Below are 288,358 nucleotides of genomic sequence, written 5' to 3'. Positions count from 1 at the left end.
TTAAAGATAAAAAAATTGTGCACCATAAGGTAATTATCCAAACGGGATGGAAATCACTTGGTGTGACGCACATGTACAGGCAAATAAATGATTACAATTTCAGGAAAAATAGATGATTTACTTAAGAGAAATAGCAGACAGGCTTATCTTGCTGAAATGTAAGCACAGGATGGCTTGCCATGAAGTCAAAAGATCAGGGCCTACAATATCATTAACGTACTGCTATGCTGTAAGGGTGCTACAGATGACATCCAGGTGGGTGACAATCAGGTTGGTATCTCACCACTGTATGTGGCATCTCCAGACCTGCCTTTACTGGTCACCAGGGCTCAGTTTGAAGCAGGAATAATCACTGAAGACAATTTCACTCCAGTGAATGAGATTCTAGGCTAAAGCTGTGTCCAGAGATGCCCTAGACAGTGGTGGGATACCAACCAACTGTCATCTGCGATATGGCCTGACAGCCAACAGTGATGGTCTGGGGTGTCATTTCTTTTCGTAGCTTAACCCCTTTACTTATCATCCATCTCATGCTTACAGCACAGGGGTATATCAACAATATTCTATGCTCCATTAAATTGCCCTTCATACCAAGTGATCCTGGGCTTACATGTCATATAGATAATATCTGATTGCACACAGTGAGAGTTTCTACTACTTGTCTTTGTGCTTGTCAAACCCTATCTTGACCAGTAAAGTCACAGCAACTCTTCTCAATTGTCAACATTTGGAGCATTATGGACAGTGCCCTCCAACCAGCTTGGGACTTTGACGATCTAAACCCTGTAATGTTCAAATACAGTATTAACAGTGTGGTGCTTGACACACATTGATTAAATATCTTGGTGTATAATAGCAAAGCAATATGAAATGGAACAAGCATGTAAGGATTATAGTAGAGAACGCGAATGGCTGACTGTGGTTTATTGGAAGAATTTTAGGATAGTTCAGTTCATCTGTAAAGACGAGCACATATAAGACACTTGTGCAGCCCATTCTTGAGTACTGCTTCAATGTTTTGGACCCACACCACGTCAGATTGAAGGAAGACATCAAAGCAATTCAGGGTCATATTACTAGATTATTTACCAGTAGGTTCGAACAGCACACAAGTATTATGGAGATGCTTCAGGAACTCCATTGGGAATCTGTGAAGGGAAGGAGATATTCATTTTGAGGAACACTACTGAGAGAATTTAGATGACTGGCATTTTAAGTTGCCTGCAGAACAATTCTACTGCTGCCAATATACATTTTGCATAAGGACTATGAATAAGAGAAATAAGAGCTTTTATGGAGGCACATAGACAATCATTTTCCCTCACTCTGTTTGTGAGGGGAATAGGAAAGAAATTAACTAGTAGTTGTATAGGATACCCTCTGCCATATACAATATGGTGGCTTGTGGAGTATGTGTGTAGGAGTAGGTGCAGTTCTTCTTCACCCTGAGATTATGAGTCCTAGTCATGAAGATATCATCAGTAAAACTATACAAAGTCAGGAGCTGATCCTCTTGGAGTTGACAAATCTGTCTTCCATGCAGTCTTGAAGGGGTTGACATAGGGTAGGGATATCCTTGTTCCCATAGCCATTAACCTGATCTGTTTGGCACTTGGAGGTGAAGAAGAATGGCTAAGGACAAAACTGGATAGTGTGTCATTGGAGAAGGATTATGGGAGGCTTCCATGGAGATGCTGAAGAAGCAATGTTCAATGGTTTTGTACATATTCACCTTGAAGCTGGACTTTCAAAAATTAGGTTTCATAACTTACAATTGTGGTACCCTTACAAAGCTTTTGAAGCTTATTGCTATTAAGTACACACCCAGAATCAGTTTCTTGTACAAAATTGCGTACATGTTTTCACATAGAGTACCATGGTAGCATTTAGGTAGCTTCCAGTCCATTTATAATTCAGAGCACTTTACTAGACTATGCTGTCAGACTTTACAACTTGACATTAAAAACAGGAGTGCTTTGGTGGGCTTCTTAATAGAAACGCTGATCCCATTTACCAACTGTGCTATTCATTGAACTTACAAAATGTGAGGAAAAATCATGAATTATTAAGCATTCTAGAACCTTTCTTGTATATTGGAGATATTTTCTTACTATAAACAGAAAGTAAAAGATCTCCATAATTAAAGTTCCAGTTCCAAACTACTGTAGAAGGAGAACCACTGTTCAGAATGATGTCAAATTCTACATCTACACCTACACAGATACTCTGCAAGCCACCATATGGTGTACCACTACTTGTCGTTTCCCCTCCTGTCCCACTCACAAATAGTATGAGGGGAAAACAACTGTGTACATTTCTGTATGAGCACTCATTCCTCGTATCTTATCTTCAGGATCCTTACGCACAGTGTATGTTGGTGGCAGTAGAATTGTTTGGCAGTCAGCTCCAAATTTGACCAGCATATTATTGATGCAGGTGAAAACTTATGGAACAAATAAAAATGTCATGAAAATTTTACCAATAGGCGTCCCTGTAAGTGTCAGAATATGCACACCAATAATTGTGCAGCACAAGGCTGTTTTTCAATTCGCATCTGATATGCCCAATGTAATTGTCTCCATGAAGGATCACGCACTGCTGGTAACGCTCTTTTATTGTGACTGTGCACCAGTAGCCCTGCAGAAGTTCCGATCACTAAAGGTTATGAAAAAAAGTTAACACTTGATTTTAATATGTGTGACTTCTGGCTGGGGGGTTACCTGAAAGATGTTTTGTTCATTGTTCCAGTTATGAACATAGCTGAACTGAAGGCATGGAATGCACAACACATTTTGAACATGATCCCAGAGACACTCCGGTCTTTTGTGCAACATGCTGTTCCTTGATTTCAACTTATGGTAGAATAAAGTGGAGAGCACATTCCACATGTCATGTACCAGCCTCATGATGATTAGAAACTAATGTCTTTTTCCCTTTTTAGATGGTTTTTGGTCCCAGAACAATAAAAAACCAATTTTTCCTATGTGGTATATCCTTACATTGGTGGACTGGCCTATCTAACTAACAATGCCGCAACTGCTGACTGCTGAACTTGGGCAGTTATGCACATTGAACATTCTGGATGGTGTAATGTGCAATTCAAACCGTATTATAATTCATCTGTCACATATAGTCAACACCATTTACATTAACTGTAAATGGTAAAATTTGCATTGATTTTTTTTCCCATGATGTTTCCAATGTGTCAAAATGTGTTGTTCAAATTTGATGTCATTCTGAGCAGTGATTCTCTTTCTACAGCGTTTTGAAAATGGAACTTAAATTATGCACATCTATGTCTGAAAAGGCCTTGGATGACCCAATGGTACTGACAAACCGTCATGTCATCATCAACCAAGAGGCATCACTGGATGTGGATATGGAGAATCATTTGGTAAGCACCCCACTCTCCCAGTCATCAACTTTCATGAGCGGAGATGCTATTTCTCACAAGAACAGGCCACGATGTTGGGTCAAAGATTTACTTCAAACTTTTTACACCTATAGTAGGCCATTAAAACAAAGTAATGTGTAAGTAGTAAGGTGCACTACTCTGGCTATTTTGAAAAAATCGCGTATAGCTCCTCCATTGGCCTAACAAGGGCTCAGTGCACCCAGTTGCCAACAGCGCTTGGCAAACCTGAATGGTCACCCATCCAAGCACTAGCCAAGCCCAACAGCTTTTATGATCTGACACCCGGTGTTGATACTGTGGCAAGGCCGTTGGCCTGTAGTTTACTACATTATGATGAAAAATACCTAATATTAGTTCCCATTTATAATTGTACAAAGTACCACATTTAAGTATTGAAAGTGTGCCAGAAATATTTACACCATTAACTTTCCATTATAGCAAATGTTAGTTTATCAGTTACCATCTGAAGTTTTAAATAGCCACAGAAGATACTGTCATGCTGCCAACTTTCCAAACCTGCTACATTTCATGCTATTTACAATGAATGCACTTGGTTGAAATGGCTCTGAGCACTATGGGACTTTACATCTGATGTCATCAGTACCCTAGAACTTAGAACTACTGAAACTGAACTAACCTAAGGACATCACACACATCCATGCCCAAGGCAGGATTTGAACATGCGACCGTAGTGGTAGTGCGGTTCTAGACTGAAGTGCCCAGAACCACTCCGCCACAACAGCTGGCAGTGAATGCACTAAATGATTTCCAAACCCACCATCTACATCTATACCCCACATGTCCCATTGCATGTGGTGGATGGTACTTCGTGTTCCACTGTCACTTCCATGTCCCCTGTTCAAATTGAAAATTGTGTATGGGAAGAATTTCTCTATTTTTATCTCCATCGACTTACTGCCAGATATATGTAAGATGAAGGAATATATTGGTTGATTCTGCTAGACATGTTAATTCTTCTATCAATGCATGCTCTCAGAATTTTAATTGTAAACCACATAACACTTGCTATCTAGTGCATGCCCCTGGAGATGGGTGAGAATTTCTCTGTGCTTTTGTGCTTATTAAATGAACCTGTGATGAAATGCACAGCTCTTCTGTGGATCTATTGTACCTCCTGTATCAATCCTGTCTGGCACAAGTCCCAGACTAATGAGCAATATTCAAGTGAGCTGGGCCAGGGCTCAAACCTGAGACCTTCACATATCACAGGAAGGTGCTCTAACAACTGAGCTATCCAAAAACGACTCATGACCTCTCTCCATCATTTCTCCACAATACTCCTTCTTACAGGAGTCTTAATCCTGCTCATTATGCAGGAGAACTCTGATGAAGTTTCGAAGGTAGAAAATTTACTGTTGGAAGTAAAGCTGTGATAATGGGTGGAGAGTCTTGTTTGGAAAGCTTAGTTGCTTTGAGTGTTGGTCCAGTATACAGTTTTAATCTGCTAAGAAGTTTCATATCAGTGCACACTCTGCTGCAGAGTGACAAATTCATTATGAAATGGGGTCAGGGATTTTCTCTGCCTCGTGATGGCTGGGTGTTGTGTGATGTCCTTAGGTTAGTTATGTTTAAGTAGTTCTAAGTTCTAGGTGACTGATGGCCATAGATGTTAAGTCCCATAGTGCTCAGAGCCATTTGAACCATTATGAAATATTCAGAAATTTGACAAACAAAGGTTTTGTAAGCTATCTCTTTCATAGGTGGATTCTTTCAGTCAACCTCAATCTACCTTTCCTGCAATTAGTATGAAGTGGTTATTTCACTTTAAAATGTTCCATACAGGTGCCCCCAGCTTATGTGCCAAATATTTACTATCTTCTGGGTCTCACGGACAAACAAGGTGAATTACAAATTACATAACTCTTGTTTACAGAAACCATGTTATTCTTATAGAGGATATTTTTGCCATCAACATGTGCCACAACACACAAGTACAAAATATATACTACAATTCTATGGCACAATGCTGTCTGTGATATAGGCCTATTTTTGTTTTCATTTGTTTGATGATCCTTCTTTGAAGAGGGAGAGTCCTGCATTTTTTGTACACCCCCCCCCCCCCCCCCTATAAGAATGGTTTGCGCCTCCAGCACTGCTGCTAGAAGAGGAACAAGTTCTATAAATAGAAGCATATAGATATATCATCCAGACCTTCTGTCTTTCTTCCATTAAGTGGTTTTAGTTAACTGTCTATCCTAAAGTCACTTATTTTGAGATCTGTCATTTTGATGTTTTTGCAAGGGTTCAAAGGGGGAATGCAGTATGATCTTCCTCAGTGAAATAACATTGGGGAAAGGAATTTTTTACTTTGGTCTTCTTTCAGTCACCCACCATTGAGACACCATAATGATCCCTGAATGTCTGGAGAGATAGTTTTGACCTGTTTACTGCTTTAACATAAGACCAAAATTTCAGTTAGATGGCTGGAATTTTGAAAATGGTTTGATGATAACATCTCATTCAGTTCACTGATACTGTGGACTAATCCTTGTTTTATTCAATATAACATCAAAAATATACCGGTATCACTGATGGCTCCAAACAATCTACATGAAACTGTTGACCCACATGCTCAACATCATTTCTCAGTACACATGTGCTATATTTTGAAATCAAGAGAGATGGCACAGTCATTAAGTCAATGGACTTACATTCAAGAAGAGCATAGCTCAGTTCCGTGTATAACACTCCATATTTAAGTATGGCATCTTTCATTAAATCTGCTCAAGGCAAATGCCAAGATCATTAATTTTTTAAAGGACATGTTTGATTTCTTTCCTCACCCATTCCCGTTCCAAGCATTTTCTCTGTCTATGATGACCTCTACAGTACTGTAACAGTAAACACTAGTCTACCTTCCTTTTACAGCACAAAAATCAGACAGATGTTTATACAAAAATTTGTTATTGAAACTGCATGTGGAACAGTCCTCTCAGATATTGATATTTTGAGGTGTCGAGTATCTGTCAGACATCAGTGCCATTCTGCAAGTATACCTATGGTATTCATTTGTTGGTTCTCAGCATTCTGTTGCAGCTCATCCCACTACCAGCATCCGTAGGCATTCCCTCTGTTGGCCAGCACGCCTGTCTGCACACTGGCATTCTGTTTTCAATCTGGTGCAGTTCCAGGTGTTTCCACTGTCGTCAACTCCCACTATAAACATTCTTAGGCCAAGTGCTTGTATTTTGTATTTGGTCCAGTCCATCCATCGGTGCAATGGCATTCCATTTTACATCTGCTGTTCTAGCTCCCTTTGCAATCCACTCCCACTAGAAGCATTCTTAGATGTTCCATTTTCAGTCCGGTGCACCTGGTACTCTGCCTCAGGTTCATTCCACATGTTCCTACCTTCAGTTATTCTTTTTGTGGAGTTCTGCTGCTGCCCCCATTATGTTTTTAGCATCTCCCATGCAGGAGACCAGGCTCTACTGAGATGGCCCCCAGTGTGATGATTAATGATGGGATTTCCTTCAACTTTATCCATGTAGACTCTCATACAGTTTTTGTCTCAGTATCTGGAGTCTGTTTCATCATAGCTGGGATGATTGAGTTCCAATCAGTGCTTGACAATGGCTGATTTAGTTGCCTGCCTTAATCACCTGTGGCTCTGATGTCCACTGTCCTAGCATCCATGGTGAACTTAAAATTTGTGTCGCATGAGTTCAGATGATCCAGAAACTCATTTAACCTCTCCCTATCAAGAAGCCAGATCACACAGGTATCATCCACATACACTCATGGAAATTGAAATAAGAACACCGTGATTTCATTGTCCCAGGAAGGGGAAACTTTATTGACACATTCCTGGGGTCAGATACATCACATGATCACACTGACAGAACCACAGGCACATAGACACCGGCAACAGAGCATGCACAATGTTGGCACTAGTACAGTGTATATCCACCTTTCGCAGCAATGCAGGCTGCCATTCTCCCATGGAGACGATCGTAGAGATGCTGGATGTAGTCCTGTGGAACAGCTTGCTATGCCATTTCCACCTGGCACCTCAGTTGGACCAGCGTTCGTGCTGGACGTGCAGACCGCGTGAGACGACGCTTCATCCAGTCCCAAAAATGCTCAATGGGGCACAGATCCGGAGATCTTGCTGGCCAGGGTAGTTGACTTACACCTTCTAGAGCACGTTGGGTGGCACGGGATACATGCGGACGTGCATTGTCCTGTTGGAACAGCAAGTTCCCTTGCCGGTCTAGGAATGGTAGAACGATGGGTTCGATGACGGTTTGGATGTACCATGCACTATTCAGTGTCCCCTAGACGATCACCAGAGGTGTACGGCCAGTGTAGGAGATTGCTCCCCACACCATGATGCCGGGTGTTGGCCCTGTGTGCCTCGGTCGTATGCAGTCCTGATTGTGGCGCTCACCTGCACGGCGCCAAACACGCATACGACCATCATTGCCACCAAGGCAGAAGCGACTCTCATCGCTGAAGACGACACATCTCCATTCGTCCCTCCATTCACGCCTGTCGCGACACCACTGGAAGCGGGCTGCACGATGTTGGGGTGTGAGCGGAAGACGGCCTAACGGTGTGCGGGACTGTAGCCCAGCTTCATGGAGACAGTGGCGAATGGTCCTCGCCGATACCCCAGGAGCAACAGTGTCCCTAATTTGCTGGGAAGTGGCGGTGCTGTCCCCTACGGCACTGCGTATGATCCTACGGTCTTGGCGTGCATCCGTGCGTCGCTGCGGTCCGGTCCCAGGTTGATGGGCATGTGCACCTTCCGCCGACCACTGGCGACAACATCGATGTACTGTGGAGACCTCACGCCCCATGTGTTGAGCAATTCGGCGGTAAGTCCACCCGGCCTCCCGCATGCCCACTATACGCCCTTGCTCAAAGTCCGTCAACTGCACATACGGTTCATGTCCACACTGTCACGGCATGCTACCAGTGTTAAAGACTGCGATGGAGCTCCGTATGCCACGGCAAACTGGCTGACACTGACGGCGGCGGTGCACAAATGCTGCGCAGCTAGCGCCATTCGACGGCCAACACCGCGGTTCCTGGTGTGTCCGCTGTGCCGTGCGTGTGATCATTGCTTGTACAGCCCTCTCGCAGTGTCCGGAGCAAGTATGGTGGGTCTGACACATCGGTGTCAATGTGTTCTTTTTTCCATTTCCAGGAGTGTATATGAGATGTCTCTAATGCCTCCTCTTCAGATCTCTCCATGAACATATTGTTAGAACAATGCTGCAGAATGCCAGTCTCTGAAGTTTGACTGCAAGAGAAAGAAATTACAGCAGATGGAGTACCTCACATTGTGATTAACCTAAATGGTAAACAGTTTGAAGACACCACTTTGAAGATACTCAGCAAAGGTCTCAACTTCACAACGACTCCTATAAATGTACCACTTCAGGTTTCAATAGTGCAGGAGAGCAAGTACCCAACATACTTCCACCAAATGTAGCAGAACAAACTCAACAGGAGACCTGCAGGGCGCTCACCAAAACAAAACCTCCAAAATCGAACATCTCAAGTTGCACTCAAGAGGTTGCAGGAAGATGGCAGTATTGTGGTGTTGCCAGAAGATAAAAGGTAACTCCGCAGTTGTTTTGCAGCAGACTGACAAAGATGAGACAGTCTGTCGACTTCTGGAGGGCCCTGTATCCAAACTTCTGGAATGTGATCCAACATAAGCTGGTAAGCCTGACAAGGTCATCAAACAACTACAACTGAGAGTGCCAGTTGCACTACACTATAGAGGCTGTCGAAAGTACAAAAAGAGGGCGCGTCACAGCACCCAACTGTCAGCAACATTGACACACCAAAGTTCCTGAAAGTGTAATCACCACATCTGCAAGTCAGATTCTTGCAATGTCTAAGGCAACTACATATCACAGAACCTGACATAATGGTCAGTTTTGGTACTGTATCCCTGTTCACGTTTTGGTACTGTATTCCTGTTCACTAGTTGCCAATGAAAGATTCATTGGAACTGAGTGTAGAGGAATTTGATGATGCTCTGTTGGACCTGTTAAAGCATATACTGATGCCAATTTACTTTATGTATGAAACCCACACTACGAGCAGACAGTAGGTGCAGCCATCTGTCTTCAGTCATTGCCAGTATGTTCATAAAGAGATTTGAATAGGAGACATTACAGATGGCTAGATACAAACCAAATCCTTTTTTGGGTATATGGATAAGAGTGTTGTGATATGGGGCCTCACAGTAGGAAGAGGCAAAATGAGTTTCTGGATTATCTTAAGTCATGTCATCCAAATTTTAAGTTCACCATGGAAATGGAAAAGAGTGGCAAGATGCCATTTCTGGATGTACTTGTCAAAAGAAGAGATAATGGGTTGTTTGACCAAAGTGTGTGTCGCAAAGGTATCCACACACACTAATTTATACCTGCAAGCCAGCAGCTGTTACCACTCAGTGCAGAAGAGTGGAATTCTGAAGACATTGGTCCACAAGGCACACAACTTGCCAGACAGCATAAATAGAGCATCTGCAATCGGTGTTCTGGAGGAACTGGTACACAGGATTCAGAAGGGCCTTCAATCATACACTCTGTCATATGATCTAGAAGATGAGCCAAAGGTCGTGGTGTACCTGCCCAGTGTGGTGTCTGTTTCTGCCAAAATCAGCAGGATACTTAGAAGCATAACATTAGCTGTGTGTTCTGACCACCTACCAATTTGAGAGGGCTACTGAAAAATGTGAAAATATGACATGGGACTATGAAAACGAGGAATTTATAATATACCTTACCAGTATGGCTTGTTATACATTGGCCAAACAACTACAACAGTAGACACCAAATGAAAAGAACATCAGAGGCATTCCCAATTAAGGTAGGAAACTAAATCAGCCATTGCTGAGCACTGTGTACAACTCAATCTTTTAAAGCATGATGAAATGAGGTTTCTGGTACAGACCCTCCAGATCATGGAAAGAGAAGACTATACTCCTAAATATCTGACCTGTTATACTCAATGGGCAGTCTCAGGTAGCACTTGTTGAAGATGACAAGTCAAGTTGTCAAAATATTCTCCATGAATTTTGCTAATGTCCATCAGAATACCTGACACCTCAAGATATCAACAAATCACCAGGATCATCTGAAGAAATACATCTCAGATATTCATTGTCTCTATTAAGATTCTAGTTTTATTAGTTAATTTGTATAAATAAGAGGAAATATCAATTGCAGTCAAGTCTCATAGCAACCTACAACAAAATTTGAAAAAGTTTTACATTTTATAATGACCATATACGAGAAAATAGAAGGAAGGTTAGTGTCGGCTGTAATATTGATGGTTTATTGATAGCAAAATCGATTTTCAATCACACAGTGATTATCTTCAGTGCTGTGCTGTACAAATTAAACTCATAGGCAATGGTATCAAGTTATTATCAGTAACTAAAGCTAAGAAATGATCACAATTGAGGATCACACTCAGGATTTGCAAGAAACCTGAATGTGGGCTTAATTGCATTCATAACAGATTCTGGTAATGAGTGTTTATATGAATATGTCTCATTATGTAGTTGAAATTACACCAGACACAAATTGTGCACTGGTGTTCAGTCAGTGGATAGTTTGTTAAAGAAAATTGCCCACACAGCATGCCTCATTGCCTCTAAATGATGTATGTTTTTCATGATAGCTCTCCCATAAAATAACTGAAGAGAGTCATTATTTCAGAGTAAGCCTGCCTTTTCCTCCTAGTGGTTTTCCATCCTCAAGTACTTCACATTTCTTCTCTTTCAGCAAATGATAAAGCCTACCACCAAGCCTCTTTTGGATGTGGCCAACACATTCAAACTTTTCTGTTGTTGTATTGTATGGAATTTTATCTGTTACAGCTTTGAATGAAGAGGAGTCCATATCACCAAGGTATTTAGTATATCTACAATCATACTGGTCCTCTGATATGGACAACATCCTCACAACTGCAGCAGCCTCCATGCCCCCACTTGAGCCACTACAATTTTTAGAGTATGCTATTGCATGCTTTTCTTGCCATCGTTTCTCACTGTCTTCATTGTTGGATATTTTCCTTGTTGTACACTGGTGGCAGTATTTAGAAATAATTTCTAGGTCCAAAACATTACTTGACTCAATACCAATAACACACACAACTCCATGGAGAGATGTGTGACCCCTTTTCATCTATGTCCAATCTACAGACACACACAGATCAGTAACATTTGTAGTAGATTAACTGTCATCAGTATCTACCCCAGGATCTATTTCTTTTTTATTTATTTCCACCAATTCCTCCACTGCTTTCTTCATAGAAACTTTGGCAGTATCGCATGCATCATCAGACATTTCTTTGTTTATTTTTTTCAAACCTTGCACAAGTTGGAGACATTTTCAGCAAACCACACAATAAATTACCTCCTTCCCTGCCCGGTCCCATGTATCTAAGAGCACATGCTAACCTAAAATTGCTTTCATAAGTACCAGTGCCAGTTTCTTTGGAGGAGGAAAATGAAAATTCATAGCCACACGAATTACAAATTAATTTAAAATCACAAGCTATTCCCACTCTTCTTTTTTCAACAACAATCATGCATTCCATATTTTTACAGCTAACACATGAACATGAAAACTTTATATCCTGGCAGAGAGGCTCTAAATCAATAAGTCTGAATCTAGTGAAATTCATATCAACGTCATCCATGCACCTGTACAATTCTCCTTTCTCAAGCTCTGATGCTGAAGCTGAGAGCTTACATTCTTCATTTCGAGCGGTTTCCTCTTTTTTCTTGGTAAATTGATTTCCATGAAACCTCCATTTCCTAAATGCAGTTTTTCCACCACCCATCATGCATAAAATGTAAAGGTTTGAGAATTCAACCTCCCACCTACTAATATGTGTTAGTATTGTCAAAATGTAAATAAACCACATGCAATAAAGTTTTCAGGCAAAGATATAGAATTTACCCAGAGGAACATATGTGAGACAAAGATATCGAAAGAATATAGCCTTCACACTGACAAACATTCCGTTGAAGCATGCAGTTTCCCAAATGTCAGAAAAGGTGCTAGTGGCCACCCACAACATAGATTAACCAATGTAGATCAAGAAAATAATATTCTTGAAAAATAGATTTTTTGGACCAAAATCCATTACATCCCCCCTTAAACACTTAGATGACAATGAAAGAGCAAAAAATTACAATGACTGACAAGCAAGATTCATTGTTCTGTACATCAAAAATCAAAAGGTATCTTCAACCTGGTGTGTTGGTGGGATGACTGCATCACACTGATTTTGTGAGATTGGCTTACTGATTCTGAACTGTCTGGTCTTTGAACAGAAACTTTTTGATTATCCATTATATAGAGGGAACTGAACTCAGTCCCTTGACTGCAGGGAATGTATGTGTTTGGAGCATAAGACATACTGATGTTGCACTGGAAGTGATAGTCTTTACACATTTTAATACTGTGAAAGGTACTCGATTTGGCTTGCTGCAGATCCACAGGAATTACAACTGGTGGTGCTAATAAATGATCATGATATGACCTTAACCTGCCAGAATGTAAGACTACAGTATGATCTACTAACTAACTAAATCTCAGATTTTACAGGTGACGTAAGCTGCAAAATCTGGTATGAGGCCTTATAAGTTAGGAAAGGTTCTTAATTTTTTCCATTTTTGATTGCAGGAGTCCTCAGTAACATGCAGTCATTCTGTTGGCAGGGCAGTAATATGATGCCTCTATTGATTTAAGTCTCTTGGCTAGCCCCTTAGCTTTGCCTGAGTTTATACCTGCTGGTGGCTTTTCTTATTCAAAAGGGGAGCTTGTCTTTCATCCCTACATGACCTCATAAGGAGTGTGCTCAGTTCATTCATGAATGTGATTATTACAAGCAGACACAATGTGTGTGACATATTTATCCCAAGCATTGTGAATTTTGTTAATGTAATTAGAAAGAATCTTCATGTTTGTCTAGTGGACATGCTCAACCCTCTCATTTATTTTGGGATGAAATGGTGTTATTCAGAACTTTTTGAATATGTAAAAGTTTGCAGAATTATGCAAATTCAGAAGACATAAGATTTGCCCCTTGGTTTATGAGAATTGTATTACCGATTCTGAACGGTAGAACCAGGTGAGTGTTGCAGGTTTTTGCCTTTGTTTCCATTGTTGTCAGCAACTGGAACAAGAACTTGATAATGCAGAAAAATGATTGGTAATTGGGTAAATTTGTTTATGTTCTTGTGTTGTTTTTGGAAATAATCCTAGATTGTCCAATGCTACCATTTCAACAGGTCTGGAGGCCTCAGATAGGGTTTGCAGTGGAGTTATGGGTCTAGTCTGTTGTTCTCTCTGTGCACAATGAGTACAAGCATAATGTAATCTTCAACATCACATTTTTGGCAATGCCACTAACATTTTGTCATTCTTTGTGTATTGGGCACCCACTTTCATCTACACAAAGTTTAAATTCTGTCATGAAATTGTGTGATAATATGGTGCTGGAGTGCTTTTGGTATTACCAACTGATTTCCTTGTGGGGTTTGCTGACATTCTGTATCTCACTCCTGCGCTTTTTTTTTTTCAATTTGACAACAAGTACCTTATCTATTTGAACCACACAAACTTTTGCTCCTAGGGTACTGGCATTTTACCAGGCTTATGATGAACCTCATAAATATATTTGCTCAGCTTCAAAGCCTATTGTGTCAGCTGACTCCTTCAAATTTAAAAGGCGCAATAAGGCAATGTGATCAGTGACTACTGTGGAACATATGCCATAAAGGAAGTACTTGAAGTTGTTTACTCCAAATACCAGAGCTAGAAACCTTTCTCAGTTGTACTATAACTGAGTTCTTCTTTTTTGAACTGACAAGATGCATAACCAATTGGTTACTCTACACCATCTTGCTCCTGTTTTAAAATAAATTCCACACTGTATTCACTAGCATCACGGGACAAGATAAATGTTTTTTTTTAAAGTACGGATAAGATAATGGGGGCTTACTTCAGAACATCTTTAATTTGTTTCATCTCTATCTCATATTAGGTGGTCCAGCTGAATTGCACCCCCTGTGTCAGTAATTCTATCATAGGCATCATGGCAGTTGCATAATCTTGCACAAACCTATGATGATAATCAACCCAACCAAGAAACAACTGAACTCTTTCACATTGTTTGGTGCAGGGAACAATTGTCTAATGCCTCTTTAAATTGTGAGCGTGGTTTTATGCCAGCAGAACTTATTGTATGACTCAGGTATTGTACCTGACACTTTACAAAAGACTGCTTCTCGAATTTCAGACTAAAGTTGAAACCTGAAACCTGAGACACAGCTGGCCCTCTTTGTGCATTATGTACAGCAGGTGTGTCTCACTTGACCGCTGTTTCCTAAAAAACGTGCTGGTTTCTACAGATGAGCTTCTCAGAGTTTAGAAAGGTCATTATGTCTGAACACAAAATATGTTCCATGATTCCACAATAAAACAATGTCAGTGAAATTGGATGGTAGTTATGTGCATTTGATTTTCTACCCTTTTTATAGATTGCTATGACTTGGGCCTCCTTCCAGTCCCTTGGTGAAATACATCCCCATTTGTTTGGAATATTTTGGAATGAGAGACCTTGTGGTTCCATGTGGAACAATATTGGTCAGCATACAAGTGATAACAGCATCAATTATTGTGCTGAGTACAATGAAAGAAAAAAAGGAAAACTTCTGTGCTGATTCAAGGAATGTATGGAGTTACACCATCCCCTTGAAATCCATTTAAAAGAAAAATTAATTCATTTATTCAAACCAGGCAGCACCCTGTTATTTATGATAGGGTATTGACGAAATCATTGTGGCTGATGAAAGACAGTATTTACCCACCACAGACTTAATACAGCATGAAATTCTGACAGGGAATGCATGGTTGGCAGCCGAAAAATCTTACAACATTCCCTGTCATTTACAGTTGGTTGTGTAGGAAACATTAAGCAGGAATTAGCTGCTACATTATTCGACCTTCATCTAGCCCTTGAGCATCACCTATAGTTATCATACCAAAAATAGACATTAATGCCAAGAAAACTTACCATCACCAAGTTGACATGTAAGTAGTGAGTTGGGTAAACACTCTGATACATATCCACTGCCCCATAATGATTCAACACTTGACCAATTAGGAAACATCAAATATTTTCCCTGCAATGGATATGAAACCAGGCTATCGTCAAATACCTGCTGTACCTCAGACAGACTGAAGATAGCATTTTTCATGCTTTTTGGGTTGCACGAGTTTCTTATAATGCCTTTCGCTTTCAGCACACACTCCTTTTCAGTGGTTTGCAAATTTATAACTGATTGGGTTGAAACCCACCATGGGCTTAGTATCTTGATATCATTGTCTTTTCACAGTTAATAGATGAACATGATGAGTGGGTAAGAAGTGGTCTGTCACATTTACAAGGTTTCAACTTTAGTCTGAAATTCGAGAAGCAGTCTTTTGCAAAGTGTCAGGTACAATACCTGAGTCATACAATACATTCTGCTGGCATAAAACCACACTCACATTTTAAAGAGGCATTAGACAATTGCTCCCTGCACCAAACAATGTGACAGAGTTCAGTTGTTTCTTGGTTGGGCTGATTATCATCATAGGTTTGTGCAAGATTATGCAACTGCCATGATGCCTATAATAGAATTACTGACACAGGGGGTGCAATTTAGCTGGACCACATAATATGAGATGGTGATGAAACAAATTAAAGATGTTCTGAAGTAAGCCCCCATTATCTTATCTGTACTATAAAAAAACATTTATCTTGTCCTGTGATGCTAGTGAATACAGTGTGGAATTTATTTTAAAACAGGAGCAAGATGGTGTAGAGTAACCAATTGGTTATGCATCTTGTCAGTTCAAAAAAGAAGAACTCAGTTATAGTACAACTGAGAAAGGTTTCTGGCTCTGGTATTTGGAGTAAACAACTTCAAGTACTTCCTTTATGGCATATGTTCCACAGTAGTCACTGATCACATTGCCTTATTGCGCCTTTTAAATTTGAAGGAGTCAGCTGATACAATAGGCTTTAAAGCTGAGCAAATATATTTATGAGGTTCATCATAAGCCTGGTAAAATGCCAGTACCCTAGGAGCAAAAGTTTGTGTGGTTCAAACACATAAGGTACTTGTTGTCAAATTGAAAAAAAAAGTGCAGGAGTGAGATACAGAATGTCAGCAAACCCCACAAGGAAATCAGTTGGTAATACCAAAAGCACTCCAGCACCATATTATCACACAATTTCATGACAGAATTTAAACTTTGTGTAGATGAAAGTGGGTGCCCAATACATAAAGAATGACAAGATATTAGTGGCACTGCCAAAATGTGATGTTGAAGATTACATTATGCTTGTACTCATTGTGCACAGAGAGAACAACAGACTAGACCCATAACTCCACTGCAAACCCTATCTGAGGCCTCCAGACCTGTTGAAATGGTAGCATTGGACAATCTAGGATTATTTCCAAAAACAACACAAGAACATAAACAAATTTACCCAATTACCAATCATTTTTCTGCATTATCAAGTTCTTGTTCCAGTTGCTGACAACAATGGGAACAAAGGCAAAAACCTGCAACACTCACCTGGTTCTACCTTTCAGAATCCGTAATACAATTCTCATATACCAAGGGGCAAATTTTATGTCTTCTGAATTTGTGTAATTCTGCAAACTTTTACATATTCAAAAAGTTCTGAACAACACCATTTCATCCCAAAGTAAATGAGAGGGCTGAGCATGTCCACTAGACAAACATGAAGATTCTTTCTAATTACATTAACAAAATTCACAATGCTTGGGATAAATATGTCACACACATTGTGTCTGCTTGTAATAATCACATTCATGAATGAACTGAGCACACTCCTTATGAGGTCATGTAGGGATGAAAGACAAGCTCCCCTTTTGAATAAGAAAAGCCACCAGCAGGTATAAACTCAGGCAAAGCTAAGGGGCTAGCCAAGAGACTTAAATCAATAGAGGCATCATATTACTGCCCTGCCAACAGAATGACTGCATGTTACTGAGGACTCCTGCAATCAAAAATGGAAAAATTTAAGAAGCTTTCCTATCTTATAAGGCCTCATACCAGATTTTGCAGCTTACGTCACCTGTAAAATCTGAGATTTAGTTAGTTAGTAGATCATACTGTAGTCCTACATTCTGGCAGGTTAAGGTCATATCATGATCATTTATTACCACCACCAGTTGTAATTCCTGTGGATCTGCAGCAAGCCAAATTCAGTACCTTTCACAGTATTAAAATGTCTAAAGGTTATCACTTCCAGTGCCACATCAGTATGTCTTATGCTCCAAACACATACATTCCCTGCAGTCAAGGGACTGAGTTCAGTTCCCTCTATATAATGGATAATCAAAAAATTTCTGTTCAAAGACCATACAGTCCAGAATCAGTAAGGCAATCTCACAAAATCAATGTGATGCAGTCATCCGACCAACACACCAGGTTGAAGATAACTGTTTGGTAAAACATCATGTCCTGCTGCATGAAGAGCTCTGTAACTGCCTGCTGCACATCCTCATCTGCCTGCATCATTGACTCCCCAAGTCCTTTTTTAAGGTACCAAAGACATGATAATCACATGGGGAGAGATCAGGACTATAGGTCAGGTGCTCTAGTGCCAGACACTTGAGTGAGGTTGGCCTCCCAGATTGACCAGCATCTTGTGCCAGATCGTGAACTTGGCACACCATTCCACAACAGTGGTTTCTGACAGACATGCTGCCTTATACACCTTCTTCATTCTCCAGTGGATGTCTACCAGTGTTTGTCCTTTGGCAACCAAGAAAAGAATAACATCATGTTGCCCTGTTTGGAAACATTTGGTAATAATGTCGCCACAGTTCCTGTTGCTGATTTTATTGCACACATGTCAGAAACACATTAATATCACACTAATTCCTTGGCTACCTGTTGGTACTTATATACCTGCATCAGAGTCATGCTATGTTGCATAAGATTGCGTAGTTGCTGTAGCAACATTCTCAAATGGTAACTTTTTGATTGGCTCTTATGATTATTACTGAAATCTCCATTTTCTTTGCTCAGTGAAACTGACACAAACCTATCCATTCAACCTGCAGTAAACAGTGTATTTTGCTGCTGTATATCCTGACATCAATGTCCCTTTCCTAAAGTTAGCAATTTCTATAAAATAAGTCATCTCTTTGAGCATTATCCTTGGGCCTCTGTCGATATAACAAAATCTGCCCCACACCTGCTTCTCAGCTCAGCCATCACAAATATTGCCTTTGAATCGTGGAACTGAAGGTACTAATATCCCTACAACCACCAATAACACCTGAATTCCATTCCCTATATTATTGCTTGTCACATCACACCCAGAGAGTCAGATAGCTAGTCCTGTCTCCTCCTTACTCCCTTGCCCAACATGCAGAATGCACTGAGTCTCTATGAGGCCACCGTCCCTCCCTACAACTCCTCTCTACTCCTCTACCCCCTTGTTCTTATGACAAGGCAGCCATTGCAGCACCATGCCATACCATGAGCCTCACCTTGACCAGCGGAGAGAAAAAACTAACCCCTCCTAGAGCAAGACTGCAGTCTTGTTATTTTAAGCTTTTTAGTAGTTATTTCTGTACTGGTGTCATAGTGTTTCATTAAAACTATGAAGGATATTTGTCATTATTCTTCTATGGAGCACAACTGCCATTCTACCAGCTCCATATGAGCACTGATTCATACTACAGTAAACAGTAACAGGAAGTGCCAAGCAAGATCGTAAGAGATGGAAAAGAGCCACCATGGTACAACAGGCGAGTAAGAAAACTGCTGCGGAAGCAAAGGGAATTTCACAGCAAACATAAACATAGCCAAAGCCTTGCAGACAAACAAAAATTATGCAAAGCGGAATATAGTGTGAGGAGTGCTATGCGAGAGGCGTTCAATGAATTCAAAAGTAAAGTTCTGTGTACTGACTTGGCAGAAAATCCTAAGAAATTTTGGTCTTATGTCAAAGCAGTGGGTGGATCAAAACAAAATGTCCAGACACACTGTGACCAAAATGGTACTGAAACAGAGGATGACATACTAAACGCTGAAATACTAAATGTCTTTTTCCAAAGCTGTTTCACAGAGGAAGACTGCACTGTAGTTCCTTCTCTAGATTGTCGCACAGATGACAAAATGGTAGATATTAAAATAGACGACAGAGGGATAGAGAAACATTTACAATCACTCAAAAGAGGAAAGGCCGCTTGACCTGATGGGATACCAATTCGATTTTACACAGAGTACGCGAAGGAACTTGCCCCCGTTCTTGCAGCGGTGTACTATAGGTCTCTAGAAGAGCGTAGCATTCCAAAGGATTGGAAAAGGGCACAGGTCATCCCCGTTTTCAAGAAGGGACATCGAACAGATGTGCAGAACTATAGACCTATATCTCTAATGTCGATCAGTTGTAGAATTTTGGAACACGTATTATGTTAGAATATAATGACTTTTCTGGAGACTAAAAATCTACTCTGTAGGAATAAGCATGGGTTTTGAAAAAGACGATCATGTGAAACCCAGCTTGTGCTATTCGTGCACGAGACTCAGAGGGCCATAGACACGGGTTCCCAGGTTGATGCCGTGTTTGTTGACTTGTGCAAGGCATTCCATACAGTTCCCCACAGTCGTTTAATGAACACAGTAAGAGGATATGGACTATCAGACCAATTGTGTGATTGGATTGAAGAGTTCCTAGATTACAGAACACAGCATGTCATTCTCAATGGAGAGAAGTCTTCCGAAGTAAGAGTGATTTCAGGTGTCCCACAGGGGAGTGTCGTAGGATCGTTGCTATTCACAATATACATAAATGACCTTGTGGATGACATCGGAAGTTCACTGAGGCTTTTTGTGGATGATGCTGTGGTATATCAAGAGGTTGTAACAATGGAAAATTGTACTGAAATGCAGGAGGATCTGCAGTGAATTTATGCATGGTGCAGGGAATGGCAACTGAATCTCATTGTAGGCAAGTGTAATGTGCTACAAATACATAGAAAGAAAGATCCCTTATCATTTAGCTACAATAGAGCAGGTCAGCAACTGGAAGCAGTTAATTCCATAAATTACCTGGGAGTGCGCATTAGGAGTGATTTTAAATGAAATGATCATATAAAGTTGATCGTTGGTAAAGCAGATGCCAGTCTGAGATTCATTGGAAGAATCCTAAGGAAATGCAATCTGAAAGCAAAAGAAGTAGGATGCAGTACCCTTGTTTGCCCACTGCTTGAATACTGCTCAGCAAAGTGGGATCCGTACCAGATAGGGTTGATAGAAGAGATAGAGAAGATCCAACAGAGAGCACCGCGCTTCGTTACAGGATCATTTAGTAATCGCAAAAGCGTTACGGAGATGATAGGTAAACTCCAGTGGAAGACTCTGCAGGAGGGACGCTCAGTAGCTTGGTATGGGCTTTTGTTGAAGTTTCGAGGACATACCTTCACCAAGGAGACAAGCAATATATTGCTCCCTCTTATGTATATCTTGCAAAGAAACCATGAGGATAAAATCAGAGAAATTAGAGCCTACACAAAGGTATACTGACAATCCTTCTTTCCACGAACAATGGACTGGAATAGAAGGGAGAACCAATAGAGGTACTCAAGGTACCCTCCACCACACACTGTCAGGTGGCTTGCTGAGTATGGATGTAGATGTAGATGTAGAAGATCCCAGCTTCGAATCCTGGTCTGGCACACATTTTCACTCATTGCCACTGAGTCTGCAAAAAGACCCATTGCATTTTACATCAATAATTCCATCTCTTTCCTTTCCTTTATCCCACCTCCACCCTCAGTTTATATAAAATGTATCACAGCTGGAGATTCCTCGTGGCATATAAACACAATGCATTCATATAATATGAGTAAAACATTATTGAACTTAGTATTTGTGATTCATATTCTGTTAGTAGATAGCAAAGTTAACAGTCTGACAGTGCATTTAATTAACTGGTGACGTTATAGTCATGGAAAATGGTAAGATAAATAGTGCATCTACTCCATTTCATGAAACTTACACTAAAGGTGTACTTTGTTTAGACTATTTCAGGTTTTGTACTGTCATAATTTCAAGTTAAATGTTGTTTATGGTAAACACCAAAGTTTCAAGATTCTTATGTCATTTTCTCCTAGCCGTTAGAAAGCTGAACATGTTTAGAAGAGTTTTGGTGTATACACACAAGGCATATTACTCCAGTTAATATTTGCTTATAATGTAATAATTATCAAACATTGTTAGTATGCACAGTTTACAGGTACCTTTTTGTAATGACTATATTTGTAATTTTTAGTAAGAGGCAATGTGCTGAGAGTAAAATATGTGCTACCCTAAGTTGTTTGCTCTGGTAAAATGCAGACAGATAAGTTTTCCCTGCATCAAGTCTAAGTGACCAATGAAAAGTGGTGAAGGAGAATCACATGTTGATTGTGAGACATGGCTGGAGCAATGGCACTGTATTGGAATAAAATTATTTGTAGCTCACTTCACTTTTTTCGCTCAAAAACTAGGATGCCCTCTTTCCTGGAAAACATCTGAGGTACCACTCAACACTGGTACATCCAATACACCTGAAGTGAATGCTGAAATGTTTGTTCAACAAGGGTACATCTGATGTCTTCCCATTCCTTGTCTTGCTGAGCTAGTTATGCATTGATAATGGCCTCAGTGCCAACAGGACATTTAACTCTAACCCTTCATTCTTTGAATATGTTATATATTTTTAAATATTTTTGAATAACTTGGATTCTTTGTTGTGCTGCCTGTCAAGCAAAGGAAAACAAATTATTTGTTTGTGTGGATTTCAACGTAGATTTAATGAAAGTGTCAGATAGAAAGCTTGACCTTGAAGTATTATTTGGATCTTTCAATTTGACATCAGTTATTGATTTTCCTACTTGGGTGGTACAAGAAAGCAGCCAATGACGAATACACGCTTCCGATGTGCATTCACCGTGATGTCGCCAAACACGGGTGCGACCATCATGATGCTGTAAACAGAACCTGGATTCATCCGAAAAAATGACGTTTTGCCATTCGTGAACCCAGATTCGTTATTGAGTACACCATCGCAGGCGCTCCTGTCTGTGATGCAGCGTCAAGGGTAACCTCAGCCATGGTCTCCGAGCTGATAGTTCATGCTGCTGCAAACGTCGTCGAACCGTTCGTGCAGATGGTTATAGTCTTGCAAACGTCCCCATCTGTTGACTCAGGGATCGAGAAGTGGCTGCACGATCCGTTACAGCCATGCGGATAAGATGCCTGTCATCTCGACTGCTAGTGATACGAGGCCATTGGGATCCAGTACAGCGTTCCGTATTACCCTCCTGAACCCACCGATTCCATATTCTGCTAACAGTCATTGGATCTCGACCAACGCGAGCAGCAATGTCACGATACGATAAACCGCAATCGCGATAGGCTACAATCCGACCTTTATCAAAGTCGGAAACGTGATGGTAAGAATTTCTCCTCCTTACACGAGGCATCACAACAACGTTTCCCCAGGCAACGCCGGCCAACTGCTGTTTGTGTATGAGAAATCGGTTGGAAACTTTCCTCATGTCAGCACGTTGTACGTGTCGCCACCGGCGCCAATCTTATGTGAATGCTCCGAAAAGCTGATCATTTGCATATCACAGCATCTTCTTCCTGTCGGTTAAATTTCGCGTCTGTGGCACGTCATCTTCGTGGTGCACCAATTTTAATGGCCAGTAGTGTATTTCACATGAACTATCTACTTCAATTTCGCTACAAGGCAAACTATCTCTGACAGCAATAAATACTCCACCACCAACTGTATTTAAACTATCCTTTCTGAACACTGATAGATCGTTTGAAAAAATTTCGGCTGAACTTATTTCCGGCTTTAGCCAGCTCTCTGTACCTACAATTATTTGAGCTTCAGTGCTTTCTATTAGGGTTTGGAGCTCTGTTTTTTTCTCAGCACAGCTAAGACAATTTACAACTACAATGCCAATCGTGTTTACAACTACCTTACTGTGTTTTACGTGCCCACTTTCTGACGGTCGCCCCTTCTGTGGTTCTCTGAGATCCTCTAACCTGAAAAACCGCCTAGTCCCTTCCACACAGCCCCCGCTACCCATGTAGCCGCCTCCTGTGTGTAGTGGACTCCTGACCTATTAAGCGGAACCCGGAAACCCACCACCTGATGGCGCAAGTCAAGAAATCTGCAGCCTACACAGTCACAGAACCACCTGAGCCTCTGATTCAGACCCTCCACTCGGCTCTGCACCAAAAGACCACAGTCAGTTCTATCGACGATGCTGCAGAGGGTGAGCTCCGCCTTAAGCTCGGAAGCAAGACTGGCAGTCTTTACCATTTCTGCTAGCCGCCCGACACCAGAGAGAATCTGCTCCAATCCAAAGCTTCACACGTCATTGGTACCGACACGGGCCACCACCTGCAGTTGGCTGCACCCTGTACTCTTCATGGCGTCCGGAAGCACCCATTCCACATCCGGAATGACTCCCCTCGGAATGCACATAGAGTGCACACTGGCTGCCTTCCCCTCCTTGGCAGCCATGTTCCTAAGGGGCCCAATTACAAGCCTAATGTTGGAACTCTCAGCTACCAGCAAACCCACCCTCTGTGAATGCCCAGACCTTGTGGGCCGAGAAGCTTCCTCTGGTACGGGGTGGACGACTGCATCCGGCTCAGGTACATCGTCAGCCACAGATAACGCCCGAAACCTGTTCGTCAAACGAATCGGGGAGGCCCTACGATCGGCCACACAGTAAGTTTTTTGCTGCGTGCCAGACATTCGAATGATCTCCCACTCGACCACGGGTGAGGGGTCAACCTCAGTGCAGGCAGTACCCAGGAAGATCACAGCAGTGGACCGATTGGAGGACACGTGGGACGTGCTCGACGTCCCTCGCATCCCCGCATCCGATCCCCCACAGTGACGCCCCTTGGCAGTAGCCTCAAGCTGTGTGACGGAAGCCAACGCAGCCTGAGGCTGTGAGCCAAGGGTCGCCAGCTCAGCTCGCATCTGCACACAACAATCACAGTTCCTATCCATTACTGCACTCCTCCTGTTCGCAGTTCGTAAAAATATGTAACAAGCGAACGGTGTACTCGCCTTAGTAGTAGCAGGAACTAGTGGTGTGCTCTCGCTGACGGTCAAACTGACACTGAGTTGTCCTAACTAAACAAACAAAAGCCTGTACGATACGAGAGTCGATACAACGGTCGATAGCTATGGCGGTACTGTACACTACACTATTATTGAAATAAAAGTTTGTTCCTATCAAGCACTCGAACATGCAATAAATTACAAAAATAAACTAGTAACTACACAGATAACTGAAAATAAGTCCCTCCCATTTGAAGCTCGTAAAAATATGTAAAAAGCGAACTGTGTACTCATCTCAGTAGTAGCAGGAACTAGCAATGTGCTCTCACTGATGGTCTAACTTGCACACAGATCTTCAAAAGTTTGGATACTCATCCTAAAACAGGTGAAAAATTTATAACCATCATACCTCCCCATCGCACAGCCCCCCCCCTTCAGATTTAGTGGTAATATGGCCCACTGGATAGCTCATCAAAAAGTGAACTAAAATGAAGCGTGAAAACGGGAAGATGTACTGAACTGTGAGAAAGAAGCGAAATAGAAACATTGAACGGTCCAAGAACTAAAACTGCTCACTGGATAGCCCGTCAAAAAGTGAACACAAATGAAACATGAAAACGGAAACAAGGTGTACTGAACTGTGAAAAAAAGCAAAATAGAAATAGTGAACAACCCAAGAAATAGAATTGCAATAAAAAACAGCTTAAAAAAGCAACGGCATCATCTGTGAATGGTTATTGTTGTTGGACTGCCAACCGGGCGGCCTGTGTTCAAAACTCACAGATGAAGGGCAACAGGTGGAAACCATATTTCTAGATTTCCGAAAAGCGTTTAGCACCGTGCCCTACTGTAGACTGTTAACAAAGGTATGAGTATAGTAAATAGATTACCAGGTTCGTGAGTGGCTAGAAGACTACTTAAGCAATAGAACCGAGTACATTGTCCCAGATGGCGAGTGTTCATCAGAAATAAGGGTATCTTCAGGACCGCTCCAGGGAAATGTGATAGGACCAGTATTATTTTCTATATACGTAAATGATTTGACAGATAGTGTGAGCAGCAGCCTGCGGTTGTTTACTGATGGTTCTGTGGTGTAGAGGAAGGCGTCATTGTTGAGTGGCTGCAGAGGGATGAAGTTGACTTAAACAAATTTCTAGTTGGTGTGATGAAATGAAATGAAACGAGCATGTAAGGATTGTAGTAGAGAAGGTGAATATTCGACTTTGGTTTACTGGGAGAATTTTGTGAAAATTTTGTTCACCTGTAAATGAGACAGTATATAGGACAATAGTGTGACCCATTGTTGACTATTGTTTGACTGTTTGGGATTCCCACCAGGTCAGATTGAAGGAAGACATCAAAGCACTTCAGAGGTGGGATGGTAGATTTGTTATGGGGAGGTTTGAGTGATGTGGAAGTAATATGGGGATGCTTCAGGAACTCAAATGGAAATCCCTGCAGGGGAGGCAACATTCTTTTTGATGAGCACTATTGAGAAAATTTAGAAGACCAGCATTTGAAGTAGACTGCAGAACGATTCTGCGGTGCCAACGTACGTTTCACGTAATGACTATAAAGATAAGAGAAGTTAGGGCACGTACAAAGGTATATAGAGAGTCATTTTTCCCTCGCTCTGTTCATGAATGGAACAGCAAAGGAAATGACTAGTAGTGGTACAAAATATCTTCTGCCACACACCATACAGCGGTGTGTACATTATGAATGTAGATGTACAACTGTTAGGGATTCTATTTTTGTAAATTTTTGGCTGTGATCCTGCAGGGGGTGCTTTGAGGAACGTTGTTATAATGTCTCTTATATTTCTGATGTTAAATAGAATGTTAATGTTAAATGAAAAACAGTTTATTTGCTTTGGCTGTTGGTCCTTAGGAATTTCTATGATATCTGACTGTTGGTCATTAATAATTTCTGCAATGTCATTCACTTGGAGGGTCATTGTTTTCTTTATGTATGATGATTTATTAATTGTTACTAATGTTACCCCTGAACAGCTCGAATCTGCAGGTTTGACAAAAACTCCACAAAATTATAGACAAAAACATCATTAAACAATTCCGTACATACAAGATGAGAGAAAAATCCATCACACATAGGATAAAGAGTAACCTAAATATTAATACTGCAGTAATTGTAAAACAGCACTAATATTATAGAACTCAGGTATATGATAACAGAGCACCTTAAATGAAAGGAATTAACATATCTTTCACAAAATTATTAGATAGCAGCAACAGGAGACATCCACTACACCTTCCTAATGCGTACAAAATTGAGAGTTTGGACTAAAAGTCTCCTCCATTTAGATGGGTAGTAGTGCTCCACTAAACAATGGACTGATGTCAAATGCAAAAGAGCTGCCAAATGTGCCTAAATCTTGATGGCTTAATGTGGAGTAGTGTTATAAGAACATTGGGAAACAATTCACCAGAATTGTTAGTTTCCGACTTTGATAAAGGTCGGATTGTAGCCTATCGCGATTGCGGTTTATCGTATCGTGACATTGCTGCTCGCGTTGGTCGAGATCCAATGACTGTTAGCAGAATATAGAATCGGTGGGTTCAGGAGGGTAATACGGAACGCTGTACTGGATCCCAATGGCCTCGTATCACTAGCAGTCGAGATGACAGGCATCTTATCCGCATGGCTGTAACGGATCGTGCAGCCACTTCTCGATCCCTGAGTCAACAGATGGGGACGTTTGCAAGACTATAACCATCTGCACGAACGGTTCGACGACGTTTGCAGCAGCATGAACTATCAGCTCGGAGACCATGGCTGAGGTTACCCTTGACGCTGCATCACAGTCAGGAGCGCCTGCGATGGTGTACTCAATAACGAATCTGGGTTCACGAATGGCAAAACGTCATTTTTTCGGATGAATCCAGGTTCTGTTTACAGCATCATGATGGTCACACCCGTGTTTGGCGACATCACGGTGAATGCACATCGGAAGCGTGTATTCGTCATTGGCTGCTTTCTTGTACCACCCAAGTAGGAAAATCAATAACTGATGTCAAATTGAAAGATCCAAATAATACTTCAAGGTCAAGCTTTCTATCTGACACTTTCATTAAATCTACGTTGAAATCCACACAAACAAATAATTTGTTTTCCTTTGCTTGACAGGCAGCACAACAAAGAATCCAAGTTATTCAAAAATATTTAAAAGTTGCCCAATGGGGACCTATTCACGGCTAGAATAATAAAATGCCTTTATTTAGTTTTCGCTGACATGCACATGCTTCTATGTGTTGCTCTACGCAAACTATTTTAGTTTCTAAATTTTTCACGCTATGACTGATTTTAACATATATGGCAACTCCTCCTCTTTCCATGTGTCTCTACTTACATGTGCTGAAAGCTTATATCCACCTACATTTACCATTTCCGTACCTGTGACTATATGATGTTCAGACAGGCATAATACATCTACCCAACCCTCAGTTTCTAAATGTTCTATACAAACAAGAAGATCATCTACTTTGCTCTTTAATCCCCTGATATTCTGAAGCAATATATTAACATTTTTTTTACTGTGCTTTTATGTGAGTCTTGTGACACACTGACATCATTTTTCACTGTACTGTTATGTTTTTACATCTCTAGTACCTGCCTGTCTGAACTTTTCATTAAGCTTAATTTCAATCAAAGTAGGATGACTGGATCCTGATCGTAGCCTAAAAAAGTACTCCCATGAGTTTAAGTGCCCCCTCCTTAAAGATTTTGCTATCATCCCAGCCAGTTTACCCTTCCCTTTCCTATTAAGATGCACGCCATGTCTCGTGAAGTCCCACCTGCGAATACCATCAACAGGAACCAAACCTATGCTTGAAAAAGTAGCCAACCGAAGCAGCTGATCTAGCTCCATATTGACCCTTCTGACAGAGCTGTTCAATTGGGGCCAGTCACACTTCATGAAAGCATGAACCAAGCCACCATTTGTATGGTTCGTTGCAGATGCTATTACCGAAAAATCTGAAAATGGCAAAAGTGACACCACTGTACAAGAAAGGGGACAAACATGAAGCTGCAAACTATAGACCTGTATCAGTATTGTCAGGCTTTGGCAAAATTCTTGAAAAACTATTTCTTAGAAGGCTGACAGCCATTCTAAATAAAGAAAACATAATAAGTGATACACAACACGGATTCACAACTGGCATATCAACACCTTAAATGAAATTCTAACTGCTGTAGATAATAATCAACATATGTCTGGCATATTTCTTGCAGTTAGTAAAGCCTTTGATGTAATTGATCATAATACTCTGTTGCAGAAGCTAGGTAATTATGGAATATGAGGCTTCCAGTCTGTACCAGAAAAGTATAGTGTAACTGCGCAAATATTCTTAATCAATCTATCATTTTATTTGATTATATTACACTCCTGGAAACTGAAATAAGAACACCGTGAATTCATTGTCCCAGGAAGGGGAAACTTTATTGACACATTCCTGGGGTCAGATACATCACATGATCACACTGACAGAACCACAGGCATATAGACACAGGCACCAGAGCATACACAATGTCGGCACTAGTACAGTGTATATCCACCTTTCGCAGCAATGCAGGCTGCTATTCTCCCATGGAGACGATCGTAGAGATGCTGGATGTAGTCCTGTGGAACGGCTTGCTATGCCATTTCCACCTGGCGCCTCAGTTGGACCAGCGTTCGTGCTGGACGTGCACACCGCGTGAGACGACGCTTCATCCAGTCCCAAACATGCTCAATGGGGGACAGATCCGGAGATCTTGCTGGCCAGGGTAGTTGACTTACACCTTCTAGAGCACGTTGGGTGGCACGGGATACATGCGGACGTGCATTGTCCTGTTGGAACAGCAAGTTCCCTTGCCGGTCTAGGAATGGTAGGACGATGGGTTCGATGACGGTTTGGATGTACCGTGCACTATTCAGTGTCCCCTCGATGATCACCAGAGGTGTACGGCCAGTGTAGGAGATCGCTCCCCACACCATGATGCCGGGTGTTGGCCCTGTGTGCCTCGGTCGTATGCAGTCCTGATTGTGGCGCTCACCTGCACGGCGCCAAACACGCAAATGACCATTATTGGCACCAAGGCAGAAGCGACTCTCATCGCTGAAGACGACACGTCTCCATTCGTCCCTCCATTCACGCCTGTCGCGACACCACTGGAGGCGGGCTGCACGATGTTGGGGCGTGAGCCGAAGACGGCCTAACGGTGTGCAGGACCGTAGCCCAGCTTCATGGAGACGGTTGCGAATGGTCCTCGCCTATACCCCAGGAGCAACAGTGTCCCTAATTTGCTGGGAAGTGGCGGTGCGGTCCCCTACGGCACTGCGTAGGATCCTACGGTGTTGGCGTGCATTCGTGCGTCGCTGCGGTCCGGTCCCAGGTCGACGGGCACGTGCAACTTCCGCCGACCACTGACGACAACATCGATGTACTGTGGAGACCTCACGCCCCACGTGTTGAGCAATTCGGCGGTACGTCCACCCGGCCTCCCGCATGCCCACTATACGCCCTCGCTCAAAGTCCGTCAACTGCACATACGGTTCACGTCCACACTGTCGCGGCATGCTACCAGTGTTAAAGACTGCGATGGAGCTCCATATGCCACGGCAAACTGGCTGACACTGACGGCGGCGGTGCACAAATGCTGCGCAGCTAGCGCCATTCGACGGCCAACACCGCGGTTCCTGGTGTGTCCGCTGTGCCGTGCGTGTGATCATTGCTTGTACAGCCCTCTCGCAGTGTCCGGAGCAAGTATGGTGGGTCTGACACACCGGTGTCGATGTGTTCTTTTTTCCATTTCCAGGAGTGTATTTTTGTCATCAATGTTCAACATGTATTGAATAATTTTTAGTTATTTATCTTTTCAAAATAAAAATGTGTATGATGTTGTATATACTGTACCAACCTCACTTCTCCTACATCGTTTGTGCAAAATATGTGCCTAAACACGACTTGCAGGGTCAATAAATAAATATAAATACAAATACAGATGTGTGCCGATCTAGCTTCTGCTTGAAGGCACCAACGCAAATTCAGTTGGGTCACGTTTGCTTCCTTTCGCTTTTTGTTTCTAAAATGTTTCAACGTCCACCCTGATAAAAACAGATAACAACAAGTATCATTCCACACGAATGAATACAAAAGCATTGGAGACTACAACAACAAATATCAGAAGCCCCGTAGCCCCTATTCCATTGGTCGGTTTGGATTGCCGTCTTCGGCAGTCTGGTTAGAAGAGCTTCCCGGACGGGGAGATGCGCTGGCCTCTTCGGATGAAACACGAGGGGTTGGTGTGCCGGCCAGCCTTCATGTGGGTTTTAGGGGGTTTTCCACACACCACTAGGAAAATACCTGCCCAGTTCCAACGTTCTGCCTCAGATACACACTACGCAAACAATGAAAATTCTCTCGCACTTACTCACAAAATTTATTCTATTCGCAGACAGAATGGGTACGCTGTTTCTGTTCTGGGGGGAGGGGGGCGGGGAGGTTGAATAGGATCTGATCTCCTTAAACACTCCAACAACCAAACAACAATTTTGGTTCATATTTCTGATTTGACTCCTGTAACCCAATGCTACAGCTTTCGTGACAAGAAATATCTTTTGAGGTGTTAAAGCAATTTGTAGCTATGCATGCATTCCTGTTATCCTTCAAGGATATTCTTTCACCATGTAGAAAGCTCTCTGTTGTCTTTTCTATCCACTTGCTACTGCTTTCCAGCATGCATGCATTTCCATGCTAGAAACATACACACAGTTTTATACCATCTCAGTCTCAGCTATCCTCCTACAAGGTGCACGTGCGAAACAGCCGCAGAAATAATCGCGAACATCTATCGTCTTTTTTTTTTTTTATCGGAAGCTATCTTATAGAGTGTGTCGCAGGTTACTCCGTGTACCGCTACCATTTCCTCCCTTTTCCGTTTCGGTCGCTAATGGCGAGTAGGAAAAATGCCTGTTGATAGTTTACGCATGAGCTCAAATCTCGATAATTTTGGAGTTACGGTCTTTCACGAAATATATGTAGGAGGAAGCAATATGCTGGTTGACTCTTCCAGGAACGTAACAATAAATACATCGCCATGTACATTGTACAACGTCTGTCTTGTAGTGTCTACCAGAGGAGCAGAATGATTATATCCTTGACGCTTCCGGTCTTACTAAACCTGACCGTGACGAAAAGTGCACCTCATCTCCAGATCTTCCCACATATGCCCTTCATACCCTGATAGCTGCTTTCTGCGCGTAATGCACGCCTGGCCTATTAAGGAGGGTCCTGTTCTCCACCGAACAGCGGTGGTCGATAACTCAGCAACCAGTACCGTCACATCGTCTGAGCCTCTGGTTTAATCTTTGCACCTGGCGCCAAACGACGGGAGAAAATGCTACAACAGCTTTCACTCATTGTCAGAGGCTAGCAGTCTTCACCAATTCGGCATCCATTTGTAGGTGCTGCAAATGTCCTCACAAAATAGGCTAAGTCGGATTTTGGAAATAATATTTTAATCTCTTTTCTGAGCCACTGAGAATAAAGGTCATTTTCCCCTTCTACTGTTGTAAGTACGGACCTCACTGTTCTTCTTAAATTGCGATGGGTTCTTTACGACGAATTTCATTAGTGGTTCAAATGGTTCAAATGGCTCTGAGCACTATGGGACTGAACTTCTGAGGTCATCAGTCCCCATCAGTCCACCCCGGCCAGAAGAGAAAGATAATACACATATCAAATTCAAATTTTAATACAGGTAAAATATTAACACTAGATAATATTTTTAATGTATTTAGGAATACGGTTACCATGCACACACGCTACTTTGTGGAGGGGGAAGGGAAGTGATCTAAAATTTTTGCTGTTCCACGATCCGAATGGACCTAAAGCCGTCACTGGTCGCAACTCAAGGAACAAGGTGCTTACGGGTTGGTGGGTTATCACTGTGCCACATTTGCAAAAATTGGCTCTGTGCACTATGGGACTTAACATCTATGGTCATCAGTCCCCTCCACATTTACACTATGTGATCAAAAGTATCCGGACACTCCCAAAAGCATACGTTTTTCACATTAGGTGTTTTATGCTGCCACCTGCTGCCAGGTACTCCGTATTAGCTACCTCAGTAGTCATTAGACATCGTGAGAGAATAGAATGGGGCACTCCGTGGAACTCACTGACTTCGAATGTGGTCAGGTGATTGGGTGTTACTTGTGTCATACGTCTGTAGACGAGATTTCCACATTCCTAAACATCCCTGTGTCCACTGTTTCCTGTGTCATAGTGAAAGGACTCATACAGCATAAAAGCGTACAGGCCGACCTCGTCTGTTGACTCACAAGAGATCGCCGACAGTAGAAAAGGGTCGTAATGTGTAATTGGCAGACATCTATCCAGACCACGACACAGGAATTCCAAACTGCATAAGGGTTCACTGGAAGTACTATAACAGTTAGATAGGAAGTGAGAAAACTTGGATTTCACTGTCGAGCGGCTGCTCATAATCTACACATCATCCTGGCAAATGCCAAAAGATGCCTCACTTGGTGTAAGGAGTGTAAACACTGGAGAATTGAACAGTGGAAAAACGTTGTGCGGAGTGACGAATCTCGGTACACAGTGTGACGATCCGATGGCCGGGTATGGGTATGGCGAATGCCCGGTGTACGTCACCTGCCAGTGTGTGTATTGTCAGCGGTAAGATTCGGAGGCGGTGGTGTTATGGTGTGGTCGTGTTTTTCATGGAGGGCGCTTGCACCCCTTCTTGTTTTGCGTGGCACTATCACAGCACAGGCCTATATTGATGTTTAAGCACCTTGTTGCTTCACACTGTTGAAGAGCAATTATGGGGTGGCAATTGCATCTTTCAACACGATCGAGTACCTGTTCATAATGCATGGCCTGTGGCGGAGTGGGTACACGACAATAACATCCCTGTAATGGCCTCCACAGAGTCCTGACCTGCATCCTATAGCACACCTTTGAGATGTTTTGGAAAGCCGACTTCGTGCCAGGCACCAACCGACGTTGATACCTCTCCTCAGTGCAGCACTCCGTGAAGAATGGGCTGCCAATTCCCCAAGAAACCTTCCAGCATCTGCTTGAACATATGCCTGCGAGAGTAGAAGCTGTCATCAAGGCTAAGGGTGGGCCGATACCATATTGAAATCCAGCATTACCGACGGAGGGCGTCACGAACTTGAATGTCATTTCCAGCCAGGTGTCCGGATACTTTTGATCACATAGTGTAGTGTGAGAACCTAGGGTAAGCAACGGCACAATTCAAAACCTTTCCAACATAATTAATCTCTATACTCGACACTTTACTAGATTTCATCCGATCACTTAATTACACAGATAGTAGGAATGCACCTGTGGCTGACATTGACAATGCATTTGCTCTGTTGGAAAGAACTGTAACAGGATTGCTGCAGTTTCCACATAAACCAAGAGGTATGAAGCTCAATATGTTACCCTTTTTGGTAAGTAGTGTTTTCGCCAGCAGCTATATAACCACTCCGCTTGCAGACAGATGAAGAATCACGTTTTTCACTGAGAAAGAGGCGCGGCGTTGCACACCTTACAAGTGAACTGAAAGTTTTCTGCGTCGTTGAGACTGAAAAAACCTTCACAGCATTCATCATGTAATGATCGCCCCTATTTTCGGCATTTTACCCTTTAGCGATCATTTGCTTCGAAACCACAGTAAAGACATCTGCAGCTCACGTTTACAGACATATTTAAGAGGTTGAGTTGCCATAAATTTCTTGCATCAGATGGATTTACGCCTTGGGTGAGTTAGTTTCCCACAGCCACGTTATTCAAATAAATAATGACAAATAGTCCACAGTTCCAACTATCTTTTTGCCTTGAATGTTGCACCTCAACCAACTGAAAAGTCCCTGCAGGTCACGTTATCGAATATAGGCAAGTAATTCCACGGCCCAGAAAAGTTTTTAAACGTCGACAGGCAATCCCCACCTTGCCCATTTAGCTGTCGCAAGGAATCTAAATACATTGTTTCTTTTAGCTTCATGTTGACTGCAACCAGGCACCAGTGATTGCCATTTACATAGATTGGAATGAAAATCCTTTCGAAATCGTTGATATTCTTCTGATATATGGAATTATTTCTACATTTTTTTCCTTTCCACATGCTGCCGGCTGTCTGAGAGCCAATGTGGAAAGTTTTCTCATGACGCCGAACAACAATTCCTGCAAAATAATGTATAACAACATTTATCAGCCAGTTTATATCGAAGAGAGATTTATAATCCTCACTTCGCAACAATTGTTCTTTTTGTGGTTCAACCGTTTTGCCGAAAACAGCAACGACAAAATCCACGTCGCATATTTTTTCATAGTGGACCGATTAGTTGAGCAAGCCGTCCTTTAAACATACTATTACACAGTCAGGAACGTTATTACTTCCTGAGCAGTTAATTCCTTTGTAGCCATGCACAGAATACTAAACGACTGTGATATTAAAATTCTCTCTGAAATAAGAAATTTTTTTCTTCCTCTTTCTTCATGAGAATTCCTCTGTAGTTGAGCCGTCATTATTTTCAGATTGCTTTTGTCTGCTCTTCCCTTTTGACTCTCCTGAAACTTCTTCCACTGAATTGGAACCACTGAGTTTAAACTCTCTGAAAGCAGATCGTACCTGGGTCTTCATGATCTCTAAGAGCCGTCCGACTTCCTGTTTCCTGAAGTGAAGGAGTGATATCATTTTGATCTGTCCGAACCAGTTCTCCACTGCTGCATTGGTGCACATTTTCATGTCTTCTCCGTTGGGTAGGAGATCTATGCTAGTTCCAGACTACAACTGCGCAAATGGTATATATCTCCTTAAAATATGCGTAGCAGAATCTTCATCATGGAAAGGATTCTGGGCGATATCAATTTCCAGCAATATTTGTTCTCTAATTTCTTGTACATCTGTTTTGAAAAGCCAGTAAATCTATTCCGTTTCGTATAAAATTGAGGCTGGCATATGATCTTCAGATCGCTTACGGATGTATCCGTATATTACAACGAATGGTCATTCGTGTGAAACTGATTGAGCACATCCAACGATTCCTGCGCACGTGACATCATTGCGCTGTTTATCAAGATAGTGATGAAACGTTGAAAATAAAAGGCATGAATAAATAAAAATACATGGTTAGAGTCAAAGCATGACTCACAAACGTACGTATCTGCATCAAGATTTTCTTGAGAATATTCGCATATTTTATTCGATAATCGTGCAGTTGTTCAAGTTGATGATGTTGAATTTTGTTTCTTTCTTCTCTTGTTCAATATATAGAAAACAGTATGTCCCCTTAACCAATTGGCAGCATTTCTTTTAGCATTGGGGTACGATAAGCCCTCAGAATTGAGTAGATGACTCTGTGTGATGGCATCATGAGAGGTTCTGAGTGTGATTGCTAGCATATGTACCAGACGTGTTCTGTTTTGTCCCATGTAAATCTGTGCTCCTCTGTATCGGTTAGGTTGCTGGTAGCGCAGTTTGGTGTTTCTACCAGAATTAACTCAGAATTAGTTGGAATTTTCCTATTGACAGCACAGTACCATACGGCTCTCACATTAGTCGGTAATCGTGGATCCCAAATATTCTTCCATATCTTATCCCAGTTATACAGTCGAAATTTTTGCTGCATACTGTTTCTGGGTTTCCTGTCAATCATTGTCTTGCATACTTTTTTAACTTTGAACATGTCTTTGTGGGCAATTGTCCTGTTAATGTAGCTGTATTCAATGAGAAAATGTTTGAGGTGAGAGAGCTCATTTGGGATGTGGTGCAAGTCTACAGGTCGATCAAGACTGGGTGGGACTATTTCATTCAGAAGGTGACAAACTAGATTACTTGGCGATTCTTTCCACAGTCTATATGTCTTGCAGATATAGCGGGCTTATGCTTTACTGTAGATATCGATAAGATCGAGACCACCATCGAACATTCTTTTTCCGATTTCTCGTGGTAATGGCAGTATTTGAGAGACATAGTTCACTTTGGACGTGATATACGTATTTTCTGGCTGTACCTTCTGTATTTCGTCTAGATTCCGTAGACTATGTAGGTGGATGCACGCTCACATGTTCGTTAATATTGTTCTGTAGTTGATAGTAACTGTTCGTAGTATATTGCGCGTGTATATTGTGCCGAGGCTTTTCAATGTGTCAAGTCTTTTCATGTGTTCTTGAGCTCCGATTTCATCTCTACAGTCGATTGTCAAAATTTCGGACTTTGCCCTGTTTAGCTTAGCACCGGATGCAAGTTCATACTTCGTTATAATTTGAAGTTCAGTGTCTATTTCTTGTTTTCTTCTTAGCAGGAATCCTACATCATCAGCATATGATTTACACGTTACTTTTTCGCCGTTTATTTGTAATCCTTGCAGGACCTGCGTTAAATTCAACACGAGACGTTCGATTCCCATTGCAAATAATATCACGGACATTGGACAAACTTGTCTTACAGAGCTACTGACCTTTATTGATTTTAGATGTACCATTCGTTAGCAAGTTGATGATCGTGGCTGCAAATTGCTGAGGAAAATTTCTTGCCCGCATTATGCTGAATAGGTATGAATGGCTTACTCTGTCGAACGCTTATACGAAATCAAGTGGCACTATGGTGCATCTTATTCTGCTAATTTCAGCTATGGGTATTATATCTCTGTAGTCATTTAAGGTTCGATAAATCTGTCCATGTTTGCCAACACTTGTTTGGTGGGATCCTGTAACCGTGTTAATTAGAGAGTGCAGTATTTCCATGACGACTCGTGCGAAGATTTTGTAATGACTGTTCAATAAAGGGATAGGTCTAAGATGGCCAATGCCTTGCCTTCTGATTTTTTGTAGCCTAGGACCACGGTCCCCTCACAGAACTCTCTCGGGACGTATGCATTGGGATTCATGAGTCCATTGCATATGCACGTCATCTTCACTGCCGTTTTTTGTCTAAAAATTTGATACAGTTCAGTAGGTATGCCATCAGGTTGTGATATATATTCGGTGCCTACAGTGTCACATCTTTCAGTGTCACACAAATTTTTATTTTTAAAGGGGATCACTTAAGACTATTTCCATGGGTTTGCCCCATAAATTTCTCCCTCATATCACAAAATTGTCGTCTGATGTAGCACAAACTTAAAAAATAAATTCCTTTTAAAGCACATTTTCGTATATAATTTATATTCAAAACCTCACACCTGTGTCACAGAACAAATCCAAATCGAGAATACTTTACACAAGTTTAAGGGAAGAAATGCTTCCGATAATTATTACAGTATTTAAAGAACATCAAAATATGAACAGGCTGAAATGAACAAACAGTACGTGAGACTATGTTAATAAATTCAACTGTAAAAAGCTAAGGAGCATATTATTAGCAAAATGAGAAATACGCAAAAGTGAAATGCCAAAATGAGCACTTCTCAATTGGGAGTAAATCAAAACAATCACAATGACTGAAAGAGAGCACAATAACATGAGCCATAAACGAATAAGAGCTAACCAACTAAGCAATTAAGAGAATAAGCAAAAATGAGATGCCAACCAAATGAGCCTGGCCGAACTCCGTCGAATGCGCTCGTGGCGTCACCTCGTGGCCCTACGCAACACGCGCGCCTGCGATCGCAATGCACTCTTAGCGCTCGCGGCGGCGTCTAGCGGCCCGTACTCAAGTTATGCGATTGCTGTCGCAAGTCGACCCTTAATCTATGACGTTACAAGGTCCAGGTGATTTGCTCTTTGGACTTCTCAGTATGGCGTCTGCTACTTCGTCCTCTGTTATATCGGTGCTGGCTTCCTCCGGGCTGAGTCTACCTGTTATCCTTTAGATGATGTCCCTGTCATCTACATCTACATCTACATTTATACTCCGCAGGCCACCCAACGGTGTGTGGCGGAGGGCACTTACATGCCACTGTCATTACCTCCCTTTCCTGTTCCAGTCGCGTATGGTTCGCGGGAAGAACGACTACCGGAAAGCCTCCGTGCGCGCTCGAATCTCTTTAATTTTACATTCGTGATCTCCTCGGGAGGTATAAGTAGGGGGAAGCAATATATTCGATACCTCATCCAGAAACGTACCCTCTCGAAAACTGGACAGCAACCTACACCGCGATGCAGAGCGCCTCTCCTGCAGAGTCTGCCACCTGAGTTCGCTAAACGTCTCCGTAACGCTATCACGCTTACCGAATAATCTTGTGACAAAACGCGCCGCTCTTCTTTGGATCGTCTCTGTCTCCTCTGTCAACGCGACCTGGTACGGATCCCACACTGATGAGCAATATTCAAGTATAGATTGAACGAGTGTTTTGTAAGCCGCCTCCTTTGTTGATGGACTACATTTTCTAAGGACTCTCCCAATGAATCTCAACCTGGCACCCTCCTTACCAACAATTAATTTTATATGATCATTCCACTTCAAATCGTTCCGCACGCATACTCCCAGATATTTTACAGAAGTAACTGCTACCAGTGTTTGTTCCGCTACCATATCATCATACAATAAAGAATCCTTCTTTCTATGTATTCGCAATACATTACGTTTGTCTATGTTAAGGGTCAGTTGCCACTCCCTGCACCAAGTGCCTTCCTGCGTTTCGCTGCAATTTTCTAATGCTGCAACTTCTTTGTATACTACAGCATCATCTGCGAAAAGCCGCATGGAACTTCCGACACTATCTACTAGGTCATTTATATATATTGTGAAAAGCAGTGGTCCCATAACACTCCCCTGTGGCACGTCAGAGGTTACTTTAACGTCTGTAGACGTCTCTCCATTGAGAACAACATACTGTGTTCTGTTTGCTAAAAACTCTTCAATTCAGCCACACAGCTGGTCTGATATTCCGTAGGCTCTTACTTTGTTTATCAGGCGACAGTGCGGAACTGTATCGAACGCCTTCCGGAAGTCAAGGAAAATAGCATCTACCTGGGAGCCTGTATCTAATATTTTCTAGGTCTCATGAACAAATAAAACGAGTTGGGTCTCACACGATCGCTGTTTCCGGAATCCATGTTGATTCCTACAGAGTAGATTCTGGGTTTCCAAAAACGACATGATACTCGAGCAAAAAACATGTTCTAAAATTCTACAACAGATCGACGTCAGAGATATAGGTCTATAGTTTTGCGCATCTGCTCGACGACCCTTCTTGAAGACTGGGACTACCTGTGCTCTTTTCCAATCATTTGGAACTTTCTGTTCCTCTAGAGACTTGCGGTACACGGCTGTTAGACGGGGGGCAAGTTCCTTCGCGTACTCTGTGTAGAATGGAATTGGTATCCCGCCAGGCCCAGTGGACTTTCCTCTGTTGAGTGATTCCAGTTGCTTTTCTATTCCTTGGACACTTATTTCGATGTCAGCAATTTTTTCGTTTGTGCGAGGATTTAGAGAAGGAACTGCAGTGCGGTCTTCCTCTGTGAAATAGTTTTGGAAAAAGGTGTTTAGTATTTCAGCTTTACGCGTGGCATCCACTGTTTCAATGCTATCAGCATCCCGGAGTGTCTGGATATGCTGTTTCGAGCCACTTACTGATTTAACGTAGACCAGAACTTCCTAGGATTTTCTGTCAAGTCGGTGCATAGAATTTTACTTTCGAATTCACTGAACGCTTCACGCATAGCCCTCTTTATGCTACTTTGACATCGTTTAGCTTCTGTTTGTCTGAGGGGTTTTGGCTGCGTTTAAACTTGGAGTGAAGCTCTCTTTGCTTTCGCAGTAGTTTCCTAACTTTGTTGTTGAACCACGGTGGGTTTTTCTCGTCCCTCACAGTTTTACTTGGCACGTACCTATCTAAAACGCATTTTACGATTGCCTTGAACTTTTTCCATAAACACTCAACATTGTCAGTGCCAGAACAGAAATTTTCGTTTTGATCTGTCAGGTAGTCTGAAATCTGCCTTCTATTACTCTTGCTAAACATATAAACCTTCTTCCCTTTTTTAAAAAATATTCCTATTATCTTCCGTATTCAGAGATGCTGCAACGGCCTTATGATCACTGATTCCCTGTTCTGCACCTACAGAGTCGAAAAGTTCGGGTCTGTTTGTTATCAGTAGGTCCAAGATGTTATCTCCACGAGTCGGTTCTCTGTTTAATTGCTCGAGGTAATTTTCGGATAGTGCACTCAGTATAATGTCACTCAATGCTCTGTCCCTACCACCCGTCCTAAACATCTGAGTGTCCCAGTCTATATCTGGTAAACTGAAATCTCCACCTAAGACTATAACATGCCGAGAAAATTTATGTGAAATGTAGTCCAAATTTTCTCTCAGTTGTTCTGCCACTAATGCTGCTGAGTCGGGAGGTCGGTAAAAGGAGCCAACTATTAACCTAGCTCGATTGTTCAGTGTAACCTCCACCCATAATAATTCACAGGAACTATCCACTTCTACTTCACTACAGGATAAACTACTACTAACAGCGACAAACACGCCACCACCGGTTGCATGCAATGTATCCTTTCTAAACACCGTCTGTGCCTTTGTAAAAATTTCGGCAGAATTTATCTCTGGCTTCAGCCAGCTTTCTGTACCTATAACGATTTCAGCTTCGGTGCTTTCTATCAGCGCTTGAAGTTCCGGTACTTTACCAATGCAGCTTCGACAGTTTACAATTACAATACCGATTGCTGCTTGGTCCCTGCATGTCCTGACTTTGCCCCGCACCCTTTGAGGCTGTTGCCCGAGGCCATCTAACCTAAAAAAAAACCCAGTCCACGCCACACAACCCCTGCTACCCGGGTAGCCGCCTGCTGCGTGTAGTGGACTCCTGACCTATCCAGCGGAACCCGATACCCCACCACCCTATGGCGCAAGTCGAAGAATCTGCAGCCCACACGGTCGCAGAACCGTCTCAGCCTTTGATTCAGACCCTCCACTCGGCTCTGTACCAAAGGTCCGCAGACAGTCCTGTCGACGATGCTGCAGATGGTGAGCTCTGCTTTCATCCTGCTAGTGAGACTGGCAGTCTTCACCAAATCTGATAGCCGCCGAAAGCCAGAGAGGATTTCTTCCGATCCATAGCGACACACATCATGAGCGACCACCTACAGATGGGTGCACCCTGAACCCTTCATGGCATTTGGAAGGACCCTTTCCACATCTGGAATGATTCCCCCCGGTATGCACACGGGAGTGCACATTGGTTTTCTTCCCCTCCCTTGCAGCCATATCCCTAAGGGGGCCCATTACGCGCCTGACGTTGGAGCTGCCAACTACCAGTAAGCCCACCCTCTGCAACCGCACGGATCTTGCAGACTGAGGGGCAACCTGTGGAACAGGACAAGCAGCCATGTCCGGTCGAAGATCAGTATCAGCCGGAGACCAAGCCTGAAACCGGTTCGTCAGACAAACTGGAGAGGCCTTCCGTTAACCCCTCTGGAATGTCTTTCGCCTCCTGCCACACCTCGAGACGACCTCCCACTTTACCAAGGGTGAGGGGTCAGCCTCAGTGTGGGCAGTATCCTGTGCAGCCACAGCCGTAGTCCGACTGGGGGATGCGTGGGACGAGCTGGCCATCCCCGACAAACCCCTTCCGGACCCCCACAGTGATGCCCATTGGCAACAGCCTCAAGCTGTGTGACCGAAGTCGACACTGCCTCAAACTGGGAGCGAAGGGATGCCAACTCAGCCCGCATCCGAACACAGCAGTCGCAGTCCCTACCCATGCTAAATACTGTTGTGCAAAGAACGTCTGAATTAATCTACAGAGAGCACAAAAAATTCGACACAAAATTTAAACGGTTATTAAAATACAAGACTGCCTAGTAAATGCAGTAAAGCTGCTACTTGCGCACTGCTGACACACTGCTCGCCGGCAGAAGGCTAACTGTACTGTCCGTAACGTACAAAGACTGAAAGAAATAAACAAACGACAGGCGACTACGCGACTTTACACGTCACAGATATTAAAATGCAAATCTGCCCCTGCTAATTACGAAAGTACACAATGATTTGACGGATTTGACTAAACAGGTGCGCTAAGAACACTCAAACAAATTTTCAACTTGACTACAACACTTATATGAACGCTAAATAAGCCACTTGCTGCTGCTTGCGCACTGCTGACACACTGCTCGGCGGCAGAAGACTAACTGTTGGTTTGGTGGCTAACAGATCTGTGAAATGTTTGTGGATTTCGTCTTTTATCTCGCATTGTTTAGTCAGTGATTTTCATCTTGGTAATTATTTTCCTATTTCCCTTTTATTTTCTTGTATCACATGGTATGTGGAGGTCGCTTCATTGTGGACGGTGTTTTGCAGACGTGTCCTAATTCTGCAGCCTTCAAGTTGTTTTCTTTTTAAAGTTAATATTTTTGCTAGTGTTCTTTTAACCTGTGCATAATTTTCAATTATCGACGCATATTCTCGCAGTTAGGAAATAAAATCCTACAGTTTCCTTTTGCCAGGCATTCTTCTCGGGAGAGTAGTTTTTAATGGTTCTCGGTATTGCAGGTTTGACGCATTTTATCTACCAAATGAACGGTGAGTTATACTTCGGGAATCGTTTTTCACATTCATCCCATGTAGTGTGAAACGATGGGCAACAATAAGTTTCCACTGTCCCCTTGTTTTGTAGGTTCCCTGTTTCTCCAAGTTGATGGTACAAATGTACGCGGCACGATCGGAAAATACGGTTGGCCGTATTTCCGACTGTAGGACATGTGGCTTCAAATCAGCTGTTGTGTAGATCCGATCTAAACGGCTCGGAGAATGGCAAGTGACTGGTGTGAAACCTGGCATGTCCCCATGCTTATGTTCCTACGTGTCAACAAGTCCTAACTCATTGATAATGGTTTCAAGCTCCAGTGATTTATTAAAGTTTGGCGTTTGGTTTTTTGTATGACTAACACAGTTAAAATCCCGGCAAATATTATGTGATCATGACCAGTTCCGAAAAGTGGTACTATCTCTTCTTTAAAGAATACGGCTGAAGGTGCATAAACATATTTGATTCTGGTGTTATTGATTGTGTTAGCTATACCTCTATAGTTGGGCAATTTCTCAACATTACGGACTATGATACCTTCTTTAATTATTGCAACCGGGGTTAACGATAGCGTTGTAGCCCGTTATGTGCTCCAGTTCAATATCTGTCATTTCTTGCGATAATACGATATCGATGGCTGCTGCATATATAACGTCCTGGAGATTCCGCAAATTCAGTGTACTCCGTATCTTGTTGATATTTAATGTTGCAATCCTGTATGCTTGTAATGCTGTGATTATAGTTTGAATTTAAGTTAGTTATATGTCTGATTTCCTATTTTGTATCTCCCTGTCTATATGTATGCATTTTCTTTTCCAGTGTTCGCGTGTCCCTTTCATAGAAATCTGCTTCATCATCGGTTAGATTCTTCCTCGCTAATGTTAAGGTTCGGTGCATCAGTGGCTTCCGTAATGTCATGGTCGTGGTCCTCATCTTCCTTATCATGAGCCCAGTTTTGGGAATAAATGTCTTTCCGTTTTTCATTTATTCTCTGTGGTTCTTTTGTAGTTTGTTTTTCAGTTACTATTTTACTCTTTCCAGTCAGTTTTGCATGTGAGAGGGACACTAAGTTGCTATTTCCACTGTCTGACGGTTCTCCTGTTCGTGACTTCTTTGGCGTTCTTTGACTGCTGTCATGTGTTTCTGGTGGTATGTCTTTCATTCTTTGTCGCACCTGCTTGGCCTTGTCTCGTATGGCAGGTGCAGTTTCGTCCGCTCCCTGGTGATAATCCTGCGTTTTTATTGTCCTTTGTATGTTTGTCTATTTGTCTGCCATTTGTCTCTACACTTTCGATATCAGGCACAGAATGTTTTTCACTATGGCCATCTTCAGAGCGCCTGTTAGGGAGCTGTTCCGCGCAACTTCGGCGGCGTTGCAGTGTTCTTGTTGCGCTGGTTGTTCAGTTACGATGGCCTGTTGATTGGCTTCCGGTTCTTTCATTTCCATTCGGCTGTCAGCTATTTGGTTCTCGCAGGCAGGTCTCTTGATATCTGTGTTCGTGGCCGAGTTCGTGCGTACTGCCGCAACTCGCCTTGGCATGCATTGCGCGAACATGTCCGCAGAACCACAACTCTCGCACGTTCGTGGTTGCCCCTCATATACCATGATAGCTCTAAAGCCACAAACATTGACATAAGCTGGAATATGCTTTACTATATCGATTTTAATCTGTCGAAAACCATTGAGTAGCTGAAATTTATGAGCAGCGGACCACCGCTCGGCAACATTACTTGTTATTGTTCCATAAGGTATAAAAACTGAATTAATTTGCTCGGCGGTTATTTCAAATGGCAGTTCAAAAACGCGGATGGTTGCAATACCAAATCCAGCATGGGAAATTTTAACTTCACCTCCATTGCCGTCTGAATGCTTCAATTTGGAGGTACCTCCACATGATTCAACAATTTCATCGCATTTTGCAGCTTAAGAAACACAGTACTACTACAAATTGATGGGTGAATTCAAATGATATCATCATCTGTTAACTTAAACGTCTCCTCCATAAATCTCTCTATTTCAATCGAATTGGGTCTTGCAAAACTGTTGTCGAACATAAACTTCAACGTATCCTTTCTTACTAGTTCAGTCATTACCACTTTCAACAGATAGTCGATGACAAGTAAGTAGAGAAAAAGCTCTACGGCGTTAAACTCACTACAACAGCGCTTGACCAGGAGCAGCCGCGATGTAAACACAGCACATCCGCATAGCACGGCCGCCGAAGCCAGACTACCATCTGTGAGCTACCCAAGCACGACTCGTGACAGCTCTTCACAGCTTTAATTCCGCCTGTATCTCGTCTCCTGCCCTCCCGTCTAGCCACGCGGTCTAACGCGCTGCTTCCCGAACAGTAAGCCGTGCCAGTCCATGGCAAGAACCCGCCCGGCGGATTAGTGGTGAGGTCCGATGTGCCGGCCAGCCTGCGGATGGTTTTTAAGGCGGTTTTCCATCTACCTCGGTGAATGCGGGCTACTTCCCCCTATTCCGCCTCAGTTACACTATGTTGGCAATTGCTGCGCAAATACAGTCTCCACATACGCGTACACCATAATTACTCTACCACGCCAACATTGGGGCTACACTCGTCTGCTATGAGACGTTCTTGGGAGGGGGGGGGGGGGGGAGAGGGGGGGGTGCTGAGGGGGGAGGGGGCAATCCACTGGGGGCCGAACCGCACAATAACCCTGGGTTCAGTGTGGAGTGGCAGTGAGGTGGGTGTAGTGCTGTGGCCTGTTGTGGGGTTGTGAACCGCTGAGGGCTACGGCGGGACGAAGCCTCTCCATTGTTTCTAGGTCCCCGGTTCAATACACACGCAGTACAATACACACCTCGTTTCCTACCTTCCAAACTCCAAAGAAGCTCTCCTGCAGACCTAGCAGAACCAGCACTCCTAAAAGACAAGATATTGCGGAGACATAGCTTAGCCACAGCCGGGGGGATGGTTCAAATGGCTCTAAGCACTATGGGACTTAACATCTGAGGTCATCAGTCCCCTAGACTTAGAACTACTTAAACCTAACTAACCTAAGGACATCACACACATCCATGCCCGAGGTGGGTTTCGAAGCTGCGACTGTAGCAGCAGCGCGATTCCAGACTGAAGCTCCTAGTACCGCTCGGCCACAGCGGCCGGCTCTAGGGGATGTTTCCAGAATGTAATTTTCAGTCTGCAGTAGCGTGTGCACTGATATGAAACTTCCTGCCAGATTAAAGCTGTGTGCCATACCGAGACTTGAACTTCAGGTACTGGCGGAATTAAAGCTGTGAGGACGGGTCGTGAGTCATGCTTGAGTAGTTCAGATGGTAGAGCACTTGCTACCAAAAGGCAAAGGTCCAGAGTTCGAGTACTGGGGATTGGTGCGCTCTACTAGAATAGACCCCTCAACCTGAATGGGTGAACTGCCGAGGACATGGTAACGATAACAGTTCTATCCAAAATTCAAGAAATCGTTAAAAACAATCTGCACAATTTTGTGACTTAAAAGGTCTTCAGTATGAAAATAGGACACAAAATAAAAGAAGAAAAACTGTCTGTTTACATAGTCGAACTAGAACATTATCAAAGTCAAAATAGCCTACCTCTTTCCGGCGTAGCAGAAAACGAGGTGTAACACAAAGGCAAATTGCTCAAGCAGGCTGTCATTGAAAACTACGCTGACAGGAGCCATCGGGTGCGACGGAGAGTATTAAGTGTTACAAAACCTCCGTCAGTAATTACATCTACAGCTACATGACTGCTCTGCAGTTCACACTCAAAGTGCCTGATAGAGGGTTCTTCGACCCATCTTCAGATTATTTCTCTACCGTTCTATCCTCTAACAGCTCGTGAAAAAACCCTTCTGTAGGAGCGCTGTATTCTATTATTTTTATTGTGATGACCATTTCTCCCTATATAGGTTGGCAACAATAAACTATTTTTTCAGTCAGAGGAGACAGTTCGGATTGAAATTTCGTGAAAAGACCTCGCCACAGTGAAAAACGCCTTTGTTATAATGACTGCCATCTCAACTCTTGTATCATATCCGTGACAACCTGTCCCCGATTTCGCGACAATACAAAACGAGTTCTCCTTCTTTGAACTTCTTCGATGTCATCCGTCAGTCCTGTCTGGTAAGGATGCCACACAGCACGGCAGCCCTCTAGCAGATGAGGAAGTAGCGCAGTGATGGCAGTCTCTTTAGTAGACTGTTGGATCTTCTAAGGGTTCTGCCAATAAAAATGCAATCTCTGGTTTGCCTTACCCACAACATTATCTATGTGATCGTTCCAGTTCAACTTATTAATGATTGTAATTCCTGGGTATGAGTCGAATTGACAGCCTTTAAATTTCTGTGATTTATCGTGTAACCGAAACTGAACGAATTTCTTCTTGTACTCATGTGAACTACCTCACACTTTTCCTTACTCTGAGACCATTATCACTTTTCACACAATACAGATATCGTGTCTAAGTCATTTTGCTATTGGTTTCCATTTTATGATAGCATTATTTGCAAAAGAAGTCTAAGAAGGCTTCTCAGATTTTGCCCTAAATTCTTTATGTAGATACGAACAGTGGAGGGCATATAAAACATCCTTGGGGAACGCCGGATATCACTTCTGTTTTACTCGATGATTTTCTTTCGATTACTGCGAACTGTGACCTTTCTGACAGGAAATCACGAATCAAGTCTCACAACTGAGACAATACTCCAAAGGCATGCAATTTGATTAGAAGTCTCTCATGAGGGACAATGTCAAAAGCCTTCTGCAAATCTAGAAATATGGAATCAATTTAAGATCCCCTGTCAGTAGCACTCATTACTTCGTGCGAGTAAAGAGCTAGTTCTGTTTCAGAAGAACGACAATGAGTACTGCTGTGACCTGTGCACCTTTCCAGGCTTTTGGTACGGATCTTTCGTCGAGCGAGCGGTTGTATATAATAGTATGGGACTATTCTACCATAATACTCTGAAAGAAACCTTATTGGTATGCCATCTCGACTGTAAAACTTGCCTTTATTAAGTGCTTTAAGCTGCTTCTCCACACCGAAGATATCTACTGATATCTACTCGTGTTGACACCTGTTCTCGATTATAATTCTGGAATATTTACTCCATTTTCTTTGGTGAAAGAATTTCAGATTAAAAGCATCTGGCCTTGAAGTCCGCGCTACGTGTCGAGCTTCAGTAATGCATCGCCAATCTTGGAGAGTTTGTGTTCTTTCAAATTTCGCATGCTTTTTTCGTAACCCGTACTTCTGTGACAGTGTTCAGATCTGCTTCGTGCAACATGGGGGATCAGTACCTTCTTTTATTAATTTATCCAGTATAAATCTCTCAGCCACATCTGGTCTACCCTTATATAGCTGGGAAGGAGTAGAGACTGTTTCTTAGGAAGGCGTCAAGCGAATCTTTATACCCTTTTCTTTAATAAATATTGTTTCGTTTACTTGTGGTGGATTAAATGTTACGGTTGTCAGTCTTTCTGTACCGACCTTGCGGTGACTAATCCTGTATCCGTCATGACGCTCCCTATCTGTTCAGTGTTACTTGTTGCTAAGTTGTCAAGTATGCTGCTGCTAAGCGGTCAAGTATGTTTTCGCAACCATTTACACTTCGAGTGGGCTCCTGAAGTATTCGCTCAAAATAATTTTCGGATAAAGCATGTTGTACAATTTCTGGCGATGTTTTATATCTACCACCGGCTTATGAATATCTACTTTCGTCAGAATATCGAGGGTAGATTAAAATCACCACCATCTGTAGTAATAGACGGCAAATCATCGAGTAACACTGAAGTAATATCAGGTGTTCCCCAGGGAAGCGTCCTGGGACCTCTGCTGTTCCTGATCTATATAAATGACCTGGGTGACAATCTGAGCAGTTATCTTAGGTTGTTCGCAGATGATGCTGTAATTTACCGTCTATTAAGGTCATCCGAAGACCAGTATCAGTTGCAAAGAGATTTAGAAAAGATTGCTGTATAGTGTGGCAGGTGGCAGTTGACGCTAAATAACGAAAAGTGTGAGGTGATCCACATGAGTTCCAAAAGAAATCCGTTGGAATTCGATTACTCGATAAATAGTACAATTCTCAAGGCTGTCAATTCAACTAAGAACCTTGGTGTAAAAATTACGAACAACTTCAGTTGGAAAGACCATATAGACAATATTGTGGGGAAGGCGAGCCAAAGGTTGCGTTTCATTGGCAGGACACTTAGAAGATGCAACAAGTCCACTAAAGAGACAGCTTACACTACACTCGTTCGTCCTCTGTTAGAATATTGCTGCGCGGTGTGGGATCCTTACCTGGTTGGGTAGACGGAGGACAGCGAAAAGGTGCAAAAAAAGGGCATCTCGTTTCGCATTATCACGTAATAGGGGAGAGAGTGTGGCAGATATGATACGCGAATTGGGATGGAAGTCATTACAGCAAAGACGTATTTCGTCGCGGCGAGATCTTTTTACGAAACTTCAGTCACCAACTTTCTCTTCCGAATGCGAAAATATTTTGTTGAGCCCAACCTACATAGGTAGGAATGATCATCAAAATAAAGTAAGAGAAATCAGAGCTCGAACAGAAAGGTTTAGGAGTTCGTTTTTCCCGCGGGCTGTTCGGGAGTGGAATGGTAGAGAGATAGTATGATTGTGGTTCGATGAACCCTCTGCCAAGCACTTAAATGTGAATTGCAGAGTAGTCATGTAGATGTAGAGTAGTCACGTAACTGAATATGTGAGGTACATATTTGTGATGAGACTGAGTTTTCTTTGAACTCTTCAATAACTGAATCATCTGAGTCGGGAGTCGGTAGAAATCTATACAACGTTTGTCTAATATCGAATAAAGGCAGAGATCTGTAACCAGAAGAAGCAATTGGCAAAAACTGGTTGAACAAGAAGACAGAATCTTACATGCTAATGGCTGAAGACCATATCGTATACTGTCCTTCAGAATGAGTGGACCAAGCATGGCAAAATAATTACCACGGTTGCAATGGGAAAGAACTGAATAATATTAAATAAAGCAGGGGGAGCAAAAGTGTAAACTTAACAGTTTGTCTTCACTTAAAACTTCCGGGCTGATAGGCCGTGGTCGAAGTATAAAACTCTCTCCTGACATTTCGTCTCCGACTGCGGGAGACATCCTCGGAGGTAAAGCGGCCTATAAGCCCGGAAGTTTTAAGTGAAGATAATACCTGCCGTGAAACCTTACATTGTATGTTTAACAGTTTGTGTTTATTTTGCTACCACACTAGTGTAATATCGTTTAATCGCTGAACATTATTCTGCATCTGTAATAACTCTGCAATAATTTTTTGTATTTGTGCCTTCTTCTGTTCTTACCTTACCCTTATCTACTGCCATTCCTTAATATTGGTAGCTATCAACACATCCAACTATTTTTATTTTGCTGTTTTACAACTAATTGTAACATCTGTTCTTAATGTCAAATTCAAAAGTCAGAGACAGCGTGATTGTAGTAATTTCAAAATGAATCGTAGCTTCGTGTGGGAACATTGTAATTCTTAAGTTATTTTCTCTGCTTGCTACGTAAACACTGCAAATAATCCCTTTCTTCGTTTACACTCTGAACTGTACAATCTACTGATAACATTCTGTTGGTATCTCATTTCAGAAAGAGAGTGAAATGGTTCTTATACATTATTAATGGGTCCATAATTGCCTCCTATCATCCAATAATCCTTCTAGATTTCCAAACATCTGCAATCTCTTCTTCAGCGACAGTGGAACGCGCAAAATTCTGGTATTGCCTGAGTAATGTCTTTTCCCAGAAATGTGGAACATTGTCCTCTGCCACAGGTAGGTTCAAAGTTGCCTAATACCAATCAGCAAACTGCCCAGAAGTAAGCTGCTAAGATGGTACTGTAACACCAATACTTGTCGAACATTAGTAACAACTTACCTATTTTCTCTAAATAAGGAGTGTAATACCTATGTAGCAAGTGGCACATGAAGATGGCGGATATTTAATTACTTACTGACTTTCGAAAGTAACGACCGAAAGATACATGCGGCAATAGGCATCTTGTGACGGCTTATATTTGTTTAGTTACTGACCTCAGAGAGTAGCGACCGAAAGCACCCATCGCGTACTTCCTGCCATATTCAGTTGCCGGTATCTCGTAATCGCAGTGTTCATCTGTCTACATGGTTAGTTATTACACTAAAGAAGGAGTGTACTAAATATGTGCAAGTGGCATGATGTGACGGCAGATATTTATTTAGTTATTAGCAAAGTAACTACAGCGGTGCGGCCCAATTGACGTCATCCAAGTTGGCGGGCGTGGTGTCAGCTGGTGATTCGAGTACCGTTATCCAATATGGCGGTCGTGACGTCACCTGATGACACGAATACCGTTATCCAAGATGGCAGCTGTGGCGGCAAGTGTTGAGGCGAGTACCGTTATCCAAGATGGCGGGTTTGGCGGGATAGTATCTCGCCCCCCTGCCACGCCCCCTGCCACACCCGCTGCCCCACCCCCTGACATGCGCCCCTGCCACAGCCCCTGCCACGGTCCTCTGGCGGGAAGTTTGAATTTTGGTGGGAAATTGAATTATGTGGTTCTACAGGTCCCACGCCCCCCCCCCCCCCTTTCCGACTTTTTTGCATGATGGCGCTTCATTCTCTTGGAAAATGGGAGGAAATTTCGAATTTTGGAGGGAATTTGCTCTAAGAGCTTACTCCTAAAGCTGAAAGGAGTTAGTATGGTGTTGCCGTCACCAGAGGCTGCTCATGATATCATTCAATTCGAATATAATTTGTTTAAATTAGTATAAATTGGTTTAAATTTATTATCTAACCTACAGCATTATTGGCTTAGTTTAGTGTTACAAGCACAAGAGGCTGAGGTATCAGTTGTCGGTGTGGAAGGAGCATGAAGAAATGTTGGTGCCAGACAGGGGAAGTTTAATAGCTGTATTACATGCACTCATTCAGCCGAGGACTGCATCCACAGCTCACTGAATGAAGAATGGAAGCGAGCATTAATGCTTGAACAAATAAAGAGGACGAATATGGTCTGGCAAATAAATGCTTTGCATAACACAATGCATGGAAACATCTACCTCAGCTCCCACCACTCAAGAGACAACTGCCTCCGATCCACCAGACCAAAGAACTGGCCTAGTTCTCGAGTTCAGCGCTAGAGGGCGCCGTGATAGGTCAGTTGATCATGCAGTTCAGTCCATAGGAGCACAGCATCATGATGACGTCATGCATTTTCCCAGCTGCGTGTGTGCCCCAGCCTCCTCATCGCCACTGGTAGTCTGGAGGGGAAAATTGGTGGGAAAAGGAATCAGCTTGTTCTGGGCTGCCGGAGAGAGGAAGGAATGTACTTTATTTATTTTTTGCACAATTTATTTTGGGACAGATTTCACATAGTTTATTTATTATGCTGATACTAAAAACTCACCCTGACGTGCTTGTGGTCACAATATACAGTTTACAGACCAGGAAACTACGCATAAATAATGCAGTACACTTATGTACAGAGATGCAAATAAACTCGTAAATTACCGATATAATCCAGTACACAGCACAGAGCCATGCAAACTACTCGTAGATCTCCGAAATAATGCATGAAAACATACTCACAATACTTAAACACCCAAAAATGATGCAGTGCACAAACACTCAGTGCATGTACAAAACGCAACTTATGAGCGACTCGAGCCCTGATTCCACTGGATGGAAAGCCTAAGTGCACCCCATAACACATGGAAACTGTCCAGATGCGGGAGAAGAATGGTTACGTTAGTGTACTTTATTTATTTTGAACAGGAAACTGGCGCAAATATCCATCCTAATTACGTAATTAATCACAAGTATCGGTCCTAATTACACAACTATATGCATACCGCTGCACAAGAGTTGCTTAAAGTCGCAAAAACTAACGATACCATAAAACCGGTCTTATCCTGCTGGGGAAAAAAATTTCGCAATACCACTCGAAACTGACGCAAAAATATCGATCTTAATTACGTAATTAATTACAAATATTGGTCCTAATTACAGAACTATACTCATAGCGCTGCACAAGGGTAGCCTAAAATCGCAATATAGGGCAAAAACTGGCGATACCACATAACTGGTGTTATCCAGCTGGGAAAAAATCTCGCAATACCACTCGAAACTTACGCAAATATCTATCCTAATTACGTAATTAATCACAAAGATCGGAACTAATTACACAACTATATGCATAGCGCTACACAAGGACGACAATACTCCGCAAAAACTGACGATATCATTCAACTGGTGCTGTCCTGCTTGGTAAAAATCTGGTAATACCACCAGAAATCAGCGACAGAAACACTCAAACTCTACCCTGCACCTACAAGCTGGGCGGAAAAGGCTGGGGTGTAAGGTACAATCTTTATTCTTTTTGGTGGGAAATACTTTCAACTGACTAGATGCTGGTGTTGGACAGAGAGGAGTTTAAACAAAGTGTATTACCTGCAAGCATACAGCACCTAACGCTATTTGACATCAGAGTACATTACAGACGCTCACTAAAAATCACCCTAAAGCCCAGCTAAACGAAGCCAATACAGGCTACAACAGGTGGTGGAAAAAAATGTCACAGTTCTAATTACACTTCGAAATTGTTAAAAAAAACAGCACTTGTAACGGATACAGGAGAAAATCGTTGTCCTAAAAGACTGCAATTGAACTTGCGTTTTCCTCAATGCTCAATCACAAACTGCCGAAAATCCAACTACGGGATGGAAGGACAGAGGGAGCTACTACACTTTTGGAAATTGAAATAAGAACACCGTGAATTCATTGTCCCAGGAAGGGGAAACTTTATTGACACATTCCTGGGGTCAGATACATCACATGATCACACTGACAGAACCACAGGCACATAGACACAGGTAACAGAGCATGCACAATGTCGGCACTAGTACAGTGTATATCCACCTTTCGCAGCAATGCAGGCTGCTATTCTCCCATGGAGACGATCGTAGAGATGCTGGATGTAGTCCTGTGGAACGGCTTGCCATGCCATTTCCAACTGGCGCCTCAGTTGGACCAGCGTTCGTGCTGGACGTGCACACCGCGTGAGACGACGCTTCATCCAGTCCCAAACATGCTCAATGGGGGACAGATCCGGAGATCTTGCTGGCCAGGGTAGTTGACTTACACCTTCTAGAGCACGTTGGGTGGCACGGGATACATGCGGACGTGCATTGTCCTGTTGGAACAGCAAGTTCCCTTGCCGGTCTAGGAATGGTAGAAAGATGGGTTCGATGACTGTTTGGATGTACCGTGCACTATTCAGTGTCCCCTCGATGATCACCAGAGGTGTACGGCCAGTGTAGGAGATTGCTCCCCACACCATGATGCCGGGTGTTGGCCCTGTGTGCCTCGGTCGTATGCAGTCCTGATTGTGGCGCTCACCTGCACGGCGCCAAACACGCATACGACCATCATTGGCACCAAGGCAGAAGCGACTCTCATCGCTGAAGACGACACGTCTCCATTCGTCCCTCCACTCACGCCTGTCGCGACACCACTGGAGGCGGGCTGCACGATGTTGGAGCGTGAGCGGAAGACGGCCTAACGGTGTGCGGGACCGTAGCCCAGCTTCATGGAGACGGTTGCGAATGGTCCTCGCCGATACCCCAGGAGCAACAGTGTCCCTAATTTTCTGGGAAGTGGCGGTGCGGTCTCCTACTGCACTGCGTAGGATCCTACGGTGTTGGCGTGCATTCGTGCGTCGCTGCGGTCCGGTCCCAGGTCGACGGGCACGTGCACCTTCCGCCGACCACTGGTGACAACATCGATGTACTGTGGAGACCTCACGCCCCACGTGTTGAGCAATTCGGCGGTACGTCCACCTGGCCTCCCGCATGCCCACTATACGCCCTCGCTCAAAGTCCGTCAACTGCACATACGGTTCACGTCCACGCTGTCGCGGCATGCTACCAGTATTAAAGACTGCGATGGAGCTCCGTATGCCACGGCAAACTGGCTGACACTGACGGCGGCGGTGCACAAATGCTCCGCAGCTAGCGCCATTCGACGGCCAACACCGCGGTTCCTGGTGTGTCCGCTGTGCCGTGCGTGTGATCATTGCTTGTACAGCCCTCTCGCAGTGTCCGGAGCAAGTATGGTGGGTCTGACACACCGGTGTCAATGTGTTCTTTTTTCCATTTCCGGGAGTGTACAACAGCAGCCTTGCCACACACATCCTGGCTGCTGCCCGCCTTGATACGATCGCCCTTCGCCAACACAAAAGCAGGTATAGTTAACTAGGAAATAAAAGGGAGGCTTTTTGAAATGCACCTTCGTCGTCTAAAGTATACTGGCGCAGTTGCCCCTCATGGCTAGGAGGCGCCGCTGTCACGCACTAGACAGGTCCCCAATGCCTCTCGTTCTGGGATGGAAACACTTTTATTTAACATCATGTATGATGCTCCAGCAGGGTCCGATGCAGAACCGCCCTCTCGTAGGAAACTTGCCCCCCGTTCTGCACTTGATTATTTAACATCAACTCGACTCCTATAATAAAGCAACTATTAAAGAAAAACATTCTTCATGTTAATAAATCTCCTCTTTCCAAGAAAAGAGACAAAATCCATTTTTATTTAGTTTTATGAGCAAAATCGGTATAGTTTTTTTAGTTTGACTGCACTCGCATCTCATTATTTTGTCACGTCCACCGAAGTGTACTCCCACCGATCACAAATGATCAGCAGAGAGAAACATATCCCATCCGTGAAGACCTTTACATGAAAACTCGAAAAGAGAAAATAGAGGAAACTGATATTTCCACTCACGAATACCTACGTCGATGATGCAACAGATTCCAAATCAACCCTATAATTTACAATGTCAAATAAGGTGTTTCTCACATCTAGAGAACAAGCAAATGTGTCTCCCACCTGGTAGATGCACACACCACAACCGATGTTCTCACAACTAAATAAAGACGCGAAATGTGAAGAAGCAGTCAAAAAAACAATTAAATGGGAGGGAATAATGGCCCAGGGCAAACACACGTCCATACTGAATCTTCTCAAATTTCCACTTGACCACGAAAGCTGTCCAACACATACTAAGTACTAGTTAGCTATTCGGCCGTCTAGAGGACTACATGGATAAGTCAACTACATTCCTGTATTGCAACAGGCCCCTCCATTTGGATGGCTCCTGCCATTAACAGGGAACGTGAATCATTCCCGCCACAGGCCACTGCCGCACCAAGCATATATAGACAGAATCATCCTACTAATTCGTTCACACACACACACTACTTACAATTAAATGTTAGGATTGGGATTTCAGTTGGACAACATTCGACAATGAGCAAAGTATCACAAATACACCCTGCTGATTGTTGTGGCCTGGAAATTGAAATATCTGTACCATTATTATGACTTGACATACTCCTCCGTTTGCTATCACAGTATTTCACGTCAAATCCGTACCTTCCTTATGACTGTACATAGTGATTTCCTTTGCACATGTCGGAACACTAACACATACTTTATAAGCCTGATGCTCAAGCGAACCTATCACATATCCCCTACTACTAAGATGAATACTTCGTCGATAACTGATTGTTGGCGATACGAAATAATACTGACCGAAAATCAACCATGGGTGGGCGTGTCTCATAAGTTTTCTTGCGAGTGGTACCACTGTGTCTTAGAAAGAGAGGTGTAATCGTCGTACAAGCAATGACATGTTAGAAAACATAACCATACTACCATTACAAGCGGTTCTACAGGTACATACAAGTATCATGTTAAAAGCTACACCCACTTTATAAATCGAGTTATCCATTACCTCTGAATGAAGTTTTTTTTTTTTTCAGAGAGATACCGTGACACTGAATACAGGCGTTGATCGCCAGAGTGTATAGTATCAGAACAACAGTGCAGTTACAGGTTGCCTATGGTGCAACCTCACAATAAAATTTCTGAATTTTGAAAATGATTCGGCTAAGGAGAGTGGTATGAAACCAGTATTTGCAACTCCCTCACGCCACTGCCACTAGATATTTCCCCAGTATTTGTAGCGCATTCTGTCTCTATGCCATGTCAGAGGTTCAGTGACAGATCGACTGGGTTATAGGCGATGCCCCTCCACTAACTCTTTCTCCAACTCAAACAAGCGTTGTCAGTCAATCATTATGTGGTAACCAACAGCGTGCCAGTTGATGGATGGAGTGGAAAAGACACCGTTGATTTACTGATATAATAAGCATCACAGTTGATAGTGCGAACAATTTTAGCAATTTTACAGTAATTTGGACACCGACCAATGTTGCAACAGCATGTTTTCCACGTTTCAGTAGATAGCTAACCCACCCCTTCTTCACTATTTGGGTAATCATGGACCATGAGTATCACCTGGCTGTAATTCGATAGGTAGATGGCTGCCACCGATGTGGTTGCCGTTGGCTTTAACAGATAGCGCCTAAGGCGTTTCTGTACGCGAGCTGAACACAGGGTTTTAGTTTATGATGGATAATGTTGGTTATATTTAATTTGGTGGTATTCTTTTAGATATTTGAGAGGTTGAAAGGTTAATTCATGAAGGACTCCCCCCCCCCCCCCCTATTATTTATTTTATATTGACACAAGGTTTGAGTTGTGCTTAATGTGTCACTGCTGGCTATAGGCGTAGTATGGCAATGTAAAAAAACTTTGGAGTTTAAAAAATGTTAAATCCTTTAGTGTTAATGTATATGGAAATACTATTCCGTTTGATAGTCGTAATTACACCCTGTTAGAGACTGAGTATAGTATTATTAAATTACATGTGTACACATGGAGCACATGACCATGCAGTGCCCCCTACCAAGGGCGCTTCGCTGCTAGTTGACTTTTTTAGCGTCAGTATACGCTCTGTTTCAAGACTGCTTGTGTTGCAGTCATACGTTATTCGACACTTTCTTTGAGTTGTCATGGCTGTACGCCTGGTTGGTTAGGAAGGAATTGAAGTTTGTGGTATGTAACTCATACGACCAGATCTCATCGTCTGTAACGTTGAGACGTGTTGAGTGTACTGTTCACTTATGTTCTGTACTTTTTTGTAACAGATGTCTGATGATGGGCGTAATCCCGAAAAACGTAACATGTTCTAATAAAAGAGTCGATTGAACATCTCAAGACTTTATTGCGATTGTACAGCACTGACTGCCGATTATTAACGTAAAAATGACCGCAGGCCTCAGACGGGATTTTATGTCCTGTATATCACACTTTGAGAGTGTCATTGCGAATGGGCGTCATTGCGGTTCTAGGGCTTCAGTCTGGAACCGCGTTACCGCTATGGTCGCAGGTTCGAATCCTGCCTCGGACATGGACGTGTGTGATGTCCTTTGGTTAGTTAGGTTTAAGTAGTTCTAAGTTCTAGGGGACTTATGACCTCAGATATTAAGTCTCATAGTGCTCAGAGCCATTTGAACCATTGCGAATGTAGACAGATGACTGTGCATTCATTGTTAATTCTCGAACACATACAGCACTCTACATAATTGTAACACCTCGAACATAGTGCTTAATTTACGATCTATCTCTATGCAGATGGGAGTCACAGAGGATTCTCACAGTCTTAGGATAAAATAAGAGTCTGAAAGATCTCCCACAGTGTCATTGACGAATCCACCCTGTAGCACCATTTCTGATTTTATCTGCAACTGACCAGACGTAGACCGCTACATTCCGAGTCTAGTGAATGAACGGAGCTTGCCGAGTCCTCGTCCATCTAAGTGTACAAGATTTTTCGATATTTGCCCATGTCGAGGAGGTTAGCACTGCTTATTGATGTATAGGAACAGATTTGAAAGTGTTTTGATGTAATATCAGTCAGTTAAGATGAAAAAGAAATGGGCGATTTTTATGCGTGACGGAGTTCCAGACTGATGGAGTTCGTAGCAGTTTTAAATAAATCAACCACGCCATCAACTTTAAAGTATTGTTTTAGGGTCTAGTATCAGTACGTGGAAGGTATTGGTGAGAGAGAACATAAATACACGTACTCCTAAGGCTACAACGTTCCACACTTAAAACAGTCTATAATATCATATCACTTGAGTTTCCGACCTATCAGTGGTATGGAATGCAGCCCTGTCAATATACCGATAAAAGAAATGTATTTCAAGCACATGAGAATCATCCTTCTTCCCGGTTTCTCTACGATGAACTATGGTGTCGAACTGTAAAACGAAAAGAACTACTTCCTTATAACATTGGCTCTGTGTGATACGAGCACAATATAGCTTTCCAGATATGTACAGCGTCCACTGTTCATATCCAATGACGGTTCAGTAATTATACAATGCCTGCATCAGTCCCATATAAAATGAACGTTACTAATGGGGAATACCTCTTACAAGGAAACGGATAAACGCATAGTAGCAGTGTCCAATGTGCGAAATTACAAGTCATTCCACCACTAACTCTGTAAACAGCACATCTGTAAGGCAAATGTATACAAGGGGATTACAGTGCCTCACAAACACATAGCGCTAACGTAGAATAAATTTGTGCAGCGTACAACGCTATACAACACCCATGAACCAATGAAACAGGTACTATGTCAAATAAGTCTCAAACAGCGCAAGTCTGATAATATTTTCTTAGATTTGTTTGTGAAATTGGTCAGCACACAAGTGAATGAAAGAAACTCAGGTACCCACACTTCACTAGATAAAATTTTTACTAATTTTTCATCATATGTTTATGTAAATATGTATTGTCATCGGAATATATGTGATGTGCAACGCAATTTTATCCATATAACATTATTTTTAATGCAATATTGAATATTTAACTGAACTTTAAAATCTATGACTCTGAATTCTTAACCCTAAATGTTCTCTGTTGAAATCTGAGTCATAGGCATATGTTTAACTAATTATTGATAAACCTACCTTTTAATATTTTTCTTGCTTTTGATGACTAGAACATCCATGCCCAGACAGACAGTAGGAAGTATTAATGTATTATATCTATTGTTGAATACCAATCCTCCTCATTAATTAGATCAATTGTGACATATTTTCAGATGAAAAAACAAACTTGTATAAGCTCCATACCCAATGAATACCACACACACAAGTATCCATAAAACTATATGAAAAAAGGTTGCAGTTGGTGTGAGACATCACTCATGAAAAGAGAAGAAAGGAACTCATTTAGTGGCGAGTACCAAGATAATATTATATTAATGTTATGTATGCAAAATAGAGTTTATAACTTTTCATGTACTGTATCTTAAAAATTCATCTTTCATTACAAGATATTATCTCAAGAAGTAACGTAATTGTCATTTAAACTTAATCTTCTTATCTCTGACACATTAGAAAACAGTCGATGTTTCCTTTGATACCTCAAAATATGTTTTTCATATGTACCTGTTACAATTCATATAGTAGAGTTTTGTAAATTTTATATCTCTCTGCTATACAAAAGTAATTTTAACCAAAATGTGGTTACAGAGGATTTATAGGCTTTCTGTACAATCTTTGATGTCTCATGCAACATATTTCCATAATGACACTTTATGTGTTTCCAAGTTTTATAATGAAGTTTCTACAGACCTTTTTACACTTGATAGATTTCCAGAACATTCAGCTACAGTTGCAGGTTCGAATCCTGCTTCGGGAATATATGTGTGTGATGTCCTTAGGTTAGTTAGGTTTAAGTAGTTCTAAGTTCTAGTGGACTGATGACCTCAGATTTTAATTCCCATAGTACTCAGAGCTATTTGAACCAGAACATTCAACTTCAGTTAAAAGTTTTTAGACAAATAATTTTAATGTACGAGGGTCGGTCAAAAAGTAATGCCTCCCATTTTTTTTCTACTTAAAAAAATTAAGTTAAGTGAAAAATTTGAATTTGGCGCCATTCCTCAAACCTTCTTCTGCAATCCATTGCAGTAGTAACTTTCTGTGTCAACAGGTGGCAGCACAGCAGAAGTTTGTAAGATGGCCGACATCGATGTTCGTTTGAGACAGCGTTGTGTGATTGAATTCTTGAATGCAGAAGGTGAAACGCCCATACGCATTCATGAAAGACTGAAGAAGGTGTATGGTGTTGTGACAGTGGATGTCAGCACTGTTAGACGATGGGTTCGTCGTTGTAAGGAAGCTGAAGGGCAAACACCGTTGACTGACGAAAAGCGGAGCGGCAGGCCGGTGAGTGCAGTGACTCCACACAACATTCAGCAAGTTGATGACATCATTCGTGGTGACCGTCGGGTGACTGCAGATGAAGTGTGTCGCATTATTTCTCTTAGTAAAGGCAGTGTGATCACGATTATTAAACAATTGGGGTACTCAAAAGTTTGTGCACGGTGGGTTCCAAGAATGTTAACCGATCAGAATAAAGAGGCAAGGAAAACAATAGCCTCCCAACACTTGCAGCGCTTCCGTTTGGAGGGAGATGAGTTTCTGAGAAAAATTGTGACCGGGGACGAAACATGGGTGCATTTTTTTGAACCCGAATCAAAGAGGCAGTCAATGGAGTGGCGTCACACAAGCTCGCCGAGGAAGAAAAAATTCAAAACTGTGCGATCGGCAGGGAAAGTTATGGCAACAGTTTTCTGGGATACAGAGGGTGTGATTCTGGTTAATTTTTTGGAGCAGGGATGCACAATAAATTCTGTTCAATACGTCACAACCCTCAAAAAACTTAAAGCACGTCTTCAGCGAGTTCGCCCAACAAAATCAATGGCAGATGTTCTTCTTTTGCATGACAATGCAAGACCACACACCAGTCGTCACACCTCTGACGAGATTGTCAAAATTGGATGGGAAGTTTTGCCTCATCCCCCATACAGCCCTGACCTGACACCATCAGACTTCCATCTGTTCGGGCCACTAAAAGAAGCTCATCGTGGGATTCATTTTGAAGATGAGGAGGCCGTCAAAACATCCGTGCGTCAATGGCTTAGGAAGCAGAGCTGTGATTTTTACCGTGCTGGGATACATGCCCTTGTTCAAAGATTGACCAAAACTGTAGAGATGGGCGGAGATTACATTGAAAAATGACAAAATGATCCTCAATGTTGTGGTTTTCAACCTATGTAATTGCATTTAAATTTCCTGACAATTAAACATAGAAAAAAAAATAGGAGGCATTACTTTTTGACTGACCCTCGTATGACACAGTCTTGTAACATTCTGTGTCCAGTATTGTGTAAGGGCGATATTGTAATGAATCAGGATTTTACAGATCTTTTGTTCAGTTTACAAACTATACAATACCACCCTGGCCAGACGTGAATTGGTTTTCATAACTAAATTATATTTTTAATAACTGTGGATGTTCATAGTTTTTTCCAGTCATCAGGTGCAAATATAATTTTCTGTTTTCTATACCGATATATTCTTACACTTCGATTCCACAGTGTGAAAATTGCTTGGGAAATAATTAACAGCAAATGCTTTGAAAATAAATATGAATTATTCTTATAATTTTTACCATTTCGTTTTAACAGCAAACAAAACATATGTTTCTATATATATTTTTATTTATTTTACCGTCAACATGTTATCGTTATTGCAGTCGAACAAGATGTTTCCAATTTTTATATATGCCACTTTTGTAAACTTTGTTATCAGGTATTGTTACCATACTAAAAATTTTCAAATAATTACATACATTCAAGTGGCACTATATAGACTAAATCTGATATATATTTTAAAAAATGGATGTTATCTTAATATTATTTGGACTTATGGAATGCTCTGGAACAAAGTAATTGTTTAATAATGTGATTGTTTGGTGCCAGTTAAGTCATTTCGGTTTAGTCTTATGTATTTCAGGTCACATTTGTATATACTGTTTTCAACATGACTTGTGTTCACATCTAGAGAAACTGCTTGCAATACGTGATATGCTACATTTTGAATTTTATGTTTTGATATTTACTTGTGACACTTTGAAACTACATGTGAAATGTTATATGGAGGGATGAATACAAAAACTTTTGAGACAATAGAACTATTATCTACATGCCTTGTCATTTCACAGCCCAGACCTCCAACACCATACAACTATGCTGCTGGACGCTGATGCTTTCTTGAAAAGCTAGCAAGAGACACCTTTGTCCTTGAACGCTCAGAACTGCACACAATGATGCTTATACCTTCATTCAATCATAAAAATACAATCTGTGTCATTTGGATACAAAACTCAGCATTTGTCTGCTAGCGCCATCAGATAGTGGCATGTTGTAGCTGCACTAACACGAGCTCGAACTGTGTGAATGGTATAGCTGCAGTATGCATGTATCTCTACTAATGTTGGCATGTGGTTACGATGTAAACACTGTGATGTTATGAATAGAATTAATCATGTGCATGTGGTACAAATATGTGAGACAGATGGATATGAAAATGGTGTCGAGGATAGAGAGTTTGTGGATATATTATACAACATAATAATTCGGAAATATAATGGAGATGACACAGAAGTACATGACGGTATGCTTGATAGATGTACCGATTTTGAAGGACAAGAAGAACCTGAACCTGAAGGTGTTTGCTCAAGCAGTACATGATGTTCACCCCCACTGCAACAGGAACAGTCCCAGCAAAATGATTATGAACTATCTCCAGCCAGACAGTGCATTAGAAGATATTGATGACAGTGTACTAGAGAACATTTATGAAGACTACTTGCAATCGTGTCATCAATTCTTATATCAAACTAATGAGACGCTATAAGTACATTAAAAGCAAATCAAATCGCAGATAATTCTAAATTATATGTTTTGCAAAAGGAGAGCAGGAACTTCTCTCAAAGGTACCAGACTGTCGCAATTACAAGCTATAAAAGAGCATATAATATTGTAATTTGATAGAGCAAGGTCTTATCTACAGTGCACTATTAGCATCTGCAAATGTGGGCACTTGGAGCATTTAAACTGCTTCGCTTGGACAATTTCAGAGCTTCGATTTCCTTCATTGACAGTCTTAAGGCTTCATATAGTATTTCATTCTGGTATATTACTACATTTGTCATACCTAACGACATAAAATAAAATTATAGTATATGTCAGAAGGCGCAAAAGTTTGTAGAGGATGTGAACGGACACAACAGTTTTTAGAGGAAGTGAACATGTTTATGATGGAGCTGGGTGAGCAGAAAGGAATTGTTTGGAGCAGTGACCAGCGTCAGTTACAGTATGCAATGCCTTCACCTTCAACATTGTCCCACAGAGGAGAGAAAACTATAGCTAATGTGTTGCAGTCTGTACATAGCCCTACCCAGAGCTAAACAAACGATGTACCTTTATCAGTGACAGGCAGATTTGCAAACAAGTTGTATACCTGACTTCAAGAGGCACAAGGCACCTTTGACCCAATTATTCCAAAGAAACTTGAAACAACCTGCCCATTAACTATTAATGTGGAGACAAGCAAAAGTGGAAAAATTACTAAAGAACGCATGAAACTTCTTCTAATTTCGAACATCTAACAAGTGAAAAGAGTCTGTTGCTGTGTGATGTGCAATTTCTTGACAGGTCATACAGATCGTACCCATCTAGGCGCAAGTTTTCCAAACAAAGATGTTAGACTGAAGATATTGCCACCAAAACCAATAAGATATTTCCAGACTCTTAATGTATACTTCTTTGGGCAACATAAGCTCTATATCAAATGGGTTGCTGATTTTGTAAGACTAGAACGTGTCAAACCAATAACAAAGATACATTATCAAACTTCACTCTGTGATTTACAATCAGTTTTCTACAGCAACGCATATGCTTATGTTGCAACATGCTTGGCAGGAGGCAAGTTATGACATTGACATCCCTGTATCACCACTTGAATATGTAATTAGTGTAACTTGTAATATTGGACTGTTAGAATGCGAAAGTGATTTTTGATGTAAAACTGTGGCTTAAGTGAGATGTCCACATTGTTCTCTTCCACTATGTTTTAGTCACTTCATCAAAATCTCTGGTGTGTGCTATGAAAAGTAATGTAAGCACTGGTCAGGTGTGTAGGACATGTGTGTTTTAGGCTATTATAATAACTTTGTTCTGAAGGTTTTGGCACTGTTGAATGAAAATATAACGATACACTGACCTCACTGATTTGTTTATAGTTCCTTCCTATGGTAGTGGTATCTTTTTAATTTGTTTTTCTGTATGAAAATGTCACTTGTGGTAGAAAACAACGTTATGCATGAAAGTGACTCAGACCACTGTTTTTTTATGATCGAATTTTGTTTTAAGAATGGTTTTGTGCAGTTCCGAGCATAAGAGGTCAAAATTGTCCCTTGTAAGTGAACTTTTTACTATTGTTTGATGCTTTCTCTTTCAACTTACATATTTATTGCCTGTCAAACAGAATGTTTTCTCAAATTTTGATGTGCATTATAGACATAAAATTAATTAACAGTTAGAAGGGAAGTGCATTATAGCCTCCATATGTGATTTCTCACCACTCAGAACTATGTCCCTGTACTACACTGGTTGAATTACTAGGTAACTCTCTCTCTTTTTTTATATTAGATATGACATTCTCCATTAGCTGGCTGAATCATCAGTCCTGCAAAACTTCAATTTATCTATGATTTCACACAGTTAAATGCCTAAGATAAGTTAGAGAAAACACCATTTGGTGCTGTTTTATTATTGAATGCCTGTAAAACTTTGCAAGTGAACATCCAAATGACATTCCCAGTAGAGGAAATCTTTTGACATCAAAACTGTGATTTGCTGATGATATTACAGTTGCTCAAATGAGACACTATTGCAGAAATTTTGGAAAATGATGTCAGCAATGAAATAGGTTGGTTGTTTTCGACATATCTCCTACCATTTTTCATGAAGAGTGGTTTGACACTCTTCAGTCTCTCTGGAAAAGTGCATTGACTTGGTGAGGCATTACATATTTCTGATAAAAGAGGGCTTATTGTATGGGGACAAATCTTTATACTGTATTGAAAACACCATCAAAACCAGATGAGCTTTTATTTCTGAAAGAATATATAATTTTCTTCATTTCAGAAGGAGAAGTTGGTGATACAAGGGTTCCTCCAAAAGAAATGCACACTATTTTTTTTTAAATCCATCTTTTATTTTACATGTTTGAAAGTCTTACAGTGTGTACATACATCCTTTAGGAACAATATTTTCATTTCTCCACATAATTTCCATCCCTCTCAACTGCCATACGCCATCTTGGAACCAGCGCCTGTATGCCCACACAATAAAATTCTGGACCAACCTGTTGGAGCCACTGTTTGGCAGCGTGCACAAGAGAGTCATCATCTTCAAAGCTAGTTTCATGAAGAGAGTCTGTCTGTTTCAAAAGAGATAATAGTCACTTAGAGCGAGGTCAGGACTGTAATGCGGGTTTTTCAGTGTTGTCCATCCTAGTTTTGTGATCACTTTCATGGTTTTTGACTGACATGCTTTCGTGCATTGTCGTGCAACAGCACAACATCCTGCTTTTGCCGATGTGACCGAACACGACTCAGCCGAGCTTGAAGTTTCTTCAATGTCGTCAGATATGCATTAGAATTTATGGTGGTACCACTTGGCATGATGTCCACAAGCAAGAGACTTTCGGAATCGAAAAACACTATAGCCATAACTTTTCCAGCAGAAGGTGCGCTTTTGAATTTTGTTTTCTTGAGTGAATTTGCGTGATGCCATTCCATTGATTGCCACTTCGTCTCTAGGTAAAAATGATGGAGCCATGTTCCGTCGCCTGTCACTATTCTTCCAATTCATGTCCCCTATTCTCGTACTGTTTCAAAAGTTCGCTGCATACCGTTTTCTTGTTTCTTTGTAAGCCACTGTCAACATCCTAGGAGACCAACTGCCACAAACCTTTTTTAACGCCAACACTTTCAGTATTCAGTAAACACTTCCTTCCCCTATCCCAGCGTAGCGTGACAAACCGTTCAATGTGATGCGTCTGTCAGCAGACACCAATTCATTAACTCTCTGCACATTGTCTGGAGTGTGTGCAGTACGACGCCTGCCGCTCCGTGGACAATCCTCAATATTGTCGTGCCCGCTTTCATCATGTAACCTGCTTGGTCACCAACTAACTGTACTGCGATCGACAGCAACATCTCCATACACCTTTTTCAACCTCTTGTGGATGTTTCCCACTGTCTCGTTTTCACAGCACAGGAATTCTATGACAGCACGTTGCTTCTGACGGACGTCAAGTGTAGTAGCCATCTTGAAGACATGCTGTGCTGGCGCCACTCACGGGAACAGGTTGAACTAAGTTTGAAAACAAGTGGGAAGGATGTATCTACACAATGTAAAACTTTCACACACGCAGAATGAAAACTGTATTTTTACAAAAATAGTGTGCATTTCTTTTTGGAGTGACCTTTGTACATTCCTGTGATAGTATTTTATCAGAGTTGCTTTTTCAACATACAGCTGCGATGTTTCTCTTGAACTGTTTGTCCCTATATTTTCTACTATATTTAAGAAAGTCTTATTAAATTTATTTGCCACTTTGACACATCATTTATAGCCCATCATTCAGTTCAGTAGTGATGTTATCCTGTTCTGTGGCTGGCTGACCTGTTTCTTGTCTCATTACATTCCATATAGCCTCATGCTTGATGCTGAAGTTAATAATTTCTGAAATTATGTGCATGTTCCTCGATTTTTTTGTTTTGTTTTTGTAGTGTGCAACTACTGGCAGATCTCTACTTATTCTTGCCAACAGATACATTTCCCTTTAATGTTGGCATTTATTCCATTATAAATTTCATTCTACGTCATCTCCTGTGAACAATACTTAAGAAAATTTGTTCTAGAGTTACACTGAATGCCACTGAGGAGTATCCATGCTAAAAGTCTTATTGCGTTTGGTGAGTGCACTCTGTTCCCTTATCACTCCAAAAACACAGAGAAATCAAACTGGATATATCCCAAATGACACCATTTGCAATAGCATGATCTCTGTTTTCAACGGCATATTTACCTGAGTAAGTCAGTATTTTGTATATTCCATGACGGTTGCTAAATAAGCTTTCACAACATTTTGAGAACAGAAAGTAACTCTAAAATGGAACTTAAATACATACATGCTTTTAATAACAATCAAGGCAGAAAATATCCTTTCTAAAATATAAAGAGTAAGGCCGAGAACGTACCTCACACAGGTAGATCATTTGACATCAGATTAAAACATGGTAACATTGAGGAACAAAAAGTTCTACAAATCAGTAATAGCAACACACATGCATGAAACAAAACACCATGTTAATGACTCAAGTATCAGCATTCTACATCTACAACCCGCAGACAAAGGAAACTAGGTTCCCCTCTGCCCCCTCCCCCCCCCTGCACACACACAGGTATTAGGTGGTGCTATAAGTTCATAGCCTTTTTTCATAAATTTAGTAAACACAACAGATAGACATAACTGAGACTTTAGTAATCAATAATATATTCTCCTTTACTATTTGAAACAGTCTGCCAACGCTGGGGTAATTTTCCAATTCTGCAACTGTAGAAATCTTGTGTTTTTGGAGCAAAGAACCCTTCTTGAAGTGCATTTTCATCAGGAAAGGAAAATCCTTGAATGATTTTAGATAGAGTGTGGAAAAGATGAAAATCTGAGTATGTAAGGTCAGATGAATAAAATGGGTGTGGAAAGATTCCCAATCCAACTAGAATATGGTGTTTCCTGTCAGCAGAAACGAGGCGTGCATTATTGTGGAGTAGTATCACTTCACACAGTCTTCCTGATTGTTATTCTTGGATTGCCTCTATAAGACGTCTCAGTTGTTGGCAATGTATTTCAGCAGTGATGGTCACATATCGGGGAAGCAATTCATAATAGACCACTTTGTCACTGTTCCATCAGATGCATAACATGAGCTTTTGTGGATGCACATAGTTCTTTGTACTGGGAGCTGCTGCTTTATTTGGGCTCAACAATTCCTTTCTTTCATTTCTCATCACCAGTAACGATACAGGATAGGAACGGTCGGTGTTGTTCACGAGCCAGCCGATTACGAGCAAGCAGAGATGCATATATGCGCACCTGCTGATTTTGGCATTTTGACTTAGAGCATGCAGTATCCATACACCCAAGTTTTTACCTTCCCCACTGCAAGAAAACGTCACATGATGGGGTAATGATCACAGTTCATCACATCTGCCAATTCTCTAGTACAATGACATGAATAATTATAGATTAATGCGTTTAAATGATCTTCACCAAACCCCAAAGGTCTTCCTGAATGTGTAGAGTTCACTAAGTGGGTTCACTGTTGTGAACATGATCCTCCTTAAAACGAGAAAACCATTTTCTTTCTGTGCTCTGTCCAATAGTATAATCCCCATATATGGCCCAAATGTTTCTCGCTGCCAGCGCTGCTCTCACCCCTCTGCTGAACTCAAACACAAGAACATGTTGGAAATGTTCCTATACCTCCACTTGGTACTCCATTTTAATGTCCACAGCTCCACTCACTATCTCCAAATGACAAAATGACAATATATAAAATCAAATAGCAATGGTGAACTACAAATAAAAAATGGCACCCTATAAATGAACCCATAGTTACTGGAATACCAACATACAAAACACAAACACTACGAACTTATGCATCAACATAATGTATTACCTCCCTCCATTCCTCAGTATTATTTAGCTGACCTAGCTAGGTATTCACATGTTCTATGATTTTTTTCTTAATACACAATTGTCTGGCTGTCTCATAAACCCAGCAGACCAATTCCCACAACAAGAGTCTGTACTTTCTGTCAGCTGTATGTGAAATTCGTTGAAATTTGACATAATCTGTTTTCTACTCCATAATGTACTTTTGGACTTTCATGGCCATTTTTTTATACAATACATTAATATCAGACAGTCGTGAGACCTTCAAATAATGTTATGAATGTTGACGTGTGACTGTCAAATTTGCTGCTACGCATATACTGCCACAGGTGAGCAGTCATACCTTGGGCACTACACAGTCTAGAAGACTGTGAATTGCTTTGTTTTGTGCCTACTGCTACGTCTCAGTAGTTGGCATTACGAACAAACAAATCAGTCCTCTGTTTCTGATACTAGTTTTTGTTGAAAGTAGCGTGATTATCAGCTATTTTTGTAGTAAGCTTTCATTACTTTTTATACGTAAATAAAACGACTAAGCGTAAAAGTAACTCCAAGAAGCGCCAATTTGCGGGTAACAGATATGTGAGACCTGCATTTTCTTCTGAAGTACTTGAAAATACGTGTTCTAGCAGTGAAGTTCGCAGAAGGAGAGGAGTGTCAGATATGTTAATTACTTAGGTGATGGAGACAGCAAGGCTTTCATTATAGTACAAAACAGCAAGCCATAAGATGTTCCTATACAAAAACTTGAGTCTATAGGGCATGTCAAGAAAAGCATGGGAACATGTCTGCATAACCTAAAAACCAAGCTGCGTTACCCAAAACTGTCTGGTGGCAAGTCAATAAAATGTGCTGCAATACTAACTGACAAAGTAATTTATAAATTACAGGAATATTATGGGAAGGCCATTAGCTATAACTGTGACAATGTAGAGGAGATGAAAAGAGTCGTGTGGAGCACTATCTTTCATCGAATATCAACTGATGAAAAATCATGTCATGCTTTGTGTCCACCTCCACCAAACACTGGGTGTAAATATAGGCAAGCTGAATTTATGTCACCCTGCATGAATTTACACATAAACATTCTCTTCCTTTGGCAGTAATGGAGGCAATCAAACATATTTACAGAGATTTGGCAAGTCCTGAGCTACTAAAGAAGTGTTTACATGGGAAGACCAAGAATGTCAATGAGTCCTCCAATAATGTTGTGGTGCCATGTGCCTAAAAATGAATTTGTTGGCATTATGATTCTAAAGGTAGCAGTGTCTGATGCTATAATAAATAATAACTTTTAAAGGTAGGAACTATGATAGACTTAAGGTTCTGAAGAATTTAGGGCTAAGATTTGGATAGAACACAGCTAAAGGACTGCAGGAACTGGATGAGCTTCAGGTACATGAAGCAGAGTTAGCTGCTCAGAAAATGAAGAAGCAAGAAAGAAAGGGAGGAGGCAAGCACTGGGCTATTGTGATACTGAAGAAGACACAGACTATGGGCCACGGCAATTCTAGTGCATAAAAGATGCAGAAACGTAAGTCTGTATAAGAATTTGTAATAAAAAAGATTTTCAACCTCAATAGCTCTGCACTACATTTTTTGCAATAAATGACCCGTTTCCTAAAAAAGTACTGATGGTAGAGACATGCAATTTTCACAGCATGCCAAATCTGATATTCGACACATATGTTACAAGAATAATTAAAATATCCTGAGTTGTTTCGTTTTTATGTTCATTTTGTTCATTTATTCACAAATTTCTGTCAAAACATTGAGTTTTAAAAAAAAGATAACAAGCCCCATAATACAATTTTAGTAATAACTCTAGTTCAGTGTATCTAGAAAGGTGCATTTAGTAATTATGGGAAATTTTAAGTTGGTGTCTTAAAAAGTTCCCAAGATAATGGATCACAAAATTCGATAGTTTAACATTGGATATACAATGTCCACTTAAGAGCATATATATGGGTTTATATTATTTAAAGCTATCATCGTAGTGTAGGTTCAGATGATTCTTAGTTAAACCCTGACATTTGTGTAAGTATTAGTACAACCACTAACTAGTTAATAAGCCACCTATTTTAGTACCACAACTAAGTACATACTCATATAAGAACCCTAACAAACAGGATCCACTCATTTAAATATACAAAATGTGGAATAATCATTACCATTAGTTATTTCCATCATTAAGAGATGTGGTCTCTCCAGATCCTGAGCTCAAGTATTACTGCAACTCCATGGTCCATGAGGAATGATCTTGACTGATATTCTAGCAGTTGACTCCAATGATCTTCTACAGGTCTTTGTACTATCATTCTGGTGGTCTTCCTCTGTCTCTGTCTCTTATATTTCATTCCAGCACCACCTTTATACAATAGTCATCATTTTTTCTGGCAACATTGCAAGCTCATTGCCATTTCCTTCTGACTCTTCTTTCCTGAATGTTCTTGACATTAATAACTGATCTACTGTCTTCTACCGTTTTTTCCTTATAAATCCCAATGTAGCCCTTTCTTTTTTTCAGTTTCATCTTTTTTTTTTGACACAGTACCAGCAACGTTTTTAATATTTCGTGAATCATTGATTAACAAATCTGTCACAGGCGTAGTACATATGTACTGCAACTGTATCAAATTTATTAATAAACACTTCATGAACTACAACTTCCTATGCTTTGCTTTGCAGATCTAAGTGTTCATCTTTTCTATTCATGAAGTGTCCAGGTCTCCCAGCAGTAAGTTAAAATAGGGAAGACACAGTTAAAAAGAACTCAGCTTTACTACCATGTTTGATCTGAAGATAGTTGAATGTTTTCCAAATGCTTACTAGATTAGCTTGATACAACCAAAAATTTCTGATCTTGTGCCTCCCATCATATTTACATCCTTCTCAAGGTAAATGCACTCTCTGACAGTGTCCACTACTGCGTTCCTGCGTTATACATTTCCTACCATACTCCATTTATTAGACATCAGTTTTTTCTTGGAAAGGTTTACGTTCAGTCCCCCTGCCTGACATTCCAAGGTGACATCTGTTTGTAGTTCATCACAATCATTTACTAAAAGTACAATGTAATCTCCAAATCTCAGGTTGTTAAGTCTTTTTACATTGATTCCAACGCCTTTTCCTTCCAGTTCAGTATTGCCATTGCGATTTCCAAGACGACAGAAAATTGTTTGTGTGAGATACGATTACCTTTTCGCACTCCTCTGTGAATTGGAAACTCTTGAGTGGGTTCCTTAACGCTAAAAAAACCCTTAGAAGTTCCATATATACAATGCCAAATTTTTTATACACTGCCTCCACCCATTGCTCAGCCAAGGCTTGCACTATAGCAGGATGGCTAACTGAATCAAAGATATTTTCAAAATCTATGAAAGCTGTACATAAGCATTCTGAAACCAGATACTTTGTTTTGTCACTTACCAGAGAGCAAGAATATGGTCCATCGCACAGAAACTACTGAGTAATCCTGTCTGCTCAATGGGTTGAGCTGCATTAGCGATGAGACTGATATGATTTAATAATATTCTTGTAAAAACAGATTAGGCTTATGGGACAATAATTTTTTATATTATGAATGGTTCTATTTTTCTGGAACAGTATTATCACTCGTTTGAGGTTGGGATTCATCATGGTCAATAGATGAAGTAAAGTTTTTTTGAAAATTGCTTTGGAATTTCCTCACTAATAAACTTCTGAATCTCAACAGACAGGTCACTGTAACCATATGCAGTGCCATTTTTACAAGGTATCAATAACACATTTGACTTCCTAAGGAAATAGTCCAAAACTCTATGTGCAGCACAGGGGTCAGAAAATGTTGTAATTAGCTTTTGTTTTGAATTCAGGTGTCTGCAAAGATTCCTGGTGAAATTTAGAATTTCCTCTCCATCGGTACATCTACCACTATTTTCTCTATTACAATGACATATTTCTGGCCAATATGAGCAAAGGTCTCAATGTTTTTCATACAAATCTACTTCAGTCAGTAGCAGCCAGCAGAGACACAAGCAGCCACAGGGAAGTGGTCGGTTTTGTGCATTTTATGAGTGCCTAACCAGGAGAAAATTGTATAGTTTCATCTGTGTGCTTTGCTAGTTTAATTTCTTGAGTTTCTGAGAGTTAATTTAATATTTAATAGACCCAGTTGTTGTGTGTTCCTTCGTGTCTGCAGCCGAGTTCCATAGCACATGTTGATTGTCCTTGCTTGTCTGTGTAGCATAGTTTTCCATGGTCTTTAGTGCAGACAGGGACTGCGACAGCTGTGTGCGGATGTAAGCCTAGTTGGTAACACTTTGTTCTCAGCTCCAGGCTATGATGGCTTCAGTTACACAGCTTGAATCTTCAGTGGATGGGCATCACTGTCGTGGGTCAACTGTGTATATCCAGTGGATGTCAACATGTCTGAATCTGCTGATCTGCCCACTCTGGTGACCAGCCCAGTTACTGCTCCCCACTCCCCATGGTCTAGTGGGAGGTCGCCTCAGGGTGTGTCAGGCAGCGAAAGACTTCCCTGGGTGCTGCATGTAGGACCTCCCCAGTTAGTCTGACAAACAGCTTCCAAGTACTGTCTGTTGCTAAGACTGTCCCTCAGCCAGATACAGTTGCTTGTCTTGTTTAGGAAGGAACCTCTCAGCCTACAAAATCTGGGCAGTCGCAGAGGGTATGATTATTAATAGTTGAGAGCACCAACATTAGATGTGTTATGGGGCCCCTGAAGGACATGGGTGCCAAGGAAGGGAAGAAAGTCAATGTGCAATCCATGTGTATACAAAGTGGGTCATTCCAGACGTGGAAAGAGTTCAACCTGATGCCATGACATGAAGAGCACAGGATGCAGCCAAGCGCAGGTGGTGGTTCAAGTCAGTACCAATGATGTGTGTTGCTTTGGATCAGAAGAGAGTATCTCTGGTTTCTAGTGGCTAACAGAAGTGGTAAAGACAACTAGACTTGCTTATCAGATGAAAGCAGAGCTCACCATTTGCAGCATAGTCGGCAGGACCGATTGTGGACCTTCTGTACAGGGCTAAGTGGAGGATCTGAATCAGACGCTTAGACGATACTGCGACCGTGTAGGCTGCAGATTCCTTGAATTGCGCCATAGGGTGAGGGGGTTTCGGATTCCGCCGGATGGGTCAGGAGTCCATTACATGCAGAAGGTGGCTATATGGGTAGCAGGGGCTGTGTGGCGTGGACTGGGCGGTTTTTTAGTTTAGAGGGTCTCGTAGAACTACAAAAAGGGCTTCAGTCTCCAAGGATGCAATTCGAACATAGGAATAAAGCAGATACAGGAACCGTTGGTGTAACAGCTGTAAATTGTCGTAGTTGTTTTGGGAAAGTACCAGAGCTCCAAGAGCTAATAGAAAACTGATGCTCAAATCGTTGTAGTCACTGAAAGATTGGTAAAGCCAGACAGCTGAAGTTTTTGCGAAGAACCTAACTGTGTTCCGGGAGGACAGGCTAAACACAGTTGACAGTGTCTTGTTTGTTGTTGTTAAAAGTAGTTTATATTGTAGCGAAACTGAAGTAAATAGTTCCTGTGAGGTAGTGTGGGTAGAGGTCGTTCTTGGAAAACGGAATAAAATAATAATTGGATAGTTTTACTGACCTTCCAATTCACATGATACAATTGCTGAAAGGTTAAAAGAAAACTTGAGTTTAATTTCAGAAATGTACCTTACTCATACAGTTATGACTTTAATGTACCCTCGATATGTTGGCGAAAATACATGTTTCAATCTGGAGGTATGCATAAAACATCAACTGAAATTGTGCTAAACACATTCTCTGAAAATTATTTCGAGCAGTTAGCTCACGAGTCCACACGAGTAGTAAACGGTTGTGAAAACACACTTAACCTCTTAGCAACAAGTAATAGTGAGCTAATAACGAGCATCAAAATGGACACAGGGATTAGTGAACACAGGGTTGTCCCAGCGAGACTGAATATTGTAACCCCCAAATTTACCAAAAATATACGAAAAAGTACCTACAGTATTCAGAATAGCAGAAAAAAATTCACTGGATTCCTTCCTGAGAGACAATCTCCACTCCTTCCAAATTAACAATGTAAGTGTAGACGGGTGTGGCTTAAATTCGAAGGAATAGTATCGACAGTAACTGAAAGATTTATACCAAATAAATAAACAAACGACGGAGCTGATCCCCCTTGGTACACAAAACGGGTCTCAACACTGTTGCAGAAACAACTAAAAAAGCATGCCATGCGATCATTTACAAAAGCTCGTAATTTAGAGCGGGCATCAATGCGAGATGCTTAGAGTAGATTCTACAACGAAACTATATCTCGAAACCTGGCAGAAAACCTAAAGAGATTCTGGCCGTATGTAAAGTATGCTAGTGGAAAGACACAGACAATGGCTTCTCCGCATGGCAGCAATCGAAATACTATCGACGACACTGATGTGAAAGCACCGTTACCAGCACTGAACACGGCCTTTCGAAATTCCTTCACAAAAGAAGACGAAGTAAATATTCCAGAATTCGAATCAAGAACAGCTGCCAACCTGAGTAACTTAGAAGTAGATACCCTCGGTGTAGTGAAGCAACTTAAATTACTTAATAAAAGCAAGTTTTCTGCTCCAGACTGTATACCAATTAGGTTCCTTTCAGAGTATGCTGATGCAATAGCTCCATACTTAACAATAATAAACAACCGCTCGCTACAAGAAAGAACAATACCTATAGATTGCAAAGTTGCACAGGTCACACCAATAATCAAGAAAGGTAGTAGAATCCATTAAATTACTGGCCCATATCATGCAGAAGGATTTTGGAGCAAATATTGTGTCTGAACATTATGAATTACTTCGAAGAGAATGCTCTATTGACACACAGTTAACACGGATTTAGAAAACATCGTTCTTGTGAAACACAACTAGCCCTTTACACACACAAAGTGGTGAGTGGTATTAACAAACGATTTCACACTGATTCCGTATTTCTAGATTTCCAAAAGGCTTTCGACGCTGTACCACTCAAGCGGCTTGTAGTGAAATTGCGTGCTTACGGAATATCGTCTGAGTTATGTGGTGGGATTCGTAATTTCCTGTCAGAGAGATCACAGTTTGTAGTAACTGACAGAAAGTCATTGAGTAAAATAGAAGCGATTTCCGGCGTTCCCCAAGAAATTGTTATAAGCCCTCTGCTGTTCCTTATCTATATAAACGATGTATAAGACAGCCTGAGCAGCCGTCTTAGCTTCTTTTGCAGAATATGCTGTCGTTTATCGTGCAGTAAAGTCATCAGAAGATAAAAAAAATTGCAAAACGATTTAGGAAAAATATCTGAATGGTGCAAATATTGGCAGCTGACCCTAAATAATGAAAAGTGTGAGGTCATCTATTAAAAGCAATCTGTTAAACTTCTGTTATACAATTAATAAGTCTGATCTAAAGGCTGTAAATTCGGCCAAATACCTAGAATTACAAATACGAACAATTTAAATTGGAATGAACATGTAGAAAATGTTGTGGGAAAGGCAAACTAAAGACTGCGTGTTATTGGCAGAGCACTTAGAGAATGTAACACATCTGCTAAAGAGACAGCCTATACTACGGTTGTCTGTCCTCTTTTGCTGTACTGCTGTGCAGCCTGGGATCCTTACAAGACAGGATTTTCGGTGTATGCCAAGAAAGTTCAACGAAGAGCAGCAGCTTTTGTATTATCGCGAAATAGGAGAGAGAGTGTCACTGTTTGTGATGGACAGCATTAAAACAACGCGTTTTTCGTTGCGGCAGAATCTTCTCACCAAATTTCAGTCACCATCCTGATCCTCCGAATGCGAAAATATTTTGTTGACGCCGACATATATAGCGAGAAACGATCATCATAATAAAATAAAGGAAATCAGAGCTAGCACGGAAATATATAGGTGATCGTTATTCCTCCTACCTTTTCGATACTGGAATAATGGAAAATTATTGACAAGGTAGCTCAATGAACCCTCTGTCAGGCCCTTAATTGTGATTAGCAGAGTATCAATGTACATAGATGCAGTTATAGATATCTCCAGTTCTTCATGAAAAATTTTACACAGATTGCAATGATCTATCATGTGATCAGATTGTATTTTCACTCCCCTTCTCAGTTTAAGTAAATTTCTAGTTTTTTCACTAATTTTTCTAAGTTGATTTTTATTCTTTCTTTGGGCACCAACCTCATATGCATTTGAAACAATTGTTTTTCCAGATCTTATTCTGCTAAATCTTTAATTATTTTCCTAGAAAGCTTTCTGGGCGCTTTCTTTGTTTTCTTGAAGTTTTATATGATAAATAGTATTTCTATTCAGTGTTACAAGTTTATACCTTTTTTTCCTTGCATATATCTCAGTACTTTTATTCACAGCTGGTGCCCTCTGTCAGTGTTGAATTTGTTTAAAACAGAGACATCTTTAACAATGTGAAGACAATTCTACAATACAAAGCCCTTCTCATTTTTAACATTGAAAGTGGAGCTTCTCAATGTATGTTTCTGGCTAGGATGCTTTTTGAAACATGTGTTCATTATAGCCATTATTGGAAAATTTTCACATTTCATTAGTCACCGTCCTCTCTCATTCCTCTTGTCTTCCCATACTTATCACCAACCATTTCACCCTAACTGTGTGTTCCTATTTTAGTGTTAAAACTGCCAAAACTAATTTAAAGTGATAATCCCTTCCTTTCTCATACCTTTCAGTGATGCTGTTATAAAACGACCCAATCCATCGCTCTGTGTAGATCGAAGGGGGAGCGTAGAACTGCACAGTATGAATTTTGTATCTAGAAAAGATATTGGGAAACAATGGAGCTATTCTGTGGGATGGCCCTTCTAATGCAAATAATTTACAAGCAATGTTTCTATTTATTTACTAAGGACCCAACTCCATTTTGTTTTGTACCAGGGTCACGAAAGACATAGAACACATTTTCCAATCTAAAAAGGACACAATCTAATTTGCACCGCATTTCGCTTGGTCCAGTGAGACTCGATCTTTTCCAGTTCCTCCTTAATTTCTTCTACTCCATCGTTGCCTGGCAATGAATGGCAAACATAGGTACAGACCTGTAGTTGGTTAGTTACTTATATGTTCTGTAGATCATTTGAACAATTCTTTCATATAATGACATGAAATGAGACAGTTTACAGATATGTTTATGTCATTCATGTTAACAGTAATGAATATATTGTTTTTTATCTTACTCATGAAACTACACTTGAAAATCTGGATCTTCTTATTAATACCTCTTTCTGTTGCAGATGTAGACATCAAAGTTCCTCCTACCTAGAGATTCGACTGTGACACTCCACTGGGACGTTTAATGTTGATGTCATTCAGTATGAACTTTGAGTTTGAAGGTAATGAAGCTTAATCATGTCACCTGCTTCTTTGACAAAATATCGATAAAGTGTTTTGATGGTAAAGACACCCTTAGGCCACGAAACCTAATTAACACCCATGGAGTCGAAAAAAGTAAGAAGTGGCCAAGGGAGGGTGATATAAAATTGGGTAGAAGGAGGCTGGCAGAAGTAAGTAGCTGTACTACCACCCTCAGCTTGCGGCCCCAAAGTCGCGATATATGTACTCGCAAAATTTTTTAATATTAAGTTCATATTGTGTTTTGGAGTATGTGTTGCAGGGGAGGAGGGGAGGGATGGGGACAAACCAAAAAAGAGAGAGAGAGTGAGTGAGCACATGTTGACAGTGACACAGCTGTAGGTTGCTAAGAAACTTTTTAATAATATCGTAAGTCAAAATAGTGCTGTACTCACAATAAAAACTATTTGGAATATATTAGTAATTACAAATTATATATCAAATACGCCACTGTTGATAATTTGCTTTTACATGTGGTGTCTTTTTTTAACACTTATTATCTCCTAGTATGTGATCTTTGCATAGTTCAGTGTATAAGAGATTTATGCGATTTAAATACAACTGGCGAAAGCACCTTGTGATCACTCAAAAGGAATTTACATAATACTGTTCATTTGTCAACTCAGAGCAACCACTTAAGTTTGAGGTTTGTGGTAAAATATTTGTTTGTGTCATGTGGTACTAGCTGGCTGCAGAAGACAAAGTTGTACATACATGTCGTCCATGATTTATTTATTGATATAAGTCCACATTATAATGGAAATATAATCATTTGAAACAGTGTTGTGTGAACAGTAATAAATGTAATTGGTTATAGCAAATTGTGTTCTGAATTGTTATCCAAATTATAAAAGAAGATCTTCGTACTGCAGCTTTTGGAGCCCTGCTGCAGTTATCTATGACCTGGAACAGAACTCTTTTTCTTATCATCACCTCCCTTTTTTTGAATTTTTGATATGTGTCATTAAAAGGGATCAACCCATGGATAAAAAGGAATGGAGTCATTTTAATGTCAGAGGTATAGAAGAAACAAGAGTTTTATGCATCCACAAAGAGTACTTTAACACAGACTGTTTTACAGTATAGATAAAGAAAATATTTCACATTTTACACAACATTCTCACAGATAAATGTGCGCAAAAAGAATTCATTCATAATTTTTTTGCATTTAACTGCAGATACTTGTATAATATTATAAAATATATCTAGGCCCATGAATAGTTTCTAATTAAAATGGTATTTCCAAAACTGTAGCAATTTGACAATTATATTTGCATGATCAATATATAATATTCACAAAATACCCATATATTTCTCATGTGGAAGTCACCAGTGCCAGTCAGAATCTATTATGAATATTTTCCCCTGATAAATTCCAATATGCATTACAGGTGCTTATGTAAAGCAGATCATATTTACTCATGTTTTGTATTAAGTAATTTCCTGTGAGAAAACAGTTTCTCTGGAAATATGAGTTAATTCAGGAACTGCCTGAACAATAATATTTTATTGTTTACATACAACAAAATTTGTTTCAAAAGAATTAATTTGTGAAAATGTAGTCAACAGACTATGCACAATTTAACTGAGCTTTCTGTGTAGAATTTTGTGCAAAATTTTAGAAACATAAAATGTAACAAAATAAAGTAAAATTTACTTAGAAGAAGAAAGCTTAAACAGGAAAACGTTTTTTACATTAAAAGCTACTACACCAGAATGACTACTTATCTTCATAGAATCTAACAGCAAAGGCAACTGACACCACATCCATTAACATATACGTTAGCCACAACATTAAGCTTCTTATTTATTAATATTCTATCAGCTTCCATTTGTTACATTTCATTATTTGTGCCAATTTGATTACAAACATGCTAAAAAAATAATGTCCTCAGTGACACAATGTTACACTGAGGTGAGTACATGCAACTTCTTTGGTTTATTTTAGACAACTAAAATTCTGCAGGCTGTAGCCTGTCTCACTGCATTAGAAGTTGCACCAGTGGTCAGGTGTTTTCAATATAGTTTCAGTCGATATTTAAAGAATTTGACATCTTTTACATTTTTTTACAGAATAGGTAGGTATGTTATTCACAAGCTGGAGACAATGAAATGTCAATCTTCATATGAGTAGAGTCTCTTAAAATATTTCTCAGTAGGAAAACAACTACAAATGAAATAATGAATAGTGGACCACATTCAATATTTCTTGATAAATGCTAGTTGAGAGTAAAATATAGACTTAAGTATCAATGATTAATCTGTAGAATGCCTTGAAATACAATCATCAGGAAATTGAACTAATTTTAAATTTTGATAGGTAATTATTCAAATGACTACTTTCACTTAAATAGAATATTTACAAAAAATGAACATAGGGTTTAATGTTGCCCCAGTAATGTAGGTCAACAGACGCAGAGTAGAAGCTTGAGTACATGAAGGATGGCAAAAGAAACCATTAGTGTTCTTGTCATTGAAACAACCCCAGAATCCTCCTTAATGGACTTAAAAAAATTGAATGCCTAAACCAGTATGGGCAGATCCAACCATGAACTATTATCCTCCTGAATGAGAATTCCATAATCTAACCACTGTGCAACCTTCCTTGGTACAATATTTGCATTTAACTTGTGAAAGGTTTGGTATGTACTACAAAAATTGCCCAAAGACTCAGCTAATCTATAGTTGATGAAGAGATACAAACTTACGAATAAAATCTGAAAATAAATTACTTTCCTACACTGAGCAGCACGCACACTTGTTATCTCTGATCTGACCTCAACTACTGTAAAAATTGGATTAGACAGTATCATTATTTTCTCTTCAAATACACAAAATCAGTCAAATTGACACATTAACACTAATGAAGAATAAATTAACATAATAAAGAGAAAAAATCTGAGTAATATATTAATGTAACATAAAACGTCATTGGTTATAAATTTCATTTCTTGTAATGGTATTGTTGTAAATTACAATTTCGCATTAATTTATTTTATGAACATAAGTATTATACACAAAATAATACATGACACACAATCCTTTTAGGTATTAGAATAATAACAGATATGATTAGAAAGATTGCTAGAAAGAGTAAATAATTTAATTTAAATATATACCAATGAATGTTAAGTAGAAACTGCTATACAGAAAACAGGAATGTTACAGTTAAATTAATCCATTCTTATTCACAGGTTGCATCTGAAGTTAATGTATGCATTTTGCAAGAGTATCAGATAAAAAAGTTAACTATCTTAAAGGATACAGTGTATCATGATGCGATCCATTGACTATTTATAATTTCTGGTATTATGTGATTCTTGGTCCATCATTCACACAGTAGTAAGTTTCTCATCATAGGATTTTCTCTGCCGAAATCTGTAGGTATTTTTGAATTTTCAAGCTTTCATTTGAGCTCCATAGAGTGGTAAGTAATTCATAAAAGCACAAAAAAGTGAAAGATTTTGACTTTCTCTTGAAAATTGAAGACAATATTCACATGAATGGAAGAGTATTGGTGGCTTGTAAAATGTTTTTGAAATCGTTTTATCCAATATTACAATAAACTAATTTGTTGAATATACTATGACAATGCATTTGAATATTAGAGTAATTTCTCAGTATAAATCAGATAACATATTTCCCAGAAGTCCAAGGTAAAACATTTACTTTTAGCTCCTGTCTTGTTTCAAAATGATTAGTAATGTTAAGTTAGGAGAATTATGCATACAGAAGTGAGCCAAAGATCTACACCAAAATAAAGTAACACAGGTCCTTGTCACGTTCATAAGAAATGTTTTTAAGTAAACAATAACAAAGGCTGAATTCTTCTGTGCATAAAGTTATTGAAATAATCTGAATATCAGAGAGAAGAGGGAAACAACATTAGGGTACTTCATATAAAACATGTTGTTTCAATGGTGATGTATCATATAATCATTGCTGTCAGGCAGAAGAAGGGTATGATGCACTAGTTTATAGTGGTAATATTTGGCTTTCAGTTTATGAAACTTAAGGTTCGCTGGGAGAAATGTGATAGGACAAATTTCTGGCAGAAAATACAGCATGACATAATAAATAATGACGATAGAAAGAAAATAAATTAAAATATTATAGTGAGGAGAAAAATCTTCAGTAGTATTCTTACTCATCATGAAGCATGTAAAAGAAATTTATCACTGTAGTACTGATGGAGCTTGTTGAAGCTATATTGGCAAGAAAAGGAAAATAATGTAATTAGTGGGAGGAGCTGTGTAGCAATCATTTGAGAGTCTTTGAAAAACATGTAGAATTCATAGAAGATTCTCTAAGACAGAGACTTGTGGTACTGCTTGGTAAGATATGAGAGCATACTTTCCAGGACTGTGTCACAGATAACCACAGTAATACATCAATTTCTCAAATTTAGGGCCCCAAGCAGCTCCTAAAAATAAAATAAATGTATGTTATTCTCCTTTGATTATAGAAATTATTTCTTTCACAGTTACAATTTCAGCCTTTGAGGCATTTTCAACTGGTAGTGCAAAAGCTAAAATACTACGAAAGTGAAGCACAGAATGCATATACAGACCTGCACAAGCATGTCATATAGACAGTAGAAAACACAAAAATGGTGAAAATAATGCATCACTTACATTTTGCTTCAGTACATGTCAGACTTTAAAATACTCCATAATGCATACATGTCGTCGCCAAAACTAAGCCTTTCCACTTTAGATATACACTAACATCAAACGAGTGAAAAGCTCTACACATTGTTAAATGGTGTACCATATGTGAAATGTTACCAGTGTTAACATCTTTCATATAAATCACTCAGAGTCAATGTTCTAACACACTGTTTCCATGGCGAGAAAAAACATTCACAGGTCAGGCTGTCAGTGCCACATCTTGTACATTCCAGTGATAACAATTGTGAACTTCATATCACAATGTCTTTGTACATGTGCTGACAAGGGTATAGCTTTCTGGGTGTACACTGCTTTGCATTTACAATCCCACTTCCCACCGTCCGTAAATTGGTACACACTCCATACCCCAGTGAAACTTCAACCAACTCACTCTCGCACACAGTGCAATCAGCCCCAACATTTACCTCTCATACGAACTTTACTTTTCCTACCCATCCCGACACACATTAGGGCTTCTCTCTCCTTTTCCCTCTCCATACGTCCTCATCCCTTTCCTCTTGTTACCACACCCAACCCACACACTAAACTCCTCCTCACCCTCTGTCTTCCCCACCTTCTGTATTCCTTCCACCCACCCAAAACCTCTACCTTCCTCTCCATATTTTCTTACCTAACTGAACCCTAACTTTTCTGCCCACACCTCTCAACCATATGAATCATATTCTGTCCTCCTGAAAGACTTCTCACCCAGATTTTAATTGAAAGTGCCATTCTTCAATGTTTTTCCTTGGAAGGATTTCACCATTATGTGACGTGTCTTTAAATGAAGATATTACGTTTTTTCCTAGTCTGTACCTGAGTTTTAATTTAAAACAGAAAAACATCCCTAATGTTTCTCCTCATTCTTTGCTATACACTTTTTTTTTACTTTGTTGACTGAAGAATGGAATATTGTTTCACTGATAGCCCAGCCCCTGCACATAAAGAGCAAGGGGATGAAATAACAACAAAGGAAAAAGTATACATTGGAACTATGTAACAGTACAGTACTGTAAATTCGGACTATAAAATACAAGATGCTACCTCACAATTACAGTATGTCTCTTCTCACCAGGCCTTAAAATGGGTAATGTAGTCATGTAAAAATACGTGTATGTATTATAATAAATTCCACAGAGCTTAAAATACTTCTGATTAAAGTCAAATTAGTGTGAGACCCAAGTCTGTATGGGACCATTTCAACAGATAACACACGTATATCTACTCCACTCTGTTATAAAGAAATTTGTCTATCCTGTCTCCTTGCACCTTATGACTATATCAGCACATAGAAAGCTGTATATTGGAAACAGATGTAAAAAGATGTTATGATATGAAGCTTACAATTGTTGTCACAAGAATGTACTGTCTCTGACAAGTGCATGGGCAGTCAGAATATGAATGTATTATCGCGCTAACAGCCTTAGTTCACAAGTAAACAGAGTGTTAGCACATAGATTTTTAGTTATTTATGTCAAGGGTGTTAACACAGGAAATACTTCACATCATTTACATCATTTCACAACATAGACAGCTTCCCATTCGTTTGATATTATTGTATTCCTGCAGTGAAAAGGTTATTTTTGATTATGACATGTACACGTGTTGGAGGGTTCTAAAACCTGATAAGTACTGAAACAACATGTAAGTGATGTATTATTTTCACCATTACTGTAATGTCAGGGATGGTGGGATAGAGTGTAACACGGGACTTAGTAGTGTAACATTTAGATTTTTAAGTTACCATGTTTCTAACTTTTGGTTTAACATTTTTGCAATTGTCGTTTGCAGCACTTTTGGCCAGCATACTTTGGAAGCAATTGCAATTCGTCTTTGTTGTCTGGTGATGAAAATGTGCTTCGAGGTATGTGAAGTAAATTTTTATAATAATATAATACTCTGTACGTTTTTAAAAACTTCCAAAATTATATAAAGCTGTCCTGTGGGGCACAGCGTAACAGTTTAATGTGTGGTTCACTGTAGCAATGTTATAGTGATGTGAACAGTGCATTCCCTGTTCTGGAATCGATTGACAATGATGCAAGTCAACACGAGTCACAGAAAGACCCTTCTGCGCAATATACCAGCTAGGGAAGACGCACTCTACTAACACTCTGTTGGTCCTGATATTTTCCGAGGTTTCCTTAGAGCTGATGAAAGAACGAGCAACCAAAAAATAGGAAGAGGGTAATAAATAGCATTAGAAGAGATAAGCCAGTTAAAATACTGTTTGAGGATCATTTGAGACAGTGTGTGATGATACAGGAGAAGAAAACTAAAACCAACAAAGGACACACTGTAACAAATTATATTTATACTTAATATTCAAAATAGTTAGAACAGTTTCAAAGCCTCACTGAGTCTGTGAGCTTTATATGATTGTTACAGAACAACATCTAAAAGAGTAATGTATTCACAAACATAGTTTTCGAGTTACAAAAAAAATAATTTTTGTGCTACACTGTACCCCACCTTCCCCTGCTACTGCCTACATGACATGTTTGTGCAGTTCTGTATATATATTCTATACTTCATTTTGTATTATTTCAGATTTTGCAGTACCACTAGAAAATGCCCCAAAGGCCGAAATTGCAATTATGAAATAAATAATTTCTACAGTCAATGGCGAATATGATGTCCCTTAAAAGATTCTGTGTGGTTGAACCATGATCATGAGAAGTTAACCTAGAAACTGCGTTCTTACAAATAAGTTTTGGAAGAGTTTTCAGTGACCATCCTTCAACATCAAAAAATTCGATTCATGTCAAAAGATGAAGTGGGCAATTACACCCTACAATCTTAATTAACATAGAAGTACACTCAATTCTAATCTTTCTTTAATATTTCCATTCAGTTCCAATGAGGTACCAGTTTTTCTGATAGAGGAATATTCAGTGCCTTTAAGACATGGCACATCATTTTCCTAGCCTTACCTACCTCCATTTAAATCAATGTTATTTTAGGAAAACGCATAACTGCGAAGAAGACAGTCATGTATATCATTAGTAATATTGTGTATTAGGCTTTCGCATCTCTCAGTTATAAATTAATCATTTCCCAAGGTACAATGGAAAAAGAGACTTACTCACTTGTCTTATTTATCTATGCTTTCCAGCACAGTATCTTCCCAGTCGGCCCTATGCTTGATGACCTCCATGTCATTCAAACTCTTTACATGTGCATATAAAAGTATTGAACACAGTCTCCACCAAACTTAATACAAAATTAATGCATGTTTTAAGCAAATTACACATAACTTCCCAATATCATTCAACATGCTCTCTAAACCAGAGTTTCACAATTCCATGTTTGTACTCAAATTACATATTTATTTTAATGAAACTGTCCTGCTTGGTTCTATTCAGAGAAATTTTTTGAAGATTGGATCAACTATCAAACAATAATATCCATCTGCGATATTTCAATAAGTGTTTGTTTCTTTATAATGTTTAATGAATGAAATTATACTGTTTTCCTCATTAAAAGCAGTTAATTGAATAAAATTTTCATTCTTAATAGGTACATTCTCATTGAAAGGTACAAATGTTAGCTGAGATGTAATATATTTGTGACTATGCCTATGTTCCAGAAATGTATTATTTTAAGACTGTTGACCATATGTTTACAAAGTAATCCCTTCTGTTATTTGTGAGAATGTATTAGTGTAGGTTAACCTACAGCTTCTAAACTAGTAGAACATCCTTTATAACAATTTATCCAAATCCTGAGTTTTCCACTGAAATTTAAGTTAACAATGACAAATATTGTAATTGAGTTCAGTAACTCTAGACCCAAATTTGAAATTTACTAGCTCTTATTTGCTCCTGCTGCCATCATCAAGACTGTGATTTTATTGGCTCTGCTGGTAAGACACACAAATACTTTCAGATTTCTGCTAATAATTCTGCAAACTTCCAATTTTTAGAGTATTTTAAATATTTGTTTGAAATTTGATACATTACACTATTAATTAACAACAGATCCTTTCTTTGAACACATTTCCCTGTTGTAATAGATATTTGTTATATCCTTATTTAGCACATGCAAAATGCAATCCAAATCCTTCTGCATTCAAAATTCTACAACTTATTTCAGTATACACATTCCTGTGATGAAGATCATTGCAGATGTGTAGATTTTATTTCAGTAATATAGTTTCACACTACCTCTCATTTGTACTTGCTCTGAGATATTTAAAATTTGTGATAAAGGAAAGTATTTTAACTTAACAGATATTCATTCATTTAATAATAATTAACAACAGTATATCTAGGCATTCTTGTCTTTCACAGAAGTTCTTACGATGTTAGTGTTCTGATGGTATGCATCAACAACATTGAAAATATTGCACATAACATAAATAACAGACTGAAACATACATATAAAATGTTACGAAGTTAGTGTTCTGATGTATGCATCAACAACATTGAAAATATTGCACATGAAGTAAATACACAGACTGAAACATGCATATAAAATTCAAATAAAATCTGAAAAGTATTTATAAAAATATAAATACTGCTCATTCCTATTGCCTCCATAGTTACATTCAGAGGTAGATCATATGTTCTGATTTCAAGTAGATGTCAAGTCTGAAGCGTAAATTGATTCAAGCATATCATTCTGTAACAAATATTAGCACTAACACAATTTCCACTTTCAAATAAATGATACATTACAGTGAACCTTAAATACAACAATTGAATTTTCCCATTTAAAAAAAAGGAATTTATTCAACATATTCTGTATTCAGAAGAGAAAGCCTGTAAATAAGTCAGTTAATTTGTATAAAAACTCTATGTCTTTATGCTAGTTCAAACTGTTTGCAACAAGGTCATCATGATATAAACAACGTTACAACAATATTATACAGTGAAGATTGCATGACAGTAGCAGCACAGTAAGCATATGTACTTCCCAATTCATTAGAAATCGAACTATCAGATGTATTAAAGAACAACATGAAAAATAAGCAGTAGTTAACATATTGCTGCCAAATTAGAGATATTACTTGGGAATATTTAAAACTTGGTGCATGTGAAGTCACTGAGAAATAGAGAAAGGCGAAGTATAAATTCATATCGCATATAATAATGCAGCAACTGGAATCATTGTATGTAGAGAGAGGTGTAGATGGGAAATGATATAGATCGGATACTCGATGAAATTTAAAATAAGTGAATGGCAGATTATTATAATACTTCAGTGTTCAAAATTGAAAATAAATTTACAGAATTAAGAATAGTAATAAACAGCAACTTTTACTTCCTACAATTTATTCAGAGTGTATATCAATCAAATACTTTATAGGATTCCCATTTGTGTTGCACTTTTAATAATGAGATGCCTACTTAAACACTCTTTTATGCAAATTCATACTTGTTTTTATTATCTATTCAGTATAAAAACCACACACAACATGCTTGTCAGTATTTCAGCAAAGAAACGTTTCTAGTAATGTATTATAATTCTGAATTCTTCTAATTACAATACGAAATTTCCATAATAGTTATGAAAGGATAATTTGCAGCAACTTTAGTAAATTACAAAATAAACAAGGGAAACACATTTTCAATCATCAGAGGACAATAAAAAAACGATCACCCATAATGAAAGAATAGTTAGTTACAATAGACACTTTGTAACTGAACCATTTGTTTATGCATAGTGAAATACACAAGCAACTCATTTTTGTATGTTAATATTTCATGAAACTATCTTCAGGATTAGTCAGTTCAATAGAGGTAGAGAGAAGTGTGTTTCCTTTATTAACACAAGACATATTATATGATTAATGCAGGCTGGCTTTAGTACTCTTGTAGCACCGACAATCTGTTGGTTAATAAGATATCAAAGAGTGCTAAGAAATATAATTTTATGTATTGATATTATATGTAATGATACTCCTTGCCGTTATAGGCAGAGCACCTACTCACATTTTACGATTATTTTAAATATATCTTTAGAGAGTATGGTACTTAAAGAAATGATTTAACATATTTCTAATGTACTATTAAGTGAAATTTTCGATTAGTGTCCAATTCCTTCAACTGCAGCTACTTTTTTGGTTATTAAGAAATATGTTTCTGTGGTTAAAGTTAATCACATCCTGTAAATGAGAACAGATCCAGACATGATACTTATTATGATCTTCACAGATACCTTTGAGATATGTTCTTTGTGTGTTTTCAATGAAAAATCTTAGGATATGAATAAAAAATATTATTGTGGAAATTTGATATGAATATTAAAAAAGACTTTACCTGAAAAGTTCATTTCATAGACAAATGTTTACTATTATGAACAACTGTGAAGTATTACCTGGTAAGGGAATCTCACTTACAAAAACTGCTGTATATTTATTTTAGATGTGAAAAATAGTTAATATTTCTGGTGAATGCAGTTTTATATCTTGAAATTGTACTTAAGTTTAAATTCAGATCTATGATTTTTATGTACTTGTTACTTACAGTTGCAATGTATTGAAATAAAAAAGCTACATTTTAACAAATGATTTATTTGTTATATGCATGTCCTTCATTTTTTCAGTACATTGTTAGTATTTATAGTGCATGCTGTTTTGCATGTTAAATTTAGACAGACCAATACTAAAATCACCAGCTGCAAAACTATAGGAGTTAGAGGTTTTAAATGAGTCACCTATTCTGTATTTGTTTGGAGTACAACAGTTCTACATCTGAATGTAGCTGACAGTCTATGACAAATTTTGTAGTTAATCACTGTTTGTAAATCAACTCTTCTCTCATGTTTAAAAGCTCTTTATCTGTACTGGCTGCTCTGTCACTCCAAAATTTCTTTCTTTCATTTTATTTTAAGCAGAGGTGTAAAGTAGAATGCAGAATGGGTATGTGTATTCAATTTATAGCTACTGCTTTGGTTCACATTACAAATAACCTTCATGATAAATTATCAAACTAAATCAAAATAGTATAATAATTATAAACTACAATTTTCCACGTTTTCAGTACACTAAATACATATACAGGGTGGCCACAAACAGTCTGAAAAGCTTGTAAGGGTTTTGCAGGATAGGTTGTGCTGAGAAATAATTGTTGAGTAAAAAATTTAGTAAGTTGCACCATTTCTGATTTAATTAGCCAGTCAGACCGTTTCAGATGCAAATTCAAGTGGCCCATCAGAAAAAGTGCCATTAAATGTGTTCTTAATTTTGTTTCCTCAAACTGAACAATAGAGTTTTACAATGATTGGACATGGAAGGGTAATGTGGATGAAAACTGCTCCAAAGACTGAACAGTCGCATGTGCTGTTACCTCCACTAGGAGAACAACTTAAACTAATTGTATCTGGTGGGCCACTTGTATTTGCACACACAATGGTCTGACTGGCTAATTTCAATACTCATTAACTCCAATTTTTTAACGATTATTTCTTAGCACAACCTTTCCTACAATCTTTTCAGAAAGTTTCTAATCATCCTGTATAAACAACACATATATTTTTATAAATTGCAGACCTTAGTTACAATTTCCACCTTAGAAAAGATATTATAGAGCTTTCAGAATTTTGTATATCTTATATATTACAGACTACACACTACAGAAGTCAGAGGCAGCACATCAATGATTACCATATAGGTCAGATAAAGTGTTGTGCCACTTCAATAATGCAGTCATTTACTGCAAACATTTTGTGAGCCCGATATCAATATCAACATCAACATCCAAAGCAGGAAAAGATACACACAGTAAATGTCTGGATAAATACATAGTACCATTTAGTAATCTACACATGTATGATATATACTAAATCATTTGAAAGATTACTGCACTATTTTTAGAGTGACATGAACTGTCTTTATTTTCTCTAATAAACTAAAAAGTAGTAACATTTTAAAGAGATTTTGGCTGAACATCATGACTAAAATCTCTGCATAATAACCACAGAGCAAACAACATTCACCAGTGTTTTTTTCACTCATTGTTGCCATCTCTGAATTATAAATAAGTAATGTTACTACCCATGCCATCATTTCAGGGAAGTACGACAACCTTTGTCTTAATGAAACTTAACTGACTGCAACAGAAAATGTGTTGCTTTGGTTCCTATACTTTTTATGAAGAATATTAAATGAGTGAAACCATTATGTGTCTGTAGTTGTTTCCAGAGAATATGAAATGAGTGAAATAATTGTCTGATTTCACAACAAATTGGTGATAATATTGTTCTTGTTCAGATTTATAGACATATATAAAATACATGACACTTATTATATAGTCATAATATATCATATCACTTACATCATATCTGCAAATTTTGACTTTACTGGATATTTTGCGTTTCCTTACAACATCTGAGATTTTATGATTACATACACAACATACAAAGTTTCTATAGATATAGCCACTGTTAACATAGAACACATATTTAGAAAAGCATGACTGACAGCTTGTTACTGGTATTCACCATATGAGATTAACTTGTATTCAGACAGAGACTGTCTGCGATTTATGAATTTAAGATATGCTGTCTGCATTCATTATTACCTTTCTTGAATGTAAAAGCTATATTTATTTTTTATATGATGAGAAACTGATAGATTATGTAAAATTAGTTGGTGGCTTGTGTGAGGGTGGCTTCCAACACATCCCCACATTACATTTTCTAATACCAGACTTCAAAGAAAAACTGTGTAAAATTACAACTCTGGAAAACTCCAGATATAATTTTGATATTGTGTCTACCAGTATTGCTGTCATAATATGTCATATTAGCTACAATAAAACACACCCATATAAAGAATAAAATATAGTGGAACTTGTCCTTCATGATATAGTTAAAACAATGAAGCAGATTATGTATTACATTACTGCATTTCATATATAAGCAGTTCAATTGACATATTTTTATATTTATTATTTTTAAATTTTTATATTACTTTTTGATATTTTAGGCCATTCTGCAATGAAAATGCATTCAAAGAATGCTGCAGGCTGTTCCGTGGATGACTTCAGAGATGAACATTGGGGTTCCAGCACTAAGCCCTCCATCAGTTTTCTCTTGCTCATTCTGGTCATATTCACAGTCAAAGTATCGGCTCTGCAATAATAAACAAAAAATGGAAGCCAAAAGTTAAATATTTTGTTGAGAAAAAATGTAGATATACAAGATTAATAACAGTCAATGTTAAAATAGTGTATGCTTAACATGTTGCTAATGTCAGTCTTCATCTATTAAAGTAAGTATAATGTGTATTAGGCCACTATAAAAATTAATTGTGTAAAATTCTGAAGTAGTTAACGAGTTTTTACAAACCTCTTCATGAGTTTTGCCACTACATATCAGAGTTGTTAATTTCCTTAGATCCATCAAAACTTGTATATGTGATTCTCAACACCACCCTCAGACAATAGCTGCCGTTTTGTACATGTACAGCTAAACTTTCTGCTGGTTACAGATTACAACATGATGTCAAATGAAGTATTGCATATGGGTGGCAATGAAGTAGCATTTATTTTATCTTAAGACCTTAGAGAAGTGTAGAAAAATAGGAAAAGGACCCAACCACAAAGAGAAATCGAATACCATGATAAAATCATTACATTCATGTGATGAAGGGTCATTTGAAAATCATTTTAGAATGGAAAAAAAACAATTTACGAGTATCTTTTGGTGCTTCTTGTATACATCAAAATACGCACTTGATTTTAAAATAGGTCTTAATGAAGGCATACTAATTGCATGAATTGTCAGTTGCAATTTCATTATAAAAAATTCGATTCAATTAACAGAGCCAAAACTTATAGTAGCTATTCAGGTATAAAGAACTTTTGAAAATGTTGGTAATTTTGCAGGAATGTTGTCTGCAGGTCCTTTCAATCATTCGGAAAGACAACTGTGTTACTGTTATTGAAGTCACATTAATGCTAATCACTGTTAAAAATTAGATGTTAAAGACCAGTACGAGATACCTATCACTTCTAAATTTATCTCATTTTAAGTCTTGATGAACTATTTAATGGTACTGAAAGGTATCAGTACGTACTCTTCCATTAAAGCTGTATGCAATTTCTGCAGCAATTTGTTTCCAGCAACTTGTCTTTGACATTTTTCTCCCTATAAGCATTCTTTGTGACAATTTCATCCACCTTCCCTCTTGGAAGGAAGGATGCTCATGTGTCTATTTATTTATTTACCCTTTATGCAGTTCATTTCCTCCTCGTTTCCCACCTTTGTATGTGTGGTTGTGTAACCAAGAAGTAGTGAATGTTTTGAACCACACTCCTCTGTAGTCAGAGAGTATCCTATGTCATTGGGCTGTATTGCCAACATAGTATTTGGACCACTTGGGAAAGGGGGGAGGGGGTGGACCAGTGGACCAGAGACATAGCTAAGGGACAGGAGGTGCATGCTTTGACTTGACGCAAGGTACAAGTATTGGTAGGTGCCTCTTCCTTCCCCCCTCCAGCTGACTGGGGTCCCAGCGCACTGCAGACTTGGCTTTTGGCTCAGTGTCCAAGCAGGGCTGGTAAGTAATGGATGTGTTTGGATATTGTATTATGTCGAGCCGTCTCGATTTGATATTTCGTTTAGTTGAGATCAGTTATTCATTGAAATGGCATTTAATGTCCACAAACCATGATTAGTCGGAATTTTTCTGTTTATTTCGTATGCTTTGTTCTAAGTAGTGACCACTAAGCTTTGAGTCCCTGCTGGTATTCGTAGTATGAAGATATGTTATATTTTTTGGCTTCCTTCTAGCCACGAGTTATACATTCCACTTCATTTATTCGTTTGGTCTAAACTCAATTCTTTGTGTGTCTAATAGATGCTGGCCACCCACCAACACATGCTCTGTAACTCAGTCATAGTTCATTTAAACCATGTTAATTGCACAAATCGTTTCGTCCTGAATTTACTGAGCTTCCATACGCCTGTCTAAACGGAATCTTGAGAAAGCTATATTAATTTTTCATAACTAACTGGTATGTGCTCATCCTGCACCACACTGGCTATTGTGTACATGTTCAGTCCTATGATACTAATTGTAGCACATAATAAAAGAAGAATTAGCAAGGAAGATGGTTATCTACATATATGGACGATTTCTGGTCATCATTGGGTTCTACTTTCTGTGCCTTTATATGTGGTAGCAATAAATGCACAGGGCACATCTGTGCATTCCCCCACCCCCTCCCCCTATTACTCTGAAATACACTCTAGGCTCTTCCATATTTTCCATGTTTGTAACTGGATCACTGTAGCTAAACTGTTACTTGCATCCATGCTGTAAGTCACGTGTGTGAAAATAATTTTATTATCTCTTTAGTCTGTATCCCCATAAGCTAGGCTGCAGCTGATTGAATTGTATCCTTGCTGTCCTATTCTTGAAGTATATGTCACGTTAGGTACATAACAAAGTCACTGTGCCAATTGTAACACATATTTGTGAAGTAGTGAGAGGATCATGTTATATAATAAATTAGTATTTTAATCAGGGGCAGCTTGCTATGAGTTAACATTACCCACGCCACTTAGCCACTTCCTTGTCTAATCATGAAAGAAAATAGTAATGGTATTGAGATGTACAGGAACTGATAAGTATAAGAAAGACTGACCCCTCAGCTAGTATCTAGCATGTGGATTGCGCACGACATTATCGTCCAGTCGAGCCTGTACGCCTAATGTGTATTCAATCAAGTCCTTAAAGTCATTATCCGCTGCTCCACAGAAATTTTTGTTCAATTGTTTTGTTGTCTTACTCATGCCAAGTACTGCATCCTTATTATGTCGATTGGCATACGAGCGACCGAAGAGAGTGCATGTGACCCAGATCTGGCTACAACAGCAATGCATAGTCAGCACCTTGTCCAAGGGTTTATGAGATTAATATTCCAGAAAAGAGCTCATACAAGACGCGATTCTTTCGTTATTCCATACGAAATATGAAGAAGTTGTAGGTGTTACCTGCCACAGAAGACAGTAATTTTATTATCGTCTCTAAAATTATTCCTCATATCGTACTCACAGTTTCCTCTAAGAGACAAGATAAGGGAAATAAGGTCTCATACGGGAGCATATAGATATTCATTTTTTCCACGCGCCGTTTGCGAGTGGAACGGTAAAGGGAAAAGCAGCAGTGGTATAACGTACTCCCCGCCGAGAATCGTATGGTGGCTTGCGGAATATGTACAGGATGTTCCACAATTCCTGTTGCACGCTTGTAGAGATTGGAAAGGGAACCACAGTAAATCAAGTTTAAGTCCGGAAACGTCATCCAACGACGCCACAGAGCGTCAATATTATAGGCGCCGGCGCCTGTAAATGTATGTACGTGTACAGGTTGATTCCGTCATGATGTTACTAACTCTGTAGAATGGTGGAGAAGGATAAATTTATCAGTTTGAGGTAAGGGTTCGTGTATAGGAAACGAACGAATCGAAAGTTATAAGCGAAAACAGATCTAATACCTCTGATAGTGGAATATATATACTGGTACTGTTATTGCTAAGACTGCAGCATAGGCGACTTTCAGAGGTGGTGGTATGGACTAAAAGAAGGAAAAAAATATTCATTGAACATGGGCTCTAAAATACATTCCTGGGGAGAGCTATTAGCACTTGTTCATCTTTACTACCATGAAACACATTTCCTGTATTGAACAAAGCTCATAGCTCTTAAGCACTTTAGAGCCATGTTTACTAGACCTTTTTCTTGTGTTTGTCTATACTACCACATCTGAAAGTAGCCTACCCTACAATGTTAGCAACAACAGTTCCAGTACATGTACCTCATTGTCAGAGACATCAGAACGGTTTCTGCCTATAGCTTTCGACTCGTTCGTTTCTGGTACAAGGACCCTTACCTCAAATTGATATATTTACTCTTCACCCTCATCCTATAAAGCTTGCAACATCATGACCGAATCACCTTTTGTTCACATACATTTACAGGCATCGGCGCCTATCGCTTTGATGCTCTGTAGTGTCAATTGATGGTGTTTCCAGACATGGGCTTCTATGTAAAACTTGATTTGCCAAGTGCCCTCCACAATATCTATAAGTGCGTAACATGAATTGGAAAACACCCTGTATGTGAGTGCACTGTTTTCTCCCTTTGATTTCTATCCTTCTAAAATTTGCTCCTCCGTTTGAATGGTCGTTCCTCAGACCAGTTACGTAACTGAATAGTCACATACGAAGTCTACTTGCGTTTCAAAACTCCATCTATTTAAGTAATAAAGAAAGGAATGAAGCACTTTGCACTCGAAGGAAAGTAGGGACAGCTACTTTCAACAAGGTCTTACTTATTGGCAGTAGTGGAAGTCCTTGGGCGGCAATGGGGCGCCAGAAAGTTAAATAGCTTCCAGCTTTGTGCGAGGGGCTATACAAGTGTGAGTTTGCAATGCATTTAGCAACCCAGATTGAGCTGGACACATGCTCCTGCTGTTCCCAGGACTTCCAGAATTTAGAATGTCCACACTTTCAAAAAGATCGTTGTAGTATTTTGAAGTGCTGTTAATAAATCTGCGGCGGTGGCTTTTAATTGTCACTTTTAGTCTGAGGAAAGCGGTTAGGTGGCGTGATCCTCGTCACTGGCGTTCGATAAGTTGTTTCAGGCAGTCACAGATATTTGCATTAGGATCAGTGCTGGACATTTAGCAGGCCAATTCAAACGCATTTGACTGTTACACACGCCAAACAGTCACGGATTAAACTCTGGTGCAAGCGACTTTTATTTTAAAAGGCAGTTACAGTACTACTGTATTATAACTCTCGTTAAAATTGCAAGCAAACAGCACAACCTAGATCTTCAGCAACTCGATAGCCGTTACGATTCATATAGTAAAAGGCGTAAAAATGGGCACAGGTGTAATTATGGGCACCCCTCACTAAGAGGGTATGGGAAGTGCTGCGGTCTGGCGACCAGGACCGAAAACGGTGCCTGTTGTTGACAGACCGTAGCAGTGAACAGTTGGAAGCATTGTTTGAAGCAGTGTAGTCACAGCGTCAGTTATTGTGTGAATTGGTGTTTGTTCAGGACTACAAACGTTTGGCAGGTATGTGAAATCGTTTTCTTTTTATATTCTTTGATTAGTTCAAAACAATTTCTCAGTGATATCTGGAATAAACGGATCCTAAGCTACTTTAAGAAAGACGTTTTATGTTGCTCATGTTTTTTGGTTTGAAATGGTGGTGGCCATGTTGCTTAAGAATGGTTGGTGTAAATATGGGCCCACTGGGTTGGTTTAAAAATGCGCTCCTATTTCAGGAGGGCCCATAATTACTCCTTCTCTTCTCTTAAACAATGTAAAAGATTTCAATAATTTTTTACATATATGGTTGGTCGAATTTTGTTTAAATTTCATATATACAACTCACACAGCAACAAACAAGCAAATAGTATTTTCAAATTGCGATAATAGACCTGACTGCTTTTGTTTGTCCTTGCAGAATACTGATAACGAAGAAGTGCTATGAATGTGAGAACCAGAGGCATCAGTGGGATAAATCTCAGATGGTACATGCCATAGCATCTGTGAAAGCAATGGAGGCTTCAGTGAAAGGTGCTGCAAGAACATTCAGACTGCTTCGTACCACTTTGCAGTGATTCCTTAAATGTGATAAAATCCCTGAGCAAGCAGTTCAAGAGACAAAGTTTGGGAGGAAACCAATTTTAAATGCAGACCTCGAAAAGCAGCTCGTTTCTTATCTCCTTGAGATGGAGCAAAAATTCTTTGGATGCACTTTGGCGGATCTGAGAAGAATGGCATTTTCAGTTGCCCAGTGAAATAGTTTGATAACCCCTTTCAAAGGAGGAAAAGCAGGATGAGCTTGGGCTCACTTTTTTCTTGAGAAACACAAGGACCGGCTTCAATTCGCAAACCTTGTGGAACTTCATATGACAGAGCCTTGGGCTTCAATAAAGAGAATGTGATGGTTTTCTTTGATTTGTTGGCAGACGCTTTCCACAAACACTCATATCTAGCAGACCAACTGTATGATGTGGACGAGATAGGCTGTCCATTGTCCAAAGAAAAATTCCAAAAGTGATGGGGACGAAAGGGAAGAAACCAATTGAAGCTCTAACGTCTGTAGAAAGGGGGACTACAATCACAGTTATGAGCACTTCAAGACATTATGTCCCACCGATGATAATTTTCCCTAGAATGAACATGTACCAAGCTGTAATGAGCGGCTACCCCTTTGGTGCAATTGTTAGAACCTATCCATCATTATGGGTTCAAAATAATTTGTTCACCAAAAAGTTTGTTCATTTCATTGAGAAAACATGTCCGGCTGAACAATGGTCTGTTCTCCTCATCTTGAATGGTCATTATAGCCACGTTCGAAATTCAGATGTGGTTGACTTGGTGAATGAACACCACGTGACTATCATCTCATTTCCTCCACATTGAACCCAGAAACTGCAGCCTCTAGATATGACGTTCATGGAACCTCTGAAAACGTACTACAACGAGGCACTGAGAATATGGTTGCATCACAATTGGCATCCTCTCACACCTTACGACCTTGTGAAAGTTTCTGGCCAAGCCTACCTTTGTACCCAATCAGCTGAGATAGCAATAAACGAATGCAAAGTAAATGAACCGTTACATCTCCACCGACGCTGATTTCATAGCTGCTGAGTTGGTTGCAGAAAAAATTGCTCCACAGAGGAACATAGATCTAATGTTTCTGGATCACATGCTCCTCTACTTGCTATCTCTGTACCATCGACGTCATCTGCTTCTTTTTCGAGTTATCCTGAGGTACAACCACATCAAGCTCTAGCTATGCCAGTTGACGAAGTCATTGAAACACCAGCGACTTCTCCTGGGACTTCAACAAATGCAGTTTCACCATTCTACATATCTCCTGTCCCCAGCATTAAGGAGAAAACCACAATACAGGGACAAAAAGCAGCAACTGCCTGCCACGTCACTGGAACGCCACACAAAGATCAGTTGAAAACATCGCTTGACAAAAGTGATGTCAAGAAGACGTCGTTGAGTTTCTCTGGGGTTAGAAGCCACCCTGCTGACAGAGGTGCAAATTCTAAAGGCCTTCAAAAAGAGAAAGTTTATTCTACAAAAATATCTGATTTATCATCGGACTCTTCAGGCTCCTGCAGCTCTCACCTTGTGGATGATGAGCTTAATGTGAACGATGGGGATACACCAGACTCAAGTGATACAATTGCATCTTTTGTGATAAAAAGTTCTCTCAAGACAGGAGAGGAGAGATGTATATTAAATGTGTTATGTGCCAAATGTGGGCACACTTAGATTGTGCTGGCTGTGAAGGAGCTACTTACTTTTATGATTACCGTAAATAATTTCAGATTCCATGCATAAATGTACGAAAGTTGGTTGTTGTAGACTAGTCTACCATTTTGTATTGTTTTAACCCATTACATTAAAATATTTCAAAAGATTACTCGCACCTTTTTATGGATGGCCGTACTTGCACTCCCATTTTTTTTAAAGTTCCATTTTACAAGCTTTTTGTAAATCTTTGTTTTCGAATAGAAATAACGGATACTAATCGTTGTTTCGCCTCTCAACATCTTTTAAACTTGTTATAGTTGTTAATGTAGGTATAAAATCTAGAATTTTTACAAAAAGAAGTACCTTTAAATCATAAACAAAAGAGGGTGTCCATATTTACACCTTTTCCTCTATTATCTGCAGCTTGATGTAACGACATTGCCACATAACTGAGGTATCTCTTGGACATGACGGAGCATCCTCCACCTCGTATGACTATTAAAAGACGTTGTAAGCAGATCACTTACTAATTTAAAATTAGTGGGGTGGTCTTTGAACAATGTTGCTCTGGGATCTTAGAACCCTCACGAGCGAGCGCTGGTTGAGAATATCGAAACATGTCCTTATGGCGAAATATGTATGTCTTTTTCTTAATTTTCATCACCGTTACAGAGTGAAAGCTATACTGTATAGTAATCCAATGGAAGTGGGTTTCCATTAATTTTTCTATTCGTAGTGCTTGTTTCAAAATTAATCAGAAGCCTGTGAATTTCTTTTTGGTAAAGAAGCACCCACTTAACTGGATGTAATTAGGTGACATAATAAGATAGGTCCAGATGTACAGAGTGCTGTCACGATCACCAGTCGTAAGCTTCCTCTATACTTTTACCTTTGCGTACTGTAATTTGAGGAAGACTTCTTTTCAATGTCTAATACCAGTTATTGAAATATTAGGAATTTATTTATTGTGTTTACGTCGTCAAGTTCATCGAGGAAATTAGACGCCTGGAGATCTGTGTGCATGGAAAGGCGATTTTGCAGATGCATAGTTTCTGCGCACATAGTCCGATTCAGATACACTAAACCAATTTCAGTAAACAATCGAGTGTTTTTGCTGGAACATAACACGGATTAAAGAAACATAAGAATTGTTCCTACATGCACTGATGTGAAAATATAGCATTAGTTTCAAGATACTAAATAAACGAATGGACACAGTGGGTCTAGAGTGATTCAGCAAGTTGGCTATCACCGATGTGCCGAAGATGAAGGCCTACAAAGCACTATCGAGGATGTTTCAGGTTACTCAGGATGGCCGTACTGGGATCAGAACCCCCTCTCTTCGATTACTAGTCCAGCTTGTCATTGCGCCATCTTGTGCAGCCACAGTCAGAATCGTTAATTATTGGAATTTATAAGAAGCGTTCTCCATCAGCTCGCTGTGTCGTCAGACGGCAGTTAAATGCACCCTGAGGAAGTGCTGTGAAGGTCTGCATCTAAACTTTTTACGGCATAGCAACGTATATTTCACAAAACTTTAGATATCTGACACTGAAAGTGCTTGATTTTGCATACTTTTTGGTGGAGTTCCACTATGTCAGAGATCTGAGCTTGGTGAATTTCATCGATGTAGTTTCCAAAGCTTTCAGTGTGCGTCTGTGTGTGTGTTTTGGTTGCAGTATTGGCAGGAATTTAGCCAAATTTGCTTATCGAAAAGGTAAGTTAAATCGCTTGTTAAATACGTTACTGTATCCAAGTGAAGAAAATAAGAAGGCAAAATATCAGACACAAGTTCGATGACTGGGCAAAATTTCGAAACACTACTTGACATTGAACAGAAACCTTTTGAACGCCTTTGTTTGGTGAATCATTTCAATACATGTCTCCTTTGCGGGTTGGCTACCTGCTTGTTTGCAGACTCGCCGATTCAGCTGCTCCACCTGTACAACATGCGAATGCCAAACAGCTGATTCTAAATTTTTACAAACATGAACAACATTATCGCGGTTCATGTCATTGTTTGGATAACGGACCTCTTCTGACTCTTGTTTGATAAAAAAAAAAAAAAAACAGAGGATCGATGTGGAATCAAAAACATGGTGCCCTGTAGCAAACTATAACACTATACTTTACGTAGCACAGTTGTCCGACTGCACTTAGAAATTTCCATTCAACAGCTTTCCTGCATGTGAGTGCTCGTTTTACGTACATGTAGTCAAATTACCAGGAAGATTAATGATACGTCATGACTGATTTTCTAAGCTAAGTGCAGGCCTTCATTGTTTAGGTAAGGAATGATATGTCAAGAATGATATATGGAACGGACCCAGGATCTAGAAACGAATCGGAAATGGCGTAGTTTAAGGAACCATCCTGGCTTCCAAGTGGGGTTGTTTGCAGAAACCGTTAAAAAATTTTTGCTCCAGTTACCAAAAGTCAAGTGTAATCAGTAAATGAGAGTATATTGTTTGAACAGTGTGTCGGGAAGGCCACAGAATACAGTAACGCTGGATCGCAAGATACTTAAAATTCAGTTGTTTCCAAAACATATATTTAGATTTTTTGTATATGGTATACCGCTGCTGCAATAAATTACATGAGATGAATTTCTATATATGTGTATTCCACCAGGGTGGCGATTTATTTTTTTATGCTATTTAGATCACTAAGAAAATAAATTTTTCGAGAAAAGTCCGGAGGGTCCTACGCTAAATCGGTGATACCGTCATTCTCTGTAATGAAACACCGAGAAAATTAATGAATTCCATCAACAAATTAATAAAATATATAACAACATCAAATTTACCGTCAAATAAGAAACAAAAAATAGCATCAAATCTCTAGACATAAAACAGCTAATAATAATGTTATCCATAACTTTGACGTATTATGTAATACAACCACAACTGAGTGTATAATATATGATTCATCATGTCATTCATTAGCACATCAGGCGGTACATTTTCATGTCCTGATAGATCACGTCCTTAGCTCCCTTCCTCGAGAAAGCGTGAAGATAGAACTGGATATAATTAGGGTTGCCAATAATGGCAACAGGACTAACATAGTCGATAAAATGTACAGAAATAAAATTGAGGCCATGTATGCAAATGAAAATGAAGAAATAACGTTTGAAAAAATAGAAAGAAAGAAGAAAGAAAATTGCGCTACAGTACCGCACTTGAAGAATGTTTCTCGAAAAATAAGGTACACATCTCATAACCTCAATCTTAAAACTAGCTTTTCCACAGAAAATAAATTACGAATAAACGCAATTCACAGAACAGACAAATCTAAAATATACTGTCAGTCAGAAATACACAAAATTAAATGCAGCAATTTTGACATGTTATATATCCGACAAACAGGTTGAAAATTTAGTACAAAATATAAAGAACACATAACAAATGCAAAAACAACGTATCCAAATTACTACGCATCGCAGAGAAAAACAACACTCAACAGTAAGCATAAGCAGTAGCCTTTCAAGTCTTCGTAGCACTAAAGATGGGAGCTATACTAACATTTCAGAGGTGACAGAGCTCTATGGCCGTTTGACAAAAAAAAGTGCATTTTTAACGAAGGAACCGAGCTTCGAAATAAGAAATGTATTGAGAACTAGGGAAATATTCTTTCCAGGGCGTAGATAATTCAGAACGAAAGGCGACCCTAAATTTTACCTTCAATAAGAAGTCGACTTTCATTAAAGATAATGAAATGTGAGCAAAGACTATATCTCCATCATAATTATAGATACATAATACGACACCTGTGCTCTAACATCATAAATATGACAAAGCAGAATAAGCTCATAATTCATAAATAACATTAAAGACCTCATAAAACTAAGCAAATAGTGTCCATACCATCAACAAATGTGTATCTATGTATATGTATATGTATATTTGTGATGGCTTAATTTTATATGGGTACCACCTGACGATGAGCAATACTCGAAAGTAGTCGGGGAGAAATACAACATAAAAAGAATAAATTGCAGATCTAGTCTAATACACATCCAAAAAATGGATCTCATGTAATGTAATAAGAAAAGTATTGAAACTAAAGATACATACAGCACGAAAAGTGAACAAACAAACAAAAGTTTTCCACTGAAACAAAAATAATTATTAGGAGGTATGGTCACCCTAACTGCCACACATGTTTGGAAGTGACGTGGCATTTTCTCTAAGAGATGGTGCAAGACCTCATTCCTCACAGATGAAGGGCTGCAGTTCGTCTCCCCAGTGTCTCCCATACATGATCTACAGGCCGGACAAGGTGGCCGAGCGGTTCTAAGCGCTACAGTCTGGAAGCGCGAGACCGCTGCGGTCGCAGGTTCGAATCCTGCCTCGGGGATGGATGTGGGTGATGTCCTTAAGTTAGTTAGGTTTAAGTAGTTCTAAGTTCTAGGGGACTGATGACCTGAGACGTTAAGTCCCATAGTGCTCAGAGCCATTTGAACCATGATCTACAACAGATCTGGCCAGTATTTCCTTTCTTGGAACAAGTTCGCGCACTGGGCATACATCTGTGTCTGGCCAACGTCTCGCATTTCCGTACAACTAATCTCAATGGAATAAGTGTATGAAAGAGATGGGTATGAGCTGAAGGTTAGTGGGAAACAGTGGAAGACGCGTAGTTACTAGAAAGGGATCGGTTCTCAAAGTCAAATATCACAGTTCACGTTTGCGTCCATCAGTAGGGTTTATTTTCAACTTTTGTACGCCCATCAATGTAGTAAGTATCTCTCTTGACCGAATAAGTGGGTTAGTTGATGATAATGTAATGAACAGACCAAAGAGATTTATTTGTAGGAGAAAACAGTGCACACACAGGCATTTAACTCAGAGCTGTGATGTTTAAAAATTTATACACGTGTAGATTTTGTAAGGGACGATCGAAAAGGTTCTGTTCGGAGGGCGTGCAGTCCACAATCGGTATGCCAATCATGTAAAATAGCCGAGAGCATTGAGGCAAGCGTCCCATCGACGCATCAGGATGGAGATACCCGTTTCGTAAAACACCGTATCTTGCTGTACGAAGAAGTCCGTAACTGCCTGCTGCATATCCTCGTCTGCAAGGAATCGTCGGCTGTTCAAGGCCTTTTTTAAGGGACTGAAGGCGTGATAAACCCATGGGTAGAGATCAAGACTACAGAGCGGATGCTCGAGTGTCTCCCACTTTAGTGAGGCTGATCTCTCAGATTGACCGACTTCTTGAGTCGAGTCGCGACCAACATTGAACCTGGCGTACCATTCCATAACGGTAGCTTTCAGCAGGCATGCTGCCCCATACACATATTTCATTCTCCAATGGATGTTTACGGGTATTTGTCCTTCGGCGCCCAAGAAAAGGATAACAGCACATTGTTGATGTTTGGACGCATTTGGTAATAACGTCGCCATACTTCACGTTTCCACATTTACAGCACGCACATCGGAATGACACGAACGACACACTAATCCCTTGCTTACACGTCGAAGCTCAATACCCTCATTGGAGTCGCATTATGTTCCCTGTATGCTGCAGCAATGCCCTCAAACGAAAACTTTTTGATTCTCTCTTATGCATTTTGTGATATACACTCCTCGACTAATGTCTGAAGTAGTGCTAGAGGGAATTGATATCATGCATTATGCAATGTACGAGGGGATGGAGATCTCTTCTGAACAGCACGTTGCGAGGCATCCCAGACATACTTAATAATGTTCATATTTGGGAAGTTTGGTGGCCTGCGGAAGTGTTTAATCTCAGAAGAGTGTTCCTGGAGCCACTATATAACAATTCTGGACGTGTGGGGCGTTGCATTGTTCTGCTGGGATTTCCCAAGTAAGTCGGAATGCACAATGGGCATCAATGGATGCAGGCGATCAGACAGGATGCTTACGTGCATGTCACCCGTGAGAGTCGTATCTAGACGTATCAGGAGTCCCATATCACCCCAACTGCACACGCCCCACACCATTACAGAGCCTGCACCAATTTGAACAGACTTTATTCATAGTAGGAGAAGGCTGAACAAAGTACTGAAATAGCTGTGACAGCATCTTTGTGCATTCGGGAACAGTAGTTTAGAAAATATTTTCAAAAAAATCTCAAATTCCGCGTTTGAATAAATCGATGCTAGAGTGGGGTCCTACACTGCAGTTCTCTCAACTCAAGCTGCAAGGAGTGACGCATATCAGCAGCCAAAAGCGTGAACGGTCTAACAAATAATTCTGTATCTGTCGTGAGTCTTAGCGAATTCAGTATTCAAACTTCTTTCAAAACTCTTCATGTAACACTCCAATTACTGAAATCAGTCAGTCACGTGAATTCCAAGAATGAATGGTTTGAGATCATGAATATCAAATATACTTTATCAGGGATTTAATATTTGTTTGAAATCATCAATACTGTTCGGCATATCTGTGATCAATTGTCTCACTTTCATGGAGAGGTTTTAGGAACTTGGTGACGTAGACCATAAGAAAATACGAACGTAAGGAATATCAGACAAGCTGTATGATTGGACTGAAGAGTTTCTAGCAAACAGAACACACTGTGTCATTCTCAATGACGTGAACGTAGCTTCGGGTGTATCTCAAGGGAGCTCTATTGGACCATTACTTTTCACAGTAAATGCAAATGACCTGGTGGATAACGTCAAAAGTTGCATGAGGCTTTTCGTGGAGAATGCTGTTGTATACAGAGAAGTCGCTGCGCTAGAAAATTATAGATAAATGCAGGAAGGCCTGCAAAAGATCGACGCTTGGTGCAGATACTGAAAATTGACCCTCAACATAAACAAATGTATCGCGTCACGCGTAAATCGGCAGAGAGACCCATTATCGTATGATTACACGACTGCAAAACAATCACCGGAAGCAATTACGTGCATAAAATACGGATGAGTCTGTAGTGATTGAAAGTGGAACGCCGACATAACTAATCGCACGTAAGGCAGACTGAAATTAATTGGAAGAATCCTTAGGAAATGTAGCCCACCCACAAAGGAGGTAGTTTACAAACTGTCATTCGACCAATACTTGAATATTGCTCGTCAGTATGAGATCCGTAGCATTGATAGAAAAGAACCAAAGAAGAGGAGCGCGTTTCGTTACAAGTTCATTTAGCAATCGTGAAAGCGCCACGGGAGATGCTCAGCCAACGCTAGTGGCAGACGGTGCAAGAGAAGTGCTCTGAATCTCGGTGTGGTTTCCTGTTAAAGTTCCGAGAGCGTTCGTTCCTAGAAGATGCAATCAACATGTTGCTTCCTTCTACATATATATCTCGCGAAAAGACCATAAAGGTAAAATTATAGGAATTCTAGCTCACACAGAGGATTAAGAGAAATCGTCCTTCTCGCTAACTATTCGCAACTGGGACAGAAAAGGGGGGCAAGTGACAGTGGTAGACTAAGTACACTCCATCACACACTGTAAGGTGGCTTGTGGAGCATAGAAGTAGATGTAACTGTGAGGCCTGCAATCTGCCGAGGATCAGGGAGACGCTTGGTCTCTCTACCAGTAATCTCTAGGTATGGCGGACTAGTGCATCATGTCATCTTTGTGGCTGGTAATTTAATTCCTTTAGGAATATAACTACGCTGTCGTATATCAACTACTGTGAGTGGCTTTTAGTGACCTACATCTATATATGCGGGGTGTCCCAAGAGGAATGGTCAATATTAACGGCTGTGAGAGCAACAATCATTCGAAGTAAAAAAAAGTCTCGTAAACAAGGGCTCTAAAGTGCATACAATGCATACCGTAAGACCTATGAGCATTTCTTGATTCTTCGATACTGTGAAACATATCTCTTGTAGTACAACCTCTTTGCTTTCCATCTTCTGATAGGTGATAGTATGGACCAAAACATAAAGAAGGTCTAATAAACATGGGTTCTAAAGTGCGTACCTTAACAGCTATGAGCACTTGTTCATCTTCGCTTCTGTGAAACATCTTTTCTACTGAACAAGTGCGCATAGCTCTTAAGGTATGCATTTTATTGCACATGTTTACTGGACAATTTTTTCTTGTTTTGCTCCGTTCTACCTCCTCCCACTACATGAGAAGCAAAACACTTGCAGCAGAAGAGGTTTGTTCGTGTCGAAGATGAAAAAGTGCTCATAGCTCTTAAAGTGTGCATTCTAGGGCCCATGTTTACCGGAATTTTTTGCTTCGAATCATCGTTCCTACCATATCCATGAATATTGAGCATTCCTACTGGGACACCCTGTATACTCCGAAAGCCACTGTATAATGCTTCTACATCTACATCTACATATATACTCCGAAATCCACCATACGGTGCGTGGTGGAGGGTACCTAGCATCTTCTCTCCCTGTTCCACTCCCAAACAGAACGAGGGAAAAATGACTGCCTATATGCCTCTGTACGAGCCCTGATCTCTCTTATCTTATCTTTGTGGTCTTTCCGCGAAATATAAGTTAACGGCGGTAAAACTGTACTGCAGTAAAATTTTACTGTATTGTGCTTGGTGGAGGGTACATCGTACCAATAGCGCCGATATCCTTTCCTATTCCATAAAAATTCGTGTACTGATTGAGGGAAAAATGACTGTACGTATCCTATCTCCCTTTTATCTTCTTCTTCAGATCCCTCTGTTATCACACGTTGGTGGCAATATAATAGTCGCACAGTCTTCTTCCAAAAGAGGTTCTCGCGAGAACTACACCGTCTTTCTTCCAGGTTTCCCATTTAAGTCATCCAAGTATTTCTGTTACACTTTCGTATGGCTCTTCCGACCTGTTAGAGGCGGGTCTCTAAATGCTTTCGATGTCTTCTTATGCGTACTTGATAAGGACACCAGACACTAGAACAATACTCTAAAAGCCGGCCGGAGTGGCCGAGCGGTTCAAGGCGCTACAGTCTGGAACCGCGCGACCGCTACGGTCGCAGGTTCGAATCCTGCTTCGGGCATGGCTGTGTGTGATGTCCTAAGGTTAGTTAGGTTTAAGTAGTTCTAAGTTCTAGGGGACTGATGACCTTAGACGTTAGGTCCCATAGTGCTCAGAGCCATTTTTGAATACTCTAAACCTGATCGAACAGGCAACTTGTATGCGATTTCCTTTACAGATGCGCCGCACTTTCACAGAACTCTTTCAATATATATAACTCTGCTGTCCGTTTTTTCCTAATACTTCTTTTACAAGATTCTGCCATTTCATACTGTTTCCTAATATTGCTCCTACGTTGAAGCGCCAAAGAAACTAGTACAGGCATGCGTATTCAAATACAGAACAGGCAGAATGCGGCACTGTCGTCGGCAACGCTTATATAAGACAACAAGTGTCTGGCGCAGTTGTTAGATCGATTACTGCTGCTACAATGGCAGGTTATCGAGATTTAAGCGCGTTAGAACGTGGTGTTATATTCGGCTCACGAGCAATGGGACACAGCATCTCCGAGGCAGCGATCAAGTGAGGATTTTCCCGCACGACCATTTCACGAGTGTGCCATAAATATCAGGAACCCGGTGAAACATCAAATCTCCGACATCTTTGAGACGATTGAAGAGAATCGTTCAACGTGACAGAAGTCCAAACCTTCCGCAAATTGCTGCAGATTTCAGTGCTGCGCAATCAACAACTGTCAGCGTGCGAACCATTCAATGAAACATCATCGATATGGGCTTTAAGAGCCGAAGGCCCACTCGTATACCCTTGATGACTGCATGACAAAAAGCATTACCCCTCGCCTGGATCCATCAACACCGACATTGGATTGTTGATGGTAGGAAATATGTTGCCTGGTCGGACATGTCTCGTTCCAGATTGTATCGAGAGGATGGACGTGTACGGGTATGGAGACAACCTCATGAATCCAATCCATGGACCCTGCAAGTCAGCAGGGAACTGTTCAAGTTGGTTGAGGCTCTGCAGTGGGATGGGGCCCGTGCATTTGGAGTGATGTGGGCGCCTGATAGGTCTAGATACGACTCTGACAGGTGACACGTACGTAAGCATCCTGTCTGATCACCTGCATCCATTCATGTCCATTGTGCATTCCCACGGACTTGGGCAATTTCAGCAGCATAATGCGACATCCCATACGTCCAGAATTGCTACAGAGTGGCTCCAGGAACACTCTTCTGAGTTTAAACACTTCCGCTAGCCACCAAACTCCTCAGACTTGAACATTATTGAGTATATCTGCGGCGCCTTGAAACATGCTGTTCAGAAGAGAACATGCTGTTCAGAAGAGGGAGGGGGGGGGGGGGTGGGGTGGACTCTGCCCGATATTAGGCAGGTGTACTAGTTTCTTTGGCTCTTCAGTGTAAATACTTACACGATGTGACGTGTTCAAGATGTTCACCACTAATCTTGTAAACAGGCGCTATCGAGTTCTTTCTCTGTATTATAGGCATTGTCTTACATACAGGGTGGTCGTAAACAATCTGAAAAGCTTGTAAGTGTGTTGCACTATAGTCTGCGCTGAGAAATATTTGTTAACTGAAATTGACGTTAACCTATCAGGTCATTGGGCCCGCATATTCAAGCGGCCCGCCAGATACAATTAGTGTCAGTTGTTCTCATAGCGCACGAGACTGCTTAGTCTTGGTCTTTGTTTCGATCCTTACTACGGTCACATGTCCAGTTTTTGTATCGTTCTCTTGTTTTGTTTTAGGAAACCAAACGAAAAATACGTTTGGCGACACCATCTCAAGCGGACCGCTTCAATTTGCTCGCAGAACGGCCTGATTCGCTAACTTCAATGCGATTTAACTCGGAAACGGCGCAACGTATCGTATTTCTTTCTTAACAATTATTTCTCAGCACAGTCTACCCTGATACACCCTTACAAGCTTTCCAAACTGTTTCCGACCACCATGTATATACACCTACAAAGAGAGCTGCCATTGATTACAGCAAATGGATATTTTGTCTTTTTGCACTTCATTTCCATCGTTCAATGGCGATACTTGCGTATAGACAACACGATCGTCCGCCAACATTCTTATAGTGCTGCTGATCCTATCTGTTGTGCTCATAAGCCCTTCTTTGGCCTATCCATCGTCCAGGTAGATTTTCAAACATGTAGGCTCTGACAACTCTGTGGTAGTGAGGCGGAGCGATATCATGTTGTAGGTAAAATCTTTCATTTCCAAACACCTCTCGGATGGCAGGTAAAATCCATGTTTGAAACATATGAAGATGCACCACATCAGTTACAGTACCTTCAAAGTACCAATGAAACCACGCGATGGCAAACCGCACCACACATTAACACCCGGTAGATTACCTTCTTTGTCCCCGTGAACGTACGCGCAGTTGTGGCGATTTACAGTACCGTTCAGTTTGAATTGCGGCTCGTCCTACCAGATAAACATCCCTGAAAAACGTTCATCCTCGAGAATAATGTCTTCCAACTACTTGCATCACTCCATTCTTCGATCCGGATCGGCATCGTTCATAGCATGCAGCGATCCTCGAATGCACACTTCGCACTTTGTAGCCTTCAGAATTTGTCGTACGCTTGATCGGCTTACCCCGCTTTCACGTACACCCTGCTTCACAGATTTTTGAGGTGGGCTAGTAAAATGTTGCAACACAGCAGCGCTGGAAGCCGGACTTGTTGATGTATTTGGCTGGCCAGATCTGCCCTTATGCACATCTTGAACAGTACCGTTGGCTTAGATTTCTCCCGAGTACGATAAATTGTTGTACGTGTTGGTGGCTGAGTTCCGTACGCATTACGTAATTGCCGTTGAACCTTCATTATGTTTTCGTACTTCCAGTAGCACTCAATAGGGCCTTGTGTTGCTGCACTGTCATCTGCTGGAAAACGCGCCAAGATCCGTTGAGAAAACAATGGTCTACCCTAACGCGCAAAATTGCAATGATACGTCATTTTGTTCCAAAGATGTTAACTACCAAAGAGAGTTCGCATTTTTCTGGACCCTTCTGTATTAGTTTCGTACTCTATCACTTGTGTAGTGTGTCTTTCAGGTGTCGTCAATTTCCTGACATATTGAAATACTTGTTAACCACTTTGTAAAAAGGTTGAGAGAGACAAAGCAGACAATTACCGGCCAATTTCTTTGCTACCAGCGTAAAGGAGAGTAGTGGCACAGCTCAGTGCACATAATTTGCTGGCAGACTCTCAGTTTTGTGCAATTTGGAACACTATCGCAGAGTTACCAAAAGTGCGTTGATGTTTCACTCTCTATTCCAAGTAATACCACACATTTTGTTGTGGTTGCCATGAGAGCCAACACCGTGTTACAAGAGGAGGCCGAAAGGCACGCGTTTTAGCTCACGCAGGCTGGCGTAAGGTCAGGAACAGGATTTGGAAATTAGACTTCAGAAAAACGGACGTAGCTGGTGGAATACTTAACTTTAATCCATTAATGATTAACGTCGCTCTTGACGGTACATGATTCACAATATCAATAGTAACTGAATATGGCCCCTTGCTAGGTCGTAGCAAATAACGTAGCTGAAGGCTATGCTAACTATCGTCTCGGCAAACGAGAGCGTATTTAGTCAGCGAACCATCGCTAGCAAAGTCGGCTGTACAACTGGGGCGAGTGCTAGGAAGTCTCTCTAGACCTGCCGTGTGGCGGCGCTCGGTCTGCAATCATTGATAGTGGCGACACGCGGGTCCGACGTATACTACCGGACCGCGGCCGATTTAAAGGCTACCACCTAGCAAGTGTGGTGTCTGGCGGTGACACCACACATCTTCTATAGGATTAGGATCTGGTGATTTACGGGGACACTCGAGTTCTTTACGGAAATTTCAACACGATGATGTAAAAGACAAGTGAACACTTGATCAACGAGAATCTTGAAACAAATGCCCTGGTTCATGTTCAAGGTAATCTGAATGAATAGACCCTAGTCATGGTACGAAAAATAACTCAAAACCATCACATGACCACCTCCAGTCTGAAGAATACACTGCATGCGCTGCGAGTTAACCGCCTCATTGGGCCGCCCATCTTTTGAAACGAGAGAACATCGCGAATCGTTGAAACAAACAACACGCCTTCAATCAGCCAGTGTCCAGTTTATTTGGTTTTTGGTCCATCGAAGACACGCAACTTTGTGTGCCGCCGTGAACCTTAGCCTTCTGTGGGGTAGTCGACTCCAAAATGCGATTTGTTCACTCGATAAGTGGTTGTAATGGGCCTACCTTTACTGACAGCAGCAATTCCCGTGTGCTTGGAAGTGGTGGAGGGTACCTAGCATCTTCTCTCCCTGTTCCACTCCCAAACAGAACGAGGGAAAAATGACTACCTATATGCCTCTGTACGAGCCCTGATCTCTCTTATCTTATCTTTGTGGTCTTTCCGCGAAATATAAGTTAACGGCGGTAAAACTGTACTGCAGTAAAATTTTACTGTATTGTGCTTGGTGGAGGGTACATCGTACCAATAGCGCCGATATCCTTTCCTATTCCATAAAAATTCGTGTACTGATTGAGGGAAAAATGACTGTACGTATCCTATCTCCCTTTTATCTTCTTCTTCAGATCCCTCTGTTAGCACACGTTGGTGGCAATATAATAGTCGCACAGTCTTCTTCCAAAAGAGGTTCTCGCGAGAACTACGCCGTCTTTCTTCCAGGTTTTCCATTTAAGTCATCCAAGTATTTCTGTTACACTTTCGTATGGCTCTTCCGACCTGTTAGCGGCGGGTCTCTAAATGCTTTCGATGTCTTCTTATGCGTACTTGATAAGGACACCAGACACTAGCACAATACTCTAAAAGCCGGCCGTAGTGGCCGAGCGGTTCAAGGCGCTACAGTCTGGAACCACGCGACCGCTACGGTCGCAGGTTCGAATCCTGCCTCGGGCATGGCTGTGTGTGATATCCTTAGGTTAGTTAGGTTTAAGTAGTTCTAAGTTCTAGGGGACTGATGACCCATAGTGCTCAGAGCCAACCAATAAAATCTTCTCTGTTTACAAGCTGCCTTACTTCGAATAAACCACTCGAGCTTTCGACAGCTGCCTCCGCCATCGTCAACATGAGTTAAAATCACCGACTTCTGGACTGGCACGGTGTTCTGCAATGTCAGCGTCTGGAATTTTCGAAAGAGGGACGAAGCGACGAATGCGCGGAAGGCTAATTGGGCAGCTCCTAGCAGCACCGTACGGCCGCGGGACCGTGTGGCGCAGATGACAGATTTCCTTACTGACATTGAACTGTACTCCTGTTTTGTCATCGGCGGAAGCTGTCAGGAGCGAGATGCAGGCGGTATAAGAAGTGTTGACTAGGTACACATTGCTGTACAGTGGTAGGTTTCCGGTATCTTTCTGAAAATTGGTTCGACTGCTAGAGGACTTTGTTGGAGTGCTGAGAAACTTAGCCCTGTGTTGTAGCCGAGGGGCACCGCGACCTCCTGCCGTACAACCATGTCTGTAGGGTTGTCTGCTTGGCAGACTGAAGCAGTGCACCCACAACGTGCGATGCGCAAAAGAATTAAAAGGGCACGTCTTTAGACTACTGTCGTTTTCCCCCATTTGACGCAGAAGTGTGAAATTTGGCTCAAACATGGCTACAACCTTCCTTTGTAATGATGCAGAAGTGTGGCTCGCCACGACATCACCGTTGGGCTCGGTGATACTTCAGACAGGAAGGTGCCAACACATGTGAAGAAAAGGTCAGAGCTAAGGAGTTCATGTGAGGTGTAACATGAGTTAATGATGACATACTGGCCCAAAGCCGGCCGGAGTGGCCGTGCGGTTCTAGGCGCTACAGTCTGGAACCGCGTGACAGCTACGGTCGCAGGTTCGAATTCTGCCTCGGGCATGGATGTGTGTCATGTCCTTAGGTTAGTTAGGTTTAAGTAGTTCTAAGTTCTAGGGGACTGATGACCACAGCAGTAAGTCCCAGAGTGCTCAGAGCCATTTTTGAACTGGCCCAAAATTTCACCATAATTTAGCGCAACGCCATCTTGGACGTGTCACATGATGGGAAGGTCGTCACAGCCCCTTATCCATATCTCACCCCATCTGTTGAATCTTATCTAAAATAGGCAATGCATCACTAGCGCAAGACATTTTTTTACAGAGAGACTGAAATATGACGTTGTCAAGCCCTATTTAAGAAAGGTGATAGGAGAGATGTCAATAACTATCGACCTGCTTCACTGCTGACATCACTTTCCAAAATTTTTGACAAGGTGAGCTACATGTTCACTCACCAAATTTTACAAGCATTAAATAAAAAATAGCGCCCATTACTGTTTTCTGCGACCTATCTAAGGCATTTGACTGTGTGAATCACAGTATTCTCCAAGATAAATTGCCGTTTTATGCGACTGATAGTATAGCAAACCAATAGATAATGTCGTATCTAACAAAAGAATGCAGAAAGTTATGCTTAATAATTCAACCAGTATAACCTGGGGATGTAATTCTGAATAGGGAGAAATCATTATGCAGTTCCCCAAGGCTCACTCTTCGGTGTTCCTCATGTATGTAAACGATATTGCATACAGCAAACAGAATTCGTTCTTTTTGCAGATGACACTAGTATTGTAATCAATCCAAGCATACATACAGGAACAGAAGAAACAGTGAACAATGTCTTTAATAATATCATCAACTGGTATACTATGAATGAACTCACTCCCAATTTTAAAAAGACACAACACATTCAGTTCTGCATGTCTTAGGGTACTACACATGACGAGTAAATAATAAATTCAAAATTCTTATGTTCACATATTTATGAGAAATTAAATTGGAAAAAGCAAATTCTGGAATTCCTAAAACAACGTAGTTCAGTCTCATTTGCACTTAGAATCATTGCAAATCTTGGGGAGAGACAAATCAGTAAGTTGACATATTTTGCATGTTTTCATTCAATAATGTCGTATGGAATAATGCTTTGTGGAAACTCCTCTTTAAGAAACAAAGTCTTCATTGTTCAAAAACGTGCCATAATTTAATATGTGGTACTCTCCCACAATCGTTTTTCAGACATCTGTTTAAGGAGTTAGGCATTATGACTATTACTTCGCAGTATATTTATTCCGCCGGCCGGCGTGGCCGAGTAGTTCTAGGCGATTTAGTCTGGAATCGCGCGACCGCTACGGTCGCAGGTTCGAATCCTGCATCGGGCATGGCTGTGTGTCATGTCCTTAGGTTAGTTAGGTTTTAGTAGTTCTAAGTTCTAGGGGGCTGATGACCTGAGATGTTAAGTCCCATAGTGCTCAGAGCCATTTGAGCCAATTTATATTTATTCAGTCGTAAAGTTTGTTACAAATAATCCACTGCGGATCAAAAGGAACTATGTTAGAATATTTACAGTATCAGAAAGAAAAATGACATTCATTACTCCACATTAAGGTTGTCTTTAACACAAAAAGGTGTGCACAATGTTGCAACCAAAATTTTTGATCACTTACCCAGTGACATAAAATGTCTGACAGACAGTAAAGCACAGTTTGAGAACAAACTGAAAAAGTTTTTCCTTAACCACTTCTTCTGTTCCTTAGAAGAATTTCTATTAATGTAATGTGTAAATGGTGATGGGTAGGAATTACTAACTCACATTTGTGTATTTAAAAAAAATACTTACAAATGTTCAGTATGTGCCATATTTACAAATTTACGAAGTGAGTGTAAAATGACTCGTTCCACATCATTACGATTTACCGTGCAAAATGATCCGCGGAACATGAAACTAACTAACTAATCAACTAACTTCTGCGACTGAGGTCATAACTGCAGCGTTCAGCGTTGAAATCACGCGGTTGTCTTATGGATGGCTGAGGAAAACATTCAGACACACCGGTGCACAAAACTGACACAAAAAAGGATTTGAGGAAGTGACATAAAGGGTGTCACTGAAACAATTCCCTCTCTTGGGGCGTTCATTTACACACATTTAGAGATCACTTACGACACTTAGTGCGGTGTACAACAGAACGACGTTCTTGACAACCTTTAACGCTGCCGATACTCCCCTCCCCTTGGACGATTCAAACCTGAGGACATCGTGAGCCTGCAGGTCTGTCGACCATGATCTGACCCCTCTGGAGTGTAGCGTGACTGCAATTTTTTAATGTGGAATACAGGGTGGAACCACTATGGACCATTCAAACCCTTTTGCACAAATTTGAACCCGTCAGAAGCACCAAAGAGTGTTTATGCTTGTTCATTTTTAGCTCTCCTATTTCATGCCCTCCTATGGCATGATCACAGGGGTTGGCAGGGGGGGGGGAGGGGGGTTTGGGATTGACTCATGCACAAACAAAATGGAAAAGGGTCCCTTTAAGACCCTCCGGTTAAGTAACACTCACAGTGCCAGCCACGCACTTATGACGAGAGCTTTAAAAATGTACTTGCACAAATAGAATACTTGACAGATTATTAGGTGCTTGCTGTCAGGCAACCACTTGACAACACCCCGCTCGCCAAAGTTGTGGGGTGGCATTGAGGGTGCTGCCAAACCGGAGATATTAGAAAGACCCTTTGCCATCTTATTTACACATGTGCCAATGTCACATACCCGATGAACGTTCCACAGAGGGGCGTGAAGCAGGAGGGCTGCAAAACCGTAAACACCCTTTGCCGATTTGGATCATGTTCAGATTTCGTCGAATGGTTTTAAACGGACAGCAGTGGTTCCACTCTGTATAACAGAGCAAAAATTGCCACCGTGCTACACTCCAAAGGGGTTGCAGCCCCACGATATCGTTAGGGGAGAGCTGAATCGTACAGAGGGTGTCATCAGTGGCAAAGAACGTCGTTCTGTTGCACATCTCACTGCAAGCTGGAATTTTTGTCGAAATGTATGCAAATGAACTCCCCAAAGGGAAGGGTGGTTTCAAGGCGCCCTTTATTCCACCTCCTGAGGCCTTTTCGTGTAGATTCTGAGCTGCGATGTGTCTGAAATGTTTCCTCGCCTACCCACAAGAAAACAGCGTGATTTCAATGCTGAGCGCCACAGTTCTGGCCTCCATTGCAGATGCTTCAAGAGAAGGGGCGAGATGTGGGTAATGGGAATGTGATAACCTTCCCATTGCGTGACACATCCACGTTGGCGTTGGATAGAATTTTGGTGAAATTTGGTGCCGATTTGATATCATTAACCCACATTACACCTCACATAAATTCCGAAGCTCTGTTTATATATATATATATATATATATATATATATATATATATATATATATATATATATATATATATATATATATATATATATGTCGACACCTTGATGTTTGAAATGTCGCCAATTCCGACGGTGAAGTTGCATAGTGCCACACTTTTGCATCATAACGTAGGAACGTTGAAGGCACCTTTGAGAGAAATTTCAGACTTCTGTGTCGCAGAGGGGGGAAATGGTGTTTCAAAAAAGTGACTCTTTAATTCTTTCGTCCATTGTACTTCTGGTCCGGTTAACGGATGGTGAAAAGGCTGCCAGAGGACGCCAACGTTGCCGCACTACTTTACAGCCCCAGTCACGTGCACTGAACGAGAGCTTGACAGTATCTTTCCACTCTTTGGGCATTTAGGGGCCCACTTGGCCTACCGACAGCGAGTTGTCTGTGAGTTACCAGCAAGTTGTCGACGAGTTGTATATGAGACCGGCCGAGAGCTCTGAGAGAGGCGGTGCAGTTCTTACCACACTTCAACCGCATTCGGAAGGTCGACGTTTAAAATTCTCGTCTGACATCGAGATTTAGGTTTTTCGTGATTTCCAGTCGCTCAAGGCAAATGCCGGTATTCTTCCTTTGAAATGGCATGGCAGATTTTCCTCCCCATCCTTCCCTACTCCGAGCTCGTACTCCCTCTCTAACGACCTAATCAACTGGCCATCTAAACACCAATCTGCCTTCATTTCTACATTAGACTATGAGTGTCTACTTCATAGATGATGTACTGCTAGCTACCGCCCCTCGAATGGAGCTTTGTGTCAAAGTGATAATCAGTGGACTTGTGTGTTTTACGTTGATGCTATTCCTAAGCGTTAGTGCTTATTTACTGTACTTGTAATACATGCGATAACTTTGGTTTAGCTGTCTCCATTAGTAGGTAGTAGAATTGCAGTGATCCGTCCGCTGTGGCCGAGCGGGTCTACGCGCTTCAGTGCGGAATCTCTCTGCTGCTACGGTCGCAAGTTCGAATTTTGCCTGGATGGATGTATGTGATGTCCTTAGGTTAGTTAGGTTTGAGTAGTTCTAAGTCTGGGGGAGTGATGACCTCAGATGTTAAGTCCCATAGTGCTAAGATTTATATATATATATTTATGGCTGTGGACTGGCAAGAATTTCGCGCATGTCGGCATCAGTATTCCCAGAGTCGAGAGACAAACGACTCTCTGTATGCCTCTATATGAGCCCTAATTTCTTGTATCTTATCTTCGTGGCCCTTACGCGCAATGTATGTTGGCGGCAGTAGAATCGTTCGGCAGTCAGCTTCAAATGCTAGTTCTCTAAATTTTCACCACAGTTTTTCTCGAATATAACTACGCGTTCCCTCCAGGGATACGCATTTAAGTTCCCAAAGCATCTCCGTAACATTTACGTGTTGTTCGAACTTACCCGTAACAACTCTAGCAGCTCGCCTCTGAATTGCTTCGATGTCTTCCTTCAGTCCGACTTGGTATGTTTCCCAAACACTCAAGCAGTACTCAAGAATAGGTTCCTCCAGCGCCCTGTATGCGGTCTCCTCTACAGGTGAACCACTCTTTCCTAAAATTCTCCCACTAAACAGAAGTCGATCATTCGCGTTTCCTACCACAGTTCTCACGTGCTCGTTCATCCTCATATGGCTTTGAACCGTTACGCCCAGATATTTCAGCGTCTCGACTGTGCCAAGCAGGACTCTAGTAATACTGTAACTGAACATTATAGGTTTGATCTTTCTACTCATCCGCATTTACTTACACCTGTCAGCCAAATCATTTATGTATAAAAAGAAGAACAGCGGTCCTATCACACTTCCCTGGGGCACTCATGACGAAACCCTTGCTCTGACGAACACTCGCCATTGAGGACAACATATTGAGTTCTACAATTTAAGACGCCTTCGAGCCACTCACATATCTGTGAACTTATTCCATATGCTAGTATCTTCGTTAACAGCCTGGAGTGTGGAACCGTGTCAAATGCTTCCCGGAAATCTAGAAATATGGATTCTGCCTGATCTCCGTCATCCATATCTCTCAGTATATCATGTGAGAAAAGGGCAAGCTGATTTTCGTACGAGCGATGCTTTCCAAAACCATGCTGATTAGTGGACATAAGCTTTTCAGTCTCAAGAAAGTTTATTATATTCGAACTTAGAATATGTTCAAGGTTTGCCCCGCGGGGTAGCCACGCGGTCTATGGCGTCTCGCCACGGTCCGGACGGCTGCCCCCGTCGCTGGTTCGAGTCCTCCCTCGGGCATGGGTGCGTGTATGTGTTGTCCTTAGCGTATGTTAGTTTAAGTTAGGTTAAGTAGTGTGTAGACTTAGGAACCGATGACTTCAACAGTTTGGTCCTTAAGAATTCACACATACACTCCTGGAAATGGAAAAAAGAACACATTGACACCGTTGTGTCAGACCCACTATACTTGCTCCGAACACTGCGAGAGGGCTGTACAAGCAATGATCACACGCACGGCACAGCGGACACACCAGGAACCGCGGTGTTGGCCGTCGAATGGCGCTAGCTGCGCAGTATTTGTGCACCGCCGCCGTCAGTGTCAGCCAGTTTGCCGTGGCATACGGAGCTCCATTGCAGTCTTTAACACTGGTAGCATGCCGCGACAGCGTGGACGTGAACCGTATGTGCAGTTGACGGATTTTGAGCGAGGGCGTATAGTGGGCATGCGGGAGGCCGGGTGGACGTACCGCCGAATTGCTCAACACGTGGGGCGTGAGGTCTCCACAGTACATCGATGTTGTCGCCAGTGGTCGGCGGAAGGTGCACGAGCCCGTCGACCTGGGACCGGACCGCAGCGACGCACCGATGCACGCCAAGACCGTAGGATCCCACGCAGTGCCGTAGGGGACCGCACCGCCACTTCCCAGCAAATTAGGGACACTGTTGCTCCTGGGGTATCGGCGAGGACCATTCGCCACCGTCTCCATGAAGCTGGGCTACGGTCCCGCACACCGTTAGGCCGTCTTCCGCTCACGCCCCAACATCGTGCAGCCCGCCTCCAGTGGTGTCGCGACAGGCGTGAATGGAGGGACGAATGGAGACGTGTCGTCTTCAGCGATGAGAGTCGCTTCTGCCTTGGTGCCAATGATGGTCGTATGCGTGTTTGGCGCCGTGCAGGTGAGCGCCACAATCAGGACTGCATACGACCGAGGCACACAGGGCCAACACCCGGCATCATGGTGTGGGGAGCGATCTCCTACACTGGCCGTACACCTCTGGTGATCGTCGAGAGGACACTGAATAGTGCACGGTACATCCAAACCGTCATCGAACCCATCGTTCTACCATTCCTAGACCGGCAAGGGAACTTGCTGTTCCAACAGGACAATGCACGTCCGCATGTATCCCGTGCCACCCAACGTGCTCTAGAAGGTGTAAGTCAACTACCCTGGCCAGCAAGATCTCCGGATCTGTCCCCCATTGAGCATGTTTGGGCCTGGATGAAGCGTCGTCTCACGCGGTCTGCACGTCCAGCACGAACGCTGGTCCAACTGAGGCGCCAGGTGGAAATGGCATGGAGAGCCGTTCCACAGGACTATATCCAGCATCTCTACGATCGTCTCCATGGGAGAATAGCAGCCTGCATTGCTGCTAAAGGTGGATATACACTGTACTAGTGCCAACATTGTGCATGCTCTGTTGCCTGTGTCTATGTGCCTGTGGTTCTGTCAGTGTGATCATGTGATGTATCTGACCCCAGGAATGTGTCAATAAAGTTTCCCCTTCCTGGGACAATGAATTCACGGTGTTCTTATTTCAATTTCCAGGAGTGTTTTTTGAACATTTTTTTTCGAGGTTTCTGCAGCAAACAGAAGTTACGGATATTGCTCTGTAACTTTGGGGATCCGTTCTTTTACTCTTCTTATATACTGGAGACACGTGCGCTTTTTTCCAGTCGCTTGTAACTTTGTGCTGAGCGAGAGATTCACGATAAATGCAAGTTAGGTAAGGGGCCAATGCTGCAGAGTACTCTTTGTAAAATCGAATTGGGATTCCATCCGGACCTTGCGATTTATTTGCTTTCAAATCTTTCAGTGTTTCCCTACACCAGGTATGCTTATTGCTATGTCGTCAAGTCTGTCCGATGGACAAATGACGGCATATCTGGACGATTCTGCTGTGCCAGCGATTTCTTAAACGTGAAATTTAAAACTTCGGCTTTCGTTCTGATGTCTTCAACTGCCACACCAGACTGGTCAACAAGGGACTGAATGGAAGCCTTAGACCCGCTTAGCGATTTTACATACGACTAGAATTTCCCGGATTCTCTGCCAGTTCTTTTGTTTAGGTGTGACAGTGGTAGTTGTATGCTTCGCGCATAGATCTTTTCAAAGACGCACGAACCTCTGCTAACCTTCGCTTGTCGTTATTTGTGCGTTCCCTTTTGAACCGAGAGTGCAACAGCCTCTGCTTCCTCAGCATCCGCCGAATTTCGTTATTAAACCATGGTGGGTCTTTTCCATAGTTTATCCACTTACTAGGCAAATAACTCTCCAGACCATGATTTAAAATCTGCTGAACTTTGCCCATAATTCCTCTACATACATCTTACTGGAACTAAGTGATGCCAGTTCACTGTCTAAATGAGATGCTAATAACTGCTCATCTGTTGTGTTTAACAGAACCACTCCCTAGTCTTCTTAAGTGATTGATAATTTTTCGTAATCATAGTTGCTACAATGACACCATGATCGCTAATCCCCGTTTCTGTACTGACATTGTCTACAGCGTCCGGCATGTTTGTAGCTACAAACTCTAAAGATATTTCCATTGCAAGTGGGTTGCCGAGCTAGCTGTTCAAGACAATTTTCAAAAAACGTGTTCAAAGTATTTCGCATTTCTGTCTATCTGTACCCCCTGTAATGAATCCATAGACATCCCAGTCTATACTCGGCAGGTTAAAGTGGCCTCCAATTAGTATTGCATGATCTGGGTATTTACGCGTTACTGAAAGTTGACTTTCTTTGAATGACACTAAAGTTGTCACAGTAGAATCTGGTGGCCGGTGAAAATGCCCGACAATTAACTTGGTTTCACCTACAACTGTTACATTCGACCATATGACTCCACTGTAACACTCAGCTTCGACGTCAATAGATACAATATTTTTGTCAACTGCAATGAACACTCTCCTTATGTCCTCTGATCTGTCTTTCCGATATACGTTCCATGCCTCACTTAATATCTCAGAGCTTTCCACTTCGGGTTTCCGCCATCTCTCGCTCCCAAGAATAATTTGAGAGCGAGAAATTTCCTTGAGGGCAGTAAATTCGGGAAATACCTCAGAGCTTTCCACTTGGGGTTTCCGCCATCTCTCGGTCTCAAGAAAAATTTGAGACTGAGAAATTTCATGGAGGGTAGTAAATTCGGGAAATATCTGAGAGCTTTCCACTTCGGGTTTCAGCCAGCTCTCGGTCCTAAGAATAATTTGAGCGCGAGAACGTTCCTGGAGGGCAGTAAATTCTAGGATTTTATTACGAATATTTCGACAGTTTACTGATAAAATTGTGACAGTCGAAATGCCTTTATTCTGAACGCCGTTTGACTTTCTTTGCTGCATACTGACAGGTGAGTGTTCATCAGAGCACCTCAAACTACAGCCTATCCTAAAAGATCTTCATCTGCACTTCACTTTGTGTACTGCACTCCTGACCTATCAAGGGGAGTCCTACAAATCTCCACACGATAATGCAGGTCCAGAAATCTGCAGCTAAGACCGTCACATAGTCGACGAAACCTTTGGTTGATATCGTCCAGTCGGCTCCAAACCAAAAGACCGCTATCAGCTCTGGGAACGATCCTACAAATTGCGAGCTCTGCTTGCACCCCATGCGCAAGGCAAGCAGTATTCACCATGTCCGCCAGCTTCCTGTACGAAATGAGGATCGCCTCAGAATCCAAGTGACAAGTGTCTTTGGTGCCGACGTGAGCCACAATAAGCAGATGACTGCACCCTGCACGATCGATAGCCACAGGCAAGGCCGCCTACGCATCTCGAATGAGGCCGCCTGGCAGACATACCGAGTGCACATTGGCTTTCTTTCCAGCCCTGAACGCTATCTACTTCCATAGAGGCTCCATAACGCGCCTAACATTGGAACATTGGAGCTCCCAATAACTGGCAACCTCCCCCCCCCCCCCCCCCCGCTCCCCCCTGTGCCTGCTCAGACGCTACTTAAGGTGCGCTCACCTGTCCACTCACATGTGAATGGGCGAGGCCAGGCGCCCAGTCTCCACATTGACTCTCCGCCTAGAGAGACGCGAACGCGTTACCACCCACCATGCACCCTGATGTGAGGGCTGATCCACCACGTCGGGTGCAGTAGGAGGAATCTCGGAAGAAGAGCCCATGGGCAAAACAAGCGACACCTTAGGTGTCCCATGGGACGCGTCAGATTCTACGCCATTGCTACACCCCGAAGCAGCAGCCTGAAGGTGACTGACCGTAGCCAAAAGCACATTCAGTTGTTCGCGAACTGTGGCCAGCTGATCCTGCCTCCACACAAAGCATGCACAGATCCTAGCCATACTAACAAGACTAACTGATGAACTATAAAAGCAGACAATTCTAGATATGCAACTTGCTACCCTAGTGATGTGTCACTAATGGACGCTGACGCGTTAATGAGCTATACAGCTGGCTGTTCAGTGAGCAATTACTGCGCTGCAAACTGAATGAACTTACACTTACGAAAACGTGAGATTAAACCTCTTAAACAGAGACACGCACAAAATTTAATAAACTGCGAGGAAAACACGGAAAATGTTAAACCCTTAACTTGCTGCTCTGTAGTAGTACACGTATATGAGCCGAGACCTGGAGCCTGACTGACCAGCTTAGTGAACGAACGGATGGTTGCTTTCAAAACAAAACAAATGAGCAACTACTGCGCTACAGACTGCATGAATTTGCACTTACGAAATCGCGAGATTAAACCTCGTAAATAGAGAAACACGCACCAAATTTAATGAACAAATAACGAGGAAAACATGGAAAAAGATAAACCCTTAACTTGCCCTCTGTAGTTGTATTTCAACCGAGAGCTGGAGCCTGACTAACATCAGCATCAGCATACTCGGAATTCCCTCTTCCCTTTCCCATTCCCATTGCCCCCTCCCCCGTGGCCAATGACGTTACTCATTTGCAAAACACTGGAGCTCCCCAGGGCATCAATGGCGTGCAAGCTCGTGTCCCATCTTTCGAGCAATTTTAATTTTATAATTCGATTGCGAGAGGACTATCGTTTACCGCATTTATGAAGCATGTATGAAGCACTGCCAGCAGCAGTAGCGATAAGCTGGGAAAAAGAAGTCTAACAGTAAGTATTTGTCAATTCTTTTTGTTATAACAATATAATTATTATTCAGCACAGGCTACCATTTTGCTCACATGCTTCACCTACTCCATCGTGGCACAAGAGCAGCAGCTAATGTTTTATTACGTCATGTAAAATGGTTCAAATGGCTCTAGCACTATGGGACTTTACATCTGAGGTCATCAGTCCCCTAGAACTTAGAACTACTTAAAAGTAACTAACCTAAGGACATCACACACATCCATGCCCGAGGCAGGATTCGAACCTGCGACCGTAGCAGTCGCGCGGTTCCGGACTGAAACGCCTAGAACCGTTCGGCCACCGATGCCGGCGATTACGTCATGTAAGACCTGAAGAACTATTACATGTGTTTTTAATGTCACACTTATCTATTTCGATAAATTAATAACGTTACAACATATATAGGACGTTCGTATCCACAGGACATGTACATTAGTATGTTCTGGAGAAATGATTAGCATTTGAACCATGCAGTCACCAGGTTTAAGGTCAACATCGATATTGCGACGCAAATTTAAGAAAATTATTAGTTATACTATGCTTTGTAAAAATCACAAAATTATGTTGGAATTTTTTATTTTCCTTGTTTGATGATAGTTACCATTTAAAATACATTCAGCAATGAGTTACAACAAATAATTATTATGGTAGTAAGCAGGTTATCCCGCCCGGTTGGCCGTGCGATCTAACGCACGGCTTTCCGGGCGGGAAGGAGCGCCGGTCCCCCGCACGAATCCGCCCGGCGGACTTGTGTTGAGGTGCGGTGAGCCGGCCAGTCTGTGGATGGTTTTTTAGGCGGTTTTCCATATGTCTCGGCGAGACATTACGACGCCGTGGCTATACAAAGCCCACCCTGCTGTCGCAGTCATTCAGTGTGGATAGCTTCGTTCAGTGCATGCTGCAGACGTGTTTAGTGTTCCGACTTTAGTGTCTAGTGGACTATTTTATATGACTATATTTTATTCGTTTGCCCTAGTCTCTTAGTGTATTGTGAATTAAGTTTGCAATGGATAAATTTGTTACCAAAAAGTTGTGCTTGCAAGTTGATGATACTGCAAGTCAACCTCCAACAATTATTGTGTCGTCAATTGCTTCATTGTCTTCAGGCGAGAACCATTCACAGCCGAAACCTGGACAATCCGGTAAGGAAAGATCATTTTAGAAGTCTTGGTTGATCAAAAATATATGGCTAGAATACGATGCATCTACCGAAAAAGTTTTTGCAGAAACTAAATTCTATCACTAACCGAAGTGTAGCCTCCCAATTGAATGAACAGTTAGATAGTGATATGAAGAAAGGCCGTTTAGCTCTTGAGACCATTTTTACTACCATGCAATTTCTATGCCGACAAGGACTAGCAATTGGAGGGCACGAAGATGTAAACTCAAATTTTTTCGGTTGTTGGAACTCCGAAAGAATGATATACCTGAGTTTACAGATTTGTTAGGGCGTTCAGGGTATAAGTGGATGTCCCATGATACTCATAACGAGATCATCGATACACTAGAAAAGTCTGAGTTGAGAAAGGTATTGGCTTCAATCAAGAAGACTGAACATTTTTCTATTATGGTTAACAAAACAAGTGATTCTTCGATTCACGAACAAGTGTCATTTTGGATTCGTACTGTCGATGAGTTCTTAATCATCAACGACGACTTTATTGGCTTATACAAGACTCCCAACACTGAATCACAAACTCTGTTTAGTATTTTAAAAGATGTTTTTGCTCGTCTTGATTTGTCAATGGATAACTTAAGAGGACAGTGCCTCAAATACGAGAGGTAAGTTCAAAGGACTAAAAAAAGTTAGTTTTGGGTATACACTCCTGGAAATTGAAATAAGAACACCGTGAATTCATTGTCCCAGGAAGGGGAAACTTTATTGACACATTCCTGGGGTCAGATACATCACATGATCACACTGACAGAACCACAGGCACATAGACACAGGCAACAGAGCATGCACAATGTCGGCACTAGTACAGTGTATATCCACCTTTCGCAGCAATGCAGGCTCCCATGGAGACGATCGTAGAGATGCTGGATGTAGTCCTGTGGAACGGCTTGCCATGCCATTTCCACCTGGCGCCTCAGTTGGACCAGCGTTCGTGCTGGACGTGCTGACCGCGTGAGACGATGCTTCATCCAGTCCCAAACATGCTCAATGGGGGACAGATCCGGAGATCTTGCTGGCCAGGGTAGTTGACTTACACCTTCTAGAGCACGTTGGGTGGCACGGGATACATGCGGACGTGCATTGTCCTGTTGGAACAGCAAGTTCCCTTGCCGGTCTAGGAATGGCAGAACGATGGGTTTGATGCCGGTTTGGATGTACCGTGCACTATTCAGTGTCCCCCCGACGATCACCAGAGGTGTACGGCCAGTGTAGGAGATCGCTCCCCACACCATGATGCCGGGTGTTGGCCCTGTGTGCCTCGGTCGTATGCAGTCCTGATTGTGGCGCTCACCTGCACGGCGCCAAACACGCATACGACCATCATTGGCACCAAGGCAGAAGCGACTCTCATCGCTGAAGACGACACGTCTCCATTCGTCCCTCCATTCACGCCTGTCGCGACACCACTGGAGGCGGGCTGCACGATGTTGGGGCGTGAGCGGAAGACGGCCTAACGGTGTGCGGGACCGTAGCCCAGCTTCATGGAGACGGTTGCGAATGGTCCTCGCCGATACCCCAGGAGCAACAGTGTCCCTAATTTGCTGGGAAGTGGTGGTGTGGTCCCCTACGGCACTGCGTAGGATCCTACGGTCTTGGCGTGCATCCGTGCGTCGCTGCGGTCCGGTCCCAGGTCGAAGGGCACGTGCACCTTCCGCCGACCACTGGCGACAACAGCGATGTACTGTGGAGACCTCACGCCCCACATGTTGAGCAATTCGGCGGTACGTCCACCCGGCCTCCCGCATGCCCACTATACGCCCTCGCTCAAAGTCCGTCAACTGCACATACGGTTCACGTCCACGCTGTCGCGGCATGCTACCAGTGTTAAAGACTGCGATGGAGCTCCGTATGCCACGGCAAACTGGCTGACACTGACGGCGGCGGTGCACAAATGCTGCGCAGCTAGCGCCATTCGACGGCCAACACCGCGGTTCCTGGTGTGTCCGCTGTGCCGTGCGTGTGATCATTGCTTGTACAGCCCTCTTGCAGTGTCCGGAGCAAGTATGGTGGGTCTGACACACCGGTGTCAATGTGTTCTTTTTTCCATTTCCAGGAGTGTACAACCAAAAGCACGTTATGTGCACTGCACTGCTCACAGTTTAGACTTGGCAGTTGTAGACAGTCTTCGACATCTTACATTTATTGGGGATATTATGGCTTTAGTCAAGGACTTAATAAACACCGTGAGGGAATCCAACAAAAGGATGAGACTTTTCAGAAGCATACGGTGTGAGAGTGCCAACGACCAAGACGGTCTACGACCCATTTGCCCTACTCGATGGACTATGCGATCTTCTAGTATCTTGAGAATATTGAAAAACTTTGAAGAACTTGTAGAGTTTTTTTGAAACATTTTCTGCAGAGGACAAAACAGAGGCAGGTTACAAATTTGCAGACTACCTTGAGGCAATGTTACAATTCAAGACTTATTTCTTTTTACGTCTTTATTGTCATGCATGAACCCAGTGGAGGATGTCAATGAAAAGATTCAATGCCCAAATACAAGTGCCGTTGATCTGGAAAAAATATATGAGGGTTTGATTTGTATATTGAATTAAAGACGTGATAGTTTTGGACACTTCTGGGAATTGTGTTTAAAAGAAAAACCTTCACAAGTTCATGATCCTTCGCTTCCTTGGAATCTGAGTATACTACAGAAGTTTGAAAACAACGAAGCCAGCTCAACGCACACTTTCAAAACCCCAAAGGATTACTACAAAGCTGTTTACATTGAAGTTTGTGAAACGGTGAAATCTTGCATTACTGAGTGGCTTGCTCTAACTGGGCTCACACAGGTCACTGCAGTTGAACAAGAGTGCTTGCTTTTAGTAAACAGAGGTAAAACAAATTTGGAAAAATCAACAAAGTTTTTCAAAAATGACCTAGACATTGAGAGGCTGCGCTTACACTTGAATATGTTAGCCGATATCGCTAAAAAAAGATCTGGTCTTAGAAAACATGCATGATGTAAGAAAGTACATTTCACATGAGCCTGCAGTTGGAGAAATGTTATGAAAGTAGGGAAGTGCATTAAGCTTCTCCATATAGTTCCAATCACGACAGCAACAGCAGAACGGTCATTTAGCGCCATTACATGTCTGAAGTCATATCTCCGATCAACTATGGGAGAGAAGCGATTGAACAGCTTGGCTGTTCTTCATGCCCACCAAGATGTTTTGGATGAATTGGATATCCGACCAGCCATCAACGGCTTCATATTCAGTAATCCAGTCAGACGGTCGACATTTGCACCTTTCTGAAGAGACTCTAGTCCTAATAATGGCATTTAGAGCAATATTAAAAATCTGTATAAAATAGAGAATTAAATACATTCGTAATGTTAAATTTTCAGTTTCGAAATATTAGTACTAGTTTAGTACTGTATTACGATTTTACTATAGTCCTGTATTAGTTATTTTCAAATACTTAAGTATTTGTAGGGTGGAAGACCCAATTAAAACCCACTATTTACATACTTTTTGACTGAAAGTGAAGCATACTGTGTTAACTTCATTAACTGTATTAAATCATTAACTTAGAGATATTGTTTTTATTTAATGAACCCTAAGCCTTATTCAAAGTAAGAATACATTAGATGTTTTACTTACTAATCAAAGTGCTATTACTGTGTGACAGCAATATTTTATGTTTTATTCTTTTAATGATAGTTTAGGAGTTATTTACATATAATTTCAGTCCACTGCTCTGTAATAGTCTATAAGATTGATTATTGCTGTAAATTAAATAGCTTTTTACGAAAATGGTTCAAATGGCTCTGAGCACAATGGGACTTAACATCTGATGTCATCAGTCCCCTAGAACGTAGAACTACTCAAACCTAACTAACCTAAGGACATCACACACATCCATACACGAAGCAGGATTCGAACCTGCGACAGTAGCGGTCGCGCGGTTCCAGACTGAAGCGCCTAGAACCGCTCGGTCACAGCGGCCGGCTTACGAAAATGCCGTGCGTGTTTATGTTTTTTTTTTTTTTTTTTTTTTTCAAAGCCAAAAAATGTGTCAGGCTTGTCGAGTTCCCCGAAGCGTCGAGTTATCGAGAGTCCGGTTTTCGGGGTTCTAATATTGATCATATGACTCTAAAATGCTTAAAAAACTTTAAAACTCACTATTTTGCATCTAAAATGTAGAAAATTTCCCGGGGCAAGACCCAAAGTATTCCCCCTCCCCCAAATATTTTTATAAGTCGGCGCCCCTGTCATTGAGTTTGAAAGAGGGCGCATAATTGGCATGAGAGTATGTGATGCACCCATCTGGGTAATTGCTGATCGTGTGGGACGAAGTGTTTCGTCAGAGCAACAGGTGTGAGCAGAGTGATTCATGGAACGGCATAGAACACGGAGAGGTGAGTCAGGTCGCAACACCCAGACCAACTCCTGAGGAGATCAAGCCTCATCCGAATGGAATTGCAGGTCAGATCAGCGTCCTCCTCAGCTCTGGCGTAACAGTGTAACACATAGTACACTATCAGGGTTACAGTCCATCGCCGCTTATTACGGCACGGGTTACGTGAGCGTCGTCCGCTCCTCCCCCTACCTTTGACGAATGCGAATAAATACGCTAAACTTCAATGGTGTACAGAACGACGTCACTGGCGACAGCAATGACATCAGATAGTGTTTTCTGACGAATCCAGATTCCATTTGTTTGAAAATGATGGTCGCATTTCGGTTCACTGCAGACAGCGGGAGCAGCATCACAGTGACTGTATTCGCACAAGTCGTACAGCACCAGCTCAAGAACTTATGGTATGGGGTGCTATTGGGTACAACCACAAGCCGTAGCTGGTGTGTGTTCAGGACACTGTGACCAGTTTGACCTACGTGAATGACATCCTGCGACCCGTAACCTCACCTTTCTTTGCACAACACCCCAAACGCCATTTTTCAGCAAGACAAAGCACAACCACATGTTGCTGCACAACACCTGTCTTTTTGGTGTCACAGGATTTCACTCATTTGCCTTGGACCTCCAGACCACCAGAGATGTCGCCAATAGAAAATGTGTGTAATATGGTGAAACGACAGTTGTAGCACTGTGACCCAATGCCAACCGCCACAGATGAACTTTGGAACCAGGTGAATGCGGCATGGATGGCCACACCACAGGACTCCATTTGAGCCCTATACGCAGTGATGCATCACGCAGGGACAAGTTATCAGGGCCCATGGTGGACCCTGTGCCTACTAGTCAACAGGACACACGCTGAACCGAGGTGACTGAAATGTTAACAATTTCTGCAGAGCGTACTGCTGTACATGTCCCATGAATATGAACGTCTTATCTCTAGTCGTTCAACGTGTTTTGTTTTTTTCTGAACATGAGTATATAGGGTGATTATAAATTTATAATTAAAGTTAAACTTTCAAAACGCTGTAGAAATAACGCCACTGGTCAGAATGATCTCAAATTGCAACGGATTATTATCGGAGAAAGGAGAAAACATATGGCAGAAGAAAAAAAATAGTGTGAAAATAGATGAATTGATGGCAATGTATGTGTCAGAATACGTAATTGAAAACACCTGTCACGCGCACGACCAATTGAAGTTGGTATAAAGACGTCGGGCACACGGCTTTTCCTCCTTTCGGGTCAGCGACGTTCGCCATGACTGTCTCAATGCAGGATCGCGCTCTGCTTGTAAAACTGTACTACAAAAATGACGACTGTGTACACGTCGCTCTACAGATGTTACGGACACTGAAGGGTTTGAAAAAAGGCGTTGGTCCGATGACTGCCGAGGGTCTGGAGAAAATGATTCGAAGAGACGGGTTCCTTTCGTATGCAATCTGGTAGAGGGAGAAAACGAATTGATTCGACATCAGTGGAAGCAGTGGCTACAGCAATGCAGGAGGAGAGGAGTGGTGGTGTGCAAACGTGTGGTGCACGGAGAACTGCCCGAACATTGCACATACGCGTGAGCACGGTATGTAAAATCCTACGAAACATCCTTCTTTGCTATCCACTCAAAGTTTTTTTTGAGCACTATGGGACTTAACATATTAGGTCATCAGTCCCCTAGAACTTAGAACTACTTAAACCTAACTAACCTAAGGACATCACACACATCCATGCCCGAGGCAGGATTCGAACCTGCGACCGTAGCAGTCGCGCAATTCCAGACTGCGCGCCTAGAACCGCGAGACCACCGCGGCCGGCTCCACTCAAAGTTACCCATGTGCACGAGTTGCTTCCTGTTGACCTTCCACCAAGAGAGACCTTTGCTTTAAAATTTCGCATGGAAGTGGACAATGATTGGCTGTGGAAGATTTTGTAGACAGACGAAGCCCACTTCCATCTGACAGGATATGTCGATACACAGAATTGTCGAGTATTGGCAACGGAAAATCCACACGCAAATCAGTCAGTCCACTTAATCCTGAAAGGGTCACTGTGTGGAGCGGGTTTAAGGCATCATTTATCATAGGACCACATGTTTTCGAAGAGACAGGTTTTCCTGTCCTGTTACCTTTACCTTCATTGGTAAGAGTTATGAGTGTCTTTTGTGCAACCACGTCATTCCAGCTCTCTAACAGTGTAGCTGTGTGGATGGGATCATTTTATGCAAGATTGCGCACCTCCGCACTTTGCAAATCCAGTTAAGCAGCTCCTGAAGCGCCATTTCGGAAATGCTAGAATCATCAGCCGTCATTTCCCTACAGCCTGGCCATCCCGATCACCAGATCTTAATCCGTGTGACTCCTGGCTGTAGGGCTATATTAAAGATGTTATGTTCAGCGTGCCGACTGCAAACTTAGCTGCTCTGAAGGCACGCATTTCGCAAAATATTCTGAACGTGACCCCGCAAGCACTTCGATCAGTTGTGTAAAATGCTGTTTCTCGATTTCAACTTGTTGCAGAAAACGATGTACAGCATATTGAACATGTTTTGCGCTAGTCACACGGAAATTAATAATCCTATTTGATTTTGGTCGATGCTTTTTATACAGTTTTTGGCATCAGGACAATTAAAAACTGATGTGGTTGATTCTTTTTATGCGGTTTTTCGCCTCAGGACAATTAAAAACCGATATGAATCATGCTTTTTATGTGGTTTTTGGCCTCAGGACAATTAAAAACGGATTTTCACCATCTGATGTGATATGACCTTGCTGCGGTGGATGGGCTTACATAACTAACAGTATCTCACCTGTACATCTATGCACACTGTCTAGTACAGTTTGTTTAACGCCAAACGTACACCTTAGGCATTGTTGTATGATTCATTTGTCATTTGTAGTCGACCACTATTAAATTATGATGCTACATTCTGTTATGCGAAGGAAATGTGACGTGGACGGCTCGTTCGCCAGACTTGACACCTCTGGATTTTTTCTTGTGGGGATTCGTAAAAGATATTGTTTATAAAGACGTTCCAACTACACCTGAAGATATTCGAGAGAGAATTGTCAGAGCATGTGCTTCGATAAGTGCCGATGTAATAAGGAATACCACTCAATCCGTAATAAGAAGATTGCAGTACTGCATTCTTACCAATGGTGATCACTTCGAACACCTTCTGTAAATGGACGTTCATGCCACCTTTGTAACCTTCGTTGACCTTCAAAGACCTTACTGTTATACATCATTTGATTCGTCTCGATATCCGCTACCAGCAAATAAGTACCAAACTATAGCCACCCATTAAAAAAAAAAGTTGACCTCCATATCTCTGACGCGACCCCACCTATCAAGAAAAAACCGTCATATTATGCCCCCATAATTGCAACATTTGTCCCACAAACTCTTCTGCTACTATCGTAGTTTAGGAGTTATTCTAGGTGGCAATAGTTAGTGACTCACCCTGTATACATATATGTATTCTCTTGAATTTAGAGGCAGTATGAGAGAAGTGCACATTAAGTAGTCTGGGCGGCCAGCACACCCTGGAGTGCTGTCAATATACCCCATGGACTGTTTGTGCAATATGTAGGATACAAGGTCCCTTAACAAGCAATCGCCATGAATGTGGCTGGTTTTGTGAAGAATAAAGAAGTAGTAGCTAATGAGAGTTTGCCATAATATCTATATATGATGAAATCTTCTTCAGTGATCAGCCGAGTGGTGGCGTCGACTTGGCGCAACGTTTCTATGAGTTTTGTACCCATCATGTTCAAGCAAAGAGTCAGGATGTTGTGTTACACCTATCTACATAGTCGCTTGATTGCTGTCCACTTCTGAAGGTGGGCCAATCACGTGCCTTCAGAAGGGCGTACTTCGTCAGCGCTGGGGGGACGCAACGCGGCCGGTGGTGTCAGATCACAGCGTGGCCCTGGCTTGGGAGTCCAGTCCCGGTTCCTGTCGAATCTGTCTGCAGACGTCACCGCCTTCAGAATTGAGTGCTCCTGATGTATTTTCTCAATTGCGGAATCTCAAGGTGTGTTTAACTGAAATCCATTATCATGGTCTAATAGATTATTGTGCAGACGTATTTCCACTGCCTTTTTGACACATGAGTCCCAGAAACCATTGGCGCTACATAGTTTCTTCGTTTTTCAGATTCGAAGGTGTGTCTGTCGTTAACGCTGCGCTCTGCTACAGCGGACTTGTTTGTGTCCTAGTCGTACTTTCCTGATATACTCCGTACGGTGCTGTGAAATAGACTGTTGTGTCTGCTCGATGTACTGTATCCCACATTCTCACTCGATACTGTAGATACCTGGCATCTGCAAGCCTAGCTTATCCTTGGTCGAATCAAATATGTCCTTAACTTTTCGTGTTGCATGGAAGACTGTCATTATTTGGTGTTCCTTTGAACATTCTTGCGATCTTGGTTATCAGTGGCGCAGCACATGGCAAGAACGCCACACATTTTACTTCACTTTCTTCTGGTTTGTCCTCACACCTCTTCTCTGTATGTAAGGTGCATCTTATTTGTGGCTCGTTGTAATCATCTTTGCGGAAAGTTTCCCACACATTCTGTAACTCCTGCAGCAATTTGTCAAATGACAACCGCAGCCGTCGAGGACGGCCAAAACCGGTGCCGACGGCAGTGGGAACATCCGCGACTGGAGGGGTCCGTTGAAGCCGAGTCTGGCGGGCGCGGACCACAGATGGAACACTCGACTCGGCGCGGACCGATTAGGGAACGCCCAGCTCCTCCCAGGCATAAATACTGGACTCGATCGACCCAAGGACCAGTCTCAGGTAGCACCTGAAGAAGACAGCGAGGCACGCTGTTGAAATATCGTGCGAGAACGACGCGAACATCCGGCTGGATTCCCGAATATCCAAGATGTCACCTTGTGTTCTTGTTGAGCTGCAGGCCGAGGTGGCCGAGCGGTTCTAGGCCCTTCAGCCCGGAACCGCGCTTCTGCTACGGTCGCAGGTTCGAATCCTGCCTCGGGCATGGATGTGTGTGATGTCCTTAGGTTAGTTAGGTGTACGTAGTTCTAAGTCTAGGGGACTGATGACCTCAGATGTTAAGTCCCATAGTGCTTAGATCCATTTGATCCATTTCTTGTTGAGCTCCATTCTGCGAGTCCCATATATGTTATGGGGAAAAGAAGACCGGCTGAGGTGGTGATGGAGCAAAGACCTTGTGTTCTTGTTGAGCTAAATTATGGTAACATTGATGTGCTCCCGCGCGAAGGCCGAACTATCCTGTCATAATATATAATATGCGACTTAATTTGCCTGTGCTGACAGGATGTCGTAAATGATCAAACTGAGGCATCACGACCTTATCCCGACACTTTAGCCAGAAGGCCAGTCTGATGAGCAGCTTTCCCTTCTTGATTCGAAATTTTTGCAGCATCTTGTAACTGTGCTCGACATCCTCCCCGTGGAGGTGCGAATATGCAACTGGAAATTTTCTTTGCATATTCCAGTGATGTGTGGTGGCGTCATTTTGTCGCAATGTTTCGATGACTTTCGTGCCCATCATCTTCAAATGAAGTGTCAGAATGCTTTTTTCCACCTATGTATATAGTCGCTCGACCGCAGTCCATTTTCGCAGGTGGGCCAATCACGAGCCTCCAGAAGGGCGCGGTGCATCGATGGTGGGGAACACGATGCCACTGGTGGTGCAGAACCGCGCCGCTGCCCTAGGACAGGCGTCAAGTCCCAGTTGGTATCCGATCAGTCTGCAAAACTCCGCTGCCTTCAGGACGGAGCATTCCTGCCACATTTTCTCAATTACAGAATCCCATGATATGCTAAGCTGCACACCAATCTAGTAAGCCATGATGGTAGATTTCAGCTTAGCGTAGGATGAAATTCCACAGCTGAGAAGATACAACAGGAACACTTCTTTCTGAAGGCTGTGGTGTCTACAAACAGAATGGACATCATCTGGGACTCGATACTCATGCCTGGGCCACGCCACTATCTCGCACCGTCAGTTGCATTGCATTCCCCCACTAACAACGTGGTACCCCCTTCTGGAGGAGTGGTTGGCCCGTCTGCATAAGTAGACAGCGGTCAAGCGAATATACAGATAGGTGGAACACAGCACCTCGACACTTTGCTTGAAGATGATGACTGCGAGACTCATCGAAACGTTGCGGCAGCGCAACGCCACCACTCGGCTGATCAAATTAGAAGATTTCATCATTGGAATATGCCGAGAAAGCTTGCAGTTACATACATTGCACCTCTATGGGGAGAACGCAGCCACATGATGCTGCAAAAACTTCTGATCAAGAAGGGAAAGCTGTTCAGCACATTGACCTTCTTGCTAAGGTGCCGGGATAAGGAAGTGATGCCGCAGTTTGCTAACTGACGGCATACTGTCAGCACAGACAGGACAATTTGCACAGGCTAGTCCAGCTTTGGTGTGGGAGCACAGCCGTGTTACCAGAATAGACCTCGACAAGAAAGCGAGATCTTTACTTTCTCACCACCTGTACCTGGCTTCTACTATCCCTAGCACATACCTGGAAGTGGTTGAATGGTAAGATTTACGAAAGCAGTGAGCCCTGCAAGAAGAAAGCCACTAATAAACAGTGCAATATATTCTCTGACTCTGGAAGGTCGACAGCAAGACGACGAAACTAGCAATGCTGAGACCTTCATCAACCTGACAGAGAGGGGACTGGATGAGTCAACAATCTTCAGGCCGTCTGTTCCAGTTCCAAGAACGTTACCAAAACGTTACAACGTAAGCAACGTCGAGCAAGCCATACAGGCACTCTGGTTTGGAGGCCACTGAGGAAGTGAGGAGGGAGACTTGTAAATTTCACGAGAAATCAGAAATGCTAACCTTTCAGCAACAGAACGCAGGCATTGCTGGCCCTTCAGGTTGACAAAGATATAGTGGCCATAGCAGCACATAAAGGAAATGCGACAGTGTGACTGAAATCAGAAATTACTGACAGAGGATCAACACTCTACAGCGAGATCTGGAGTATAAACAAGTGGGGAAAGACACAACTACTTCTGTTACACATAAGACCATCAGCCTCCCCAACAGCTCGCAGCTGGACAGAAGCACTGTCAGGAAACTTTGTCCTATGACACCAGCTAGACCATAACTGTATGGTCTTCTGAAGATCCATAAAGAGAATGTCCCACTGCTTCCTACATTGAACACCATAAATTCACCAGCATATGGGATAGCCAAGCGTCTAGCACAGCTACTAAAGCCACTCGTGGTTGTTGCCCACATCATGTCAAGAACTCGACAGACTTTGTTAAAGTCTAAAGGGTTACGCAAGGACGAGATGGACCTACTACTAGGATTTCATGTCATGATCATTTTCACCCAAGTGCCATTGGACGATTCCTTAATTCTGCTTGGGGGTCACTTCAACGTGACTCAATCAAACTCCTCAGACATGTGCTAACCTACTTCAAATGTGGTGGGAAGTTCTATGAGCAAATAGATGATGTTGCCATGGCTTCCCTTTTAGTTCGAGGTATTGCCAACTTTTACCTGGAGCGTTTTTAAAATGTAGCTCGGAAAATTGCCCACTATAAACCAAAAGTGTTCTACTGATACATAGATGACGCTCTTGTGGTGTGGCCGCATGGAAAGGAAAACCTGCATTAGTTCCTATGTCATCTCAGTGGCATACATGACAGCATCAAGTTCAACATGTACGTAGAAGAGAACGGATGCTTACCCTGCTTGGACATTTTGATTGAGACAATTCTGGATGTTACGTTGCTAAACTCGGTCTACAGGAGAAGATACAAACATACAGGTATCTTTATGCTTGAAGTTGTCACCATTCAGCGCATCGTAACTCGGTACTAAACACCTTATTACAAAGAGCCAGGTCCATCTGCCACAGGAATAGCTTACTGGCAGGAGTTCAACAATTGCAGGAAAATTCCTGCAGAAACGGCTACAACAGGGCACAAGGAAGATGCGCCTTACCTACAGATAAGAGATGGGAGGACAAATCAGAAGAAGACGAAGTGAAACTTATGGCGTTCTTACCGTATGCTGAGCCACCATCACCCAAGAGAGCAAGAATATTAAAAAAGCATAAAATAACTATAGTCTTCGACGCAACACGAATAGTCACGGACATATTCGGTTCGATCAAAGATAACCTAGACCTGCAGGCGCCAGGTATCTAAAGTATCGAGTGAAATGTGGGATGCAGTACATTGAGCAGACAGCGCCATATCTCACAGCACCGGACGTAGAGTATGAGGAACATATGACTAGGAGAGACAAACAAGTCCGAGGTAGCAGAGCGTAGTATGAACGACAGACACACCTCCAAATCTGAGAAACGAAGAAGCTACGTAGCGCCAATGGTTTCTGGGATTCTTTTGTCAAAGAGGCAGTGGAAATACGTCTGCACAACAATGTAATAAACCGTGGTAATGGATTTCAGCTTAACGTACCGTGAGATTCCGCAATTGAGGAAATACATCAGGAGCGCTCCGTTCTGAAGGTGGCGGCGTCCGCAGACATATTGGACAGCAACCTGTGCCATGGCCGCACAGCGATCTCCCACGACCGGCCGTGTTGCCTTATCCCACCACGTGATTGGTCCGTCTGCAGAAGTGCTCAACGGGTGAGTAACTATATAGATAGGTGGAACACAGCATCCCGAAACTTTGTTTGAAAATGGTGGATTCGAAACTCATCGAAACATTGCGTCATGACGGCGTTACCGCTCGGATGATCACTCGAGAAGATTTCATTTCATACGCTGAGAAAGCCTGCAATCACACGGATTGTGGGATAAAGTTCCATGCACTTGGTAGGTCAAGACAAAGGCAGTTAATGTTGTTTGTCGGTAATGTTTGAATTGTCACACGATGATGTCCCCTGTGCGCTTGATTGGAGGCAGATCTGGTGATCGAGCAGGCCAAGGTAACATTTCAACACTCTGTAGTACATTTTGGGTTACAACAACAGTACGTAGGCGAGCGTTATCTTGTTGGAAAACACCTCCTGGGATGGCATTCTTGAATGGCAGCACAACAGGACGAATCACCAGGTTGACATACAAACCACGAGAGTGGTCCTGCTGCCATACGAAATCGCACCCCAGAAAATAACTGCAGCAGTGTCTAGCATGCAGACAGATTGGTTGCAGGCCCTCAGCTTGCCTCCTTCTAACCAACACATGGGTATCACTGCCACTGAGGCCGAATCTCAGAAAACCCAACAGCCCTCCACCCGGCCCTCCAATGAGCTCTCACTTGACGCACTGAAATCGCAAATGGCGGTGATTTGGAGTCAGCGGATCACATGTTGTAGGGCGCCTGGGATGGTGCTGTTCTTGAAGTAACCGATTTGTAACAGTTCGTTGTGTCACTGTGGTGCCAGCTGCTGCTCAGATTGCTGCTGCAGCTGCAATTCGATTCACCAGAACCATCCGCCAAACCTGATGGTCTTTCCTCTCGGTAGTGCCACGTGACTCTCCACAGCCCAGCCTTCTCGCGACTGTACATTCCTGTGACCACTGCTCCCAACAATCATTCACGGTAGCTAAATTCCTGCCAAGTCTTTCTTCAGTATCACAGAAGGAACATTCAGCTTCTCGAAGCCCTTTTACACAACGCTATTCAGACTGAGTGAGGTATAGATAATGGCATATTTGTCGCCTTAAAGATATTCTTGAGTAACATCAACTCACGACATCCAATCTCAAAGATAACTAACGCTCACGAGCATTACAGCGTGTATTTAAAGCTAACAGATTGCATCCTCATAGTGGCGCCACTCTTACGCGACTGGTGTGAAATCTGAATAGATATTATCTTTTAGATATAGAAACACGCCTGCCAACTTTCGGACATGTTGCACAACTGCTGCTTGACGCTGCGGTCTTTTCCGTCCATCTATGTGTGTGGGGGAGGGGGGAGCTGTGTAGAAACATATCCTATAAAAAATGTTTCTTTTTTTAACTTTTTAAACCCTGTCAGTCAATAACAGCACACAGTTTATAAAGCGCCGGCAGTTATGCTTGCCGCAGCAGCAGCAATGTCTTGTAACTGTCAGCTGCATCAAAATGGTTCAAATTGCTCTGAGCACTATGGGACTTAACATCTCAGGCCACGAGTCCCCTAGGACTTAGAACTACTTAAACCTAACTAACCTAAGGACATCAAACACATGCATGCCCAAGGCAGGATTCGAACCTGCGACCGTAGCGGTCGCGCGGTTCCAGACTGAAGCGCCTAGAACCGCTCGGTCACCAGCGGCCGACTCAGCTGCATCACGTCTTTTTTTTTTTAATTGGTGGGAAATTGACAATTTGGAAGGGAGCCAATTCCGGAAATTGGTAAATTAGCTGTATAATTTGTAAATTTGCTCCGCGACTCTGTGCATAAACAACTTACGCCGCAATTACACCACAATTACTCTCATCGTAACTGCAATTAAGCCGCAATCACAACACTGTTACATTCTGCTTGCACCTCACTTACGCCGCAAACACATTTACATCGTACATACGCCGTACTTACACCGTGGTAAAATACTTCGACAGTATAAAATAATGACGTCACAGCATAGTCTGTAAAAACGTTAATCAACTTGCGCCAAATCTGGAAACTGACTATACAACTACCAATTTGATAATATGTCAAGTCGGAAATTGGTAAAATTGGTTTAACAGACCAAAATGTAGACGTACCAGCCAAAAGAGAATTGGCAGACTTGTGAATATAACCATTCTTGCGGATGTGCATTTACATCAAAAAATATTTGAGTGCTGTGCATTAATGAATACCGAACTGCTACCACCCACATGCGTTGTAGTGAGAGGTAGAGTTAAAAGGAAATGGCAATGTGAGATACTTTGACGCTGCTATGTGCGTGAAGTCATAGCATATTCCGCAAAATGGTGGTAACCATTAACGTAAGATCTGCAACGGCCACTGGGGCATTCCACTGGCGGTGCAAAAAGAAAAGCCTTCGTTCGGTATTAGGAAATGTTGTCAATAATTCACATATTTCATAATATATTGTATCGATTAAAACGTAAAGCGAAACAGAAATAAATACTTATTGTAACGGCGCTCTTGTTAAGCACAGTAAGAGTTTCGTATATTCCTGGAGAACATGATACAGTAGGAAGTGCCTGAATACGATTTCGTGAAAGAGAGAAAGAGAGAGAGAGAGAGAGAGAGAGAGAGAGAGAGAGAGAGAGAGAGTTGTTGCTTAGCTATCTTTTTCTCAAGTCTGCGTTAGAAATAAAACATAACAGCGACTCCGAAACTCTTTCTCGCACACGCAAATGTCGCCCGCCCGCACATATCGACCGCACAATTCTTCACTGCTCGTGGGGCACTTGCGGACACTTTTACGTGACAGTCTGCAGTAGGGTGTGTTTTGATGTGCGGTTGCGTAATATAATGGCAGAGGTCGGGCCTGAAGTACCACGTTTACAAGACAGCCAACCGCAGCAAACAATTGCGCTAAGCCGTTGCCGAATGCTTTGCGTACTTAGCATTGCTTTGTGTTGTGCTTGCTCGATGTTTCTTTTCCTTATTTTGGAATGAGTCCAGAGACCAATCTTGATGTGTCACGGGTTTCGAATACGATTCTCACAACACCAGATGGGATCAGCGATCCATATGACCATTCGCAGGTGCACAGAACGCGGACGTAGGCTGCCATCCCAGAGGAAGGCGTGGCTTGTTCCCTCGTACCGCTCCTCTTCCATCGACCGGCCTAAGTCCTCGTTTGCTTATGTTCGCGGCCAGCTGCTAGAAAATGTCCAATACAATGTGAATGTCATTCGTACGAGAAATAATTGAGCATAAAAAAATAATTTGAACTTGTAATCTGGATATTGGAAAGCAAATTTAAACAAATTACCAACATTTAAAACCAAATGCATTGAACTCTCAAAATGCAGCAACTCCATGACTCTGGGAAGACAGTCTCATATAATTATAGGTACGGTATGGAAATCCATTCGCCGCTTCTTCTCGTTGGCAAGTAAATCTGTCGCTCTTGAACTGAAATTTTCGGTTGCACACACAAATGAATTTTCAAATAGTAGCACCCCTAAGGCACTCAGCCATACAGTTTACAATTAAATTCAATATATATCTCCTCTTTTCTACTTGTTTGTTATCGCTGTCAATTGTTTGTCTATACCACGAATTTAATTTCTGCTGAATGTTGGTTTTGCCTAAAAACGAAGGACTCAGAACACTATCCATGTGTCGCTTTGACATTTCATGTACTTTCATTGTAGATCATATATGCCCAATATCAGTTGCTCCGGTCTTACACCAATGAAAATGTTTTCCAAATAACACACAAGGAAAACAATAAACAGTACTGTTTTCTTCACAGCCACAAATCCATTAATTCTTTTAGTAAATTTCCGGACTGAACTTACAGCATCGATGTTATGTTTGCTTATGCAGATTTAGATTCAAAAGTGGCCTACCTTGTGTTTTTATCCGAATTTTTTCACTGAGGGTCCTGTCGCTAAATGGAGTTTTTAATAATTCACTTACTTTACTCAGGTTTGTAACTTTCACAGATACTGAATTTTTACTTAAAGAAAAAAACATTCTACACATAGCTATACTGTTTTAATTACCTGACCTCACAATGAAATTCAACACGTTTGGGCTGAACTGTATTATACGAACGTGACGAACACAAACAGTAATGTTACACTGTCGTTTTGAAAACAGGTGTTCAACACATGATGAATACGTTAGTTTTTTGTTCTGTACCAACGCCCCTGCAGTTGTGAAATATACAGATATTAAAATAATGCCTATTAGTTTCATAATCTAATGGCATAATTATATTCAAATTATATGTGGCCAGTGGCGGCTGTTGTATAAGAGCACAAGAGCGTGTGAACATCCTAACTTAGGACACATTGCGGATTTATTTGTTAGTCTTCTTTGAATCCTGTTAAACGTAATATAGGTGCGGTAATCTGAAACGCACAATACTAAATGTACTGCTCTATGCTACATTGGTACTCCTCTAGACGCCGTAAAACTTGTGCACATTTTAAGGAGCTTTTGCACATGTGCAACTGACCTGACGCAATCGCCTTACGAGCCAAATACATAAGAATTTGATAAACAACGTGCACGGTCACGGTGTGCACAATTAGCTCTTAACATTCAACTACAAGTTTACATGAATGCCACCAGGTTCCGGCCGCTGTGGCCGAGCGGTTCTAGGTGCATCAGACTGGAACCGCGCTGCTGCTACGGTCGAAGGTTCGAATCCTGCCTCGAGCTTGGATGTGTGCGATGTCCTTAGGATTGTTAGGTTTAAGTGGTTCTAAGACTAGGGGACTGATGACCTCAGATGTTAAGTCCCATAGTGCTCAGAGCCATTTTGAGCCACCAGGTGGTAGCAAACTGCAGCAAACTTTTATCCCCGTTCGCTTAGCATAAATCCCTCTAGACGATAGCACACTTCTCAGATACTCCAGTTCACTCACTGTATAGTAAAATTAAGATTGGACGTCATTATATTTTATAGCTATACTCACAGAAAAACAAATTTTGTGGGATTCTGTGTAATATATTAAGTATGCAGTAACTTGAGTTTTGGATTTTATCGTACAGTGTTCCATTTGAGGCTCTTAGAAACATAAACCACATCATCGTCAATTGTGACACTGTAGCGTTTACGTTTTTACCCCATTTAGAGTTTCTGACATCTGTTCATCTTATGATAGGCCCACAGTGTGTATATGAACATTCAGAAAAAGCTGTCTCACTGGTTTGTCTTATCTTCCGACAATCATGTGCTTTTGGTCCTTATGATTTTCAGCTCCTCATTTGCAGTCAAGTGACCACGTCGGTAGACAGTACTACTTGACTTCAATCATTCCCACAAACAGCAGTTTGTGTTTAGAGTTGGTTGTAAATTGCGGAGGAATCAGCATTCGTGTGCAATATCAACATGAACTCCGTTGAACCTGTTTTAAGCACTAACAGAAAAGGAAAATCATAGGGAAAGTTATCTGCAAAGGAACAAGAGCCTCCCAGGTCAGATCCATTGACTGAGAAAGTGATCAAATCAAATAAGTGTGACTACAAGCGAACATTTAACAAAGAAGTGTATAACAAGCGTAAGTTGTCATGCGGGTGCAACGTAAGAATGTCTGATTTTCAGCTCGGAAATTAATTCGTTAACGGATAGATGTTTTAGCGATCTTGTACATTTGACCGAAAAACTAAAACAGCATGAAAACTCACACTTACAACGAAACGGAGAGTAGCGAAAGCTTAAACATTATTCCGTTCTTGCTCTAAATTGTACATAATTATATACAAAACAACAATATTCCAGAAAAGCATAACTGTTAAACAGGATATACTATTAATTTCACACTCTCATATTCATCTGAATCTAAAAACTTGTGCACACCCAGAATGTCTACCCACGAAGCGCCACTGTATGTGCGTTTTCAAATGCATTAGCATTAACTTGCAGACAGATTGTAACACTAGATTCCAAAAAGCTAGAGCCCGGAATGGAGTCTAACATTGTCGCTAGATCGCAGACTCGTGTTTCTGTAGCTTTTGCACATTACCGCTGTCTGGGATGAGGAACGTATATCTCTGAGTCAGAGCAACCCTGGCTCTACCCCTGCCATAACAAGCATAGAGAAACCAATAGCGTAGCCTTTTACACAGCGTTTATGAGGGCACAAAGTGTCAATCTGGAGTTGGCTCCAAATTTCAGAGAACTTAAGCGAGAACGCTTGCTGCATAACGCGCCTCTTCAAGTCAGGAGCACATACTCGGAAATAATGTTTTATGCGTAAATAGTATACATTTCTCTCTTTGTAGTTGATACAAGTCGTGCCACGCCATAGTGGCACTACCCCAGAAGGCGCCCTGCGGTTACATATTTTAACAATGCGTCCTGTTTGAACTCAACAAGAAATGTTGGTTATCTACGCGAATTGTGTGTGTGACTGAACCTAAAAATAATAACCAATATTAGCATAATTAATACCTTTCGTATCTAGCAGCAAAGTAATGGATATTTTCCGCAAACACTCCACAAACATGGACACTGTGTAGCACATTTACATTAAATATTTGGATACAGTGTATATGCTTTAGAGATAGTGTGTGTTACAATATTTGTATTACGTCATGACTCTGTTACGCAGACCTCATTTTTGCAGTTCCTACACACATGCATTTCTACCGTGTCGGTGATTGCTAAAAATATCGATTGGGTACTTTTGCAAGCCCCAGCTTGTCAGACGAACATTCTGTCTACTTCCGTATGTAAACCAGCGCCTATGCAACAATGCAGCTGTTATATTAACACAGTCCGCCCCTGGTAGCTAAGTGGTCAGCGTGACGGAATGTCATATCTGACGGCTCGGGTTCGATTCCCGGCTGCGTCGGAGATTTTCTCCGCTCAAGGACATTACACACAACTATGTCCGAGGCAGGATTAGAACATGCGACCTCAGCAATCGCGCGGTTCCGGACTGAAGCGCCTAGAACCGCTCGACAACAACGGCCGCATTTCGAGATCGAGAAGTCTCTTCACCCTCAACGGGTCACTGTGTGATATGCAATGTCCAATCACAGAATAATTGGTGCGATATTCCTTGATGACAGAGTGGCTACCGAACGGTGTGTGAAGGTTCTGGAAGATGATTTCATCTCCATTATCCAAAGTGACCCTGATTTCGATGTGATTCATGCAAGACAGAGCTCGACCGCCTCGAAGCAGGATAGTGTTTCATGTCCTGGAGGAGCACTTTGGGGACCGCATTCTGGTTCTGGAATACCCAGAACCACTGACATGGGCTTCGATTGACCACCATCTTCTACAGATCTGAACACATGCGACTCTTTTTTTTTGGGGGGGGGGGGGAGGGGGCTGTATTAAAGACAAGATGTACAGCAATAACCCCAAAACCATTGCTGAGCTGGAAACAGCCATTCAGGAAGTCATCGACTGCATTAGTGTTCCGACACTTTAGCAAGTCATGCAGAATTTCGTTATTCGTCTGCTCCACATCATCGCCAATGATGGCACGCATATCGAACATGTCATATCCTGAATCCGAATATCTACAGTGACGTTCACAGGTTGATTAAAGTGTGTGAACGCTGTAGTTTGCAACCAATTTACGTTTTTTTTCATATAGTTCAATAATTGTCACCCTCTAAGAGGAAGAATATGTACTATTGCACTGTGGGGGCACCGAAAATGTTGTAAGCGTGTACACATGTCGCTCTTGTCAATTGTGACCAGCCATATAAAGTGCTGTAATAGCCCAAAATGCAAGCAGTAAAGAAACTGTTAGAATTAGCTGCCTGGCGTTAAAATAACACAAGTCATTTTGTGTAATTGCATGGCTGCTCTTAACATGATTAGGGTCACTATCACCGTTATAAAGAAAAACGGTTTTCCTAGCCACCAAAGTGTTAGTTCATTGGCTGTAAGCACTACAAAGCATGACCACTGCCTGTGTTTTAAATCCTTGCAGAGTAAAGCGATTCCAACAGCAAAAACTGTTCCATGTATCAGCAACACCATTCAGCCTGTCACGTGACATACCTACCGAATGCATAGGAAATGCGTTGATGACATAATGATCACCTCACCTGCCAAAGCTGTCAGTGAGATACCCACTGTAGATCGCCCTCCGGATGGGTAAGAAAAACGTCATTTTATAATTTTTTTCTCATAATACTAGAATAGTGTGCAGCTTGCACCAATGTATGTGTCACCACTATACTACCAATTAACACAAATACTGTACAGCACCAGGATGTCACACAGCTGGCCAGTTCCATACTGAATGCATTTTGCGAGGTGCTGCATCCTCCGCCTGTCTCAACACACCAGCCACGCCATACGAACATAGATATGTCGCTAGCCTTGACGATACATGTCAGATAGTATGCCTGGCCAGCACGTGTATCGAGAGAGTGAGTTCTCATTTCAGTTTAGCGGTATACAATTCAAGTAATTAGTAATACAGTATTGCTTGAATTGGAAAGCCTTCTACAGGGTGTCCTACTCGAAAGAGGCCCCACAAACATGTGTCATAATTTCGCTGAAATTGCACCGAATAATTTGTGATGATTGACGTGGCAACACTGCACTCTGCAACATCGTTCGATGCAACAGTGTGTTTCACACGTCGCTGTGGCTGGAGCTCAGTACTCATTGTCTGGGGACAATGTATCGCTATTCTGTCGAAGAGTGCGTGTTTCTTGAGAAACAGTATCGGATTATTGGTTCCATTAAGATATGTCAGGAAATGTTTGTTGAACGGTTTGGCAACCATCATGTACCATCTAAATGTTATAATACAAAAGTTAGTGAAGAAGACGGAGAGCAGCGAAACGGTGTTGGATCTTCATGGCGGGAGATGGCCGCCATTATCGGAAGAAAAAGTGACTGACGTGAAACAACAATTGTTGGCCTCTCCTGCAAAGTCTGTTCGACATTCACCTCAGGAAGTGGAATGTCATGGAGTACGTGTCACAGAGCTGCGAAGAAAGTCCGCATTTATCCACACAAGTTTATAGTCGTTCAAGAACTGAATGTCAATGACAATCGCAAACGCATTATATTTTTGCCATTTGTTTCGGCAATTTCTTGCTCGGAGGTCAGGAATGTTGCTATATACATAGTCCAGTGATGAGCCATGGTTCCACCTCTCTGGCTAGATAAACTCTCAGAATACACGTCTGTGGTGTAACGAAAATCCACATGCACTGGTCGAGCAATCTCTGCATTCACCAAAGATTCGCGTGCTTTGTGCAAAATTAAAGTGTCGCACTATCGGACTAATGTTTTCTCGTGTGTATTGTGACAAGTGCAGTTTACATCGCAATGTTTCGGGAATTTGTAAACCAGTTGGACGATGAAGAAGTTATGCTCAGCTGGTAGCAACTGGATGGCACCACATGCCACACATCTTGAGTGGCCATGGTTGAAGTCGAATCATTTTTCCCCGGCAGAATGATTTCAAAAGGACTGTAGCCCCAAGAGCACCTGATTTAACACAATCTTACTTTTTCCTCTGGGATGCCCTAAACTGAAAAGTCTACAGGAACAGAACACACTACTTGGAAGATTTATGAGTGGGCATTATCTGTGAAATCCAGGCAGTGACACCAAAGGTTCTGACAGCAACTTTCGAGAATTTGCAGCGTCGGGTTCAACTGAGTTTACAAGTTAATGGCGGTCACTTCTAGTACCTTTTGTGACTCACCTTTATTTCTCCATGAACAAGATATGACATTTTCATTTCAGTTCACCTCCTGATTTTTATGCGAAGCCTTTAAGTGTAATTTAAGCAAATGTTTGCTTGGGTGGCCTCTTTCGAGTGAAACACCCTGAACAAGCACACAGATTGCGGAATATTAGTTCACAGTATGCTGTTGCAATGGCGCTGCACCCTAATCTACATAGAACACAATGAATCTGCGAAATGTGTGCTAAATTAGCTAGCATTTCTGTCTGGTAGTAATTCTGAACATATGTATATTTAAACAAAATATTTAGCAAAATAAGTTTTCAACATATTTCCTCGTGATAATTATACCCCACACCTATCATACCTGGTAAGTGTCCCAGCCTGACAAACAAATCCTGTGCTACGCACATAACGCACCATGAAAATCAGAAACATGTCATGCAAGTGAAAATTGGATCGTACATGATGGGTAATTGCAGTTATTTTTACAAATGTATTTTGGAACTGTAACGCATTTAAACATACAACGTTTAGCGATAGAGCACTAAGCTAACACATTGAAAAGCAACATCATGATCATGTGATCAGATTATAAGATCTTAATAGACAATGTAGCAAGTCTGCTCGACACTTGGACTCCTTTAGGTACCAATATCCAGACAGTCAAGCCACTAGAAATGTATAGCTACTTTTGCATTCCTATCGTTACTGTCATAGAGACAATGACTCTAACAAGATTTTGTCCTTATTCTTAACACTAGCAAACAAAACCGCTAGCAAGGTGGTGCTTTTGTGAGCCATAGTAACAGAAGAAAACAATATATTGTAGTACTGGTAGAAAAATGTCGGAATCGGGACCGCTTACTGTAGAAAGGGATTCACGATATATCTGTTTATAAAGCTTCATTCACTTTTGAATCTGCTTAAAAAGGGATGGTTGCATTGCATCTAAATGTGGTGGACTATATGTTATCCTATGCGTAGAAGTAGCAGCTAAGCAAGCTAATGGATGGCTACCAGTTTACGCCTGGGAACTGAATGGAGGTGCAAAGACCAACAAATACTGGTTACAACTGTACTCTGTGCCAGTCACTTCCACAGAGTAGCAGTTAAAGAATAAGTTATAGAACAGCTGCTGCGTTGTGTTTAACAGTGTTCTGCAGTATGTCTACTGGGGTAACAAGCCCCTAAGCAAGGTTCATGTGTTATGCATACGAAAATTGGGACTGAAAATGGAGGACAACAAAGACACGAAACGAAAAACTGGAGTATATGGCTTAGACAACTACCATAAACGAAAAATATAAACAGCAATTGGAAAAAGAAGAAGGTATTTCAAATTCATAAGCAAGTTCTACATATTGCTTTATAACCAGGAAGATATTAGCATTGACTGTAAATAGTAATGGTAAGTAGCCATGTATTGGAGTATTGGTCGAAAAATGTTGGCCTTGAGATCATTTACTGCATTAAGGGTGACACGAAAAAAAACTGTCTCTAAGGTTCCATTCACATCTGGATTTGCTTAAAAAAGATGGCTATATTGCATCTAAATGTAAAATACTAGATGTTGTTCACCTGGAAAGATAACAATCGTTTTGTGTTTTTAAAGACGATGGAATAACAGTTTTTAATGGTAAATCGTTTGCAAAAACCTTAAAATTACCTTAAAGTTCTACGTGAGTATACGACGTTGGAAGTGGAAGCGGTCAACGCCAGCAGATATAATTTGTGAATTGTACATGCCTCATATGGAAAGTGGACTTTTTTTCCAAGCCTCTACGCCCTGCGCTGGTAGGCCCAAGAACATGTGATGTGTATAATACGAACGCCAATGGCCGCCGATGGTTAGGCCCTGCTTTCGTGTGATACTGCACACTTTGTATCGATGCACTCGCGATCTCTCAATAATGTGAACGCTGTGGCGTGATTCCAGTTCCTGAAATTATACACCCACTGTGCAATGGTATCTAAATGTACAAGCATAACGTCTGGATCTCGATCAAGCCACAGAGTACACATTACTGAGAGATAGCACGTGCGTTCTCACAATGTGCGCAGTTGGTTGGTTGGTTGATTCACGGCGAGGGCACCAAACAGTGAGGTCATCAGTCCCTTTGAATTAGGGAAGGATGGGGAAGGAAGTCGGGCGTGCTCCTTCAAAGGAACCATGTCGGCATTTGCCTGAAACGATTGAGGGAAATCATGGAAAACGTAAATCAGGACAGCCAGACACGTGTTTGAACTGTCGTCCTCCCGAATGCGAGTCCAGTGTGCTCGTGTGCAGTATCGTGCAGAAGAAAAGCCTTGGCTTAGTCCGCCATCAGCATTCATGCTAAACAATCACGCCTGTATCAGGCTGGTATTGCAGGGCGTTCAGGCTAGAAAATAGAGAGTACACTCCCCAGATGAGGTGTGTAAATCAAATAATACGTTAAATCTGCTGCCGTGGACCGATTCCAACATCGTATAACCATCTGGAACCTCAAAGTAACAATTTTTTGCAAACGAATTACGATTAAAAGCTGTTATTCCACCTGTTCTAAACTCTGTAATTAGTTGTTATGTTGAAACTTCCTGGCACATTAAAACTGTGTGCCCGACCGAGACTCGAACTCGGGACCTTTGCCAACTGGTAGAGCACTTGCCCGCGAAAGGCAAAGGTCCCGAGTTCGAGTCTCGGTCGGGCACACAGTTTTAATTTGCCAGGAAGTTTCATATCAGCGCACACTCCGCTGCAGAGTGAAAATCTCATTCTGGAAACATCCCCCAGGCTTTGGCTAAGCCATGTCTCCGCAATATCCTTTCTTTCAGGAGTGCTAGTTCTGCAAGGTTCGCAGGAGAGCTTCTGTGAAGTTTGGAAGGTAGGAGACGGATACTGGCAGAAGTAAAGCTGTGAGTACCGGCCGTGAGTCGTGCTTCGGTAGCTCAGATGGTGGAGCACTTGCCCGCGAAAGGCAAAGGTCCCGAGTTCGAGTCTCGGTCGGGCACAAAGTTTTAATCTGCCAGGAAATTTCATATCAGCGCACACTCCGCTGCAGAGTGAAAATCTCATTCTGGTAGTAGTTATGTTGATAAGTGTGCAACATCTAGTCTGGCTCTTTTAGATTTAATGTAACCATCCTTTTTAAGCAGACCCAAATGTAAATGGAGCTTTGTAAACAGATTTTTTCGTGCGTCCCTTAATGCAGTAAATGGTCTTGAAGCCGGCACGGTAGCTCAGCGTGTTCGGTCAGAGGGTTAGCTGCCCTCTGTAATAAAAAAACTGAGTTAATGGATCATTACCGAACTTCAACGGACGTCAAGTGACGTCCGCCACGAACAATTGAAAAGAGCAATACCGAACAAAATAAGATTTAAAAAAAAAAAAAAAAAAAAAAAAAGATGGTGGAGCACTTGCCCGCGAAAGGCAAAGGTCCCGAGTTCGAGTCTCGGTCGGGCACAAAGTTTTAATCTGCCAGGAAATTTCATATCAGCGCACACTCCGCTGCAGAGTGAAAATCTCATTCTGGTAGTAGTTATGTTGATAAGTGTGCAACATCTAGTCTGGCTCTTTTAGATTTAATGTAACCATCCTTTTTAAGCAGACCCAAATGTAAATGGAGCTTTGTAAACAGATTTTTTCGTGCGTCCCTTAATGCAGTAAATGGTCTTGAATCCTACATGTTTTCCATCAGTGTTCCAAGGCAGGACATTTTTTTTTCATTGATATTTACAGTAAATGCTACTATCTATATATAAACCTTCCTTATGCATTTGCAATAGCTTCTTTTCTCCAATAGAAGTTTATATTCTTCCTCTATGGCATTTGTCTAAGCTATATACTCCATTTCTTCATTTCTTCACTTCGATGTTCTCCATTTCAGTTTTCTTTTTTCGAATAGACAACACGTTAACCGTGCTTAGGGACTTATTACCACAGTTTCATTTTACTGCATACAGTGAGGCGCCATATTGGAATATGACAGCAAGATGATGGCATGGGCCGCTTCTGCTTCCAACGTCATGTAGCTGAGGAGAGCTTTACCTTACAATTCTTTGGAACAAATTAGCGTTAAAAGCTGTTATTCCATCTGTTTTAGACCCTACAAACGGTTGTTATGTTGCTAGGTGTACAACAATAGTCTACCGCATTTAGATGCAATGGTAAGCAGCTCCGGTTGTGAATGGAATGTTATGAACAGATTTTTTTGTGCATCCCCTTAATGCAGTAAATGGTCTAGATTTCAATTTTTTCGGCCAGTACTCCAACGAATGGCTATTTACCATTCCTAATTACAGTAAATGCTTATGCATTTATGCATTCCTTTATCCAACTGGAGTTTAAATTCTTCCTTCATGGCAATTATCTAAGCCATATACTCCATTTTTTCGATTCTTGAATTCAGTGTCCTCAATTTCCATTTCTCCTTATCGTATTCATTAGATATTAACCGTTCTTAGGGCTTGTTACTCCAGTACACAATCAGCACATCATCAGACCCTACGCAGCCGGGCGCTAAAGACTACACTGTTGATCGCCCATAACACCATATCCATCCATCCTACGCAGCGGCTGTTTTGTAAGTTATTTATTAACAGATACTGCATGGAGGTGATTGCAATAGTGTACAGTTGTAAACTTTTTTGTTGGTCTTTGCACAGTGTCAAACACATGATCTATTCTGTTCCCAGCTATAAGGTTCTATTTCAGAATAGTAGTCATCTATTAACTTGCTAAACTGCTACTTCTTTGCATAGGAGTAGGTGTACAACATTAAGTCCACCACATTTAGATGCAATGTGACCATAGCTTTTCAGCAGATCAAGATGTGAATGGAACTTTATTAACAGATTGTTCGTGTATCCTTTAATGCAGTACTCCAACATATGGCTATTTCTGGTTACTATGGCCGCGAAAGGCACCACATTCCCAGCGGTTTTCTTTGATAGTGTTAAGAGTAAGTACACAATGTAGTAAGAACCATTGTCTCATGACAGTAACTATGGGAATGCAAAGAATAGCTACACATCTCTAGAGACCTGACTTTCTTACTGGCAAAGACATAGATACCTAAAAGAGTCCATGTGTAGAGCAGACTTACCTTGTTACCTGTTAAGAGCTCATGAGGTGGTCACATGACCATGACAATGCTTTTAGTTGTGTCAGCTTAGTGCTCTCATGCTGAACATTATATGTGTAACTGTGCTACCACATTACGCTAATGTCAATAAGCATTCGTAAAAATACATATGATTACCTGTCATGTCGATCCACTCTATAATTCTTTATCAACAGCATAACACATTTCGGATTATCGTGGTGCGTTATGTTTAAAATGCGGGATTTGATCGTCAGCCTGGAACACTTACCATGTTGAATTAATAGTTGTGGGGTATCATTACCACAAGAAAATATGATGGAAGCTTGGTAAAACAGTCCAGTGCTTACATATACATATATTCGCAAATACTAACAGACTGAAACTCTAGCTAATTATGCACACATGTCGCCGATTCTTTGTGTTTTATGTGGAGTGTGATACAGCGCCATCACAATAGCATACTATGAACTACAAGTCAGCAATTTGTGTGCTTATTTTGGCTTTCCAATTCACATACACTTAGTTCTCAAATAAAATGTCTCAATTCTTACAGTTTATATAAATTGCGTATCGTTAAGTTGCAATGAGAGCGTATTGTGTCAAGACACGTGCTGGTCACCCATGTTAACTGATCTGTATCATCGAGGCTATTAACATCTCCATGTGCGTGTGACGTGGCTGGTGAATTGAGTCAGGTGGAGGACGCAGCACCTCCTGAAGTGCACTCAGTATGGAGCTGGCTGGCTGAGTGACATCCTGGTGCTATACAGAGTCTCTCCATGTTATTTTACAGGTATGCGTTACTATGCGGTACCAACATGTACTTGGATGCAGGATGCATGTTATTCCAGTATTATCAGGAAAAAAATTACTCATAAAATGACATTTTTCACACGTGGAGATCCTTCTACAATGAGTATCTCAGCCGGCAGTTTTGGCGGAAGGGTGCTCATGACTACAATGTGTGTACTCTACATTTGGTGAGAGTGTCACGTGACAGAACGAATCAAGTTTCGGCTATATGGAACTTTGTTTTTTGCTGTAGGTATAAGTTAAGTGTGCGATGATGACAGAGACAGGCAGTGGTTGTACTTCGTAGTGCTTACAGACAACATCGACTCATTGTGGATAGTAAATGTTTGTCTTTCTTTCCAAAGTTAGTTGGATTATTCGGTTGAGAGGAAGAAACAAAGAAATCGTCGGTCTTCCCAGAGTGCATTATACTGTAGGCATTACCCCTACCGAGCGAGGTGGCGCAGTGGTTAGCACACTGGACTCGCATTCGGGAGGACAACGATTCAATCCCATCTCCGGCCATCCTGATTTAGGTTTTCCGTGATTTCCCTAAATCGTTTCAGGCAAATGCCGGGATTGTTCCTTTGAAAGGGCACGGCCGATTTCCTTCCCAATCCTTCCCTAACCCGAGCTTGCGCTCCGTCTCTAATGACCTCGTTGTCGACGGGACGTTAAACACTAACCACCACCACCATTACCCCTAAACTTGTTAAAGAGAGCCATGCAATTAATAAAAAGAAGATGTGTTATCTTAATATCAGGCAGCTAGTTTTGTTATTTTTTAAACTTGCGTTTTGGTCTGTTGCCTCACTTTTTATGGCTGGACACAATTGACAAGTGCAACATGTGGACGCGCTAACATGATTTTCGGTGCAAATGCAGTGCCGTAGTACAATGTAGTCTATCTTGTATGTGTAGGGTAAATACTATAGTTACAAATCGAAGCTTCACACACAAAAATAGATCCAGCAGATGCTCCTGGACATGATGCAACAGTGACTCGATTTACTCGCCAGATAGTTAAAAAGTATAGACAGGTAGATGATAGTCTGCATTTGATGCTCTGGTTAATTTTTGTTTAGATCTGTGATTTAAAATTGCTTGACGGTATTTCGATAAAAGAATACGTTTATCCTGCTGCTTTAATATAACCCTTGCGTTGTCGCGTAGGTGCTGGTTTACATACATGGCAGTCAGCAGTACATTCTTCGGGCAAACTGAGGGCTGCAAACATACTGTAACATACGCAATCGCTAAAGCATATTCACAGCACCCGAATATTTAATGTACACGTGCTATAGAGTGTCTATATTTATGGCATGCATACGTGGCAGTCAGCAGTACGTTCTTCTGACAAACTGAGGCTTGCAAACATACTGTAACATACGCAATCGCTAAAGCATATTCACAGCACCCGAATATTTAATGTACACGCGCTATAGAGTGTCTATATTTATGGCATGATTACAGAAAGTCTCCTGTACTTTACTGCTGGATACAAAAGGCATTAGTTACGTTAATATTGACTACCATTTGTCGATTCAGTCACACACACGCAATTCGCGTAGAACACTAACATTTTGTGTATAATTCATACAAACAGTAATGTCAAAAGTATCTTACGTTCATATTTACCACCATTCTGTGGAATTTGCTATGATGGCACACACACTACAGTATCCGAGTATTTCACCCCGCCATTTTTTTTAACTCTAACTCTCACTGCAACGCATATTGGTGTCAGCTGTTTAGGAATCATTGATGCACAGCACTCTAATAATTTTTTAAATGCAAAAGCATTTCCAGAAGATTAGATATATTTACACATCTGCCATTTCTTTATTTGGCTGGTACATGTGTATCTTGGTCTACCATGTCAATTTTATCAATTTCCGATTTGGCATCCTGCTACTCTGCTAGCTTTGTAACCAGTTCCCATTCGACTGACATTTTTAGAGACTATGCTATGACGTCATTATTTTATACTGTCACAGTATCTTACCGCGGTGTCTGTGTGGTGTATGTATGGTGTACGTATTCGTATGTACAGTGAAAACGTGGTGTATTTGTGGTGTAATTGACGCGTATGAGTGGCGTGATTATGAACTTTGGGGCATGAACCGTAATTATGGAATACATGGCATAATTGTGGTGTATGTGTAGTAATTGTAGTGTAATTGGAGCGTATGTACAGAGACGCAATGTCAGTTTACCAAGTATACAGCTGGTTTACCAATTTCTGCATTTGGTATCCTATCAAATTACTAATTTCCTATCAATTTAAGAAAACTTTATACAGTTGACAGTTTCAAGACTCTGCTGCAGCTGCAAGTTTTACTTAAAGAATTCTAGTGTGGGCTGAAGTCATCATATGGCAGCGAAACTTCGTAGGTATTCTAATGTGAAAATGATTTACACTGAAAAACATTTGCTCCTATTTTGGCCACCACGTGCAAGTCTTGCACTGAAAACGCAAGAAGAACCTACGGTAATGTTTCCATTTGCAATGGATTAGGAACGGGACTTGGCCAAAAAAGGTCTAAGACCTGAGAAAGGCATAATGTTTTATTAACCACAGCTTAAACATTTTGTTCAATATGAGCACTGGAGACGTCGACTAGAGCCAGCAGCAGCTCCGGTGGAATCTGAGCTACGTATTCCTGTGTACTAGCTTTCAGATCAGGTAGAGACCAAATGTTTCCCTAATACACACGTTCTTTTAGATATCCCCAGAGCCAAAAGTCACCTCGATTCAGATCAGGTAATCTTGCACGCCATGCATCTGGAAAATCTCTGGGGATAACATGTTCGTTGAAGTTTGCATTAAGCACATCTATCACAAGGAGGTCTTGATAAAGTGCAGACATCGCAGTACACAATGGTTCAAATGGCTCTGAGCACTATGGGACTTAACTGCTGAGGTCATCAGTCCCCTAGAACTTAGAACTGCTTAAACCTAACTAACCTAAGGACATCACAAACATCAATGCCCGAGGCAGGATTCGAACCTGCGACCGTACCGGTTGCGCGGTTCCGGACTGTAGCGCTCGTCAATAATTTCTGCTGGGGAAAGACGCTTTACTCTTCCAGTTGCCACATTAACCTCATCCGTGTTTTCGTTTTCCATTATCATCTTCTTTAAACCATTTAATGACATTGTGTCTCTCCTCAGACCTTTCAGTCGGCAATATTTTCTCAATGCAGCATTGTAATTGCTGCCGTTCACACGAACCAGTTTCATTAACAGCACATGGACTCTCTTCTCGATAGCCACACAGTTCACTCAAGTTATGGTTTGTCAAATGACAGCATGGATGTCATATCATACAGTGCACAGCGCCAGGTTTACACATGGTGTCCCAAATTGGAACTAACTTTTTTCAACGTATATCAGTTCCGCATTAATGCATTAGCATACCTACCGAGTTTCGCCCATATACGATAATTACAGACCATGCTGGACCTCAGTGAGTACCTGCATTTTAATTACAGCCACCCGGTATATACAAGGTGTTCGTTTTAACTTGGGACAACTAAATATCTCGAAAACGAAGCATCGTTTGAAAAAAAAAGTTCTAGGTGAAAAGTTAAATGTTTCCCGTGTGGGCGGAGTCAGCTTTGTATTTTAAAATGGGAACCCCCACCCCATTTTATTGCATATTCGGCTTCTACGCCATAAAATGCTTACTGTTTAGTCAAACTGTCGCTTCCCATTCGTGGCAGATGGCGCTGTAATCAACAAATATCAAGTGTGCCTGTTTTTGCGATTAAGAGCGATGCATTTGATTCTACGTTTCATTTACGGTGTAAATGTAAACCTTTATCCGCTGCTCGTGGTCGTGCGGCAGCGTTCTCGCTTCCCACGCTCGGGTTCCCGGGTTCGATTCCCGGCGGGGTCAGGGATTTTCTCTGCCTCGTGATGACTGGGTGTTATGTGCTGTCCTTAGGTTAGTTAGGTTTAAGTAGTTCTAAGTTCTAGGGGACTGATGATCATAGATGTTAAGTCCCATAGTGCTCAGAGCCTTTTTTTTTTTTTGTAAACCTTTGTGTCCTAACGGTTGATATTTGTGTTCGTAATTTACTTTAGAGCTACAAATTTGATTGTGTAGCACAATATGGTTACCCATTTCAAGGTCAGTTAGAAACTAAGTTGCGAGTGGCCCAGGGACACTGACTTAAGTGCATTAGTTTTCTGTTTCCGTCAGGACACGTGATTTCGGTAAGTCCCCTTGCCTCTCACTATTGGGGTTCTTGGTTCCGGTGAATATCCGCGGCAGGTGCATTTGTCACTCTCGCATCATGGACGTCTTACCTCATTACAATGTATGTGGTCTGTATTCCGCTGGTAGCCGTGTAGCGGCCAGTGCAAGAGTTATGGTGGTTGGGTGGAAACAGATCGAAATCATTCATCCTGATAGTGGGGCTCCAGGATGGACACCGAAATCAAGCATTTCAGTGGTTTGGGGACTCACCACAATCAACCCAATAGGGAACAGAGACTACGTTACCATACAAGAAGCTTATCTGCCAGAGATGTCTATGTCTAACCGTATTATTTGTACTGTAAAATCACATTTGCAACACTAAAGTAAGTTTCGAAAATAAATCTCAACTGTTACAACACAAAGGTTTACATTTACGCTGTAAATGAAATGTAGAATCAAAAGTTTCGGTTCTTAATTGCAAAAACAGGCACACTTCATATTTGTCGATTACAGCACTATCCATCACGAAAGAGAAACCATGGTTTGAGTACACTGCACGTATTTTTTGTTGCAGAATCCTAATATCGCGGATTCCCATTTTAAAATAAAATGTTTACCATGCCTGAGTAGGAGGGGTGCTTAGGAGGTGGCCAGTAGTGGGACAGATGTATGTCCCGTTTACTATTATTTTCTTTTCACCTAGAACATTTTTTCATACGATGCGTCGTGCTCGAGATATTAGCTGTCTCCAGTTAAAACAAACGCCCAGTGCATACATCGCAAACTCCCTCCAACTATTACTTCTTTCATCTTCGCAGAGCCAGTCGTGCGCATTCATGGTAATTGCTCATCAGGGGGCCTTACCTCCAACAAATCGCACAAACCGAACGTGGAGTATACTGAAGATTCTCCAGGGCACGGTGGCCATCCACATTATTTAGTGTGTACCTTATGGGATAAAAGCCACTGTCCAAATCTCTCCCATTACCTCTAAATTCAATAGACTGTTGCGACTCTACCAGTACCAAATCGTGGTGTAACAATGACTATTAAACCTAAGTATAAACACATTAAATATATACAGCTCAAACTGTCCGCCGAGCGCTGTTGGCAAGCGGACTTTATAAATGAGGTTAAAGCTCCGCATGCAATGCAAAACGTGGTGACGACGGTAACAGCACCCTGTCCAAGATGGCGACCTTTGTTTGGACCGATTTGAAAGGTAGAATTAATTCCGATTTAAATCCGCGGAGCAATGGGTGTGGGGATTTAGGCCGACATTGCGCGACACCACGGAATCTCTGAGGTACGGATGAGAGGAGTGTTTTGGGTGGGACACGTTAGAAGATTGAGAACATAGCCAGAGAAGTGGCAGTGCCGACAGACCTGGCAGTCGAGGCAGCGGCAGTGGTCACTCATCTTGCAGGTGATGCCCCACTGCGCGGCGACGGCGCGGTACAGCTCCTTGCTGGACTTGTGCAGAATCTCCGTCCTGCCCGTGGGGGTGCCTGCTTCCTGCTGCGCCGCCGACGCTGCCGCTGCGGCGGCCGCAGAGCTCTCTGCCTGCGCCGCCGCCATGCGGTTCTGCAACATGCACACGATAACTTGCAAGTGCTGAACTTGCGCCCGTGTCACAAAGCAACGCCGTGCAGAGCGGAGTGGGGTGTTGGCGGACGCGCACGTCGGTGCATAGAGCGCGTACGCGTGGTCGAGACATTCGCAATAACTCTGCGCTCTTTGACTACTGGAGATTCCTTTACGAGCTTCACATACCTGTTGAATTCACCCAAGCGAAGTGTATCAAGAATTGTCAGTGAACTTAATAATACTACGTTTATAATTTTCACGCTAGGTAAGCACAACTAAATAAAACTAATTTTCTTGAAACGTATCATGAGTGGCAGTGTTTTTAGATGCTACTCTGCATGTGTTCTTGCTCTACACTACTCGCCATTAAAATTGCTACAGCAAGAAGAAATGCAGATGATAAACGGGATTTCATTGGACAAATATATTATACTAGAACTGACATGTGATTACATTTTCACGCAATTTGGGTGCATAGATACTGACAAATCAGTACCCAGAACAACCACCTCTGGCCGTAATAAAGGCCTTGATACGCCTGGGCATTGAGCCAAACAGAGCTTGGATGTGTACAGGTACAGCTGCCCATGTAGCTTCAACACGATACCACAGTTCATCAAGAGTAGTGACTGGCGTATTGTGACGAGCCAGTTGCTCGGCCACCATTGACCAGACGTTTTCTATTGGTGAGAATGTGCTGGCCAGGGCAGCAGCCGAACATTTTCTGTATCCAGAAAGGCCCGTACAGGACCTGCAACATGCGGTCGTGCATTATCCTGCTGAAATGTAGGGTTTCGCAGGGATCGAATGAAGGGTAGAGCCACGGGTCGTAACACATCTGCAATGTAACATCCACTGTTCAAAGTGCCGTCAATGGGAACAAGAGGTGACCGAGACGTGTAACCAGTGGCACCCCATACCATCACGCCGGGTGATACGCCAGTATGGCGATGGCGAATACACGCTTCCAATGTGCGTTCACCATGATGTCGCCAAACACGGATGCGACCATCATGATGCTGTAAACAGAACCTGGATTCATCTCAAAAAATGACGTTTTTCCACTCGTGCACCCAGGTTCGTCGTTGAGTACACCATCGCAGGTGCTCCTGTCTGTGATGCAACGTTAAGGGTAACCGCAGCATGGTCTCCGAGCTGTTAGTCCATGGTACTGCAAACGTCGTCCAACTGTTCGTGCAGATAGTTGTTGTCTTGCAAACGTCCCCATCTGTTGACTCAGGGTTGAGACGTGGCTGCACCATCCGTTACAGCCATGCGGCTAAGATGCCTGTCATCTCGACTACTAGTGATATGAGGCCGTTGGGGTCTAGCACGGCGTTCCGTATTACCCTCCTGAAACCACCGATTCCATATTCTGTTAACAGTCACTGGATCTCGACCAACGCGAGCAGCAATGTCGCGATACGATAAACCGCAATCGCGATAGGCTACAATCCGACCTTTATCAGGGTCGGAAACGTGATGGTACGCATTTCTCCTCCATACACTAGGCATCACAACAACGTTTCACCAGGCAACGCCGGTAAACTGCTGTTTGTGTATGAGAAATCGGTTGGAAACTTTCCTCATGTCAGCACGTTGTAGGTGCCGCCACCGGCGCCAACGTTGTGTGAATGCTCTGAAAATCTAATCATTGACATATCACAGCATCTTCTTCCTGTTGGTTAAATTTCGCGTCTGTAGCACGTCGTCTTCGTGGTGTAGCAATTTTAATGGCTAGTGTGTAGTTTTATAGCTGTATTTCTGTTTTCTGTCTTTCGAATTTTCATCACCACAGCACTAAATACAAACAATCGTTTACTTCATGTTACTTTTTGAATTAAGTAAACTACACAGAGTTGACAAAGTCAAGGGACAGCGATATGCAAGTCTACAGATGGTGGTACTATCGCTTACACAGGGTATAAAAGGGTAGCGACTTCTACTCAGCTAATTCATGAGAAAATATTTCCGACGTGATTATAGCCGCGCTACGGGAATTAACAGACTTTGAACGAAGAATGGTAGTTGGAGCTAGACGCATGGGACATTCTATTCCGGGAATCGTTGAGGAGTTCAGTATTTCAAGATCCACAGAGTTGAAAGCTTGCCGAGTATGTCAGATTTCAGGCATTACCTCTCACTACGGACAAAGCGGTGGCCGACGGCCTGCACTTAACGACCAAGAGCAGCGGCGTTTGCGTAGAGTCGGCAGTGCTAACAGACAAACAATACTGCGTGAAATACCCGCAGAATTCAATGTGGGACTTACAACCAACGTATCCGATAGGACAGTTTGGCGAAATTTGGCGTTAATAGGCTACGGCAGCAGACGACTGATAAGAGCGCCTTTGCTAACAACACGACACTGTCTACAGCTCCTCTCCTGGGCTCTTGGATCCTAGACGACTGGAAAACAGTGGCCTGGTCAGATGACTCCTGATTTCAGTTGGTAAAAGCTGACTGTAGGGTTGAGGGTGGCGCAGGCCCCACGAAGACATGGATCCATGTTGTCGACAGGGCACTGTGCGAGCTGGTGCTGGCTTCATAACCGTGTGGGCTGTGTTTATATGAAATGGACTGGGTCCTCTGGTTGGTTTTGGCTACTTAGAGACCATTCGTAGCCATTTGTGGTCTTCGTGTTTCAAAACGACGATGGAATTTTTATGAATGACGATGCTGCATGACACCGGGCCACAATTGTTCGCGATCGGTTCGAAGAACATTCTGGAGTTCGAGTGAATCAAAATCCTGCACCGGCAACACTTCCACTCTTAAGGGCGGCTATAGGCGCAGGAGCTTCCAGGAACTCGTGGAGTTGCTGCACTATGCAGATCAAAAGGTTGTATTCCTTGACTTTTGTCAACTCAGTATAGTGTTCATTCTTACTGCTGTACTACTGAAAACTCGAATGACAGAAAGCAAAAGGACAGCTATAAAACGAAAATGAACAAGAAAACATGAGAACAGCATCTACAAAACTTGTCACTGATGTTGTTGTCGTCTTCAGTCTAAAGACTGGTTTGATGCAGCAGTCCACGATACTCTATCCTGTGCACGCCTCTTCGTAACTACGGCACCACATGTCCATCTGAAGCTGCTTACTGTATTCAGCACTTGGTCTTCCTCTACAATTTTTACCCTCCACACTTCTTTCTATTAACAAATTGACAAATCCTTGATTTCTCAGATGTGTCCTATCAACCAATCCTTTCTTTTAGTCAAGTTGTGCTGTAAACTTCTTTTCTCCTTTGGTTCGATTCAGCACCTCCTCTATTGTTATTTGACCTACCCATCTAGTCTTCAGCATTCTTTTATAGAACCACATTTCAGAAGCTTCTATTTTCTCATTGTCTTAACTGCCTGTTGCAGACGTTCCACTTCCATACAAGACTACACTCCAGACAAATACCTTCAGATGAGACTTCCTACCATTTAGATTTACTTTGGATGTTGACAAATTTTTCTTTTTCAGGAATTGTTTTCTTGAGACTTGCCAGTCTACATTTTATTTCTTCCCTATTTCAAAGCATTTTAAATAAAGCGAACGTTATTAGTAATAGTCATCTTTATTCTTCATGCCTACAATTTGCAGCCTCTGCCGGTAGAGGGCTCCGAACTGTAACGTGTAACGTGTCGTAACTGTGTTTGTGCGTGAGTCCTGTAACCGAGTTTCGAATTCGAAGACTTCGTCCACATATAGAGCAGTCTCTCCTTCAGCATGACCACACAAGAGCGCTGAGACATGTGCAACAATCCGACGCCTTGGGTTCTCTGTCATCGATCATCTTCCATGCAGTCCCGACTTAGCCCTATCCGATTTTCATGTGTTTCCAAAACTTAAAGAACACCTTCGAGGACTTCACTTTCATAGTGATAAAGCGATGCAAGCAGAGGTGAGGTTGTGGCTCCGTCGACAAATTCAGACTATCTTCAGTGACGCTAGCAACAAACTTGTCTCTCGTTGGGATAAATGTGCTCGTCGGCTGTGTTTAGAAATAAATGTGTAGGTGTGAAGAATAAAGACATAGAACGTTAATAAAGTTTGTTTTATTTATAAAACTTTAAGAGTTTTAACATAAAAAAATTCGAAGGCCTTGTTTTTCAGCAAGCCCTCGTATTTTGATGCCCAAATAGCAAAACTCATCGACTGCTTTGAGTGGCTCGTTTCCTAATCTAATTCCCTCAGCACCGCTTGATTTCATTCGCCTACTTTCGATTACCTTGGTTTTACTTTCGTGAATGTTCATCTTACAATCCTTTTCAACACTCTGTCAATTCTGTTCAACTGCTCTTGCATGTCCCGAAACGTGTATGGTATGAGAAAATTCGTTTCATTCGGTTGGATATAGGCAGACCAAACTTGAAAATTAACACAATATTACAAGCAATTAAGGACGAAAGAACAACAAAAGTTAAAGTTTGCATACCTCTCACTGGCGTACTGTAACTCCTTCTGAACCTATTACTCTCCATTATCTTTACACACTACACGCCATTATAGTTGCAACAGGAGTAAGAATACGAAATAACGAAATTTTATTTTGTGGTTACACGGTACTATGGAATAATACACGATTTAATTTCAAGATGACAGTGGGTATAGAAGGTGTGAACTTTAGTACACGTAGTTGTCACCGCCGGCAACGACAATGGCTCTGCACCCGAGACAGGCCAGACTCGATCATAGGTGGCTAGCTAGTGGCAGTGTGCTAGTCCTTCGGCAACCAGTGACCAAATGTTTTCGATGGTTGTGAAATATGGAGAACGTGATGGTCAAGACAACAGTCAAATACCGTCTGTATCGAGCTAAATCAGTACAGCATGGGCACTGTACGGTCTTGTTATCTTTTTAGAAGATGACTCCACGGCGCTCTCGAGGACCGACCACGAGCACTGGTCTTCACACGTCAGAAATGAAACAGCTGTTGACCAGATTGCTGGCTCTGCGAACCAGTGGAGCTCTTATTGTGTACCCATTGGCACACCATGTCACCAAGCCAGTTGCTCGGTCCATATCACGAGGACAAATGCGTCATCAAATCAACTATTCCTTGATACCTCTGTATATATAAAACAATTGCTCCAAAAATGGTTCAAATGGCTCTGGGCGCTATGGGACTTAACATCTGAGGTCATCAGTTCCCTAGAACTTAGAACTACTTAAACCTAACTAACCTAAGGACACCATACACATCCATGCCCGAGGCAGGATTCGAGCTTGCTACCGTAGGGGTCGTGCGGTTCCAGACTGAAGCGCCTAGAACAGCTAGGCCACACCCGCCGGCACAATTGCTCCACCTCGGCTGTTTTATGCTCCTTCAATTCCTTCAATATTCCGACAAGTTCGACATGTTTCGGGCATCACACCCTTTTTTTGAGCTAATTTTCCAGAACAGAACGAGGTATGTAACATGCCTATTTCATATACGGTATGCGATCAAAAGTATCCGGACACCTGGCAGAAAATGACTTACAAGTTCCTGGGGCCCTCCATCGGTAATGCTGGAATTCAATACGGTGTTGGCCCACTCTTAGCCTTGATGACAGCTTCCACTCTAGCAAGCATACGTTCATTCAGGTGCTAGAAGGCTTCTGGGGAATGGCAGCCCATTCATCACGGAGTGCTGCACTGAGGACAGATATCGAAGTCGGTCGCAGAGGCCTGGCAGGAAGTCGGCGTTCCAAAACATCCCAAACCTGTTCTATAGGATTCACGTGAGGACTCTGTGCAGGAAGTCCATTACAGGGATGTTTTTGTCGTGTAACCACTCCGCCACAGGCGTGCACTATGAACAGGTGCTCGATCGTGTTGAAAGATGCAATATCCATCCCTGAATTTCTCTGCAACAGAGGGAAGCATGAAGGTGCTTAACATATCAGTGTAGGCCTGTGCTGTAATAGTGCCACGCAAAATAGCAAAGGGTGAAAGCTCCTCCATGAAAAACATGACCACACCGTAACACCACCGCCTCGGAATTTTACTGTTGGCACTACACACGCTGGCAGATGACGTTCACCGGGCATTCGCCATACCCACACCCTGCCATCGGATCGCCACATTGTGTACCGTGATTCGTCACCTCCACACAATGTTTTCCCACTGTTCAATCGTCCAATGTTTACGCTCCTTACACCAAGTGACGCGTCGTTTGGCATTTACCGGCGTGATGTGTGGCTTATGAACAGCAGCTCGACCATGAAATCCAAGTTTTCTCGCCTCCCGCCTAACTGTCATATTACTTGTAGTGGATCCTGATGCAGTTTGGAAATCCTGTGTGATGGTCTGGACAGATGTCGGCCTATTGCACATTACGACCCTCTTCAAATGTCGGCGGTCTCTGTCAGTGAACAGACGAGGTCGCCCTGTACGCTTTTGTGCTGTACGTGTCCCTTCACGTTTCCACTTCACTATCACATCGAAAACAGTGGACCTATGAATGTTTAGGAGTGTTAAAATCTCGCGTACAAACGTATGACACAAGTGACATCCAATCACCTGACCACGTTCGAAGTCCGTGAGTTCCACGGAGCACCCCATTCTGCTCTCTTGAGATGCCTAATGACTACTGAAGTCGCTGATATTGAGTAACTGGCAGAAGGTGGCAGCACAGTGCACCTAATATGAAAAACGTATGTTTTTCAGGGTGTCCGGATACTTTTGATCGCATAGTGTATACTGAGGCATCAAAGAATACTGAAGTTCGTTATGAAAGGAAGTGTTGAGGGCAGTGGAAGACGAAAACTTAAATATCGTAGTAAGGAGGTTCAAATGTATGAAGATTGAGGTAGTCATGTAGAGATGGCCAGACTTGCACAAGATAAAATAGCACGGAGAGCTGCAGCAAATCACTCTTAGAATTAAAGACTACAACAGCTTACGGGCACCATTAAAAGATAAACGAGGAATTTCAAAACTGGTGATTTTCGTCGAGCGAAGTTCACGAAACACCTCTTCTGTTTTCCAAAGAACCGTACAGAAAGTAACTGCAAGAGTTTACAGGGACATTTTTTTGTGTTCTGGAATAACTCTCGAAATATTAGTACCGAAGAAACTGTTTAATGTAGAATATAAGATATTACGGTGATGCAATTTTTTCGTGTAAAAGCTGATAATCTGCTGACGTGGTCGGGTAGTGCGGTATGGTGTAAACAGTTGTTGGACAACTTCTGATACATTTGGATGCACAAGGGTAGTCAAATGAAATGGAGACAGATGGAAAAAGTAAGTAAACTATTCATTATTTTGAAAATAGTAGCCGTAACTGTTAACACATTTATCCCACTGTGAGACAAGACGGTCAATGCCTTCTTGAAAAATGTCTGCCGTCGCCTACGGAACCACTTTGCCTGCCGGCATGTTGCCAAGGTTGTTTCGACCATGCTGCAGAAGTTTCGCTGCCAATTCCTTACACATCCTCGATACAGTTTCGATCCCTCCCCATGCCATTTACACATTTTTAGAGCCATGAGGAGAGACATTCGTGGGCTTCGATTTGCTACCGACGAAGAGAGGCACGCCTGTGTACAATCATGGTTCCGGAGGCAACCGCAACCATTTCTCTACGATGGCACTGATCGTCTTGCTTCACAGTTAAAGATATTAGAGGTTGTGGAGAGTAGTTTTGAAATTATACATTGTTTACTTACTTTTTTTCCATCTGTCTCGTTTTCTTTTGACTGCCATTTATACTGGGTGGGGCAGCTAAGACAGAGCGCCCCAAATATGAGTTGGTTCTGTAAGTAATGCAACACATCTTTTCTGAGACAGTTGCGCTTGAAAAAATTCTGAATTTGTTGTGGGACATCGTGGAACAATCCCTCTTCAGTCCCTATAGTTTCACGAATTTCCGATAGGTAGCGGTACTATAAGTAACCTTCAAAATGGTGTCTGTAACGGAGTTGCGATCCAAGCAAAGGGCTGTCACTGAGATTTTTTAGCGGAAAACCAAAGCATATCAGATATTCACAGGCGCTTGCAGAATGTCTACGGAGACTAAAAATGAACAAAAGCTCGGTGAGTCGTTGTCGAGGCGTCTGTCATTATCGCAACAATGTCGCGCAAACCTGCCCGATCTCCTGCGTGCCGACCGACCGCGCACAGTTGTGACTCCTGCAAAGTTGGAAGGTGCGGACACTCTCATTCCAGGTGATACACATGTCACAATCAAACACCTCGCTGCTCAACTGGACGTTTCTGTTGGTGGTGCTGACACACTCGTCCACCAATTGGGGTACTCACCTGTGTGTGCCATCTGGGTTCTTTGCCGCCTAAAAGAAGACCAAACCTTCTGATTTTCATCTGTTTGGTTCAACGAAGGATGCAGTCCGTGCGAAGCAGTACTAGTCCAATAACGCCGTCACAAAAAAGGCCCTTTGCTTGCAACCCATGAGGTAGAAGATTTTATTTTTTATTTTGTCTATATAGTTAACAGTATGTTGAATCCAAGTTTTACGGTTCTAGGCACTACAGTCCGGAACTGCGCGGCTGCTACGGTCGCAGGCTCGAATCCTGCCTCGGGCATGGATGTGTGTGATGTCCTTAGGTTAGTTAGGTTTAAGGAGTTCTAAGTTCTAGGGGACTGATGACCTAAGATGTTAAGTCCCATCGACGCCTATCACGCGCAAATGGTGTCCTTTTGTATAGCCATTCACGCTGCATTCACCTAGTTCCTAAGTTCATCTCTGGTGGTTGGCACTTGGTCACAGCACTGCACCAGTCGTTTCACCATATTCCTTACATCTTCTAGCGGCGACAAGTCTGGTGATCTGGTGGGCCAGGGCAAAAGGCTGACTTCTTGTGACACCAAGAAGGCACGTGTTCGTGCAGCAGCATCTGGTTCAAATGGCTCTGAGCACTATGGGACTTAATATCTCAGGTCATCAGTCCACTAGAACTACTTAAACCTAACTAACCTAAGGACATCACACACATCCACGCCCGAGGCAGGATTCGAACCTGCGACCGTAGCGGTGGTGAGGTTCCAGACTTAAGCACCTAGAACCGGTGGGACACACCGGTCGGCTCAACATGTGGTCGTGCATTCCCCTGCTGAAAAATGGGGTCTGGGGTGTCATACAGAAAGGGTATGGCAACGGATCGCAGCATGTTATTCACGGTAACAGTGCCCTGGACACCATCAACTGTGATTTTTGGTTGTACCAATAGCACCCCCATCATAAGGCCTTGAGTTTGCTATGTACGCCTTGTGCGATTGCACTGTGATGCCGCTCCCCCTGTCTGCGACGAACCAAAATGCGACCACCATTTTCAAACAAGCAGAACCAGGATTTGTCCGAAAACACCGTGTGATACCATTCCTGTCCCCAGTGACGTCGTTCCATACAGCATTGTGTCTCGCATGTTTCTGCACATTCGTCAAAAGTAGGCGCAGAAGTGGACGACGTGCCGTAATAAACGGGTACGGACTGTCACCCTGAAAGTGTATAATGTGTTATACAGGGTAATTCAAAAAGAATACCACAACTTTAGGAATTTAAAACTCTGCAACGACAAAAGGCAGAGCTAAGCACTATCTGTCGGCGAATTAAGGGAGCTATAAAGTTTCATTTAGTTGTACATTTGTTCGCTTGAGGCGCTGTTGACTAGGCGTCAGCGTCAGTTGATACTAAGATGGCGACCGCTCAACAGAAAGCTTTTTGTGTTATTGAGTACGGCAGAAGTGAATCGACGACAGTTGTTCAGCGTGCATTTCGAACGAAGTATGATGTTAAACCTCCTGATAGGTGGTGTATTAAACGTTGGTATAAACAGTTTACAGAGAATGGGTGTTTGTGCAAAGGGAAACGTTCCGGACGGCCGAGAACGAGTGATGAAAATGTAGCACGCATCCAGCAAGCATTTGTTCGCAGCCCAGGAAAATCGACTCGCAGAGCTAGCAGAGAGCTGCAAATTCCACAATCAACTGTATGGAGAGTTCTACGAAAAAGGTTAGTTATGAAACCTTATCGTCTGAAATTGGTTCAAGCACTGTCTGCAGCTGATAAGATTAAAAGAATCGATTTATGTGATTTTATCCTTGCTCAAATGGAAACAGATGAATCTTTCGTTTAAAAGATTGTGTTTAGTGATGAAGCAACTTTCCACACTAACGGGAAAGTCAACCGTCACAATGTCTGTATATGGGGCACTGAGAATCCTTGGGAAACAACTCAGTATGAACATGACTCACCTAAGGTGAACGTTTTCTGTACCATTTCAGCCAATACAGTTTTTGTTCCCTTTTTCTTCGAAGGTGCTACTGTAACTGGACTACAGTATCTGGAGATGTTAGAGAATTGGCTGTTCCCTCAGCTCGAACAAGAAGCACAACAATTCATATTTCAGCAGGATGGAGCGCCACCACATTGGTACTTATCTGTCCGTAACTACCTGAACGTCAACTACCCAAGGCGATGGATCGGTCGCCAGGCAGCCCGTGACAGAGCACTTCATCACTGGCCTCCAAGAAGCCCTGATCTTACCCCCTGCGATTTTTTCTTATGGGGGTATGTTAAGGATATGGTGTTTCGGCCACCTCTCCCAGCTACCATTGATGATTTGAAACGAGAAATAACAGCAGCTATCCAAACTGTTACGCCTGATATGCTACAGAGAGTGTGGAACGAGTTGGAGTATCGGGTTGATATTGCTCGAGTGTCTGGAGGGGGCCATATTGAACATCTCTGAACTTGTTTTTGAGTGAAAAAAACCTTTTTAAATACTCTTTGTAATGATGTGCAACAGAAGGTTATATTATGTTTCTTTCATTAAATACACATTTTTAAAGTTGTGGTATTCATTTTTAATCACCCTGTACTGCTCCACTGTTGCGCCAGAGCCGAGGAGAACGCAGATTCGTCCTGCAGTGTCATTCATATGAGATGCCGATCTTCTCAGGGGATGGTCTAAGTGGTGCGACCTGACACATCTCGTCGTGTTCTACGGCCCTCCGTGAATAATTCTGCATACATCACTTGCACTGCCGAAACACATCGTCCCACACGAGCGGCAATTTCCCGGATACATGCATCACATTCTCTCATGCCAATAATGCGCCTTTTTCAGACTGACTGATTTGGCGGTACGGTTCGCTCATACGTCTGCGAGGCGTCCTGCACACCTGCTCAAGTCACTCTGATCCATTACCTACGGTTTATGTCGACAATGAGAGCCACAGGCACATTTTACAGGTATGCGGTGGTGCGCCGCGATATCGATTTTGACCTTGAACCCGCCGGCCGACATGGATCAAATGGTAATCATTTATTCAGAACATACAAATATAGGTGTCCAGTGAATGTGAACGTCCTATATCTAGCCGTTCAAGATATTCTGTTTTTTTTCCGAACATAAATGTAGTTGTGAACAAATAAAATTAATACATGAAAAGTGGAAGATTCCACCTAATTTTAATAAATTCTTTGTCGCCGCACTCACTATGAAGAAAATTCACAAGAATTTTCTGCAGTAAGGCACTACAGTACAGCAGTCAAATGACTGTCTACTAAAAACGTGCAAATATGCACAAGCAAATACATTTGAGCTCGTTAACTATACTATTACGGTAGTAGGAGAGCCATTCAGAAAAATGGTGCCACGCAGAGGTAATTTCTTAGCCAAAGATTTCGGATAATGTCGGTATCAGTTTAGTTTTACAGAGGTTAAAAATGTAATGAACATACCTTCGTGAGTGCTACCCGTCTTATTTTATCCTGACAACTGGATAGGATCGCTGTCATATATTAAACAGGTAAACAGGTCACACAAGTGTGTGTGTGTGTTCTTTCGGACTTGTCCGAAACAAGAGACACCATTTTTGATCCAGCTGCCATTATGAGTTAATACACAAAGGAATTACAGACGGTGGCTGAGAGTAGGCATTGATGATCAGTGGGGAAAGTTGAAAATTTGGACCGGGATTCGAACTCGGGTCTCCTGCTTATTAGGCTCAAATTTTCAACTTTCCCCATTGATTTCAATCAAAGCCCACTCGTAGCCAAGGTCTGTAATTCCTTTGTGAATCTGAAAAATGTGTCGCCGTCCGATTCACTGTTTACCGGCAGTTGTCACGGCATGTATCATATTGACTTCAAGCTGGAATGCCGCAGCCCCACTGGACAGAAATGCGTCAGTGCAATCTTCAAAAGATTTCGTGGGACTAAAGTTGGTAAGCGTAACTTTTTCTGTTTCTAATCTATGCAGGTTTTGAAGCGAGCTGGCCCACTATGCTGTGGGACAGTGGTTTGCAGTGTTGTTAACTTGATACCAATTCATCAAGTTGGGTTGTTTAGGAGAAGAGACCAAACAGCGAGGTCATCGGATTAGGACGGGGAAGGAAGTCGGCCGTGCCCTTTAAAAGGAACCATACCGGCACTTGCCTGGAGCTATTTAGGAAAATCACGGAAAACCTAAATTAGGATGGCTGCACACGGGATTGAACCGTCGTCCTCCCGACTGCGAGTCTAGTGTGCTACCCAATGCGCCACCTCGCTCGGTAATTGATCAAGTTCCATACGTGCTATGTCCATGAAGTTCTCTTAGGAGCTTCTTTCAAATGCCACATAAAAAATATATAGTTCCATTAGAATAAGAAACAAAGTCCGTGTCGTAATAACAATTACTCGCCAACGTCAGAAAAGTTCGCCGTATTGTCCGCTCTAACTTGGCGAAAGGTGCACGTCGATATATTTATCCATTCTACATGTATTTGGGATAGTCTGTCTTAGTTGCTTCACCCTGCATTTGGTGAAAGTTTGGTAGAGAACATATCAGGGCGTGCTGAAAAGGTATTTTTCCGGATTTCTTACGTGAAAACTCTCAAAGCTCTTTAAATAAAACAAACTTTATTAACGTTCTACATTTTTATTCTTCATGTCTACACATTTATTTCTCAACATTGTCACCCTGACAACGAACACATTTCTCCCAACAAGAGATCAGTTTGATGATACTGTTACTGAAGAATGTTTGACTTTGTTGATGGAGCTACAACCTCACCTCTGCTTATACCGCTTCATCGCCATCAAAGTGAATTCCTCGAAGGCATTCTTTAAGTTTTGGAAAAACATGAAAATCGGATGAGGCCAAGCTGGGACTGTATGGAGTATGAGCGCTGACAGCGAACCCAAGGCGTCGGATTGTTGCAGATGTCATAGGGTCGACATGAACCGTACGTATCGTTTGTTTCTGGCTGGGGCATGTGGTTGCAGTCAGATTTTGCTTATGATATCATCAATAGCGTGCTAGACGAGACAGTGCAATGCTTGTTATACGTCACTTAAATACCTTATCACAATATCTGCGTATAAGTCGAATGATCAGAAGGATTAGTCATTGTACTGCAACGGAATACCGTCACAATGGAACAACAAATTAGAAATGCAGATAAACTGACTATATTTATTTTTAGGTGCTTGCTTAGCCAGGATTAGTCGTAGGACAAATGTTTGGTTGTCAGATTCAAATCGTCTTAGCTTAATAAGTCACTTATTTACTTTAAGATCTGAGCACATACCGCATTAAAATGACAGAGAATGATTCGAAAGGAATGAACATAAAGTCTCGTTACATTTATTGAAAACTTGCTCCTACACAACTAGTGGAAAGTCACCTAAAATCTTCATTGCGACAGGGTGTGCGACTGCGATAAATTTTTAAATGATTTTGCGATGCCTTCAGCTGACTTGTACAATGCTTCCTTTTGGTATACTTGAAAATGTTCCGAGGCCGAATTTCTGCGTCAAATAAGGAAAATGACAGCTGAAGTGTAGTGCTGCGGAATAGTAAAGAGTTGGAAACGTGGACTATTGTCAATGTTTCGTTGCCTATGCCGAGAGCCAGAGGCAGTAGGTTAGCCAAGAGGTAAGAGGATTGCACATGTATGGAATGTGTCGGCATGCAGGGGCAATGGCCTGGTTACACACTACAGGCGAGAGAGAATTGCTTAGCACGCAGGTTTGTTTTAGACGGAGACTTTCGTATAGTGCAAGACAGAGGTATAGCGTCAGCTGTACTGCATTTCACAACTCCGCGTAAGTGTGCCGTAACAACACGTAACTCTGTCGCAAGAACACCTAAGGGGCGAGTACGACATATAAGTCAGCAGTATAAGTGGAACAAATGCGTTCATTACAAACGAGCATGACGTCAGGACGTCGCTCGTGCTTCCTTTAAATACGCCAGCTTTGATGGCAACAAGGCACTCGCAGTTAGACTTGCAGTTGGATGTGTACTGGGTCGCTGCGTAGCGCTCAGCTCGGTGATCGACATGTTAATCTTTATTAAGGAGATGTTGCAGTAAGGGCGGCCCATCCAGCAGCAGACGTGAGGGGACAGTAGCAGCTCTGGTCCTCTCTGCTGCCGCTGTCAATCATCAACCCAGGATTAACACACATCGCGGCAGACTCGCTCGCCTTCAATGCTGACCACATCAGTGAGCCATCATCGAGATCGTGCGGGGTCTAGGCCCTGTGCGTCCGCCGTCACAACCGGGTGAGCTGACGACGCTGAGGGACTGCAGCCCGTTCCGCCCATCCACCGCGGACGAGCCACTAGGAGGAGCAGGGAACAAGATGGGGTGGGATAGAGTACACTCCGCACTACGAGAACGCCTCTCGTGCTGACAGCGCCGGGACTCCAACCCGCAGCCACCTACGCCGAGCCGGCCGTCCAGCCGGGCGCCGCCAGCCACGCGCGGCCGAAGTACAAAGTAAGGACATTCCTCCGCTACGTCACAGCACGCGGCGCTGCGCCAGCAAGACTGTGCGGCCCGGAGCTGGTGTCATCGCTACGAGTCAGCGAGGACTCGGGGAAGGTCGTTGATATCACCAAGCCACATTGTACTCGGCAGGAATAAAGGTGTTATGAATTAATAATGTTTCTTTGGTGTTTCTGACCTGTCGACAGTGATTTCCTAGCATCCTGACAACTGGAGAGGACACCGCTCGGCCTCCAGTACACTGTAGGCGACCGGGACCACCGGGCGCCTACAGAAGGTATCAAAAAATCATTTTAAGAAATCACCTAAAATTTTGAAACACAGAGCTCTCTAAAAGCTCTGTTTAATCAAGAATGTTTCGCAAACACTGTGGAAAGGTACTTCATTTACTTGGAATACTGCTTGGGAAATGTTACACGCTTTTCTAATATGAGAAGATCGCAAATGTGAATCAAATAGGATCAACACGCACGAAGCAGTATAATTAATTAGTTAATTAGACAATATAAGTTGCATATCAAATACCGCACATTGTGAGCTGCTCAGAAAGTAGACAGCGCTAACGTGATATGTGGCACTTACTCTAAACTCAGCAAACATGCCCCAGACCACGTCAATCGCCACTAGATTAAGGTCGCCCTAATCGGCGTCAACAAGTGTGCAACCCACTTTGCAGCAGAACCAGAAGTCGCACTCCCTCCACAGCAGGATCCCAAGTGTTTGAAATTATCTTCCTATAAACCTCACTTCTCACGTTTTCAGGAAACTCTGCGTGGAAGAGATAACTTAATCCTGCTGTCAATATGATCATCAATAAGTTGCTTTATTTACTTGAATACAAGGGAACCATGAAGAATTTCATTCTTGGCTTGCAGAACGCATCTGATTATGCAAGAGGCTGTCATCAGCTGTTAACCATGTTCCACTCATTCGTCGATTCCTTCACTCCGAAGCACGGTGGCGAGTAAGACGCATTGGAAAGGTAACAAAATCTGGCGTGAAAGACGATGAATTTTTCTCACAGAGTCCGAACAGAGCAGTGGTGGCCCATTCTTGGATCTGCATACAGAGAGGTGAATTCATCATGCTCATTGATACTCTAGGAATTGCAGTGGCTTAGCGGCACACTGCCTTCAAAGAGAAAACCGCATTTGCCGACAAAGCAAGGAGCAGGGGCTTACTACAGCTGAATTTTTAACACCTGGGCCCGCTCGTTTCTAACAAGAAACTGTGAGGCCTTCTTCCTGAGTAATCAAGTCGTGGACTTATCTCAAAAATAGCCAAGAAGCAAACAGAAAAATAATCAAACATCGTACAAAGATATGTGACTGTCATGTCACAAATGGTAACTCAAATAGTTGCTGTATTGAACATGACGATACTCAGCCAAAGCTAAAATGCAAGTCTTGAAAAAAAGAAATGGAAATACAGGGTGACAGTTAGTGAACTACATGAAAAAAACGTAAGTTAATTACAAACTAGGTCGTGCACACACTTTATTCAACATGTAAACGTCACTACAGATATTTCGATTTAGCTTATGACAATGGCTGCCATCATTGGCGATGATGTGGCGCAGACGAATACAGAAATTGTGCATGACCCGCTTAAGTGTCGGAAATCGATGGTGTCGATGGCCTTCTGAATGGCTGTTTTGAGGTCAGCAATGGTTTTGGGGTTATTGCTGCACACCTTATCTTTAATATAGACCCACAAAAAGGGGTCGCATGTTTTTACATCCGGAGAATATGGCGGCCAGTCGAGGCCCATGCCAGTGGCCTCTGGCTACCCCAGAGCCAGAATGCGGTCCACAAAGTGCTCCTCCAGGACATCAATTACTATTCTGCTTCGATAGGGTCGATCTCCGTCTTGCATGAACCACATCTTGTCGAAATCAGGATCACTTTGGATAATAGGGATGTAGTCATCCTCCAAAACCTTCACATACCATTCGGTAGTCACCATACCATCAAGGAATAACGCACCGACTATTCCGTAACTGGACGTTGCACACCACACAGTCACCCGCTGAGGGTGAAGAGACTTCTCCATCACTCCCCCAAATGCGCCAATTTTTCTTGTTGACGAACCCACCCAAATGAAAGTGGGCTTCGTCGCTAAACCAAACGATGCATGCGCATACTAATTCCCATCATGTCCCGCGTGCAGTTTGAATGTTCTAACGCAATCCGTTCAGAAGCTCTGACGATTTTATTTCACATAGTTCAATAATTGTTACCCTCTACATTCACAGAAAATGTCTTTCTTGGAACGTGCGACATCTTTGAAATGTACAAAATTGGTGTGATCGTTCAATAAAACTTCCTCTATGGAGTTTAGGTCCTAAGGTCGACCTAGTCACTACACTAGGAGGATATAGCGACTTTGGACCATACAAGAAGCTCTATAGTGAATTTGGACCAAATTTGACCTTTTACTTCCAATCCCCTTCCTCCCTCACACATACCATTCGCTCCTCCTCTCTTCCATTCCCATCACCTCTCCCCTTCCTCTCCTCTTTCCTCAACCACACCCCTTCCCCTTCCCTTGGCCTCCCTTCGCCCTCCCCCATCCTCCAACTCGCCCAATTCTTCCACCTCTTTTATACCTAATTTCTTGGAAGCAGGTCATTGAAATACACTACAGCAAAGACACACATTTATCTTTCCCAGTTACACCTCAGTATTTTACTGCCATATTAGCTCGTCCAATCACATTTCTCGACTCCTCTCTAAGCCACACTAATTTTCTGTCTAATTTCTTGGATGTAGGCCAATTAGAGGCCTTCCTATTACAAGGATGGGCTGAGCGTTACATCGTTCTTTTGCAGTAATGATGGCAACTGCGGACTGTCTGCATGTCGCCGGACATACACTCCTGGAAATGGGAAAAAGAACACATTGACACCGGTGTGTCAGACCCATCATACTTGCTCCGGACACTGCGAGAGGGCTGTACAAGCAATGATCACACGCACGGCACAGCGGACACACCAGGAACCGCGGTGTTGGCCGTCGAGTGGCGCTAGCTGCTCAGCATTTGTGCACCGCCGCCGTCAGTGTCAGCCAGTTTGCTGTGGCATACGGAGCTCCATCGCAGTCTTCTTTAACACTGGTAGCATGCCGCGATAGCGTGGACGTGAACCGTATGTGCAGCTGATGGACTTTGAGCGAGGGCGTATAGTGGGCATGCGGGAGGCCGGGTGGACGTACCGCCGAATTGCTCAACACGTGGGGCGTGAGGTCTCCACAGTACATCGATGTTATCGCCAGTGGTCGGCGGAAGGTGCACGTGCCCGTCGACCTGGGACCGGACCGCAGCGACGCACGGATGCACGCCAAGACCGTAGGATCCTACGCAGTGCCGTAGGGGACCGCACCGCCACTTCCCAGCAAATTAGGGACACTGTTGCTCCTGGGGTATCGGCGAGGACCATTCGCAACCGTCTCCACGAAGCTGGGCTACGGTCCCACACACCGTTAGGCCGTCTTCCGCTCACGCCCCAACATCGTGCAGCCCGCCTCCAGTGGTGTCGCGACAGGCATGAATGGAGGGACGAATGGAGACGTGTCGTCTTCAGCGATGAGAGTCGCTTCTGCCTTGGTGCCAATGATGGTCGTATGCGTGTTTGGCGCCGTGCAGGTGAGCGCCACAATCAGGACTGCATACTACCGAGGCACACAGGGCCAACACCCGGCATCATGGTGTGGGGAGCGATCTCCTACACTGGCCGTACACCTCTGGTGATCGTCGAGGGGACACTGAATAGTGCACGGTACATCCAAACCGTCATCGAACCCATCGTTCTACCATTCCTAGACCGGCAAGGGAACTTGCTGTTGCAACAGGACAATGCACGTCCGCATGTATCCCGTGCCACCTAACGTGCTCTAGAAGGTGTAAGTCAACTACTCTGGCCAGCAAGATCTCCGGATCTGTCCTCCATTGAGCATGTTTGGGACTGGATGAAGCGTCGTCTCACGCGATCTGCACGTCCAGCACGAACGCTGGTCCAACTGAGGCGCCAGGTGGAAATGGCATGGCAAGCCGTTCCACAGGACTACATCCAGCATCTCTACGATCGTCTCCATGGGAGAATAGCAGCCTGCATTGCTGCGAAAGGTGGATATAGACTGTACTAGTGCCGACTTTGTGCATCCTCTGTTGCCTGTGTCTATGTGCCTGTGGTTCTGTCAGTGTGATCATGTGATGTATCTGACCCCAGGAATGTGTCAATAAAGTTTCCCCTTCCTGGGACAATGAATTCACGGTGTTCTTATTTCAATTTCCAGGAGTGTATTTGCGCTGTTGCAAATGGCGGTTCGTTTTCCATACCATCAGAGGCCCCAAAAAGGTGAAAAATTACTGTACTGTCAGCAGTTTTGCTAGAATCGCCCACTTCATGTGGAAGCTAGGAGATATGAATCCACTTAGAGAAAAATGAAGTGCCTAACGAGGAATGCTGATACATTCCAGTTACTGAACACAGTCGCAAATAATATATCTACGAAAGAACTAAACAAGTTCAGAGCAGCTATTGGAAATATATAATAAATGTCAACAGAAGAGGGGATGAGTGAGAGGGAAGATGCGACTAATGATGAGGCCTGAAAGGACGGCAGTCACAGTGCCAGTGGTGAGGAAGAGCCAAAAACTGCATGATGAGTGAAGTGTTGTGTGATGTCTGTTAATAAGAGCATACTCAACTGTAGCTTAGTTTTAATTTAGTTTAAATACAAATACGCAATTTATTAGTAATGATAATTGTGATGATTCAGTGTTTTGACGAGTTGCCAAATAACTGGACAATTCATTACAGATGGCTGAAGTGCAAGCTATTTACACACTCAGCACAAGCAAAACTCTTGGATGCCCTGAGGCAGCCACGAACCACAATTGGCTAGAGAAGTTTACATAAGAAATAACATAATAGAATTATCTCTTTTGTTTTTGTGATTCTTCAATTTCTCCACACGTATTTCATGACGAAAGAAATCTCGGGTGAACAGCCTGGTGTGAGTGTACAAAGGACAAAATATTTCGGCAAAATTGTCGACTGCCGAAATATTGTGTCCTTTGTACACTCACACCAGGCTGTTCACGCGAGATTTATTTCGTCTTTTGTTTTTGTTTTATTACTTACTTAATTTCATATTACTTTCTTAATGTAATTGTGTTTCATTGTATAATTTAGTATTTTAATACTGCATGATTAGAGTTTAAGAGAAAAAAGAAACCTACCACTTAGAGAATGTTCAATGTATTAATGTGTTGTACAAACTGTTTTAAATTCACTGGAGGGCAGGTTTTATGATTGCTATAAATAAATGGTTTTGAGAGGATACTATTGGCTTATTTTGCTGTATTTTCTGTTTTTAATATAGCTATTGTGAGCAATATGTGCCTAAACACACCGAATGTGTGTTCACCTTGTGGTCGTTGCCAACAGATGGTAATTGGATAATACTAGCTATCTTTATTTCATACGTGAATGTTTCGTGGAAATAAAGATTCTAAGCTACAGCGATTCCTACAGCTAAATCATTAACTTGATCTATACTGTTGATCTATACTGACCAGCCAGAAAATTATGACCACCTACTTAATAGCCAGTACGCCCACTTTTGTCGCGGATAACAGCGGTGACGCATCGTGTCATGGAAGCATTGAGACCTTGGAAAGTCGCTCAAGTGTGTTGGCAACACATCTGCACACACAAGGCACCTAAATCCCGTAAATTCCTGGGATGGGAGAGGGGGCGATGACCTCTGCCGGCATATTCAATCCCATCCCAGATGTGTTCGATCGGGCTCAGATCGACGAATTAGGGTGACAACTTTAATTCGCCACTGTGTTCCTCGAACCACTTCACGCGGCCGCTACGGTCGCAGGTTGGAATCCTGCCTCGGGCATGGATGTGTGTGATGTCCTTAGGTTAGTTAGGTTTAAGTAGTTCTAAATCTATGGGACTGATGACCTCAGATGTTAAGTCCCATAGTGCTTAGAGCCATTTGAACCATTTGTTACCTCCTGGCCTTGTGACATGGCGCATTATCTTGCTGAAACATCCCACTGTCGCTGGGAGACATGATCGTCATGAAGGGGTGTACGTGGTCTGCAGTCAGTTTACCACACTCCTTGGCCGTTATGGTGCCTTGCACGAGCTCGACTGGACCCATGAATGCCCATGTGAATGTTCCCCAAAGCATACTGGAGCCGTCACCAGCTTGTCTCCACCCTGCAGTACAGGTGTCAAGGAACTGTTGCCTAGAAGACGACGGATTCGCACCCTCCCATTGGCATGATGAACAAGGCATATAGATTGATCAGACGATGCAACGCTCTATCACTGCGTCAACGTACAGAGCCGATGGTCATGTGCCCACTTCAGTCGTAGTTGCCGATGTCGTGATGTTAACATTGGCACATGCATTCGGCAAACGCTGCAGAGGTCCATTGTTAGGAGTATTCGGTGCGCTATGTGTTCAGACACCCTTGTACTTTGCGCAGCATTAAAATCTGATGTAAGTTCCGCCACAGTTCGCCGTCAGTCCTGTTTTACCAGTCTGCCCAACCTATGACGTCCGTCATTTATAATGAGGGGTGGCAGGCCAACCCCTCCACGTCTGGACGTGTGTTCACCTTGGTTTGGCCACGTGCTGAAGACACTCACCACAGTACTCTTCGAACACCCGGAAAGTCGTGCAGTTTCCAAAATGCTCGTGACGAGACTCCGGGGTATCAAAATCTGCCCTCGGTCAAACTCGGGTAAATCGTGCGCCTTTCCCATTCCGCACACGGACAGCACGCTCACTGATACCACATGCACCATGTGTGTGTCTGACTAGCTGATATTGCCTGGACCAGTTTATATCGACAGTAGGGCGGTGGTCATAATGTTGTGGATGATCAGTGTATTTGAGAGGGAGTCTTAAGTATTTGTGCGAAAAATGTAAAAAGGTTTGTCTGCTTACGGAATTTTATTAATATTGTCATCTGCGATGTGAGGCAGCATCTGTTATTGTAAATAATGTTAGAAGAACGGTTGGTACGAACATCGAATTTTCGTCACCTAATTTTATTTTAGACGTTTTCCAGTAATGGTTGATTTCCCCAACCACCATTTTAGGCAAGAAGATGACGATGCACTACGCTGCACCCTGGAAAAAACTAGAATTGTCATTATTTTCTGAGAAATGTGGGTTGTTATTCACCTTTTTCTGTGTTCGCTTTTGGTGTGCAAAATAAGGGAAACATTGTATTATTAGCATTTTTAGAGGATACTACTGTCTTATTTTGATAGCTTTTCCGTTTTCACTAGAGGTATTCTGAGCAGTATACATCTAAATATATGTGTTTTGAGCTTGTAGGTACCTCAGGCAGATGGTAGTGTTATGCCCTAGCTAGCTTTATTTCGTATTTTAATAATTTCTGGGCCGGCCGCGGTGGTCTCGCGGTTAAGGTCGCAGGTTCGAATCCTGCCTCGGGCATGGATGTGTGTGATGTCCTTAGGTTAGTTAGGTTTAAGTAGTTCTAAGTTCTAGGGGACTGATGAACATAGATGTTAAGTCCCATAGTGCTCAGAACCATTTGAACCATTTGAACCAATAATTTCTGGGAGACAAGATTTGAAGCTACAGACATTTCCATAGCCAAATTAATAACCTGTTAACGTTTACAGCCATATAATTGTGATTGGTAGAGGGCACATTTTCTCAAAAACTTCTAAAAACATAAGGTAATGACTGATAGATTTTCGTACCCACTAATCCTTGAATATTATTTGTAATAACAGATCCTACCCACATCGCAGACAACGCAGTTATCTAAATTCCGTGCATTTTATTTGGAAACAGTGTTGTTCAAATGGTTCAAATGGCTCTGAGCACTATGGGACTTAACAGTTGAGGTCATCAGTCCCCTAGAACTTAGAACTACTTAAACCTAACTAACCTAAGGACATCACAACCATCCATGCCGGAGGCAGGAAGTAGTGTTGTAATAGCATATAGTTGTAGTAGCCAGTAAGAAGAGAAACCTCTTTACATTTTACTCAAAATACCTAAGATACTAATACTTTCAAATATTGAATCACTTTCAACAAACAAAAATAGACAATTGAGTTAACTGTGGAGATGATAGTAAATTCAAATTAGTATCTCACAAAATGGGAAAACATGAAATAAAATAACGATCTGTTTGCAACATCCAAAAGGTCACACACATATGTTTGGCACATACTTCTCAAAATAGCTATACAGAAAACATAAAATCTAGCAAAATAAACCCATGATACCCTCTCAAATATCCTATAGTATAATTTTTCACGATTTAGGCCGCCAGGTACGGAAAGCCCTTGGCTATAGCTGCTTGGAAGGCCCATTTCCTAAAAAAACGGATGTAGCTTAGAGAGGAGATAAGAAATATCATTGGAGGAGCAGATATGGCGGCAAAATAGTGAGCTGTGTCTGGTGGAGTTAAAATATGCATAGTGCAATTGGTTTAAAAACTCTCTAAATAGCTGTATCATTTTCTTTTTGCCAATATTTAAAAATAAAATTGGGGGGGGGGGCTGGTGGGGGAGGGGAGGAGGAGAGGGAGGGATGTTGCTCAAGAAGGGGGCCATGACTTAATAGAGTGGAGGAGCATGATGAGACATCATGTTTTTACCCCTCTATGTAGGCAATCCAAAGGTCAAAGATAAAATTCGATCTAGAATGCCTGTTACTCTCCTCTCATGCCAGAATTTTTATTGCTCACATACTCACTTCATGTGCTAAATTGTTTTCTGCTGAAGAAATTCATCCACAATACAAACCCCTGTGCTGTCGATCATTGTGTTGTAAGACGTCGTGCTTCATTGCTTAGATATTCCGACCTTACAATCATATTCTGCACATCAAGATGCTTCATTCGAACCGAAACTCGATAAGATGAAGTCAATGTTGTATGAACTCATGTAAACGATATGCAAATAACAAGTAAGCGCACCGGGGTTGAAATACTCGAGGTTGGCGTACACACACACATTCAAGACACGACGGACACAAAAGCTTTTAGTTCGGGAGAGGCAAACACCGCACGCCAGGACGCCGGTCCCTTCAGAGGTTTTCGCAGGGAGCTATCTACGTTGGCCGGTGACCGCCCATGAAGCGGACAGCGGTTGCCCGAGTGAAAGGAGGAACGACCACGTGTTCGGCTTAAAAGCAAATTCCGCTACATTGTGTGGGACCGGCCAGCCTACGCATTCTTTACACATAGCACGCAGTTTCAGAGATTTTCACAGGGAGACAGCAAACGTCAAACGCCGATACTACAGGTTTCCAGATTGGTGACCTTAAACGAAACGTCATTCTCCCGTTTTAGAAGAGCAATGCTGATTGGCAGACGATATTTCTGACGCCTTGAGCTGAAGGAGTAATGGAAGAGACCGAAAGATATACCCCTTCACGTCTGGCGTGGAAATGGGCCGTTCCGTTGTCGCTCTTGGAGCGAGCACATGTAACGAGAGCGTCCGCGCTCGTACGTGTTCTCAAAGAGCGAGGAACAAGTCTCTCCTCAGTACTTCACTGGGAGAGCACCTCTGTCCAGAGCGAATCGAAGTGCGACTCTATGTTGAGTCCTTGCGATGAAGCGTTGTTCACTGTGTTGGCCGACACACTTATTGTGCGGTGTGAACGGACAGGGTTATAGTTAAACGCCTGCGAGCAAATTTTTGAGTGGCATCGCGGTGGACTGGTTATCTGACCGGTGTACCTCGCCAATAGCTAGACTAGGGGCGAATAGGAGTCCTTGACTTCATCAAAGCATAGGGAGAGTTTGATTGGCGAAGGTCAATCCAGATACACTCCTGGAAATGGAAAAAAGAACACATTGACACCGGTGTGTCAGACCCATCATACTTGCTCCGGACACTGCGAGAGGGCTGTACAAGCAATGATCACACGCACAGCACAGCGGACACACCAGGAACCGCGGTGTTGGCCGTCGAATGGCGCTAGCTGCTCAGCATTTGTGCACCGCCGCCGTCAGTGTCAGCCAGTTTGCTGTGGCATACGGAGCTCCATCGCAGTCTTCTTTAACACTGGTAGCATGCCGCGATAGCGTGGACGTGAACCGTATGTGCAGCTGATGGACTTTGAGCGAGGGCGTATAGTGGGCATGCGGGAGGCCAGGTGGACATACCGCCGAATTGCTCAACACGTGGGGCGTGAGGTCTCCACAGTACATCGATGTTGTCGCCAGTGGTCGGCGGAAGGTGCACGTGCCCGTCGACCTGGGACCGGACCGCAGCGACGCACGAATGCACGCCAAGACCGTAGGATCCTACGCAGTGCCGTAGGGGACCGCACCGCCACTTCCCAGCAAATTAGGGACACTGTTGCTCCTGGGGTATCGGCGAGGACCATTCGCAACCGTCTCCATGAAGCTGTCTACGGTCCCGCACACCGTTAGGCCGTCTTCCGCTCACGCCCCAACATCATGCAGCCCGTCTCCAGTGGTGTCGCGACAGGCATGAATGGAGGGACGAATGGAGACGTGTCGTCTTCAGCGATGAGAGTCGCTTCTGCCTTGGTGCCAATGATGGTCGTATGCGTGTTTGGCGCCGTGCAGGTGAGCGCCACAATCAGGACTGCATACGACCGAGGCACACAGGGCCAACACCCGGCATCATGGTGTGGGGAGCGATCTCCTACACTGGCCGTACACCTCTGGTGATCGTCGAGGGGACACTGAATAGTGCACGGTACATCCAAACCGTCATCGAACCCATCGTTCTACCATTCCTAGACCGGCAAGGGAACTTGCTGTTCCAACAGGACAATGCACGTCCGCATGTATCCCGTGCCACCCAACGTGCTCTAGAAGGTGTAAGTCAACTACCCTGGCCAGCAAGATCTCCGGATCTGTCCCCTATTGAGCATGTTTGGGACTGGATGAAGCGTCGTCTCACGCGGTCTGCACGTCCAGCACGAACGCTGGTCCAACTGAGGCGCCAGGTGGAAATGGCATGGCAAGCCGTTCCACAGGACTACATCCAGCATCTCTACGATCGTCTCCATGGGAGAATAGCAGCCTACATTGCTGCGAAAGGTGGATATACACTGTACTAGTGCCGACATTGTGCATCCTCTGTTGCCTGTGTCTATGTGCCTGTGGTTCTGTCAGTGTGATCATGTGATGTATCTGACCCCAGGAATGTGTCAATAAAGTTTCCCCTTCCTGGGACAATGAATTCACGGTGTTCTTATTTCAATTTCCAGGAGTGTAGAACGAGAGTTATCTTATTTCTCAGCAGCGAGCGATGTAGACAGCAGTCATCGCAGCTCACGGCATTGTGCGCTACAGCTATTGCGATCCCCATATTTCCCCCACAACAGTACACATTACTGCATTTCACACACGACAGCCTCGACTGTACCTAGTAACATTCTAACGGATGATTATTGAAGTTGAGCAGGCGCGGCTCTCAGTCATTCTGCCAAGTCAATAACAGTCTTAAACTTTGTACAAAAATTTCATTAGCGAATCCTATCCTTGAGAGGTAACTTCACATTCCGAAAAGAACCAGGAAATAACGTGTTAAATTCATGACTAAAAGTGCCATTGCGATTTCTCAGAGTTTTAGGAAAATAAATAATAATTTTCGGTAGTTTCATGTTTTTCTTACACTAACTAGCGCTACTCCAGTACCCAAGTATCCCAATAGTTACATAAGAAATGTTGTGAATTTTTGTGTCATTTCCTTACAGCGGACGACACCAGAAGATATTTATTGCTGAAAGTTTTTCAAGCATTTCTCTTTAGAACGTTAGGAGCGTCTGTCTGACTTCTGTAGTAGTGTGGGGGTGGAAATTGCATTTTGCAGGAGACGCAGGGTAAAGGGTACATCTCAGATTAATCCGTTGCGCAGAATAACAGAATAGCAACCCACACGCTCACAGTGTTATTGTAATAATAAATCACAAGAACAAGAACGTACATAAGGATCTAAAACAGTATCTCTATATACTTTTAAAGTCACAGTTCCTTGTGGAATGACACGATGATGATAATGATAGCATTATTTCGCCACACGAAATCAATACCTTTAGCGCCCGGAACGACACGAAGTCCTGCACGTCCGCCTAAAGCTACTCTGTATCATATACAGGATCATTCAGCTGCCCCTACTGATGTCGTTTCAAGCAACCCGCAATGTTATTATTGGCCTTCAAAAAGAACGCGCAAGATTTTCATATTCTCTCTCTCTCTCGCTCCACGCACACTATTAGTCCTATAGAAAAAAATTAACGGAATCTTTTTGTAGGAAATGTAATGTAGTTAAATTTTGTACTGAAATACGTTTTCGCTGAAGGCTGTACAAAAGTGACATTCAAACGCTTCCCAATCCCACTAGTCAGGATTTCTGGTATGTTGTACATATTACTCCCCCCTTCCACTGTACAAAAATTTGCGACTGGTGAATTATTTTCCAAATTCGACCTTTTCTCGGTCTTCATTACTGGCCTTATTATGCCACCGACTTAGTCGAGCACTTACAAAACAAACGAAAAAGCGTCGAATATCGGAAATGGTTCGTCCGCAGCTCGTGGTCGTGCGGTAGCGTTCTCGCGCCCGGGTTCCCAGGTTTGATTCCCGGCTGGGTCAGGGATTTTCCCTGCCTCGTGATGACTGGGTGTTGTGTGATGTCCTTAGATTAGTTAGGTTTAAGTAGTTCTAAGTTCTAGGGGACTGATGACCATAGCTGTTAAGTCCCATAGTGCTCAGAGCCATTTGAACCATTTTTCTTTTCGGAAATGGTTCGAGTAGTCGGAAATTTTTGCACAATGGTAGGATGGAGTGTGGTGAACAACGTACTACAAATCATGACTAGTGAGGGATGACTGTGGGGGTGGAGTGCGCTTGGAGGTCACTTTCGTAAGTTTGTCTTGAACAACTCGAAAACCGTGGTCTCCTGCAAAACGTATCCCAGCATGAAATTTAATCATACTCAGTTTCCTACAAAAAGGTCCTGCTTATTTTTTTCTGTAGGACTAACAGTTAGCGCGTAGTGAGAGAGAGAACATGAAATTCTAGCGCGTTATTTTCGAAGACCAGATATAGCATTGCGCGTTGAATAAAGTGACATAGGTAGCGTCACCTGAATCACGCTGTGTACAGCAGATCGTGTCTTGCCTGATGGCATCTGTTCTGGTCTATGTTTGATGTATGACAACGAGTTTTGGACTCTCCAGATTGCAGTACTTTCAAAGCTACAGGGTACAATTATTGAACTATATAAAATAAAATCGTCATACATTCTCAACGGTTTGCGTTAGGACGTTCAAACTGCACGGCTGGCCGCGGGGCATGATGGGAATCAGTATGCGCATGTATGATTTGGTTTAGCGACGAAGCCCACTTTCATTTGGAAGGGTTCGTCAACAACAAAAATTGACGCATTTGGGGGAGTGAAACTCCGCATTTCGCGATCGAGAAGTCTCTTCAACCACAGTGTGTGACTGTGTGGTGTACAATGTCCAGTCACGGAATAATCTGTGCGACATTCCTTGATGGTGACTACCGAACGGTATGTGGTTTTGGAAGATGATTTCATCCCCATTATCCAAAGTGACCCTGATTTCGACACAATGCGGTTTGTGCAAGACGGAGCTCGACCACATCGAAGCAGTAGATTGTTTGATGTCCTGGAGGAGCACTTTGGGCACCGCGTTCTGGTTCTGGGGTACCCAGAGGCCACTGGCATGCGCCTCGATTGGCCGCCATATTCTCCGGATATGAACACATACGACTCCTTTTTGTGGGGCTATATTAAAGAAAAGGTATACAGCAATAACCCCGAAACCATTACTGAGCTGAAAGCAGCCATTCAGGAGGTCATCGACAGCATCAATGTTCCGGCACTTCAATGCGTCATGCAGAATTTCGCTATTCGTCTGCGCCACACCATCGCCAATGATGGCAGGCACATTGATCATGTCATAACCTAATTCCGAATATCTGTAGTGACGTTTACATGTCGAATAAAGTGTTTACACGCCGTAGTTTGTAACTAACTTACGTTTTTTTCATATAATTCAATAATTGTCACCGTGTTAATTGTCACACATCCGTGAAGGAACTATCCTCTATTGATCTCCGCTCCAGTTCTATAATGCAAGCTTCTGTGCAGTGCACACGTGTCAGGAGCGTCGCACGTGCCACATCCCAAGTGTAGTGGTCGATGATGTTAACTTCGCTGTGGTTTCAGCTACAGTAAACCGTATTGTGGAACAGTTCCACTCTTATTGTTTGGAGTGCTTATTTTAAAATAGCAGTCATGGATGTGCGTTCTAGCCGGTCTTTGGCTGAACATACCCTCTGCCGAAACTTTTGTTGAAAAGTGTTCACACGGCATATAAACCACACCAGCAAGTAGGTTATTCCAGTTGTCTTCTCTCAATGTAATTTCCATTTCTTTTAGATACTACAGATATAGCATTTACGTAGAGATGAAAATATTAGCAGAATGTAGGGAAAGATCCAACATACCATAAAATTTACCATACAGAGTTATTCATGAGCAAGCTTCAGATGAATAAAATGAGGCTGAGTAATCGAGATTCTAAGAGACAGTATAACAAGTTGTAGACATGTTTCCGATGCTGAAACTAGCGGCATTCAGTCCTACCTAAGTCACTGAATGTGCGGTTATAAATGGCTTTCCCCACGTACAGGGGAAGCTTAACTCAACCAACAAAATATCGTAGGTTGTTAGGTGCTTTTTCTGATTATGTTGAAGTAAAGGACCAAGAGCGTCCAGTGGTTAGCTACAAAATAATTGTATTTTTATTGATTTTATACACCCATTTACCTAAGTAACAGTATTGCACTGAAAATACATCTAAGAAAGAAAAACGACGCACCACGAAGAAAGTATCCGAAAGGGACGAAAATCGGTAGAAAAAATGGATGATTTATTCAAGAAAAAGACCTTCACAAACTGAGGTAGTCAGTAACGCGTTTTTCCACCTCTGGCACTTATGCAAGCGGTATTCGGCTTGGCATTGAGTGATAGAGCTATTGGATGTATTTTGGTACATTGTGTCAAATTCTGTCCAATTGGCGCGTCAGATCGTCATAATCCCGAGCCGGTTGGAGGGCTCTGCCCTTAATGCTCCTAACGTTCTCAATTGGGGAGAGACCCGGCGACCTTTCGGTCAAGGCAGGGTTAGGCAAGCACGAAGACAAGCAGTAGAAACTCTCACTCTGTGCAGCACTCTTGCTGAAATGTAAGCCCAAAACGGTTTGCCAATGCAGGCAGCAAAACGGGGCGTATAAATCGTCGACGAACAACTGTGCTGTAAGGGTGCTGCGTATGAAAACCAAAACGGTCCCGCTATGTAAAGAAATGGCATCCTAGGACCATCACTCTTGGCTGTAGACTGTATGACGGGCGACACTCAAGCTGGTGCCCTACCACATTCCGGGGCGTCTCCAGACACCTCTTCTGCCTGAATCGCATTGACTGGAGTAAAATTGTCTTCAGTGAAAAGTCCCGCTTTGAACTAAGCCCCGAAGCCCAGCAAAGGCATGTCTAGAGACAACCCGGACAGTGGTGGGATACCAACCTGATTGTCGCACGCCATATGACAGACAACCAGAGGTAATGGTCTGAGGTGACATTACTTTTCATAACAGCGCCCCTTTGGTTGTTATCCGCGACACTTTTAGATTACAGCTTTACGTGGACGATATTCGACGCCCCGTTTTGTTGGCCTTCGTGGCAAGCCATTCTGGGCATACGTTTCAGCGAGATAATGCCCGCCTGTGCAGGGAGAGTTTATACTGTTCGTCTTCGGGCTTGCGAAACCCTTCCTTGGCCAGCGAGGTTGCCGGAATTCTCCCCAATTGAGAACGTGTGGAGATTTATGGGCAGGTCCCTCCTACCAGCCCCGGATTTTCACGATCTAATGCACCATTTGGACAGTATTTGGCTCGATATCCCTCAGGAGCACATCCAACAACTCTATCAATCAATTCCAAGGCAGAATAATAGCTTGCATAATGAGCAGAGGTGGACCAGTGCATTATTGACTTGCTCAATTTGTGAAAGTCTTTCTCTGGAAAAAACAATCCGATTTTTCTGATGCAGTACTTATTTGTTTGTCTGTACATGTACACCACCTCCACCGACTTCCGTCCGATTTGGATAATTCCTTCTTGATCTGTGGCTGTTTCTGTCTTAGAGTGTACATGATAAAAGAAACTGCTTGGTCTTCCAGAATGTTAAAGTATCCGCTTTGACAGTAAGTCTCCATAGAACGTAGCAGACAGCCCAGTCCATGATATGAAAACACCCCAATGACAATCACAGAAATCTTGTACGTCAGAAAGACGAATGAAACACGTTCCAGATGAACAACTTTCATTACAAAAAAATGGCTCTGAGCACTATGGGACTTAACATCTGAGGTCATCAGTGCCCTAGAACTTAGAACTACTTAAACCTAACTAACCTAAGGACATTACACACATCCATGCCCGAAGCAGGATCGAACCTGCGACCGTAGCGGTCGCGCGGTTCCAGCCTGAAGCGCCTAGAACCGCTCTGCCACTCCGGCCGGCAACTTTCATTGTATTCGCACTGCCTTTAATCACAGAGTACAATGAGATATAAGATAATTGGGACTATTTGGTTCCTACCGTGCCCAATTCAAGCACGCTGGTTTGTCATCCGCTGTCTCCACAGCGCTGCTATGTACGACTGTACATGCCCGCTGAAAACAATTCTATTATCAGTGTTTACCCTCAGTAAACTGGCCTTCATCATGAATAATATCAACTAATTTTACATTATTTGACAGTCACTTTCCGCTACTAGGATATCCGCTGGACACTACAAGTAGGTGCACTAGCAGATTGGACAATTTTTCTTTCGCCACGCTTAACTAAGTTTGCATTCTAGTACTTTTGGCTGCCTCCTGAAATCACATTTTGATCAAACAAAACCCCATAAGTGGATCAAACACAGAAAGTTGGAGTTACGACATGCAGACACCATTCAACCACTCTCGAATGCTCATCCTGTATCACTCGTCCGTGTAGATATAGGTCAGATAGACGAGTGTACCAACGCCAAGATGACACGGAAAATTACAGTTTTTGCCAAACAGACGAAAGAATTCTCTCTGAGGTTGGACAGACACAATCATGGAGCAACATTTATACAATGAAGAGTAAGTGTACTGAACACTGCAGTAGCTGACGACAACTACTTCCTCACTGTTGGCAGAAGTGATTTGGCAACTGACCACACTTTTAAAAGGCATCAAAAGGCACGCAGGCTAACATTTTAACAATTTAACGCAGTAGACACAAGACAGGGCACTGGGGCTGTCATGGGATGCTATTTTGCCTAAATCAGAGTTTATAATGCTAGCTACAACAACACGATTGGAAAATAGTTGGATTTGGGACCGAGGGGCGTTTATATCATACTCTGGTATTCTAGATATGGCGAACAGCACTGAGGTCTGTTGATCTGGGAGGTCATACAAACACCCTCGTGTCCATGTCGTTTTTCTACAGCCTTTCTGCTACAATTATAAGGCAATGAGAATGTCTTGCTAAAGACACAGGAGGAGAAGGGCATGAGTAGGCAGGCAGACGTATGCACATAATACAAATGCGTATGTATGTTAGTCATCACCGGGCAGAAAGGATAGAAGACGAGTCAGAAAGCCTATGTAAATATCCGCCGCCGGCCGCAGTGGTCATGCGGTTCTAGGCGCTGCAGTTCGGAACCGCGGGACTGCTACGGTCGTAGGTTCGAATCCTGCCTCGGGCATGGATGTGTGTGATGTGCTTAGGTTAGTTAGGTTTAAGTAGTTCTAAGTTCTGGGGGACTGATGACCTAAGATGTTAAGTCCCATAGTGCTCAGAGCCATTTGAACCATTTTTTTTAAATATCCGCCACAACGACACTTATCTCTCTATCAGTTATTGCAACGGCACCCTGCTAGCAAAAGCAATCCATAGCGCCACGTGGTTGTTAAGGAACTCGTGCGCTATCATCAGCGTGTACCAACATTTACTGCGCCTCACCAGTCCAGGTTACCGCTTAACGTGTTTGCAGTACACAATGGCGATGCTCTAGCGTCCATACTAATTCTGTGTCCTGAGACGCATTGTGAACATAGGAAGATGAGTGTGAGCGGTGGCTTCTGCTCCCCGCGGTGGAGGAGAGATGATTGGGGTTTGATGTCCCGTTGGCGATGAAGTCATTAGAGACGGAGAACACGCTCATATACTGGAAGTGTGGGGAATGTAATCAAACATGTCCTTTCAGTGCAACCTTCCGGAATTCGCCTTACAGAGAACCTAAACCTGGTCAGCCTGACTGGGATTGGAACCATCGTCCTCCTGAATACGACAACATAGTCTTTAATATCTGCGCCACCTAGCTCAGTCCCTAGAGCGAGGAAGAGGTTTTATACGGTAAGACAGCACTCTAGCCGTATTGTGTTGTCAGTGAAGACGCAGTAACAGCAGAATGACTCGGTCAAATGGTTCAAATGGCTCTGAGCACTATGGGACTTAACTTCTGAGGTCATCAGTCCCCTAGAACTTAGAACTACTTAAACATAACTAACCTAAGGACATCACACATCCATGCCCGAGGCAGGATTCGAACCTGCGACCGTAGCGGTCGCGCGGTTCCAGACTGTAGCGCCTAGAACCGCTCGGTCACTCCGGCCGGCTGAGTCGGTCAGCAGAGATCTCTGACTTCAAACGCGGATTAGACACTGCATCTCACCTGAGAAACAAATTCATATGAGACATTTGAACCCTTCTAAAAATGTCAAAGTCGAATTTTGGTGACCTGATTGTGAAGTGGGAAAAGGAACAACCACAGTTAAATGAACAGCAGGTAGACTTCATGTACTGACGGACAGGGACCGTCCAGCATAACGAAGGGTGGTTGTAAAAAATGGCGTGAAATCAGCAGAAGGAATCACTCGAGAGTTCAAAGGTGTTACTAGCAGCGCAGTTGGCAAAATGACTGTGCGTAGGGAGCTAAAAAGAATGGGATACAATGGTCAAGCACCTCCTCATAAGCCACATATTTCTGTAGTCAATGCTAAGTGACATTTCAGATGGTGTAAAAAGTGACGTCACAATGGATGACAGGAAACGAGTGTTTCGGAGTGAAGAGTCGGGCTGTATCCTGTGACAATTCGACGGAAGGGTTTGGGTTTCGGGAATGCTTGGAGAACGTTACCTACCATCATTTGTAGTGCCAACAGCTGAAGTACGATGAAGGTTGTGTTTACGGCATGGGTGTGTTTTTCGATGTTGGGGTGTGGTCCCCTCATTGCGGTTAAGGAAACGCTAAATGTGGAAGGGTATAAAAACATCTTACTTTATTTTTTACTGCGCACAGTAGAGTAGCAGTTCGAGGATTGTATCGCCGTGACAATGCAAAAAAGTGTTTCAAATGGCTCTAAGCACTATGGGACTTAACATCTGAGGTCATCAGTCCTCTAGGCATAGAACTACTTAAACCTAACTAACCCAAGGACATCACACATATCGATGCCAGAGGCAGAATTAGAACCTGCGACCGTAGCAGCCGCGTGGTTCCTGACTGAAGCGCCTAGAACCGCTCCGCCACAGAGGCCGGCATGACAATGCACATTGTCACAAAGCAACATCTGCGAGGTAATGATTTGTGTACAAGATTATTCCTGAAATGATTGGCGTGCCCAGACTCCCGCCCTGAACCCAGTGGAATATCTCTGAGGTGATTTAGAAAGTCAACTTCGCTCCATATCCAAGCGACCAACATCACTACCTTCTCTAATTCCGGCTCTTCAGGAAGTATGGGCTGCCATTCCCCCACAGACATTCCAGAGCGGAGTTCAAGCTGTCATAAAGGTGACTCTTGAACACACCACATATTAATTTCCAGTAATAGGTGTACACTAACGCTTGAGAAAACTGTAACAGTCGTAAACAATGGCGAAAATGAATTCCAAATCGAAGACTGTGTAGTATAATGTACCAGAAATTAGGTTACAGTACACGTATGTCCATTAGGTTCGTATCCGAGAGATAGGAGCGGGGGTATCATTGGATCATGACTTTCCAAAGAATACACTACCGGCCATTAAAATTGCTACAGCACGAAGATGACGTGCTACAGACGCGAAATTTAACCGACAGGAAGAACATTCTGTGATATGCAAATTATTATCTTTTCAGAGCATTCACACAAGGTTCGCGCCGGTGGCGACACCTACAATGTGCTGACATGAGGAAAGTTTCCAAGCGATTTCTTATACACAAACTGCAGTTGATCGGCGTTGCCTGGTGAAACGTTGTTGTGATGCCTCGTGTAAGGAGGAGAAATGCGTACCATCACGTATCCAACTTTGATAAAGGTCGGGTTGTAGCCAATCGCGATTGCGGTTTATCGTATAGCGACATTTCTGCTTGCGTTGGTCGACATCCAATGACTGTTAGCAGAATATGGAATCGGTGGCTTCAGGAGGGTAATACGGAACGCCGTGCTGGATCTCAACGGCCTCGTATCACTAGCAGTCGAGATGACAGGCATCTTATCCGCATGGCTGTAACGGATCGTGCAGCAACGTCTCGATCCCTGTTTCAACAGATGGGAACATTTGCAAGAAAAGAACCATCTGCACGAACAGTTCGACGACGTTTGCAGCAGCATGGACTATCGGCTCGGAGACCATGGCTGCAGTTACCCTTGACTCTGCATCACATACAGGAGCGCCTGCGATGGTATACTCAACAACGAACCTGGGTGCACGAATGGCAAAACGTCATTTTTTCGGATGAATTCAGATTCTGTTTAGAGCAACATGATGGTCACATCCGTGTTTGGCGACATCGCGGTGAACACACATTGGTAGAGTGTATTCGTCATCGCCATACTGGCGTATCACCCGGCCTGATGGTATCGGGTGCCATTGGTTACACGTCTCGGTCACCTCTTGTTCGCATTGATGGCAATTTGAACAGTGGGCGTTACATTTCAGATGTGTTACGACCCGTGGTCTACCCTTCATTCGATCCCTGCGAAACCCTACATTTCAGCAGGATAATGCACGACCGCATGTTGCAGGTCCTGTACAGGTCTTTCAGGATACAGAAAATGTTCGACTGCTGCCCTGGCCAGCACACTCCCGAAATCTCTCACCAATTGAAAACGTTTGGTCAATGGTGGCCGAGCAGTTGGCTCGTCACAATACGCCAGTCACTATTCTTGATGAACTGCGGTATCGTGTTGTAGCTGCATGGACAGCTGTACCTGTACACGCCGTCCAAGCTCTGTTTGACTCAATGCCCAGGCGTATCAAGGCCGTTATTAAGGCCAGAAGTGGTTGTTCTAGGTACTGATTTCTCAGGTTCTATGCACCCAAATTGCGTGAAAAGTAATCACATGTCAGTTCTAGTATAATATATTTGTCCAATGAATACCCGTTTATCATCTGCATTTTTCTTGGTGTAGCAATTTTAATTGCCAGTAGTGTATTTTAGTCAAAAATTTTAAATTCTCAGCTACCATTTAGGAAATAAAGTAGCACGAGAACCTAGAGTCTTGAAAATGGCAAGGATTTCTATAAAATTACTATCTATGTTTCTCTCCTGATGGCTAGCCCGAACGGATGTGCTTCCTGCTTGTCCGGCTGCAACAAGCATTCCATTCAGAAAAAGGCTCCAGTTCACAGTCCGACAGAAACTGTTGTCAACAACAAAACCGACACGGTTTGTGAATCCACAAGCTGAACCGAAAATCACAATAAGTTGGAAAACGCGAGACAGAAAGGGCAAGACCCTCCACTAAGGAAAATACCAGAATGACTGACATCCCGATCTTAGTCGGAAACGAGTGGTAGAAATACTAGATCCCTCAATTTGCATGCTCACATAGCCTTAGTCTGTAGAGCTGTGTCCTCAGTCGTAGTCGTAAGCGAAATACTGATACTGTTGAGTGTACACTTCGATTTTATATTATGTCAATTACGATGCTGTCAAAGTTGTAACAGTTTGTTATTATTACAGTTCTTAAACCGATTGCTCGATACATGTAATACTAAAATTTTTAGAATAATGCTTCTGAAATGCTAAATTACATTACAATCCCTTGGAAGTTATGATAAAGTTGGTGAAAATTAATTATTATTATTATTATTATTGTATTGATTTTTATATATGTCATTGAAATTAAACATTTAGTTATTATATTAAATTCTTTTAGATTTTTACTGTCATTATTATTATTATTCTTGTTATTATTATAATCATTAAATTCTTAGACGCCGGCCGGAGTGACCGTGCGGTTCTTGGCGCTACAGTCTGGAACCGAGCGACCGCTACGGTCGCAGGTTCGAATCCTGCCTCGGCATGGATGTGTGTGATGTCCTTATGTTAGTTAGGTTTAATTAGTTCTGAGTTCTAGGTGACTGATGACCTCAGAAGTTAAGTCGCATAGTGCTCAGAGCCATTTTTGAGCCAAATTCTTAGACTCTGCGATACATTAAACGCAGGTGGCAGCAAGTTATATTTGAGTGGAGGGAAAGGAGAGGAAATAAAAAATTATGTCAACCCCCCCCCCCCCCCCGAATACCGGAATGCTGGATTGCGCCAAGGCCCAGCGGCATCCTCTCTAGTGTGTTCAGCAATGATAGTGTTGAGCCAAACTCGTTTTGTGAAGAGAGGCCAAATGAAAACTTGTAAACAAGTTATAGTCCAAACCACTAAAGTCAAAGGCTCCATTACCAATATGTAAGTGATTTCGAACGGAAGAAAATGACTAGTTTCCGATAGGTGTTTCTATCACGCCGTGCAACTTCGGCCGGTATAGGGCGTGCTGCTACGACAGTGATGGGTGCGTGGTACCTGTCGGTAGAAGACGCAGCGATGACCTGGTGTTCGCCAGAGGCCGACCCCAGGCACTGCACAGCTGCGACTAGTGCGATATCTGCCAGCCAGTGCCAAATCATGCGCGCTACACGGCAGAGCACTTAACTGCCTAACTGCCGTGGGGAGGGATGGATGATTGAGAAGCGCAATAGCACTTTCAACAAGAGGGAAGGCGAGCTTGCAACACTGCCTGCTAGTCTATCCTGTGGAAGACTTCATCGCTGCGTAACAACTGCAATCTACACCCATTTAAACCTATTTGCCGTAGCCTAACCTTGGTCTCCCTGCAATTTGTACACCTCCCCACTCGCCTCCCCCCCCCCCCCCCCCCCCCCACACACACACACAACCGGCCGGGGTGGCTGAGCGGTTCTAGGCGCCACAGTCTGGAACCGCTCGGCCGCTAAGGTCGCAGGTTCGAATCCTGCCTCGGGCATGGATGTGTGTGATGTCCTTAGGTTACTTTGGTTTACGTAACTCTAAGTTCTACGGGACTGATGAGCTCAGATGTTAATTCCCATAGTGCTCAGAGCCATTCGAACCGTTTGTTATATGGAATCACCGAGGTAACATGGCTCGAGCGTATAAGTGATACAATGGCAAAAAGGAGCTATCGTTTGTGGACGTGACCGTAAATGAAGTTGTCATTTTTTGGTGTCTCTGGATATATGCTATCAACCGATCCTTTCTTTTAATCAAGTTTTATTATAAATATAATTTCTGCTCAATTGCAGTAAATACCTTTTCATCAGCGAGGCTACACTCAAGACAAAGACCTCCAGAAAAGCTTCCTAAACTTAAATTTCTATCGATATCAGCAAGTTTCTCTTTTTCGGTCAGGCTTTCTCGGTATTGCTAATGTGCATTTTTACATCCTTCCTACACAGGTCATCGTCATAGTGTTGCTACCAAAACGGCTAAATTTCTTCTATTACGATGGGCGTCCCCTATGGATTTCCGCTTTATTTTTCTCATCATTCACGGTGCGCCATTTCATTGAAAATCACAGTTTCAAATACGCAGTTCGTTGGTATTACGGTAGGTGGCAGGACAGTCACTAGAAGTACCGTACAACCAAATTTCCCAAATGCCGTCATTACGTGAGCGGACAACATGGAGTGTGATCGTCAAGGAGAGTGCTACACGACATGGTTTCTGTGCAAGGAGGGTGTAAACACTGCAGACATCCACCTGCAGCTGGTGTCAGTGTATGGAGAGTGTGCACCGTTAGGAAAAGTGCTATTTCAAAAAGATAACGCTCGTCCCCAAACGAGTCGGCAAAAACACGACTGCCATCGCTAAAATAGGTTTCCAGGTACTGCCACACCCAGCGTATTCTCCTGACTTACCACCTTCTGATTACCATCTGTTCGTTACGATGCAGAAACGTCTTCTAGGACGCCATTTCACAGACTTACAAGAACTGCGAGCAGCTGTCCTTCAGTGGGTGCGACAGACGCCAGAAACGGGTTTCGAGGAGGCCTTACAGAAGTTAAACGGACCAAGTTAGGAGAATAAGGTGCGTATGGCAGTACCTCGAACACCATTTCAGTGATGGCAGCCGTGATTTTACGACTCGCAAGGGTACGAGCGCTGTCGTGTTGCAAGAGCTCTTTTCGAGACGGTGCACTCTCTCCACAATTTTCCACCAGTCGCTTGTAAATATCTGTAGTGTTTACGCTGTCGGACAGAAACCACGCCGTCCAGCACTCTCCTTGACGATCACCCCCTGTGTTGTCCGCTCACGTAATGACGGCATTTCGAAATTGGCTGTAATGTGCAGGGATTACACTTTTGGTTATGGTCCCACTACCTTCAATTAGACCAAGGTACTATACAGGGTGAATCAAAAAGAATCATCCGATATGGCACGTCTATATTTCTGAAACTAATAAACATATACAATGTGTGGTGTCACCGCCAGATACCACACTTGCTAGGTGGTAGCATTTAAATCGGCCGCGGTCCGTTAGTATACGTCGGACCCGCGTGTCGCCACTATCAGTGATTGCAGACCGAGCGCCGCTACACGGCAGGTCTAGTCTAGAGAGACTCCCTAGCACTCTGCCCAGTTGTACAGCCGAGTTTGCTAGCGATGGTTCACTGACTACATACGCTCTCATTTGCAGAGACGACAGCTTAGCATAGCCTTCAGGTACGTCATTTGCTACGACCTAGCAAGGAGCCATATTCTTCAAGAATGTATTCTGAACTGATAATATTGTGAATCATGTACCGTCAAGAGCGACGTTCATCATTAATGGATTAAAGTTAAGTATCAAACTAATTCGTCTGCTTTCTGAATTATAATTCCTTGTCATGTTCCAGACCTCACGTCAGTATAGTTCTTCCCTCCTCACGCCAGCCTGCGTGAGCTAAAACGCGTGCATTTCGGCCTCCTCTAGTAACACGGTGTTGGCTCTTCTGCCAACACAACACAATGAATCTTGTTTTTAATGATTGGGAAACTCAAAAAGTTTATTTTTCATACCATTTCATAGGTGTTCAGTATGCCCCCCTTCAGGTGCACGGCGTATGTCAGTGCGGTGTTCAAATTGTTCCCACACTGCACCGAGCATGTCTACATCGACATCTACATTGTTACTCTGCAATTCACACTTAAGTGCCTGGCAGTGTGTTCATAGAATCATTTTCACACTACTTATTTACCATTCCACACTCGAATGGCGCGTGGAAAAAAGGAACACCTAAATCTTTCCTTTGGAGCTCTGATTTCTCTTATTTTATTATGATGATCATTTCTCCCTACGTAGGTGGTCTCAACAAAATTTTTTCGCATTCGGAAGAGAAAGTTTTTCTCTGCCTGCCAGACTTTAGAATGATCTCCAACTTGACCACGGGTAAGGGGTCAACCTCAATTGAAATTTCGTAAATAGATCTCGCCGCAAAAAAAAAAAAAAAAAAAAAAAAAAAAAAAAAAAAAAAAAAAAACAACGCCTTTCTTTCAGTGACTGCCACCCCAACTCGCGTATCATATCAGTGACTCACTTACCGCTATTGCGCAATAACACGAAACGAGCTGCCCTTCTTTGCACTTTTTCGATGTCCTCCGTCAATGCTACCTGGTAAGGATCCCACACTGCGCAGCAATATTCCAGCAGAGGGTGGACATGTGTTGTAGGCTCTCTCTTTAGTGTGTTTGTCGCAGATTCTAAGTGTTCTGCTAACAAAGTGCAGTCTTTGTTTCGCCTTTCTCACAATATTATCTATGTGGTCTTTCCAATTTAAGTTAGGTATTTAGTCGAATTGACAGCCCTTAGATTTGTGCGATTTATCGTATACCCAAAATTTATCGGATTTTTCTTTTAGTACCCATGTGGATGACCTCGCACTTTTCTTTGTTTAGTGCCAATTGCCACTTTTCGCACCATATAGAAATTCTCTCTAGATAATTTTGTAATTGGAATTGATCGTCTGGTGATTATACTAGACAGTAAATTACAGCATCACCTGCAAACGCCGGCCGGAGTGGCCGAGCGGTACTAGGCGCTACAGTCTGGAACCGCGCGACCGCTACAGTCTCAGGTTCGAATCCTGCCTCTGGCATGGATGTGTGTGATGTCCTTAGGTTAGGTAGGTTTAAGTAGTGCTAAGTTCTAGGGGACTGATGACCTCAGCAGTTAAGTCCCATAGTGCTCAGAGCCATTTGAACCATTTTTGAACCTGCAGACAATCTAAGGGGGCTGCTCAGATTATCACCGAGATCATTTATGTAAATCAGGAACAGCAGAGGGCCTATGACACTGCCTTGAGGAACGCCAGATATCACTTCTGTTCTAATTGATGATTTACCGTCTACCACTATGAACTGTGACATCTCTGAGAGGAAATCACGAATCCAGCTTCAAACAGGAGCGACTGCAGTAATGGATAGGAACTGTGATTGTTGTGTACAGATGCAACTGAGTTGGCGACCCTTCGATCACACCTCCAGGATGCTTTGGCTTCGGTCACACAGTTGAGGCTGCTGCTAAGGGGCGTCAAATGGCTTCAAATGGCTCTGAGCACTATGGGACTTAACATCTGTGGCCATCAGTCGCCTAGAACTTAGAACTACTTAAACCTAACTAACCTAAGGACATCACACATATCCATGCCCGAGGCAGGATTCGAACCTGCGACTGTAGCGGTCGTGCGGTAAGAGGCGTCACTGTGTTGGATCGAAGACGGGGATGCGAGGGATGTCGAGCATGTCCCACGTGTCCTCCGATCCGTCCACTGCTGTGGCCGCCCGGGTACTGCCTTCACTGAGGTTGACCCCTTACCCGTGGTCAAGTTGGAGATCATTCTAAAGTCTGGCAGGCAGAGAAAAACTTTCCGAGGGGCCAATCGTAGAGCCTCTCCCGTTTGTTTGACAAACAAGTTTCGGGCGTTGTCTATGGCTGACGATGTCTCTGAGCCGGATGCAGTCGTCCACCCCGTTCCAGAGGAAGCTTCTCGGCCCGCAAGGTCTGGGCATTCACAGAGGGTGGGTTTGCTGGTAGTTGGGAGCTCCAGCGTTAGGCGCGTAATGGGGCCTCTTAGGAACATGGCTGCCAATGAGGGGAAGAAAGCCAGTGTGCACTCCGTGTGCATTCCGGGGGGAGTCATTCCGGATGTGGAAAGGGTGCTTCCGGATGCCATGAGGAGTACAGGGTGCAGCCAACTGCAGGTGGTGGCCCGTGTCGGTACCAATGACGTGTGAAGCTTTGGATTGGAGCAGATTCTCTCTGGTGTCGGGCGGCTAGCAGAAATGGTAAAGACTGCCAGTCTTGCTTCCGAGTTTAAGGCGGAGCTCACCCTCTGCAGCATCGTCGATAGAACTGACTGTGGTCCTTTGGTGCAGAGCCGAGTGGAGGGTCTGAATCAGAGGCTCAGGCGGTTCTGTGACCGTGTAGGTTGCAGATTCCTTGACTTGCGCCATCGGGTGGTGGGTTTCCGGGTTCCGCTTAACAGGTCAGGAGTCCACTACACAGAGGAGGCGGCTACGCGGGTAGCGGGGGCTATGTGGAAATGACTGGGCGGTTTTTTTAGGTTAGAGGGTCTCAGGGAATCACAGAAGGGATGTCCGTCTAAAAGTGGGCAGGTAAAACATAGTAAGGTGTTGTAGAAACGACTGGTATTGTAGTTGTAAATTGTCGTAGCTGTGTTGGAAAAGAACCAGAGCTCCAAGCCATAATAGAAAGCAGTGAAGCTCAAATAGTTGTAGGTACAAAGAGATGGCTAAAGCCGTAAATAAGTTCAGCCGAAATTTTTTCAAACGATCTAATAGTGTTCAGAAAGGATAGATTAAATACAGTTGGTAGTGGAGTATTTATTGCTGTCAGAAGTAGTTTGCCTTGCAGCGAAATTGAAGTTGATAGTTCGTATGAAATAGTATGGGTAGAGGTTATACCTGACAATCGGACTAAACTATTAATTGGATCGTTTTACCGACCCCCGACTCAGAAGATGTAGTTGCTGAAAAGTTCAAAGAAAACTTGAGTCTCATTTCGAATAATTACCCCTCTCATACAGTGACTTTAATCTACCCTCGATATGCTGGAAAAATTATATGTTTAAAGCCGGCGGCAGGCATAAAACGTCATCCGAAATTGTACTGAATGCTTTCTCAGAAAATTATTATGAACAATTAGTTCATGAGCCCACTCGAAGCGTAAATAGTTGCGAAGGCATACTTGGCCTTTTTCGCAACAAATAGCCCTGGACAAATAGTGAGTATTGTGACGAATAAGGGATAAGCGACCACAAGGCAGTTGCTGCTAGGCTGAATACCGTAACGCCTATAACCATCAAAAAGAAATGCAAAGAATATCTATTTAAAAAGCTGATAAAAATGCTCTTAACGCCTTTTTAAGAGACAGTCTGCACTCCTTCCGATCTGATCATGTAAGTGTAGAAAAGTTATGGAATGTTTTCAAAGACATCGTATCGACAGAAATTGAGAGACATATACCACATAAATTAATAAGTGATGGTACTGATGCCCCATGGTACACAAAACGGGTCATATGGCTGTTGCAGAAGCAGCGAAAAAAGCATGCCAAATTTAAAAGAACGCAAAATCCCCAAGACCGGCAAAGTTTCACAAAAGATCAAAATATGGCGCGTACTTCAATGCGAAATGCTTTTAATAATTTCCACAACGAAATTCTGTCTCGAAATCTGGCAGAAAACCCAAATAGATTCTGATCATACATAAGGCACACCAGTGGCAAGACGTTATCAATACCTTCACTGCGCGATAACAACGGTGAAGTCACTTATGACAGTGTCACTAAAGCACAGTTATTAAACACGGTTTTCCGAAACTCCTTCACCAAAGAAGACGAAGTAAACATTCCTGAATTCCAATCAAGAACAACTGCTTAGATGAGAAACATAGAAGTAAATATCCTCGGAGCAACGAAGCAGCTTAAATCACTTAATGAAGGAAAGGCCTCCGGTCCAGATTGTATACCAGTCAGGTTCCTCTCAAAGTATACTCATACAATAGCTCCATATTTAGCAATTATATACAATCACTCTCTCACTGAAAGATCCGTACCTAAAGACAGGAAAACTGCTCAAGTCACACCAGTACCCAAAAAGGGAAGTAGGAGTAATCCGCTGAATTACAGGCCTATATCACTAACGTCGACTAGCAGTAGGGTTTTGGAACATATACTGTATTCGAACATAATGAATTACCTCGAAGAAAACAGTTTATTGACAAATAACCAGCACGGATTCAGAAAATATCGACTTGTGAAAGACAGCTAGCTCTTTACACTCATGACGTAATGAGTGTTATCGACAGGGAATGTCAAATTTAATTCATATTTTTAGATTTACAAAAGGCTTTCGACACCGTTTCTCACAAGCATCTTCTAATCAAAATGCGTGTCTATGGAATATCGCCTCAGTTGTGTGACTGGATTCGTGATTTCCTGTCAGATATCGGAAAGTCATCGAGTAAAACAGAAGTAATATCCGGTGTTCGCCAAGGAAGTGTTATAGGCCCTCTATTGCTCCTGATGTATATTAACAACATAGGAGACAATCTGAGTAGCCGTATTAGATTGTTTGCAAATGATGCTGTCATTTACCGTCTTGTAAAGTCATCAGATGATCAAAACGACTTGCAAAATGATTTAGATAAAATTTCTGTAGGGTGAGAAAAGTGGCAATTGACTCTGGATAAGGAAAAATGTGGAGTTATTCACATGAGTACTAAAAGAAATCAACTAAATTTCGATTACACGATAAGTCACACAAATCTGAAGGCTGTAAATTCAACTAAATACTTAGGGATTACAATTACAAATAAACTAAATTGTAACGATCATACACTCCTGGAAATTGAACACCGTGAATTCATTGTCCCAGGAAGGGGAAACTTTATTGACACATTCCTGGGGTCAGATACATCACATGATCACACTGACAGAACCACAGGCACATAGACACAGGCAACAGAGCATGCACAATGTCGGCACTAGTACAGTCTATATCCACCTTTCGCAGCAATACAGGCTGCTATTCTCCCATGGAGACGATCGTAGAGATGCTCGATGTAGTCCTGTGGAACGGCTTGCCATGCCATTTCCACCTGGCGCCTCAGTTGGACCAGCGTTCGTGCTGGACGTGCTGACCGCGTGAGACGACGCTTCATCCAGTCCCAAACATGCTCAATAGGGGACAGATCCGGAGATCTTGCTGGCCAGGGTAGTTGACTTACACCTTCTAGAGCACGTTGGGTGGCACGGGATACATGCGGACGTGCATTGTCCTGTTGGAACAGCAAGTTCCCTTGCCGGTCTAGGAATGGTAGAACGATGGGTTCGATGACGGTTTGGATGTACCGTGCACTATTCAGTGTCCCCTCGACGATCACCAGAGGTGTACGGCCAGTGTAGGAGATCGCTCCCCACACCATGATGCCGGGTGTTGGCCCTGTGTGCCTCGGTCGTATGCAGTCCTGATTGTGGCGCTCACCTGCACGGCGCCAAACACGCATACGACCATCATTGGCACCAAGGCAGAAGCGACTCTCATCGCTGAAGACGACACATCTCCAGTCGTCCCTCCATTCACGCCTGTCGCGACACCACTGGAGGCGGGCTGCACGATGTTGGGGTGTGAGCGGAAGACGGCCTAACGGTGTGCGGGACTGTAGCCCAGCTTCATGGAGACGGTTGCGAATGGTCCTCGCCGATACCCCAGGAGCAACAGTGTCCCTAATTTGCTGGGAAGTGGCGGTGCGGTCCCCTACGGCACTGCGTAGGATCCTACGGTGTCCGCTGTGCCGTGCGTGTGATCATTGCTTGTACAGCCCTCTCGCAGTGTCCGGAGCAAGTATGGTGGGTCTGACACACCGGTGTCAATGTGTTCTTTTTTCAATTTCCAGGAGTGTATAAATAATATTGTGGGTAGAGCAAACCAAAGACTGCGTATCACTGGCAGAACACTTAGAAGGTGCAACAGGTCTACTAAAGAGACTGCTTACACCACACTTGTCCGCCCTATTCTGGAGTATTGCTGTGCGGTGTGGGATCCGCATCAGGTGGGACTGACGGATGACATCGAAAAATTACAAAGAAGGACAGATCGTTTTATATTATCGCGAAATAGGGGAGATGGTGTCACAGAGATGATACGTGAATTGGAGTGGCAATCATTAGAAGAAAGGCGTTTTTCGTTGCGACGGGATCTTCTCATGAAGTTTCAATCACCAGTTTTCTCCTCCGATTGTGAAAACATTCTGTTGACACCCACCTACATAGAGAGAAATGATCATCACGATAAAATAAGAGAAATCAGGGCTCGCACAGAAAAATGTAAGTGCTCGTTTTCCCCCCGTGCCGTTCGAGAGTGGAACGGTGGAGAGACAGCTTGAAGGTGGTTCATTGAACTCTCTGCCAATCACTTTATTGTGAATAGCAGAGTAATCACGTAGATGTAGATGTAGATGTAGACAACTGAGACGATACTCCATATGCAAGCAATTTGATTAATAGTCGCTTGTGAGGAACGGTATCAAAAGCCTTCTGGTAATCTAGGAATATGGAATCGATCTGAGATCCCTTGTTGACAGCACTAATTATTTCTTGGGAATAAAGAGATAGCTAGCTGTGTTGCACAAGAACAATATTTTATGAATCCCTGTTGGTTATGTATAAATAAGTAATTTTCTTCAAGGTGATTCATAATGTTCGAGTACAGTACATGCTCCAAAATCCTATTGCCAATTGAGGTCATTGATATGGGTCTGTATTTCAATGGGATACTCCTATTTCCTTTCTTGTATATTGGTGTGACCTGTGCTACTTTCCAATCTTTAGGAACAGACCTTTCGTCAAGTGATCGGTTGTATATGATTGGTAACAAAGGTGCTACTGTGTCTGCAAACTCTGAAAAGAACCTGATTTTTACGCCGTCTGTGCCGGAAGACCTGCCTTTCTTAAGTGATTTGAGTTGTTTCGCAATACCTACGATATCTACTTTTATGTCACTCATGTTAACAGCTGTTCTGGTTTCGAATTCTGGAACATTTACTACGTCTTCTTTCGTGAGGGAATTACGGAAAACTGTATACAGTAACTCCACTTTAGTGGCACCATCATCGGTAACATTTCATTTGCTATCGCGCAGTGACGGTATTGACTGTTTTTTGCCACATACGACCAGATTCTCTTAGGGTTTTCTACCATATTTTGAGACAATGTTTTATTGTGGAAACTATTAAAAGCATCTCGCATTGACGTCCGCACTAAATTTCGAGCATCCGTGAAACTTAAGCCAGTCTTGGGGATTTTGCGTTCTTCTGAATTTGGCATGCTTTTTTCGTTGCTTCTGCAACAGTGTTCTGACGTTTTTTTGTGTACCATGGTGGATCAGTCCCGTCTCTTATTAACTTATGCGGTATGAATCTATCTATTGCTGTCGATACTGTATCTTTGAATTTGAGCCATATCTGGTCTACACTTACATAATTGGCTTGGAAGGAATGGAGACTCTCTCTTAGCAAGGCATCAAGCGAATTTTTAACTGCCGTTTTAAATAGACATATTTTAGGTTTATTTTTAGTGATTTTGGTTGATAAAAGGTATCAGATAGATTATATAATGGTAAGACAGAGATTTAGGAACCAGGTTTTAAATTGTAAGACATTTCCAGGGGCAGATGTGGACTCTGACCACAATCTATTGGTTATGACCTGCAGATTAAAACTGAAGAAACTGCAAAAAAGCGGGAATTTAAGAAAAAGGGGCCTGGATAAACTGAAAGAACCAGAGGTTGTGCAGAGTTTCAGGGAGAGCATAAGGGAACAATTGACAGTAATGGGGGAAAGAAATACAGTAGAAGAAGAATGGGTAGCTTTGAGGGGTGAAGTAGTGGAGGCAGCAGAGGATCAAGTAGGTAAAAAGACGAGGGCTAGTAGAAATCCTTGGGTAACAGAAGAAATATTGAATTTAATTGATGAAAGGAGAAAATATAAAAATGCAATAAATGAAGCAGGCAAAAAGGAATACAGATGTCTCAAAAATGAGATCGACAGGAAGTGCAAAATGGCTAAGCAAGGATGGCTAGAGGACAAACGTAAGGATGTAGAGGCACATCTCACTAGGGGTAAGATAGATACTGCCTACAGGAAAATTAAAGAGACCTTTGGAGATAAGAGAACCACTTGTATGAACATCAAGAGCTCAGATGGAAACCCAGTTCTAAGTAAAGAAGGGAAAGCAGAAAGGTGGAAGGAGTATATAGAGGGTCTATACAAGGGCGATGTACTTGAGGACAATATTATGGAAATGGAAGAAGATGTAGATGAAAGATGAAGTGGGAGATACGATACTGCGTGAAGAGATTGGCAGAGCACTGAAAGACCTGAGTCGAAACAAGGCCAAGAGACAACATTCCATTGGAACTACTGACGGCCTTGGGAGAGCCAGTCCTGACACAACTCTACCATCTGGTGAGCAAGGTGTATGAGACAGGCGAAATATCCTCAGACGTCAAGACGAATATAATAATTCCAATCCCAAAGGAAGCAGGTGTTGACAGATGTGAAAATTACCAAACTATCAGTTTAATAAGTTACGGCTGCAAAATACTAACGCGAATTCTTTACAGACGAATCGAAAAACTGGTAGAAGTGGACCTTGGGGAAGATCAGTTTGGATTCCGCAGAAATGATGCAACACGTGAGGCAATACTAACCTTACGACTTATCTTAGAAGAAAGAATAAGGAACAAGTCTCTAGCATTTGTAGACTTAGAGAAAGCTTTTGAAAATGTTGACTGGAATACTCTCTTTCAAATTCTAAAGGTGGCAGGAGTAAAATACAGGGAGCGAAAGGCTATTTACAATTTGTACAGAAACCAGATGGCAGTTATAAGAGTCGAGGGACATGAAAGGGAAGCAGTGGTTGGGAAGGGAATAAGACAGGGATGCAGCCTCTGCCCGATGTTATTCAATCTGTATATCGAGCAAGCAGTAAAGGAAACAAAAGAAAAATTCGGAGTAGGTATTAAAATCCATGGAGAAGAAATAAAAACTTTGAGGTTCGCCGATGACATTGTAATTCTGTCAGAGACAGCAAAGGACTTGGAAGAGCAGTCGAACGGAATGGACAGTGTCTTGAAAGGAGGATATAAGATGAACATCAACAAAAGCAAAACGAGGATAATGGAATGTAGTCGGATTAAGTCGGGTGATGCTGAGGGAATTAGATTAGGAAATGAGACACTTAAAGTAGTAAAGGAGTTTTGCTATTTGGGGAGCAAAATAACTGATGATGGTCGAAGTAGAGAGGATATAAAATGTAGACTGGCAAATGGCAAGGAAAGAGTTTCTGAAGAAGAGATATTTGTTAACATCGAGTATAGATTCAAGTGTCAGGAAGTCAATTCTGAAAGTATTTGTATGGAGTGTAGCCATGTATGGAAGTGAAACATGGACGATAAATAGTTTGGACAAGAAGAGAATAGAAGCTTTCGAAATGTGGTGCTACAGAAGAATGCTGAAGATTAATTGGGTAGATCACATAACTAATGAGGAAGTATTGAATAGGATTGGCGAGAAGAGAAGTTTGTGGCACAACTTGACCAGAAGAAGGGATCGGTTGGTAGGACATGTTCTGAGGCATCAAGGGATCACCAATTGGAGGGCAGTGTGGAGGGTAAAAATCGTAGAGGGAGACCAAGAGATGAATACACTAAGCAGATTCAGAAGGATGTAGGTTGCAGTAGATACTGGGAGATGAAGAATCTTTGCACAGTAGCATGGAGAGTTGCATCAAACCAGTCTCAGGACTGAAGACCACAACAACAACAACAACAACAACAACAACATGGTTTTGAGCATCGCTACAATGACCTTGTGTTCACTAATCTCTCTATCCGTCTTGACACTCTCTATTAGATCAGGATTATTTGTGGCTAAGAGGTCAAGTGTGCTTTCGCAACCATTAACAATTCGTGGGGGCTCATGAACTAATTGTTCAAAGTAATTCTCAGAGTAAGCATTTAGTACAATTTCGGAAGATGTTTTCTGTCTACCACCGGCTTTGAACATGTATTTTCGCCAACAAATCGAGGGTAGGTGTAAGTCTCCACCAGTTATAACTGTATGACAGGGGTACTTATTTGTAATGAGATTCCAGTCCCCGGCACGAATCCGCCAGGCGGATTAGTGTCGAGGTCTGGTGTGCCGGCCAGTCTGTGGATAGTTTTTAAGGTGGTTTTCCATCTGCCACGGCGAATGCGGGCTGGATCCCCTTATTCCACCTCAGTTACACTATGTCGGCGATTGGTGCCCAAACACTTTCTTCACGTACGCGTACACCATAATTACTCTACCATGCAAACATTGAGGTTACACTCGTCTGGCGTGAGACGTTTCTGAGGCGTCCACTGGAGGCCGAACCGCACAATAACCCTGGGTTCGATGTGGGGCGACGGTGGGGTGAGTGGACTGCTGTAGCTTCTTTTGGGGTTGTGTACCACTGTGGGCTACGGCGGGGACGAAGCCTCTCCGTCGTTTCTAGGTCCCCAGTTCAATACATTGCAGTACAAATCCTTTGATTTAACAATTCCCGCACTTCTAGATGACAGTGTGGCGCTGCCCCAACCTGTTGGTAAATGAAGTCGTTCTAATCAGTCTCCAACTGTGGGAAAAGAAAGTTCGCAAGCATATCGAGATATGTGCTTCCTGTAATAGTGTTCTCGGCAAAGAAAAATGGACCACACACCTTTTCACGTGAGACGGTACAAAACACATTAAATTTTGGAGTCCCTCTCATGTTGTACAACTTCATACGGTTGTTCCGTACCCTATATTCTCACATTACACCAGTTCATCTTTCCATTTGGAATGTTGCTTCGTCACTAAACACTAAGCGTGGAAGAAAACTTTCATCCTCCATCTTGCCAAGAACGAAATTACAGAACTCCACACGTTGTTGTTTACCACCTTCACGAAGAGCTTGCAGTAGCTGAATTTTGTATGATTTCATATGTAAACATCGATCCAACACACGCCATACGGACATCGGGTGCATGTTGAGCTGTCGAGCTGCACGGTGAACGGATTTCTACGGACTCCTTGTGAAACTACGGCGGATGCGTTCGACGTCTATGTCAGACACTCGGGGACGGCTCGGCGATTTGCCCTTACACAAACAACCTGTTTCTCGGAATTGTTCATGCCATCGTCTAGTGCTCTGTGCTGTAGGAGGATCCACGCCATACCTAGTACGAAAGTCACTCTGGACAGTTATTACTGATCCGCAGTGCGTAAAACGTAGAACACAAAACGCTTTCTGTTATCCTGACACCATTTTTACTACAACTGAAATGGGCGCTGACTGCTGCTACCTATCGGGAACCGTGTAAAACTCGAGAGTTTGCTCTTTCCAACACTAAGTTGTTCACACACACACACCTCAAATAAAATAATTATTATGGATGATTCTTTTTGATACATCCTGCATACTTTGTGACTGTAATGATGAGTCAAATGCAGCACAGCAAATGATCGGGAAAAATAATGCGTAAATCAACATGGAATGTCCCTCGTAGTTTCCGTGTCTCGTTTCCCAATGTAATTCCCCCAGCATAGCCTGAGTTAATTCGACTAAATTCGATCGTTAACTAAATCCAGTCAAAATATTTTTTTAAATGAAGAAATGCCAGTAATTACACAAGTCTAAGGGATCCTTCATCATCCGATCAGGATAAGTACAAGAACGTTTTATTTTTGCAGCTTTCGCGTAACTGCTATTAGTGATAGCAACGGAGCATAACTCGTGGACAATACAGGGTCTCACACTAGCCAGCTAGTCACTGTGCTGTAGAGTATTATTGTCATCTTGTAACAAACCATCACTGTTCCGTCCACAGGGTTGCCTCGGCTCTGGAGTTCTGTAGCGTATGTGCGTGTTGTGCAAAGTCAAATAAACGAGAGCTTTTATGAACCGTTTGAAAATCATGTAAGAATAGTTTCTTTATTTGTAAGGTAGGCGGTTAAAGTGATATACAATCTGCGAACGGTAGGTCCTCGAAACAGTCGCAGTTCCAGTAGAAATACTCAAAAAGTTGGCGCATAAAATAGCTGCCGTAACGACCGAACCATATAACTTTTAAGAAATTTCCAAATATTTTCAAATGGGTACATGAAGTTTTTCTTACACTAAAGTCAGATAAAGATCCAATGCACACTCCAACTTATCGTGCAATGTCTAGGATACGGGTAAGTGGCAATACCTTGAAGAAACCTCTTAGTTATAGTTTCACGCCATCAAATATGATATGGATTGGTCGATAAATCTACAGAACATTCGAGAATACATGCAGCCGAATTTGTCCATACTTCAACATATTTTTGGAATCATACCATATATCCTTGTGATTCTGGCAGTCTCTATTGGTCCTTGCTGTTCTCTTGTTAATAATAGATATGGCGTCAGAATCCGGTGTATGATTATTTGGTAAACTACTGGAATAATCACACTCATTTTTAGAGGGGTGTTTGAGGCAGGAGCTGGTCTGTAGGCTTATCTTTCGGAGCTTTAACTGCTTTTGGAGACTACAAAACGAGGATTCTTCATCATGGCATTTACCAACGACCTACTCATATTGCTCTTTGCCGAAATATAATGGAAATCGATCAAAACATCTGAACAGTTCTTGAAAAAAAATTTTCCACAACTGTGCGAAAGCACAGAACTTTCAAGAGCATACAATGAATGAAGGCTTTCACAACCGGATATCTTAGCTACTTGTGAAACTTGCGAATTATTTGGTAGTGGTTCACGGAACATTATTCTTCCTGACGTTTCGTCCAGAGCTGCGTTGGACTTCAGAAGTGCTCGTATTAACGAACAATAAAGTTTCGTGGACCACGGCCATATGACCCGGAAGCTCCGGTATCAACAGCAAGCCAAAAATAAAGCTATTTAAATTTAAAAGGATGCTTACCGCGCAAGGTGAGGGTACACTTTTAAGTAGACAATCTTACGTTACATATTTATGAATGTTTCTAGATGAAAAATGGAGTTTTGCCCCATATATTGAGCAAGTAAACTGGTCAGTTATGTCAGTATTTAATACAATATTTGTAGTTGCCGTTATAGTGTTTATCATAATAATTTACTTTCTTCATTCGTGGACTATGACTTAGGAGGGTGGGCCCACAGATTTAAACTCTTCAAACCAACATGGTCTTAAGACGAATCCCAAAAAGTACTATTCTTTGAATTAACTGGGCATTTAGGATCATTGCAACTAACGCATTAGTAATAATTCTGGGACTATACATTTTGGACTTACCTATTCGGAGTTAAGCTGCATGTTCTTGGTTAAAGTAAGTGAAATTCGGTAAAATTAGATAGATAACACAGTTGGCGCATTGTCCTGTACCCATGAAATCAATTAAGGCAATGACTGCCAAATACTTTAATTTCATGACAGATTCAGTGTCAAAAACGAATGGATTAAATATAGCACTTCTGAAAGATAACGGTGGCCATTAAGGATTGAGCTGCTAGTGAGTCTTCCAGGTTGTATGGCAATGGTGCTTGAAACTTTCCTGTTCGTAAAGTTTCGTCCAGAGCTGTGCTGTACATCTTCGGTAGTCTTCCTGGTTCCGATGAGTCTTACCGTCTCAGCGCAATCAGTAGCACCTCCAGAGCAACCGTGGAAAAAACGTTACGAACGGAACAGTTTAATGGACTCCGGCCATACGAGCTGGCAGACTCAGCAGCAGCTAAGACATCCGGGCGTGGAAGCCTTCGTTTTATGATAACTAATGATCGAAGTAATTGAGGAAGAAAAATAGTGGTGATTATAATAATAGCGATAGTAACTATAGTAGGAGTGGTGATCATGGTGATAAAGGTGAAATTAATCATGATAATGGTAAACAGTTTTGTGACGCCGGTTCCCATCAGATCACCGAAGTTAAGCGCTGCAGGGCTTGGCTAGCACTTGGATGAAAAACCGCCAGGGTCTGCCGACGACTGTTGGCAAACGAGATGCACTCAGCCTTGTTAGGCCTATTGAGGTGCTACTTGACTGAGAAGCAGCAGTACCGGGAGACGTTGTGCTGACCAAATGCCCCTCCACATCCTCACCCAGTAACGCCTATTGTCTGACGACGACACGGTGATCGGTCGGTACCGTTGGGCCTTCCGGGGCCTGTTCGGACGGAATTTAGTTTTAGTTTAAACACACTACTGGTAGTAATGATAATAGTAAGCACATCAGACAAAAATAATCATCCCCCAGAAAAAACGAGGCTGATACAGTATATCATCGCCTATCACCTTGATAATGGCCTCATTTCGGCGAGAAAGGAAGTTTCTTCAGGTTTGCTACATACAGCTGATGTGACTCATTGACGATTAGATACCCTAGAGCTACCAAACTTTGCGAACTTTGATTTCTATGCTTCACTTGCAGATTCAAATAGTCCAAGACATTGAAACTCCATACAGCGTGAAGTGGCCGCGTTAATTTGAGGCGTCATGTCACGGACTGCGCGGTCCCTCCCGCCGGAGGTTCGAGACCTCCCTCGGGCATGGGTGTGTGTGTTGTTCTTAGCATAAGTTAGTTTAAGTAGTGTGTAAGTTTAGGGTCAATGTGTCAATGTGTTCTTTTTTCCATTTCCAGCTCGCGGTTCTAGGCGCGCAGACCGGAACCGTGCGACTGCTACGGTCGCAGGTTCGAATCCTGCCTCGGGCATGGATGTGTGTGATGTCCTTAGGTTAGTTAGGTTTAAGTAGTTCTAAGTTCTAGGGGACTGATGACCACAGCAGTTGAGTCCCATAGTGCTCAGAGCCATTTTGAACCATTTCCAGGAGTGTATGTAAATGTCACCTTTTGAAAATACAAATAATTTTCTTTTTGTGGCAAAAGTTCAATCAAGTAGCAACGTCAGTTTTATTTGCAGTCATGAAATGGACAACCAGTCACTTTTTCAGTTTGATACGATTTATTGCACCATTAATTAGTTTTCCAGCCATTGTAGGCTCATCATCAGATGAAGGATTTACAGCATCATTTTTTCTGGACCATTCGCAGCTAAACGCATGGATGGTGATGAGTGCACTAAGACTTTGCTTCCATGAGGAATTCATTCCGATAATGTACGTTGTAGCCAGCTTAGACACAAACACACACACACACACACACACACACACACACACACACACACACACACACACAGTACTTTTGGTACACTTGATGTGTCGCATCCACAATAGATATAATGAATATTTTTTGTTGGTAGGAACGATCTTCGGAAATTGTCTGTGGCTGTAACAGGGAGCTACGTGGAAGAACTGCTGGTGCATGTTGGCAAATTCATACATGGACAAGTATGTCTCATTCGCTCGATTGCCTGCCAAACCCAGAGAGAATATGGTGTTCCCCTTTCGTCTGGTTCATTGCTGAAACTTTCCGAGCATTTTTCGATTAATGTGCTTCGTCTAGAGATAGCAACTCCATAAAATCTTCAACATGTGATCATTTTTCGTATGAAATAGCTAGTTTATGTTGTTCTTATTTAATGTTTGAGAGCTACAAAGCAGCAGCAGTCGTTCCATAGATATTGGTTTGAGTGAAAAAATGGTACACAGCTGTTCTATTCCTTTTGTATTACGCGATTTTCTGTACATAACGGAAAGATACTGCTGTATCCACAGAGCATAGAGGCTCCAAGCGGCAAAGTCAGCAGGGTTGCCAGCGCAGCAGGCTTATGTGCCGAGATGACACTATAATTCCACTCCGGCGTACAGAGGGCGAAGTGAACAGGCAGAAGAAGCCAGCGTATTGCACTATTTTGGTGCGCCGGTCATATATGCAGAACTGTAGCACTGCAGTATCCTTCCTCCCGCCGAGTATTTATGGGACTGCACGGCCCGACGACAGGAGTAGCTACCTATGTCTCATGCCGTATAAAGCCACAACGCACCGATCGAGGTGGCGCAGTGGTTAGCACACTGGACTCACATTCGGGAGGACGACGGTTCAAACCCGCGTCCGGCCATCCTGATTTAGGTTTTCCATGATTTCCCTAAATCGCTTCAGGAAAATGCCGGGATGGTTCCTTTGAATGGGCACAGACGATTGCCTTCTCCATCCTTCCGTAATCTACTGGGACCGATGACCTCGCTGTTTGGTCCCTCCCCAAATCAACCAACCAAGCCCCAACAAGGCTGTTTCTAGAATACACAGCGGCGGTGCGGGACTTGGCAGCATACAGAATGTGGTGCTGAGAATGGTACTCCACCTTCCACGAGACTTTCCCCCGGAGGAACATCACGTTGTTGCCAACATCTTATCTCTTCGATAGGCGGTTTCAGGAGACCGCTACGTCATTTTATCAAACACCTGAGACATCGCGGAACCGTCTAGTATGCGAACTCGGGCACAGGCCCAACTGGCACGCGTCCTTATGCCGGCCAGACCTACTGCGCCTTTAGCGGCAATCAATGCTTCATTTTTCATCCATTTTCTACGGCGGAACTACAATAGCCATTCAAAAGATGTTCCCTATGAAGAACAATTGACGTCCACCGATGGCTTACTGTGGAACGCAGTTAATACTCCAAAAACTTCCGGAGACGCGGCAGGTGCGGCAATCCAAACAGATGCACAAGGCGACGACAACAAAGCAAAGTGGATAGTCTGCTAGAGTTCAATTGCTGAGTCAATGGATCTACTTCTGGGGCCGACCTCTCACAAAGCAGTATGACGAGCGCCTTCACCCGTCTTCGACAGCTGCCGATAACTCACCAAATTCATCACTCAGCGAAAGGATGTAGAACTTTTTAGATGTGTAACTTAACCTGATTACGACTTTACTACAAATGGATTACTAATCCAATATTGTGTCTTTCATCGGCGCACTTCGAAAGAGAATTAAATACCATGTAACTTTATTCAGTACTAAATGTAGTTAACTTTTACTCAGGATTGATGTATTTTTGCGTGCTCAATACAGCCGTTAGCATATATTTACCCGTTTGTTTAATACGAGGACCCTAATGGGAACGTTGCACTGTATTACCTGAAGCAGGTTGTCCATTAGATCATGAGAGTGCACACATCGAGAGCTCGTCCACAAAATGAGTAACGCATAGCAGCTACGAGAAGCTACAGGGGATGGATAGAAATATAGAAACACCAAAAACACGGCACATTACTATGACCAATACGGTGTAAGAAAACAGTTGTCATTCAAAACGGCTTCCATTTGTCTCGAACTAGATACATTACAGTTCCTGTACGTTTTTCAGTGACAAATTATGCCATTTTTCCAGCAAAATAGTGGCATGTTCAGCTAACGATGATGGAGGTGGATGGAGATCACCCACCTTTCTCTCTAAAGTAGACCGCAAATGCTCAATAACATTGATATCTGGTGACTATAGCGGCCTGGGGAGATGAAAAAATTCATCCTCGTGCACACAAAACCAGTAGTGGACGATGTCAGCTATGTGAACTGGAGCCCTGCCGTCTTGGAACACAGAATCACTTTTTGGGAACTATTATTGTACCTTGGGATGGACATGACAAGACAAAATGGTCGCATAATCGTTGGCAGTAACGCAACCTTACAGAATAACTATGAGTAGTGGAGATACAAGGACATCGCCTCAAAGTAGGTCACCCCAAGGGCCGCCGTCACCCCATGGGTGGCGTCACCCTAAAGTCCGTGTCCCAAGTACGTGCCGTCACGTAACGTCAGCTGATGGCGTGATTGACGTCAGCTGATGATGTGAGTACCGTTATCCAAAAATGGCTGGAAGATAGGTCAATTGGGTTACCTCCACTAACCTAAAGTCACGCCATCCTATGAAGTCGCGAGAAGTTTGAATTTTGGCTGGAAGATAGGTCAGTTGAGCTACCTATACTAACCTAAGAAAATGGTGGGAAAGCAAGGGCAGTTGGACTACCTCCACTAACCTAACTCACATCTTCCTAGGAACTGGCGGGAAGTTTGAATTTTGGTGGGGAGGTAGGTCAATTTGGCTATCTGTACTAACCTAAGAAAATGGCGGCAAAGAGACCGTACTCACGCCACCTCCACTAACTTAAGTCACCTCTTCCCAGGAACTGGACATAAGTCTTTATTTAAACAATTACAAGCAGTACCACCATCAATTTTGTTGGAAATCCTCTTGGAAAATTTTATTAAGCACATTTTGTATGGTGTCACCCCCACTGGAGGCTGCTCATTTCATCCGAATATAATTTCTATAAATTTGTTTAAATCTGTATAAAGTTCCTTAAACGTCCATGAATTTGTTTAAATGCATTTAAATTTGTTTAAATTTAGTATCTTCTACAAAATTAGTGCTGTGTTACCACCACATGAGGTTGAGATATCAGTTTCTCAGTCTTTTAATATCTCTAATATATGCACTCATTCAGCTCAGGACATAAGTATTTATTTAAACAATTACAAACAGTACCACCATCAAATGTGTTTGCCATCCTTCTCGAATTTCGAATTTTTTGCTCTAATAGCTTACATTCAATTCGAATATGATATTATAAATTTCTTTAAATTTGTTTAAATTTTTTATATGTCTGTAAATTTGTTTAAATTTATTATCTACGTACATCACGAGTTTCGTTTCACCACCACAAGAGGCTGAGATGTCGACAGCTGTATTACATACACTCATTCACCTCTTGACACAAGCCTTTATTGAAACAATTAGAACCACTACCACCATCAAGTGTGGTCACTGTCCAAAATTGCAGCTCTTGGCAGAAAGATAGTTCAATTAGACTACCTCTACTAACCTAAGAAAATAGCGGGAAACAAAGGGCACTTGAGCTACCTCCACTAACCTAAGTCAACTCTTCCTAGGAAGTGGACATAAGTCTCTGTTTAAAAAATTAGATGCAGTACTACCATTTAGTGTGTTCGCCATTACATTCAATTCCAATATAATTTCTATCTTTATTTAAACAATTATACGCAGTACCACCATCAAGTGCACTCGCCATAATCTTTGATAATGTTCACCAATTTACTCTAAGGGCTTACACTCAATTCGAATATAATTTATTTTTGTTTATTATCTACAGTATTAGTGTCATGTTACAGCCACGAGAGGCTGCGCTTCGCGATATGTCACGTTGTCGTCAGGCTGTATGCGTGTGTCGCACACTGATAATACGATCGACAGGCGACTAGCCTAAACACACGCTGACGTCAGCCGAACACAAACATTTTCACTTTCTCTTAGAAAGCTCAGGTCCGCCTGGGCCAGCCTTACATGGGGCCAAAGACCCACAAAGTTTTACATAGGTAAGAAAAGGGCTTCGCTACGCATTCAGCTACCTAGTTTCAACATCTTTTCAAGGTCATCCAACCACATTTCCTACATACATCGAGGGACGTATGTCACCTAGTTTATTACGCTGATACACTCACCCTGCCGGCGGTCTGGAGGGAGGGAGAATAGGTGTGAAAAGCGAATCAACCTGTTCTGGGCTGCTGCAGAGAGGAAGGCGTGTACTTTATTCATTTTATGGACAATTTATTTAGATACGGAATTAACGTAATTTATTTATTACGCTGATGCAAAAACACTCACCCTTACGTACTTGGAGTCACAATATACAGTTCACAGATCTCGAAAGTACTCCTGAATAATGCAATTATGCTGATGTGTACAGACGCAAACAATTCCTAAATTACGAGGTCGCGCAGTGGCCAGCACACGAGACTCGCATTCGGGAGGACGACGGTTCAATCCCGTGTTCGGCCCCCATCCTGAATTAGGTTTTCCGCGATTTCCCTAAATCGCTCCAGGAAAATGTCGCGAAGGTTACTTTGAAAGGACACGGCCGACTTCCTTCTCCATCCTTCCATAATCCAATGGGACCGATGACCTCGCTGTCCGGTCTCCTCCCTCAAACAACCCAACCGAAATAATCCAGTACACACCATGCACATCACTGAAATAATGCATGCAAACACGCTCACAACGTTTAAACACCTGAAAATAATTGAATGTACCAACACTCAGTGCAAGTAAAACTCAGCAACCACTCGAACCCTGATTCTACTGGATGGAAAACCTAAGTGCACCCACCTAACGCACGGAAACTCTCCAGATGCGGGAAACTGACCCAAATATCCACCGTAATTACATAATTAATCACAAAGATCGGTCCTAATTACACAAATATATGCATAGCAGTGCCCAAGAACCGCAATACTACGGAAAAAACTGACATCGTGTTATCCTGTTTGGGAGAAAAATTATACCACTCGAAATCAGCGACAGAAACTCTCAAACTCTACACTACACCTACAAGCTAGGGATACAATCTATCCCTGTTTGACGTCAGAGTTCTCTACACACGCCTACTAAAATATCACCCTAACCTAAGCCAGTGGGAGATCCTCGTCCGAAAAGACTGCATTCTCATTCATATACAATCACAAACTAAGTGATCGAGCTACTACGCTAAGTCTCGCGGCAACCCCTCGCCGAAATGCCTGCCGCGTAACCCCCGCTTTCCCCTTCAAGTACATCCTGTTCGTCTCTAATGCGTCCGAATCATCGCTGACACAGCCCCACAACGCCTCGCGTTCACAGACTTTGTTTTTACGTCACGTAGTACTCTCGAACAGGCCGGACGGGAGTCACCGTTCAGCGTTCGATTATTATTTGTTTAACATCAACTTCGCTCCTATAATAAAGCAAAACATTTCCGATCACAAGAAATGTCCTGTTTTTCACACAAATAGACAAAGCCCAGTTTTATGAGCATAAATATATATTTTTTCACGTTCGACATAGAAACTTATCACCTCTCCGCACACATTTAAGTCTAAACCGATATTTCCACACACGAAAACAGATTTCCGTGATTTAGCAGATTCCAAACCACGCCCTATAATTTACAAACTCTAATAACGTCTTTCTCATATCTAGACAACCGGCAAAACTTGTCTTCCACCTGCTAGATGCACACTCCACAATCGACCTCCTCTCAACTAAATAAAGAAGTCAAATGCAAAGAAGCACTCGACCGAACAATTTACATGATAACAGAATAATAACCCAGCGCAAACACACATCCATATTCAATCTTATCAAATTTCCACTCGTTGTCGAAAACTGTCCAACACATTCTAAGTATAAGTTCGCTATTCGGTCGTCTAGACCACTACACGGTTAAGTCGAATACATTCCCGCATTGCAACAGCCCTCACCGTTCAGATGGCCTCCCACTGTCAGCGAGAAACTTGAATCATTCCCACCACAGGCTTCATATAGACAGAATCATCCAGCCAAATCGAAAACATATATATTTGATCGCTGTACTTACAATTTAATGACATTCGACAACGAGCGAAGTATCCAAAATAAACCCTGCTTCGGCTCTGGAAATAGAAATATCTGTACCATTCTTTGCTATCACAGTATACCACGTCAAATCCAAGCCTTGCTTACCACTGGTCATAGTCATATCCTTTACACACATATCAGAAAACAAGTATATACCTTATAAAGCAGATGCTCCCAATTTAGAAAATTATTCTGCAGAGGAACGTGTTATGAAACCTATATTTTCAACCCCCTCAAACCACCACGGCTAGATATTTATCCATTATTTGTAAAGCTTTCTCTCTCTCTCTCTATGTCATGTCAGAGTTTCCGTGTTATATCAACTGTGCTACAGGCGATACTTGATCGATAAGGATCACAAACAGTGGATGATATCTTAAGAAATGTACACTAGCTTTTCAGATCTCTAGTGCTCTGCTATCCGCTATAAATGCAGCATCCGATTTTGAATCAAGTCCTCGCATTCTTACGTGTGTGGGTTCCTGTGGCGAAGTCCTTTATTGCAGCCACTAACGCATCATATTTCTAGCACTCTCATATCTCGAAACGACTCACCTTTCTCGAGGCGATTTGCAACTATAAAATCCCAACCTTGTTTTAGTTAGCCCCCTTGGAACTGCTGCCATTTTTCCTTCTTTACGAATCTGATCGTTCCAATTTAAATCGCAACTGAGTAGAAGTCGGGGAAAATATATCTACCACCTTCTGCAACCCATGTGGAAACAGGCTAAGATGCGTTACTGTGACAGCACAGTGTGTTAACCATTCGATGGAAGCCGGTACTGCTAGAAGGACAATGATTTTTTCTTCTGTAATACAGCGCCCCCCCCCCCCCCCCCCCTCAAACTACATACAAGTACTACAGATATGCGTCCATTCACCTCTATCTTTGTAATTCTGTAGCATCCAACAGAGAAATATTGCCGACTTTAAAAGCTCTACTAACTTCATTCGACAGACAATTCGATAAGATTTTCACCGCATCTCTTTTCTACGAAACATTGCAAACAAAATACCACATGGGTGCAGCCATCGAGCACATGCGACGATCCTATTAAATATAAACGTTTTGATCAACTGCACACCTCGGTTTAAAGTTTCACCACCCTTACCATAGTACAATGATCGTATCCCAATGTTTATACTGTAAGTCGCAAGAGACGCACCCTGTGACCCAGTCTCGTAGTTTGAAACATTAACTTTTCTGCTCTAACACGCTTTGTACACAGTCAAACATTTTATTTATTTTTCCCTGCCAAGTACTAAACTGACATTAACACAATGTCTTGCAGAAAGCTAGACCTCGCACAGTGACGCGATTGACGTCAGCTGATGTGAGTTCCGCTACTCAAGATCACGGGAGAGTGCCGCGCCTCCCTGCAAAGCCCCCTTTGCGGGAGGTTTGAATTTTTGAGGTGAGATAGGTCAATTGGGACACCTCTAGACTTCGGATGGTGTAAATAAATTTTTTACTGCTTATACTATAACACACACTCGATGATTTCAAATAAAATTCACTTAGAAGATAACGAAATTGGAATAGTTTTACGGCGTTCGCGTGGTTTCCAAAACTACAGTCCGAATCTGATTTCTATGAGTTCCGTTACGACTGATTCCTCATATTGCAGTCATGTGCGCGATTTCTGTTTCGGTGTCGCCCGTCAACAAGCTGTTTCTCCAACTCGAACAAGCATTATCAATCGATCATTGTGTTGTAACCAACAACATGCCAGTGGACGGAAAAGACACCGCCGATCTACTGAAATAATAAGCAGAAATGGTAGCAGTTGCATGGGGGCTAGCTAAAACAAGGTTGACATTTTACAGTAGCAGATCGGCTCGAGAAAGGTGGTTCAAATGGCTCTGAGCACTCTGGGACTCAACTGCTGTGGTCATCAGTCCCCTAGAACTTAGAACTACTTAAACCTAACTAACCTAAGGTCATCACACACATCCATGCCCGAGGCAGGATTCGAACCTGCGAACGTAGCAGTCGCACGGTTCCGGACTGCGCGCCTAGAACCGCGAGACCACCGCGACCGGCGAGAAAGGTGAGTCGTTTTTAGATATGAGAGTGCTAGAAATATGATTTATCAGTGGCTGTAATAAAGGACCTTGCCATAGGATCCTACGCAGGTATGTGCTTGAATGCGAGGACTTCATTCAAAATTGTATGCTGCCTTTCTACCGTATAGCGTAGCATTAGAGATCTGAAAAGCTAGTGTACATTTCTTACGACATCATCCTCTGTTTGCGATCCTTCTCAATCAGGCATCGCCTATAGCCCACTAAATGAATCACAGAACGTCTGACATGGTACAGAGAGAGAGAGAGAGAAAGCTTTACAAATAGTGGATAAATATCAAGCCGTGTTGACTTGAGGGGTTGGAAATACCGGTTTCATAACACGTTCCTCTGTAGAATAATTTTCTAAATTGGGAGCATCTGGTTTATAAAGTATGTGCTTGTGTTCTGAGATGTGTGTAAAGGATATTACTATATCCAGTGGTAAGGAAGACTTGGATTTGACGCGGAATACTGTGATAACAAGGCGGAGAGTATGTGAAGTGATAATAATGGTACAGATATTTCTACATCCTGAGCTGTAAGTAGGGTGTATTTTGGATACTTCGCTCATTGTCGAATGTCATTCAATTCTAAGTATAGGGATCAAATATATATGTGTTCAATTTGGTTGTATGATTCTGTCTATGTGAGGCCTGTGGTGGGAATAATTCAAGTTTCCCGTTGATACTGGGAGGCCGTCTGAACGGAGAGGGCTGTTGCAATGCGGGAATGTATTTGGCTTAAACGTGTAGTCGTCTAGACGACCGAATAGCGAACTAATACTTAGTATGTATATACTAAGATGGTATCTGTTCTATCGGACATGTCTTAAATAACAGATCCGATCTTAGTATATATATAGTTAAGGCTCACCGGTCACTTGACCATCTTCTTCTTCTGTGCGAATGCACAAACAATGCCCGAACTCTTACGGGAATCGGCAACGCGCCGCGAGTAATGAGTACAATGGGCGGGGGCACTACGAAAGTAGTGCGGGACAATACGTTGAGAATGTGGGTTTCGCGGGAGGCGTGTCAGAGATAAATCTCTTCAGTCGCGCTATCCCCTGTGTCCTCGGTGGTTCAGCTGGATGGAGCGTCTGCCATGTAAGCAGGAGATCCCGTGTGCGAGTCCCGGTCGGGCCACACATTTTCATGTGTCCCCGTCGACATATGTCAACGCCTGTAAGAAGCTTAGGGTGTTCATTTCATTGTAACTTAGTATGTCTTGGACTGCTTTCGTGTTTGAGCTGGGTCATTATTCTGTTATCATGTAAATTGTTCTGTCGAGGGCTTCTTTGCATTTGACTTCTTTATTTAGTTGAGAGGAGGTCGATTGTGGAGTGTGCATCTAGCAGGTGGATGACACGTTTGCCGGTTGTCTAGATACGAGAAAGACGTTATTAGACTTTGTAAATTATAGGGCGTGATTTGGAATCAGCTAAATCACGGAAATCTGTATTCGTGTGTGGAAATATCGGTTTAGACTTAAATGTGTTCGGAGAGGTGATACGTTTCTAAGTCGAACGTGAAAAAATATATATTTATGCTCATAAAACTGGACATTGTCTATTTTCGTGAAAAATAGGACATTTCTTGTGATGGGAAATGTTTTGCTTTATTATAGGAGCGAAGTTGATGTTAAATAAATAAAAATCGAACACTGAACGGTGACTCCCGTCCGGCCCTGTTCGAGAGTACTACGTGACGTAAAAACAAAGTCTGTGAACGCGAGGCGTTGTAGGGCTGTGTCAGCGATGATTCGCACGCATTAGAGACGAACAGGATGTACTTGAAGGGGAAAGCGGGGGTTTCGCGGCAGGCATTTCGGCGAGGGGTTGCCGCGAGCCTTAGCGTAGTAGCTCGATCACGTAGTTTGTGATTGTATATGGATGAGAAGGCAGTCTTTTCGGACGAGGATCTCCCACTGGCTTCGGTTATGGTGATTTTTTTTAGTACGCGTGTGTAGTGAACTCTGACGTCAAACAGGGATAGATGGTTTATGCTTGGAGCTAATATACTTTTTTGAATTTGTTTCAGTCTAACAGCAGGATCTAGTGAGTTGAACGTTTTTCCCCTAGCTTGTAGGTGTAGTGTAGAGTTTGAGAGTTTCTGTCGCTGGTTTCCAGTGGTATAATTTTTCTCCCAAACAGAATAACACGATGTCAGTTTTTTGCGTAGTACTGCGGTTCTTGGGCACTGCTATGCATATGGTTGTGTAATTAGGACCGATCTTTGTGATTAATTATGTAATTACGATGGATATTTGGGTCAGTTTCCCGCATCTGGAGAGTTTCCGTGCGTTAGGGGGGTGCACTTAGGTTTCCCATCCAGTAGAATCAGGGTTCGAGTGGTTGATGAGTTTTACTTGCACTGAGTGTTGGTGCATTGAATTATTTTCAGGTGTTTAAACGTTGTGAGCGTGTTTGCATGCATTATTTCAGTGATGTGCATGGGCGTGTACTGGATTATTTCGGTTGGGTTGTTTGAGGGAGGAAACCGGACAGCGAGGTTATCGGTCTCATTGGATTATGGAAGGATGGGGAAGGAAGTCGGCCGTGTCCTTTCAAAGGAACCCTCGCGACATATGCCTGGAGCGATTTAGGGAAATCGCGGAAAACCTAATTCAGGATGGGGGCCGAACACGGGATTGAACCGTCGTCCTCCCGAATGCGAGTCTCGTGTGCTGGCCACTGCGCGACCTCGTAATTTAGGAACTGTTTGCGTCTGTACACATCAGCATAATTGCATTATTCAGGAGTACTTTCGAGATCTGTGAACTGTATATTGTGACTCCAAGTACGTAAGGGTGAGTGGTTTTGCATCAGCGTAATAAATAAATTACGTTAAATCCGTAGCTAAATAAATTGTCCATAAAATGAATAAAGTACACGCCTTCCTCTCTGCAGCAGCCCAGAACAGGTTGATTCGCTTTTCACACCTATTCTCCCTCCCTCCAGACCGCCGGCAGGGTGAGTGTATCAGCGTAATAAACTAGGTGACATACGTCCCTCGATGTATGTAGGAAATGTGGTTGGATGACCTTGAAAAGATGTTGAAACTAGGTAGCTGAATGCGTAGCGAAGCCCTTTTCTTACCTATGTAAAACTTTGTGGGTCTTTGGCCCCATGTAAGGCTGGCCCAGGCCGACCTGAGCTTTCTAAGAGAAAGTGAAAATGTTTGTGTTCGGCTGACGTCAGCGTGTGTTTAGGCTAGTCGCCTGTCGATCGTATTATCAGCGTGCGACACACGCATACAGCCTGACGACAACGTGACATATCGCGAAGCACAGCCTCTCGTGGCGGTAACATGACACTAATACAGTAGATAATAAATTTAAATAAATTATATTCGAATTGAGTGTAAGCTCTTAGAACAAAATTGGTGAACATTTTCTAAGATTATGGTGAGCACACAATATATTGAATTGGAATTTAATGTAAGCTCTTAGAGCATAATTCGAAATTCCAAGAGGATGGCGAACACACTTGATGGTAATACTGCGTTTAATTGTTTAAATAAAGACGTATGTCCACTTCCTAGGAAGAGTTGACTTAGGTTAGTGGAGGTAGCTCAAGTGCCCTTTGTTTCCCGCTATTTTATTAGGTTAGTAGAGGTAGTCCAATTGACCTATCTTCCTGCCAAAAGCCGAAATTTTGGACAACTGCCACACTTGATGGTGGTAGTGGCTCTAATTGTTTAAATAAAGGCTTATGTCCTGAGCTGAATGAGTGCATGTATTAGAGATATTAAAAGACTGAAAAACTGATATCTCAACCTCTTGTGGTGGTAACAAAACACTAATTCTGTATGAGATAATAAATATAAACAAATTTATACAGATTTCAACAAATTTATAGTAATAATATTCGAATGAAATGAGCAGCCTCTAGTGGGGGTGACACCATACCAAATCTGCTCAACAAAATTTTCCAAGAGGATGGCTAACAAAATTGATGATGGTACTACTTGTAATTGTTTAACTAAAGACTTATGTTTAGTTCCTGGGAAGAGGTGACTTAGGTTAGGGGAGGTAACCTGAGTACCGTTCCTTTGCCGCCATTTTCTTGGGTTAGTAGAGGTAGCACAACTGACCTACCTACCCACCAAAATTCAAACTTCCCACCAGTTCCTAGGACGATGTGAGTTAGGTTAGTGGAGGTAACACAACTGCCCTTTCTTTTCCACCATTTTCATAGGGTAGTATAGGTAGCTCAACTGACCTATCTTCCTGCCAAAATTCAAACTTCTCGCGACTTCGTAGGATGGGTGACTTAGGTTAGTGGAGGTAGACCAATTGACCTATCTTGCCGCCATTTTGGATAACGGTACTCGTATCTTAAGCTGACGTCAATCGCGTCATCAGCTGACGTCACGTACTTGGGTCACGCACGCCATCTTGGATAACGGTACTTTGGGGTGACACCGGACCTGGGGTGACGGCGGCGTTGTGGTAACCTTCTTTGGGGTGACGTCTTTGTTGCTCCACTATTGCTGTGGTGCTCAAGAAATAACACGATATAGGGACCCAAGTCATTACCGAACCCCTGTCATGTCTTATCTTTGGAAGTGTAAAACAAGACAATTATGGCTAATGCCAGTCTTCCATTGCTTCATAGTCTACGGTTCATGGCTTCGGCACCACATTTTCTGTCATGGCCATTCGCATGACTGATGAGTGGTTTTGAAATTCCAGCTCGCCCTGAAATTCCCTTCTTCTGGAGCTCGGTTTTTGTTGTTTTGGTTCTGACAGGTTCGCAAGTGCGAAGGTCAGTTCTGTCGTCCTCTCAATTTTCATCACAATCCTCTTTCGTCAGCCTTTTTAAACACCAAATAGAAACTACAGAAGCACCAGTCATATGACTAGCAAAAATTTACCCACGTTCAAATTCACTTAGCTCCGACATAAGGCACTCACAACTACATAGAACACTGATCTGACCACCACTGATACTTGCAACGTATTAAGGGCATTGCACAGGTGTCGTTAGTAGTCAGACCCAACAGCGCAACCTTCAGGCTTGGTTAGCATCTGTATTCATGTTCAAGCATGCATTTCTCGCGGTGTTTCCATATTTTTGCCCAACCCCTGTATATACCCATGCCACACGAGGTTTCAGCAGCTTGTCAGCAGATCAGCTGGCAGCAATGCCGCAGCGTGAACAACCTACATTGTCTACTTAACATAATAACAATGAAACGGCTCATGTTTACCACTGTGGCTTCGCTACTCGTGTTGTGCATACGCACAGGCACTTAACTCGTATTGTGCTCCTTGCCCTTCTGACAGCGGACATGTCCTGGGGCGACCACAGTAGCTCGCCTTCGGCAGGCGTGGATCCAAGAAAACGGGGGAGAGTGAGGCAGTCACTGGGTACACGATACAACACCTTACCCCCTCCCAAAAAAAATCTTTAGTCAAATTGTTTTGTTTTTACAGACATAAATTTTCAGATTTGTCGTGTAACTTTTAAAGAATAAAGTAGAATGTCTCGAAACTTCCAGGGCATTCTACGAGCGGCGTGTATCAGTAACGCAACACGTTTCTCTCTCAGCAAATTTCAGTTGAAAAAAAAGCAGACTTTGATGCGGGACATCGTAGAATATTCCCGCTTCAGCCCCAATAGTTTCATTAATTTCCGCTAGGTGGCGGCGCTATAAGTAACCTTCAAAATGGAGTCTGTAACAAAGGTGCGTTCCAAGCAGAGAGCTGGTATTGAGTTACTTTTAGCGGAAAACCAGAGCATCGCAAAATTCATAGGCGCTTGCAGAATGTCTTCGGAGAGCTGGCAGAGAATAAAAAGACGGTGAGTCGTTGGGCGAGGCGTCTGTCATTGTCGCAACAAGGTCGCGCAAACCTGCCTGATATCCCGTATGCCGGCCGGCTGCACACAGCTGTGCCTCCTGTACTGTTAAAACGTGCGGACACTCTCATTCGAGGTGATCAACGGTTCACTTTCAAACATCTCAACTGAACATCTCTGTTGGTAGCGCTGACACACTCGTCCATCAGTTGGCGTAATCTAATGTGAGTCCCACTGGCCACCACCTAGTAAAGGACCGTTAAGACCGACGAAGGACCATCTGTGCGGAGTAGCTTGCACGTTACGAGGGCTGATTGTGGCACTTTTTTTGTCGAATATCGTTCCACGGGATGAAACATGGGTTCGTCACTTCGAACCGAAAACAAAACGACAGTCCGTGAATGTCGCCACACTATCTCTCCTCCGCCGAAAAAGTTCAAAGCAGCACCCGCAGCCGATAATGTCATGGGATAGGCCTCTTGGACTCTGTAATGATGTCTCCTTCATGGTGCAATGATCAACTCTGAAGTGTGTTGTGCTACCCGCAAGAAAGAGAAGAAACAACTTCGTCGAAACAAACGAACTTCTCCTTCTTCATGACAACACAAAGTCTTATACAAGTCTGCGCACCCAAGAGGAGCTCACGAAACTTCGTTGGACTGTTCTTCCTCATCCATCCTGCAGCCCGGATCTCGCACCTTCCGACTTCCATCTGCTTGACCCAATGAAGGGTGCAATCCGTGGGAAACAATACGTGAATGATGGGGAGGCTATTGATGGAGCGAGACGTCGGCTTCGACGTAGATCAGTAGAGAGGTACCATGCAGACATACAGACCCTCCCAGTAATGCAGCGTAAGGCCGTCGTACTTAACGGAGATTATGTTGAAAAATAAGGTTTAGTATCCAAAAGTGTGGGGAATAATATAGTGTATTTGAATCCTGAATAAAACCAACCTGCTTTCAGAAAAAGGTGATGCATTACTTACTGAATGCCTCGCTTAGAAATTCGTGTGCCCACGTGGATGTGCCTGTGGCGTGACCCACTGCAACCAACATTCCAGCAAGCGAAAGGCACACGTTAACAGACTGAGCATACCTTCTGTCAGTAATAAGTCTGACATGGTTCGTGAGTCTACGTGTTGAACCGGTAAATCACAGTAGGTTGTCAACGGCCTTGCCTCATTGAATACACCGATTCCTGTCACATCACCGAAGCTAAGCAACGCTGGGTGTGGTCAGTACTTGGATGGTAATCAGTCGAGTACGTCACGCGCTGTTGGCAATTTTACCTTTGCATTTCCAGCAAAAGGGACTAGAGGGATGGTATAAAGTTCCCGATCACCACTCTTTGCGCCAGTGTCCAGGATTAAATTCCACACCTCTCCACAGTGTCTCATGCACTGAGGGGATGTGACACTGTTGATGGTCCGTCCGTCAGATGGCGACGATAAGCTTTGCGCCCGAGACACCCCCCCTCCCCCCCTCCCCGCCACTCCCCCCGCCATGAATAACATCTATAAGGAGCATTTTGTTGCTTGACATAGGTCGACAAGAGCATATTTTAATCGGAAAATGCACAGTTCGCGACATAGGTCAGTCCCTTTTTCGGCAGTTGATCCACATGGGTATGGTCCCCATCTAATTTTCATTTAGGTTACTGTTTCACTGTTTCTTCATTAAGGATCAGTTCTGATTCCTAATTCCATTCTTTCGTTTTTAGACATGACATTCATCACTGACGATGGTATTTTTATCAATTGACGATGGGTTTTTTTATCAATTGAGGAGGGCTGAAAACTTTACCCTATCCCACCAATTGTTACTCTGCGGTATTCTGTAGCCTATGACATAGCATTTGTAAGTAACTTTCTTTTGGTATAAACTTACAAACTGTATGTATCAAGTATATATAAGCCCGTTCTTGTGGGGCATATGTGATCCACACCAGTTACATAGCTTGATGCGTAATATTTTCTTCCTTGCTTAAGCCTAGTCATTCAGTATTTACGATATCTCAGATAACTGAAACTCCTCATTATCACAGCATTAATTTAGAAAACTGTTTTGTATAGATATTTGCACCAGAAGATGGTACTTAAAACTTGCGGAACCGGTTGTGTGGGTTTATAAGTGACCTGAACATTTACAGCTACAGCAGTCCCTGGGACATTTCATTTACTTCCGTAATAGTTTTAACACCTGTATTTTTTAAAATACTGTTCAATTCACGAATTGTCTCGCAACCAAACACAACTATTTTTGCTGTAATTGCCCCAGTTTTAAAATTATCTGTTAAAGACCTGTGTTCACGAAAGCAACAGGTCATCGAAAGTGGTGGCTGCGAACTATCCATTTATATTGTGTAAACTACAATGTTGTCAGAGTTTGGAGCATTTGTAGTTATTATGGTACTTATATCAGTTGCATGTCACATAAAATACGTCTCAGACTTTCGGACAAAGTATTTTAAAATAGCGTAATTCTCTGAACTGCAATATCTTGAAATGAATGCTAATGAGATTTCCAAGCACTGAGATAAAAAAAAAAATTATTATTATAAGAAGCAATCAAGAAGATTTCGTTTCAGGGCGTCGCTGCAGCATATATGCGATGTAGTGCGGCCCAGATGCAGGTATATAAACACCGACATGTAGGCAAGAGATTACAGTGGCATTCGTGTCTTTCCGGTGTGTGTGCGGCAAATGCTGAAACGTGAGCTATGGCGACGTTATTATCAAATGCGTCCAAACAGGACCAATGTCCTGTTATTATTTTCTTGGCTGCCGAAGGCCAAACGCCGGCAGACATCCATCGTAGAATGAAGAATGTGCATCGGGCAGCATGTCCATCCAACACCACCGTTGTGGAATAGTTGCTTCATGATGACGCGCGTTGCCATATTGCAAAAGTTGTAACGCAGAAGTTACGCCAACTGAAATGGGAGACGCTCGAGCACCCACCCTATAGTCCTCATCCCCCCTCCCCCCCCCCCCCACCATGAGTTTATCACGCTTTCGGTTCCTTAAGAAAGGCACTGAAGGATCGACGATTCCTGTCGGACGAGAATGTGCAGCAGAAAACACAGTTCATGTTAGTTTTGTTACTGTTATTAAAATCTAAGGCATCTATAGCACGTTGAAAGGGGGTGGGGGACGGTAAGATTAACTTGGAAGGAAGGAGGGGTGGAAAGTGTAATGAAGTGTGACTCCCTCCCAATAACCGGGCCCTAGACCCGCGCCTGTTGTTGGAGCCGACGTAAGAAAGAGTATATTTTGAGTAAGAGAGCAGGACTTACCTCAGCCAGCACGTGCTCGTACGAAGGTGGCGGGGAGGTCGGGAACACGAGGGGCCCGGAAGAGCTGGGCGAACTGGTGCACGAGGGCTGCCTCGGCGCCGGCGTCGGGCTGTGGGCGGAACCAGCGCTGGCAGAAGCCCGTTGGGGCGTAATTTCCTGTATCTTTGAGCATTCGTCCATTCTCACGTAGTTGCTGCCTGCGGCGGCTGCGCTTCCGCTTCCACGTCGCCACAATTTTAGCTTCTTCTTTACCGTACTGTCAATTTTCTCGTATCCTTTCTCCCTTCTGCTCACTGTGGCATAAAATTCTTCCCACTCTCTACAGAACAATTTCGTTGCTCGCTGTTGAAAGCCTGCTGGAAGGTGTTAACTAGCAAACTGGCCTTCTTTTTGCAGGTACTGGGGGAAAAGCAGTAGGCTACGCTATAAAAGATGCCCCTCGAACGCAGGTCTTACGCCGCACCAATCTTCAACTGACGCGTCCTCAGTGTAACGATCTGAAATGAAAACAAGAAACCTTTGTTGCATACTTAAAAAATTTATAGTTTTATTTTAATCTATTACATAAGGCCGCCCAAAATCGTACACAAACGTAAAACTTGTTCTTACACTGCTGGGCATTAAAATTCCTACACCACGAAGAAGACGTGCTACAGACGCGAAATTTAACCGACAGGAAGAAGATGCTGTGATATGCAAATGATTAGCTTTCCAGAGCATTCACACAAGGCTGGCGCCGGTGGCCACACCTACAACGTGCTGACATGAGGTAAGTTCCCAAACGATTTTCATACACAAACAGCAGTTGACCGGCGTTGCCTGCTGAAACGTAATTAGGGTGCCTCGTGTAAGGAGGAGAAACGCGTACCATCACGTTTCAGATTTTGATAAAGGTCGGATTGTAGCCTATCGCGATTGCGGTTTATCGTATCGCGTCATTGCTGCTCGCGTTGGTCGAGATCCAGTGACTGTTAGCAGAATATGGAATCGGTGGATTCAGGAGGGTAATACGGAACGCCGTGCTGGATCCCAACGGCCTCCTATCACTAGCAGTCGAGATGACAGGCATCTTATCCGCATGGCTGTAACGGATCGTGCAGCCACGTCTCGATCCCTGAGTCAACAAATAGGGACTTTTGCAAGACAACAACCATCTGCACGAACAGTTCGACGATGTTTGCAACAGCATGGACTATCAGCTCGGAGACCATGGCTGCGGTTACCCTTGACGCTGCATCACAGACAGGAGCGCCTGCGATAGTGTACTCAATGGCGAACTTGGTTGCACGAATGGCAAAACGTCATTTTTTCGGATGAATCCAGGTTCTGTTTACAGCATCATGATGGGCGCATCCGTGTTTAGCGACATCGCGGTAAACGCACATTGGAAGCGTATACTCGTCATCGCCATACTGGCGTATCACCCGGCGGGATGGTGTGGAGTGCCATTTGTTACACGTCTCGGTCACCACTTGTTCGCACTGAACGCACTTTGAACAGTGGACGTTATATGTCGGATGTGTTACGACCCGTGGCCCTACCCTACATTCGATCCCGGCGAAACCCTAAATTTCAGCAGGATAATGCACGACCGCATGTTGCAGGTCCTGTACGGGCCTTTCTGGATACAGAAAATGTTCGATTGCTGCCCTGGCTAGCACATTCTCCAGATCCCTCACCAATTGAAAGCATCTGGGCAATGGTGGCCGACCAACTGGCTCGTCACAATACGCCAGTCACTACTCTTGATAAACTGTGGTATCGTATCGAAGCTGCATGGGCAGCTGTACGTGTACACGCCATCCAAGTTCTGTTTGACTCAATGCCCAGGCGTATCAAGGCCGTTATTACGGCCAGAGGTGGTTGTTCTGGGTACTGATTTCTCAGGATCTATGCACCCAAATTGGGTGAAAATGTAATCACATGTCAGTTTTAGTATAATATATTTGTCCAATGAACACCCGATTATCATCTGCATTTCTTCTTGGTGTAGCAATTTTAATGGCCAGTAGTGTATATTATCTAAATAATTAAATAAGCTAACTGATAATGATTAAGCACATCTATAAAATATTGATTCATCTTATATCTTTGCCTTCGTTGCACGAAGACCCATGACGAAGATGCGCCGATTGAGGCTATCATTGACACATACACCGATAAGCCAAAACATCATGACCACCTGTCTGATAGGGTATTGTTCCATTTTTTAAACACAGTAAAACAGAGATTCTGCCCGGCACGGGTTCTACAAGTCCTTGACAGGACGTCAGTAGTATGTGGCTCCAGGTGCCTACGCACAGGTTAAGCAATTCCAGTAAATTATGGGATGGTGGTTTACGGGTACACATCTGGCGCCCGATATGTGTTCCAGTGGGTACAGATCAGGCAAATTTGCTGCCCAAGACATTAATATGAGATCACTATCATTCTCCTCAAACCACTGTAGCACGATTCTGACCTCGCAACAAGATCAATTCTCCTGCTGGAAGATATCGTCGCCGTAAAGGGGAGACTTTGAGTATGATGCGATGAAGGTGGTCCAGAATAATGTTCACACAGTTCACTAGTGTCATGTCATAATTCCGCGCTCACCTATCTTTATCTGTCGCCGAATGTATGTTTCGTGCACCCATTCGCCTCGATGACACCACTGACCTTGTGTAGCAAGAAATGCGACTCATTCGACAGGCGACACGTTTCTACCGATCCACGGCGAAAACTCAGTGATGTTGTGCCCACTGCAATCATAACTGACAATGTAGTTGGGACAAAACAGGAACACGTAGGGGTCGTGTGATGTGGAGCTCCATGTTCAACAATGGCTTTTGAAACACTTTTCCCTGCTCCAACGCTGAACTCTGTCGTCAGACCTGCCACTGATCGCTGCCTATACTCGATTGCACAGTGGGGGATCCTCCGACCTATACATTTTGTGATGAGACGTGGTCATCCAACACCATAAAGCCTACTCTTTATTTCACCATCCTTCAACGAGTTTCCACAAGTGTTCAGGACAATAGTATAATGTGTGTGAAATCTTATGGGACTTAACTGCTAAGGTCATCAGTCCCTAAGCTTACACACTACTTAACCTAAATTATCCTAAGGACAAACACACACCCATGCCTGAGGGAGGACTCGAACCTCCGCCGGGACTTGCCGCACAGTCCATGACTGCAGCGCCTTAGGCCGGGACAATAGTACGCCAATAGGAGACCAGCTTCGCCGTTTCAGTGATTCTCGTTTCCAGCTGCAGCGCCACAACGATGTGTTCTTTGTCAAAACCGCTTATATCAGTGGATTTCCACATTTGCAGCCCGTATCTTCGCTATAATGACTGCCCATTCGTCTATCTTCCGCTTACATTCTTTCCTTACTGCGTCAGGTGCCCACTACACCGCGAGGAGGCGTTCAACCTCGCGGAGGGCAGTGGTCATAATGTTTTAGTTCATGAGTGTAAGTTTAGCGGCTGCGCCACGAGCGGCAGTAGCTATGCGATGTCACCGCCAGCAACGCAGTTCGGCAGCCTGGGGATCTACCAAGAGATTAGCATCTATGGAGATACTCTAACTCCGAAAACTTGGAGCCATAGACACGCACCCCACCATATGTCTGCGACCAAAACATTGTGAGTACCGTGCGTGTACTGCAGTGTTATTCATCGAAATTCAAAATTAAAATTGTGTAGTATAAACAAAAACAGTAATTATGTAATAAAATCCAGATTGCTGCTATAGCAGTTTAATGGTGTATTTGTTGTGATGGATTCTTTTCGGTTAGATTGCCATCTTCAGATCATTTGCGTAGGTCACAGAATAGTTTTTATTTTGTTATAATGCTGGTTCTTCTTCTTATCACATGATTCAAATGACTATTTCGCGCGTTGACAGGGCTGTGAAACGGCAAAGAACAGCCTACAGTACGCTGATTAGGACGACACCACGACAGGAGCGGCACCTGTACGAAGAGAATATAACCGTCGCGCCGCGTAGACGCGGGCAGTGGAAAACGAGTCGTCATACAACCGCTATATATCGGTGACTTATGAACTGAATTGTTTTGCTTGCATTGAAATTGTGTATATCGAACGACATTGATTATTTGCATGTCGCCATTTGTTTGCGACTCACCTTTGTGAATACGCAAAGTTAAGTATTGTCAATTTAACTTACTGTAATAAAATCCACTAATACGATTTGCTTGAACTGTTGGCCGGCCGCGGTGGTCTCGCGGTTCTAGGCGCGCAGTCCGGAGCCGTGCGACTGCTACGGTCGCAGGTTCGAATCCTGCCTCGGGCATGGATGTGTGTGATGTCCTTAGGTTAGTTCGGTTTAAGTAGTTCTCAGTTCTAGGGGACTAATGACCACAGCAGTTGAGTCCCATTGTGCTCAGAGCCATTTTTTTGAACTGTTGTCTAGCGACCCGATAAAACAGTTTCCTAGGCACCTTATATTTGACGAGTGGACATGATACTATACTTTATCGTATAACAACGTGGTGTAGACTTAGGATTCTTATGCTACAAGCTGTTTTGTGGTTTCCTTCTGTTGTTAATCTTTCTTGCTTGTAATTTTTTTAATTTGGCGTCTTATCTTTGGTCAATTGTCACAACTGTCTATCTGTCAAATCCGACGATAAAACGTCCAAATAATAAAAAAAGAAGATTAACAACAGAACCAAACCACAAAACAGCTTATAGCCTAAGAGTCCTAAATCTATACCATTTGTTACACAATACAGATTGACAGCAACCACTGATTATATATGGATGTAAGTATCAAATCTGTATATCCGAAAATGCGATCAACCAACATTATAATTAAGTGAAAAATAAGTCTGCCGCCGGCAGTGCTGCGAGGCGGTCACGCGCCAGAGCGCTGCGGGCGAGGCGCGCACGGTGTGTTTGTGTTTACTTCGGCCGCTGTAAGTGCCGTTTTCCCTTCTAGACCACCATGGCGCACAACTATCGGAAGAAGACATTATGTTTCAACTTTTGTTCCGACTTCGCCCGACCCAAGGCCCTGGAGGTAGACAATTTATTCGCGATGAAGCTAAAATACCACCAACGGATCTAATTAGTATCCACTTGTCGATAGTTAGCAATACCGTCTACGTCAAAATGATCAACGATGCGGCGTGCGACAAGATGCTTCAAGAGGCAAAACGTGGACTGCGCTTCTGTCATTCCGACGGAGACGTCGGACCCGTTACCGTCGATCACGCAGGTCTCGGCACACGGTCGATAAGGATCTTCGAACTGCCGTTTGAACTACCTGCAGACGTCGTCATCGAGGCGCTCCGTCCCTATGGCCACGTTGTGGAACATGTTGCCGAACGATGGGTACAATTTCAGACCTATCCCGTTTTAAACGGTGTTAGACAGGTCCGCATCGAGTTGCAGAAACACGTGCCTTCCTATCTACGTATCGGAGGCTACCGTGCCATTATAATGTACGACGGCCAACCTCGAACCTGTTCCGGTTGCGAGAAAGAAGGTCACCTACGGTCTGAACGCATTCAACGACGTGTCGCGCAGCTCCCGTTGTCGGAAGCGTCCGTCACACCCACGATGACCGCCCTACCGGCCACTTACGCAGCGGCTCTTGCCACGTCTACAGTTTCGTCCAGTCCGTCGCCCGGTCCTTCCGATCGGCACGTCCCACCGCCCCAGTCACCTATGGACGGTGCAGACGTCCCACCTGACGACCTTGCCGCCGAACAGGCTCCCGCACCGGACGCTGAGGAGAACAGTACTTCTTCACAACACCTGTTTGACAATTTCATTGTACCCACCGACGCCTTCGAACCAGGTCCACGCTCTTCCTTGCCGTCGTCCAACACTGAGGAACACGTGCGCAAACAACGCTCGCCACGTAGGCGCAAACGCCGTCGCCGTTCACCCACGGGCTCTCAAAGCGTTGCCACCCGCGACGACGAAGACGACACCCAACCAGCCGACATCTCACCACGACGCAATTCCCATGGACATTGGACAGACCCCCGGCACAGGAGCATGGGCCGACGAGATTGAGGAAGATACGCCCCCTCCTCCGGATGAGTTGCCTCCGCCGGACAAGGCTGCCTGTTAACATCAAAAGCAAGGCACTGCAGCTGATGGGATAGGACTTCCTGTCGGTGTCCTCTTCTTACTTCCCTTGGTGATGGTAGATGCGCGTCCACCACCGCTGAAACAAACGTACCGGTTTGCCACACCGAACATCAACGTGATCGGCACTGCACCCAACCTGCAACTCCTATGTGACATGCTTCGGGCCTCTGACGTCGACGTCGCCCTTCTTCAGGAAGTACGCGTTGCCACACTACCACCAGTCTACGGCTACGACTCATACACGTCCACATGTGATCAATCAGGGCGTGGAGTGGCTTTCTACATACGCGAAGGAATCCCACTCAAGGACACGACAATCCTTCCCTGTGGAAGAGGCAAGGCTGTTACCATCTTCGACACGCGCGTCATCAATATCTACGCTCCGTCTGGCTCCTCGAACCGTCGGCAGCGGTCCACTTTCTTCGGACATGACGTGGCGCCCCTGTTTTCTGGACGCTATGATCGCCTTATCAACTGTGTCCTCCATCCGCAGGACCAAATGCCTGGTTATTCGCCATGCCCGGCGCTTCTCACCTTAATCGAAGATTTTCATCTAGTTTTACCCATTATACAGCACATTCTGCGAGCAGACTGGACCGGTTTTATGTCTCTGCCCACCTTGGCAATGACGTCGCCCAAGCTGAACGGTGGCCCCTTGCATTTTCGGACCACTGCGCCGTCATTTGCTCCCTGGCTCTGCCACCTCAGTCAGTGTGGCGCAGCAGAGGTTACTGGAAGCTTAATACCTCCCTCCTAAATGATCCACACTGCCGACAATGTAATGCCACTACATGGGCGTCTTGCGAAAGACGCCTTCCGCAGTACACATCCACGTTCCATTGGTGGCTCAAATGTGCCAAATCTGCGATCAGAAAGGTCTTCATACAATGTGCCAAGGAAGCAGCAGCATGGCATCGAGACACCACAAATTTTCACTACGCCGTCCTCCGTGAGCTCGATGCGCTCCCTCCCTCCCACCCATAGGGAACGACAACGTACTAAAGCTCGTCTCCTCTCTCTTCAACGTGCACGTCTGCATGGTGTCGTGGTGCGTTCCCGACGACAAGACCTCCTCCACGACGAAATCCCATCCACAATCCATGCCGCATCCGACCATAGTCGTCGACGTCGACTTTTCGTCCCCAACATCACGACCTCCGATGGTGTTCACCACACAACACAGGCGGCGGTGGTGTCTGCCTTTGCTGAACATTATCGCCAATTTTATGATGATGAACCGATGGCGACGCCCATTCCTGATGATCGTATTTCCCCTGATCGGACCCTCACCGTAGCGGAGTCAACGTCCATGATGTCTGCAATCACCGCAGAAGAGGTGGTAGATGCGATCAACAAAGGGACCAAGAACAAATCACCCGGACCAGATGGTCTCCCAGTGGAGTTTTACCGGGCGTTCGCCACGTTAATGCTTCCTCGCTGGACGGAAATGATTCAGGAACTCTTTACTCCGTCCTTCCCAATTCCACCTGAATTCGTCACTGGCATTCTTCTACCTGTGCCTAAACCGAAGGGAGGGTCTCATGTCTCTGCATATCGCCCCCTTACACTGCTGAATGCAGACTATAAAATCTATGCACGCCTCTTAGCAGCGCGCATGCGCACCGTCTTACCTACGGTCCTTTCACCTGAGCAGACTGCACGTGGTTGTGGGGCCACCTTACAAACAGCCCTAGGAGAATGCCGTGACCTTATTGCACTGGCGTCGGTTTGTCGCCTTCGTGCAGCACTGGTATCCGTCGATTTCACGAGTGCCTTTGATCGCGTTCGACACCCATTCCTCCTCATGGTGGCGACACGTATGGGGTTCCCATTACATTTTGTCGATACCATTCGCCGGTTACTACTTCCTGCGGTCTCGATGGTACAAGTCAATGGGAGGCTTGTAGGACCGATTCCTATACGCCGCTCTGTACGTCAAGGATGCCCTATGCCTACTTTACTATATGCCGTTGCACTTGAGCCCCTCATCACTGGACTTACCTCTAGACTGCAGGGTCTCACTTTGCGTGACTACACCTTTCACTGTAGGGCTTATGCGGACGATCTCCTCTTTCTCACCTGCTCCTCCACGGAACTCAATGACGCCATCCAATGGAGCCACCAGTATGGACGTCTTTCTGGTAGCATTCTTAATGTCCGTAAATCGACTATGATGCACATTGGGCGCGGCCTCCCGGCTATGGTGCCGAACCCACTCCCAGTCAGTACCACCATTCGTTACTTGGGTATCGAATTTACGAGCTCCACACACCGCACAGTGGCCCTGGCATACCGGCGGCTTTTGCAGTCGATTCGGCACCATGTCCGCGGTCAGGTGCACCGTAACTAAAACCAACTCCAACGTGTGTCCTCTGTCAATATGTATGTAACCCCTAAACTGGTACATGTCGCCCAGATCCTCCCAATGCCGTTGCTCCTTGGCCGCCGCATCCAATCAGCCTTTGGATATTTCGTGTCAGCAGGGGCACTTTTCAAAGTCCGCTACAACACTCTAACATTGCCTCCTGCAAAAGGTGTCCTCGGACTCATCAACGTGCGGGCACGATCTTCTGCACTCTTTGTCCACACTCTGTTGCGGCACTGGCAGGGGACGATTCCGTCCTTAACACGCAGTCTCTTAGATATGCTCCGACCAGCTTCTCTCGATCCACCGATCAATGTGGCACCTATTTCTCCATTATTGTACCACGTCGCCAATTGTTTCATAGAACTCAGCTACGTTCGGGCCGATCTTCCAGTCACCCGTCCTCCCCGTACAAAAGATTATTATGGTTCGTTTATGCTGTCCAACCCTTGCGATCCATGGTGCTACAGCATCCTGACATTAACTGGCGCACGGTTTGGGGGTGTGTGCATGCACCCTTTTAGCGTCGTCTGTGTCTGCACTCTGGTATGTTTTAGTCTATGGAAAATTCCCGACTAATAGTAGACTTTATCGCATAGGACTGGCCACCTCCCCACTGTGCCCTGCCAGCTCGAAGACACCGACGAGCACCGCCTTAAGTGCCCCTCAAACGAAACGTATGGCTCCTCATCTAACGAATCGTGGGCTTTTACCTCCGTGCCCCGCCAACGACGGTAACCCCGGATTTCCTATTGTTGCCCCAGACATTTCACTACCCTCTTGCTAAGCACCATACCCTCATCTGGTTTCGAGGACAGGCTTTAGAATACCTCTTTCAAAGTGGTCCGCGTACAGTTCTTGACTACTGGTACAAAGTTGTGACCGCGCATAGCACCCTCACCCGAAAACCATCTTTCCGACAAACCTTTGCCGGTTATCTCCGCAGCGTCTTCCTTGACCCCCCTCAAAGTTGGGGTGTACCATGCCTACCTGTCACATGATGCAACACCCTTATCCACGTTTCCATGCATCGACAAAAAAAGGAAGAAGACAGAATATGTTATGTTTTGTTGTATTTAATGTTTTTCTCTTTAATTAATTAATATATTTTTTTGCTTAACTAACAGTCATTTGTATATGTTTAAATGGTATGGTACCTCGAAGAACTCTTGCATAGTGAATATATATGTACTTTTAGTTTGTTCAGTACAAATTATTAAAAAAAAAGAAACAAAAAAGAAAAAGAAAACAGAATATGTTATATTTTGTTGTATTTAATGTTATTCTAATAATTTGTTTACCTAACACTCATTTGTATATGTTTAACTGGTACCTTGAACAACTGTTGCGTTGTGTATATATACATATGTACTCTCCGTGTGTTCAATAAAAAAAGAGTAAAAATTTTTTTAAAAAAGTTGGAAGACCACTCACCCGCGAAAAAAAAGCGCTGTTGATGAGACGTCCCGTGAAAAAAAAAAAAAAATGGTAGAGCACTTGCCCGCGAAAGGCAAATATCCCGAGTTCGAGTCTCGGTCGGGCACACAGTTTTAATCTGCCAGGAAGATTCATATCAGCGCACACTCCGCTGCAGAGTGAAAATCTCATTCTGTGAGTCTGCTGTTACTTTCTACAGGTAAATGCTTGAGATAAAATAATACTTTTGGTTTAAACGTGGACTCGTCGTAGGCTCACGAAAGAAAGAGCGAGGTAAAGCCTGTGGATCAAGGCTTTATGGCGAATTATAGCACATCAGTAAAATACAGCACAATCCCATCTGACCTTTCGGTTTTTTTTTATCATTTCTCTCACACACACAGAATATAAGTTGCTCCAAATTTTACGTAACTGACTGTAATGTTTCAGTGTATGATTTATTTGAGAGAATGTGATGTTCGGCTTGTTTTCTCGGTTGTCGTCAGCTGATGTCATATCATCTGCCTATGCATTATATATTATATTTAATTATTTACGTCAGAGATAAATTGAGTGAGTGAGTGTTGTGACTAGATAATAAATCATTCATTTAAAATTTTCAACATATTAATCGTTTTTCTTTGTTCATGTATGATTATTCTACTCCGTGCTAACTGTTAAGTTGGACGAGTCCATTTTGGGAAGTGCTGCTCCAGAAGGTAATAATAATTTATGTGCATCAAAAACTTTGACATGTAATGCTAATTTTATGGATCTGTTTGTTTTCTAGTGCTGTCAAAAGCCGTTTCTTCCATTTTCGACGCACCACCTCCTGTCACTGTTGTCCATTTCAAGTAAAAGTTCTAAGCTGTGTGTGAAGTGAACATGCAAAACAGGAAGAAAATCGAGCCTCGGCAGCCAAACTGTCGCCTGTCAAGTCGCGAAATCGTCAATTTTTAATCATGTGATAACGGTCCTGCAGAAGAAGAGCTACAGAAATGAAGACTATATTTCAGTGCTTAGTTATAAAATCTGGCGCAGCTTTGAAAACTTTTGCATTAACACTGAAATTTCAGTTTACAAGAGCATATGATTATATCAGGATTATATCTGATACTTCCTTGTCACATCCTAGAACAATAAGTGATAGCAAAGTGGGGTATCTGGTTTTACGAGTGATGCAATATTCATGTCCATGGAATTCCTTTGAGTTAGTAGTTAGTAAAGTTATCAGTAACTGTTTAAACAAGACTTTATTTCCGAACTTGTCTGGATGTTCTGGAAAACTACTGCAGATAGACGTCTGGGACACGTTTTATTAGATTCACCAAACGAATAATAACAAAATAAATGGAAATCGTGCTTTACTTTAATCTCGTACAGTTTTGCAATGGCTTCATATTACCTAAGTTGCAAAACTTCAGGCAAAATCTTTTATTAGCCGTAACTCCGTAACTAAACATTTGTGAACCTATATTTATACAAACTTTTTTCTTTAGTTTTACTTGTAGAATAACACATTAAAATATTTGCTGATCTTTGTGAATCACCCTGTATGTATTCCCAATTGTGCAAAATTGTCAAACGAAAATGATAGTGTGTAGAATGACCTAAACATTCTCAGAAGGGAAAATTGTAAGAGAGAGACAAAGATAGGCTTCACCTGATATTACGTGCAAGCTTTTGATTTTAGTGACAACGTTCAATTGCACCTAAGCTCAACAAAGAATATCCATACAATATTGTCATGTTCGTCAAACTAAATATTTAGCGTTTACATTCGCCGGCCTCGGTGACCGAGCGGTTCTAAGCGCTTCAGTCCGGAACCGCGCGGCTGCTACGGTCGGAGTTTCGAATCCTGCGTCGGGCATGTATGTGTGTGATGTCCCTAGGTTAGTTAAGGTTAAGTAGTTCTACGTTTAGGGGAATGATGACCTCAGATGTTAAGTCCCATAGTGCTTAGAGCCATTTGAACCATTTGTTTACATTCTGAAAATCGTTCATTTTCGTAGTGAAATGATCAGAAGGATCTTATGCCATCTGTACCGCTAATAGCTCGACTTAAATTAAAAATACCGGCTGTTTTGCCACGATGTAGTCAATGCTTAATGAAATATATTTGGCATCAACAAATTAAGTTCTCAACTAGTTGGTTTTGTCTATTCCTCCCCGAAAATATGTGGTGTATGAGTACATACCCAGATGTGACTGTCAATTTAGTGGCTTTGAGTAGAGAGGGCAAGTTTCACACAAAGTTTTGAGGGAGAAACTTTTGTTTCGGTTTCTAAAACATGGCTGGCTGCCGCGCCCCCTGGCTTCAGCGTAGGTAACTCTATCTCCCTTTGTTCTAACCTTCTTGGGAACTTACAAGAGGGTTAGAATAGCAAAGCGACCGTCTGAACTATTGATTACGACATCGCTCCGTCCCGACGGACTCGCCGAATTCATTGTCTCGCACTACTGTACCGTCACTGGACTTTGGCTCTTGTCACCAGTGCTCGTCTACAGGAGAGAAATCGGGGAACATTTCCTAGGGATATTCGTGCTACCGTGGTCTTTCAACTTGCTCACATTATATAAAATGTCACTGATTACATCATGTGATAGACTCTTACTTCGTGGTCTTCAAGTGTCACTTCTTTCTACTCTAAAAAATGTTCAGATGTGTGTGAATTCCTAAGGGACCAAACTGCTGAGGTTATCGGTCCCTAGACTTACGCACTAATTAAACTATCTTAAACTGACTTATGCTAAGAACAACACACACACCTATGCCCGAGGGAGGACTCGAACCTCCAGCGGGAGGAGCCGAGCAGTCCTTGACATGGCGCCTTAAACCACGCGGCTCCTTCTACACTTTTTATTTTCTTGTGGCCTTTATTTTCCTGGATATAAGGATCCGCCTAGTTAACTTATATTAATGTTTGATGACCAGTAAATATTATAAATCTAAAAGTGTTTATTTATTGCTGTAGGTTGCAGTAATTTCAGATTTCTTACATCAAATTCGGAATGAGGGCAATGATAAGCGTGTCCTATTATTAGAAATCATCCAGGTATTTGTATACGGCGTAGGATTATTATTTTATTTAAAGCACTGTTGATATCAATTTAGCTACAGCTGAAGCAGCTACTGAAATGTGGATTGAGCAATGAACTAGTCATAGAGCAGTGAAAGAGCATGCTCGTATCCTGTTATGAGTAATTTGCAGAAATTTAAACCAGAATGATAGAACAGCCACTCGAAACACGACCGCTACGGTCGCAGGTTCGAATCCTGCTTCGGGCATTGATGTGTGTGATGTCCTTAGGTTAGTTCGGTTAAGTAGTTCTAAGTTCTAGGGTACTGATGACCTCAGATGTTAAGTCCCATAGTGCTCAGAGTCATTTGAACCACTGCGGCCCATCGCGCAATAATTTAATGAGAAATCATACAACCGCAGCAAAAGAGACGCTAAATATCATGCAACTACATTAGGACGTAAACGGTGAACACAGAAAATGTTTGGTCAGTCCTTTCACAAAGAACCACTGGAGAACTTCAGCATCTACTAGGTCAGTGAGGTACACAGGCTGGCGATCAGGAAAAGCAGGCTGTATGATCTCCTCCCCGTGCTGATCAGTTACTGATCTTGATAATGTTTTGCAGCAGCAGGACTAATGTTACTCAGGGTGTGGCCTTCGCAGATCTGGCCACTCGTCATGCCGTGTTTCCCCTTCAGCGATCAGACTCGAAACAGCTCCGACTAGTGTTGATATTATGCGCCCGGTGTAAAGGTCTTGTGCCCGATGGTCTAGGAATAAAGCGCATGTCCGTAAATCGAGAGGCCGCGGTGTAGAATACCGGTCGGACCACGGAAATTTTCAGTCTACCTGTAATCCAGCCTTCATCTCTAAACAATGTGAGGAGTCACCAGGAACGACACGTAGTTCGGATTTTTCTTTGTCGGTTGGGTAACTGGAGTAGACAGGGACACGCAAATCGCCGAAGTGTCCAACTGAAAGACATGCTCCCGGTCATTGAGCCACATGCAATTAGTGCGAAGGTGCGCACTCATCACGCTGAGACATGGACGGCCACCTGAAAGCGACCAGTGAAGGGTATAAGGACACAAAGGTTGAATGAGGAATAAAACAACTCCAGTTGCAAGTGCTTTTTTTCAATCATTGTTAATTCAGTCCATTATCCACGATGATGAACTAGATGGCTAAACAAACCATTTACAATTGCATCTTGAAGCAATAAGTTACCAACAGCCGTATGATTTTTAGAAGTTTATTTTATTTTATGAACTTCTATGCGTTGCTACCAGTTTCAGCATTACATTGATGCCATCTTCAGGCCCCACTCGTCATAGTCGTAAAATCGCTATACACGGAATGGGCCATATAACTGGATCCGTGAATCAATCGTCCTGCAACAGCTCTTGGTGGCCAGTTTTAAGCCCTTAACCTCGGCGTGAAGTAACTCCATATTAACTGGAGGGCTCGGCGCATGAGCCGTTTGCACAAGGTGTTCCGCAAAAGTAGAGCGCTTAGTACCGTCACCGCTCCTAGTAAGAATATGCTCTTTATACCTGAGACCCAGAGCTCGTCCCGTTTGCCGGATGTAAAATTTTGGACAATCCCCGCATGTAATTTTATATGCCCCTGATTGGGAAAGTTTATCGCTCTTACTCTGCAAGGAGTGAATTAAATTTCTATGTAAACTATTATTAGTAGAATAGGCGACTCTGACATTATGGGCTCTGAGTAAACGCACCAATTTGTAACTTATATTGCCTATGTAAGGGATAGATATCGTTGCCACCTGTTTGTCATCTAACGCATCCCCTAGGGTGGAAGACGTAATATTATTTTTATTTATTTTCTTGTTATACATCTGTCTTACCAGCTGAGGCCTATAGCCATCATTTATAGCAATGTTCTCAAGTGTGGCCAGTTTCAACCGCATCTGGTGCAAGAGGGATAGCTGTAACTCGATGAATATTAGAATGACTCGGCCCATCCGTACGCCCATAAGATGGCCTTTTTTCATTCTATTATTCATCGAGTTACAGCTATCCCTCTTGCCCCTACGCGCAAGTATCAGGGAGGGGGGGGGGGGGGGGGGGGGAAACCCGGTACCGCGCGCCACGGAATCTGAATCCGCGCCATACGTCATGTACGTCGAAGACCCATAGAGGTCTCTGCACCATCGCGCCGTAAGCTGTGGCGCGCGCCTCCTGGCCCGCTTTTAGTGTGAGGGCGCCACAGTGGAACACGTGGTTCCAGCGGCCAATAGCGGCGCCCCCGATAGCGCCTGCCTCACGCTCAGCCAGGCCCAAACCTCCCCCTCCTGTTTATCTTCTCCAGTTCGCTGATGACACCGCCTTCCTAGACCTTCATCCTACCCTTCAATGGTCCCAACGTACCCTCCAAACCCACCTTGACCAATTCACCACTTGGTGCAACCAGTGGTTCCTCCGTGTTAATCCCTCCAAGACCAAGGCGATCATCATAGGCAGCACCACCAGCTCCTTCCGCCTCCACGATTTCTACCTCACCATTTATGTCCGTCCTATCCACCTCACTCCTACCCTCAAATACCTTGGCCTCACACTCGACCGCCACCTCACCTGGACTTCCCATCTCCTTACCATCCAAAACAAAGCTCACAACAGCCTCCGCCTCCTGAAACTCCTCTCCAGCTGGACGTGGGGTCTGCATCCTTCCACCATCCTTCACACCTACAAATCCTTGATCAACCCTATCCTCTGTTATGCTAGCGTCGCTTGGATTTCCGCCCCTCCCCGGTTCTGTTAAAGCCCTCCAAATCCTCGAACGCCATGCACTCCACCTCGCCTTCCGCATCCGCCTTCCATCCCCCACGCGCATCCTCTATGACCTTATCCCCTTCCCCCACCTTCTCCTTTTCCTTGAACACATCCGCACACTATATATTGATCCCCCTCACTCCCTGGTTTCTCCCATCCTCTCCACTCCCAACCAGTTGCCGCGCCTTTAGCGTTGTGTCCCACCCTCTCTTCATCTCCACACCCTCCATCTCCTTTCCCAACGCAACTTCCACCGTCTACACCTCCCAGATGATGAGCTTCGCCCTGACATCCACCCTTCCTACCAACTCTAACCCAATCTTCCTGCCTCCTCCTCAGGGCTCCCTCTCCTCCCCCTCCCTCCTCCTGAGTGGCTTCCCCCTCCTACTCCCCCTCCATCTCTTGTGCCTCCTTTCAGTGTCTCTGCGCTCCCTCCTGCCGTGTCTTCACTCTTCCTCTCCCGCCCCACGTGTCCCCTGCCTCTTCGTGAACCCACTGATGCCCCTCCTCTCTTCATCCCGCTGCTACCCCAGCTGTCCCATACTCTCCCCTCCTTTTCCATCCTCTCTGACCTTTTCCCTCGGCAGGTCCCACTTGGCAGTTTTATTCTTCGTCGTGTGTGCTCCAAGTGTGTTTTAAGTGTGTTGTTCTGGAGTGTTTTTACTACTGTGGCCGACATTTAACCTGTGCCTGCGCATTCAGTGTCTTCTCTATGTTTTAAGAATCGCCAACAGTGTTTTTAACTTTCTGGTGACTTTTTTTAACTGTCCCCCATGAACGTCTCCATGTCAGTGTGTATTTTACCTCCTTTTTCTCCCCTTACTCTGTTTGATGTTCCCCTTTTTTATCTCCTTATGTATGTATCATTACATTCTTGTTTTAGTTGTAGTGTCACTTGGCTGAAGAGCGGCGGATTGTGCCCATATGGGGCAGGGGAATGAAATCACAATAAAGAGAGGGAAAAAAAAAGCTCAGCCTGCAGTCTAACGTCGCGTTGCGTCTTATGACATATCGTCTCAGACAGCGTATTGACTTCGTGTTTCTGTTCCAGCGGACGTGGTTGTCTTGCTTCGTTCATTATTCAGTTGTCTGTTCTTGTTGTGTCGTAATGTCCTCCGTTGGTCGTGTCCGTCCTCTCCCGTTGTGTTGTTGTTCGCGGATCGCTCCGCGGGTCCCGCCACGTTTCCGTCACTACTACACCGCGACCGTTCCGGTCGCCGTTACAACACGCTGGCTACCAAACTCCGCAGACATGAACAATATTGAGCATATCTAGGATGCTTTGCAACGATCTGTTCAGAAAAGATATCTACCCCCTCGTACTCTTATGGATTTATGGGCAGCTCTGCAGAATTCATTGTATACCGATTAGGTTCCTTTCAGATTACGCTGATACTATAGCTCCCTACTTAGCACTCATATACAACCGCTCGCTCACCGATAGATCTGTACCTACAGATTGGAAAATTGCGCAGGTCTCACCAGTGTTCAAGAAGGGTAGTAGGAGTAATCCATTTAACTACAGACCTATATCATTGACGTCGGTTTGCAGTAGGGTTTTGGAGCATATACTGTATTCAAACATTATGAATCACCTCGAAGAGAACGATCTATTGACACGTAATCAGCATGGCTTCAGAAAACATCGCTCTTGTGCAATGCAGCTAGCTCTTTATTCGCACGAAGTAATGGCCGCTATCGACAGGGGATCTCAAGTTGATTCCGTAATTCTAGATTTCCGGAAAGCTTTTGACACCGTTCCTCACAAGCGACTTCTGATCAAGCTGCGGAGCTATGGGGTATCGTCTCAGTTGTGCGACTGGATTCGTGATTTCCTGTCAGGAAGGTCGCAGTTCGTAGTAATAGACAGCAAATCATCGAGTAAAACTGAAGTGATATCAGGTGTTCCCCAGGGAAGCGTCCTGGGACCTCTGCTGTTCCTGATTTATATAAATGACCTGGATGACAATCTGAGCAGTTCTCTTAGATTGTTCGCAGATGATGCTGTAATTTACCGTCTAGTAAGGTCATCCGAAGACCAGTATCAGTTGCAAAGCGATTTAGAAAAGATTGCTGTATGGTGTGTCAGGTGGCAGTTGACGCTAAATAACGAAAAGTGTGAGGTGATTCACATGAGTTCCAAAAGAAATCCGTTGGAATTCGATTACTCGATAAATAGTACAATTCTCAAGGCTGTCAATTCAACTAAGTAACTGGGTGTTAAAATTACGATCAACTTCAGTTGGAAGGACCACATAGATAATATGGTCGGGAAGGCGAGCCAAAGGTTGCGTTTCATTGGCAGGACACTTAGAAGATGCAACAAATCCACTAAAGAGACAGCTTACACTACATTCGTTCGTCCTCTGTTAGAATATTGCTGCGCGGTGTGGGATCCTTACCAGGTGGGATTGACAGAGGACATCGAAAGGGTGCAAAAAAGGGCAGCTCGTTTTGTATTATCACGTTGTAGGGGGGAGAGTGTGGCAGATATGATACACGAGATGGGATGGAAGTCATTACAGCATAGACGTTTTTCGTCGCGGCGAGACCTTTTTACGATATTTCAGTCACCAACTTTCTCTTCCGAATGCGAAAATATTTTGTTGAGCCCAACATACATAGGTAGGAATGATCATCAAAATAAAATAAGAGAAATCAGAGCTCGAAAAGAAAGGTTTAGGTGTTCGTTTTTCCCGCTCGCTGTTCGGGAGTGGAATAGTAGAGAGATAGTATGATTGTGGTTCGATGAACCCTCTGCCAAGCACTTAAATGTGAATTGCAGAGTAGTCATGTACATGTAGATGTAGATGTAGATGTGTCAGTTCCCTCTAGCACTACTCACTACTTCAGACATTATTCGAGTCCATGCCACGGCGTGTTGCGGCACTTCTGCATGCTCGCTGGAGTCATACACGATATTAGGAAGGTGTTGATGCTATGAAAGTTTGCCTCTGTTAATTTGTAGCAGCAGGGTATGGCATCAAAAATGGAAAGACAAGGAATCACTTGTTGCGAATACTTTGTATCAAATGCTGTTAACAACTTGGTGGTTGTTGTAGTACACCAGTACATCAACAGAATCATGTTTGTGAATATACCACTTGCCTGATACAATTTTCACTGTCACACAGAAAGATCCCACGGCGAAAGTGACTTGAACGAAATGCAACTTCATTAAGTTTCAGGAGTTTACCTTCCTGGTAATAATGCTCTCACTTTCTACAGTTACTGAAGCACGATGCAAATATACTACCAATCGTCTGCCACAGACCGTGAATCCATCACATCGGCGTGCAGCTTTACTGTGCAGGAAGTATGTAATGTTCTATATACCTTGACCATTCCTGACGAACTGAAACTCTATTATAGCTTTCCAGAAATGTTCTGCACAGAATGATCCGAAAAAAGACAAGTACGTTCTTGAAGGAAGTCATTTTCGTGTGTAGGCTGTTACTTCATTTTGGGATAAACACATTATTACATTATTTAGCAATTAGCTGATTTCGCATACGCGGACAAATAACTTCATGCAAGAAAGTTAGCCGGCCGGAGTGGCCGAGTGGTGCTAGGCGCTACAGTCTGGAACAGCGCGACCGCTACGGTCACAGGTTCGAATCCTGCCTCGGGCATGGATGTGTGTGATGTTGTTAGGTTAGTTAGGTTTAAGTAGTTCTAAGTTCTAGGCGACTCATGACCTCAGAAGTTAAGTCGCATAGTGCTCAGAGCCATTTGAACCAAGAAAGTTACAGCGGTTGTTGATACGTACAGACACAAGTTTATTAAGACAAGGAATTTGTTCTCAGTTCCGTATGCCATCTTTCCCTAATTATACAAGGTGAGTTACTATTTCCACCTAGAATAACTCCGAAAGTATGATAGGAGCTGAAAAGTTTGTGGGACAAATGTTGCATGTTGCGTGAGACAACGGGAGCCATAATGTGACGTTGATTTTTAGTTGCTAGGTGGGGTCGCGTCAGAGATATGAAGGTCAACTTTGTTTTTTTTTTTTAATGGGATGCCATAGTTCGGTACATATCTTATGATAGCGGCTATCGAGACGAATCCAATGATTTGTAACAGTAAAATCTTTGAAAGTCAGCGAAGGCCAAGGTGGCATGAACGTCCATTTACAGAAGGTGTTCGAAGTGATGACCGTTGGTATCATTGCAGTGCTGCAGTCTTCTTATCATGGATGAGTGGTATCCCTTATCACTTCGGCACTTATCGAAGCACATGCTCTGACAATTCTCTTTCGTATATCGTGCGAATAGTAAATATTAGCCGAATACGGCGTATCCATCTAACATGCCATTGACATGTAAACACCATTCGACGGTTTCGCAATACAAAACTGATAGGAACGGTAAGGCTAGCATCCTCGAACCAAAAAAAAAAAATGGTTCAAATGGCTCTAAGCACTATGGGACTTAACCCTAAGGTCATCAGTCCCCTAGACTTAGAACTACTTAAACCTAACTAACCTAAGGACATTAGAGACATTCATGCCCTAGCCTTGATTCGAACCTGCGACCGTAGAGCCGCTCCGCCACCTCGGCTGGCATCCTCCAATCAAGCTAATACGAATGATGTATTCCTTCGAAGAACAAGTCGATATACTTTTCATTTACAGAGAATGCCAACGAAATTCAGTGAGAGCTAGAGACTTATACGCTGAAAGATATCCTCAACGTACTCACCCTACACGTCGTACATTTAAATACGTGTATGACAAATTGGGAACAACTGGATCTTTAACGCATTGGAAACATATTCGGCAAAGAAAAGTTACTGACGAGGAAACGGAAATTGGTACTCTTGCCATTATGGTTCGAGAGCCTTGTGTTAGTTCGCGTCAAATCGCAAGGGAATCTGGCATTGTTGGCGTAGCTCGTGTTCTGCATCGCCATAAATATCATCCTTGTCATATCAGTCTCTACCAAGAATTAACTGGTACGGATGGTATGCGTCACACTGAATTCTGCCGATGGGCTCAACTTCAGGTTCAGAGGGATTACACATTTATTAATTTGATTTTATTTACTGACGAGGCTACATTCACGAACCATGGAAATGTTAATTTGCATAACATGTATTATTGGGCAACTGAAAACCCATGTTGGCTACGGCAAGTTGCACACCAAAAAACGTAGTCGGTAAATGCATGGTGTGGGATTCTGGAGGACAGAATTATAGGCCCCTATTTCATCGAAGGAAATCTTAATGTTAGGAAGTACACGACATTCCTGCTAGAAAAATTAGGTCTGTTATTGGAAGAAATACCTTCAGGAACAAGGAACAGAATGTGGTATCAACATGATGGGTGTCCAGCATATTTTTCGCTGATGGCTAGAAATGAGTTGCAGGGGCAGTTCCCAAAACGATGGATTGGAGGCGGAGGAGATGTGTCGTGGCCGGCTCGTTCGCCAGACTTGACGCCTCTGGATTTTTTTCTTACGGGGATTCGTAAAATACATTGTTTATAAAGACGTTCCAACTACAACTGAAGATATGCGAGAGAGAATTGTCAGATCATGTGCTTCGACAAGTGCCGATGTGATAAGGAATACCACTCAATCCATGATAAGAAGATTGCAGCACTGCATTGATATCAATGGTCATCACTTCGAACACCGTCTGTAAACGGACGTTCATGATACCTTTGTGACCTTCGTTGACCTTCAAAGATCTTACTGTTACGCATCACTGGATTCGTGTCTATAGCTGCTATCAGAAAATAAGTACCAAACTATATCTTCCCATCTAAAAAAAAAACAAAAAAACTGAAAACAAAGTTGACCTTTATATCTCTGAAGCGACCCCACCTAGCAACAAAAAACCGTCATTTTGGCCCCTATTGTCCCATGCAACTTTTGTCCCACAAACTTTTCCTATCATTGTTATTCTTGGTGGCAATAGATTAGATTAGTACTTGTTCCATAGATCATGAATACGACACTTCGAAATGATGTGGAACGTGTCAGGTTAATAAAAGGTGTCTATACAAGATATTACATTAGACAAAATATTACATGACACTCATTTTTTTTTAAATTACCCACTTGCTATATGGCTGTCTGTCAGACTTTTGATGCTATTAGGTAAGTGACCAAAGACTTTTGTAGCAGCATAATTTACCCCCTTCTGAGCCAAACTTAGATTTAACCTTGAGTAGTGAAGATCATCGTTTCTTCTAGTGTTGTAGCCATGTACCCTGCTATTACTTTTGAATTCGTTCGGATTGTTAATAACAAATTTCAGAAGTTAATATATATATTGTGAGGCTACAGTGAAGATTTCTAGCTCTTTAAATAAGTGTCTGCAGGATGATCTTGGATGAGCTCCAGCAATTATTCTGATTACACGCTTTTGTGCAATGAACACTCTTTTACTCAATGATGAGTTACCCCAGAATGTGATTCCATACGAAAGCTGAGAATGAAAATAGGCGTGGTAAGCGAATTTACTCAGATGTATATCGCCAAAATTGGCAATGACCCTAATAGCATAAGTAGCTGAACTCAAACGTTTCAGCAGATCCTCAGTGTATTTTTTCCAGTTCAACCCCTCATCAATGCATACACCTAGAAATTTTGAATATTCTACCTTAGCTATCGATTTCTGATCGAAGTATATATTTATTAATGGTGCCATTCCATTTACTGTGTGGAATTGTATATACTTTGTTTTCTCAAAGTTTAATGAGAGCCCATTTGCAGAGAACCACTTAATGATTTTCTGAAAAACATCGTTTACAATTTCAACAGTTAATTCTTGTCTGTAGGGTGTGATAGCTATACATGTATCATCGGCAAAAAGTACCAGCTTTGCATCTTCGTGAATATAGAATGGCAAGTCATTAATATATATTAAGAACAGGAGAGGACCCAAGACCGAACCTTGCGGCACCCCATTCTTGATTGTTCCCCAGTTTGAGAAATCACCAGGTTTTTGCATATTATGTGAACTGTTTATTTCAACTTTCTGCACTCTTCCAGTTAGGTATGATTTAAACCATTTGAGCAGTGTCCCATTCATACCACAGTACTTGAGCTTACCTAGAAGTATTCCATGATTTACACAATCAAAAGCCTTTGATAGATCACAAAAAATCCCAACGGGTGACTTCCGGTTCCTCAGAGCATTTAATATTTCATTAGTGAAAGTATATATAGCATTTTCCGTTGAAAAACCCTTCTGGAAACCAAACTGACATTTTGTTAAAACTTTATTTTTACAAAGGTGTGAAGCTACTCTACAATACATTGCTTTTTCATGAATTTTGGATAAGGCACTCAGAAGAGAGATTGGGCAGTAGTTGTTGACATCAGACGTATCCCCTTTTTTATGCAGTGGTATAAAAATGGCATACTTAAGTCTATCTGGGAAAATACCCTGCTTCAGAGAGCTATTAAATATGCAGCTAAGAATCCCATTTATTTCTTGGGAACAAGCTTTTATTATCCTACTGGAAATGCCATCAATCCCATGTGAGCTTTTATTCTTGAGAGTTTATTATCTTCCTAAATTCAGATGGAGAGGTGGGTGGAATTTCCATTGTATCAAATGGTGTGGGTAAGGCCTCTTCCATTAACTGCCTTGCTTCTTCTGATGAACATTTAGATCCTATTTTCTCTACAACATTTAAAAAATGATTATTCAAAATGTTTTCGACTTCCGGCTTGTTGTTTATCAAGTTTACATTCGCTTTGATGGTGATGCCGTCATCCTGTACTCTTAGTTGTCATGTCTCCCTTGTAATAATATTCCAAATAGTTTTGATTTTGTTATCAGAGGTATTAATCTCAGACATGACGCACACGCTTCTGGACTTTTTAATAACCTTTCTTAATGTAGCACAGTAGTTTTTATAATATTTGGCTGTTTCTGGGTCACTACTCTTTCTTGTTGTTAGATACAGTTCCCTTTTGCGGTTACAAGATATATATATTCCTTTAGTAAGCTAAGGTTTTTGCATAGTTTCTTATAATTAGATTTAACTGCTTTCTTGGGGAAACAGTTTTCAAATTGTCTTACAAGTGTATCATGAAATAAGTTATATTTTAAATTAGCATCGGGTTCCTTGTACACCTCATCCCAGTCTAACTGCTGAAGTTTTTCTCTGAAATTTCTAATTGTTGAGTCATTAGTGACTCACTCTGTATAAGCAGAGGCCTCTGTCTTTTTACATACAGGATTCCTACTTTTATTAAAAGTGTTCGTCTCGACATCCCCATCGTATTTCGGAATACAGAATACTCTGAAAACCCAAGATAATCGAAGTATTGTCCTACAGACACGTTACAGAGTGCAGACGGGAACTCACGTATGCGACCGTTGACCAGCTCAGTGTCTGACAACGTGCACTTTCGCCACGTTCGTGCAGGCGCCGTTTGCAAATGTATAACGAGATGGCCGTGGTGCAATAATTAACAGGCATTGTGGCTAAACATTGCAGGAAGCAACAAAATGATCTCTGTACTTCATACACTTACGATTTCGCTTCCATCGACAGCACATTTATAGTGAGCGAGCTAGCGCAGTGGTTAGCACATTGGACTCGCATTCGAGATGACGACGGTTCAAATTCGCGTCCGGCCATACTGATTTAGATTTTCTGTGACATCCCTAAATCGCTAAAGGCAAATGCCGGAATTGTTCCTTTGAAATGGCACGGTCCATTTCCGTCTCCATCCCTCCCTAACTCGAGTTTGTGTTCCGTCTCTAATGACCTCGTTATCGACGGGACGTTAAACACTAATCTCCTCCTCCCCCTCCAGCAGCTCTATGGAGAAGGATGTATCCTACGTACTGAGAATTGTTGTAGTTTAGCTGAACGTTCGATTCCAGTACGTTAGAAATCGAGCGAGGTATTGCAGTGTTTGATGCAAGTTACGCTGACGGCAAAAAAAATCGCAACAGCAAGAAGGAATTGTGCAACATAAACGAAAGTCGGTTGGCGTGTTTTTGCTTTAAATACACGTGGTGACAGACGTGAGCGTTAGTACTTTTGAGACTGGACGTGGTGAGTTGAAGTTAGTCAAGAATGCCTTTAAAACGACAAAGACGCCATTATCAGCACCTCACCGAGTTTGAGTATGGTCGTGTAATAGTGCTACGAGACGCTGGAACTTCCTTCTCCTATACTGCAGAAAAGCTTGGCACGAATGCAGCACACAGTACTTGATTGCTGGCAGCGGTGGCCACGAGAATGTACGATCATAAGAAGACCGGGCTCCAGACAGCCACGTAGCACTACCGAGAGGGAAGACCATCATGTACGGCTTATGACTGTGTCGTAATTGTAATGCGTCTGCAGCAGCAGTTGGCCCCACAGTGACACAACGAACTGTTACAAAACGGTTACTTCAAGAATAGTTCCGAGCCAGAGCGCTGCAGTGCGCATTCCGCTGACCCCAAATCACCATAATTTGCGACTTCAGTGGTGTCAAGCGAGAGCTCATTGGAAGGCTGGGTGGAGGTTTATTGTGTTTTCTGATGAAAGGTGGTTCTGCCTCGGTGCCAGTAATGGCCGTGTGTTGATTAGGAGGCCAGGTGAGCGCCTGCAACAAACACGTCCGCGACCTAGATACACTGGGCCTACATCTGGAGCTATGGCCTGCGATGCAATTTCGTACGACAGCAGTAGCACTCTCGTGGTTATCCCACGCACCCTAATTGCTAATTTGTACGTCAGTCTGGTGATGTGACCTGTTGTGCTGTCATTCATGAACAGCGTTTGAGGGGGTATTTTTCAACAGGATAACGCTTGCCCACGTACCGCTGTTGTAACTCAGCATGCTCTACAGAGTGTCGACATGTTGCCTTGGCCTGCTTGATCACCAAATCCGTCTCCAATCGAGTACATATGGGCTACCACCGGACGATAACTACAGCGCATCCACACAAAGTATAAACAGTGCCAGTATTGGCTCTGAGCACTATGGGACTTAACAGCTGTGACCATCAGTCCCCTAGAACTTAGAACTACTTAAACCTAACTAACCTAAGTACATCACACACATCCATGCCCGAGGCAGGATTCGAACCTGCGACCGTAGCAGTCGCGCGGTTCCGGACTGCGCGCCTAGAACCGCGAGACCACCGCGGCCGGCTGTGCCAGTATTGACCGACCAAGTGCAACAGACATGGAACTCCATCCCGCAAACAGACACCCAGCACCTATATGACACAATTCATGCTCATTTGCATGCTTGCATTCAACATCCTGGCGGTTACACCGGTTATTAATCTACCAGTATGTCATGTTTCAAATGGCTTATCTCGCATTTACATTGACCTGTGATCTTGCTATGTTAATCACTTAAATATGTTACCTAGACAAATTTATTCCAAAAATTTCGTTAATCTACATTAATTATTTTTTGGTGGTGCCTCTTTTTTCCCGTCAGTGTCCTTGTAACATTTCTACTGTTTTGCCATAGACGTGGGGATCTTTCTGGCCGTGGGAGCACCTCAGCATCAAGCAGGAAGTTTAAATATGTGCCATGTGTGGACGAGCACTGTCATGTTCAAAAATGCCACTACGATACTGCCCCATGAGCCGTAACACGTAAGGATTCAGAATGTCTGTGAAGTAATGTTGTGCTATCAGAGTTCCCACAATCATTACCAGCCATGACCCTAAGTCATATCAGATGGTTCATCACACCATGACCCAAGGAATGCAATCGCTGTGACTCTCCAGGACTTCACCCCAGGTCACCGGCATATTCGTCGATGATGGTCATCTGCGATAGTGCAGAACCGCGACTCATCCTTGAATACAATCCGACGCCATTTATCATGTACTGTATTACATGAAATGTGGCCATTGGTGCTGCGGTGTCAGCTGCAGCCTATGCAGCCTAGTCCAGCATCTGCTAGTCTCTGACCAAAGATGCGGGATGACATATGATGCTGCAGGGAGTCCATTACTTGTTCTCATATGGCAGGCGCAGATGTGGAGGATTACGATGTGCTTGGTGCACCAATACGGCCATCCGGCTTTGTGGTGGTCGGAGGAGGTCATCCTGGACCTTGAAGACAAGTATGCCTTCTTCACACTCCCATGCATTCCAACATCGGAGCGCTAACACATCCGAATACTGCAAAAATCTCGATATTGCACGATTCGAACAGACAGTCAAATACAGCCCCACAAGGAGGCTCTTTTGAATTCTGTCAGGTGCTGATAATGCTGTCTCACATGATATGCGGTCTTTGCGTATCCTTCAAAGTGATTACTCAACAACTGACATTGTTCACGTCCCTTACATACCCTACCAGTCCCAGTAACCAAAATAAACACGGACAACTCTAATGGCCTCTGGTGGCTGTTCTACCTGTCACAGACTATGACAACGCTAATAATTTACATACCCGCCTTTGGTGTATACGTGTATGAAGTTGCATTGACATTCTACCATATCTTCTGGGCGCTTCACCTTTTTTATGAGGCAGCACGTACGCGGATTGCATCTGATGGACGGCAAAGTCAGACCACACAGAGCTGTGTTGGTGGACGAGTACCTGAATCACCATGTCATACTTACTCTAGCAGTGCCAGCTAACTCCCCGGATTTAAAGTAGAATATGCATGGAACGCACCGGACAGGAAGCTTAGAGTTCTAGCACTGCCACTGTAGACAGCTTCTGGGGACGAAAGGGCTCTTGGCCAGCAGTGGGATGTGTTACCTCAAAAAAGCGTTGAGTGGTCTGGAAACGAGGGATTAAAATGAGGAAGTACCACGGCGTGCGGTAGACGTTCGGCCGAACTCAGAAATCGGTCACGTGATGTCTCTCGCTCGCTGTGTGGTACGATCTTTTGTCTCGACCACCAAATTTACAAAAGTGTTGAAGATTCAATGGCACCTAAATATTTACGATAAGCAAGCCTATAAATGTGACTGCTGCTCGTTGTAATTCGCAGTGATTTAAGCTGTGTTCGTAGTTTCTTGCGTAATCACAGCCTCGAAAACCGCAACGTTTTCCGAATAAACAGCAAAGTATTGGTGACAAGCAAGACTATAAATATGTTTTTTGCGCATTTTACTCGCAGCTGTGGTCTTAGTTTCCTGCCTATGTCCACAGAAATCGCGACATATTCGGAAAAAACGGTAAAATATTTGTGATAAGAAAAAATATAAACTTCATTGCTGGTTGTTTCACTCGCAGCAATTTCCTTTCGTTTTTTTAATCAGACTTAAGTCAATCCTGAGAAAAAAATGCTTTTATATGTTAATAACTTTGAATATTGCGGTCCATACTTGGGTTACATGAATAAGAATGTGCCACAATGTATTACAAAAGAAAATATGAAAAAATAATTAATACAGATCAGGACGCAAACCTACTTTCTTCGACTCCGTAACGGAACATCTCTAAACACATGACGACAGCGATCATTTACAGTTTCGGGCATTATCATCAGGACTTTTGCAGCTGATCTGTCATTAACTGACATTTAATTATAACCAATCGTCTCTAGAGTGAAGTGTTTGTGATAATCTTTAATGCGCCGTTGCGTTTAAACGGCATAATGTCACAACACGCGTGTTCTAATATGGAAACAATGACATACGATGAATCCCATACGGCGTTTCTAAAGTAGCGAACAGGAGACGTCACCTGACTGATTCCCGATTTCAGCCAAACACCATCTGAAAGCGGTCGTGGCTTTCTCAGTTTAATCACTCGTGGTCTGGAATGGGCAACCATCGAGTGTCCTTTATTGCCGTGCAAGTGCATCACATTCCATGCTCATGTTCTGCGTGCCATCAGTGGGTAACCCATATAGTGCCCATAGCTAGATAGATTGTATACGTACCACTGCCACGAGTTACAGCGTTTTTAACTTACTTTTGTGCACGCATTATCACTGTTTCTCATGTAATTTAATGATTAACAAAGAAAATTTATACACGCCAGTGCACACACTTTTCAAAAACTGGGTACGCTAAACGTCCACACTAGAGCTACTTTCGCGGTACTGTTTTAATCCCATCGCCGAAGTCAATTTTTTTTCCGAATTAGTAACAGTATTACCAGAATACAAACAAATATTAATAGCGATGAGGAAGAAAACAAATTGAATAATACTCAATATCCAGTAAACTAAGCTCCAGTCAGTGAAGCATTGTGCAGAAACAGTGCATCAAACTGAAAGTTTTAACTATAAACACTTCACAGAGACATCCTGTTATTACTGTGAGCGCAAATTAACAAAAAATGTTGTTCTTCTTTTGACCACTAACACACTGGTGTGGAAAACTTAAGAACGAAAGTAGCTTTCGCATGATATGTGACTGCAAACTAATATAGCTCAATGAAACTGGGACCATACATAGAAAAAACTGCTACAGTATGGTACAGGAGGTACCTGGAACAATTACGCAATGAGACAAACAGAAATGACACTTTTATTCATGAGTGTTTACACTTACGTCACCTTGATTTATGATGGTCCCCTGAACACTTTAGATGCTGGGACATGGTTCTTAATAGGATATGTGATCATCACAAACAGCGATACATGTTCTGCAACGTGCTCCCACGCTGGCTACAGCGTTGTTAAGGAGTTCTTGTGGTGAGGTGTTCCATTCCTACACCAGCACAGTTGATAACAGATGGATGGTCCTTGGTGCATGTTAACGTGTTATACAGTACGTCTGCTCGGTGCATCCCACACATGCTCGATGGGATTTAGGTCGGGAAAACGGGCAGGTCATTCCATTCGCCGAATATCCTCCCCTTCCAAGAGCTCATCCACTTGCACTCTTCGCGATTTCAAGCATTATCATCTATAAAAATGAAGTCAGGGCCGAATGCACCCCTGAAAATACGAATATGGGGAAGGAGTACAGTGTTACAATAACGTTGGCCGCTCAGTGCACCGGGTTCAAGGAGCCGGAGGTCAGTACGCCCGTGCACTATCATGATTCCCCACACCATGACACCAGGGACACAAAAACGATCCTGCTCGACAATGTTGCTACGTTCGTTACATGTTCCCAACTCTCGCCATATGACAGTACGTCCAGATCACTGCTCTGACTGAATCTCCTCTCACCTGTGAAGAGCGTACAAACCCATTCCTCGTTGGTCCTTTCCCTATGACCTTGGCATCATCGCAAACGGTGCCGTAGATGTGTGGGTGTGAACGTGGCACAACGTACTGGTCGTTGGGCAAAAAGACCATCCTCATGAAGTCGCCGCGACACTATGGAGCGTGTCTCACAGTCCTGTTAAATGTGGCTCCAATTGCACCCGCTGTTTGACGTGGGTCACTTCTTCCCGCTTGCACAGCGTAGTGGTCATCCCCTGCTGCAGTTGACCATGGCCGACCACCTCCCCACCCTCGGGCAGCAGTGTCTGTAGTTCGGAACTCTCCCCCATGCACGGGAAGCAATGCTGTAGCAATACCAAACTCCTCGGCTACACTCGTCACACTTCGTCCTTCTTCCAGTTTCTCGATTATTCTTCCCCATGTTAAGTCATCCATATTATGTCTACGAGACATGTTATAATGAAGAGTAGCACTATAGTGCACTGTAACTGTTTGCTGATTGATACAAACACACACACACACAGTCTTTCCCTGTTCGCCCGTTCTTTCAACCCTCTCGTGTAGCAGAGGGCTATAGTCACGCAGTGACGTTCAACTTTTTGTGCGCAATTGGGAGACTTCTGTCAACATGCTCCCACACTTTCGTTTTCATTCATTTCTACAGAGTAGTTAACATGTTGTGCTACTTTATCTACCTCTATCTACAGTTTTGCAGAGCGGTGTATTTGTGTTTAAGTTACTACATTATGACTCGTGTGAATAATATCCGTCAAGCTTTGTTCATTTGATATTTTAGTCATCTTCATCTTTCTCAGCAATACCTGCCTAGATAAAAAAAGTAGCGTGCAAGTGTTGTTTCTCCAATACTAGTAGTCACAGCAATTCCACGAAGGGTGATTTTTGTTCTCTTATTTTCTCATATAAAATACTTAGCAATGTATACTTGACAGCAAAAAAAGTGGGTCACTGCCGAATACAACCAACATAACGAGCTGTGTTGCAGGTCCTCTGAACACCAAACCCCCTGGGGGAACACACGTTTCACTACACACAATGGGTACCACAATAGACTACTAGAGACCAAAGGTCTTAATGGCAGTCAGTCTAAGCGTCAACTAATATCGGCATACAAAACATATTAGAAAACACGTTCTTAGCGATGAGACACCCCATAACACTCATAAACTACCCTTAATTACAACAAGTGACATTCCAAGAGTTCTGAGAAAACGGATTATTTTATGTGGTGTCACCGCCAGAATGCACATTGCTAGGTGGTAGCCTTTAAATCGGCCGCGGTCCGGTAGTATACGTCGGACCCGCGTGTCGCCACTATCAGTGATTGCAGACCGAGCGCCGCCACACGGCAGGTCTAGAGAGACTTCCTAGCACTCGCCCCAGTTGTACAGCCGACTTTGCTAGCGATGGTTCACTGACTTCAACGCTCTCATTTGCCGAGATGATAGTTAACATAGCCTTCTGCTACGTTATTTGCTACGACCTAGCAAGGCGCCATTATCTGTTACTATTGATACTGTGAATCATGTAATGTCAACAGCGACGTTCGTCATTAATGGATTAAAGTTAAGTATTCCACCAGCTACGTCCGTTTTTCTCAATTCTAATTCCCTTTTCATGTTCCAGACCTCACGCCAGCCTGCGTGAGCTAAAACGCGTGCATTTCGGCCTCCTTTAGTGACACAGTGTTGGCTCTCCTGCCAACCACAACATTTTACATATATCGTACAGTAATCCTCAGTCAAAATTAAATACTTGAGACAATATATGGAGTTACAAAGCTGTACGGCAATTGGAAAAAAGTTTTTCGCTCTCGAAAAGGTTTTCCATCCACGTGCTGAACATCGCTCAACGGCAAGTGGCTCTGGAAACTGGATATTGGACGAACCAGTAAAAAAACGCCATTAACAGCAACAAGCACTCTACGGAAATCTCAACATTAACAGCGAATCACCAGTAATATCATTGTTCTCGTAACACATCAACAGCTACGTGTAAACAAATTTGAACTTTAAATGACATGACCAACGTCGTCGTTCTGGACCTGGATTCAAACCCAACACATATAGCCATTGGTAACTAAGCTAAGCTTTGTTTGTGCCTTATTGAGATCCGATCACTAGGCATAAAGAGACGTGAAGTAAAGACGTTTGCACCAGTATCAGTTATCAATAAATGACGAAAATGTTTGTACTGAACAGGGAACCCTGTCATAACAGTTACCTTCCTGGGAACTACCCCCAACGACGTTTAATATGGTGTCATTCACAAGGAACAAGGTATGCTCATGTTTAAAACTGAAATGTCATCATGTAAAGCTTGTGACAGGAGTGCGAACCCAGCACCTAATCGGATTGTTAACGAAGTACGTAAAATCAGAAGTTAAATAATAAATGTTTTCAGCAATAGCGAGATGCCAGAACCTTAAATAACGATAGAATTGTTTTTGCCTGACTGTGATTCGAACCCAGCATCTAGCGCCGTCGTTTTCTAGCCAGGAACAGACGATAAATAGCTATTGTTGGTTCAGCAGTAGCGAGATGTGCGCATGTTTAGGTAGACATCAGGCGACGAAAAGTTCTGTGCTGAATGGAATTCAAACCACTCACACGTGGTCATGAAGACACTGTAACTATCAAATTCTTTTCCAATAATAGCTAGGAGTGGCATGTTTGTGCTTTCAATGATGTGATGGAAAATACTCTGCTGGCTAGAAGTTGAATCCACAACATATCGTCGTTGGTGATCACAACGAATACAACGTCAAACCCAAATTCGTTTTCGCCAGTAAGATGAAGAGGAACGTTCGAACTTGAAAAGATGTAAAGAAACGTTTGATCTTGTAATGTTGTGATAAAAAGCTCATCATGTGGCTGTGAGTTGAAACGAACACGTTACAGCCGACAACGCACGAAGAGACGTTGAATATGCAACTACACTCCTGGAAATGGAAAAAAGAACACATTGACACCGGTGTGTCAGACCCACCATACTTGCTCCGGACACTGCGAGAGGGCTGTACAAGCAATGATCACATGCACGGCACAGCGGACACACCAGGAACCGCGGTGTTGGCCGTCGAATGGCGCTAGCTGCGCAGCATTTGTGCACCGCCGCCGTCAGTGTCAGCCAGTTTGCCGTGGCATACGGAGCTCCATCGCAGTCTTTAACACTGGTAGCATGCCGCGACAGCGTGGACGTGAACCGTATGTGCAGTTGACGGACTTTGAGCGAGGGCGTATAGTGGGCATGCGGGAGGCCGGTTGGACGTACCGCCGAATTGCTCAACACGTCTGGCGTGAGGTCTCCACAGTACATCGATGTTGTCGCCAGTGGTCGGCGGAAGGTGCACGTGTCCGTCGACCTGGGACATGACCGCAGCGACGCACGGATGCACGCCAAGACCGTAGGATCCTACGCAGTGCCGTAGGGGATCGCACCGCCACTTCCCAGCAAATTAGGGACACTGTTGCTCCTGGGGTAACGGCGTGGACCATTCGCAACCGTCTCCATGAAGCTGGGCTACGGTCCCGCACACCGTTAGGCCGTCTTCCGCTCACGCCCCAACATCGTGCAGCCCGCCTCTAGTGGTGTCGCGACAGGCGTGAATGGAGGGACGAATGGAGACTTGTCGTCTTCAGCGATGAGAGTCGCTTCTGCCTTGGTTCCAATGATGGTCGTATGCGTGTTTGGCGCCGTGCAGGTGAGCGCCACAATCAGGACTGCATACGACCAAGGCACACAGGGCCAACACCCGGCATCATGGTGTGGGGAGCGATCTCCTACACTGGCCGTACACCTCTGGTGATCGTCGAGGGGACACTGAATAGTGCACGGTACATCCAAACCGTCATCGAACCCATCGTTCTACCATTCCTAGACCGGCAAGGGAACTTGCTGTTCCAACAGGACAATGCACGTCCGAATGTATCCCGTGCCACCCAACGTGCTCTAGGAGGTGTAAGTCAACTACCCTGGCCAGCAAGATCTCCGGATATGTCCCCCATTGAGCATGTTTGGGACTGGATGAAGCGTTGTCTCACGCGGTCTGCACGTCCAGCACGAACGCTGGTCCAACTGAGGCGCCAGGTGGAAATGGCATGGCAAGCCGTTCCACAGGACTACATCCAGCATCTCTACGATCGTCTCCATGGGAGAATAGCAGCCTGCATTGCTGCGAAAGGTGGATATACACTGTACTAGTGCCGACATTGTGCATGCTCTGTTGCCTGTGTCTATGTGCCTGTGGTTCTGTCAGTGTGATCATGTGATGTATCTGACCCCAGGAATGTGACAATAAAGTTTCCCCTTCCTGGGACAATGAATTCACGATGTTCTTATTTCAATTTCCAGGAGTGTATTTTTCACCAGTAGTTCGGAGTGCACATGCTAGGGCCTGAAATGAAATAATGAATATTTTGTGCTGATCAGGATTCGAAACCAGATACGTGCCTTTCGAGGAGGCCTATAAGAGTTTGCAATCTTGGGGAACACAGTGAAATCGAATTCGAATCCCAGTCCAGCACCACAATTTTCAACGTCTCAGTTTCAAATGAAGTAAGAGCCTTGTGAACTTACATGACCATTGGTTCATTAAATGAAATACGTTGTCTAGTTAACCACGGCTTGCTGGTGACAGAGTCTCTGCCTTCCTGGGTTTCTCCATCTGTCACAGCTGAAACGAATGCCGCTCTGCCCCAATCGGCAGCGAAGAGATGTTATCTTGACTGCGGATATTGAACTACGGAGCTTACTGGCGTTCTGCACTTGGCGTTACTAGAGGTGAAGGATAGTTACTTGTGCGTGTTAAAAATCTACGCTTGAGGTGAGATGTGAACCTACACGTTTTACACATCAATACAAGATTAATCCACCAGACCACGGAAATCCCTGCCAACCACATAATTATGAATTGCAGAGTATTCATTTAGATGTAGATGCAGATGTCAAGGGACGGGTAACAGGAAAGAGGGCGGGATCAGGGAATGTTAGAAGTGCAGAAGTGCAAAATATAAGCGGGAAATGCTTTCAAAGTATTGCTTACTTAGATGTGTGCTACAGTTCGTTTTATCTTAGGACCGAGAGATAAAGAAGGACTGTTTTCAGAACGAAGAATGGGTTATAGGGAAGGGGAGATCAAAAAATACGGTTTCATAGGTGTTGAGAGGAATGACAGAGAGTAAAGACAGCAGCACTTAAAAGAGAAAATGTAGCGTCAATGGAAACCGCTACATTTTTTTATAAAGTTTTGGGAGAATGGAATTGAACGGCACTTGCGGCGATAGTGTCAGAGAGAGAGAGAGAGAGAGAGAGAGAGAGAGAGAGAGAGAGAGAGAGAGAGAGAGAGTGAGAGAGAATAGAGGAGATATTAACAACGAGTAAACATAATATGAAATCGTTTGCGTTTTGTGTGGAGGACGGAGGGTGTATTCATGGATGGAGGGGAAGAGAGAGATTTATTTGCAATAACAAAAACTACTGTGACAGAGTCAATCTACGCTGATTAGTTTGTAAGTATCTAGACAGGGTATAAATGAAATCAAAATAGAATAGTTAACAAACTGTATATTCAAAAGAAAGGCACTTGAATTAAAAAGGCAACTCAAAGGAAAACTAACCCATATTGTATCTTTTCTGTTGCCACTACTCCCAATGAGGAAATAAGACGAAAAAGAAGACATAACGAAACATTTTAAGGACTCCAATATTTTATCCGGAATCCTTAATTATTTTGTACTTTTATCATGCGTCTTTGCATAGAATGTATAAGCCGTCGGACGTAACAGCCTGAAGAAGCAACTTCCTCGCAGGCTTCCAGGACGCAGTCCCAAAGAGCGTCCGCAGTAGTTGGTTAGTTTCGTGGCCAGTTCTCTGTTAATATTCTGGCGACCTCAGCCCACATGTTTTCCATGGGGTTCATAACAGCCACCCGTGGCGGCCAGTCCATGACGTTGACGTCAATCGTGGAGAGCCGCTGCTGAACAAATGCAGACTTGTGAATGGAGAAAGGTCCTCTTGCAATGTGACGTCTCCTTCAGTGTACAGCATTCGCGCTGACGGAAGCATCACATTTTCCAATATGTGGGCATTCTGCACGCTGTCCAGAGTTCCTTCTATCCTGTGAAGAATTCCCGCCCCTATCGCAGAAATCCAACCCCAGCAGGTAACAGATAGCCGGCCGCTTCTTCTCGTCGTGGTTACATATTCGCGCCGATGGCGAGTCCCTTGCGGCTTCTAAACGATTCGTGGACCGTCGTTACTGGTGGAAAACACCTTCTCATCAGTGAAAATGACGCTGTCCCACGACGCCCTCAGATGGAGCTCCGCAAATGCTAGTCGGTATAAAACTTTGTCTTCGCTGAGCTCTTGTCTGACGTCGTGCATGCACTCCAGCGTCCCTCAGCCTTCGGCGGATCATGTCACTGGAACCGGGGAAGCTGGTCTCCCGCCGCAACTGCTTCGCGTTCAGAAAGGGCTTTTCTCTGCTCCTAGACACTAGGTCCCCGTCTTCCTGCTGTGAGCTCATTCTCTTCCTGCGTGAGCCAGGAGCCCTGTTGGTGGTGCCTCTTTCAAGGCAGATCCTCTACCATCTCGTTACAGTGGTATGTGGTACGCCATACCGTCTGCCAGCTTCTCTGATGGGACATCCTCCTTCTTCAATGAGAGGGACGACTCTATCTCGAATAGACCTCTCCCAGTGAGCCATTACGGCAGACAGCCTGATATGTATTTCTGCTTGCTACTCTTATACTGATGCCAGGAGAGGAGGTAAACATATTTACGTCAAACGGAGCGGCAGAGACAGAGGCATGCGGCGCAGCCGTGCTGGCTCGTCCCGGGCTGTTGGACCACCAACGCCACCGCCAGCTCGCTGACTTCCGTCTCGCCTCGGCCAGCCTGGCTGGCCCGTAGCTCGCGAGCCGCGGTTAGTACAGTCCCGGGCCGCAAGGCCACGATCACCCTTTGAAGGATCAAAAGTTACACCTAACCTACCCAAGTCTGTAGTATAAACTAACGCAGCTACAGCTACACTCCTGGAAATTGAAATAAGAACATCGTGAATTCATTGTCCCAGGAAGGGGAAACTTTATTGACACATTCCTGGGGTCAGATACATCACATGATCACACTGACAAAACCACAGGCACATAGACACAGGCAACAGAGCATGCACAATATCGGAACTAGTACAGTGTATATCCACCTTTCGCAGCAATGCAGGCTGCTATTCTCCCATGGAGACGATCGTAGAGATGCTGGATGTAGTCCTGTGGAACGGCTTGCCATGCCATTTCCACCTGGCGCCTCAGTTGGACCAGCGTTCGTGCTGGACGTGCAGACCGCGTGAGACGACGCTTCATCCAGTCCCAAACATGCTCAATGGGGGACAGATCCGGAGATCTTGCTGGCCAGGGTAGTTGACTTACACCTCCTAGAGCACGTTGGGTGGCACGGGATACATTAGGACGTGCATTGTCCTGTTGGAACAGCAAGTTCCCTCGCCGGTCTAGGAATGGTAGAACGATGGGTTCGATGACGGTTTGGATGTACCGTGCACTATTCAGTGTCCCCTCGACGATCACCAGAGGTGTACGGCCAGTGTAGGAGATCGGTCCCCACACCATGATGCCGGGTGTTGGCCCTGTGTGCCTCGGTTGTATGCAGTCCTGATTGTGGCGCTCACCTGCACGGCACCAAACACACATACGACCATCATTGGCACCAAGGCAGAAGCGACTCTCATCGCTGAAGACGACACGTCTCCATTCTTCCCTCCATTCACACCTGTCGCAACTCCACTGGAGGTGGGCTGCACGATGTTGGGGTGTGAGCGGAAGACGGCCTAACGGTGTGTGGGACCGTAGCCCAGCTTCATGGAGACGGTTGCGAATGGTCCTCGCCGATACCCCAGGAGCAACAGTGTCCCTAATTTGCTGGGAAGTGGCGGTGCGGTAACCTACGGCACTGCGTAGGATCCTACGGTCTTGGCGTGCATCCGTGCGTCGCTGCGGTCCGTTCCCAGGTCGACGGGCACGTGCACCTTCCGCCGACCACTGGCGACAACATCGATGTACTGTGGAGACCTCACGCCCCACGTGTTGAGCGAATCTGCGGTACGTCCACCCGGCCTCCCGCATGCCCACTATACGTCCTCGCTCAAAGTCCGTCAACTGCACATACGGTTCACGTCCACGCTGTCGCGGCATGCTACCAGTGTTAAAGACTGCGATGGAGCTCCGTATGCCACGGCAAACTGGCTGACACTGACGGCGACGGTGCACAAATGCTGCGCAGCTAGCGCCATTCGACGGCCAACACCGCGGTTCCTGGTGTGTCCGCTGTGCCGTGCGTGTGATCATTGCTTGTACAGCCCTCTCGCAGTGTCCGGAGCAAGTATGGTGGGTCTGACACACCGGTGTCAATGTGTTCTTTTTTCCATTTTCAGGAGTGTATTATGCTATAACATGCGCAGGCACACCTACAGTTGACGGTTCATTCAAATATTTGACGAACAATACGTTCAAAAATAAATTCATTTTAAACACAGCTACCACAAAATATTTCACCTAGCTAGCAATAGCATGAAGCAAGAAACTATTCTTTCTTGTAAGCGCTCTGCATTAGGGGTAGCCTTAAGAAAACATGTATTCAACCACGACAACTAAGCGGAATATAAAAGTAAACAAGTTTGGCGGGAGCTTCTCCAAATAATAGTGTACAGGGTGTTACAAAAAGGTACGGCCAAACTTTCAGGAAACATTCCTCACACACAAATAAAGAAAAGATGTTATGTGGATATGTGTCCGGAAACGCTTAATTTCCATGTTAGAGCTCATTTTAGTTTCGTCCCCCTACGCTCAATGGAGCACGTTATTATGATTTCATACGGGATACTCTACCTGTGCTGCTAGAACATGTGTCTTTACAAGTACGACACAACTTGTGGTTCATGCGCGATGGAGCTCCTGCACATTTCAGTTGAATTGTTCGTACGCTTCTCAACAACAGATTCGGTGACCGATGGATTGCTAGAGGCGGACCAATTCCATGGCCTCCACGCTCTCCTGACCTTGACCTTCTTGACTTTCATTTATGGGGGCATTTGAAAGCTCTTGTCTACGCAACTCCGGTACCAAATTTAGAGACTCTTCGTGCTCGTATTGTGGACGGCTGTGATACAATACGCCATTCTCCAGGGCTGCATCAGTGCATCAGGGATTCCATGCGACGGAGGGTAGATGCATATATCCTCGGTAACGGAGGACATTTTGAACATTTCCTGTAACAAAGTGTTCGAAGTCACGCTGGTACGTTCTGTTGCTGTGTGTTTCCATTCCATGATTAATGTGATTTGAAGAGAAGTAATAAAATGAGCTCTAACATGGAAAGTAAGCGTTTCCGGACACATGTCCACATAACATATTTTCTTTCTTTGTGTGTGAGGAATGTTTCCTGGAAGTTTGGCCGTACCTTTTTGTAACACCCTGTATAGGTACTATACGTTTTGTGCACTCAGTGTCTCTGAAACAATACGTGCTGCACGACGGAAATTACTTTGTGCTGAGGCACTTCATTAACATCTCAATGATACACGACTACTAGAGAACTTTGCACTTTACGGCAGTCAATCCACTTGTAAATTAACACCATGATATCGCAGATATTAGGCAACAGTTTACTAGGGATGAGAAAGGCCTTAAGGTTTGCAACTAAACATGCTACTCCTAGCTACTACTGAATAAGAATTTGATTATTAACGTGTCTTCATAACCATGTGTGCGGCGTTCGACTCTCAGTCAGCATAGACGTTTTCGTCACCTTATTTCTAGTTAAACGTGCGCACATCTCGCTAATGGTGGACCAACATTGGACATTTCTCGTCTGTTCCTGGTTAGACGACGGCGGCAGTAGGCGCCGGATTCGAATCCCGGCCAGGAAATACAATTTCAGTCGTCATTTAAGGTTCCTACCTCACTACTGGTGACAAACTGTGATATTTACATTCTGATTTCACGTACTTATTCAACAATCCGATTAGGTGCTGGGTTCGCATCCTTGTCACCGGCATTACATGATGGCATTTCAATTTTAAACATGTGCATACTTTGTTCCTTAATAATGCAACAATATAAAACGTCTTTCGAGGTTAATTACCAAGAAGGTAATTGCCATATTATGGTTCCTGGTTTCGTACAAACATTATCGTCATTTACGTTCAAGTTGAGAATTTATAACTGATACTGGTGCAAACGTCAATATTTGACGTCTCTTTCTGCCTAGTGATCGAGTCTCGATAAGGCACAAAGCTTTGTTTGGTTAACAATGGCTTTACGTTCTGGCTTTGCATCCGGATCCGGAACAAAGACGTTGGTCATGTAATTTAAAGTACAACTTTGTGTACAAGTAAGGTTGATGTTTAATGTGAACAATGATATTACTTTTGATTCGCTGTTAATGTTGGGATTTCCGTAGAGTGCTTGCCGCCATTAATCACGTTTTCTTTTAACTGCTTAGTATTACACAAAGTTGATGCGGAACCACTCCCCATTGAACGTTGAACGACGTTCAGCATGTGTTGGATAAACCTTTTAGACAGCAAAGAACTTGTTTCCAATTGCCATACAACTTTATAAAGCCATATACTGTCTCAAATATTTAATTGTGCCTAAGGATTACTGAACGATTTATGTGACAAAATTAGTTGTCAAAAAAAAAAAAAAAATGGGTCTGAGCACTATGGGACTTAACTTCTGAGGTCATCAGTCTCCTAGAACTTAGAACTACTTAAACCTAACTAACCTAAGGACATCACACACATCCATGCCCGAGGCAGGATTCGAACCTGTGACTGTAGCGGTCACGCGGGTCCAGACTGTAGCGCCTAGAACCGCTCGGCCACACCGGCCGGCAATTAGTTGTCCCATAACGTTTGAAATGTCACTTATTGTAATTAAGTTTAGTTTACAAACGATAATGACTGTCTGATCTCTTCTACACTATCGTGGTGTTACTTTACATCTGGACGGACTGTCATAAAGACCGGTGTTCTCTAGTAGTCTCTAGCGGTACCCATTGTGCACCTTACAACTACTCTACTGTGGAGGGTTGCGACGATGTGCAACACAGATATGCTATATTGGCTGCATACATTCAGGTGCAGCCTACACATTGGAATTCAGGCGTGACCCACTTTTTTTGCTGTTGAGGGTACCTTTCCCACTCACACTAAGGTGCATGCTGCGCCGTATGTTTCCTCATCTCCCAGTAATATCAACTGGTAGGTCTTCAATGGATGATGTTTCCAAAGTCAGCAGTTGCCTGTGAATTAACTTGCTGAACGGATTGATTAAGCTGAGGATGATCACTATAGCACCACAGTCCAGACGGAGATCTGTATACATACCGGGTGGTTATAATTAAAGTGCAGCTTCTCACAGAGGTCCAATATGGGCTACCATTATCGCATGTCAGCGAAACTTTGTAGATATTCTAATGGGTTAATGCGGAACCCACTTACGCTGGAAAAAATTAGTTTCAATTTTGGTATGGTATCCAGATTCAAATTTGGCGCTTTGAATGAGAGAAAGACGAATAGAAATGTTGTGACATGTAATAGATTAGGATCAGGACGTGGATAGAGAAGGTCAAACAAGCGCGAAAGATGTAATGTCGATTTTATTATTAACTGTCGCTTACACAATTTGTTCAATGTGAGCACCGGAGACGTCGACGAGATGCAAAAATACTTGTTCATAACCGGTGGTAGGCAGAAAACATCTTCCGAGATTGTCCTAAATGCTTTCTCCGAAAATTATTTCGAGCAGTTAGTCCACGAACCCATGTGAATTGTAAATGATTGCGAAAACATACTTAACCTCTTAGCCACAAACAATCCGGAGCTGATAGAGAGCATCATGACTGATACAGGGATTAGTGATCACAAGGTCGTTGTAGCTAGGCTCAATACCGTTTCTTCCAATTCCACCAGAAACAAACGCAAAATAATTTTATTTAAAAAGTAGATAAAGTGTCACTAGAAGCCTTCCTAAGAGAGAATCTCCATTCCTTCCGAACTGACTATGTAAATGTAGACGAGATATGGCTCAAATTCAAAGATATAGTAGCAACAGCAATTGAGAGATTCATACCTCACAAATTGGTAAGAGATAGAACGGATCCCCCGTGGTACACAAAACAGGTCCGAACGCTGTTGCAGAAGCAACGGAAAAAGCATGCGAAGTTCAGAAGAACGCGAAATCCCGAAGATTAGCTAAAATTTACAGACGCGCGAAATTTGGCACGGACTTCAATGCGAGATGCCTTTAATAGGTTCCACAACGAAACATTGTCTCGAATTTTGGTAGAAAATCCGAAGAAATTCTGGTCGTATGTAAAGTACACAAGCGGCAAGACGCAGTCAATACCTTCGCTGCGCAGTGCCGATGGTACTGTTACCGACGACTGTGCCGCTAAAGCGGAGTTATTGAACGCAGTTTTCCGAAATTCCTTCACCAAGGAAGACGGATGGAATATTCCAGAATTTGAAACAAGAACAGCTGCTAGCATGAGTTTCTTCGAAGTGGATACCTTAGGGGTTGCGAAGCAACTCAAATCGCTTGATACGGGCAAGTCTTCAGGTCCAGATTGTATACCGATTAGGTTCCTTTCAGATTACGCTGATACAATAGCTCCCTACTTAGCACTCATATACAACCTCTCGCTCACCGATATATCTATACCTACAGATTGGAAAATTGCGCAGGTCGCACCAGTGTTTAAGAAGGGTAGTAGGAGTAATCCATCTAACTACAGACCTATATCATTGACGTCGGTTTGCAGTAGGGTTTTGGAGCATATACTGTATTCAAACATTATGAATCACCTCGAAGGAAACGATCTATTGATACGTAATCAGCATGGTTTAAGAAATCATCGCTCTTGTGCAACGCAGCTAGCTCTTTATTCGCATGAAGTAATGGCCGCTATCGACAGGGGATCTCAAGTTGATTCCGTATTTCTAGATTTCCGGAAAGCTGTTGACACCGTTCCTCACAAGCGACTTCTAATCAAGCTGCGGGCCTATGGGATATCGTCTCAGTTGTGCGACTGGGTGCAGGCCTATGGGATATCGTCTCAGTTGTGCGACTGGTTTCCTGATTTCCTGTCGGGAAGGTCGCAGTTCGTAGTAATAGATGGAAAATCATCGAGAAAAACTGAAGTGATATCAGGTGTTCCCCAGGGAAGCGTCCTGGGACCTCTGCTGTTCCTGATCTATATAAATGACCTGGGTGACAATCTGAGCAGTTCTCTTAGATTGTTCGCAGATTATGCTGTAATTTACCGTCTAGTAAGGTCATCCGAAGACCAGTATCAGCTGCAAAGCGATTTAGAAAAGATTGCTGTATGGTGTGTCAGGTGGCAGTTGACGCTAAATAACGAAAAGTGTGAGATGATCCACATGAGTTCCAAAAGAAATCCGTTGGAATTTGATTACTCGATAAATAGTACAATTCTCAAGGCTGTCAATTCAACTAAGTACCTGGGTGTTCAAATTACGAACTTCAGTTGGAAGGACCACATAGATAATATTGTAGGGAAGGCGAGCCAAAGGTTGCGTTTCATTGGCAGGACACTTAGAAGATGCAACAAGTCCACTAAAGAGACAGCTTACACTACACTGGTTCGTCCTCTGTTAGAATATTGCTGCGCGGTGTGGGATCCTTACCAGGTGGGATTGACGGAGGACATGGAAAGGGTGCAAAAAATGGCAGCTCGTTTTGTATTATCACGTAATAGGGGAGAGAGTGTGGCAGATATGATACGCGAATTGGGATGGAAGTCATTGCAGCAAAGACGCTTTTCGTCGCGGCGAGATCTTTTTACGAAATTTCAGACATCAACTTTCTCTTCCGAATGCGAAAATATTTTGTTGAGCCCAACCTACATAGGTAGGAATGATCATCAAAATAAAATACGAGAAATCAGAGCTCGAACAGAAAGGTTTAGGTGTTCGTTTTTCCCGCGCGCTGTTAGGGAGTTGAATGGTAGAGAGATAGTATGATTGTGGTTCGATGAACCCTCTGCCAAGCACTTAAATGTGAATTGCAGAGTAGTCATGTAGATGTAGATGCTCTACAGCGCCATATTTGCACCTGGTGGCCAAAATTGGAACTAATTTTTTTCCAGGAAAATCGGTTTGAAATTAATGCATTAGTATGTCTACTAAGTTTCGCTGCCATACGATAATTACAGCCTGCGATAAACCGCCATTAGTAGATGCACTTTAATTATAACCACCCGGTAGATGCTGCTATCAATTCGGGAGACTCGAAATACTTCTTAACCAGACTTATTGAGATCGCTTGTTAAAGCTCTTATCGTTTCCACTGCCTCTGGTTACAACATCGTTGATAGCACCCGTCTAACCGCGTTTTCAATAACGATCAAAATTTTTCTGGTAGTTGATGACCTCTCGGCACTGTTCTCATTTTAATGTTTTTTTTGTTTTTTTTTTTTTTTTTTTTGTTCAATGTAATCCTTTACCTACACCCACAACAGATAGCAGCAATTACCTGTTGTAAAACACAAGATGTGAATTTTGTCTGTACGCTAACGTATCAGTCCTTACTCATCACCTCATTCTACAACGCACAAGCTCACTGGACAAAATTGCACCCACCTCTTAAAAGAACAGACTGGAAGCTTTTGAGCGCTGTAGGTGCCACACAACTGGTGCTAGGTCGTCATGTGACCCTTCACCGCTGACGTAAGGCGTGGCAATGAAGTGGTCAGTGTGTGCCAGTCGCCTGTATGGAATCAGCGCAGTAGCACGGTTCGACGTGGAGACGTGGCGGAATGGAGCTATAGTGAGGGACGTGGCTATCGTCACACGGTAAATGAAGCTGCCCGATGTGTTGGTGTATCATCGTCGACTGTCCAACCAGTCTACAAAGAATGATGTAACACTCGCAGCCATGTAACACGGCGTAAGAACAGTAGGCTGTGCTTGCCCCACACGCAAGAGACGCACGTGTCTCTCCCCTTCTGATATGGGGTGACTCCCCGCACAATTCAGAGACCTGCATGCAACGGCGGCATGCGCCAAAGTGCAAAAAAGTCGCACAAATGTAAACGCACCTTAAAAAATTCGAATCGAAAGCGATCATAGGCGAGAATCACGCCTTCCAATAACAGTTGGGTTCTAACCCGACAGAAATTGTTGCTATCAGTGAATGAGGTTCATCGCAACCAGTTTCCGAGCGAAAATTGCGAATGAAGCTGCTTGCATCTACATCTACATGATTACTCTGCAATTCACAATTAAATGCACATCAAGGTGTTCATCGAACCACCTTTAAAGGTATTTCTCTACCGTTGCATTCTCGAACAGTGTGCGAGAAAATCTATTTGTACGAGCTCTAATTTCTTTTATTTTATTATAATTATCATTTCTCCCTATATAGGTTGGCGCCAACAAAATATTGTCACACTCCTTTCAGCAGTGCTAGTTCTGCAAGGTTCGCAGGAGAGCTTGTGTAAAGTTTGGAAAGTAGGAGACGAGATACTGGCAGAAGTAAAGCTGTGAGGACCGGGCGTGAGTCGTGCTTCGGTACCTCAGATGGTAGAGCACTTGCTCGCGAAAGGCAAAGGTCCCGAGTTCGAGTCTCGGTCGGGCACACACTTTAATCTGCCAGGAAGGTTTCAACTGAGTCTTCTATTTGCTTCACGAGTCGGTTTCTTGATTAAATGCTCAAGATAATTGGAACAATTTCACATGATTCTCTGTCCCTACAACCCATACTAACCACCCGAGTCTCCCAATTTATGACTGTTAAGTTAAAATCTCGACCTAACTCTATAACATGGCCCGGATGTTACATTATTATACAGTATACGACCTGGGGCCATGCTACCAATCAGCAACACTCTTGCTTTGCTGTTTGACTCAGAGAAGTCGCAAATCATCCGCTTCTCACAAACTACCTGCTACTTTCATCCACTTTTTTTAAAACCCAGAATCAGTGTTATTGATACTTTTGAACCAAACTTGATGCAATAGCGCGAAGAGAGGATGATGAGGATATCACAAGCAACCAGTAGTCTCATAAGTAAACGACTGAAGTTTTAGACAGACATGATCAATGTGACAACAGCACAATCAGTATTTTCGTCAGGTGCTACCAACTGAAATAATAGCTTCTGACATCGAATCAAAGAGATGATGGATGTGTTTCCGAACCACTGCTTGACTGTTTGTTTGTTTCGATTAGAATCCACAGACCACTGTTAATGATTAGATTACCTAGTTACCAGGTCACCGAATAGTATGCATGTCAAACCGACGAAATGTATGTCTATTGTCTTGTTGTAAAGCACTTTCTGGTATATGAGGGATATGATTTATGAGGACGCGCTGAAAAGTAACGCTTCCGAATATTTTATTTGAAAATTCTTAAAGCTTCGGAAATAAAACATACGTTATTAAAATACTACTTCTTTATCCTTAATGTGTACATATTTTTGCAGGCTTCTGACGCTAGAGGGGCTCCTAATTGTAGCGTGTGACGTGGTGGTGTGTAACAATGCCGGTGCGTGAGAAACAACATGCTGTAATCGGGTTTCGAATTCTAAGAGTTCGTCCACACATGGAGCACCCTCTCCTTCAGCATGAGAATGCCAGACCACACGCGAGCGCTGAGACATCTGCAACAATCCCACTTCATGAGTTCACTCTCATCGATCATTCTCCGGAAAGTCCCGACTCGGTCTCATCCGATTTTCATCTGTTTCCAAAACTTAAAGAACACCTTCGAGGGCTTCAATTTGATAGCGACGAAGCGGTGCTAGCAGAGGTGAGATTGTGGCTACGTCAAAAAAGTCAAAAATTATACAGTGACGGTATCAACAAACTGGTCTCTCGTTGGGAGAAGTGTGTTCATCACCAAAGTGGCTATGTTGAGAAACAAATATGTACAGATAAAGAATAAAGATGTAGAATGTTAATAACGTTTTTTATTTAAAAAGCTTTAAGAGTTTTCACATAAAAAATTTTAAGGGATAACTTTTCAGCAGGTCCTCGTGGTTATTTCCCCGAACTAGCCGTTGCTATATCAGCACTCGGTACTTTAGAAGGTGTGGTGATCGGTGCTAACTCGTCGTGCTCCCAACTTTTAAACCGTTGTTCATCCAGGATATTTTCAAAATCAAAAGCCTGCCGCCTGTCGTTCCAAGGCGTGGCAGGCAGCGAAAGGCGTCCCCGGAGGCTGATCAGAAAGCCTCCCCGGTGCGTCTGACAAACCGGTTTCAGGCACTGTCTCTGGCTGAGCCAGATGCAGCCGCCTGCCCTGTTTCAGAGGATCATTCTCAGCCTTCAAGGTCCGGGCAATCGCAGAGGGTGGGCTTACTGGTAGTTGGGAGCTCCAATGTTAGGCGCGTAATGGGGCCCCTTAGGGATATGGCGGCTAAGGAGGGGAAGAAATCCAGTGTGCACTCCGTGTGCATTCCGGGAGGAGACATTCCTGACGTGGAAAGGGTCCTTCCGGATGCCATGAAGAGCACAGGGAGCAGCCAGCTGCAGGTGGTGGCACATGTCGGCACTAATGACGTGTGTCGCTTTGGATCTGAGGAAATTCTCTCTGGATTCCAGCGGCTATCTGATTTGGTGAAGGCTGCCGGTCTTGCTTACGAGATGAAGGCAGAGCTCACCATCTGCAGCATCGTTGACAGAACCGACTGCGGACCTTTGGTGCAGAGCCGGGTGGAGGGTCTGAATCAGAGGCTCAGACGGTTTTGCGACCGTATTGGCTGCAGATTCCTTGACTTGCGCCATAGGGTGGTGGGGTTTCGGGTTCCGCTGAATAGGTCAGGAGTTCACTACACTCAGCTGGCGGCTACACGGGTAGCGGAGGCTGTGTGGCATGGACTGGGCGGTTTTTTAGGTTAGAAGGCCTCGGGAAAGTGCGGGATGGGCTGCAATGTCAAAGGGTGCTTGGCAATTACAGGACGTGCTTGGATCAAGGAACAGTCGGAATTACAGTTGTAAACTGTTGTAGTTGCGCTGGAAAAGTCCCTGAGCTTCAAGCGCTAATAGAAAGCACAGAAGCTGATATCGTTATAGGTACAGAAAGCTGGCTAAAGCCTGAAATAAGTTCTTCAGAAATGTTTACGAAGTCTCAGACGGTGTTCAGGAAAGATAGATTAGGCAGAATTGGTGGTGGAGTGTTGGTGTCTGTCAGTAGTGGTTTATCTTGTAGTGAAGTCGAAGTAGATACTCCGTGCGAATTGGTGTGGGTGGAGGTTATACTTAAAAGCCGAATTAAGTTAATAATTGGCTCCTTCTACCGACCCCCAGACTCCGATGATACAGTTGCGGAACAGTTCAGAGAAAGTTTGAGTCTCGTAACAAATAAATACCCCACTCATACGGTTATAGTTGGTGGGGACTTCAACCTACCCTCGGTATGTTGGCAAAAATACTTGTTCAAAACCGGTGGTAGGCAGAAAACGTCTTCCGAGATTGTCCTAAATGCATTCTCCGAAAATTATTTAGAGCAGTTAGTCCACGAACCCACGCGAATTGTAAATGGTTGCGAAAACACACTTGACCTCTTGGCCACAAACAATCCAGAGCTGATAGAGAGCATCATGACTGATACAGGGATTAGTGATCACAAGGTCATTGTAGCTAGGCTCAATACCATTTCTTCCAAATCCATCAGAAACAAACGCAAAATAATTTTATTTAAAAAAGCGGATAAAGTGCCACTAGAAGCCTTCCTAAAAGACAATTTCCATTCCTTCCGAACTGACTATGCGAATGTAGACGAGATGTGGCTCAAATTCAAAGATATAGTAGCAACAGCAATTGAGATATTCATACCTCATAAATTGGTAAGAGATGGAATGGATCCCCCGTGGTACACAAAAAAGGTCCGAACGCTGTTGCAGAGGCAACGGAAAAAGCATGCGAAGTTCAGAAGAACGCGAAATCCTGAAGATGGGCTAAAATTTACAGACGCGCGAAATTTGGCACGTACTTCGATGCGAGATGCCTTTAATAGGTTCCACAACGAAACATTGTCTCGAAATTTGGTAGAAAATCCGAAGAAATTCTGGTCGTATGTAAAGTACACAAGCGGCAAGACGCAGTCAATACCTTCGCTGCGCAGTGCCGATGGTACTGTTATCGACGACTGTGCCGCTAAAGCGGAGTTATTGAACGCAGTTTTCCGAAATTCCTTCACCAGGGAAGACGAATGGAATATTCCAGAATTTGAAACACGAACATCTGCTAGCATGAGTTTCTTAGAAGTAGATACCTTAGGGGTTGCGAAGCAACTCAAATCGCTTGATACGGGCAAGTCTTCAGGTCCAGATTGTATACCGATTAGGTTCCTTTCAGATTACGCTGATACTATAGCTCCCTACTTAGCACTCATATACAACCGCTCGCTCACCGATAGATCTGTACCTACAGATTGGAAAATTGCGCAGGTCGCACCAGTGTTCAAGAAGGGTAGTAGGAGTAATCCATTTAACTACAGACCTATATCATTGACGTCGGTTTGCAGTAGGGTTTTGGAGCATATACTGTATTCAAACATTATGAATCACCTCGAAGGGAAAGATCTATTGACACGTAATCAGCATGGCTTCAGAAAACATCGCTCTTGTGCAACGCAGCTAGCTCTTTATTCGCACGAAGTAATGGCCGCTATCGACAGGGGATCTCAAGTTGATTCCGTATTTCTAGATTTCCGGAAAGCTTTTGACACCGTTCCTCACAAGCGACTTCTGATCAAGCTGCGGAGCTATGGGGTATCGTCTCAGTTGTGCGACTGGATTCGTGATTTCCTGTCAGGAAGGTCGCAGTTCGTAGTAATAGACGGCAAATCATCGAGTAAAACTGAAGTGATATCAGGTGTTCCCCAGGGAAGCGTCCTGGGACCTCTACTGTTCCTGATCTATATAAATGACCTGGGTGACAATCTGAGCAGTTCTCTTAGGTTGTTCGCAGATGATGCTGTAATTTACCGTCTAGTAAGGTCATCCGAAGACCAGTATCAGCTGCAAAGCGATTTAGAAAAGATTGCTGTATGGTGTGTCAGGTGGCAGTTGACGCTAAATAACGAAAAGTGTGAGATGACCCACATGAGTTCCAAAAGAAATCCGTTGGAATTCGATTACTCGATAAATAGTACAATTCTCAAGGCTGTCAATTCAACTAAGTACCTGGGTGTTAAAATTACGAACAACTTCAGTTGGAAGGACCACATAGATAATATTGTCGGGAAGGCGAGCCAAAGGTTGCGTTTCATTGGCAGGACACTTAGAAGATGCAACAAGTCCACTAAAGAGACAGCTTACACTACACTGGTTCGTCCTTTGTTAGAATATTGCTGCGCGGTGTGGGATCCTTACCAGGTGGGATTGACGGAGGACATCGAGAGGGTGCAAAGAAGGGCAGCTCGTTTTGTATTATCGCGTTATAGGGGAGAGAGTGTGGCAGATATGATACACGAGTTGGGATGGAAGTCATTACAGCATAGACGTTTTTCGTCGCGGCGAGAGCTTTTTACGAAATTTCAGTCACCAACTTTCTCTTCCGAATGCGAAAATATTTTGTTGAGCCCAACCTACATAGGTAGGAATGATCATCAAAATAAAATAAGAGAAATCAGAGCTCGAACAGAAAGGTTTAGGTGTTCGTTTTTCCCGCTCGCTGTTCGGGAGTGGAATAGTAGAGAGATAGTATGATTGTGGTTCGATGAACCCTCTGCCAAGCACTTAAATGTGAATTGCAGAGTAGTCATGTAGATGTAGATGTAGATGTAGACGTTCGAAATCAGTACGCTTCGCCTGCAGTAAGCGTATGTACGTTATCAGCGTAATCTTGTTTTTATTCCCGGCGAATTTAACTAACATAAAGTAGTAAGTTTTCTAACCGCTGTACTCACCTGGCTGGAAACCTGAGAACATTATATTAATTCCGTCAGTATTGAGCAGATTGGCAAGAGGTCGGATACCTGTCGCTTGTTTCGGGTTACACTGGAGCCACATCCGCGTAGTAAACTATTGTGTTGCTGTGCACAATCTGGAGCGCCAAACCGGACGGAGCAGTGTGTCTTGGATGTATCGCCCATACGGCGATAAAGGAAAGCAACTGTGCCTAAGAGCAGTTGCTTCATATGCAGCACAACGTCACATCCTACTTTCCATTAACCCCTGAGACTATGTTGGAACCGCCTTCCTTCCCGAAATTCCTGTGAACTAATACATCGTCGACTAGAAACACTTGGGATAGAAGAGCTTGAAAATTTCTCAGCCTGACACAATCAAGTTTTATTATTGTTATATTTCTATAGGTTGTACGATTACAACAACACAAGTCTAATGTCAACACGATATGTGCAACATTTTTGGTTTTCCAATGTTTTAAATTTTCGTCTTGTGTGTGTTTTTTTCCAATTGTATAAACTGGTAATGTCAAAGTGTGACAACGCAACAGTGAAGAGTACAACGATCCAGTGTTAGAAACAGTACAGTTTAAATCAGTCTTTGATCGCAAGATATTTTTGTTTTCAGTTTCGTTTCTAGTTTTGAACCAATGTGATTATCTTGAGATCGATCTAAGACAGGCGAAGTTGAGTATAATTATAAACTTTTTTATTATTATTCTCTTGTCAGAAACATAGATAAAACACAGTTTATACAATTATTGACAGATCAACACAGCTTATATTATCTTTAACCAAAATTTGGCCACTTCCAATGCATTTTCCTTTGCCTGGTGAAGGTCATCTTCTGTGCAGGTACCTGGATACAGTCGACACTGAAGCATGTGTTGAACAGTCTGTTCTTCCCCACAGTCACATTGGGTTTTGTTTCCTTCAATGTATCCTCATTTTGCCAGGTTATCCCATGATCTGCCTACTCCTAACCTCAGCCTATTCCAGGACTTCCAGACTGGACAATTCTCATCATGACCAGGGGGTAAAGATTCCGAAAATCTTTTCTAACCAGGAGGGTGGGATGTCTCAGCCCTCCATAGTTGCAGCCTGGCTTCTTCATCAGTGGTTGTTAGTTTCTCCCATGTTCTGAGGAAACTTTTCTTTGACCTTCGTCGTTGTGGTTCAAATGGCTCTGAGCACTATGGGACTTAACATCTAAGGTGATCAGTCCCCTAGAACATAGAACTACTTAAACCTAACTAACCTAAGGACATCACACAGATCCATGCCCGAGGCAGGATTCGAACCTGAGATCGGAGCGGTCGCGCGGCTCCAGACTGACGCGCCTGAAACCGCTCGGCCACACCGGCCGGCGGTCGTTGTGGGTAGGCACGTTTCCCATGCAAGAGATGTGTTGTTGTTGTTCTGGTCTTCAGTCCAGAGACTTTCTTGATGCAGCTCTCCATTCTACTCTACTCTGTGCAAGCTTCTTCATCTCCGAGTAACTACTGCAGCCTACATTCTGCTGAATCTGCTTAGTAGTCTACCTCTACGATTTTTACCCTCCGAGCTTCCCTCCAACACCAAATTGATACTCACTTGATGCCTCTGAACGTGTCCTACCAACCGATCCCTTCTTCTAACCAGGTCTTACCCCAAATTCCTCTTCTCCCCAATTCTACTCAGTACCTCCCCAATAGTTACGTGAATACCCATCTAACCTTCAGCATTCTTCTGTAGCACCACACTTCGAAAGCTTTTATTCTTTTCTTGTCTAAACTATTTATCCATACATGGCTACACTCCATACAGATACTTTCAGAAAAGACTTCGTGACACTAAAATCTATACTCGATGTTAATAAATTTCTCTTCCTCAGAATCGCTTTCCATACAATTGTCATTCTACATTTTATACCCTCTCTACTTCGACCATCATCATTTATTTTGTTCCCCAAATAGCAAAACGCACCTACTACTTTAAGTGTCTCATTTTCTAATCTAATTCCCTCAGCATCTCCTGATTTAATTCGAGTACATTCCCTTATCCTCGTTTTGCTTTTGTTGATGTCCGTCTTATATTCTCCTTTCAAGACACCGTCCATTCCGTTCAACTGCTCTTCCAGGTCCTTTGCTGTCTCTGATAGAATTACAATGTCGTCGGCAAACCTCAAAGTTTTTATTTCTTCTCCATGGATTTTAATACCTACTCCGAATTTTTCATTTCTTTCCTTCACTGGTTGCTCAATATACAGACTGAATAACATTGGAGATAGGCTACAACCCTGTCTCACTCTCTTCTCAACCACTGCTTTCCTTTCATGCGCCTCGACTCTAACAACTGCCATCTGGTTTCTGTATAAATTGTAAATAGCCTTTCGTTCCATGTATTTGATCCCTGCCATCTTAAGAAATTGAAAGAGAGTATTCCAGTCAGTCAATATTGGCAAAAGCTTTCTCTAAATCTAAAAATGGTAGAAACATAGGTTTGCCTTTTCTTGATTTATCTTCTAAGATAAGTCGTAGGGTCAGTATTGCCTCACATGTTCCAACATTTCTACGGAAGCCAAACTGATCCTCCCCGAGGTAGACTTCTACCAGTTTTTCCATTCGTTTGTGAAAAATTCATGTTAGTATTTTGCAGCCATGTCTTATTAAACTCATAGTTGGGTAATTTTCACACCTGTCAATAGTTGCTTTCTTTGCGATTGAAATTAATATATTTTTCCTCAAGTCTGAGGGTATTTCGCCTGTCTCATACATATTGCTCACAAGATGGTAGAGTTTTGTCAGTACTGGCTCTCCCAAGGCTATCAGTAGTTCTAATGGAATGTTGTCTAATCCTGGTTCCTCGTTTCGAATTAGGTCTTTCAGTGCTCTATCACACTCTTCACGCAGTATAGTATCTCCCATCTCATCTTCATCTACGTCCTCTTCCATTTCAATAATACTGCCCACAAGTACATCGACCTTGTATAGACACTCTATAAACTCCTTCCACCATTCTACCTTCCCTTCTTTGTTTAGAACTGGTTTTCCATCTGACCTCTTGGTATTCATACAAGTGGTTATTTTTTCTCCAAAGATCTCTTTAATTTTCCTGTAAGCAGTATCTATCTTACCCCTAGTGATATATACCTCTACATCGCAACATTTGTCCTCCAGCCATCCTCTTCTGCCTTCACTATTTCATCTCTCAAAGCTATCCATTCTTCTTCTGCTATATTTCTTCCCCTCGTTCTTGTCAATCGTTCCCTGCTGCTCTCTCTGAAACTCTCTTCAACCTCTGGTTCTTTCAGTTTATCCAAGTCTCATTTCCTTAAATTTCCACCTTTTTCCAGTTTTTTCAGTTTTAAGCTACAGTTCATAACCAACAGATTGTGGTCAGAGTCCATATCTGCCCCTGGAAATGTCTTACAATTTAAAACTTTGTTCCTAAATCTCTGTGTTAATCTATCTGAAACCTTCCAGTATCTCCAGGTCTCTTCCACATATACAACATTTTTTCATGATTCTTAAACCAAGTGTTAGCTATGATTGAGTCATGCCCTGTGCAAAATTCAACCAGGCGGCTTCCTCTTTCATTCCTTAACCCCATTCCATATTCACCTACTACTTTTCCTTCTCTTCCTTTTCCTACTATCGAATTCCAGTCCTCCATGAGTATTAAATTTTCATCTCCCTTCACTATCTGAACAATTTATTTTACCTCATCATACATTTCTTCAATCTCTTTGTCATCTGCGGAGCTAGTTGGCATATAAACTTGTACTACTGTGGTAGGCGTGGGCTTTGCTACCATAATGCATTCACTATGCTGTTCGTAGTGGCAGTACTCAAGAATAGGTCGTATTACTGTTTTATAAGCGGTCTCCTTTACAGATGAACCACATCTTCCCAAAATTCTACCAATGAACCGATGACGACTATCCGCCTTCCCCACAACTGCCATTACATGCTTGTCCCACTTCATATCGCTCTGCAATGTTA

At 42.9% G+C, this 288,358-nt stretch overlaps 1 protein-coding gene across 1 annotated transcript; it reads right to left on the bottom strand.

Moving 5' to 3' along the window:
• Nucleotides 1-80,966: 80,966 nt before the first annotated feature.
• LOC126297558 (uncharacterized) lies at nt 80,967-233,985 on the bottom strand. The gene is made up of 3 exons (XM_049988490.1): nt 233,624-233,985; nt 160,728-160,925; nt 80,967-92,834 (listed from the first exon to the last, which is right to left on the bottom strand). Exons 1-3 carry the CDS (start codon nt 233,801-233,803, stop codon nt 92,712-92,714), a joined length of 501 nt encoding a protein of 166 aa, XP_049844447.1. The 5' UTR covers nt 233,804-233,985; the 3' UTR covers nt 80,967-92,711.
• Between the last annotated feature and the right edge of the window lie 54,373 nt (nt 233,986-288,358).

This window comes from Schistocerca gregaria, chromosome X (genome assembly GCF_023897955.1).
Source record: "Schistocerca gregaria isolate iqSchGreg1 chromosome X, iqSchGreg1.2, whole genome shotgun sequence".
Taxonomy (NCBI): domain Eukaryota; kingdom Metazoa; phylum Arthropoda; class Insecta; order Orthoptera; family Acrididae; genus Schistocerca; species Schistocerca gregaria.
The sequence above is the reverse complement of the archived record's forward strand: the minus strand, read 5'-3'. Positions and strand labels throughout refer to the sequence as shown.

Coding starts and splice junctions, on each gene's coding strand:
- LOC126297558 (XM_049988490.1), bottom strand. CDS start 233,803: ATGGACGAATGCTCAAAGATACAGGAAATTACGCCCCAACGGGCTTCT. Junction 160,926..233,623: donor ACGAGCACGTGCTGGCTGAG/GTAAGTCCTGCT, acceptor TGCATGTTGCAG/AACCGCATGGCGGCGGCGCA. Junction 92,835..160,727: donor GCCGCTGCCTCGACTGCCAG/GTCTGTCGGCAC, acceptor TTATTATTGCAG/AGCCGATACTTTGACTGTGA.